The following is a 288358-nucleotide window of genomic DNA, read 5'->3' as shown; positions in this document are numbered from 1 at the left end:
CAGGGGTATTTTTGTACACACTGGGGGAATTCCATAAGTTGAGTTAATTGTGCTTGATGCATTTTTCAAAAGCTAATGAGAAAGATTCAAGGAAGGTAGAATTAAATCCTCTTTCAAGATAACACCTGGCTTGTGAGGTTATATTCTTGCCAAATAATTCTATTTTATATGTTAAAGGAGGAATATTAACTTGTTCTTTCTTTTTGCATTCCTTCTGCTATAAATAATGATCTTCCCCCAGGATGAGGGATGCCTCAATTCAGCTAGAATAAAGGTTAAGAAAGGAAGGAAGTAAAATAGAAAAGTACATTAAGTTTTCAAAACACTACCTCCATTAAGCCATTTCAATTAGCGATAATTATAATTATCCTTTTCTTTCTTCCTCTAATTTGGCTTAGAGCTTCTCAACTCTATTATTATACATAAGAATTAGAGTGACTGTGTGGGCCTTGTTGGAATTCTGATTTAAACAAACCCACTGGAGAAAGATACTTTTTAGAAAATAAAGGAAACCTGTTTTTAGATGATATCAATAAATTATTATTAGTTTTGTTGGGAGTGATAATGGCATTACGGTTAGGTTAGAAAAAACTTCACTTTTTTAATGTAGACAAATTTCTAGGGCATAATGACATGGCATCTATGATTTGCTTTAAAATATTGTAGCAAAATAAAAGGTGGGGAGGCTCGTTGATAGGTGAACCAACTATGGCAAGACAATGATAGTTATTGAAGCTGAGTGATAGCTACTGAGAGATTTTCCCGTATATAATTTGTTTCTGTGAGTGATAGACATTTTCAAAACAAAAAAAATTTTTATCAATTAGTATGGGGAATTATAAAACACAAATCACATGTGCTATACAAAAGGTCAGTTCAAGGAGGATGTGGATTACATGCAATTTTCACCTTACAGAATCAAGGGTAACTCCCATGGCAATGTCCATCTCACCATCCCATTGTCAGTACTGAGTTTTATCTGTTTCCCAACATCGACTAATTTCAAAAAATACAGTTGAGTTGTTTTAATTCACATTTGGGAGGTTTTAATGAGGATAAATTCTTTTCATATATTTCTTACCCAGCACATTTTTAGAAGGTCTTTCAAAATGGCTAATCTTTGTTCTCCAGGAGTAGATTTTATTTTTAGAAATCATCAAAGCCCTTCATAACTACCTGGCTGATTTAACAGGAATAAGAGTCAGACCTCCTTTTGAATCCCCAAATCTTTAAAAGAATTGGCTCTGATTCTCTCCTAGGACTTCCAAACAAATGTGAGGGCTCTGCTCAACCAGAAGATGCAAATATCTGCCTCTGACAATGTCAACTCTTTAAAATACACGAAAAACCTCTCTAATGTGACAGACATAACACTCCTTCGGATGATACTAACAATATTGATGATGACAATTACAGAGGGTGCCAAAAAAATGTATACACATTTTAAGAAAGGAAAACTGTATTAAAATTGTAATACTCAACATATACAAAATAATAAAAGATGAATACAAGTGACGTTTGACTTCTGCCATTACAAGAGGTGCTCAAAGTGGTTACCATCAGCGTCCAGACACTTCTGATTATGGTAAACTACTGCTTGAGCAACATTGACCAAAGTGTCCACGTGTATACATTTTTTGGCACCCCCTGTATAATGTATTTTATACCAACTATGTGCCAGGCACTGTAGACACATGGTGCCTCTCAAATTTTTCTTGAAAAGTGTCCCTGATATACAGAATGAACATGAGAACCCAGCCAGATCTGAAAATATAGCCCAAAGACAAATGCAGCAAGTTTGAAAACTTGTTGAAGTCTCCTGTTTTATTTTTTAAATGAATGTGATATTTACCTTTTGTTCCACATAATAGTACTTACTAACATTTACTGAGTACATAAAAGAGATGCTGTTTTAAGCTTTTTACATGTATTAATTCTTCAATGTTTATGGTGTTCCTATGAAGCTGGTGCCGTTATTACCTCCATTCTGCAAGTAAGAAAACTGAGATCTAAAGAGATTAAGTAAGTTACCTGAGTTTGCACAGCCAGCAAGTGTTGGAGCCAGAATTTTGACCCAGATAGTCTGGCTCCGGAGATCGTGTCCTTAACCACTATGAAACATTTCCTCCCTAGTGTGTTCATGCTCTCTGTAAATTAAAAAATCAATTCTATCTTCCAATTAACTGTGCATCCACAGTGTAGAACATAATATCCATCCTGTGCCTTCTTGAGACCCTGACAGGTATGACTATGTAATCAGAGTTATGACTACCTAGCTAGAGAAGCACAAACATGTACTATTATCTTGTCTTCACAATGACAGAGCAAAAAGAACATTATTGTCCTGTGTAGAGCTTTACCAAATTCAGGAATGAGTCCTTTGTCTGGGACAGGCCTTTGATTCATTATAAAAATGAATGAAAATAAAGGAGTGAGAGATCAGGCAAAGGTTTATGCCGCTATCCCCTTTGGTCATTACCAAGGGCAAACCTACAATGTTGCTGCTTCTCAGGTCTCTCGGATTCCAATGTCTCGCACGTGCACACGGGCACACACACACACATGTGCACACATACTCTAAGCTTAGGTCAGTTGGACCTAAGAGCAAGCCCCAGCCATGTTCCATGGGAACCAGCACAACTTCTGCAGATGACCATTAATAAATGGACACTGGACCCATGAATGAGCCCTGAGCCCCAATGAGTCAACTCTGCCCCAGATTTTCTCTTGAGTTTCTAATTATAGTTTTAAGCATCAAGAGCCCATTTTGGACCTTCTGAAGTCAAATTAGGACATTCACAGAAAGCATCTTCCCAATAAGCATTATAGAGGCGGCATGAGGTAGTGGGAAGTCTGCCCCCTCGAAGTCAGTCAGACATGATTTGACGCCCAGCTCCTCTTGTCTTCAGTTCTTTGCCTGTGGGTAATGGTGTAGCTTCCCTCCCCAAGCCTCCTTTCCCTCATCTGAATAACAATCAAAGTGACAGACAACCAACAGACACCACACAAGGTTGCTACAGGACTAAATGAGAAAACGCATGTGACCATACTAGCATTTGACTGTGCTGGTAAATCATAAGAACTCAGTAAACAATAGCTAAATAAAATGAATTTGAGGTGCATAATAGCATGAATATTGTACACATACCACACAAACACACACACACACACACACACACACACACACACTTGTGTATATAAAGACTATTTTAGGAAACTATCCTCCTAAAGAGAAGGTTCTGGAGTCAGATGAAAATCGGATTTTCACACTATACCTTTTATACTGTTTAAATCCTGGGGGTGCCAAAAAAGTGTATACAAGTGGACACTTTGGTCACTTTGCTCAAGCAGGAGTTCGCCATAAACAGAAGTGTCTGGACGCTGATGGATAACCACTTTGAGCACCTCTTGTAATTGCAGAAGTCACACGTGACTTGTATTCATCTTTTGTTAACGGTATATATTATTACAATTTTAATACAGTTTTCCTTTCTTAAAATGTGTATACTTTTTTTGGCACCCTCTGTATTTAGAACAATATCATATATTCCTCTCTCAGAAATATTTTTAATGTTTATTGTTGTTATTTGTTTATTAGGGAGCTTTTGAAAGACCAGATTTTGTTCTCTGTAGCCTGTTTCTTGATCCTCTTACCTCCATCTTCTCACTAGCAGATCCCCTGAAGGCCCAATTGTAGGATTAGACTATATCCACCTTGAATGTATAACCATTGATTGGCACATACGGTAACAGACGTGTAATGAAAGCTGATACTTATGTTCTAAGTGCCCAGCCAGGCTAAGCAATTTGCCTAGGGTTATAGAGTTGGGAAGTGGTAGAGTTGAGATTTCAACCCTGGTAGTCTGACTCCAGTTCCTGCCCCTACCCACCAGGCCACACTGCTGTCTCACCAAATAACAGTCACTGCTCCACGGTCTGACATGTCCCCATAGCCCTGCCTTGTCCTTTAGACGAACACGTTCCCTGATTCTGAGCCCATCAGCCCGAGCCCAGGGCTCTAGCTCACCCTCCCAGGGGCCTGGAGGTAGTTTTCATGGCCCTGCTCCCTCCTTCTCGCACCCCAGCCTGGCCTGCTGCAGAGTCCAGTCAGAGCTCCTCCTGGCAGCTCAGCCCAGTGCCAGCTGCTGGTTACCCCAAGCCCACTCCCCCACCCAACAAGTTCTGGAATCAAGACTGATCCTATTACATCCTTGCGGAACCTCAGCCGGCTGTCAGAACAAAGGAGGTGACATTAACAATTCAGATGTTACTGGCTCAGAGCCCTCACCTGCTGATGGCGCTCAGTCTTCCTCAAAGTTTGCCCCTGGGATTTGCTGAGACATCTCACAAACTCTGGGCTTTGGGCTCCCCTCCATGGTACTGCGGCTTGCAAGCTGCTCGCAGAGGGGTCCTCCCTGCTACCATTCTCACCTTCAGTCCCTTCTGCAGCCCTGAGTGGTTCCACATTCTATGCATCACTGGCGAAGGGGCCTTCTCCCCCAAACCTGAGTCTCACTTTGCTAGCTGGGCTCCAAAGCAGCCCTTCTTGGAACCCAAACCTCACAAAGCGCTTTGTAAAAATCGTATCTTTAGCCTCTGCCTTAGACCCCTCTATTCAGAAGACTAGGGTACCTACACCTTGGACTTGGACTAGGAAATAGAAACAGCAGTGTGGTTTCATCAACTTCTCCTCACACTCTTTCGCCCGCCCCTCATCTCTGACTCCAGAGATGTGTGAACAAAACCTCCCCCTCAGCAGCTCCCGCTCTCTGGGCAGCAGTGGCTGCTGGCTCAGCTGGCTTGGATGTTCTAGGCTCCACTGGGCTGTACTAGATCCGTTATGACAATAGGTGTTAATAACAGAAGTCATTACTGAGGGCCAGACACTGGGCTGGATAATTTACAGAAAACTGTCATTTAACCCCTTTCTGCAAATTAGGTAACAGTATCCCCAATTACACACAAAGAAACAGGCACAGAGAGATTTGGTGATGACTCCAGGGCCAGGAGGTCAGAAAGTGAACTTGAGATTCAAGCCCAGTTGCTGCCCTCCCCCCATCCAAACCCAGGCTCTTCCCGGCTTCCCTCTCCTATCCATTCTGCGGTCTCTACCTGAGAGTGTCTCCTCAGCCCCCATTCTATGCCTGGAACCAGGACGGGGATGGGGGCAGGCGTGGTGGGGGGAGGCCAGTCTGAGAGCATGGGTTTCTAGCTAGCTGATGTTTCAGTCCCTATGTTATCATAGGGACTTTTCCTTAGGCTGCGGGAAGTGTGAGGGGGAGGGGGCATAATTCTGAATTGAATCTTAAGAAATTCAAAATAGCCCCTCTCCCTAGGGACCAAGAAAGCATTTGGATTTCAAGGGATCCCAGAGGAGGCATTTGTCCGTTTATGAGATGCCGAGTGAGTTTTGATGTGTGAGGTTTATTTTAGTCAAAGAGAAGAAAAGGAAGAGGCAAGTGTGAGAGGGTCATGGGGAACCTAATGGGGGGGAGAACATTTTGGACTCTTGCCACCCCCTACAGTACCAGGCAGGCACTCCCCAAAACAGCTTTTCCAAGTATCAGGACGTGATAGCAGAAATCACTGCTCTCCAACCTAGGATTACAGGTTAGAGGGCGGCACCCAGGATGTCAGTAGGGTCAGGCTCTCAGGAAGGCTCGGTTTGAAATCATCTACTCATTAAACATTGATCAACATGTGCGGGGCACTTTAATAATACAGTTGAGTCCTCGCTTAATGTCATCAATGGGTTCTGTGACTTTGAGTGAAATTATATATAATGAAACAAATTTTACTATAGCCTACTTGATATAAACAAGACTGAAGGTTCTACAGCATCTCATCAGTGATGTAACAAAACAATTGCAAATGAAACGACATTACTCAAGGACCTTTTGTATCATGAACCATATGACCACGATCATATAATCATACAGGGCATGGTTATCCCTATTTTAAAAATGAGAAAACTGAGCTTTAGAAAAATGAAGTGCCAAGGTCACATAACTAGGAAATGTCAACATTGTAGTTCAGCCAGTTTTCTGTGGCTCCATATTTAATGTCTCCCAACACCTAGGGCCCTTCCCTCAGGGAGATCACATTCTAGTGAGGACACTGATATCATGGACAAGTATCATACCACGTGATAAGGGGGCCAGGGAAGCAGAGAAGTTTAGACAACAGACTTTGAACTTGGACAAGTTACCCCCAGTTCTGTGGCCTACTAGCTGTGTACATTTTTCTCACCTGTAACATGGAGATATCAAGTTCCAGTTAATAGGGTTGGTGAGGGTTAAACAAAATATGAAAATCACTTTGCCCAATACTTGGCATCTAGTAGTAGTTCAGGAAGTGGGAGCTGCTATATCACCATGAAATGGGGCATGTGCAGCAGGAGCATGTGAGACACACATGTTGGACCCAAAGCCAGATCCCGCCGTAGTTATTCCTGTGCATTTGAAGTCCCAGTGGGATGGGGCCCCTAGTCTAGGGGTTGACAGGAATGTACAAACACCTGAGAAAAGAGGTAGCTATTTCTCTTTCTAGCTCCCACCTTCTGCTTGGAAGAGGGGACTCCAGGAACCTAAGCCTGAGCAGGACCTGGAGCCGGGCAGTGGGAAGGATGGAGCAGGTATCCCATCAAGGAGGCCCTTTCAATGTACTCACACCCAGGCACATCAGAGTTGTGTCCCCCTTCACTCCATTCCTAGCTATGTGGCCTTGAGAAGGCTCTTAGACCCTCTGAGCCTCCATTTCCTCCTCTGTAAATTGTGAAGAATAAGGCCTATCTCACTATTAAAACAAAAAAATGCATACAAACCACCCAGTGCAGTGGCTGGCACGCAGACGTGCTGGAGAGACAGCAGTATATTAGCTGCCCGCTTCATGCTCTCTTGGCAAGCTCTGACCTCCCCACACCAAAGCATTCCCAGCCCCAGGTGACAGACGATGTCCTTCAGAAGCCTCCACACCTCTGTGCACACGCACCCACATACACACATGCAGAAGAAAAGATTCAGTCTGAAACAATCTCAGCAGATTTCTAAGGTCTGTAAGGTCATAGGAAAATTATGCCTCAAAAAACAATGTACGCTTAAGACCAGACCAGCTCTACCTTCTGTCTCACAGCCAGTGCTGTGAGAAGTGTTGCTACACAGAATCTTCACATTGTCCCCTCTTCCTCCATTCAATCCCTACCCCAGCCCCCCACAAAAAAAAATAAAAACCTCTTCCTGATGGCCCTGGACACTGTCCAGTTTGGATAGTCCTGAGAAATGTTTTCACTTTGGCCAGTTAAAGCACTTCCTATACAAGGTTCCTTTCTAATCTGTGGGAGAAGCTGGTTCCACTGCAGTTGTGCGGTTACGAGGGTCTGAGTTGGGAAAGGGATCAGGAAGAGGGTTCAAGGTGTCAGATAAAAGGGGGCGACAGGAGGCCGCTTACTCAGGAGCCTGAGTAAAACCTTCCCATGCTCACCTAACATCAGCAGTTCGAGTGAATTCCTTTCCCTTCCTTGTGGTTATAGGATAACTGAGAGTGGGCTTTTCAGGTTCCCATCTCTTTTCTTGCCTTTGAGCCAGGCATTGTGTTCCCTGTCTTATAGATGGAGGCACTAAGTTCAGAGAAGGGAAATCACTTGCCCCTGCCCACATAAATAGTGAGAAACACAGTCATAGACCCAAATCTCCTGATTCCTATTCCAGGGCTCTCATACCAGGAGGTTTCCCCTTATGACGCTACAACAAAATAATAATGATAATAACAGCAACAACAATATCACAGAACTAGCATAAATTAAGAACATAAAACTTAGCTAATGGTTGTTAACTATCGTACTTTCTCCTACATCAGCCGAGGGAGGAAAGTATTATTATCTCCATTTGTGGATGAGGAAACTGAGACTCAAACAGTCAGGGTCAGCAAACTGACCCACAGCCTATTTTTATAAATAAAGTTTTATTGGAACACAGCCATTCTAACTCGTCTGTAGTCTGTCTGTGGCTGTTTTTGCACTACAACAGAGAAGTAAGTGGTTGCAACAAAGAATGTATGACACAAAATACCTCAAATATTTACTACCTGGCTCCTTAAAGAAAAGAAAAAATCTGCCAACCGCCGGGAAATTTGGACATGAACACATACAGAGAGACCATGTGAAGACACAAGAAGGCAGCCATCTACAAGCCAAGGAGAGAGGGCTCAGAAGAAACCAACCCTGCCAACATCTTGATCTTGAACTTCTGGCCTCCAGAACTGTGAGAAAATAAATGTCTGTTGTGTAAGCTACCCCAGTTAGGCACTTGGTGACAGCAGCCCTACCAAAGTCACACCGTTACCCACTCAATGCCAGACACTGTTCTGGATGTGAGGGAAAGATAAAAGGGCCTGGCACATTGTACTCAATAAACACCAGTTATTTGTATCATTATCTAAACACTTGCTTATTTTGAGACATTTAATCCTCACAGAATGCCTGGTGGCTGAGTACTCTTTTATCCCCATTTTACAGATGAGGCATTTGAAGCCCAGAGAGGTTATATACTCACCCAAAATCACACAGCTAAGAGGAAAAGAATAAGACACAGCCTATCTTCCAGTAGGATTGGTATACTGGGCAGTAAATAAATGTCCAGCAGGGAAATTTTAGAAGCCATTAGTGATGGCCACTGCCCCCTTGACTGGTTCAATGAAGCCCCTCCGTGCAGCAGGCCAACCAGAGGATGGAACCCATGAGATGTACCCTGTGCTTCAGCCCCCACCATCAATACCCTACACTGTTCTAGTGACATGAGGCCTACTGGAATTTAAATTACTAGCTGGGCTCTGGATGCCTCTAAGTATCATTATCACCCGCATTCCCTATTCATGACACTACCCCCTGGCTTCTAAAATAATTAAATTAGAAATTAAATTTAAAAACCAGTTTCCTGACTCTGTCTCCTTCTGCAGATCAACCAGGCACTCAGGCTGCTAGAAGATCCACTGAGGTCACCTGCAACAATCTCCCCATTTAGTGCCTGGCACAGAGGGGACTCTGAATGGAACCACTTCCTACTCCCTTGTTCCTCGCTTCCCAAAGTGCTCAGATGCACTGAAAGGACAGGAGTCGGTGGCATGTAGCATTTAGTCTTCCAACAACTATTTACCGAGGACCTTCTCAGCTGGAGATAGAGCAATCAACAAGATGGAATAGGCCCCTGCCCTCATGGGGCTTACAATCTAATGCATGAGAGAAAGAGATTTAAAAACAGATGTGATGAGTGTTACCAAACAGGAAGCTTGAAGAGCAAGAGAGTTTAAAACAGGCTTTACCCTAGTGTGTATGAGTGTGTGGGGGGGGCGGATCACTGAGGAAAGACTCCTCTACGGACATGTCATTTAAATGGGAAGGAGGGGACGGAATCAGCTACAAAAGGGGAGGAAAATCTGAAACGTGGACTGTGCTCCTGCTCTACCAACAAAGAGTAGTGTGACCTCAGACACTTGTTTCCCCTCTCTGGACCACCACTTTCCCACTCATACAATATAGGGGTAGCTTGGGTCCTACTAAGAGCTTCCTTCAAGTTCTAAAAGCCTTTGACATCAAATTCAGGCAAGAGAATAAAACGGTTCCCATCTCGCTTTCATACCCTAGAAAAGTACACATTACATTATCCAAAATAAAATTGGTGTATCTCTGTCCTTAGCAAGATTCTGAGCTCCCTAAGGTCAGCGTGGGGACAAAGCCCCAGAAAGCAGTTTCCAGGCTCTCGGCCTCACGTGGAAAGGTGCTGGCTCAGGCAGTAAATGGCCATCAACTATGCTTGGATGGCCATCAGCTGTGGCTAGTTGGCAGTCAGCTGTAACCAGTGAGCCATTGGCCACGAATATAACTGCTGTGGCTACACTAGCAGAAAATGGGGGTTGGCAAGAAGATGGTGGCTGAGCTAGCAAGCGCGAATTGCAGTTAGCAGGGCAGATTGCAGCTAGCGAGGGGAGTCAGTCAGTTGGTAGAAAAGCAGACAGCAGGTAGCACGTCATGTAAAGCCAGCCTCCAGTGAGACTATAGTGGTGTGACTCCCCTATCTATGGCTCCGTGGATGTTCCTTTTTGGCCTCACCATATCCTGCGTTCTTATGTGGGGAGCGGGAGCAGAGACCCCGCAGGCTGCCCCGCATGACAAATAGCGCAGCGAGCAGGGTACGGTGCTGGCCAAAGCTCCCCAAAAGGCGGTGAAGCAGTTTGTGGGTGTGAACACTCAGTCTCAGGAAGACCAGGAGGAGCAGCTGCTGGAGAGCTGGACCCCCATGGAGGAGTGGGAAAACGTGGATGGTTCCTCAACCAGCATAGGCCGGAGAAAGCAAAGGTCATTGCGGCCCTGTGGGCTGGGAAGTGCTTGCTGAGGCAGCCTGGATGCAGGACTTGTCCCAGGAGGAAAGGCTTGCTGAGTCCTCCTCGGAAGATGAGGGTGAGGTCAAGGTCGTCCCTCACCCCAGGACAGCCCTGGCGAATGACTATGGTCTATGGGGAATTGCCTTCCATCCCTAATTTAATGGACCACTTGACTGGGAACATACCACCATGTAGTGGAACTGGAGGATGTTTGCTTTTGTGTCTTGACCGGCCGCCATCGAGAATATGTAAGCACCTTGACTGTGAGCTGCTATCCTGAGAGGCCCAGAGAGAGTGGCAGTGCCCTGAGAGCCCTGGCTGAGTCCAGAAAGTCTGGCTGTGCCCAGAGAGAGTGGCAGTGCCCTGAGAGCCCTGGCTGTGTCCAGGAAGTCGGACTGTGCCCAGAAGCACTGGTCGTGCCCTGAGAAACCCTGGTTGTGTCCGGGAAGACTGGTAGTACCCTAAGAAGCCCAGGAAGTCTGGCTGTGCCCAGAAGAACTGGTGGTGCCCTGAGAAACCCTGGCTATGCCCAGAGAGCCTGGCTTTGTCCAGGATATTGCATTCACCTCCGGGCTCCTCGCACAGGGCCCCTCGCGGAAGACGCTTGTCGCGTAGATTGTGAGGTGAGAGCCTGTAGGAGTGGAGTGAGGGGACAGAGCCCCAGAAAGCAGTTCCCAGGCTCTCGGCCTCACGTGGAAAGGTGCTGGCTCAGGTAGTAAATGGCCATCAACTGTGCTTGGATGGCCATCAGCTGTGGCTAGTTGGGCGTCAGCTGTAACCAGTGAGTCATTGGCCACTAATATAACTGCTGTGGCTACGCTGGCAGGAAATGGGGGTTGGCAAGAAGATGGTGGCTGAGCTAGCAAGCGCGAATTGCAGTTAGCAGGGCGGATTGCAGCTAGCGAGGGGAGTCAGTCAGTTGGTAGAAAAGCGGACAGCAGGTAGCACGTCATGTGAATCCAGCCTCCAGTGAGACTATAGTGGTGTGACTCCCCTATCTATGGCTCCGTGGATGTTCCTTTTTGGCCTCACCATATCCTGGGTTCTTATGTGGGGAGCGGGACCAGAGACCCCGCAGGCCGCCCTGCATGACAGTCAGGGATGGAGTCTATCCGACATGTGTGCCTTCCATGCCCAGGACAGAGCATAGCACACAGTGGGGACTCAAAGCCCCTTTGATCTATGTCTTTTAGAGACTTCAAGGTCACCTTGTAAAGTCAGAGGCATTAAAAGGGACCATATGGGAATCCTAAGGAAATTAAATGATTATTAAGATCCCTGCCCCATTTCCATGTTAGCACATGTACTTATGAGCACAGCCCTATGGGGACGTGGATTATCACCCCCACCTTCCCCGTTAAAGAAGAGGATTTAACATTTATAGAGCAACAGTTATGTACTTGCTGCTATGCTAAATCATTATTTCATTTTATCTTTACTCTTCACCCCAAAATGCCAAGTAGAGACTATTAACCCCATGTTAGAGATAAAGAAACTGAGGCTTGAAGCAGGAAGATGACTTGCTCATGGTCCTGAGTAATAACTACTCCTCCTTAATCCCAAAGCTGGTGTTAATTCCAAGGCCCATGCCCTCCACTCATTCATGTAAAACACAGTGCCTGGCACTCAATAGGTGCTGCATCCCACCTCATGGCATTCTAACCCTGAAAGATCCAGAAGCAGAAAAGTACGGAGTAAAGGAGGGGTAAAAAGGCAGATGCATCCCTTCCCCACTCCAGGTCCCTTCAGGCCAAAGCCTGGCAAGAACCAGGGAGCAAATAAATTCTATGCTGGAAATGAGATTGAAGTTTGAATGGATTAACTAGCTGAAAAATGCTCAGAGCTGAGGATAAAGAGACATTCCATCAAACACATCTGAAGACAATGATGAGAGGGAAAATAACATTACTCCCTGCTGGTGTTTCACCCAGATCTACTGTTCAGTGTACTAATTATAAAAGCATGGGGCCCATTGTGACAGGAGAAGCACAGGGTTCGAGAGAGAAACAGAGCAGAGGATCAAAGCCCAGCCATCTGGGGTCAGACACCTCCTTGAGGAGACTCACAGGATGAAAAGTCAGGAAAGCCTTCTGGGCAGAGACCTGGTATAAAAACAGAGAGACATCCAATACGAGTCTGTGACAAAAGTGGGTATAAAAGGCTGGAGAAGTGGGGGTGGAAGGAACCAGAACAAAAAGGCCCTCATAGGTCAAGGTGAGGAATCTGGACTTTAGTCTAAGGACAAAAGAGAGCCTTTACTGGGTTTGACGCAGGGGAATAACAATCTGATCTGCATTTATAAAACATAGTCTAGTTGTAGTATGGAGTAGAGATTGGGAAAGTGAAGATGCCAAATCCAGAAGCTTATGAAGAAAGCTAAGAGGTCACAGTGGCTTAGACCAAGGACAATGGACCTGGGACAGGAGAGGTGTGGAAAGGATTTCAAGGAGCTCAGCAGTCATCTATAGCAAAAGTTTCATCATTTATAATTTCTCTAGAGGAAATTCAGACATCAGGATAAATCTGTGTCACATTTGATTCAAAGACAGTTGACTGAGGGGACCCTGGGCAAGCAGCCAGACTTTGCCCCTGACCAGGGACACTGGAAGCTTTAGAACACGGAGCTGGGAGGGAAAAGAAGTATCCCAATGACTGGAGAAAGGGTGGTATCTGGCACAGGCAAGATCAAGTAATAGATGTATAAAAATGTGAAAATGTAAAGCTCCCTCATTTTATAGCTGAGGATATTAAGACTGATGTGTACTGGCTAAAGCATAGTCTCCAATATCCAACCGATCTGAGTTTCATCCTGACTTTACCACTGGTGAGCTGGAGAAGCCACCTGACGTCTGTGAGCCTAGATTTTTCCAGTGGATACAGTAACACCTCTCTCATACAAGTCTTGCTGAGGCCTTGCAAAGTTTGTATAAATTACTGGTAACTCACAAGTCCTGTCCATTTCCTTAGGCATTGGAGATGAGAGAGGTGGACAGACCTGGAAGATACTCAGAAGTTAGGAAGAAGGGAAATTGGTGATTGTTCAGAATATGGGGGGCAAGAGAAAGGGCAGAGGCCAAGACGATACTCAGATGTAGGGTGCAGGATCCCTCCCGCAGTTACCCCAGCCCGCTGGCCCCATGTGCAGGAAGCCGAGCAATATACTCCACTCCTCCCTCCCTCATCACCAGAAATTCCCTAGAAGGCTGGGCTCCCATAAAAATGAAAATACGTAAAACAAACATTCATCAAGCATTTGCTATATGCCCGCTGAGGACTTTACATGCATGTATGTCATTGAAGCCTCACAACCACCTGTGAGGAGGCAAGCAGTATTATCCCATTTTATAAGTGAAGAAACTGAGTCTCCGACAGGGAACGCAGCTCGCCCCAGCCCTCCTGGGGAAGAAGTACTAGCAGATCCCTGTTTCAAAGCCAGCCCTGACTCCAGCCCACCTGAGCAGCTAAGGTTGCAGACGCCCTTGCTGTGGGCACCCGGCCCTGCTGCTCCACACCTACACCGGGAGGTCTAGCCAGTTCTGTCAGGTGACTGATTTAGTGGGGAGGCTCGTCAGGAACAGCTGGGCGCCTGGGTGAATGTGTGACCCCACAACCAGGTGTTCCTGCTGCCTGTTGACAGCACCTGGATTACGTGTGGCAGGAAGAGGAACAGACCCCCAGGCTTTCGACACGGAATCATGGCACCAACCTGCTTCAGCTCTCAGGGATCACCTGCTCTCAAAAGTTTGTGGTCCCCAACAGCCTTGCCCCATAAAGGCGGGCCATAGACCGACAGCCTTGGCTCATTAGAAATGCAGAACCTCGGGCTCCATTGGACCTTCTGAATCAGAATCTGCATTTGAACAAGATCTATAGGTGACTAGTATACGGGTCGACACAGCAGAAGGAGCACTGGCCCACAAGTGCGGAGTCCTGACCAGACCCTGGGAGGCTCTGCGACCTTGGTCAAGTCCCTTCTACTCTCTGGGCCTCAGTTTCTTCATCTGAAGGTGCTTAGATGAGATACTTTCTGAGAAGATGTAAGCCATTGGAGGGCACAGAGGCCTGGGAAGTCACATTCAAGCTCCATAAACATTTGAACTAAGTAATTAACATCACAGATTTGTACTGAGCACTTACTATGTGCCAGGCATTCTAAGCCCTGTTGATAACAAGTCTCTACTCTGATGAAGCTTATATTAATTGATTCTCTAGTTAATGACTTGGGGATAAAACACCACCTCTACTCCCTGAAGTTATATGACTTTAGTAACACGAGTTAACTCACCAATATCTACCTTTCTCACCTGTGAAATAATAAGAGCAGACAACATTTATTGAGCATTTATTATTTAATGTCAGGTGCTATTCTAAACACGGATTACAAGGATTCCCTGGGAGGCAATAGAGCATGAATTCTAATCCCCTTTAAAACTGTGTGACTTTGGGGCAGCTACTTGACCTCTCTGGCCTGGGTTCCTGTGGTGGATGCTGTGATGTACCTCCAGGTGCCCTTCAAGGAACGAAGAACTTAGTGCCCCCAGTAGCTGGGAGTGCTCCCCGAGACAGCCCACAACTGTCAACCCTCTTTTGGAATCGTCTTAACTGAAGAAAACTGCCTCTCCCAAGTTCGTGCTCACATCCAAGGTCCAATCAACACACAGTTACAAAGCTCAGTACCCTCAACCCAACTTGGACCAACTAAAAGACTATCCACATTCCAAAATGACAAATGGGGGAAGCTGAGGTCACAGCTCAAATTCACCCCCAGACCCTCCTGCCTCCTCCCCTTCCACAGGTGCTGGTCACAAAAATGCTCCCTGCATGCCCATCGCCATCTCAGAGTTGGCTTCCTGAGCTGACTGGGTTGCTTCCTGAGCAACCCAGCCTGCTATTTTCCCACCCATCCATCACCTGTCTAGTAGGACTTATGTGCTCCCATCCAGCTCATTCATTCAAGAAAGAGCCACTCCACCAGAATATCCATCCTATGTCCAAAATAAATGTTTGTGTAGCAAAGAAAGGCAATAAGATTGGCCTGGAATGATGTTTAGAACAGGTATGCATGGAGGTGGAAAAAAGAGAAAATTTGAAGTCTTTTTTCTTTGGGCCTGGTTCAGTAATTAAGATTCAAGTGGGCTAACTTTCAGAATGCTACAAATGTATGTATCCTATGTCCCAGCAATTGCACTCCTAAAAATTTTTCCTACAGTTAAACCAGACTTATCATGAGGTTATTCATTACAATAATGTTTGTAATAATAAAATATTAGAAACAATCCAAAGGACAATCAATGAGGAACTGAGTAAAAAATTGATACACCTCTATAATGAAATATTGTAAAAGAAAAAGAATAATTAATTTTATTATGTGCTTTTATGGAAAAATCTCAGGAGATCCAAGATGGCATAGTAGAAAAATGCTGTGCTTGCCTCATCCCATGAACACATCAAAATTACAACTAAATTATTTTAAAAAGCAACCTAGAGAACCATTTGAACTCTAGCTCAACAGAAGTTTTATAACCAAGGATATAAAAATTAATATAAGACCCAGTCTTATTTTCGGGGAAACATGGTAGTTACCTACAAGGGAGTTCCCATAAGACTGTCTGCTGATTTTTCAACAGAAACTTTGCAGGCCAAAAGGATTGGCACAAAATATTCAAAGTTATAAAAAAAAAAACAAGGACCTACAATCAAGGGTCTCCATGACAAGGCTATCATTTAAAATCAAAGGACAGATGAAGAGCTTCCAAAACAAGAAAAGACTAAAGGAGTCCATCACCAACAAACCAGTACTGCAAAGAATATTACAGGGACTTCTTTAAGATGGGGAAGAAAAAATGAGATAAAAAACACAAATAATAAAATGGCAATAACTACATATCTATCAACAATTGCTTTCAATGTAAGTGGATTAAATGCTCCAATCAAAAAATAGGGTGGCTGAATGGATAAAAAAAACAAAGCCCTTACATATGCTGCCTACAGGAGACTCACTTCAGATTGAAAGACACTCACAGACAGAAAGTAAAGTGATGGAAAAGATTATTTCATGAAAATGGAAATGAAAACAAAAATAAAAGCTGGGGTAGCAATATTTATACCAGACAAAACAGACTTTAAAACAAAGGCTATACCAAGAGACAAAGAAGGACCCAGTAATACCACTTCCTAGTATTTATCCAAAGAAACCCAAAATGCTACTTCAAGGGTACATGTACCTCCATATGTTCATTGCAACATTGTTTACAATGGCCAAGATATAGAGGCAGCCTGGTTGTTCATCAACAGAAGAATGGTTAAAGAGAAGAAATATTGCTCGGCCATGGAAGGGAATGGGTTCTTGCCATCTGCAGAGGCATGGATGGGCCTAAAGGGTATTTTGCTGAGTGAAGTATGTCAGACAGAGAAAGACAGATGCAATGTGATTTCACTTATATGTAGAATCTAAAGAACAAAATAAACAAAACAGAAACAGACTCACAGATACATAAAACATTTTGATGGTTGCCAGATGGGAGGGGGCTGGGGGTGTGCATTTAAAAGGGGAAGGGATAAAGAAGTACAAATTGGTTGTTATACAGTAGTCATGGGGATATAGGGTATAGCATAGGGATTATAGTCAATAATATTATAATATCTATATTAGTGTCAGATGGGTACTAGATTTATCAGGGTTATAGTTGGGAGGGGGCTGGGGGGACAGGGTGAAAAAGGTGAAGGGATTAAGAAGTACAAATTGGTAGTCACAAAATAGTCATGAGGATACAAAGTAAAGCATGGGGACTATAATCAATAATATGGTCATAACTATGCATAGTGCCAGGTGGGTACTGGACTAGTCAGGGGGATCACTTCTTAAATTATATAAATGTCTAACCATATGCTGTACACCTGAAATTAATATAAAATAATATTGAATGTCAACTGTAACTAAACAATTTCGAAGGGGGGCAAAAGTAAAGGGGAATAAGAGGTCCAAATTTCCAGGTATAAAATAAGTCATGGGGATGTAATGTACAGCATGGGGAATATAATCAATAATATTGTGATAGCGTGTCTCGGTAGCGTGTCTCGGTGTCAGATGGTTGCTGGACTTATCATGGTGCTCACTTCTTCAGGTATATAAATGTTGAATAACTATTGTGTACACCTGAAACTAATATAATATTGTATGCAAACTATATTTTAACAAAAATCTTTTTAAAAAAAGAAAAATCTCAAGATATACTGCCAAGTGAAAAATAACTAAAATGCAGAACAATGGCGAACTGGGCTCTTTAACTAAAAAAATGGGGGGAGGGGAGACTAATACTCTGTGTTTGTGTCCTCCATGCTTATATGTACATAAAACATCTCTGGGGGGAAACTAGAAACAAGCAGCAGTGGTTGCTTGTTGGGAGTGCTGAGGAGCAGCATGAATTAGCAGATGAGAGGAGGAGGTGGATAGGAAATTTTTACCTTCTGTCATTCTATAGTTTTTTTTTTCATTCCTTTAAAAGCCCACTTCTGGTGAATAAAAAATAATGTATGTGACCAGATCAATTGAGGAAAGACATTATGACACGAGGCAGAGTGTACCACTCCTGTTTGTTTGCAGCTTGGTAAGAAAGCAGCTTCTCCCCAGGTGAGTGAAACCGAGCCTCCTGCCTCACGGAACCCTCATTCTATACTTTCTGATATTTAAATCTACAGAGCAGAAGTCTGGGAGCAAGGGGACATTCTATTGGTTAATTTGGTTCAGGGGCGGGAAGATGCCATCAAGATTCAGGTACCTGCCATCCTCAGCACATTGCAATTTCTCCTGTCGTCACCAAATGGCTGCAGCAGGGGTCGCTTAGAGACACATCATCCAAAAAAGAGGGCTTTTTTAATCCTGTGACTCTTTTCTATAACAATGAAATCCTTTCCCAGAAGCCCCAAATCAGGTTTCCTCTCAGGTCCTATTGATCATATGTTTGGTTGTGTATATGTCGATACCCAAACTAATCTCTGATAAAGAGTTTGAAACCTCCATGGATGGCTTAAGCCAATCATGATTCATCCTCCCGGGCCTGAGGGTAGAGCCATCTCCCCTAAGCACATGATACCCCCAAACTGGAGTGTCCTTAGCAAGGGGGGACTAAGGAATAACTGTTACGTGAGTATATGCACTCAACAATGTCTGTCCAGGTAGCAAATGATGTTATCTCAAAACAAAGTTGGACATAACCTGATTAAGATCATTAACAAAACTCGTTACTCGGTAAACCACTGCTGAGTGCCTACTGCGTACAGGTGATATACATACAAGGTAGCAGGGGTTCTGAAATAAAAGGTGCGATCCATTAAGGCCCTTCCCACTGTAACGAGGAAAACAAGTAAAGAAACGAGTCCAACCCAGCCTGAATGGAACCGTGAGGAAAGGAGGCTCAGGGAACTGGGGGAAAGGGAAGAGGCAACTGGCCAATCCAAAAGCTTAAGGGCAGAATTTCAAGAGAAGGGACCCGTGACCTGTGAACTAAAGGAGCTAAAGTTACAAAGTACCAGTCAGGGAAGGTAGTCCTGGCAGACTGAACAGGCCTGTGCAAAATACTGGAGATGGAAAAGAGCTGATTATATCTGGGAAACTCTGTGGGTGGGCCCGGGTGGAGAAGAAAGTGCTCCTGTGGACGGGGTTGGGAAGAGGGCAATAAGCAAGCGGCCCTGATGAGCCTTATACATTAAACCTTTATCCAAAAAGGTGAGGAATTCAGATAATCTCTAGTAGTGGACTGATGTCATCAGGTTTACATTTTTAAAAGAAAATGGACAAGAAAGAGGAAGAAGAGAAGAAGCAATGAATGGAGAAAGATTGATTAATTCCAAAAGTAACAGGGCCAGACTCTGTTGTAGGCACAGAGGGTCCAGCATGAATTGGGCAGAAACAGCCCTGCCCTCACAGTCCCATCAGGAAAACAGATGTTGACAACATGCTCAAAACCTGTAAACACTGATAACCACGGTGTCAGGGGAAGCTCTAAGGAGGAAATAAGCTTTAGGCTGAGATCCAAAAGGTGAGTAGGACTTACCTAATAAGAAAAAGGATGGAGAGGTATTCCAAGCAGGGGAACAGCACGTGCCAAGTCCCTGATGTGTGAAAAACTGGGCATGATCAAGGAACGGAGGCCCCCAGAGTAACTGGAGCTCAGAAAGCAAGGACTGCACGGGCAATGACAGCTCCCAATGACCTGGGAGACAGTTCGAAGCCAGCACCCGTGGTTGTACTAAGGGGCTTACATTTTATTGAGAGAAAGGAATAGAAGAAACAAAAAGAGGAAGCAGGAAAAGAGAATTGGAAGGCAAATTTCCTGAGTTGGTCATTTGAGATCATATTGGTAGTTGAAAACCCCAAAATGGGATTTCAGAGCATTAAATGACCTTGGGCCATCCTAGCCAGCCAAGGATGCTGTAACAGCCTCCTAAAGGCAGGCATCAGGCCTTCAGAGGTGAGAGATTTGCCCTGAGGACCAGCAGCAAAGGGCATGCCCCTTCCCTTGGCAGCTTCCAGGAGATCCACTGCAGGTGGAGGTCATCAGAAAGATATTACCACAAGACCCTGAGACACCTGCAGGAGAGGAGCCTTACAGGTCTCCTAACTGGGAACTCCTCCAGCGGACGCTAAGGGAAGTAACCTGAGCTTTCTTTGGCTGGAGCCAGAGGCTCTGGAAACACATTTCCCTTTTGGGGGGTCTTTGCAAAATCTGTGATGGACTTGGGAGTTGCAGAATTTAAAATTTTCTAGCCAAAATATGTCTTCGGAAGTTTTGGATCCAACCCTTTAATTTTAGAAAAGATACCAGTAAACTAAAGCCAAGGAGGGAGAGTGAATTGCCCAAGGTCACAAAGCAAATCCCGGCAGAGCAAGTACTGGTATATGTTTGAAGATTCTGTTCAGTGTGCTTGCCATTTATATTAACAATAATAGCAGTATGATTAAATATCGAGCACTTACTATGTACTAGATTCTCAGTGTTTTGAATGTTTTAACTCATTTAATCTGTGCCACTCTCCCATCAGACTGGTAATAGTATGATTTCCATTTTACAGATGAAGAAACAGACGAAGAAGGTTTAAGTATCATTCCCAAGCTAGTGCAGCTGGTAGAGTTAGAAATGGAACTCAAGCAGCCTGTATTTTTAAAGACCACTAAGAACTGCAGATAGATGCCCAACCCATGAATTCCAATCCCACCTCCTCCAAAAGCCAGAATCTATTCACTGATGGGGACCCCACTTTTTTTTTAATTTGGTTTGTTTTGAACCTGAGTGGGTTCACCTCTCTTCTCCCGCTCAGAGCCCTCCCTCAGTTTGGAACAGCAAGTGGTCTGCACTGACAATATACCAAGGCAGCATACTAGCATTTTTTTCTCTATGCTAAATTAGCTCCCATCTCCAATAACAACAAGGTCACATGCCAATATGTCCGCTGAGCCCCTTCCACCACTCACCACCTCCCTGCATTTGGCTCGCTCTCTATCCCTACTGGTTAACTTGGATGGGCTGCATCACAGGGCATGCTTGCCTTCTGGCCACTGGAAACAATGGGAAATATGATCAGGAGATTAGAAAAAGAGAAAAGAGAGATTGGGGTATTCCCCCAGTTTCCTCCCTTTCTGGTCACCCCAGGCTGGCTGTATCCCTCACCTGCAGGTCTAGCTGTTGTAGGGGTGCCCTTCCATACAGCCCTCTCTTCTAGGCTCCAGGAACCACTCCCTCCCCACACCGCTGCCGGCCTAGGAATGATAAGAAAGCCCCTCTATTTATTTACTCCAGGGTTCTACAACATCCCTGGTGATTTCCCTACACCCTGCCTTAGCGCCATGAGTGGTTCCTCTAACTTCTTGATGTACCCTCATTTGACAGCGTTGTTCATTTTCTGTCTGATGCATAGACGAGTCCCTGAACTTTTGGATTGTCCACTCTGCCATAACCCAGGTGAGCTGGGATGGACACAGGGCAGCTGGTCACTCACTGGCGACACGCCTCCTAAAAAGCTAACCATGATCACCATGTGAACCAGCTAACTTCAGGATCATCATTCGGGATGATTCGAAAGTCCAAAGTCTAGTCTCCAGAGCCATTAGCCTTGGTTACTGATAGTTTCCACAAAAATGGCCTGACTTCTCAGGCACCGAAACTGGTTGGAGTACACGTTCTCTAATCCTCACAGCCACCGTGAAAAGTTTGTGATATTACCCCCATTTTATGGACAAGAAACTGGGGCCCAAACAGACGGAGGTCAGAACTATAGTGGATGAGGCTCTTTTCTGTCCTACCTGCTCCTTTCTAGCACACCTGCACTAGGTCGGTAGGCTGCAGCAGGATGATCTGAGTGGCAAAACTCAAAGTCTGGAGAGACCAGCTTGAATGGGGGCATTCTGCAAATACGGTAAACTGCCCCTGCCAGTATGGAGCAATATGACATACAGTTCTTAGGCAGAAGGGGCTGGCAAGGGTTATACAGGGTTTTAGGGCCCAGGCATTGGAGTAGTGACCCAGAGCAGGTACTGGAAACACTTGGCAGTTTCACCTGCCTGGCATCCATTTCTCCTCCTGTCCTTACAGCATCCTTATTTCCCTTTGAGGAACCTTGACCTCTAACCACTTCCAGTCCAAGTGGTTCAAATAGGACTCCACCCTGACTCGGGGACTCTGCCATTGGAATCCTTAGGAGGGAATGGTCCTTTCCTGGTGATGGGTTCAGGACATGACTGGAGTTAGTACAAACAGAAACAGCATGAGGGCTTCTCTTCAAGCGAGGGCAGGAAGCTCCAGCTGGCAGAACATGAGCCAGGACCTGCTGGAGGCCATCTTGCCCTCGCTGGGGAAGCACCTGACTGAGAATGCAGTGAATACAAAGGAGCATGGAAGTTGAAAGAGAGGAAAAAGGGAAATTCTGACTCGAGCACCTAGTTTCAGTCCTGTTTTAATTCAGCACAAACCCTGGACTTTTCAGTGAAGGAGGCCGATCCAGTTCCTTTTGTGCTTAAACCAATTTGAGTTTCTGACACATGCAGTTAAGAGTCCTCACTAACGTAGAAGGTCTTAAACTCCATCAAAGATTTGAGGTACAGATCAGGGAAACTGAGGCAAAAGCCTAGGTGTGTAGGACAACTGAAAGAGGGCTGAAATTTTCAGCACACCTAAAAGTTAAATACATGGTCTCTGAAATCATGCTGTCTGACTTTGAACCCTGGCTAGGCTATTTCTTGGCTATGGGAGGCACCTTCTCTGCCTCAGTTTCCTCACCTGTATGACACAGGTATTCAAAACAGTACCTTCCTACTACAGATGTTGAGAGGATTCAATAGATTATCCCATGTGAAACACTTACAACAATGCCTGGTAGACTGTAAACTCTCAGTAAACATAGGTTTTGCCATCACCCTAAAGCAGACGGACAGCCCCAGGCTCATTCCGGGGAGCAAGACTCCTTCCACACCCACAGAGGTGAGATAACAGCAAAGACCCAGGAGCTGGACATGCACCGCAGTCAGAATGCCTCAGGGACTCTGGGACGGAGCCTGTAGGAGACGCCTCAACACTGACCAGTTCCTCTGGGATTAGGGCAATGGGGGCCCCAGGCTGGCAATCTCATGAGGTCCCTGGACTGTCCAGTGCACACCTCAGATCTGGCTGCTACCGTTGCAGAGCCTGCTGGGAGACCACTCCCCTCCCCCTCCATGATGACTGCAATTGTTGTGATGATACTTTCATACTCACTAGCAGCCCCAGTAAGGCAGGCAACAGGCCAGGGCCTAGCCCATATCCCCGCCTGGGAGAGAACATTGCCAGGTTGCCAATCAGTTTGTAGTTGTGGTGTTATGCCCAAAGATAGAACAGGATGTCTTTGGTTAGAAAGGAAATTGGGGGTTTTGTTTGATTAAATTAAGAGTGCCCCTGACCAAGAAAAAGAACAAATGTGTAGTGAGAAAAATGCCTGGAGCAGATGTCCGGAGGCCCAGGCTCCAGTCCCGGTCTGTCACTGGCTCACTGTGGGACCTTGGCTGGTCCCTTCTCCTCTCTGGACCCCAGTTCCCTCAACTGTACACCCCTGGATGGGAATCAGCTGGAGGGGAGAGAGAAAAGGCAATTCAGTTAAACGGTCTTAGTGGCCTCCTTTCCATCCCACGGTTAAGAAATTCCCTTTTGTCACAGAGGCGAGTAACCGCAGTTTGAGAAAATGAACCTCCTTGGATCCTGGCACGGGTTTACCCTGCCCTGTGCTTTCTCACCATTTCCTTTCACCTCCCTGTGAGTCTCTCATGAACCCACCGTGATGCCCATTCCTCCTTTCCTTTTGTGTCCTTTGAGATCTCATTGATAATTTTAATAAAGGACCAACATTTGCATTAGCCCTTTGCTATATAAAGCTAACTTCACATCGATTGCTTTGTTTATCCTGAGATGAATGGATGCCTATCGTGGTGCCGTTCTAGCCTAAGACTTACCCTTCTCTATTGTAATTGCTTGTTTCATTGTTTTCCTTGTGAAGTAGACTCCCCAGGAGTATGGGGACTGCTTCTACCTGGCTCACCACTGTACCCCCCAATGTTAAAACATGGCAGGCTCTCAATAAATATGTGTTGAACAAATCAGCCAGGCCTGTAGCTGGTTGAATATGGAGCTTAAGAAAGAAAGAGGAGTCCAGGATGGCTGCAGAATCCCTCTCCTAGTGAATGGCACCACTGACCCCCAGCCCTTCAGGAACAGCAGATTTAGAGAGAGGCAGGGAATCACAGTGGCTAAAGGACCCCATCAGGGATCATTGTGGCTTCTCCAAACTGATGACACGAAGATCAATGCCCAAGTAATGCTTTTGTGAGAAGTCCTGGGGGTGACTTTTATTGAACGTGATCATTCTGCAGCCTGTAACACCAAATCAGACAGGCCTACAGTACTTTGTTGCCAAAAAATCATCTGTGACAACAAAGGCAAGTCAGGGGAATATTTGGGTTCAGAACAATCTGAAAAAAAAAATTTTTTTTCATATAAGTTTCAAGGAGAAAAAAAAAAAAGAGCCCCATTGAAGCAAAGGTTTCTGACCCAGGTCAGACTCTTAAAGAAAACCACATGACTGTTCAGACATGTTGGTCAATTAGCTTAAAGGAACATTTGCCACACCTTCCAAATGCTTTCTCCTTTTGAGAGGACTTTAATTAAAAGGCCAGAGGAGATCTGGCATAGAGAATGACAAATAGGAAGGGATCACCTTAGAGAAGCCACTGGCACAGAAACAGAAAAATTGAGCTGGCTGGGATGTTCAGCATTTATTAAAATTCCCAAAGTGTGAACTCACGCCTGAGTCAGACTGTCAGTGGGCTGGCTGGGGAGGAGAGTGGGGCCCATAATAAATTCTGCAGCCAGAGGCTTTGCCACAACTCCAATTCCAAGAACAGGGCAATATCAGGGAAGGCAGGAAACCAAAGCTTGCATAGAGAGCCTTAGGACAGCAGAATCCTAATACAGAACAGGACTTGCCTTGGTGGGTCATGCTAGCTTGGGTGGGCTCAGAAATGGGGCATATTTGGGCCTCGGCCGATAGCTAACCTAAGGAGAAATAGAGGCTGAAGAAACCATCCAGGTGTTGCATGGTTGAGTCCTAAGCGGAAGGAAGGCTTGTTATTGGGAGCCAGGGGACACGTAAAGGACCTTCATATGCTCTCCTTTGTCCATCCCATAAATGTTGGTGCTCTCCAGCATCAGTCTTGGCCTGCTTCTTCCCTCGGTTACTCCTCTCCAACCTCGCTCATGAGACCCAGACTCATATTTCCATCTGCCTGCTAGACTTTCCTTCCTGGGTATTTCAGAGGCCTTGCATACTCAAGATTCCCCAAACCGGACTCATCTTCCTACTTACTAAGCACTGCTCATCCCCAGAGTAGTGAGTGAATGGCAATACCATCTACTCAAACACCTGAGCCAAAAGCTGAGTATTGGCCTCAGCTCCTCTCCTCCCACTAGTCACCAAATCTAGTTCTGCCTCGTAAATGGGTCTCAAACCCATCACCCCTCACCACTCCTACCTAGAATGCCTCAGTGCATATAGGTATTTCCATGCACATCCTGTGGTAGGTCCAGCCCACTGACAATAACTCAAAGACTGTGGATGGTTCTGTTTGCTTCACCTCTTGTTGAATTACAAATGCCCTTCTCGAGCCTTGAATCTTAAATCCAACCCAATCCAGTCAGCTCTTATAGGACTCAAGATCTTAACTCTTTGCCCTAAGAATCCTTGCTTCTCCTTCAGATGGGACTCCTGACTTGGCCTTGGCCGGGATCCCCAATCCATCCCACTTTGCCCCAGATCCTCAGGCACGAGCTCGCCTCTTACCCTGGTCCTCAGCCTCCCCCTCCCCCACCTGACACTCTGAGCTGCTCTGCAGAGCCTCTCCTCAATGAGCCTCCAAGCCTGGGCTAGGAGGCTTCTCCATGTCCTCATGGCCATCTGCACGTCCCTATCACCACATTCATCTCACTGTATGAAAGTTTCCTTGTCACTTGTATAATTGGCTCCTTGGGAAGGGCCACTTAAAATGAGGTCAGTTTCTATTACATCTAGAGATGGAGGCAGTAAATCACTTTAGAGAAAATCACTTGAGTGCCTAAATTAGAGTTAACACTTTTAATGTGTTAAATTTCTCCTTAATGCCATAGCCCAGTGCAGGTTTTTTGGGGGGCGGGGGGTGCTCTATGTGTTATTCAGGAATCCAGACACCTTCCATGTAGGTCTTTGGAGTCCTTTCCATATAGCAAGTGGGTGAAAAAAAAGAGTAAGGATCACCCATGGGCCAGTTCCAGAGGTGATGCAATCACTTCCACTCACGTTCCCCTGGCTAGAGTCATTCCCAGTCACATAACCACACCTAGCTTCAAGGAAATCTGGAAATGGAGTTGAACTCCCTGCCCGGGAAGAAGAAAACAACATGAATATTGGTGAGTGCTAGGATTTTCTGCCATGCTTGGCAATGTTTATCAAACAAAATTTTGTCCATTTGACTTGTCACCAAGTTTAACCTTGGGACAGAGACTTAGCCACCCTTGAAGAAAGCTGGTCAGTAGCAGCAAGAAAAATAAAAAGAAAGGCCCCTTTGGAGTCCCTTCACCGCAAGCTGTTACACCAGCTCCGCTCTCCAAGCACTTGGCAGCCATCAGACCACGTCAAAGCAAGCCACCTCCTATGGAAGGTGGGCACTTCCTGCCTTAGAGAACAGGGTTTGAAGCCTGGTTTCTTGTGATGACCTAGGAGACAGCAGAACCAGACCTCCCCATATACACAGTAGTGGGTATCCAGGAGTCTAATGGGGTTACTGGAGGAGAAGGAATGGGTTTCTTTTAATAAGGGCAAGAGGAAGCAGCCAGATAACTCAGTTGGTTAGAGTACGAGCTCTGAACAACAGGGTCATCGCTTCGATTCCCACATGGGCCAGTGAGCTGTGCCCTCCACAACTAGATTGAAGACAATGAGCTGCAGCTGAGATTCCAGAGGGGCAGCCGGATGGCTCAGTTGGTTAGAGCGCAAGCTCTCAACAACAAGGTTGCCGGTTCAGTTTCCACATGGGATGGTGGGCTTGCAGCTGATGGGCCCTGGAGAATCACACTGTTCCCCAATATTCCCCAATAAAATGTATTTTTAAAAGAATAAATGAAAGCAAGAGGGAGTTAGAGAGAAAGAAGCTTGTACTCTGAGACACCCCGGGGAAGAGAGGGTACATATCTACAGCCCAAACTGTAAAGTCAATCCCTTCCATTATATTAGTTGGTCTTTTCCGCTAAACTCTTACCTATTCAGAGGCAGAATCTCTATGTTTTTGTCATGTAGCCACAGGACCTGGGCAGAATCTGGCATAGGGTGGCTGTGAATCCAGCTCCTTCCTGAACCACATCACACCAGAATCTGCTCTGGGAAAGCCAGCTCTGGTGGTCTATACCAAGCAGGCCTCAAGGACAGGCCAGCAGAATACTCATTCAGTACCTGGCTCCATTTCCTAGATAAGGCACAACCCTCGAGGTGTCTCTATATTCAGTCCTTTTGATGATTGCCTGCTAAAGGTGGGTAGAAACCAGTCACTGGCCAAACTACAACTTGGGACATGATTACATATTCCTGGATGAAGGGGAAAGATATCTCGTAAGCCCTGGACTGGGTATATTTCATTCATTAAGTCATTTAATCTCATAAGGACTGTATAAAGTAGATATTTGGTTGCCCAAATATTTTGCAAGTAAATAATTTGCAAGTAAGAAAACAGAAACTCAGCAAGCGTTTAAGTAAATTTTGCAGGTCACCCAGCCAGTGAACGGTTGCACCAAGAGCGGAACTCAGATCCTGCTTCTTAAAACCTGCTGTCTTAGCACTCACTGTGATGCTGGCTTCCTCCCACCAACAGAAGCAGCTAAGAGTGAACCCCAGCTGAGTGGTCAGCACTACTGAGAAAAGCAAGGGGGTGCGAGCATTGCTTAAAGGAAAACCAATCTGCAAGGATGGCAGGAGGGGAAGGCAAAAGGAAAGAGCATTTGTCAAGGGCCAGCAGTGTGCCAGGCACTGGCTTAACACTCCCCCTACGTATCCTCTCATCTAATCCTCACAACAGCCTCCAAAAGAAGGACACTTATCTCCATTTTGCAGAGGAGGAAACTGCGCACAGAAAAGTTAAGTAACTTAGTCAAAGTTGCAAACTTAACAGAGCTGAGATTGAAACGTTATCTACCTAATTCAAAATGCACTGAAGATTCCATTGTCTGGGCCCACATCTGCTGCTGCTCTCAGCCAACTGTATAAAATCCAAGACACTGGCTGCTGACCCAGAAGGATCTATGAAGGCAAAATTCAGAGTGTGTCTGGCTAGAGCCCAGCCCTCCTCAGCAGCTCTGGACTCCAAGATGGTGTGTCCCTGTTAACACTCAGAACAATGGTATTGGGAGCTAGAAGCTTTGGGGAAAAGGCAGGACAGATCCAGGCCCCTCTCCTGGTCCCAGGCCCAGCCCCTGGGGAAGCCATATGGAAGCACTTGAACTGTCCCAGCGCCAATCCACGGGTGTGTTGTACTTTAAGAGGAAAACGCTTCAAAGACAAACAAGGAATAAAATTCAACAACACATAATACTCCAAGTGACAAGAATTGCTGTCATTAAGAATACTGCCTGTCATCTAGGATGCTGACTGGCTAAAATCTTTCTTCTCTTGCTAGTTGTGGTTCAAATGCCACCTCCTTTTGAAAACAGCTCCCTGGAAGGAATCCGTCTCTCCCTTGCCTGCACTCTGTTGTATGATTAGTTTAGAAATTATCATATTCATCCCCAAAACACATTATAGTTCTTAAACTAAATTGTAATCATATTGAAAGCAAGGACCCTGCTTTCTTTGCAGTAATAAAAATAAAGTAAAAGACACCATTTGTTGGGTGCTCACTACACCCCATATGTTTTACAATCATTATCTCCAATAATTCTCATGATACTCTATATTTGTTTCACCAGTTTGGAAGCTCATGTTCAGAAAGGTTACCCACAGGGTCAGGATCCAAACCCAGATCCAAGGCAGGACTCTTTCCCATATATGACAATGCACAAAGTACTTATTGAAAAAAAAATTGTTCAATATTTGTGAATTCATGGGTTTCAACCCTGTCACTTGGTGTGTCAACTAAAACTGAAATGATAGTACATCAGTTTTCTATTGCTGCATAACAAACAAAACACCCCAATTCTTAGTGACATAAAACAACAGTCACTTCTGTTCTTTGATTCTGAGGCTCTGGAATTTGGGCAGTGCTCAGTGGGGACCACTCCTCTCTGCTTTACGTAGTGTCTGTTTCCTCCTCGTGGCCTCTCTCTCCATATGGATTCTCTGGGCTTCTTTATATGGCAAATATGTTTCCCTCTGAGTGAAAGCAAAAGGTTTCTTAAAAGGCTTCTTAAATCTCGGGATGTCAATTCTGCCGCTATCTACAGGCCAAAGCAAATCACAGGTACAACGTAGGTTTCAGAGGGTTGAGCAATGGACCCACCCCTTGTTGGGAGGAGTAGGTGAGGTCCCATTGCAAAGAACCATAGACCTAAGAGGAAAAATCCACTGGAGGGCCTTCTTTAACCACCTGCCAGATACAAATGATAGATTCTGATCAGAGCATAGAGCTGTGGGGTTAACTGTCCGTCCCTTAAAGAAATGGAGATAATTTCAGTTCTGATCTGGAAACCCAAGCAGCGCTGCATCAGACGAAGAACTTTCCATGGATTTGTATCGTTTCTCTATTTTGTCCAGGGTTTGCTATGATAGCCACCACAACCACTTTACAAAGGTATCCACAAGCATTATCACTTATACAGAATTGAACAGGCTCTATGTTAGATCCTCTCGCCAACCAGGGTCTTTGTTGTAGCAGGAACAATCTGAGGAGGGCATAGCTGCTACCACTTCTGGACCCTGAAAACCATCACCGGCACCGCAATAGCCCTCACTAGACACAAGGCACAAAGCAGGCACCTCTTGTCACCAGAATAACTTGCCCCTGAGTCACTCTCTCCAGATTCAGAGCATTTAAAGTGGATGTTTCATTATCTGGAAACTTACCTGTGTGGAAAATGCCTGACTGGGCAGGAACTGGAGGAGAAAGAGGCTAATAGGGAGAGTATTCAGATCCTCCAATGAGTGCTAGGAGAGAAAGAGCCTGTTCTTACCCAATCCACAGATCAATAGCAGACATTTGCATTTAATGCCCTTTTTAATGCATGTGACAAACAACCTCATCAAGGTAGTTTACTACCTGTCTAGTGAGCTGCATGAGTTCTCGGCAGATGCAGGCAGTACAAGAAATCTGTAATGGGGGTAGGGAATGAATAAAGATGGGAGCAGAAATTAAGAAAACCAACAAGGGATAGTACAGTGCCCTGGAGTTAGCAACATTTGGGCTGCCTAGAACTTAGCCAACCCTTGTCCTCCTGGCTGGCAGAGTACCCTGCGATATTCCCACCCTAATCTCCTGTCGATGCCAACCATGGACTGAACCCAACCAGAAGCCAGAGGACAATGGCACCCATAGGAGCAGTCTGTCAGCGTCAGCTTCTGAGGGCACTGAGCGAGGTGGAGAAGAGAATGGAGGTGGAAAGACAAAGGACAGATAACCAGCGTACAGCCCCTCTGCTAAGCAGCTCACCATGGGGTGTTCCTAAAGATTGTTCCCCCTCACTCCTGACTTGGTAATCTTTGAAATCCAGTTTCACCAGATTATACATTTGTAGGGGAAAGAAGGAGGACAGTACACTGAGATTTGTCCAAGACGCATCCTCTAAGGCTCAGTGCTTGCCTTGTAAATTTCAGATAATAACTTTTAGTTTTTGAGGTTGCTGTGTGAGAATTCAAAGAGCTCATGTATGCATACGTTCCTTATAAAGTATAAAAAATATACAGACATGATCTGCTATATCTTATGGGGGGTTAGAAGGGCCACAGATATAAAGCCACGCCTACACAGTGAAGGACACATCCGGGCACATCTTCAACCAGGCCAATCCAGTACCATCACAGCACATCAATATCACATCACTCCTCCACGGAAGGGCCAGGCCAGCTCCCAGATTCCCTCACAGCTGACGTACTAAGCCAGCGAGGCGTCCAGGCCAGGCCGCTGTAGCATCAGAGATGACGGCCTATATGGGCAGTCAGGGAGTCAGTCCCTCGTCAGCAGGACTGATGAGTTGGAGATGCATGAACGTCATCTGAGTTTTGGTGTCAGGAATACTCTTCCCTCCAGAGATGCCTCCTGGGAGCATTTAAATCCACAAGGTTTATTTAGGGGCATATGAAGTACGTTGGGGATGCCAAAGAGTGCATTCCCCAGGGAACAGCCTTACAGAGGCCGCTGGCCAGAGAGATGCAAGAGTTGGCTGGGCCCAAGGCTGTCCCGCTGCATCCTCACAGGACCTCGCCAAACTCTCAGCAAGAATGGCTCCAGAATTTATGAGGCCAAAAGAGGCTCTTAAATGATTTTTATTTTATTTTTAAAAGAAATTGGAAGTGTGTAGTGGGAACGATGATACCCTTTTCAGAGGGGGTGAAACAGCATGAGAGTCAAGGAAGTGGCACCAAAGCAATTACCATGTGTGTGCCCACTTGACTAACCAGTAAAATTTCCATTTTACTCAGGAAGGAGGGCAGACTTCCGCTCTGCTTTCCCATCTAGTGGCTCCCCGCTGCCCACAAGACAATGCCCAGAGCTCCTTACTCTGGCGTCTCAGAGCCTCCCCATCGGGCTCCAGCCTACTTTTACAAGTTTATTTCCCAATACTGTACCTCATGGACTCACAATTCTGGTGTCCTGGGGTGGTCAGATGCATGGGCTTCAGAGCTGACGCACCAGACTTCTGTTCCGGACTCTGTGCTTCCTAAATGGTGTGACTTTGGGCAAGATGTCCAGCCTTCCTGACTCAGGTTTCACATCCTAAAAATAATAGTGTTTGGTACAAATTAAAAGAGGTCATGCACATAAAGCCTTAACACACTGTCCAAAACCCAAGTAAAAACGGGATCAGTAGCAGCGGATACCAGACCAATCTCCTGGTTCTGCTATGTCCTTCACCCCTAGAATCTGGCCTGCCCAGCTCCCCACCAACACAAGCCCACCCGAGTTCAACATCTCTGGCTGCTCCAACCACATGTGTCTCTGCCCCCCGACCTTGACCTTCACTCCTCCCTTAGGACCCCAGGGAACCACATTCACCTGCAAAGGCCCCTGCCACAAAATGGAAATATTGCTGGGTTCAGTGCCCAAAGACCCCAATTCAAGCCCCAGACGCTCCAATGACCTTCCACCAGTCACTGGGTCTCTCTAGATTTCTGTTTCCTCTTCTCTAAATTAGAGAGAACAACCCCATCCACTTGTTGTAGAAAGTCAACAGGATGATATATGTGAAAGGACTTTGTAAACCCTGAAATGCCATGGAGTGTTCAAAAAAAAAAAAAAAAACCTATTAACCTTCAGGGCAATAGTAATACTAAACCATAAAAACTTACTTTTTTATGATCTGGTTCTACATTTATGGTCTATTACGTTTCCATTAGAAAACCTAGTATACTGATTCAATTATCCAGGCCACTCCAGTTCACTGTCACTGATAAGCAAAATTTGCACGGACTCCCTATACTTCCCCCAGGCCCCTCTCTAAAAAGGCCAGTCACATTTGTTGTTGTTCAGATAATGGGAGTTCTAGTTCTCATTTGCAAGGTAATTTACAGTTTACAAACTGTTCATCTATCCCGGGGCCTAAGAACACTGCAGTTGACCTGAAGAGCCAGGCAGATTTCTTGCATCAGCCTGGGTCACTGTTCTACTTCTACAGCTGAGAACTTAATGATTACTTGAAAACCTGAGAGCAACCCAGCCTCAGCCATAAAGGGCCAAATGCCTGTGGGAAATGGGATTCTTTCAAATGCCCGGTCACATGTAAAAAACCAAGCTAAAGTTCTCTGACCTGACAGGTAAAAGCGTTGTGTCTTTTGTTTTATTTCTTGCAAAGTGTAAATCTAGCCATTCTTCGTTCCTCTCCAGTTTACAGTCTTGAAACACACTCAGAGCCCAACTTGCCAACTCAAGCTACCTGCCATGCTCTCTGCATATTCTAGGCAACAGTGTTTCTTTCATTTTAAACTTCTTGGTCAGCATTTCTTAGGCAACATCTAGTTCATAATGCTTGCACTTTCCATTTTCTTTGAGATAAGGAGAAATATATAGGGGAAGCAGATTAATCTGTAAGCACAAAAAGATTAGCCAACTTTAATGCTACCTAATGGAACCTATGGTCTTTAAAGTTCTAGGCTGCCTCAATGATTTCCATTTAAACAATGGAAATCCTGCCTAGATAAGAAAAAGGACATTTAAATAGTTAAGTCTGATTGGTGGTCTAGGGAGTTGGACTATAAGTGAGAAAAATCATTAGTCCCAGTTTTGCCCCTAGTTTATTGTGCATTTCTTTGCTGGTTAAATGACAGAGTTGGATTAAATGAGGGTAGAGCAAGTGCATGCCACACATACTCACCCACCCAAAGCCCATGCAGACGTTACTAATCAATGACAGCATCCTTCCCCGGTAAGCAGGATACAACACAGTACTTCAGGCAATGGCTGTAGGCCAGGGCTGGCACGTGAAGTAAATAAAACCTATTTGCCATCTCTAAGCTAGAAGATTTCTAAGGATTTTTTTACCAATTTTGACATTGTGTGATCTCTGATGGGAAAAAGAAAAAAGCAACAAAGCAGAAATTGGGAAACCTGGGGCCTAGTACTTACCCTGCCATGGGCTTTTAATGCCACTGAGAAAGTAACACAAAATCTTGATCTCTGTTTTCTCATCTATATATGTAGAGTAACAATTTTATTCTTATTATTTTCAGGATCTCTGTGAATGTAAAGGTTAAAATCAAAAACATGTGAAAGAGCTTTCCAAACTGAAAGTCTGCTAATAACTGTATTACACTAACAACTTATGAAGTGCCATGCTAGGTACCTTCAGTTTATTTCTTGTCTCATTTAATTCTCACAGCACCACTGCAAAGTTGGGTTTCTGGCCCTCGCAATGAAAGAAGCTCTTATTAATACATGGTGAACTCCTCCAGAACATGACAGCTTCTTTCATATCTTCCTCCCAATGCTCAGCCTGGAGCCTTCAATAAATATATATTGATTTTATATGTTTCCCTGGAAGAAATTGTGTGGCATCTGAAGGAATAATGAGGGACATATTTTGGAAGATGACGCATGACAATTAGGATGCACAGATCTGACCTAACAGTGGTTTCAAATCCTATTTGAGGGTGTGATGTATCGACGTTCACCTCATGATCCCAAAATGACTGCTGCAGCCCTGAGCATCACATTCTCACAGTGGTTTCCAAAGAAAGAAATCAAGGAGCTGGACGAGGCAGTGAGCGATAGCTCTCAATGAATACTTACCTTCTTTTATCAGGGAGAGAGACTCTTTCCCCAACTGACTTCTCCTCATGACTCACTGGGTCATATGGTCATTCTTGAGTACAAAGGAGGCTGGGAACATAAGCACCTGGGAAGAAGGCAAGCGAGGAAGGGTTAGGAATGGCTATTAAGTAGCCTAGCAGTAATGTCTGCCATAGGGAGTATCTCAGGTATTCTTCATGTATTAATTTCATATTGCTGCTGTAACAAATTAGCACAGACTTAGTGGTTAAAACAACCCACTTTATGATCTTACAGATCTGGAGGTCAGAAGTCCAAAATGAGCAGAATCAAGGTGTCAGCAGGGCTGTGTTTCTTTTGGAAGCTCTAGGGGAAAACACACTTCCAGCTCCTGCAAGCTGCCTTCATCCTGTGACTTGTGGCCCCTTCCTTCCTCTTTAAAGCCAGCAGCGTAGCATCTTCAAATCTCTCTCTGACTCTGGCTCCTGCTTCCATCCTTACATCTTCTTCTCTGATTTGATGTTCTGCTCTCTCTTGCAGTGTTTAAGGACCCTTGTGATTGCATTGGGTCCACAAAGACAATCCAGGCTAATCTTCCTATTTAATCGTATCTACAAAGTCCCATTTACCATGTAAGGTAGCATAGTCACAGGTTCTGGGGCTCAGGACGTGGATCCCACATAAGTCCTTGCAAGCCTCTTCTTCCTGAACACATACTAGTGGCTCCTGCAACAAGGCTGAAAACAAAGTGAAACTGCAACCTCACCAGACACTTTATACATCTGCCTACTTAAATGTCAATAGTTACCATTCAAAAGAGCACAGAAAGGGTAGTTCAGACCATTGTCCATCTTCTCAAGTTCTCCAAGTCCTTGAGAGGCGATACACAAAACCAATCTGAAAACCAAAAGAAACGTCAGTCCTGGGTGGAGGAAAATACTACTTTTTAGACTATCCAACAGCACCCCCTAGTGCCAAGAAACAGAAAGAGGAAACAAGGTGCTAGAAGTTTGCCAAAGAAGAATATTTAGTCCAATGGGTTCCGCTTGGCTGTGCCTCAGAATTACAAAGCACAAATGCCCACACCCCATCCTCAGAGATTCAGAAGCAAATGATCTAAGGCTGGGTCCAGGCATTAGAAGCTTAACACCCTAAGTGATTGTATGTTCAGCTAGAACCCCTGAGTTCAGCATAGCAATAAATATGGCCTGAAAGCCTACTAGGCCCTGGGTTTTCAAAAATAAATATGATAAAGCTCCTCCTCTCAAATAGCTTCTAGTCTTGATAGACTATGAGAGCTGGAAGAGACATTGGCCACGACTGGGTGATGTAAGGCAAATTACTTAACTTCCCTGCCAGAGTCCTCATCTGTAAAATGAAGGTAATAAGAGTCTCTGCCTTATAGAGTTGTTGAGAGTTAAATGATATAATATGGTGTCTGGTACAACATAATCACACAAGTGTTAGGAACTCCTAGCAAGTGCCAGGGATAGAAAATATGAGGCCCACATGCTGCCACTCCCCTGACACTCAGAGCAGACACCCCTGATTGATCTGAACACTCATTCCTAGAGAATCTGGACAAAGCTTTTGAATTCTTCTCAATCTAGTTCTTCACTGGAGGTGGGGAGGAGGGGTGATCCAATTTGCTAAGCAAACTCCCTCTTTATTTTTCATTTAAGAAAACTGAGACTCAGGAAGGCCAAGCTCATTGGATGAGCCTATGCAGAGCTCTGAGGAGGGTCCAAATTTTCTGGGCCAGGTCCTCTGCACACGTGGCTTTTCAGCACTCGCGAGCTTGCTGGGCGCTGCCTAAGCCGCAGCATGAGATGCTCACAGGTTCATTCTGGTCAGGCCTCCTGGCTGTCTCTGTCCTCTCCACCTGCTGCCTCCCAGGTGTTCTGCCATCATAGCATGACTTCAGAGTCCCTTTGTGGGCCAGACACCCAGTTTGATATTGTAAGAGGACACCTGCCTTTGCTGACTGCTTGATTATATCTGATGTTTCTCAGGTAACTTCATGTCAATCCTGCCAGTCCGGTATTTTTTAATCCCCATTGTATAGATAAGGAAACTAAGGCTTAAAGAAGTTTACTGTCTAGCCCAAGGTTATTAAGAAGCAAACAGGGATTCTAAACCAGGGCTGATAGCAAAGAGCTGAACCATTGCAGCATACGTGTTAACTTTACATACCAATAATTTCATGAAGCAGACCCATTAAACTTTGTCGTGCTCCTAAAGTTCCAAGGCTTCCCCCTCCATCGTAACATTTACCACATGACATTGAACCTGTCCCGTCCACGTAAGGGTCTCTCCCATAAGACTGAGGTCCTTTAGTCACTGACCCCTGGCACACACATACACATAGCATACACGCCTTCTCTACCTGTTATCGTACTCATCCTTCAGTTTTATGCTTATAAGTCACTCCTCCTCCAAGAAGCCTGCCTAGACTGTCAGGTGTCCCTGCCATGTGCACCAGTATCAAGCTGTATTTCCTTTGTCTCAATAATTGTCAAACTATATGGAATATGTTCTCTGATTGCAGTGCAATTAACTATAGTTATTATAGTAAGTCCTCCTAATATGTGAAAATTAAGAAACTAACAAATACTGCATGCCCTCACTTATATGTAGTCAAACTCATAGTAACAGAGAGTAGGTTGTTGGTCACCAGGGGCTAGGTGGTAGGGGAAATAGGGAAATGCTGGTCAAAGGGTACAAGCTTTCAGTTAAAAGATGAATACATTCTGGAGAGCTAATGCCCAGAATGCTGCCTAAGTTAATAATACTGTACTGAACATTTTAAATTTGCTAAGAAAGTAACTCTAAAGTGTCTTCACCACACACGTGAGCACGTGTGCTCATCAGCTTCATTGTAGGAATCATTTCACAATGTGTATTTATATCAAAATGTGTGCTTATATCTTGTACACCTTAAATATATGTAATTTGTATTTGTCAGTGATACCTCAATAAGTGATACCTCAGGAGAGAAACACTAAATCATGTTTAGTAAAAACAGCTACCATTTATTGAGCTTTGTGTCAGGGCCTCACTATACTAAACATTATATATGTAGACACACATACCACATACCATGTTTCCCCGAAAATAAGATCTAGCCGGACCATCAGCTCTAATGCATCTTTTGGAGCAAAAATTAATATAAAACCCAGTATTATATTATATTATATTATATTATATTATATTATATTATATTATATTATATTATATTATATTATATTATTTTATGTAAGACCCAGTCTTATATTATAGTAAAACAAGACTGGGTCTTACATTAACTTTTGCTCCAAAAGACTCATTAGAGCTGATGGTCTGGCTAGGTCTTATTTTCGGGGAAACACGGTACATTATATATAACCTCATTTAATGATTACTCCAAGCCTCTTAAGTGATTCATATCCCCTCATTCTATGGGAGGTAGGGGTGGGAGCTGGCAGAGAATGAGCCTCAGAGAGGCTAAGTGACCTGCCCAAAGCCGTGCAGATATATATATATATATATATATATATATATATATATATATATATATATACCTTTGTGGCAAAACCAGAATTTGGACCCAGGTCTGGAGTCTGAAGAGTCTGAGCTGTGGACCCCCAGGCTATACTGCCTCGATGCTGCATGACTTACGCTCGCACCTTTGTTCAAGAGCCAGCAGACCTCTGAGAACTCGTATAAGCCTGGAAAGTCGCCTCCTTTCCTCCTCTTCTTACCATGACTTCAACGACTAGAAAAGCTACCGGCTTGTGGACGGTTAACTGAACTCAGTCATTAGAATTTGCTGATAAATAGCAAAGTATTCCCAAAAATTAATCTGAAAGAGATCCTATGTTGGAGATGGTGAAAGAAAAGGAGCTGAGGGCTTGTTCCCAGTTCCAAAATTCGAGGAGTTATTGAAGCAAGTAAAGTAAGATCCAACCCATTAGACTATATCTATAACTATACTATACATTCACCTCCCATCAGAATCTGGGCTTGATAAGAAACAAGACAGTTTTGTTCCTTGCTGATTCCCCAGAACTTGGAACAAAATAGGTACTCAAGAAAAACCACTATTCTAACCACTATGCCGTACACCTGAGATTAATATAAAATAACATTGAATGTCAAAATAAATAAAGTGTCAAAAAAAAGAAAGAAAAGAAAAACCACTATTGAATAAGTGAGTGAACTCATATTAACCCAGATGATGGCAGCACAGGAATGGTGGTAGAGATCATGGGTGACCCAAAATTACTGTTAAAAGTTGTCAGATGGGCACTTGTCTTATTAGGGAGATCATTTCATGGACGGTGTAGATGTCTGACTACTGCAGTGTACACCTGAGGCTTAAGCTGAATAATACTGAATGTCAACTATAATTTAATATATATATATATATATATAGTCACAGGATGTGGAGTACAGCATAGGGAATAGAGTCAATGGAATTATAATAGCTATATACGATGTCAGTGGGGTAGTAGATTGAGGGGTTATCACTTTGTGAGGGGTGTAAATGTCAAACTATTACATTGTTTTGTACACCTGAAAATAAATTTAAAACAAAAAACAAACAAAAAAAAAAACAGTTGTCCAAATATAGCACAAAAAGTTTTTTCGTGTAAATTTAAATGGTCAAAATTATGTCCACTCTTTAGGAACAACTTTATCCTTTTTTCTTATATCTCCCCTAACAGAAATGATAAAAATTGTTTAATATAAAAATATACTGATAATGCACAATATCTTCCTCTTCTATTATCCCTAACAATAATAATATGGTATAAAATATACATATAATACACAATATATCACATACATTGTTTGGTGAAAATCAGCAAACAGATTGCTACCATCTTTTTTATGAAAGGGCAAGTGAAAGTCTGCTGAACGAAAGCAGACAAAGGAGCAGGTGTGGTAGGAAACAGGCCAGGAGGGCGCTCAGAGGAAGGAACTGAGAGAAGGCTCAGAGATGGGGGCAAGAGGAGGCTGAAGCCAGAGGAGGGAATTTCCAGCAGGTGGCAAGTTAGAAGAAATTTAGAAGGGGTGTCTATGGGGAGGGCAGGGGGGACGTTCTCAGCAGCTCAGCTGGATGCAGAAACTTTGCTCCCTTGTTCCCAGGACCTGGCCACTCTGCTCTTCTGGCTCTGCCTCCTAGGGACTAATTTGTGGCCTCTTAATTGTTTCCTAAATGCTCTGCCTCATTTTTAATCATGGTTATTCTGCAAAGCAATTAATCTACCCCTCTCCCCTCATCATGGAGAGCTAATTCTAAACAAATTAATGAACTCAAAATAAGAATGCACAGGAGCTAGGAGGAGGTCTTCACTGAGGGCTGTTAGGGGAAAGGAGATGGCCATCTTCTGAGAATGGAAAAGTGCAGCTTTTCCTACGCTTGATTAAACCGCCTCTCAAAGCTTCATTCAATCCCTGCAGTAGGTGACAGGGAAGAAAAACTACAGAGACCAGGAAGTGACATTTCAGCCACGGTCAAAGCTGTGCTCATGTCCACAAGAGGGCAGTGGTGCATACAGCCAAAACCAAAGACCTCAGGCTGAAAGTCAGTATTAGGAATAGCAGTAGAAGATTCAGTCAGAGAGCCAGAGAACACACACACACACACGTATACATACACGTATAAACACACACATATGCATGCACAGGTCCTCAGTATACACATGCACACATACATGTGTGTACATATACATATACATGCATGAACGCATACACACATACATGCACATACACACACAAGCAAGTTACAGATGGGGCACTGAGCCCAGGGACAGGACTCACCCACAGTCTCACAGAAACTAGTTGCAGAGCCAGACTTCCTGCTTCAGTGGTTTCCGGGTGGAATTCCTGCTAATGCAATGCTGGGTCCCACCCAGACCCAGTAGATTCTCCAAGTGGGGCTCAGACATCAGGGATTTGCAAAGCACCCTAGGGTGAAGAAGTTTTACTCATTGCTGCCTCTCGACACAGGGATGCAAAAGAAAGAAAAATGTGAGTCTTCTATACTTCAACAGGTGTCACCACACTAAATGGAAAAAAAAGGCAAGAACATATGTGATATTATGAGAAAATGTATATGAAACAGCACATAAGTGAAGGTGCCAGAAGAAAACAGATGTCTCATTCAAAATGGGTAACTTGGGGAGAGCTAATACAGGAATTACAAAAGTATAATCAGGCGGTGGAGAAACCACCAGGAACGGTGAGGGTCAGTACCTACAGGGACATTTACGCCAGGCCAAAGCTAAAGAATGGAGTGGTTCTCAGAACCTAGAGACAAAGCAGGCCAGAGGGAAGAGCTACATGACTGGAGCTGTGGCTCTCAGAGGGAGGCAGCCAAGGGAATAAGCACCCAAACCCACTCCCCTCCATCCTCTGAGCTCCTGCTAGTGCTTCTCATTGGGCTAAACTCAACCAGAAACCCAAAGGCAAGGAAGCCATCGAGAGAGTCCTAGAAGCCAGCTTCCAGGATGTAGAGTGGGTCTGTGAGTCCAACCAATCACACACTATTCAAGCATTTGTCTGTTCAACGGAAGCTGAATGAGCAGTGCTATATACAGACACCGTTGGATGTCAAACATCATGACTTTAAAACTCTACGGATGAGGAATAGATATTCTTTGCTGGTTTGAGTGCAATCTAGGCCATGGCATTCCTAGGAAAACAATAATTATATTTTAGTTGGGCATAAAGGAGGAATTCCTAAACAGTCTTACTTCTCTCTTTATTTTTTTATATGGCAATCAGCAACTTTTCTTGGAATTGGACAACAGGAAAAGGTTTTCATTAAATTACAATAAATGGGTTTGGTAACTTCCCGGCTGGAATGATAGGCTCTCCTTTCTGAAGCTTAGAAAAAAAAAGAAAGAAATTCCTTGTATTTATTACACAATATCTGCCTTTCCAAAGAAGTGTCATGTATTAAGTCATTTCTAAAGTAGTATCCTTATTTACCATCTTGCAGATGAGAAAGCTCAAATACAGAGAAGTCAAACCATTCTCAAAAGGCCAGCCGTGAACCAGGGGGAAAGAGACAAGGCCAGACCCTTTGATGTCACACCCCAGGCCCCATAGGCCCCCTGTACTGGGGTGTTTACCTGACCTGGGAGGTGGGGTCAGCGGGTTACAGTTCAGAACGCAGCAAAACTGAGTTCCAGCTCAAACATGACCTCACTGGGTAACTTTGAGTCAGTAATTTCCCTTCTTTGGGCCTCAGTTTCCCTGATCATAAAATGAGAGAGTTGGATTAGACTTGTAGTTTTTCAAACATTTTTAGCAGGAAAGTTTTTTCGAAGGAAATCTTACATGGCAACTAACAATATAATAGATTTAGTAGCTCTATTCTTTTTAAAGCAGACCCCCCCCTTACCCTGTCACTGAAACCCCTGAGGAAATTCTAGAGGACTTTTCTAAGTCCTTCCGGGTCTGTGTTCTGTGAAATATTAGTTCCATGAGATAATAGTATAAGCATTTGGGGGAACCCCTTTTCTCCAAACCTAAGGTCGCCACTTAATCAGAAAGTTCAACAGATTTCTTTACTGCAGGAATTTTCAGGGCCTTCAATATGATAACATTTTGTCACTCTCCAAGCTGGAGATTTAATATATAGTTGGGGAAACAGTAATCTGGACAAGTGTTTCTTAATCTTTTTTACTACAATCCACAGTCAGAAATACAATTTATACCATGAACACGCACACACACACAAACACACAGAAACAAAAGTTGTACAAAACAATATTTATCTACTGCACTCTGATACTGTCTAGTCTATTTTATTTCCTTCTACAAATGTTCAAATTATGTATAAAAGCGTACATGAATGTGTCTGTGTGTGTCACCGGGTCATGATGCAAAATTTATTTCTCACTATAGACTGTAGTCAAAATGTTTGAAAACTGCTATCTTGGCAACTCTCAGCTCCACAACTCCAGCCGTGCAGGCTGCAGGCTGTTTGTAGGTCTTCCAGACACAAATTAACTGATTCTTTTTAGGGCTTAAAACATGGGAGCCTCTGTGCCTCTCCTCACAGCTGAGTTGGGCTAGAGGCTGTGGATGGGGTGGAGTGAAAAAAGCTGGCACTGCTCCTGTCTGGGAGGTACAGCTTGGGGACAAAGAGGGAGTTTGTCTTAAGGGCTGCCAATCCCGCCTCATTCACAGGCACTAAATTCATCCAGCCTCCGCTGGCCTGCAGGCATCCCCTCTCACCCTGTGGGCCTGCCAGCCACTTCTACAAGGGGTTAGTGTCAGGTCTGGGCAGCTCTCCCTGCCTGATGTGATGGGCATTCAGATCGCCTGTGAGAATCGGAAACGAACTCACTAGGGTCAGTTGAAAAAAAAAAAATCCCTCCCCCAAAACCCCATGCGCGCCCATCCTCACCCTGAAGGGAGCCTAGAAACAAACATATCTTGGGATGTACATCAGTCATGGGAAAGGGCTCTGGCTGCTGTGTGCAGGTCACCAAGGGCCATCAGTCTCCACTCTCTTTCCCTTACCCTATCTCCTTACTTCTTACTCGGAAAGGGCCACCTTTCCTATTGTTCACTCTAAGCAACAAGATTGGGAGAGGAAGGAGGAAAGGGAAGAAAGCCTACCTGTGCCAGGAAGTGCCCTGGGTACCTTCCATTATAATCTTAAGATATTCCCCCTTTTTATACAGATGAGGAAAATGAGGCTTCAAGAGGTTGTCACTCAAGTCTGTCTGGTTTCTAGGTTTAAGACCTACTAAGCCACGGGGAAGAGAGAGGTACCAGGGACAGCAGATCAAACCTGAGTGAGTCCAGGGTGCCTCAGACACAGGCACAATGGCCAGCTGCTCCCAGAATGAGGCCCCGAGGAGTCTACATGTGGGCAGCTGACACAGACACAATGTGAGCCATGAGCTGAACTCTAGTGATGGCAACAATGGAGTCAGAGCACTCATTTTGCAACCACACAGATTCAGGTTGGTTTGTTGTTGTTGTTGTTGTGTTTTTTAATTAATAGACAATATTCTAGAGAAGTTTAAGGTTCACAGCAAAATTGAGCAGAAAGTACAGAGTTCCCATATATCCCAGCCCTCCCCCCACACCCAGCCTACCCCACCCCCCTTACCAACATCCCCACCAGAGTGATCCATGTTATAGTTGATGAACCTACACGAACCCATCATTATCACCCAGAGTCCATATTTTCATTAGGATTCACTTCTAGTGTTGTACATTCTGTGGGTTTTGACAAACGTATAATAACATGTATCCACCATTATTGTGTCAGATACAATAGTTCTACTGCCCTAAAATCCCGCTGTCATCTCTCCCTTCCTCCCCCTGAAACTCTGACAACCAACCAATCTTTACACTGTCTCCATAATTTTGTCTATTAATGACATTAAATTCATTTATACTCTCCAAAAGCAAATATCCAGGCCCAGATGTTTTCACTGAACAATTCTACCGAATGTTTAAAAAAGATTTAACACTAGTTCTACACAATCTCTTCTGGAAAAATGGAAGAGAAGGGAACACCTCTCAGTTCATTTTATGAAGCTAATGTTACTCTATTACCAAAACAAGACAAAAACAAAAAAACCACAGAAAACCACCGACCAATATTCCTCATGAATATAGATGCAAAAATCTATATTTTTATACTCAGTAACATATAAAAAAGAATTATGTGCCATGACCAAGTAAGATTTATTCCAGGGATGCAAGGCTGGTTCAATATTCAAAACTCTACCATAATCACAGGCTAAAGAAGAAAACTCACATGATCATATCGATTGATGAAAAAAACTTTTGACAAAATTCAACACTCATTCATGATTTAAAAAAAAAAAACTCCAAAAACTAGGAATAGAGGAAAACTTTTCAAAAAGAGCAACTATTAAAAACCTACAGCTAACATTACACTTAATGGTGAAAGTTTGAATGCTTTCTCCCAAAGATCAAAATCAGGGCAAGGATGTGCATTCTTACCACTCTTATTCAACACCATCCTGGAAGTTTTAGCCAGTACAATACGGCAAAAAGAAAAAAAAGAAAAGAAAAGACATATAGATAAAAAAGGAAGAAGTAAAACTGTCCCTAATGACCGATGACATAATTGTCTATGTAGAAAATCCCAAGGAGTCTACTAAAATAAAATTTTTTTAACTCCTAGAACTAAAAAGTAAGTTCAGAAAGATCATAAAATATAAGATAAACATACAAAAAATTGATTATATTTGTATTAACTAATAAATTTAAAATAAAATTCCATTTATAATCACTCAAAAAATTAAATATTTAGGTGTAAATCTAATAAAACAAGTATAAGACTTATGTACTGAAAGAAATCAAAGAAGACAAATGTGAGATATACAGTGTTCATGGATTGAAAGACTCATAGTAAATAAAGATATCAGTTCTTCATAAATTGATCTATAGATTTAATGTGATTCTTATCTAAGACTTTTTGTAAACATAGAGAAGCTTGTTCTAAAATTTATCTGGAAAGGCGAAGGAACTAGAAAAACTAAGACATTTTGAAAAAGAATAATATGGGAGGAATCAGACTGCTTTTGAGACTTACAGCTGCAGCAATCAAGACTGTGTGGTATATATAGGCTGAGGGATAGACACATAGATCAAGGGAACAGAATACAGAACCCAGAAACTGACCCACATAAATATACCCAAATGCAAAAGTAATCCAATGGAGGAAAAATAGTGTTTTCAACAAATGGTGCTGGAGTAATTGAATGTCCAAAGGAGAGGAAAAAATAAACCTCGACCCAAGTCTCACATCGTATACAAAAATTAATTTAAAATGGATTGCACACTTCAATGTAAAATGTTAAGCTATAAAACTTTGAGGAAAAACATCGGAGAAAAACTTCAAGATCCATAAAAGGGAAAATGTGTTAAAATGTGTTTTACCAATATTAACAGCCATTGCTCTGTGAATGACCCTGTGAAGAAAATGAAAAGACAAACTACAGACGGGGAGGAAATGTTTGCAAACCACACATCTGAAAAAGGGCTAGAATATGTAAATATCACTCAAAATTCAACAGTTAAAATAAAAAACAAACAATTCAATTAGAAAGTGGTTAAAGGATATGTAGAGACTTTTAACTGAAAAGAATATACAGACGGTAAATAAGCCTATGAAAAGATGCTTAAATTGTAAGGCAGTAGAGAGATGCAAGAGCACAGTGTGCTATCACTACACATCTATTCGAATGGCTGAAATTAAAAAAAAATGTGACAACACCAAATGCTGGTGAGGACATGGAGAAACTGAATCCCTCACACATTGTCGGTCAGACTGTAAAATAGTACACCCACTCTAGAAAATATTTTGGCAATTTCTTTTAAATTTAAACATGAAATTACCATACAAACCAGCAATAGTATTCCTGGGCGTTTATTCCAGAAAAATGAACACTTATGTTCATGTAAAAACATAAGTACAAAATTGTCTTTCAGCGGTGTAATCGTAGTAATAAAAAACTAGAAACAACCCAGAGGTCATTCTAAATGTTTTACAAATGCTAACAATGCCACTGTAATGACCATTCTTGTGACATGTCTCCCTGCACGCACATGAGAGCTTGGCAGACACTGCTGGATGCCTTTCCATAATCCATCCTCACCTTCTAAGGTTATTTTAATGAATGAAACAGACATGATCCCTGCTAGTATAGGGCTCACAGTTTGGGGGAGAGAGAGAGAGAGACAAGTAAACAAGTATTTACAATTGATTGCTTCCGTACCAGGTTGTTGTTACAAACCCATCAGTTCACTGCTACCCCCACCCAAAAATGTGCCAAACTCGGTAGCTGACTTCACCATTTTGCACAGGGCAGCCTAGGAGCGTGTTATATTTTTATGTAAAACTCATCACAAAACTTTCCAAAGGATTAGGTGGTTGCCCCAGGAACCCTAATTAAATTTATCTGACTTAATTAGAAATCCAAATGCTGCTAAAGTTCTCTGATCAACGGAGCAAGGAAAAGTTTGCCCAATTTAATTATTTTGTAAAAAGGCTACTTTTCACCCTCTTCTTGGATCCATGTTTCAGTGAGCCCATAGAATAAATAAAATTATTAAGGGTCCCCACACTAGAGCCAGATAATGCCAGTTTCCCCACATAAGTGCCTTAAGCCTCAGTTTCTTCTCTTGTAAAAAGAGACTTCATGAACGTACCGGTCTCATAAGGCAATTGTATACATTAAATTAAATAACACGTTAATGTACTTAGTACAAAGCACATAGCAATTTCTCTGTGCTTTATATGATAATAGTGAATCATTTGGGTTATTTCCTTAGCATAATTCTTAGGAGTAGAAGTACAAACCAAAGACTGCAAATATTTTTAAATCTCCCTAAACATACTATAAATCATTTTCTAAGAATAGCTAGGCTAATCTACAGTCCCACCACCAGGGTAGATAGCACCCATCTCTCCTTATCCTTGCCAGCTTTGTGTGCTCTTATTTTAAAGCCTTTGTCACTTGCTAGATGAAAATGTGTATATTCCTTTCCTTTGTGTTTCTTTGATTATCAGCAAGGTTGAATGATTTTTTTTTAATGTCTGTCAGCTATTGCTATTTCCTTCTGAGTGGATTGTTGGTTAATATCCTCTATCTATTAACTATCAGGGTCTAGTTTTTATTGATTTGCAGCAGTTCTTTGAATATAAAGGATGTTAATTCTGTGTTGGCAGTGTGAAATTTAATAAATATGTTTGGAAGGGGTGAGAGCAGTTCTACAGCTATGTCACTAGAATATTGAGTCACGTTTATGAGTTCATGTATGTGATCTTAATGTCTTTTAATTCTTTATGGATGATAAGGCTACTTTTTTTTTTTAAACTACCTATACATCATTTTCCATCCTTCATAGACCCGAATATACAATTTCTGTTAATTTTCTCTAGGCAGCCATAGTGGATCCTGTCTGTGCCCCTTTTCCTACCCAGTAAACGTGAGTATTGCTGACAAAATTCTCCTGCCCTCTTCTAGACAGAATCACCCTGGACCAAACAAGACCACCCTCACCAGACAGGTTACATCACTCCCTTCTCCACCTCACCTGTTCACAGGCCTCAGCCAATAACTGATTGGCATTTGGGTACAAAGGCCCACTCTCTTTCTCTGACATGAGAGTAACCCTGTGACACACTTTGCACTCAGAGCTTCCTCCTAGGAGCAGACCAAAGCCCACTCTCTAGCTCCGTTTTTTCTCCCCTGCCCTAGACCACTTCCCTCTCTCTCCTTCTCCTGAGAGCATTCTCTCAGGAAATCTCTTGAACAAGAATCCCTTTCTCAAGTTCCGCTTCCAGAGAAACCAACCTAAGTCATCGACTTTTCCAGGACTAAATATTTCTGTTTGTACCTTTGTTCCCCCAACCATTCTGAGTCACGCTGCTTCGTGGGTCACTCTGAATATGTAACTACTTGCTTTTCCTTGATGGTGGAGTAAACCAAGTGGTGAATAGTTTCAGTAGCTTGTCTAAGGTCATCCAGTATGGTGGTTGATATTTACTGAGACCCCTGAGGCAAAGTAAACCCGAATGTGAACTTTTGGCCCATGGCAGCAGGGACCTATTGCCCCTGGTCCTGATGCTCTGAAATCTCACATCTCATTCCCAACCCCAGGGTTAGTTCCTTTTAAGCAGAAAATGATTCACACCAGCTGAGCTGTTCCAATACAGAAGTACAGAAATTGCTTCACCCAGAGGCCGAAGTCTGGGACGTACTGGTCGGCGTAATCATACATAGGTAGAGCTGAAAAACCCCATAGTCATTAGGTAACCTGACAGATGGGGAAACTGAGGCCCAGAAAGGTAAAATTACTTATTCAAGGCCAAGCAACATGGTAGTACTGCCACTGGAGGCCATTCCAGCACAGGGGATAAATATGGGTGTCACTGTAATTTCTTTGCCTTTGATTCCCCCATGATCTCCTAACCTAGCAGCCCCATTTTTATTCCTTCCTTGTTATCCAAGCTCAGCCCATGGTTGGTTGTCCTGAAAGAGACTGCTCCACTTCCTCATCAACCTTGCACTCCTGCCTCACCTACCTCACCTGCCTCATGTTCTTCTTGGTTCCTGCACCCAGCTCCCCAAGCGCTATTGGAGAAATGGCACTGGCAGACTGGTACCAGGCCTCCCCCTCAACTGACCCGGGGTTTGACAGCCTTTTGATAATTTGTAGTTGGCTCTCCCTGTCATTACCATCATTGCCCAATCCCTAATACACATGCTCTGAAGAACTTCTTTGAGAAAACAGAAGAGGCAACGTATGCACCCCTGAGCTTTCTCTCCTGCTGCAAAAGAATTCTCATCTGCACCAAGACATGTCATCTTTCGTCACCCCTTTTCCTTGTTACCCTGTCAACTCCTGCTCCCGAGAGACCTAAACCCTTGGAGTATACTGTCTTCTCTCCAGTATTCAACCTTGCTTTCTCACCTGTACCTTAAAGAAGCCTATACGCTTGCTCAAGAGCCTCCCATCCTAAAAACAAACCAACCAACAAATGCACGCTTGCTGAAAAACCCCTCACTCGAGTCAGTGGCCCAGAGGCCTGATCAGGTCCGAGTGGTTCTGACCAGTCCCTGTCTCTTCCCCGGCCCCATTAGCTCCCACTTCCCACTTCAGGCTTGCTCTTCTGGTCCCACTGACTTACTTGTAGTTCCCCATGCACACTACGCTATTTCTTGCCTTACAGTCTTTGCCTATACAGGTGCCTTTTTCTGGAACATTTTCCCCTTCCTGCCTTCTCTCTTGGTTCAGCTGCTTTTTCCTCCAGGAAGCCTTGTTTGACAGCCTAAGTCCCTCCATTTCCAAGCAAAGTGGAGTTCCTCCCTGCCAGCGTGTCCTGCTGTGTAGACCATCACTTACTGCATTCTAGCAGAACTGTTTATTTCTGTGTCTGTTTCACTAAGTGAGAAGCTCCAGGCGGGCCAGGGCTGTGATTTCTCCCTGTTTGAATAAGGTTCCAGCACATTGCACATGGTCAGTTCTTAGTACTTGGTTATTCTCCTTGCCCTCCCTGTGCAGGTGGTTTCTAGGACACCCCTGCCTTGCTTCTATCACCCCCTGACTGTGACAATGCTGTGGCAATACAAGTGAAATCATGACCCCAACCCTGCTACAAAGTGCTGCCACTGTCACTGACACTGAGCTCAGCCACCAGAAAGTGATTTCTAAAGAACTCAAGCCTTTTGTATTCTCTGACACCATGAAGGGGATTCTTAGAGTAAGAATGTCTTAAAATAATTTCCCTTCTTCTGCCTTCCATTTCCCTGATACGTCACAGTTGCTTCCATACCAGCGTCTTCAACACTCCTCCTTCATCTTTACTCTCACTTCCTTGTCGTTTTGACTTCACAGTGGCCTAAAAGCACAAGACTGGCAAAGCCAGAACCTCTGCATGGGGAAGAGAAAGAGAGGAAGGTGGCATTCTTTTTCTGGGGCTGGGGGCAGGAAACAAATTGAGGGCACTCATTTAGTTTTGTAAGTGTGTCTTAACTTACCTACCTATTTGCCTCCTACTTTGGGTGTTCTGATGTTTTGCTACTATTAAATCTGTTTCAAAGAACATCTTGAAATAGAGATGTTTGCCCCAGCACCTCCACTAACTAGCTTTTTGATCTGGAACAAGTTCCTTATCCTCTCTGTGCCTCATTTTCCTCAACTGTAAAATGGGAATAATAATTCCCACCTCATAGGATTGTGTGAGGATCAAATGAAAAGTACTTAGAATGGTTTTTTGTGAGGTGGTGGTTGTGATTGTTCTTTTGTTGTTACCAAGCCTTTCTCTGCTGCCTTGACATTTTATCTGACTAGCAGGCTGTTATCGTGACTGGACTATCCCACGGGCATCTCAAATACATGATATTCAAGATTCTGTGATCACCAAGCACCAGCTCCCTTTCCACTTAATCACCCATTAGCCACCTCCTTCTGTGTCTTTCCTCTCAGTGACTGCCAGGGCCAAGCCCCTCCTCTCCCAAGTAAGAAGCCCAGGAGATGTCCAACCACCCCCAAGTTCTGTGGTACAGAAGAGCTTCTCAGAATATAGGACCTTCAGTTTTAAAACCAGTCAAGTTCCAGGCAAACCAGACCAAGCTGGTCACCCTAATTCTTGACCTTCTCCCCCAGTTCGCATATCCACTGGCCACTAACTTCTGTAAGCTCAGCCTCCTGAATCCATACCCCCATTCCTCTGCCACTGACAATGCCTTCTGCTAGAATTTCCTGTCTCTTGCCTCTGGTTTTCTTGCATTCACTTTTGCCTCCCTCCTGTCACTTCCCCTACGGCTACTAGAGTGACCTTCTTAAAAGACATAAGTCTAATGGCATAAATCTCCTACTAAGATTCTTCAATGGCTCCCCCATCGTCTTACTATTGGTCTCAACTCTTTGCCACCACTGCGGTTCTAATTTGTCAAAACTCTACAGATAGACCACTACTTATAAGCATTCTTATATGTTTTATAATTACATAGTTCTATAAGCACTCCTTTTGTATAAAATGATATTCACAAATGTTGTCCTGTCCTAGTATTCATAACTGTAATGTGAATGAGAAAACATTTTCAGAATTCCTCTTAAGATGGGTAAACGATCTTCGCTGGAAAAATACAGTATGCACTTGGGTTGGGGTTGGCTTGTCTCCCTCATGTGAGACAGGGGAGGAATGTATATGTGGGTCAGAGGGAACGGGGGGGGGGGGGGGGGAGAAATGGAGGAAATAGAATGAGAGGAGGCAGGATGTGACCCTGACCTGCGATATCTGCCGCTGCCCATCTTCAGTAGCATTGCTAAGTTTATGAAAGAATCAGTGTGTGTGGATTGTTTGTGAAACTTGGTGGAAGGGCTGGGCTTTGTCTCTGCATTGGCTTGGGCCAGCACAAAGCAGGAAGTGGAGGAAGAGGTCAGAGCTATAGAGAAACCATGTGGAAGCCTTGTGATGTCATGGGCCGTGGAATTTGGGTTCAGGTCAAGGTTACCCAAACTTCCCAGGGATGGAGAGCCCCAGCTGCATCCAGGTTGCACAACCCCCTTCTGAAACACATTTTCACCTCTGCACGTCTTGGTTCAAATGGCGCAATCCACAATCCAACCACAGCACAAAGAGCAGAGGACAACGACCTACAAAAGGTCAGGCCTCAACAAAACTTGACCCTCTCTCTTTGATTCGGGTGAGAGCCTATGGTGTGTGCAGCTTTCACCTCTGTGCTCTGCTCAGGCCTTCCATTTCCCTCGCTCTTGTCAAAACTTATCTATCTTGTGTATTCATCCTCAGATTTCATCACCAAGGATCCCTGTCACTTCTGCTCCCCTCTCTCTCGCCTCTCACCCATATTTTAAAAGATTTTATTGACCAAAATGAATTTACTCACAGTTTATCTCTTTTCACATATTTTGGCAATCAGAAGTTTGTACAATTGTCAATCAAGACTTCAGATTTGCTTGAGATAACAAAGTTAGTGTTGAACCGATACAACCTCATATCAAAGCAAAGAAGCTTCATAGTTTAATAATAGCTCACGTTTACAGAAATATTACCATGTTCCTGGCAGTGACCCATTGAAGTTGGTGATATTATTAACCCTTCTTACACACAAGGAAACAAGAGATTAGCCTGTCCACCGTCACTTAGCAAGTAGGTCACAAAGCTGGGATTCAAACTCAGGAGATCTGATAACAGAGCCAAGGCTATTACATCCTTAACTATTACCAAAATAATTAACGTGCAGTTAAAATATACAATTTCCACCATGTTTTGTGAATTACAGCACAGATTTGGAGCCCCTCTATCACTATTCCTAAGAATCCTCAAATTCGAGGTGAGAAAACCCTGTAATAAATAAATCTTCCTTGAGATAGTAATCACTTTTTGTTTCAGTGTTTTCCAGAAGCTAGTATTACCAATTAGTGGACATTTGGTCCTGTCCAAAACATCTTGGACAGAACCTTTTGGCATGGACCAAATGTCTCCATGGATGTTTTGGACAGGACTAACTGTCCTACAAAGGTTTTACCACTTAAATCTAGATCGTTTAAAAAGAAATCTATGTCCTTTTTAAAAAAATAAACAACAACAACTCAGTTCGATATTCTTTCTTCCTTTCTTTCTTTCTTTCTTTCTTTCTTTCTTTCTTTCTTTCTTTTTAATTGAACAGAATATTTAAACCATTTCTGCACAAAAGTACAACAAAGAAGCTTCATACACTAAACATTTGCATAACTATTTCTGAGGCTTAATGGTGACAGATACCAATTTCCTCTAACTTTGAGAAGTGCGTATATACACTTTGTGGTACTATTTTGCATCCCATGCTTTTTGCTAAATATAATTTCAGATGGTCTCTATGGACATGATTCAGGAATTTGTCTTTTGAAGTCTGCTCCATTGTGTTAATGTGTGGCAGCTTGGCTCTCCACCTTCCAATGTGGGGTCCTATGGCTATGTGATGAATATAAGCTATAGATTTTCTTTAACAATTGACCTTCTTTTCTTTCTTTACTTAGGATCTTTTCCCAAAAGTGGAACTGCCAGATCCAAGAATAGAAAGACCTAATGGGGAAAGTATGGCTATTGGAGTTAGGCTGTACTTGAGTCCTTTCCCCCACCACTGACTCTCAGGTGGCCTCAGACATGTTGCTTAATCTCTTCCTAAACCTCATCAATCAAGTGATAATAATACCATCTCCACAGGGTAGTCACCAGGATTAACAATAAAAGACATCAAATGCATAATAGACCCTAACTAACTGGAGGCAGCTGTTGTTAATGTTACTAATGTAAGGCTTTTTTTTTTTTTTTTTTTTGCAAGTTACCACCTTACTTTCCAGCCTGCACAATAAATAGCTTAATTATTAATTAAGGCTTAATAATTTAGATTGATCATGTTTAATGTGTTTTCTCTTTAAGGTATTTTCTTTTTAATTGGGCCTCCCAGAGATAGCACACCTTAGCTCAAATGTTAACAGTGGAATTTATGAGCTAATAATAAAATACTGAAGAGAGACTAATAGTAATATTTGGGACTTCCCTTCACATCAATGCCTAGTAATAGCTACCATTTATTTGTCACTATAGACATGCCAGGCACAGAAGCTTTTGTATGTTTTCTGACTTAATCTTCACAGCTCTATGAGTTATGAGCCACAACCACCATTTCAGGGATGAGAAAACTGAGTCACAATGAGGTTATATAAACTGCACTGGGTCGTACAGATAGAAGAAGCTGAGTTCAGTTTCAAACTCAGGTCTAAGTTCATGTTCCCTCTTTTACCCCAGGCTGCATTCCAGTGAACTGGAATAAACATCTAAAAAGTCATCATTGACATGTGGACACTTGGGGACTATCCTGGGCCATGCTTGGATCTCTCTAGAATCTGCTATTTTGATTATTACTCTTTACTGGTCCTCTGCACTGGAAACCATAGTGTAATTTGATATTCTCATCCCCAAGACAAAAATTTCAGCATGGGCTCTCCTATCCTCAGCGATAAGCCCATCTCTGCTATTTATTGACCTTGGGCAAATTTCTTAACCTCCTCGAGCCTCAACTTTCTAATCTATAAAGTGGGGATAATAAAAAATCTAACTCAGAGGGCTATAATTAAGAAAATTAAATGAGCTAATATAGGCACAAATTCCTAGTACAATACCGAGGACCTAAAAAATGTTAAGTAAATGTTATCTAGTTTTATAAAAATAACATATTATTATTAAATGAAGAACTAACTTATTCCCACCTAGATGTCCTTGCCCTGATCTCTTCCCTCCCCTGCATGGTTTCCCCATCCTATCCTGCACGGCACAAAAGCTGTTTGGAGACTATTTCTGCCCGAGGATAGGAATTTGGGAAGAAAACATAATTAAACTAATCAGGCTACAAAAATTCCTCTTTGCCAAGATGGCTTTGAGCCAAGCCTGCTGGCAGTCAGAATGTATGAACCAAGGGGAAATGAAGGGTACAATTCCCTTCAGGAAATGCCCCTGCCAGGATCAATCTCTGGCATGGAGTCAGAGCGTGCCTCTTCTGTGACAGGCGAGCTGGACTGGACAAGTGGCTTTTATTGCCGCAGCGGCCCCTGCAGAGGTCAGGCCCAGATCCCCAAGTGTCAACCAGCCTGGTTTTCCCATCAAGAGAGTGAGGGCACAGCCAGGGCCACCAGGTGGATCACCTATCACAGGGCTGGGCAGGCCTGGCAGCATGTAATACATCCATTCCCAAGCAGGTCAAAGGGGTGCTTCCCCCACGTACCCAGAGGCCATGTAACAAGGGTAGGTCATCAGAATAGTCATGACCAGAGCCAAGGTCAAGGTGGGGAAAAAGAACCCAGCCTTCCAGGCAGAGGGAAAGCAGGGAAAAGTCCTGAGGGAGTCAGGTGGGTAGAAGAGTGGACAGAAATCCTCTATGAGCTGGACAGCAGGGAGCTCAGGGGAGAGCGGTAGCAGGTGAGGCTAATGGGGTGGGGGGCTCAGCCCGTGCGACCTATGGACTGTGTTGAGGATTTTAGTTTCTATCCTCCAGTAAATGGAACGTTTTAAGCAGAGGAGAGTCATGATCAGATTTGCATTTTTAAATAATTCACTCGACAAATATTCTTGAGCACCTACAAAAATTACTCAGGATACTGAGAAGATTACTGTGAAAAAAATGACACTTACTAAGCACTCAGTTTAGCAAGGCAGTAAGACTACTAACCACCTGAATATACTATCACGTGGAAAGACAACGTGTCTTTAGAGAAGCTTTGTAAATGGAGTATATGGGATTCAAAGGCAGAAGAGGGTATTTCTAAGTGAGGGATCTGGAAAGCTTCATGAAGAAGGTGGAAGAAGCACTTATACATGTAGGTATAACATAGCTGAATGTTGTCGTGTAGGCACTGCAGAGTGTAGACACTGGTGTCTAATGGCCTGAGCCCAAAGCCTGGCTCTACCGCTTACGTAAGAGTTGTGAGGCCTTGAGCAAATTGCTTAACCTCTTTGTTCACTAGTTTCAGTTTCAGTTTTATTTGAGGCAGACCTTAAAAGAAATAGGATTTGGATATGCTGAGATGGGGGGGGGAGTGGGAGCAAAGATGGAGGGCACGAGGGAGAAGAACATCAGTAAAGAAGCAGAGGGCTTGAAAGTGGAAGCAAAGCAGCTTCATTTGGCTGAGACACTGTACATTCAAGAATTGTGGAGTAGAGAAGGGTATTAACACCTTTTAAACTTTACCAGGTGCCAGAACTCTACACACATTAATACATTTAATCTTCACAACAACCCCACAAGGAAGGTGGGATTTCCTTCATTTTACACACAAAAAGTCTGTTGCTCTGAGATGTTGAGACGCTTGACCTAGCTTGTGACTGTGAGAGAGAGGATCTAAACCCAAATTGCCTTGCTCCAAAGCTCACACCCGCTCACTCGAATGACACTTTGGCCTCCCCACCCCCACCTCCAGAGTGGGACAGCGTCTTCTCCTGAGCTAACACCCCACACTCCCCAAGCACATAGCGCTGCTCTCACTGGGGACATTTGAGAGCCTGATCCACACCTGGGAAAGTAGGTCTGAAAAACATATTCCAAAAAATGCTTTGAACAAAAAGATACTGTCAGGCCAAACACAGTGCCTTCCAAAGAGGAGCTCCGCGTTCATTTGGAAGTGTAAGATCTCTAACGGTTTTTAAAGCATCAGTCACATTACTTTATATTCACACCTCTATGTGACCTTGGGGTAGTAACACATTAAGCCGGAATCAGCTATTCACACTGAATGATTTTATAAAGCTGGCTTTGTTCCCACAGCTTGGCTACTTTAAATGCAAGCTACTTGCCTAAGGAAGCTGATATGGTTGAAACTGCATTAAAAGAAGGTGCACAAATCACTCCAAGATCCTGAATCGTTTACTTCCAGAATTCTTTTCTGACCAATTCTCCTAGCTCTCAGTCAACTAAAAAGAAGCAAGTATGGGCAAGAAAATGAATGTTACTTCTGTCTGAAAAGACCCATTAATAACTGAAGTGTGCCTTTTACATTGCAGAGTGAATTCTGCCAGGAAAAACAAAACAAACACACCAGCATGTCTTTGAGAACGGAATTGGGCAGTTGAGAGAGAATTGACATTTGGCAAGTTTAAAAATAGATATTCCAATAGAAAGAGCATCTGCCCGCTAAAAATATGAATCAACACAGGGGCCTGCTGCTCTCTGAGGGCTCTGACCAGGTTATTAGACTATTCAATAATGCCCTATTTTTAGAGCTGTGAAGCCAAGAAAAATAGTCTGGTTTCAGTGGCTCAAATAAACTTGTAACGTGAGGAGGACATGTAAGGCGGAGTACGTCTCCAGAGTACCTAGAAAGAAGGACTTGTAACACAGAACGGAGTTTCTGTGGCAAAGCGACGATGTGGTAGCTTTTGTAAGTTGCTGTGGTTCATAAAAAGGGGGTTGAGTTGATGACGGTACCCACTATCGTTTTGCTGGTGGACACATGGATTGTCAGCATTGGAGGGACCTTACAGACTGCCTAGGGCTGGACATTTGATGTTGATCGGCTTCCCAGGATGTGAACCCTCTGATTCCTACAATGGGGAACACTCCATTTTAAGAGGGCTGATGGTCAACAGAAGCTGCCTCCCTCTCTAGGAAGCTCTTTTTTCCCAGTCTTCCCCAGCAGCTTGGGCTCTCACATATGACTGAGCTCGGCGTGTCAGATGCATCTGCTCAGGTTTTTGAGTCAGAAGTAAGGAGAAGGGAGAATTCTTTCTGAGGGTAGCAGCAAAGGCAGCAACATCCAGTTCCCAAGGACAGCACGGCCAGTGGTGCCAACAGGGGTGTCCAGTGCCCACTCCCGGCAGGGGAGCGAGCTGTGATGCTCCCCGTTCAATGGCACAGTGGCTGCAGTGGCCTCAGGGGAGTCTAGCCCCACAATGAGATTCTGGCCTGGGTTTTGCCTGTGCCACCCTCCTCGTTCTTGCCCGTTCTCTACGTCTGGTTCTTCTGGCTTCCTGGTACTCCTGTGAGCCAGCCAGTACCCTTTTAATCAGTTCATTTTCTGTCTGTTTAAATTACCCTGAGGCGATGTTTGTTCTTTGCAGCTAAGAATCCTGACTGCGGTAACAATCCAACACTGTTATTTTACAGATGAAATTAAGAATGAAAGGGGAAAACTCACAGCTAATTAGCATCAAATCTAGGCCTTGAAAGCAGTGCACTGACATAGTTTAGTGCACTTTCCCTCACATGGCACCACCTTACAGAAGCATAGAGGGTGTCTATGAACTTACCCTCTGTCCATGACATGTCCTTTCCATTCTCTCCTGCCCAGAGGTCACCACTGTCGTGGCTCACCCACCAAATCGTCTCCATCTTTCCCAAGTCATTTCAAATAACCTACCTACACTCAGTCATGTTTTCTCTGGGCCCTTTCAGGTTACAAAGTCTCTTTTTATACATATATATATACATTCATTGAGAGCCTACTGTGTGCCTGACACTACACCAAGCACAAGGGATCCTATAGTGAGGAAAACAGAAATGGACTCATACATCATGAATATTACAGCATAGAATGAAAGACAGATATGAATCAAATAATCACACAAGCATATAATTACAAATTGACAACAGCTAAGAAAGAAAAGTATAGCCTGTTATGACAGCGTGTAACCGAGGGCCTTATCTAGCCTAGAGTTTAAGAAAGACTCCCTAAGGAAGTAACATTTGAGCTGAGATCTGAAAGTCCATGAAGCTAATTTGGTGAAAAGAGGGGAGGGAGATTTCTAGATCTTGAAGCAGAAGCACAAAAGTAGGAACAACTGAAAGAAACCCAGTGTGTCTGAGCAAGAGGAAGACTGGAAAGAGTTGGGCTGAAATGTGGGCAGGCAAAGCTAGGTCATTGAGGGCCCATCAGCCTTGTTAAAGATTTTGCTCATAGCAACAGGCAACTACTAAATGACTTCAAGCACTAGAGTGACAAAATCATGCTGTATTTTGAAAAGATGGCTGTGCCTGCCCTATGGAGAATGAATTGAAGAAGAGGCAAGAGTGGACATATGCAAATAAATCAGCAAGCCACTGACATAGTTCAAGGGAGAAGTGATGGCAACGTAGGAGTTAGGAGACTGCAATGGAGAAGGAGAGATTGATCAGACTGGAGAGATACTCCAATAAATTCAACAGGACTTAGTGTTTGGGAGACTGGAGATAAATTGTTAAGAATGATGCTACATTTCTGGATGTATAGTAGCATTACTGACAGAATAGACCTTGTAGAAAGGCCAGATCTGAAACGGGACACCATGAGTTTGGTTTTAAATACACTGAGTTGGAGATGCCTTTTAGACATTTCAATGGAAATGTCAAGATATATGGACCTGAGTCTCAGGAGAGGATTGAACTAAAGATGTATATTTGAGTGTTATTATCGCATAGGTGATCACTGAAGCCATGAGTTCAGATGAATTCACTTAGGGAGAAAGTACAGAGGGACAAGAGAAAGAGGCTTAGGAAAAAGCCTTTAGGAATTACATTTAAAGATCATATCGGGGATGGAAATCCAGCAAACAGTACTAAGAAGGAGTAACCAAATGACGAGGAGGAAAACCAGGAGAAAGTTTCACGAATGCCAAATTAGGAGGGGAGCTAGTGTCCATCGCATCAAACGTTACTGAGGGGTCGCGTGAGCTGAGGATTGACAGGATGCCAATTGGCTCAGACAACATGGAGGCCATCGCTAAACAGTGTGGATCATTCTGATTGCGCAACGAGAGTGGGAGTCAGGAAGTGAGCTGGGAAATGGGAAATGACTGGGAGGTGAGAAAATGATGATGGTGAAGAAAACGACAATTCTTTTGAGAAGTTTTACAAGGAAAGGGGAAACACAGAGTGGTAGAGGAAAGTGGGCTTTGGGGAGAATTCTTTCGGATGTATGGGCTTGAGCACCCTAAAATGCTGAAGAGAAGCATACATAGGAAGAAAGAAGTTGACCATTTTCTGAAAATTGATCTGGAAATTGTGAATGGGTAAAATTAACATCACCCACTTCCCCCAAAATATTGTTCTTATATAGGTGTTTGATGACTTAATCCAAGTAATAGATGACATGGGATTTGCTAGAGTCATTACACTGCCCCCAGCAAAGTTAACTGCTCTATCCTCTATACTAATACTTGATTTGTGCCTGCTACAATACTCCCAATGTGGCAGTGTGATTTATTGCCTGTCTCTCCCACTCATTGTATATTTCTAATTTTGTATGTTGTGCATTGTATGTTCTGTATTTTGCTCAGCTTTATACCCCTGGGCCAAGAATAGAGGTTAACAGGGCTATGGCATTGCACACGTCAGGGTGTGATATGGTGGCCCTGCCTGACCCGTTGAATTCAATAAATATTTATTGAAAAAATGAATGGATAAATAACAACAAAAACAAGATAGAAATGGGTCTCTGAATGACAACACTGCCGTTCAGAAGGTAGCTTTCACCTTCCATGAAATCTCACCCACCTATACCAACTCTAACTGCATCCACACAGCTAGCCCTAATGGCAAGATAATTCCTAAGCAGTATAACATCTGATCAGCACACAGAGACAATGTCTGCCCATCAGACTTTGTCAGGAGCAAACCAGGAGGAGGACGCCACAAGGCTTGTCCTCGGGGATGGATGACCTAGTCAGCTAAGTCAGCTCTTCTTTGGCCAGGACAATATCTCAGAGAACCCAGGGCTCTTAAATCAAATCTTGCCTGAATTCCTTGCAGAACGGAGCAATATTTTGGCAGGAACAAGCCAGAAATTATCCCAAATCTGGTCCAATTTCTTTAAATCTGGACTGCCTGCTGCCTCCGGAGACCAGTCTACAGTGTGTCATCTTCTCTTCCTTTTTCATTCCTCACATAGCCCAGATCTGGACAATTTCATTGCTCTTTATGAAAAAGAAAAAAAAAATTTTCTCATCCATTTTTTGAAGAGTACAAATATTTACAATAATTACTAAAAATTATTAGTTATTTGCCTTTGTGGATATAAAGTGAGCAGTATTTTATCAAAACATGAGATTATGAAAATACTGGGAGTATCAGTCTGAAATTTAAAAGATTACACTTTCTAATCTAAACTCTGGCAATTTTCACTTTAAACAGGAAATTGTTATAGAACTTCTTGTGAAATATCACTTGATTTTCAATAAAAATTATTTCACACAATACAGAAAATGCAACATAGCATCCTGTAACAATATTTTTGCATATTAAATTCTCATCTAAAATGTGTTTGAACAAAAAAAATACTTTTAATAAATTCCAAACTCTTATTTAAAAAACAAAAACAGAACTCTCTTGAATAGTCCTATCCAGAGGGAATCTGCTAAGTCAAACTTTTCTTTCACCTGGAATACCAAGCACACTGATATTATTTGGCAAGCTTCACTTACTTTGCCACCCCACTCCCACACCAAGTACACTCATGACCCTCCTGGGTGCTCTGTGCCCCAAGGAGCTAGCTACTACATATGGGCCTTATGCCTAGGGCTCCCTTGCCCTCTGGGTTCCACTTGGGTTTGGCTAATAGGAGGCACTGGGGGGAGATTGAAAGCTAGAGAAATGTGAGGTCAACATATTTTCCCTCGTCCCTCCATATTCCACACATGGTTCTAGTAATGGTTGTGTCCTTCCACAACCTCAGCCCTCCTTGGGAGCCCTCCTTCCCAACTCCAGTTCCCATGAGGCCTAAGGAGTGGCAGAGACTTCTGACTGTGGCTAAACCTGGGAGGCCTCACCAGCCCTTGTGCCTCCCTTAACCTGCCCTTACCTCTCTAAATCATCCCTTTGTACAATTCTCTTTCCAGTTCCATCTGAGTGTGCTTCTGCTTCCTGCCAGGACCCTGACAGACATTGTTCCCCTAATAAAAAGGGGTAAAGGGGCTAAACAGTTGAAAGTTAAATGGCAATATGAGTCCAACAATAAAAAATACATGAGAAAATATTAAACACCTGTCAACCAGGTGTTCCTTCATCCTAACTTATGGAAGTGGATTCCCAAAATCTGTCTCAAAAATATTTTCTTGTGTGTTATAGGGGGTCATGCATGTTTTTCACCAATGTGGGTAAATTTCTGACTAAAAGCCATTTTCAAATGTCAGTTGATTTAGATTTTTTTTTTCCTGCAACACTAAGCAACATTGATTAACACAGAGCGCTCTGTGAATTTTTAATGAATTGGTTTCTATAAATAGGCATTAAGTAAAATTCTCAAGTAAGTAAAAATCTGTGTTTGCCTTCCCTCCCCTCCTTTCATTCTACTCTGGGTCTCTGGAGCTCTTCTTCCACAGGAAAGCAAGGAGAAAAACTAACGCAGCAAGCTGTTAGTGACTCGTGACAGCTCTTCAGAATCCCAAAAGGATGCCAAACAGTGCCTCTGGTTTTTTCATATAGCAACCTCTCAGTCCTCTATTCTCCCAATCAGTCTCTCTCTCTCTCTCTCTCTCTCTCTCTCTCTCTCTCTCTCTCTCTCTCTCTCTCTCTCTGACACACACAGACACACACAGGTTAGCTTAACCTTGCCCAGCAGGCACAAACCAAACCAGAGAGACAAGAAAAATACATATATACATATATTTTTTATACCTTAGTAACAGTGTTTTCAAGTTTCAAAGTGTTTGGTTGGGTGTGAGCTACGGTTGAGAGAAGGTGTATTTTAAAGTGTGCTGCAAATCATCCTCCCCCATGACAACACTCTGTGTCACACATTGCCCCTGGTAACAGCAATTTCTGTCAAATAAAAACATTACGATGTGTCCTCATCCACCTTATTCACCGGATCTGGCACTGTGCAACTCCTGGCTCTTCCCTAAAATCAAAATGACTATGAAAGGTAAACATTTTGAATCAATTCGGAACATCGAGGCAGCCATGACAGTGCACCTAAAGACACTCACGAAAGAGGACTTCCAGAACTGCTTCAGAAAGTGGCAAGAATGATGGGATAAGTGTGTTCAAAGTGAGGGGGAGTATTTCAAGGAGGATTAATGGCAATGTATCTTTTACGTAATATTTTTTTAATGTAAACATTCACCATAATTTTTGATCACACCACAGAGAGAATACGAGAGAGAGAAGGAAATAATGGGGAAAGCATCAAGAGAAAGCTGGATGTATCTGTTCAGCAATATTTGGTCAATGTGATAATTTGGTTATTGAGGTTCAGAAAAGAGACATGGTTTCAACTTAAAGGTTTTCTTTTTCAAGGCTGCAGGAGTTAGGGGTACTGTTTATCCCTCATACTTTTGTATAATCATATTCCATCTAACCCATATTCCTTTCCTCTGATTCTGCTGACAATTACCTTTTTGTGTCTTTTATTCATAGCTGTAGCTAGACTGCTCCAGGCAATATATCTATTTGGCTCCCCAAAACTCTCATTTTCCATTAAAGAAAATGCTGTGGTGGTGCTTTGAAACTCATGGGTTATCTTTTTCTTTTTCCAATTCCACTTTTGATTAATATGGCACCTTACAGTAGGCATGTTAGGTGTGCTTTTATTATTTTTGAAACAAGAGAGTTGTGGTAAAGACATAAACTCTATTAAGGCTGATGGATTGCTTAATACTGTAACTGTGTTGAGTACCAAGGTGAGTTTAGTCATAGAAAAAGCAATCATTCATACCTCTCCCAAATAATGAAAATAGCACCTAGGGAAATGAGCAGATGAAGGTAGATTTAAAAAGGTGTTCAACTGCCCCCAACTTCACCTTGAACAGTTTCCCAATGCCTTGGCCTGGCATTTGAGATTTTCTATACACTGCCTCCTCCCTGCGTCTCTAACTTTACGACATTCTCCATCTGAGCCCTATACCCTTAGATCAGCAGGCCTACCTCTCTGTGCCTTCTTCCCAAATCCAATATGAAGAGGACTCACGAATTCATCACAGCCTTTATTTCTTCCCTCTTTAGTTCACAAAATATTTAGCATGCACATATGTTCCAGACATTGGAGAAGGAGGGGCTAATCCAGTCCAGAGCTGACTGGGACCCAATGGGTAAGGCTGCCTAATTCCATACCCGGTTAGTATTGCCTAAGCTCCACTTCCAAATCAGTCCCTATTGGAAATAGAGGTAGTATTTTCACTTCTGTCTTTGCCCTTTTATTTTATTTCTTGAAATTATTCAGGATCTAACAGGGGAAGAGAGCTGCTAGTTATTGTGAGTGTGGAGAGGGGAGATTTCCCTTGGAGCCCAGCACCAAGCACTGTCTAAATTACTAGAGAGAATGCTATGAATAAGACAGCACGGCCCTAGTGCTAAGAGTTTACATTGTAATAGAGGAAGACAGTTGATGAACACAGATAAAAGGTAAATTCAGATAGTGGCTGGTGGTAGGAAGAAAGTGAACTATTTGATGGCGAGTAACAGAACAGGGGGTAAAGGGAAGCTACTCTGAGGAGGTGACATTGAGGTGAGGCTGAACAACAAGACGTGCAGATGAGATACATGAGGAGCTTTTCAGAAAGGAAATAGCAAGTGACACATCTCAGAGGTGAGAGAGCACGAAGAGCGCAGCATGTACAAGAGAACATTGGTGTGGCTTCAGCTTAATAAGATGAAGAATGAGATGAGGTCGGTGAAAAAGAGGCAGGGAGCAGAAGACATAAGGTAAGGAACTTGGATTTTCTTCTAATTGCGACGGGAAGTCTTCCAATGACTTTAAGTAAGGATCCGAGATATGCATTTAAAAATTTTTTTTCATTTTGAAGTAATTACAGATTCACAGGAAGTTGCACAAAAATATACAAACAGGACAGGTCTCATGAACCTTTCACCCCTCCTCACTCAATGTTAGCCTCTTATGTGACTATAGTGCTGTACCAACACCATGACCTTGACACTGTCACAATCCCCGAAGCTTATCCAGAGTTCACCAGTTATGCATATTCTCACTTGTGTGTGTCTACAGTTCTAGGCAACTTTATAACACGTGTGGCTTTGCATAACCACCACCACAATGATGATACATAACTATTCCACCATGTTACCTCTTTGCAACACTCCTTCCTCCCGCCAACCCCTAGCCCCTGGCAACCACTATTCTGTTTCCATCTCTACAATTATAACACTTCAAGAATATTAAATGGAATCATACAGTATGTAACCATTTGAAATTGGTGTTTTTCACTCAGTATAATTCCCTTGAGATCCATCCAAGTTGTTGCTGTGTCAATAGTTCATTCCTTTTTATTGTGGAGCAGTATTCCATAGCAGTAAGGATATATCAGTTTGTTTATCACCTACTGACCAATATCTGGGCTGTCTCCAGTTTTTTTGGGTATTATGAATAATACAAACATTAGTGTGCAGGTTTTTACATGAACGTAAATTTTCATTTCTCTGGAATAAATGCCCAGGAGTACAATGGCTGCATTGTATGGTAAGTGCTTTTTCAGTTTGAAAAGAAGCTGCGGTTTTCTAGAATGGTTATTTTACATTCACACCAGCAATGTGTTAGTAGTAAGCCATACCTTATTTATGCCCTTCCCTTTCTTCAAGATTCCACTCAAGTCCTAGCCCCTCCTTAAAGTTTTTCCAACCATTCCAGTCATTGATAAGTGTTCCCTCCTCTCACCTCATACAGCTGTTATTGTCCATGTTACTGTTTCACTTCATTGATTCATTTATGCATTTAACAAATATTAGTTGAATGCCTACTATCTTCCAGGCACTGTGTAGATATGGGGACACAGCTGTGAACAAAAGAAATACAGTTGCCTTCCCCAATGGAACTTACAGCCTAGTGGAGGACACAGCATTAAACAAAGGTTTACACAAGAATATATATTTGTGCATGTGTAGTATATGTGTGTATATATATATGTATATATACACACATATTACTTATATACACAATATGTCATATATATACATATATATTTATATATATATATACAGAGAGAGAGAGAGAGAGAGAGAGAGAGAGAGAGAGAGAGAGAGAGAGAGAAGTCAGGATAACTGCTGTGAACAGAAAGTATAGAGCATTCAGAATAGACTGCTCTCTCATTTTAATATTTGTGTGGATATTCCTGTTTAATCATAAGCTCCTTAAGAATAGAGACCATAGTTGATGTTACTTGGTGAAACACAGAATTTAACCCATAGTAGGTATACAATGGGTGTTTATTAATGATGTTAGTGCCAATAAAAGAGAATCAGTATTGTTTGAGGAGACTCTTAAGTACCAGATGCTGAGGAAATTACACTTCTCTTTGCATCCCTGCAAAATAAAACCAACCTACAGAATGCATTTTTTATTATGTTGGTTTAAAACACAGGAAACCATCTCTTAATGTGTTCTATCTCTGAAAAGGCTCTGAAAATTGTTTTGAAATGCCTATCTACTTGACTCAACTATACACGGCATTTCCATCCTCTCTCCAAATTATTGTTTTCTAGGACTATGCATAGTGGTGTGGTGGTAAATATTTCACAACTAACTCACTCTCAAAAAAAAACTTGTAGCATTTGCCAATGCTCCCACCATGGCCAATTTAAAGCTATCAACATGCTGTCACAAAACACAGAGATGGAAAGAAATGCACAGTAGCACATTTTTTAAATACCACACAGATACAGTAGTCTTAAATAAACTCAAGAGCACAGTTAGTAATAAAATGAAATAAAATATTAAGAAGTGTGGGGAAAGAGCCAGGAGTGCAGTTTCCAGGCTCTCACCCTCACGTGGAAAGGTGCTCACTTGGGTAGTAAATGGCCATCAACTGTGATTGGATGGCCATCAGCTGTGGCTAGTTGGGCGTCAGCTATAACCAGTGAGCCATTAGCCACTGATGTAACTGCCGTGGCTACGCTAGTGGCAAATGGGGGCTAGAAAGGGCGGATTGTGGATTGCGGATTGCAGAGAGGCAGATGCCGCCAGCGAGAATATAGTGGTATGACTCCCCTATCTATGGCTCCATGGTGTTCCTTTTTGGCCTCACCATATCCTGTGTTCTTATGTGGGGAGCGGGAGCTGAGACCCTGCATGACACCATGCGTGACAGGAAGTAATGAGTTTTAAGTATTTATTACCTTTTTTGATGTAATTTTCTGAAATATAATTTTACATAATTCAATTTTTAGTGATGGCTGTATTTATAAACTGGTTCACAACATTCTTAAAATTTTAACAATTGGCTCTCATGAGATGGTAGAAGCCAACTCTAGCACACCATTGACTGTGCAGCTTTACAGACCCATATATGTTCCAGTTGGGATCTAGCTATCTTAAATTGGGCCTTTACTTAGACAACAGGGAGAAAGCAAAGTTGGATCTGGTTAACTGACCTCTAACTCCTTCCCCCAGCTCTGCAGAATAGCTGAAAGCCTCAGTGTGGCAATACTTCAAGCTAGCTGACCAAAGACCCATTCCTGACCACCTCATATGACAAGGGTTTCTTCCTCTACTGCAAAGGCTGGAAAAGTTAAACACTCATGTTCTCAATTTCCCGTGAGGGTGAGTAGCCAATAAGACATGAGAACCGCAGAGGGTAGATAGTTGTCTGGAAAAGCTTTCTGCTTTCCCGATAAAAGAATTAGATGGGTCTCTTACCCTTCCTTCCTGTCTTAGATCTGCATATGACATTTAGAGCTAAAGCAGCCATGTTGGAGGCAATATGCGTAAGGAAAAGGCCAAGAGAATTGAAAGCTATTAGCTGTGGGTTTAACGAGCTCCCAAACTAAAACCAAACCAGCAGATTCCATTAGACTTAATGTTATGTGAGGAAAAAGGCTCTTATTTCCTTAAGCTCTTATGTTTAATTCTCTGTTATTTACAGCCAAAACCATTCCTAGCCCATACACATAGGAATTTCATCTGTTCTGGCTTCCATTACCCTAAGAGCTGGAAAGGGAGTAAGAGAAAAGGCAACTGGTGCGCCAAGCATGGTGCTGGGTGGTTTCCACACATTCTCTTTAAGTTTCATAACAACACTATGAGAGATGACATTTATAAAAATTTAACATCGCTAAACACACTTTATGTTTTAAAGGAAGATCTGACAGAGCTGCAGTTATGTGGACTTTGAAAAATTAATTTCAGTGTAAATTTACAAAGGTTTAAACACTTATCCTTCTTCAGTAAATTAAAAGTACATCACATAGACATTTCCTTTGGATAAATTAGACACAAAGTGCCTACTAACTATACTTACTAGCTATAGCATGGCATCCATACCTACCTCCTGCCAAGGGAATAAGGACATTTGGTTTGATTAACAAACTTCAAGGAACACTCCCTTTTATCAAAGTTGGCCTAGCTTTCAAAGAGATTAAGAAAAGGTGTATCTCCCTTGGGACTGGGTGGTGACATTCACCAAGGATGGGGAGAAGTGGTGCTTTCTGTGGTATGGGCTGCTCCACTGTTAGGCAGGCCAGAGGCTTAAGTTTCCCAGGGATGTAGAACTCTCCCCATGAGTCCAGAGGGAAATGGAGGAAAGAACTGTACTTCCAGGGCTCAATTAGCCAGTCAACTGGGAGTTAGAAGTCCCTGGGCCTTCGTTACATATGGAAGCTGGAGACTTCCCTGGTATGAGTCAGGATGTCTGATGAGCTGCAGAAAGTGCCAAAGGAGAAAAAGGAAAAAAACAGAGTGTCAGAAGCCACATTAGAAATTATGTAAACAGCAAAGGGTATATCCTATCTCGAGTAGTAGAATTCCTGCTGTTCAGTTATTCTTCAGTCATTCAGAGGAGGGAGGTGTTATTGAGCATCTACAATGAGCTAGTTCTTGGGAATGTACCAGTGAATTATTAAGCAGTTAGTGAATTATTAAGCAGACATAGGTCCTGATCTCATGGAGTTTATAGTCTGGTTCAGAAAACAGACAGTTAAAACAAGTTATAATAAAGAGAAATGAGTTTTACAATGCATGAATGTTATCATTTATATTCATCCTCTTCCCTGTTTATGGTGTTACTATGTGATGACATGTAATGAAGAAAGAGCCCTGGACAAGACCATCCAGTGAGTCCTGGTTAGGGCACTTAACAGATATTCTTCAGTTATATGTCCTCAGGTAAATCTCTTCTTCCACGTTTCTTTTTACCTTGTCAAACTAGATGGTTATGATTCTATTATTTATACTAAAAATAGTAGAGATAACTTCTAAGAATAGCTCCTATCCTGTTCGTCAATGCCTTATTTTAACAAGTACCATTTATTTGTTTATTAGTGTGTCCCAAAGTTTGTTCCAAGGTCACACTATTTCCTGAGCCTTTTCTCTCTCCACGTGGCTCTGACTTGGGCTTCCTTGCCAAAACTGAAAGATCCACATCTGAGATTGATCAGTTTCTTGCTGGCAATACCAACATTCCACAGCAAAGCTAGATCTTTTGAACTGGTTCTTCTAGAGAAGTACCTTTTTGAAGCAGAATTCTTAATTCAAATTCTTAAGTAACTTGGAGAAACATGAACATCTTTAAAAGGCAAGCAAAAAAAAAAAAAAAAAAGCATGCAAAATTTAGTGTGTGTGTATGTGTATGTGTATATTTGGGAGATAAAGAGTTCACAGGGTTCATCAGATCTTCATAGGTGCTGATAACCCAAAAGAATTAGGAGCCTGGCTCTCAAGATTATGGTAAAGTCACGATATGATCTCTCTGTCCTCTGAATGCCACGGCACTTGTACCTTTTACCACCTACTACAGGGTTGTGCATCTTTTCTACCAGACTATTCTTCCCTTAAGAGTGGAGATTGTATCTTATTAAAACAGCAAACTATAGAGGAAGAAATATATATATACTTCGGGGTCAGACAAACCCGGGTTCAAACCCCTATCCTGCCATTTTTCTGGCTATGTGGCCTGACACAGGTTATTTAACTTTCAGATTGACTTGTTTTATCTTAGCCTCTTTCTGCTCTTCTTCTGAGAACATATCATCTTTGTCCATAGGAGAGGGCATGAGACTCAGTCTGAACCAATCACAGTGCCCGATTTCCTTCCCATAGAGATGAGCAGCAGCAGGGCACATGACCTCTGCTGACCAGTGGACTCCCTCTCCAGTATCTTGCTATGTAGTGTTGGAAGAAAGGAAAAATCCTTTCCTTGCTGGCTGCAGAGTGGTTGGGACATGAACCTAAGCTGTGCGCAGCCACGTCTCCATTCTTGTGAGGACATCTGTCGTTGAAGGGAATGACTAGACTTGGCAAGCAGAGGAAACCAGAGGTAGGAGAAAGAGAGACTTGCAGGTTTCAATGTTCCAAGCTTCTCAGTTACATGAACTGATAAACACCCCGTTTCACTCAAGCAAGTGTGAATTCAATCTGTCACATGCAACCAGTCTTGAGCTCATCTGTAAGTAAGGATAGTAATACCTACAGCTAAGGTTTTGTGAAGATAAAGTAATATGTGGTGAAGAACCTAGCAGTAAGCCTTCTCCCTGCTGTGACTGCCCCACTTCAACAGGTACCTTTTAATAGTATTTGCTCTTCAGCGTGTTCCAAGGAACACTAATGACACAGGCTGTTTCTGAATTTTGTTCAAGTTGAAAAAATGATGAAATAATTTGAGAAATGCTTGGTTAAACAAAATTCGTTCCCAAGGCACTTTCCAGCCTCCAGTCTTCTACTTTGCCTCATGAATTCCCCACTGGGCGAAGTAATATGACCACAGAAGCCTATGACAAGGAGAATATCTGGGCACATTTTGGGAACTGCGCTGTCTGTGGCTACTTCAGTAATCGTACTGTGGCAAACACTGCTCAGTGAGAGTTTGGCTGTCATCATCTGGTTCCTTTTCTTCCTGAGCAAAAGTCCAGCAGCACCCCCGTTCTGACAATTACTATCTGTAGGACTTGGAAAAGTGACTTTAATCCCAAGTCTCGGCTTCTTCATCTTCAATTGACAATATTGGACTCCATGACCTTTCAGAGCCTTCCAACTGTACAATTCTGTGCTTGCGGGATTATAAAAGGCTTTGGGAAGATTCCATGTAGAAGGGCCTATAAAATACAGAAAAGTACCAGGTTGTTGAGTGGGGAAAAGTGAGGGGACATGATGTACTGCAAGGAAGGTTCACAGCAGTCACCAGCACTACCTCCACATTTGGGAGATTTTATTCCAACATTTTAGTATAAGCAATCTTTGTATTATCTCAACTTCTTAAATGAGGTTTCTAATGCCACTAGATTCTATGAGTTCATACATTTTAGGTTTAGGTGGAACAAATCTAAAGCCTCATAAAACAAAAGGAGTCTTGCAACAGAATGTCTATCCCATGGAACCTCAAATGCCGAGAAAACCTAACAGAAAAAGATGGAGAGCAAAGATGGTACAATTCAAACTCTGACTCCTGAACAACTTCGGGTGTTTTATTTTCTTATTCAGTGCAAATGTAACCAAGACTGCTGGGAATGAAACCTCCTTCTCTTCTGCTATCCTCAACTAACCAACAGGAATCCTTCTTAGGGAAGCTTAGGAAGTGTAAATAAAATGACAGCGGAGAAGATCCTTTGAAAACTGCAAAGTACTCTGCAAATATGATATTTTTATTATTATTCATTACATTTTAAAGTGTAATTTTGGCTTTACCACAGACATGACTTCAGGCAAGTAATTCATCATCTCCTGCCTTCATATAAAACAAATGCAGTAGTGGATGGGAAAGATTAACTAGAAAATGATGGTTGGACACCTTTAAAAATTGAGGGTCACAGCAGTTCTTACTAATTAATAGTCACCGTACAATTGTGAAGCTATAAATAGCTCTGCATCGGAGCAGAATCCAGAGTTTTCTGCTCCTTTTTCACTTGTTGCCATTTTGATTGAGTCTACTAGCTCCACTAGCCTATAATTAGCACAACACCCTGGAAAATTAATGCAGCCTGGTGAGTCAACATCGGGGAAATTAAACAGACTTCTAAATAATGTTGAAGTTAAGCTGCAGCCTGAGAGCTACGTCCTCCTGCTTTCAGAAGTAACTAAAAGCCTCAAATCCTGCATTTGCAGCTAAAAATAGGGGAGTCTATATTTCTCTTTTCAACAGCTGAGTTTCAACACTAATATCAAGATAAACAGAGTCCTCATCAGAATTTTCGATCAATCGGAGCATTGCAACCTGTTACATTATGATTTATAAAATGTGGCCTTGGAGAAACTAAGCCTGCTAATATAATTAAGACAAATTGCCCAGATCTCTAGTATCTCCTGACAGAGATACCAGAGTCAGCCTGAGCAGGAGGGTTCTGAGGGACTGAGCTGTCAGAGGAAGCCTTTTATAAGATAACGCGAGATTGCTGAAATTTTCAAGACCATGGGAAAAGGTATCCAACATGCAGGAAGGGGAATCACATGTTACAGGCAAGAGGCCACAAGCAGATTAAAAGCAGTATGGAAAGCTCGAGTATGGAACCAGCTACCCAGGAGCAGGGAGATGAAAATGAGGAACAGTGGGGTTAAAATGGGAATATGTGCTTAGGGGCACGTCTCCCAGAAAGAGATGCTTTGCTTTTTTCAACTGGAATGTCGTGTCATGCGTAGGTGAGTATCCTGAGTTAAAGACCAGTTAAAGGCCAGGTCATCAGAGAAATAAACGAGTCCTTTCATCTATTTCTTTTTGTAAAATCTTTTCACTTTCCAAATTAAATAGCCCCAGTGTGTCCTTTCCTTGTAAATGCTTATCAGCTTTAACTGTTTTATTTCCAATTGTATTTATGTGATATAATTAGGTTAGTCTGCAGACAAACTCTCCTAGTTAAATGTCAACTCACCTAAAGCCAAAGTCATCATTTTCCCTTCCTGTCATACATTGACTTCAGATCATCCAGCATTAAAGAAAAGGAGTCTTCTCTTTTCCTTGATCATCAAATCCAATATCTTCAATCATGCCATTCCCTGACTCAAAACATTTAATGGCTGCCCACTGCCTAACAAATTAAGGAAAACTCCTCAGTTTGGCAGTCAAAACCTTGGCCTCCCCTCCCATGTCTCCTGTCCACTTGACAATCTAATAGCATGTGTTTTCTTTATGCTCGGGCCTGATGGAGTCATAGCTCATGTACTACAAGTGGAGCTCATGTACTACAAGCCTTCCAAAGTGGAGGCAGTGGAACAAATTTGCATGCCCAAGGGATAGCTTTACGCGTTAGTCATGGGGGCTCAGGAAAACCCATTGCTGCTGCTGGAAAAATACCCAAAAGCTAATAATGTCATCAGTTCAGTTGCATCATCTTCTTAAGAGAAGAATGATACCACATTAACTTTTAAATGACACCCTATTTGGCAATATACTGTCTTTATTAAGGGAGGGAGGAACCTTGGACTTAAAAATTATCATTTCCTCTTCCTTCTTCTAGCTTTCTCCATTTTTTCATACTGATTTTTTTGCAGTAAATAATCAGAATCTAGATTCTTCTAAAAGTAATTGCTTTCCTTCTCCAATATTATCACTGTTATTTTAAACAATACTAAGAAACTGACTCCAGTAACATATATAAAGTATTATATACCATGACCAAATGGGATTTATTTCAGAATGCTAGTTGGTTTAACATCTGAAAATCAATTGAAGCCATACACCATATCAATGGAATAAAAACCAAAAACCACATAATCATTTCAATATACAAAGAAAAAGCATTTGACACACTTTCATGAAAAACCACTCAACAACCTAGGAATAGAAAAAAACTATCTCAACATAATAAAAGCCATATATGAAAAACCCACAGTAAGCATCATGCTTAATGTTGAAAGACTGGATGCTTTCCTCATAAGCTCAAGAACAAGACAAAGATGGCTGATATTGCCATCAACACTGATGGCTGATATTGATATCAACACTGTACTGGAGGGTCTAACCAGGGCAATTAGGCAAGGAGAATAAACAAAAGAGATCAGACTGGGGTGGGGGGGTGGAGTAAAACTATTTCTATTCACAGATAGCATGACCTCACACACAGAAAATCCTAAGAAATCCACTAAAACAACTATTAGATTTAATAATCAAGTTCAGCAAGGTTGTAGACCACAAAATCAATATATAAATTTAAATACTATTGAAATAAAATTCATTTGCAAGCAAACAATCCAAATATGAAATTAAGAAAACAACTCCATTTCCAGTAGCATCAAAAAGAGTAAAATATTTATGAATACATTTAGCAAAATAAATATAAGACTTGTACTCTGAAAAGTACAAAACACTGCTGAAAGAAATTAAAGAAGATCTAAATAAATGAAAAGAGGAGAAGAACCAAGATGGCAGAGTAGATAAACACTGTGTTTGCCTCATCCTATGAACACATTAAAATTACAACTGAATTATAGAACAATCAGCATGGAGAACCATCTGAAGTCTAGCTGAACAGAAGTTTTATAACCAGGGATGTAAGGAAGAAGGTACATCAAGACTGGCAAGAGGGGAGGAGTTGCTAAAATGGGCTGGGTGCACACCTACGTGTGGTGGTTGAAAATCAGGAGCAATATCTCAGCCACATAGGTTCCCCACGAAGGAGTGAGGGACCTCAGCTCCCACACCAGGCTCCCCAACCTGGAGTACTGGTGTGGGGAAGAGGAGAACCCACACTTCTGGCTGTGAAAAACGGGGGATTCCAACCATCCATGTGGTACAGAGGCTTCAAAATACCCAAACATCCTATTAAAGGGCCCGTGTAGGCACTCACCCTGGGGTCTGGCGGAGGGACAGTGACTTTGGGGACATCGGAGACAAATGGGGAGAGACTTAGTTGTGCAACTTCAGAGCAAGGACTGAAGGGACAGTCCCCATTTTCCCTGTGTAGGGCCATCTTCTCGTGCAGCCAGCAGGCAGGCACCATCTTTCCTGTGTTGAGCCTACCCCCACAGGCCAAATCTGAATTTGATTGGCCTAGTGAGCTCCACTGCTCACCCTGCTGACTCACTGGGACCCTGCCTCACCCAACTTGCTTACCGCAGGAGGCTTTATCAGTAGCTGAACCATACGGAAGCCAGCAGGTGGCAGCAGGCCTCAGAGTGTCCTGGCTTTTTACAGAGCTACCTCAGACCCAGTACTGGTGGCAGCTGTCCCTGATTCACAGCATGTCCTCTCCCACATGCCTCCAAGTACAGCACAGGTAGCAACTAACCATGGATAGCTTTGTAGCTCCTATCAGGTACTCCCCAGCCAGTCACAGGCAGTGACTGACCTGGGCCTGCACCAGAACCCCTCCCAAGAGGCCCCAGAACCAACATACTTGGAGGTTGGCTTCAGAGCACCACCCAATTAGCCCCACAAGCGGCACACCCAAAGGGCAATCTCAACAGGCACCAGAGCCCACTGGGGGAAATCCTGCTCCCTGCACAGCAGCCCATAAGCTGTGGATGTGGCAAAACCCCACAGCCAGTCAGCCTGATGGTCAATACCACCAACTGACATGCTAACAGCAGTCAAGGCTCAACTATAATAGGAGGGCACACACAACCCACACAAGGGACACTCTTGGAGCACCCGGCTCTGGTGATCAGGGCCCCACAGGACTTCTACTACATAAGGCCATCAGGCAAGACTGGGAGACAGAGCAGCCCTACCTAATACATAGAAACAAACAAAGAGAGGCAGCAACAATGAGGAAACAAATATGCTCCAAATGAAAGAACAGGAGAAAATTCCAGAAAAAGAACTAAGCAAAATGAAGGCAAGCAACCTACCAGAGACAGAGTTCAAAACAGTGGTTACACAAATGCTCAAGGAACTTAGTGAGAACTTCAACAAAGAGATAGCAAGCATAAAAAAGGACATAGAAACACATAAGAAAGAACCAGTCAGAAGTGAAGAATACAATAACTGAAATGAAGAATGCACTAAATGAATCACCAGCAGATTAGATGAAGCAGAGAATCGCATCAGCCATTTGGGAGACAAGGTAGCAGAACACACCCAATCAGAACAGCAGAAATAAAAAAGAATCCAAAAAAATTAGGAGAGTTTAAGAGACCTCTGGGACAACATCAAGCATAACAACATTTGTGTCATATGGGGTACCAGAATGAGAAGAGAGAAACCAAGGTGATTGAGAACCTATTTGATGAAATAATGACTGAGAAGTTTCCTAACCTGGTGAAGGAAATAAACATACAAACCCAGAAATTTCAGGGAGTTCCAAACAAGATGAACCCAAACAGGCCCACACCAAGACACATTATAATTAAAATGGCAAAGATTAAAGACAAAGAGAGAATCCTAAAAGCAGCAAGAGAAAAGTAGTTAGTTACCTACAAGGGAGTTCCCATAAGACTGTCAGCTGATTTCTCAATAGAAACTCTGAAGGCCATTGGCAGAAGGGATTGGCACAAAATATTTAAAGCTATGAAAAATAAGGACCTACAACCAAGAGTCCTCTACCCAGCAAGGGTATCATTTAAAATCAAAGGACAGATAAAGAGCTTTCCAGACAAGAAAAAACTAAGGGAGTTCATCACCACCAAACCAGTAATACAAGGAATGTTAGAGGGACTTCTTTAAGATGGGGAAAAAACATAAAAAAATGAATAATAAAATGGCAATAACAACATATCTATCAACAATTGCTTTCAATGTAAGTGGATTAAATGCTCCAATCAAAAACATAGGGTTGCTAAATGGATAAAAACAAAGCCCTTACATATGCTGCCAACAAGAGACTCACTTCAGATTGAAAGATACACACAGACTGAAAATAAAGGGATGGAAAAGCTTATTTCATGAAAATGGGAGGAAAAAAAGCTGGGGTAGCAATACTTACAGACAAAACAGACTTTAAAACAAAGGCTATAACAAGAGACAAAGAAGGACCCAGTAATCCCACTTCCTGGTATTTATCCGAAGAAATCCAAAACGCTATTTCTAGGGGACGTGTGCATCCATACGTTCACTGCAGCATTGTTTACAGTGGCCAAGATGTGGAGGCAGCCTGGGTGTTCATCAATAGAAGAATGGATAAAGAGGAGGTGGTACATATATACAGTGGTGATCACTTCTTTAGGTATATAAATGTTGAATGACTATTGTGTATACCTGAAACTAATATAATATTGTATGCTTACTATATTTTTATAAAAATCTTAAAAATAAATAAATGGAAAGAGATCTCATGTTTATGGATCAAAAGATATTTCATGTTTATGGATCAAAATATTAAGATACTGTTAAGATGGTAATACTCCCCAAACTTGTCTCCAGATTCAATGCAATCTCTATGATGTCCTCGTATAAACTGACAAGGTGATTCTGAAATTCAAATATAATTACAAGGGACCCGAAATGGCCAAAACAATCTTGAAAAAAGGGACAAAGTTGGAGGATTCACACTTTTACAACTTATTACAAAAGAACAGCAATCAAGACAGTGTGGTATAGGCATAAAGATAGACATATAGGTCATTGGAATAGAATTGAATCTCTAAAAGTAAACCCATGTTTCTATGTTTAATTGATGTTTGACAACAGTGCAAGGCCATACAATGGGGCAAAGAATACTCTTTTCAAAAATACTATTGGGACAACTAGATAGCCAAATGCAAAAGAATAAAATTGGACCTTTACCTCACTCCACATACAAGAATTAACTCAAAATGGATCAAAGACCTAAACGTAAGAACTAGACCTATAAAACTGTTAGAAGAAAACATAGGTTAAAAAACTCCATGATATTGGATTTGGCAATGATTTCTTCAATATGACACCAAGAGCACAAGCAACAAAAGAAAGAAAAAGATTGGATTTCATCAAAACTAAAAACTTTTGTGTTTCAAAGGACACTACCGAAAAATGAAAATACCACCCACAGAATGGGAGAAAATGTTTGCAAATCATACATCTGTAAAGGAATTGGACCTAGATTATAAAAACACTCACACAACTTAATAAAAAGACACACAATCCAATTGAAAAAGCAGCAAAGGACTTGCATAGACATTTTTCCAAAGAAGATAAACAAATGACTAATAAGCACATGAATTGATGCTCACCATCATTGGCAGGGAAATGCAAATCAAAAACCATGAGAAACCACTTCACACCCATTAGGATGGCTATAATCAAAACATCAGCTTATAATAAGTATTAGAGAACATGTGGTGAAATCAGAATCCTCATACACTGCTGGTGGGAATGTAAAATGGTTAGGCCACTTCGGAAACATTTGGCATTTCCTCAAAAGGTTAAACATAGAGTTGACATTTTACCCAGTAATTCCACTCTTAGGTATATACCCAAGAGAAATTAAAACATATGTCCACACAAAAACATTTTCATTTGTGGTTATAGTAGCATTCTTCACAATACCCAAATGGTAGAAACAACTCAACTGTCTATCATTAATGGATAAACAAAAGTGGTATATCCACATAATGAAATGTTATTCAGCCATAAATTGAAATAAAGTACTGATCCATGCTACACAACATGTATGAAGCTTGAAAACAGTATATTAAGTAAAAGAAGCCAGACAAAAAAGATCACATATTATAAAATTCCACTTACATGAAATTTGTAGAATCGGCAAATCTACAGAGACAGAAAGTGGATTAGTGGTAGCACTGGAGGTAATGAAGAGAAAGAAGAGGGATAGCTCAAAGTTAAGGGCATTCTTTTTTTTTTATTATTGTGACAGCTCATTTATTAATTTTTAATTACTTCATCATCAGTATTATAATAGGAATAATAAAGGAATAATGAATTGGATTAGGCAATATATATTTCAGTTGAATAAGCAAAACAGAGTGCAAATTTATGTGAAGTATATACATTTCCCTCTGGGGCTAGACAGGGTGTTCCTGTTTTTTTTTTCTGCTTTTTTTTTTTTATTAGTTTCAGGTGCACAAGACAAAGCAAAACTTAGACGTTTATCATTTATATCCCTCACACTGTGTGAACTCCCCTCCCCCCATCCATTATCCCTCTGTACATTCAAGGGCATTCTTTCTCAAGTGATAAAAATGTTCTAAAATTGTAATAATTGCACGTATCTATGAATATACTAAAAAAAAATCACTGTACACTTTAAATGAGTGGACTGTACTCATATATATAGTATATGAATTACAGCTCAATAAACCTGTACCAAAAAAAAGAAATCAATGCCCAAGTAGAGTATTTAAAGTATGGCCATTGATGTCAATTTTCTGGTGGCTATTTTTGTTTTAACATATATGGGTATGAATTTGCATCTATCAAAATTTGGTACATTAAATATCATTTTACTTAACTTTTTGAAACAAATTAAAGCTCACCTCACCGCCCCCCCCCATTTGCCAAAGTATTGTGATATTAAATTACAGTCATAATTAGGGCTCCATCCCCTGCAGTTGGGGGTGGGGGATTTATACAAGCTGCAGGGGTGTTCTGCAGTCTAAAGCATCAGGAAGGACTTCTAGTCCTTGGTCTATACTTTTTTTTTTATTGGGGAATATTGGGGGACAGTGTTTCTCCAGGGCCATCAGCTCCAAGTCATTGTCCTTCAATCTAGTTGTGGAGGGCACAGCTCAGCTCCAAGTCCAGTTGCCATTTTCAATCTTTAGTTGCAGGGGGCACAGCCCACCATCCCATGTGAGAATTGAACTGGCAACCTTGTTGTTGAGAGCTTGTGCTCTAACCAACTGAGCCATCCAGCTGCCCCCTGGTCTATACTATTTAACACTGAAAAGATCACAGTCTAATCCTGCATAGGCTAAGGTCCTTTGAGTGAAATTGGTTCTGCTGCTTCCCTGTCCTGCTAGATAGGGGAGTTTTGTGGAAGCTGGAAATCCTGGGGCTCAGACAGTCATTTCTTTTTAAGCTCTTTCTACTTCCTGAGGCACTGTGAAGCAGCAGGGCAAGGCTCTTCCTCCTCATGGTATCTCCAAAATATGAACCTCTTTCTAGTCTTACAAAATCTCCTTCTCTGTCAGGGCCTGCTACTTTTACCCCCTACCTTGAAGTGCTTTTCTCCATCTTCTTCCCTTCTGTGGGATGTCTGCTTCCAGCAATGACAGGTCTGCTTGTTTAAGACCATCCCTCTTACTGAGAACAATCAGACAAGCTGGGCAGAAATGAAGAAATATCTGTTTGAAGGCACTGGAAATTTTTAAGTGAGAACTTGAAAGTTTCAATTTCTCTTCAGGTAAGAAATCGAAGGGCCAAATTCTAAAGAGAATGTTAAGTACAGAGAGATGAGCCCATCATTCATCATTGCTTTTCCCTTTGATATATTTGCTAATTCTTAATCAGCAACCAAGAGGGCAAGAAGCTGAGGAGAGCTTTGGACAGTCTAATGGGGCTGAGGTAACAAAAACTGGTGATCAAGGGTCACTAAAGAGTAGGTGCCCAAGCTTTCATTTGGCATGGTGATCTGTTGCATAGGTGGCTCCCCAATGAACCGTACCTTACAATATTTATGCCTTTTGGTGGTCCTCTTCACATTGGTTTTGGACTTGGCCATGTAATTTGTTTTCATCAATAGTACATCAATAAAAATGACACAAAGAGAGATTTGATAAGCATGTGCTCACTGGGGTTTGTACTTTTGGAATTCTCCCTCTTAGAACCCAACCTCCATGCTTAAGGAAGTCCAGGTTATCGCAGTGGAGATCATATGCAGAAGCCCTGGAGGATGGGATGTTATGTGGAGAGAGAGGCCATGTGGAAGACCACCAAAATGCCGCCAGCCAAGATCTCAGGTGAATGCACCTTTATGAGTGATCCCAGCCAACACCAAATGGAGCAGAACTGTCTAGTCAACCTAGAGCACCATGAGTAATAGTACATCACTGTTGTTTTAAGCCACAAGTACTGGGTTGGTTTGAAATACAGCAAAAACAAACAAACAAACAAACTTGGAACCCTAAAGAATGCTCGGATTAAGGGTGAACCAAAAATAGGCTAACTCTCACAAAGACTGAGGGCTGGCTTCAAAAGAAATTTAAGAACTCAACAGGTAGACTTAACAGCAGATGAAATGTAGCTGAAGAGAAAATTTGTGAACTAGAAGAGAGGACAGAAAAAAATCCAAACTGAAGCACAGAGACAAAAGAATAAGAAATACAGAAACAAGCATAGGAGTCAGATGTGACTCAGTGAAAAGAACCTCACATTCATGTAACTGAAGTCCCCAAAAGAGAGGGGAGAATGAAATAGAACTAATATACATAGAAATAATGGCTAAGAATTTTCCAAGCTAATGAAAGATTTCAAGCCACATATTTAAGAATCTCTACAAATTCCACTGAAGGTAAATACAAAGAAAACCATCCCTGGACACATAATAGTAAAACGGCCAGAAAGCAAGAAAAAAAGACAAAGATTATAGATTGGATAAGAAAACAAAACACAGGTGTGTGTTTTTTTTTGGGGGGGAGACATATTATTAATATTTTTCTATTTATCTGATTCACTTCAAAATAATACTTTTAACAAAGCTTTTTTTCCCCCCGCCCCTCCAACCTACCTCCCCTTTGGCAACCATCAGCTTGTTCTCTGTATCTATGGGTCTGTCATGCAGGGACTCTGGTCCCCCTCCCCGCACATGGACTCAGGATATGGTGAGGCCACAAAGGAACACCCACGGAGCCATCGATGGGGGGTTCATACCACTATAGTCTCGCTGGCGGCTGGGTTGGTGACACAGGAAGCAGGGGCCACACGATGCACAATCCGCAGTCTGCTTCTCTGCCAACCAACCAAGCAACCTGCCGTTATAGCCACAGCAGTTACATTAGTGGCTAATGGCTCACTGGTTACAGTGGATGGCCATCTGACCACAGCTGATGGCCATCTACTACCCGAGCCAGCCCCTTTCCACGTGAGGTCAAGAGCCTGGAAACTGCTCTCTGGGACTCTGTCCCCACAGGGTCTGTTTTTCTTTTGTTTGTTTATTCATTAGTGTTTTAGATTCCACATATGAGACATAGTATATGTCTTTCTCTGACTTATTTTACTTAGAAAATACTCAAGTCTTCATTTTAAAGTGGTTATGTCGGTAAGCTGATTCGTCTTATTTCCTAACTGGATTCTCCACCTTTACTTTTCCTCCCTTCTAGATCATTCTCCACACTGCAGTTAGGTTGATCTAAAATTTAAATAACACCACCTCGCTCCTCTATATAAATGTTTCAGGGGCCTCACACTCACTCAGAATAAAGTTCAAACTGCTTATCACAATGTAAGTGGTCCTCTGAGATCTGGTGTCTACCTTTCTAGACTCGTTTCTCTCTACTACCTCTCTAGAACTCTACACTCCCGACATACTACACTGGCTTTTAATTTCTCTAAATTACTTTCCGCATGCTGGTCCTATTCTTTGGAACTCTCTCCCCTCATTTCATATTCCTTTTCCCTGGCTTTCCTACTTTCTGTAAGATTATAGTTTAAATATCATTTACTCTTGGAAACTTCCAAAATTCCTAGACGGGGTAATTTACTCCACAGAGGGCAAAAAAATTGCCTCTTACATCCTGAAACTTCCCTGTCAAAGGACCTATTACACTTTATGATCACTGCTTATTCGTCTATCTCCCTGTAGAGATGGTCAGTAGAAACCATGCATGCTTTGTTCACAGTTCTCTCCCTATTCCTCAGCTTGACTCAAAATACACATTTAGTAAATATTTTTAAATTACTTATTAGTATTAGAAAACCCTCATATCTTATCAAGACAGTCCATCACATCTCTCTTCTAAACCTAACTTTTTCTTCTAGAAGATTCTAGAGGATAAATGTGAATTGAATGTTAATTTTTTTGTCCTTTTAACATTTTCAAGATTTTACTGCAATAAAAATGCAAAGCAAAAAATACAAATGTTAAGTGAAAGTATGAATATTCATACCATAGGCTCCTCCCCTGCTATCCCAATTCAACAGTTCATAGCGCTCACTTGCTTTCTTACATGCAAAAAAGTGTGATTATACTATTTGCATCCTTAAATGACACTCTGGCTTTTTAGTCACTCCAAGATCCGGTTCATAAATGGCCTTCCTTGTTTTGTGTTGCCTTGGTGGCTCCTTTCCAGTTTTATCACAGAGTTTGTTTTTCTCTGCTTCCTCTTCTCAGCTCAGTACAGCTTCCTCTGTCATGTTCTATAAACCTACCACTGTTGATGAAGTCTTTTTATGTGCCATCTGAATTGGTCAGCTTTGTCTCATTACCTCGAGTTTTATTTCGAATTTTAGTGGCAAACAATTTTTTCACCTGTTACTTCCTCACCTCTTGTAATTCATTTATTAATTTGGTCACTGACTTAACTCTTGAAACACTGGACAAAATTGAATACCATCACTTTGCCATAATCAAATTTTGTCTGCTTTGTTGCATCACCAGTGCCAAAAACAGTACCTGACACCCAATCAATACTCGGTACATATTTTGTGGAATAAATTAAATACCTTGGCATGTACTCGACAGGCTGCTTGAGATGATTTACTTTTGTTCTTTATATACCACAGTAACTATTAAAAACGTCATTTGGTACCTAAAAGTTGATAATACTTAGTAAAATTTTATTTCAGTATATACATTGTGACCAAATCTAATTACGGGTATTCTTCCTTAGTAGGTTCATTCTTTTGTTGTTGTATAAGAAGGATGTTTTTATTCACAAACTAAAGAGACTTTACTTCCTTTGGATATTTAGACCTAGTCTCTTGTTTATAATCTACCCTTTAATTAGCACAACAAATACAGCTAAGTCATTTAAATGTAAGCAACAGTGATAAATTCATCCTGTAAATCGAATTGCTGGTGCTTATAAATATAGGTAGCAAGTACCAAGCAAGAAGGGCTTACGGTCCAGGAAAAAAAAGCTGCTTTAACAGATAGAGTGCCAAGAAAATTTCTCAGTACTGCCAATAATTTAAGATTTGGGATAATGGAAATTTTAGTGACTGCTGGTTGGCAACACGCGGGGTTTCATGGAATAAGAAAGGTTAGTTGGTGGACTTCAGGGTTCTGGAAGAAACAGGGTGAGGGCATTCAGAGACGACCTAAGTTAGCAGGTGCGCAGTGAGATAGGAAAAGGCATCAGGACCTTGGAAGAAGGTGGGGAAAGAACCTAGAATAAGCAATGAATTAAAGAAAATTGAAGGGGGGGGGGGTTAATAGCAAGCGCCAAGGCTAAGATGGTGGATTGAGGACTCTAACGCTAAAGGTGTCGACAGAAAGCAAATAAAGCAGGCCTTTGAGGGGAAGAGGCATTCTCACAGATAGAAACGAAAAGGGATGGAGTCCCCTCCCGCAAAGGGCAGAAACAAAGAGGGCATCCTGAGCCCAGGAGAAGGCCGGCAGTAGAGTGTGGTGGGTGGGTCAGCAGCAGGTGGGCAGCAGAGCCCAAGGTGTTCCAATGAGGCTGTGGCTGTGGAAGGAAGGAGTTGCAGTCTGGGTTTTTTTTGGTGGAGGTTTTCATTAAAGATCACTGGAATTTAGAGTTCATGTTGTAAAAATGGATTTCAGATTTTTAGGGTATTTTCAGCCTGAGAGTTTGGTACAGTTCAGTCAGGTTTTGTTGAGGCAGGTGATCAGTCGGTGTTGGATGCAAAATTCAGTTAAGGGTTGGGAATTTCAACCGGTTTAGGGTGATTTCAGTGAGAGATGAAGGGACTTTGGTCAAGTGCATGGAGGGAAATTTCAGCTCGGGTGGGTCGAGATGCCTGGTTTGAGCATAAATTTATGTGGCCGCTGGGGTGTATTTCAGGCAGCGTGGCGGGTGAATTTCCGTGGGAATTGAGTGACTTTCCTTCAGTACCGCATTTCAGACGGGGTTGGAGGTGGGTTACAGTCGCGACCAGTGAATTCCATTCTGGGCGGCGTGCGTTTCGTACGGTTCTGGGGCGAGCGAGTCCGGGACGGGGTGTCCAACGGGGGCTCCGAGGAGGCTCCGGGTTCGAGGCGGAAGGAACTGCCATCAGTGCTGCGCAGGATCCACGGCGAAGGGACTTCGGGGACGTTCCGCGTTGCGAGCTACACTTCACTCCCGCCCCTCCCGCTCCCGGGGGAACCTGTTGCTGGAGAAATGGGCGGGCGGCGGCGACGACGACGGAGGACCCTCCCTCGCCTCCGCCGGGGCCTCACGGCGGCCCTTTCACCCTAGAGACGTCCTTCGGCACAGCCCCCTTCCTTCGCTCCTTTGATTAAAAAAAAGGGGGAAAAAATCACCCCCACCCCACGCCGGTGAAAGGCGAGCTTGGTGGCGGCTCGTGCCGCTTCCGGGAGCGGAGGCGCGGCTCCGCGGGCAGGAGGCGGAGGAGGAGGCGGAGGCGGCGGCGGCGGAGGAGGCCAACATGGCGGCGCGCAGGGCTGGGCCGGGCCACCGCCGCGCCTAAACGCCGTACCACCCTTGCTCGGCCCGCGGCGCCCACGCCTGCACCCAACCTGGCCGGGCGGCTGCGGGGGGCGCAGGCCAGGAGCGCAGGGGCCCGTCGGAGCGCGGGACAGCGCGGAGGCAGCGCCGCGCCACCCGCCAGGCCCGGGACCCGCAGCTTCGCCGCCCGCCGGCCGGCGCAACCCGAAGGCCGGAGCCATGGAATCGGAGGAGGAGCAGCACATGACCACGCTGCTATGCATGGGCTTCTCGGACCCTGCCACTATCCGCAAGGCCCTGCGCCTGGCCAAGAACGACATCAACGAGGCTGTGGCGCTGCTCACCAACGAGCGGCCGGGCCTAGACTACGGCGGCTACGAGCCCATGGACAGCGGCAGCGGCGGCCCCAGCCCCGGGCCTAGCGGGGGCCCGCGGGGTGACGGCGGGGGCGACGGCGGCAGCGGCCCCTCCCGCGGCGGGAGCACCGGAGGTGGGGGCGGTTTCGACCCCCCGCCCGCCTACCACGAGGTGGTGGACGCCGAGGTGAGGAGGGGCAACCTGACCTCCGCGGGAGAGGCCACTAGGCTGGAGGGGACACACCCCATTGGGCTTGGAGTGCAGAGGGACTGTGGGGCAAGGGGGTGGCACGGAAAGAGAATGGAGCACCGGGCACGTTAGGGACGGAGGTCACTGCACTGGAGTCAAGTGGGAAGAGGAACCCATAGGGGACGGTCTGGATAGGAATTAGGGGTGCAGGGCAGGGGTGCGCGGCAGGGTGGAGAGGGGTCTCTTAGGCTTCGGGCTGAGCATGCCCGGGTCGGGGATGGGCACAAGGGTCCAAAGCCAACATCGCAGTGTGGGAAGACAAACGTTAGCTTGAAGAGTGTGATGGGGAGGAAGCGTGTAGTGGGTTTCAGAAATGGGGTACTAGTAGACTAGGCCGAGATTTCGTGGCACCGGTTTCCGTGAATGAGTAGGGGAAGCACCAGGTTCAGAGTCAGAGAAAAAGTGGGCTGGACCAGTCAGAATAGTGGCTTTTGCTAGGGTCAGAAGAGGACTCCTGAGGTTAGGAATGGAGTTTGGGTTTTAGCCAAGGACCAGAAAGAGAGGAGATTGGGCAGGATCTAAAATGAAGAGGGACTGGGCAGAGGCCAGAAATGCCAGGAATTGATAAAAGGTGGGAGAGGGGGCTCAGCAGCAGTAAGTTTGGGTTGGGGGAATAGGTCAGGTATTATTAAAGCCATGGGGATAGGACTGAGAGAGGTTAGAGGTAAGAGGCCAGGGCAGGAATTGGAGCTGAAGAGGGACTAGGCAGTGATGGGGACTGGAATGGGAGGGTGAAGCTGGGACCAAGTCTGGATAAGGGGAGCATTGATAATAAAGTTAAAGATGAGGGGAAACTATCCCTGGAAGTAATTGTATGCCGAGGGATAGGGTGGGAGATAAATGGGTGTGAAGGAGCTCTGTTAAGGAGAAAGGGCCATCTAGCGGAATGGCTTTGATGACAGATCTCAAGTCTGGGTGGAGAAAATTAGGACTGTTTAGTTTGGTGTGTGAGCAAAGAACGGGGGGAAAAAATAGACTTTAACTGCAATTTAACAAATGATGAACCAAAAGCAACATGGCAGCTCACAGCAGGAATTTTGGTCAGATTCACTGGATCATGTATTTCAAAGAGTCCAGTAGAACAGGTTGGCCTGATTACAAAACAACACAGATCTTCGATTAGTGGTATGTTCTTAAATAGAGATAGGAATTTGGGCAATTCTTAATCAAGCTAAGCCTTCTGAAACGATCGTTCCTAAATAATGTTATATTCTTTTAATTATATGCTTTTGCAGCAGTTGCTTGGACTGAAGTAGCTTGGGAAAGAAGGTGGCATTTCACAAAACCAGGTTTCTTCACAAGATTTCTTGGTTTTCCAGACTTATATACACTTGATTGATTGCCCTCTCTGTTACCCAGTAACTCAGCTGAATCATTGACTAATGTATGGAAGTAAAGATTGTTATTTCTAGTTTGGGAATTTTTAAAAATTCCATATAATTAAATAACTGTATTTAACTCTAAGAAATCAGCTTCTTTTTGCAAGCCCCCATCAGTCCTTTCCTTGTTCCTTCCAGTTTTGACCCAGTTTTGAAATCAAGAAGAAAGGCATTGCATTTTCTGAAGGCATTTGTATAACTCTGCAAAGCTCAGTGTATCCTCATTTTGTGAGAAATTTTCTTTTTTTTGTCACACCTTTTAATTTCTTTAGATTGAAAAATCAAATTATATTGCTTAGTGATACTTTACCATAAACTGTACTGCTTGTACATTTAAGTACAAGGAGGTAGGACTGGCTTCTTTTCACATGATGACAGGCTGAGGAGTTTGCTTTCAGGTAAAATCTATATCTTTTTGAGGAGTTGTGTCAAATTTTCATTTTCTCTTGACCTGTCAATTTGGCCTGGGGAGGCTGCACCATTTAATTTTGAGAGTTCACAAGGGGCTGGTGACTGACATTGCTTTACCCAGAAACATATTCGCAGGAATACAGGCAGTCACTTCCTGGTACACAAGAACCTGGTGAGATGTTTAACCCAATTTTTGCCTCTCTAGTTTTATAAATCTTCCATGCCACCTGTGCAGCTTGTTGGTCATCCTTGCTGTGGACAGTAGGAAACAGGGTTTTGATCTTGGGGAATAGGGAAAGATGCTAATTGTTGCTGAGCTCCTCCTACAGCATGTCAGGCACTGTGTTAGGTACTTTATACAGTTTATTTAGTCCTCAGTGAAATAGTTACCGTGTTTCCCCAAAAATAAGACCTGGCCGGACAATCAGTTCTAATGCGTCGTTTGAAGCAAAAATTAATATAAGACCCTGTTTTATTTTACTATAAGACCCTGTCTTATTTTGCTATAAGACTGGGTCTAATATATAATATAATTAATATAAATAATATATAATGCCGGGTCTTACATTGATTTTTGCTCCAAAAAAAGCGTTAGAGCTGATTGTCTGGCTAGTCTTATTTTAGGGGAAACACGGTAATAACATCACCCTTTTAGATATACAATTAATTAGTGGCAGAGTCTGAATTTAAACCCAAGCCTCTCGGACAGTGTGTTTTTCACTCTGCTCAGCTAATGGTTTTAGTATTACATTCATTTAGGATAAGAAGGAAAGAGACAAATTCTGAGGCTACTGTACAAGTCTAGGAATGATGTAGCAAGCGCTGAATCAAGGCATTAGGAATAGAATAATGGGTAGAATGAAAGGAGAATCATAGGTTTTTAAGGCAGAAGACTTCAGAAATTAGTAATTAGTGCAGCTATCTTGTTTTACAAATGCAGAATTGCAGGCCTCAAAGGGGAAGTGGTTTATCCCCACAGAGCCAGTTAATGGAAGACATCACACTAGAATTCAGGCCTTCTCACTGCAAGTCCAGTGCACTTTCTCCCTATCAGCTGTTTTCCTTTCAAAGGAAAAAGGGACAGGACTCAGTAATGAGCTAAAGGGGATAAAGAAAAGGGAAATGTAACAAACTGGGTGAAGTTTGTCAGGTCTTGTGTGACTTACCCCTTTTATTTCTAAAAAATATGAGTACCTTATTTTAAATTATGTAAAGCTTTATGTGATGCATAGACAATTTCAGTTTCAGTGTCCTTTTAAAAATGGGAATATACAAATTAAAATCTAATTGTTAAAAAAGAAAAAAATGATTATATGTATTTTATATGTGTAGTTTGGGGACAGGAATGATCCTCCCATTCAGTAAACATTTAATGCCTTCCATATACTGGTACTGGAGTTAGAGTGGTGAACAGAACATGGAGGTTACATTCTAGTGGATCTTAGTACAAGGCCTCTCATTTTACAAGAAGTGATTTCCCAAGGTCATGTAACTAGTTAGATAAATCAGTTTAGTAATTTGGGCCCATGCTATAATTAGGATTTGGTTTAAAAATTAAAATTTGGAAAATAAAAGCAGTTAACTTCTGTTTCAACAGAAGAAAAGAGGATGCAGATTAAAAAGACCAGATATCTAGCAGAACACACAAAACTGCACAGAAAGTCACCTTTTTAATATCCTCCAATAAAGTAAAGATATTGCTTTGCAGAAAGTTGTGTTCGGTTGTTACTAGTATTGTTGGGTGTAGATATATAATTCTTAGTCCCTGGGTCTGGAAGGAACTTTGAGAAGCTATTCAGTTTTGATTTTGAATAGCATTTCTTCAGAACCTTTCCACGGCAGATAAGAGTCTATTCTAATATTAAAGAGAGTGAGATCTCACAGCTGCTCTAAATAACTTATCCAGATGTTTAACACTCCCACCATCAGAATTCTTTACTCTTTCTTATATGGCTTATGTAAACCCCTCTGGCTAAGGGCATGCCCAATGATTCTGCCCTCCACAGGTAAGGAGAGTTGATCTTTAAGAATTGTGATCCTGTCCATGGGTGCAGTAGAAATTAGAACCAGGTACTGTTAGGGCAGCTTATAAAATTTAACAATCGTGAAATGTTTACCTTTTTTATGATTACGTCTCCTTGTTTGTCTTTAAAATATACAAAAATGGATTTTTTCTTTTTCTTTTTTTGTTTGCAAGGAGATTTCAGTTCACAGCTAGAAATAACTTTCTGTGATAATTAATGTTCTTAGAAGTGACATTGGATACTGTGATCTAACAAGTATTGCCAGCTCCTTGTTTTGTTCCTGTTTTAATGTGGACATTCCTTCTTGAGTTATTTTGTCAGAAGTATTTTGCAAGATTTCATCTTTTTTTGTTTTTTAAAGAGCCCCAAAGTTAGTCCTGCTATAATAGATCTAAATCACATAAAAATAAAAATCACATTAATTTGTAGTTCCTTAACTCATTTCTGTTTCTTTTTTTTTCCCCTTTGGTAATAAGTGGTAGTTATAAATGAATTAAAATTATAATACTATCAATATTTATAGTAAGTTTTATAATAAAATTCATCTTTTTCTCCCTAAAACACACAATCCTAGTACATTTGTGGAATAAATATCAAGTAAATTTTAGTTAATTATTAGTGACTTGAATATATGACCCATAGTTTGTGATTTACTATGATTTTGTAAATTTTTTTAAAAAGTCCGTTTAAAGGTTTTACAGTAAAAAATAAGATAATGCCAAAAGTCGGTTGAAAGTAGATGAAATAAAAAAAAGGAGTGTGAAAGATTAATTAGTATAGCCTAATTTTTTAAAGGAAATTTTCTTTATAATTCAGTATATATGTGTCTCCTTTGGGAATTAGGTCTATGAGCTCATCTAACAGTTAGATTCTTACCTTGTAATTACCTGGCCTATGTTACTAGAATGAATGTAATTTGGCATGATGGAATACCTTTCGTGTGTCAGTGAGTGTGTAGTTCTAGTGAAATCATAGTAGGTAGTGACAACTTTATACAGCATAATAATGCTATTAGCTTAGATTTTGAAAGCAATTACAGTATTAGAAAAGTAAATGTTGTAATGTTTTAACAATTTGAGGAAAGGGTTTCAACTTTAATAACAACTTAAATAGCAGACATTAGGGTACTACATATTTTTGTGCTTACTGCTTAAATATCATGTAACATTTTACTTGAATCTGAGTGTGAAGATGAAAAAAATTCACTTTTAGTAAAAACTATTATATTTAGAAAAAGTTACTTAAATAATACTTTTTATATCTGGAACTCATTTTTCCGGGATATTTTTTATTGGAACACCAGAGAGAAATAGGAGGTAAAATATAGAAGATTAAACCATTTCAAAACACCCCCATGTATTTAATGTACTAAAGTTGGTTACTTTTCACTCATTTGTTTAACTTGTTTTTTAAAAAAAACATAGTTAAAATAAGTTAATATTAGGTTTCCTTTCAAATTAGAAGTAGCAAATTAGAAGAGTCTTGTAGTGGTTCAAACATGAGGTTAGAGTCTGTTAGAGGCCAGCACATTTGACAGTAGTGAGAAGTGACAGGAAGAGCTCAATGCAGTGGTAGAGGAGGGGACAGGAACCTTTAAAAGCAGATTCAACCAAAGCAGCCTAGCCAATTAGTATAGGGTGACATGAAACAGTTTTCTGTGCTTCACGACCCTGAGAGGATAACTATTTTTAATGATGCCACACTCAAGAAAAAGTTCCAGTATGCTGTTTAAGAAAGTTCAGGAATGTGTGACACATTTTAGCAAGGTTTTAATTTTAAAAATAGAAGAAGGAAGTTGGGCATATAAAAAAGTAAGCTTCAGGTTTGGAAAATTCATGTATGAGGGACATTTCATTCTGGGGTTACTAGAATGCAGAGGCACTGCGAAGAAAGTTGTACTTCATTTTCAAAAGTGTACATTTCTTTTTTCACATTCTTGTAGGGAGTTTTAGTTTCTTTTTTAGGTTTGTATTTCTCATTATCATGGGAATTTTTATTCAGTATTGAAACATTTTTCAATCACAATTGATTTATAAAATTTTCTTATTAAGCTCATATCAGTAGTAGGTGACATTATTGTTTATTGTTGATAATCTCTGTGGTAAATTTTTGGATAGGATTTTATAACCATTTTGTTTTTTATTGTATATTTGAGTTCACTTCTCTATCTAACAGTGAGAAACCTGGGTTTCACCATTGGTGGCTTACATTTCTCTCCCCGACCGCGTGTGTGTGTGTGTGTGTGTGTGTGTGTGTGGTTTGAGGTGTGAGGGAAGTGGAATCTACTTGTTCTAAAGATTAATCTTAAATTAGTTAATGGAATGAGTAACTGTAGATTTGGTTTATTTTTATATGTTCTGAAGAAAAGAGCTAACACAGTTGAGTCAAAATTTTATTCTGATAATCTTTCCTGATTGAAATTGCAAAGGTCTGTGGAATTTTTTCCTAGGGCTGACTTGAAGATTTGGTTTTTTTTCTTAGAGATAAAGAACATTTCAGGTGCCCACCAAAGTCTTCTCCCTTCTAAAGATAATCTTCACTGTTCCGGCACACAGGTTGCTTTCCTATAGAACTTAGCTATTTGTATTGTGAAATTTGATTGACACTATTTGATATTGCTTTTACTTAAGTTTAAGGTGTTGAAGTTACAAATATTTTATTTAGAGTAGTTAGATACCGTATTTCCCCGAAAGTAAGACCTAACTGGAAAATAAACCCTAGCATGATTTTTCAGGATGCTCATACCGTGTTTCCCTGAAAATAAAACCGAGCTGGACAATCAGCTCTAATGCGTCTTTTGGAGCGAAAATTAATATAAGACCCGGTCTTATATTACATTATACTATATTATATTACATTATATTATATTATACCCGGTCTTATAGTAAAATAAGACCGGGTCTTATATTAATTTTTGCTCCAAAAGACGCATTAGAGCTGATTGTCCGTCTAGGTCTTATTTTCGGGGAAACGTGGTAATATAATCCCTACCCCAAAAATAAGCCCCAGTAAAGATCATCAGCCAGATGGATGCATTTAGTACATCCGTTACAACACACAACAGACGTATTGAATTATAAAATAATATTAATATATAATTAAATATAAATAAATAATATTATTGACATTAATACTTAAATGATAATATAAATTAAGTATTTGTAAATACCCAAGCGGGTGCCTTTGGACGAGAAGTAAACACCTTTGTAAACAGATGAACTCGAGACTTATTGCCGAATGATCAATCAGAGTATAGACACAACGCACGAATAACATGCGCACTTGATAATGAATGGACGTGGTTGTGTCTAATATGAATCTTCATAATTCAATACGTCGTGTGTTGTAACGGACGTACTTAATTCATTCGTGTGAAATAAATGTTTTCTGAATTTTAGTGCTTGCAATTTTTCGTTGCTTTTGTGTGGACCATCATTATTCTTAACTGTCATCATTTTTGTTGCCACTCCTGTCTCGTAAGTCTTCAGTTAACACTTGATTTAATGGTAGATTTAAAGGGAATAATATTTTGACCCCCAGACAAGATGAGTGCAAAAAGAAAGAGCTATTCCATCGAATACAAGAAAGGAATTGTAGAGGACTCCCGGCGCAAGAATCTTACAGCTTTCTGCAAAGAGAAGTTGGATCCCTCAATGGTCCAAAAATGGCAAGCAGAGTATGATAACCTCAGTCAACACGTGGACGAGGGAAATGCTAAGAAGCACAAGTGCCAGTCAAGTCGGCAACCATTATTTCCTGAGCTGGAAGACATCATCTGTGAATGGATTGCTGACAGGAGAGCAAAGGCTTTGGCTGCGCAGGGCTGATATTCAAGCATTTGCCCTTGCAATGGCACCACAGTTAGAAATAGCCCCAGAAGAATTCAACGCATCACAACACTGGCTGGAAGGCTTCCTTCAGCGATATGAATTGTCTCTAAGATCAACAACACTGTTCAAGCTGGAAGATACTGAAGTTATTAAACATGCACTTGCTTTCGAGTCCTTTGTCGATGGCATCGACTTTTCTAAATACCAACTCTCCAACATGACTGCTATGGATGAAACTGTGGTGTTTATGGGCCAAGGATCTCAAACGACAGTTGATCAGAGGGGTGCCTTGTCAAGCTAGAGTCCCTCCACTGGTTACGAAACTGCACGTGTTACCTGTATTTTGGCAATTCGTCTGGGTGGAAAGAAAGCCCCACCTCTAATCACTAAGGGCAAGAAAGATAAGGTTGAACGTGTTTCAGGCATTTATGTTCTTGAAACCGAAAAAGCCTAGTGCACACAAGCAGTTATAAGGAAGTGGGTCAATTTAATAATGCTGCCACTTGTTTTGCGAGGTGGCCAAAGAGTTCTGCTAGTCTGGGATTCAGCCAGCACCATGCTAAAGATGTGAAGAACTTCCTTGCAGAGAGAAGAATAGATCAAATAATGATTCCCACAGGAATGACTGATTATCTCCAGACTCTTGATAGTGCAGTAAACAAGCCATTCAAGGACCATTTTCACATGGAAATCAATGACTACATTGAAAACAGAATGGAGAGAAATCGTGGAAACTTTGTGAAGCCTAGCCTGCAAGAGGTCGTGACTTGGGTGAAGAATTCATGAGATAAAATCACTGACAGCTGTGTTGCCAATGCACTGCGAGCAGGCTACATGGGCAAGAAGTGCTCATTTAAGGAGAGCTCCATTGCTGGACATGAGAGATTGGGGCCAATGGTTCTACAGGAAATGGAGTCGCAAGAAATTCAAGCCGGTGATCGCTGCACTGTACAGCTGAAGCTGAACAATAATGAATGTCAACTACAATTTTATATATATATATATATATATATATATATATATATATATATATGGTTACAAGAAGCAGAGTACAGCATTAGGAATAGAGACTGGAAATTTAATGGCTGGGTGCGATGTCAGAGGGATAGTGGATGGGGGGAGGGGGGTTGTCACTGTGTGAGGGATATAAATGATAAATGTCTAACTATTACATTGTTTTGTGCACTTGAAACTAATTTTAAAACATGTTATAAAAAAAAAATTCAAGCCGGAATTCGGGGTTTGGAGAGTTATAATGATGTTCCAGTAGATGAAATGACTGTATTTGAATAAATGTAGATTTTTGTATATGAATAAATGTAGATTGTTGTATATGAGAAAATAAGACATCCCCTGAAAATAAGCCCTAATGCATCTTTTGGAGCAAAAATTAGTATAAGACCTGGTCTTATATTCGAGGAAATATGGTAGCTTATTATTTCTAGTTGTAAGAAAATTGCTAGAAATATGTGATTCAGTAGGACTTTTCAAATCTGTATCACAGTTTAAGCTTTAATGGAAGTTCTATTTAGTTATTTTTCCTGCCCTTCTCTTCTGCATGCTCCCCTCTGCCCTCACCTAATATCTCATAGCATTTTGTGTTAATTGTTTTTAGGATAATGTTTTATATGACTTCAGTGTGTTTTTTATTGGTCTTTAGATTACCTGCCAACTTTTCAATACTCAAAAGATCTGTGACTCTTTTTTAAAAACAGCCGTCTTTAGAGCATAGTTTTGTTTTGCTTTGCTAAAGGGATAGTATAGAAATGCACACCTGGCCAATGCAGCCTTCCCTTGTCACCTGTTTTCTGTGACCTGTAGTAGTGTCATGATGATTGGGCTGTTGCTAGGCTCCAGATCCAAATCTCATCTCTTGTTTTCAAGAAACAGTCCACTCACCTGACTCTGTCTTTTTTCATATACTTTTTTGTACCCTCTCATATCTATTTGCTCATTTTCAAGAGGGCAGAACAGCTATTTCTGGTATTTTTATTATATGGAAAATAATTTTTAAAACTCTAGATTTACATTAAAAATTTAAAAATCAAATTCCAATGATAAAAATAGACATTAAACTAAAAATGTCAGAGCAACAAAACAGTTAATAGCCCATTTAACAAAATAGCCATTCATTCATTAGGTTGGTGCAAAAGTAATTGCAGTTTTTGCGATTTTTAATCTTAAACCGCAATTACTTTTGCACCAATCTAGTAACAAGTTTTTATTGAACACTTATTGTGTGCTAGGCACTGAGCTAGGTGTTGGGAATACAGTGGTGAAGCAATCACACATAGTCCTTTCTCTATTACAGTTTCAAGGCTGGTGGATTTCATGTGCTCTAAGTTTAATAAATTATAATGATCTAAAAATCAGAAACTAGAGACCTTGAAGAGTTGTGGGTTAAATATGAAAGCGGTTAGATCTGTCTATCAAAAGCATTTGAATAGTGCCTTAAGAATTTTTTGTGATGTAATTTGATCTATAGTGGTATCCATTGCCAGGAAACCAAGTGATTTGTTTTTTCAAGATATATTTCTTTAATGCTATGGAATGTACAGAATTTGTATTTACTTACTGGTTGGATGTTTAATATTAGTACTTTGATGATTCTCTTAACTAGTATCTCTTTTAAGAATGGTGCTAATTATTTCAATTAAATCTCATTGCTTTTTACTCTAAAATCATGAGTGTTTTCATTTTTCCTAGAAAAGAGAAATTTCTCTAGGAATTTTAGACTAAAAATCTCTAATGATTGTTGATACAAAAAAGCTATTTTAAAGCTAGAGGAATGTTGTTGATTTTGGAAAGACTTATAATGGTGAAATTAGTAGTGACTCTGAATGAAAACCTGTCTAGGATTAGTAATATTAGGAATTCTTAGTTTATTATTTTGTCTTTTGTGGTCAGGATTATGTTAGAGTGGACTGTCTTTGCTAAAGTAATATTTTTAAAATGTTAGTAATTTTCATTTTGTAAGATATACTTCATGTGATATCTGCTTCATTTCAAATGTTTTGGTGAGTTATAGTAGAAACAGATCATCCTGTATTTCACTAGTTTATATGTCACATTTGTTTTTGAGAAAACATCAAGTATCTATTGAGCAATCAGTACTCTCAGTGTTGAAATTATGCCAGGCAAAGATCTCTCTCTCCCCTTCCCTCCCTCCCTCCCTCCCTCCTTCCCTCCCTCCTTCCCTCCCTCCTCTCCCTCTCCCTCTCTCTTTCTCCGTGTCTCTTTCTCTCTCTCTCTCTCTCTCTCTCCCCCCCCGCATGTGTGTATGTGTGTATATATACACACACGTATATATGTATGTAATCTATATATGTATATATATCTATATCTGTATATATTGTAATCTATAGATATAGATTATATATAATGACAATTGGTTTATGATATATATACAGATATACTGATATCTGTAGACAATAACAAGGAAATCCCGTTTGCTTTTCATTACTCTGAGGGTGTTATGGTTGGAGTATAAAACTTATCTGTGTTAAAGGAATTCCAAGCATTTTTAAAGGGAGATTGAAGATCAGAATCAATGCTGAGTTGCCTTGGATTCACCTAGTTCGTAGTGATTATAATATGGGAGAGAAATATCAAGAATACTTAGCAAGATACACTCTATAAAACAAATATCTGTAGAACTGAGTATTTCCTGCCTTCCCCTCTCCCTATTCCAAAAAACAAAACTAAAAGTTTCAAATTTAAGGATTAAAATTGAAGATTTATTTCAGAGGTGGAGGGGGACCATGGGGATCTTATGCTATTAAGTCTTGTCAATTTAGGGATGAGGACCTTGACTCTTGGTGGATCATTAGCAAAGTCAGGAAGAGAACCCAGCCTTCTGCCTCACAAGGTATAATTTGTATACTTTGCTGCACTATTTTTCTGACATAAGGAAGTCTTTCTCTGTAGGTCATCTTTAATACATCCTCCCTCATAAAGTCGCTTCATTTTATAATCACCACCATTTCCTTTGTTATATATTAGTTTGGGTTAGGGGGACAAAGTTGACATTTGATCCATTTTTCCCCTCTTCAAAGGTATTTATCTTGTTTATCTTTCCCAATCAGCATTTTTTAATGTCAACAGTTATTAATAAGTTTATAAAAGGTAGAATTAAGGAGGGGAAGGTTGAACAAGCGCTATTACTGGTGAAGGTGCTATCTGTCTACTTAGCATCCTTGTAAACCTGATACGGTTTTAGTGAACTATCCACAGTTGCACATGGGGATTGTGTACTTAAAAATAAGCTTAACAGTCAGCATACTAATCTCTTGAAACAGTATACCACCTAATTTGTCTTTTTCAGATGTGTATCTCTTGCTTTCTTAAAACTGCCTTTTTGTTCCCTATCAAACACAGTGATTATCATAAATATTAACCGGGATGTACTATATACTTGTAGCTTTGAAATTAAACATTTTGAATGATACCCTGAAAAGGTGTCAGTATGCTAAAAGCATAACACTTGTCTTAGATTATATATTTTAATGAATACAGAAATAAAACTGTATTCTGATTAACTCTTAGAGGATACCTGAAAAAAAAATTAGCCTTAAAATATGCCAGGTCCTTTCATGACCCCTTGGCTCTGTACATGTTTTTTCTCCTACCTGGTACATCCTCCTTATCCCTCTCTCCCCTTCTCTTGCCATATTGGATCATGAGAGTTGGTCCACAGCGCTCTCTGTGACATCAACTCGATCCTTCCTTACACTTGATCCTTTCTCCACAAAGCAGATTTATTTAGCACAGGCTTGCGGTTGGCAGATGTAGGTAATGAACATCCTCCTTATTTCAGTACCAACATACCACATGTAGTATTAATCAGGTTTGCCAATGGCTTTCTATTAGAGTTTGATACCTTCCGTTGAAATTCTTGCATTCATTCTTCCACTCCTCCTAATCAAAAGTCCCTTCTTGAGTTTGAATAGAAACCCTTATATACCTAGCATTTATCCCATTTTACTGGAATTACTCATTTGTCACCCAGACTGAATTTTAAGTCTTTTCAGGACATTGTCTGCTCTTCTATATTTCCCATAAAGTCCACGATAGCATTTGACATAGGACATGCTAAATGATAGACTCTTATTTGGAAAATACTTAGTTTGCATTACCATTTTGGAACACATTTACCCCCATTCACATGTACCAAGTAGTCTCTTAATGTTAATTTTGCCTAAAATAACCTATACCATAGCTTGAAGGTGACAGATACTTTGGTAGTCTGACAGCAGATTTCTGTTGTCTTTACCTTGTTTTACAGTTCTTGGGAAGCAACTCTTTTTAAACTGTTGCCAATGTCTTTAGAATGGGTACCATTTTGGACATAGCACTTTAAGTCTGAACTTTGGCATTCAGTAACACTCCCTTTGCTTTATAAGTTTTGTTTTCCCTGTAGCTCACACAGAAAAATAGTGTACACAGGAAAGAACATAATAGATAGGACTGTTTGCCAGTCTATTTTTAATATACCGTGTTTCCCTGAAAATAAGACCTAACTGGAAAATAAGCCCTAGCGTGTTTTTTCAAGGTGACATCCCCTGAACATAAGCCCTAATGCATCTTTTGGAGCACAACTTAATGTAAGACCTGGTCTTTTTTTCAGTGAAACACGGTAGCTTTGTTACATGGCATAGTTGAGCTGTACTTCAGTAAGGAGATTATTTTCAGAGATTGTCATTCCTGGAGAAGAAGAAGAAAACATGCTACAGAATAATTAAAACATGAAACTGATTTTTGGTGTTATGTTGTGTTTTGGATTGTCCAATTCGCTTCATTTATCATTATAATAATGATTAATGATGTTACTGTTAATCCAAGTGAGTTTATTTTGAAGTAAAGCTATTGAGACACTTCATTTTTTTACCCCTCCTTTCTCACCCCAGTGTTTTAAAAAAAAAGTGTAGAGGGGAAGTAGGCGGAGAAAAGAAACAGTAGTATGAGAACCATTTGTTTAACACTGAACAAATATTTATTGAATGCCTTTGACTCTGGGCTGGTCTCTGACTGCTAAGACACAGTCCCTGCATTTAAGGAGTTCCTAGCCTATTGCGGTGGCTCTGAAGAGTGAGTAGGGCTGGCCAGCACCAGGCCAGAAGCACTGGGGTTGCTTTTTCAGAACAGGTTGGCCCCCACAGGACCTCCCGCTATCCCAGGAGATTCTGACAGAGTGGGGAGTATTGAGTAAAAGTACTTACTAAAGTACTAAAAAGGTATGTGTGTGTGCTATGGTCAACTGCAAATCCAATGTGTGGATGTAATTTGATTTGTATACTAGATACATTTTTCCCTAGTTTTTATCTTGAACAATTACCAACCTATGGGAAAGTTAAAAGAATAGCACAAAGAACACTTGCATACCCTTCACCTTGATTCAACCCTTGGAAATATTTTGTCATGTTTTTATGTCTCCTCTGTCTCTAAAGACACACACACACACACACACACACACACACACACACACTTGTTTTTAACCTTTTGAAAATAAGTTGGAAACATCATGGCACTTGACGCCTAAATACTTCAATGTGAATCTTATAAAAACAAAGATATTTTCCTACAGAACCACAATGCTATTCTCTCACCAAAGGATACATTAATATTCTGTGTTATTTAGTCCATATTCAGAGTTTCCCATGTCTATATCTTTAATAGACATTTAAAAAATAATCCAACATTGAATCAAAGATTATGTACTGCGTTTGATTATCATGCCCCTTTAATGTAGAGTCTAAAATAGTCTTTACATCTTTTTAATCTTTTGATACATTTTTTAAAACAACCCAATTTTCTTGTTTTTCTAAAAGAATATATAAATTTTTATTTTATTTTATTTTAGTTTACTGGGGAATGTTGGGGAACAGTGTGTTTTTCCAGGGCTCATCAGCTCCAAGTCGTCCTTCAATCTAGCTGTGGAGGGTGCAGCTCAGCTCCCAGTCGCGGTTAGTTGTGGGGGGGGTGGAGGCATAGCCCACCATCCCATGTGGGTTGAACCGGCAACCTTGCTATTAAGAGCTCGCGCTCTAACCAACTGAGCCATCTGGCTGCCCCTCCAAAAGCTCAGCTGCTCCTTGTCTTCAGTCTAGTTGTGGAGGGCGCAGCTCACTGGCCCATGTGGGAATCGAACCGGCAACCCTGTTGTTCAGCGCTCGTGCTCTAACCATCCCGGCCAGCCCTAAAAGGTTATATAATTGAATCATTTAAATTATACAAAGAAGTTTATCATCTGTTAAAGTAATAAGGAAAAGTGAACAAAAATACTAACTTCTTTCATGACATAATTTGTTCCCCCTTAATAAGACTGCACTTTCAGGTATCTTTAATCTGATAATCTTTCATTTATAGATGAAATCTTTCATTTATAGATGGAGATAACAAGTCTTATCTAATCTAAGACAGTGGTTCTCAACTAGGGGTGATTTTGCCCAAGAGACATTTGGCAACATCTGGAGACCTTTTTGGTTGTCACTGCTGGAGGGGTCCTGCTGGCACCTAATGAGTAGAGGCTAGGAATGCTGCTAAACATCCTACAATGCCCAGAAAAGCCCCCCTCAACAAAGGGTTATCCAGCCTAACATGTCAGTAATGTCCAGATTAAGATATGTTGGTCTAAAATCATACAACTGATGAAGAGAGATTTCAGTTGAATTTTTATCTGCAAAAAAGGAGCAGTCTCGAAATGTAATAAGCTCTTGATCACTAGACATGTTTAGGCAGAGGTTCTGGAATATTTCTGGGGATATTAGAAAGGATTTAGGTGTCAGATAAAAGTTTAGGCATTGGAAGTAGAATAGAAAATTAGACACAGCTCCTCATTGAATAACAATCTAATTGGGGCACGAAACCTGTAAAAAGATAAAGTTTAATACTACTTAGTATTTGATGTTATGGAGACAGAAGAAAGTGCTTTAAATACGGGTATGTCACACCCTCTCTTTGGGGCAGACCCTCACACGTGCAATTCTCTGTGCCTAGACTCCCTCCCCGCTCTCTTTTCACAAGTATTTATTAGGTGCATAACATTCATTCAGTCATCAAATATTTTCTGAGCACCTACTCTGTATCAGGGACTATTGGAGATAATGCAATAAACAAAACAAAAATTCTAACCTGGTTGAGCTTATATTCTAAGTTAGGGGAGACAGACAACAAACAAGATAAATAAGTAGGATGTATTATAGAATGTCAGATGATAATTGCTATAGAAGAAAATAAATCAGGAAAAGAGGGAAGAGCATACTGCACTAGGGGCTGTGACAGGGTTGTCTTCAAAGGCTTCACTGAGAAGGTCATATTTGAGCAAAACCCTGAAGGAAGTGCAGGAGCAAAGTGCATGGTTATCTGAGGGGAAAGCGCTCTAAGTCAGGGGTCGGCAAACTTTTTGTAAAGGACCACATAGAAAATGCAGGGGGTGCCAAAAAGAAATATGTACGCATGACTTGTATTCATCTTTTGTTATCCTCGTATATTGACTATTACAATTTTAACACAGTATTTTCGCTTCTTAAAATGTGTATACATTTTTTTGGCACCCTCTGTATGTTAGGCTTTTCAGGCCATATAGTTTGTGTTGCAGCTCCTTAGCTCAGCTGTGGTAGTGCAAGAGCAGCCTTAGACCGATCCAGGAAACCTGCATTTACAAAAAGAAGCCATGGGCTGTCCTTGGCTGACTCCTGCGTGAGTGGAAGGAACACCTAATGCAAAGGCCCTGGGCAGGAGTGTCGGTGGCAGTTTTGAGGGGCTCCAGGAAGGCCAGTATGGCTGGGACTTAGTGAAGGAAGGGAAAGTGGGAGATGAGGTCAGAGGTGAAGGTGAGGGTAGCTCCTCACTAGGGCCTTGTAGGCACCTGTCATGCCTTTTTGTGAAAGTGAGGAAGGCAAACATTGAGGGTGCTGAACAGAGGTAACATGACCTGGTTGGAAAGTCTAGAGTTTGTTTTTGGACGTGTTAATTTAAAGTGCCTATTAAATATCCTAGTGGAGATGTCAAAGAGGGACTTGGATAGATGTATGGAGTCTAGGGAAGAGGGAAGAGCTAAAATGTGAGGGCCTTCAGCTTAGAGATGGCATTTAAACCAGTAGACTATGCATTCTCAACAGGACCAGGAGTACTCCAAAGGGGGCAAACATTGGTTCTTGGGGGGGGGGGGGTGAAAAAATATTTTAGATATTGTAGTGGTTTGCTCCAAAACTCAACTCTACCCAACACAATCTTATTCTTTAGTGTTTAATGGAGATAGAATGATTGAGGGGAGAAAAGAAAAAGTTGAAAAGCCTCCTTCAAGGAGTAATAACGAAAACAAAGTTGAGAAATACTGCATTAAATTTTACTCAATGAGACCACAAGAGAGTGCGTATATATAAAGAGTTCTGAGAACTGGGCTCCAAGGTGTTTAGAGACGGGGTGATAGGGAGGAACCAGCAAAGGAGATTGAGGAGTGTCTAGTGAAGGTGAGAGGGCTAGGCTAGGGGTCTGTCTGGAAGCCAAGTGAAGGAGGTGTTTCGAGCAGGAGGGCGTGGTCAGCTGTGTTAGAAGTCGCTGATGCGCTAGGTAAGATGAGGACTGAGAATTAACCATGTGTTTGAAGTTACGGTGAAGAAGTTAGACGCTTACTTAGGTCTAAGCTTAAATGTCATTTCATTTATAGGCTACCTTTGACCATGATCAGGCTGGGTCCCCTTCTTATTTTTTTAAAATTGTGTTAAAAAACACATAACTTAAAATTTACTGCCATAACCACTTTTGAGTGTACCGTTCAGCATTGTTGTGAAATAGATCTATCTCCAGAACTTTTTCGTCTTGCAAAACTAAAAGTCTGTACCCATTAAACAACTCCCCTTTTTCCCTTTTCCCCACCCCTGCTAACCACCATCCTACTTTGTTTCTGTGAATTTGATTACTTTAGATACCTTGTATATGTGGAATCATCACAGTATTTGTCATTTTGTGACTGGCTTATTTCACTTAGCATAATGTCCTCAAGGTTCATCCATGTTGTAGCAGGTGACAAGATTTCCTTCCTTTTTAAGGTTGAATAATGTTCCATGGGTTCCCCTTCTTATATCTTTCATAACACTGTTATAACATGCTCCTTACAAGAAATTGTAATCGGTTATTTGTCTTCTGTGATAGGTATTGTATCTCCAAGCTTCAGTGGCAGAATGTGTTTGCTTTATTCATTAACGTATTCACAGCCTCTGGAAAATACTGAATGAGAATTCTGTATAAAAATAGAGGACAAAATACCTTTGTAAAGCGGAATCTTGAAAATTTTGTTGAGGAGATAAAATTTGAACTGGTTTCGAGTATGTTTGGTGTACTATATAACAAAATACTGCAAATTTATTTCTGACAGTTCTGGAGGCCAGGAAATGCAAGGTCAAAGCCCTGGCAGATTCAGCCTTGGCTTTGAGGACTCACTTCCTGGTTCATAGACGGTGGTCTTCTCACATGGTAGGAGGGGCAAGGGAGCTCTCTGTGATCTCTATTACAAGAGCAGAATTCTTATGACATAATCACTCCCCAAAGGCCCAATCTCCAAATACTATCACATTGGGGATTAGGTTTCAACATAAGAACTTTGGGGGGACGCAAACATTCAGTCTGTAGCAAAGAACAAGCAGTAATTTATTAGGTTGAGTAAGGGCATTCTAAGCATTCTAGGCAGAGGAAACAGCGTAGAGCTATGCAAGGTTTCATGACAAGGCCCTCTGCACTCAGGGGCCTGAGCAGTTCAGTGAGTTGTTCGTAGGTTCTGGTCAGATGGTGAAGAGCCATGCATGCCTGTGCAGAAAACTTTTCTTTTCTGGCACCTTTAGGCAGCGCGGAGCTAATGAGGGTTTCTGAGCCAGTGAGTGATGGAATCATATTCCTGTTTTTAGTTTTTGTTTTTTAAAGGACGATTACTCTGGTGGCATTTTGGAAGGGGCACAGGAGTGGGGATAGAAAGATGGCAGGGACAGCAGTATATGACTGTAGCATTTGTCTAAGCAACGCACAGCTAGGACCTCACCTAAGGCAGCGGTTGGCTAGAAGAGACTTTTCAGGAAAAATTTTTGAGGTAGAATCATTGTGGTATGCTGACCAACTGGTTGGGAAGATGACTCAGAAAGTCTCAGAGATTAGGAATGTTAGAGAAGAAACAAATTTGAAGCAGAACAACACTGAGTGCTTTGTGGATGGGATAAATTTGAGGTGACTTTAGGGCACTGAGGTTGAAGAGTCTGGCAGGGAGATAGAAACACTCATCTGAAGCTTGAAGAGAGGTCTGGGCTGCTATTTATGATATGCCTGTTTGCTGTAGTTGGCTCCCAACGTGGATTATCTCTCATCTGCATATTAATCCTGCAAACTGAACACTATTCTCTATTTTTTGTTATGAAAATGAAGGCAGAAGCTTATTCAAGGTCACAGCTAGCAAGTGGTGGTGACAGTCAACATTTAGATCTGTCATGTAGGAATTAAGGTAAAGGAAATTTCAACAGAATTTAAGAATAAAAGGTAATTGCTTATGCTAGATAACTCTTTATCTAGAATTTTAGGAGTATCAGTGGATTAAGAAATATTAGTGCTTTGCAAGAAAAAGAAGTTTTAATTGGTAATCAGTCCTTTCTTACCTTCCCAAATCTTGGTTTAGGGTACGTTAGTTAAGTTTTTTTTGTTTGATTGGTTTTTTATAAAAACATTTTACCTCCATTCTGGAGTCTTTCCTTTCGGGACTGTGCCATTCTACCAATTTTAGGAGGAATTGGAATGCCTTCAGGTATTAATCTAGAACCTAAGATTTGGCAAAACCGTGACTTGAATTCTCATCCCATCCTGAACACGTGAGTGTCTGTTAGTGTTACGCAAGAGACCATGAGAAATATGACTTTGAGTGAGTAACTTGTCTTGTTTGAGCCTCCTTTGCCCATCTGAAAAATGATGATATTTCTTGCCTCATGGAGTTTGGCACAGTTCCTGATACATAGTAGCTAAGTACTCAGTATATTAGTTCTCTTGCCACTCACTCATTTTTCTCTCCTCGGAATGTATCTAAATTCCTTTTACCATCTGTCCTTCCTGCTGTTGAAACTGAAGGTCCAACTTCAGCTACCTACCTTTTGTTCCTGGCATTAATGACCTGTAAGTCCCAAATCGTAAATCTAAATGAAAGGATAAATTCTACATATAAGATATCACCTTTGAATTATAAGACAACTTCTCACGAAAACCTTGATTCTGTATATTTTAAATACATGAATAACCACCAAGAATTATGAAAGAAAGGGACCAGAACGAATACCAGCTTTCGTAGAAAAGTTATGAATTCCAAGAAAACAATTTGCAAACAGACTTGAGACGCAGTGTGTATCAGTAACGTGGGTCTGCCTGCACTTGTCCATCGTGTCTTCTTTTTCCAGGAAGCAGTACTTGAGGAATCATTTTCTCTAGCCTGAAATAACAGAAGGAATATCAATCAGATCTGCATATAACTGTCTCTGAATTGCTTTGAAAAATGTTTCATAAATAAGACAATTTCAAGATTTAATGAAAAATATTATAAATGAATGACTTGGAATTAAATGTTCATGTTTTTCCTTAAGCACATGACATACATGGTACTAATTATTTTAGATAATAGACAAATCCATTTAAAATCATGGAGAAATCAATTTGGCATCTTCATTTTTCTATACATTAATCAGAAATTTAGAAGCTCTTTTGAGTACATTGTTAGCTAATAAAAAAGTTCAATAATTGAATTTAGATTAAAATAAACTTTAAGGAACATTGGCAGTCTCATCTATTAAGCTGAATAACTTTCTTTATCTGTATTTGTTGAGTCAGTGGGCAGACTGCAGCTTATCTAAACTAACAGGCGGTACCCATTCGAGTAGGTTTTGCTTCTTTAAACAAAGAAGGCTTACATTTTAATAATATTTTTTGTTGAGTTCAAGAGCAAAAGGTTTGTTTTCTTTTTGAAAACTCAGTTAAGATAATTTTCTAAATAAATATTAAACTTTATTACTAACTTAAAAGCTTATGCGATGATATTTTAAAGCTCATTTGCAAGGATTAATTAAGTAAATTGTTTTGTGTATTCAGCTTACAATTAAGATATTGCCTGTATTTACATTGGCTTATTTGCATTTTTCCCACAGGCAAGTTTCGGATATGGGTAGTGACACATATGAACATGCCTAATTGTAAATACAAAACATACCATGCAGAAAAACATTTTTGCCAAAATAATCTACATGTTAAATCTAAAGATCTGTGCTAAACTCTGTGGGGGTAGATTCACACTTTACAGTGACAGCATTTATCAATTCCATGAAAAGCTTCATTTCCAACAATTAATAGTACTAAGTTAACCTTTTGAGTAAGTAAATAGTAAGCCTTATTCTGAATAGTTTGCCAGTAAGTGAAGTTATAATCACAACTAGATGATTTCCTAGCATGTTTATGACACTATCAAGTATTGTGGGAGTTACAGAGGTCTTGTTTATATTTTCTTTTTTATCTATGGCCATATTTAAAAAATATTAATAGCCTGAATTATGTATCCAACAATGTTGTTTTGATTTGAATCCTAAACTGACTAATTGAGAAATCATAATTTAACACATTAGTTTATCATTTTCCTTGAATGACCAAATATACAGGATTCAGCATCATTAGAAATTTTTCTGGTTAAAAGTCCCATTCCAGAGTTGTTTGTGAGATCATTTCTCTTCTGCCTTAGTGATAGTATTGTGCACCTCTAACCAATACTGAATTTATATTAACATTGTAAAACATTTTTTTCATTATTTAAAAATTTTACATTAAATTGACAGAATATCATAATAAAAAGTAAAGATACTGCCTCAAGTAGTACAAAAAAAGCTGACAACGTTGAGGTTTTATTACCTATCGCGTTTCCCCGAAAATAAGACCTAGCCGGACAATCAACTCTAATGCGTCTTTTGGAGCAAAAATTAATATAAGACCCAGTCTTATTTTACTATAATATAAGACCGGGTATAATATAATATGATATAATATAATAAAATATAATGTAATACATATAAACCAGGTCTTATATTAATTTTTGCTCCAAAGGGCGCGTTAGAGCTGATTGTCCAGCTAGGTCTTATTTTCAGGGAAACAGGGTAGTACACTTGAATAATAAAGTAATACTGGTTTTGAAACACTACGCTCTATAACCCTCTGCCTTGAATATTGTTTCCCTGAAATGTCTTCACTTATGCACGCGCTCATTCCCCACTGCGCATGCTTACACAACAGCCGCGGGCTGGCTTTGTGTGTTCACATTGTCCTGCTCTTTGAAGACAAGAATTGTGTCCCCAAGGCTAGGCACCTTGTCTGGAACATACTGAGGTTTTGATAAATGTATTTCTAATCAATTTAGAATCAGAGATCATTAACAGTTATTTGGGTGTCATTTGGATTTGGCATCTAATTAGAAAATACTACATTCCAGAGTTCATATTAAAAGCTCAATACCTTAGGCTTTTGAGAGCTATTTTGCAATAGAACAATTCTGAACTGCTTTGCGTGTATTCTCTTGCTCAACATGTAGTTTTTGCCAAGGACAGGCTCTACTCAAAGTGATGACTCAGAATATTAATCCAACCTAAATATGGGTTCATGTCACTATTTTCTCCTCTGTGATTCCCTATCTCTTTTATTGGCAGCACACTCCTCAAAATGTATTGCTGCTCTGTATCATTCATTAACCCTGGTGTACACCATGTCCATTCCCTCCTTTTCCAAGACCAAGAGTGAGATTTTTCACCTTTTTAAGGAGGCAGCATGAGAGTTTTCACCATAGGTCTTAAACATACTGCTTTTTAAATTGATGCTTTAAAACTGTCTAATGGGCATGTGTATCATTTTTATTATACGTAATTACGTACAACTCTGTTTTAAAATTCTTAGATATGATGTGTATATACTCAGTTATGTTTAGTGACTATAATCATTGAACTCATTTTTGTTCATCGACTTTTTAAAAGAACAGTTTTATGGAGCTGTAAGTCACAGAACAGAGTTCACCCTTTTAAAGAGCGCATTCACAGAGTTGTGCAACCATCACCACTCTTTAATTTTAGAATATTTTTATCACCCCAAAAGAAACCTTGCATTCATTAACAGTCACTCTCCTTTTCTCCCTCTTCCCATCCTCTAGCAACCACTAATCTACTTTCTACTATGCGGGTGGATTTCACCTATTCGAGCCATTTCATAAATGGAATCGTGATCTGTGGCCTTTTGTTTGGCTTCTTTTACTTAGCATAATGTTTTTGAAGTTCATTCATGTTATAGCATGTCAGTACTTTGTTCATTTTGGGGGTTGAAAAACATTCCATTGTAAGGATATATACCACATTTTATTCATTCATTAGCTTTGATGGACATTAGGGCTTTTACAACTTTTTGACTTATTATCAACAATGCTGCTGTGAACACTCATGTACAAGTTTTTGTGTGGACATATGTTTTATTTCTCTTGGGTGTATCTCGTAGTAGGTATATGTACGAATAGAATTGCTATGTCCCGTTGGTAACTGATTAACTTTTGAGGAACTGCCAAACTGTCTTGCAAAGAGGTTGTACCATTTTATAATGCAGTCAGCAATGTATAAAGGCGCTAATTTCTCAATATTCTCACCAGTATTTGTTACTGACTTTTATTTTAGCCATTCGTGTGTGTGTGTGTGAGAAGTGGTTTTCATTTGCATTTCCCTGATGACCAGTGATGCTGAGAACCTTCATGTGCTAGTTGTTGGCCACTTCTATATCTTTTTTGGAGAAATGTCCATTCAAATCCTTTGCCCATTTTTATTGCCTTTTTGTTGTTGAGTTGTAAGAGTTTGTTTATATTCTGGATAAAAGTCCATTATCAGATATAAAATTTCCAAATATTTTCTCCCATTCTCTGATTGTCTTTTTACTTTCTTAATGATGTTCTTTGATGCACACAAGTTTCTCATTTTGATGAAGTTCAAAATTTCTTTTTTTATTGTTGTGTTTTTGGTATTCTAAGAAATAATTATCTGTTCCAAGGTCATGTAGATTTACTCCTGTGTTAAATTTTGAGTTAATTTTTGTACATGGTATGAGGTACAGGTCCAGTTTCATTCTTTTACTTGTGTGTATTCAGTTGTCTCAGCATCATTTGTTGAAAAGGCTAACCTTCCTCCATTGAATTGCTTTTATGCCTTTGTCAAAGATTAACTAAATTGTTTTGTTACCCTTATTTAAAAATCACAAATGTAAGGTTTTATTTATGAAATCTCAGTTCAGTTCCATTGTTCTGTATGTTTATCTTTATGCCATTGTCTTAATTACTATAGCTTTTTAGTAAGTTTTGAAAGTGGGAAGTGTGAATCCTCAAGCTTTGTTCTTCTTTTTCAAGATTATTTTGACTACTCAGGATTCCTTGCATTTCTGTGTAAGTTTTTTAGAGTCAGCTTGTCATTTTTTGCAAAGAAGCCAGGAGGAATTTTGACACTGATTGCATTAAATTTATAGACGATTTTGTGGAGTATTGCCATCGTAGCAATATTAAATTCCATTCCATGAACATGAGCTCTTTCCATTTATTTAGGTCTTTTTAAATTTCTTTCCATAATGTTTTGTAGTTTTTAATGTACAAGTTTTACACTTCTTAAGGGTTTTTTTTTTATGTTATTATAAATAGAATTTTCTTGATTTTATTTTAGGATTGTTTTTGTTAATGTATAGAAATACAATTGAATTTTACATATTGTTGTATTCTGCAACCTTGCTGAACTCATTTATTATAGTAGGGTTTGTTTTCTTCCTTTTCCTGGATTCCTTAGGTTTTTCTGTATACAAGATCATGTCATCGGTGAATAGAAAGATTTGTTTCTATTTATTTCATCCTTTTTGATCTGAATGAATACTTTTTATTTCTTATTTTGCCTAATTGCCCTGGCTAGTCACTCCAATACAATGTTGAATGGAAGCTATGAGAACAGATATCCATGACTTGTTCCTGATTTTAGAGGAAAGCATTCAGTCTTTTACAGTTAAGTATGATGTTAATTGTAGGTCTTTTGTAGATGCCTTTCATTCGGTTGAGAAAATTCCCTTTTATTTCTTTATTGAGGTATTTTTTATTTTATTTTATTTCTTTGTAATCATGAAAAGGTGTTGGATTTTGTGAATTTTTCCCTACATCTATTGAGATGATTGTAGTATATTATATTTATTGATTTTTGCATGGTAAACCAACCTTGCATGCCTGGTATAAATTACACTTGTTCATGGTGTATAATCCTTTTTATATATGTGCTGCTTAATGACGGAAATACCTTCTGAGAAATGTTATTGGCAATTTCATCATTTTTGTGCAAACATCATAGAGTATACTTACACAAGCCTAAAAGGGATCACCTACTACACCTCTAGCCTGTATGGTATGCTACTATGATAAATACAGTCTGTCATTGACTGAAATGTCATTTTGTAGCACGTGACTTTTTTGTTGGATTCGGTTTGCTAGTTTATTGTTAAAGATTTTTGTGTGTATATTCATAGGGATACTGATCTGTAGCTGTTGTTTTTTTCTTGTGATATCTTTGTCCATTTTTTTTAAGTTGTGACAAAATATACTTAACATAAAATTTACCATTTTAACCATTTTTAAGTATACAATTCTGTGCCATTAAGTACATTCATATTGTTCTACATCCATTACCACCATCCATTCCAGAACTTTTTCATCTTCCCAAAATGAAACTATGCACTCATTAAAAAAATAACTCCTCATCCTCCCTTGCTCCTACCCCTTGGCAACCACAATTCTACTTTTTATCTCTGTGAATGCTATAAGTATCTCATATAAGTGGAGTCATACAATATTTGTCCTTTTGTGATGGCTTATTTCACTTAGCATAACTCAAGGTTCCTGCATGTTATAGCATGTATCAGAATTTCCTTTTAAAGGCTGAATAATATTCTTTTGTACATCACATTTTATTCATTCATTCATTCATTGATGGACACATACTTGAGTTACTTCCACCTTTTGGCTATTATGAATAATGCTACTGTAACCACGGGTGTTTGTATATCTGTTCAAATCCCTGCATTCAGTTCTTTTGGCTATATATCCACAAGTAGAACTGCTGGATCATGTGGTAATTCTGTATTTAATTTTTAAGAACTGCTATACCGTTTTTCCCTATGGCTGCATCATTTTACATTCCCACCAGCAAAATTTCCAATTTCCAACAAAGCTCCAATTTCCCTACACTCTTATGAACACTTATTTTCTGTGTTTTTGATAGTAGCCATCCTAATGTATGTGAAGTGTCTTTGGTTGTAATACGAGGGGAATACTGACATTGTAAAATAAGTTAATAAGTGGTCCCTTCTTTTCTTTTGTTTGTTTTGTTTTGTTTTGTTTGTTTTTTTGTTTGTTTTTTGTTTTTTGGAAAGTGTGAGGGATTGAGATCTTTTTAATTCTTCTTTAAATGTTTGGTAGAATTCACCAGTAATGGCATCAATATACGGGCTTTTCTTTGTGGGAAGTTTTTACAAAGCATTCTGTTTACTTGGTGTAGGTCTGTACAGATTGTCTGTTTCTTCTTGAGTCAGTTTTTGTGTTTTATATCTTTCTAGAAATTTGTACACTTCATTTAGATTCCCTAATTTGTTAGCGTACAACCGTCAGTAGTATTCCGTATAATCATCTTTATTTCTGTAAAGTCTGTACTGATAGCCCCTCTTTCATTCCTAATTTAGGTAATTTGAGTCTTCTCTCTTTTTTCCTTGGTCAGTCTTGCTAAAGATTTGTCCATTTTGTTGATTTGTTCAAAGAACCAACCATTGGTTTTGTTTATTGTCGATTGTTTTTCTGTTTTCTCTTCCATTTATTTCCTCTCTAATCTTTATTTCCTTTCTTCTCCTTGCTTAGGATTTAGTTTGATCTTCTTTTCCTAGTATTCTAAGGTGCATGGTTTGATTATTGGTTTGACATCTTCTTTTTTAAAAAATTTCCCTCTAATTACTACAGCTCATAAGTTATGTTGTATTTTATTTTTATATGCGTTAATTCTATTTTGATCCTGGGTTAGTAAATCAAAGCATTTAACAAGTGTACAATTTTGAGACTATCGTAAATGTTTACTCTTTGGATCTCCTCAGTTCCTTTAAGTAAAATTGATTTATTTACAGAACTTATTAATTAAATGTATTTCTGAAAAGTGTTGTACTTTAAAAAGTGAATTTTCCCAATACATTAGTCTAAATCTACTTAATCCACCTCCCCCCAATTTACATTGTTTTCTATTCCCTTTTTAGTTTTTCACCTTCCTGTTTTTTCTTATTTTCATCCCAGTTTAGACATGAACCTCAAAAAAGTAACATGTTGCATTCCTATAGGTATCATTCACATGGGACTGAGAACAGTCTTCTGTGTGCTTTTATCATCTCTGCTTTTTATTTATGGTCTTTTCCTTCATTGAGGCTAAAAGTGACTTTTTTTTAAATGGAGTGATTTTATTTTGTAATGATTATAGAGTGAATTGTGGAAATATTTAGGTTTCTAAAGAAACTAGAGTAGGTATTAGATACTTTGAGAGGAGGGGTTCAGTTTGCTTCATTACAAATTAGCATAGTGAGACCTGATGGAAACTCTCGCAGTTACCCCATTAATTGAAACTTTGTTTACATGAGTTATTTTTCCATTTAACAATGTGTATTAAATACCTGCTCTTTTTTAGGCACTAGGTTCTAGAGATACAGAAGTAGTCAAAAGCAGACGGGGTCCTTGTCCTCATGGAGCTTGGTCTAGTGGAGACAAACATAAACTAAATCACAGTTAAATGTGAAATTGTATCTGTAGTGCTATGAAAGAGAAGTTTAGGATGGTAAGAGTATAAAACAAAGGAATTTTATGTAGTTTAGAAGTTCTGAAAAGGCTTCTCTGAAAGAGTTATAGATATATAGGAGTTAAGTAGATTAAAAGGGGGGGGGAAAGTGAGTTCAGGAATAGTGGCATCTCTGTGGACATGGAAAGAAAATGATGGAGCTGAGAGAAATTTAGGAGGTTTAGTCACCTGGTCTTAGGGGTGGAGATGTGAGAACAGGGTTCTAAGAATGAGTCCCTGATTTCTGGCTGTGCTGTTAAGTGAATGTGGTGCTATTGACTCGGTGGAGAACAGTCAAGAATAGAGACAGTAGCACTGAGGTTTGAGAAACTCCAATAATTTGATGGCTAGGAAGAGGAGGATGTACTAGTACCAGACGGGGTGAGAGAATAGAGCCAGCCAGATCCACAAAAGGAGAACAGGGAAGTGTCCTGTCCTGGGATGCAAGGGAAGCAAATCTAACATATCAAGATGAGGGAGTGTGCAGAAGACCAAATATTCCTGAAAAGTAAGATAAGGACTGAAACATGTTCATTGAATTTAATGATACGGTATTTGATGGTGACCTTAACAATAGCCACTGTGAGAGAGCAGGAACTCCGGAACCTGTGTTGGTTGGTTTAGTGTCAGGAGTGAGTTAGTGGTGAGGAGATGGAGACAACAAATACAGATAACTCTTTGGAGAAATTTATCTCCTCAGTGAAAATAGGGGAGAGGATAGGATGGCTGTAGGTGAAGGTAGGTTTGATATTGAGAGGAGGAATGAGAGGAGCTCAACTTCTGAGGGAGTGAGGATGCCACAATGGGAAAAGTTGAGAATACTTGAGATAGTCTTGGTGAAAGATGTGATTATGAGAAAGAAATGTGGAAGCCATATTATTGGTACTAATAGCTACCATCAATTAAGCATCTGCCCTGTGTTGAATTTAAATTTTTTAAAGTAGTCACTAATTGTTTTGTTTCGTTTTTTTTTTTTAACCATAATCCCCTTTTGTCAGAAGAATGATGAAAATGGAAACTGCTCAGGGGAAGGAATTGAATTCCCTACAACAAACTTATATGAACTGGAAAGCCGTGTTTTGACTGATCATTGGTCCATCCCTTACAAGCGAGAAGAATCACTAGGCAAATGCCTGTTGGCATCTACCTACCTAGCAAGACTTGGTAAGTTCTCAGACTTCAGGACATCTGAGATTTTTTTTTTTTTTTAATACAAGGCCTGGCTTTAATCTTAGCTCTTGTCGTTGCCTATCTGTATAATCTTAGATCATTTACTCTCTCTTACGTAGTCTTTGCTTATCCCGTGTGGAATAAAAGCTTTGAATTAAATCACCTGTTTTCCTCTACCTCCGATAGAGTGTAAGATTCTTTAAAATACAATTGAAAAGCTTTATAGAAATTGAAATTAACTTTTTCCACAGAAGCTTGGAGCATTTAAAATTAAGCCTTAATTCAGTGACTTCTTTTTTAAAGAGAATAAGGTAATATTTATTTAAGAAACAGTCTGTACTTATTATGTGCTTAGCACTGTCTTAAGTGCTATACAAATATTAAACTAAGAGAGGAATAAAATACCAGTAGTTTGTAAGAATAGGTGTCAATATAAGGAAGCTTCTATACTGTATATTAAAGAGAAAATATTTTTCACATTGTTCAATTTTAAGAATTCGGCCACTGTTTTGTGATTTTTTTTTTTTTTCCTTTAAAAGTGTTCATAGTTTACCACCTTGATTCAGTATGAGGCACATCAGTAGAAAGTGTTTTGACTAGGATTAGATTTCATCCTAATAGGCAATTTTATGGTACGTTTATTACTGGCTTCTCAGCAACAGCATTTATTGAGTGCCTATTAGGTAGGGTATAGGTACTGTGCTAGGCAGAGGGTCCAAAAAAAAGAGAAGGTATTCAGCAGTGTTCCAGTGATAAGCAAAACTCTGTTATTGAATTGTTGTTTCTTAAAATATATTCCAAAGGATAATTTTATGGTGGATTCATTTGTTCACTTAGCAAGTTTTTATCATTTTCTGTGTGCCAGGCACAGTTCTGTGCATTTTATTATACAGAGTTCATCAGTTTATTTTAGGGAAGAACAGTGATTTGGGCATTACTAAGAATATTTCTGTTTTTATAGAGCTGTGTAGGAAAATAATGGTGAGTAAGTAGTTGCTATTGGTGTTTTAGTAGCTATTTAATCAGATCATTTGAAGTTGCTCTGACATGGAAACATAAGTTCAACCATTTTAGTTCTAGTTAGTGTTTATTATACTATTAAATGTATATTAATGATTAATAAATATTAATAAATTGTGCTATTAATAAGTAAATTAATACTGTGATTGTTTCTCAACCAATTCCTTCATCAGAATGAATATCCCTTAAGAATCAAAGTTTCTATAATAAAAAGTTCCAGATGTATGAATTTGGAATGCTACATATGGTCTATACATACTACCTAAAATCTAAATACGGCATATCCTTTCATTTATTTTACTAAGGTCTTTCCGAGTCTGATGAGAATTGTAAGAGATTTATGGATAGGTGTATGCCTGAAGCATTTAAAAAGGTAAGAAAAATGTGCTCATCTTACTTTTTTTTTTTTTGATGGGGGTGAAGGTGAACAGGTTTTTTGTTTTATAGTTTATGTGTGAGACCAGTTTATGAATCTTGTTCAACTGAGGAATCATCTAATATGGAAAAAATAGCTCTAAATTTGGGGCTTATAAATGATTTACTTCTTTTGTATTTAATTTGAAAATGTCTTTGGTTGACTATCACTTTGACTTCCTTCTATTTAATTATTACTATTAAGACTTTATACGGGGAAATTATACATCTTATTGAACTAAGGACTGTGGCATTTACATAGATAATATTTACTTATCAAAATATAAGCCATCTTATACTTGTTATTGTACCAAGATAGAAGCAGACATTTTAAACTACAGAAAGTTTGACTTGATTGAGTATTCCTGTTGGCAAATTGGCATGTGGATGGCAGCATCTCTGTCAGAGCTAGATTGATACACTTGCTCCCATTCTGGTCACATCTCTCGTAAATCAATTTTTCTTAACAGTGAGAATAGGAGATCACAGGACTTGTGTTTCTAACTCAAGCAAGATTCGCTTTTCAGGACATGAGTCCTGAATTTCCCAAGAGCAGGGACAATGTCTTAGACACTGTTGTTTCCCCAGCGTGTAGCCAGCGAGCCTAGCTCAGAGGAAGAGCTCAGTAAATCTTTGTTGAATGAATAAATGAGTCTCCTGCTGTTTGTACTTCTGAGTCCTGACTTCCGTTTTTGTCTCACGTTCAAGAAAGTCACTAGAACTACAGATGGGTTAAGTTTGTCTTTATCTTAAAATCCAGTAAAATAAACTGTTTATTTGCAAACTGTCATTCCACCTTAATAGACAGAATCGCCTCTGAGTCAAGGTTTAAAAAAATAACAAAATTAATCATAGGAACAAAAGTAGCTTCACCTTGAAAAAAAGGAGACAATTTTTAAATTGCCATTTGGGCAGGGATCGTTTGGAATTGAGATTTATCTTCATTTGGATGAATTCATTGACCAATTTGTAGTTTAAAAATATTTTAAACTTTTAAGAATTCCGTTAAGAATTAACAGTACCATTGTAAATAGAGTCTTTATAATTTTACAGTAGCATTTTAAATAGCAGAGTTCTTATAATTTAACATGCGTGCATACATGTACAGAGAAAGAAAATACATGAATGTAATTTTCATGGCATGGAAACGGATGTGTTAGAGTAAGGAAAGGAACTTTAGGTTGATGATCTCCAGATCCAGAGAGCCCTGTGTCCAGTCAGGTTGCATATTGGGAATATAATACTCTATACAGAGATGCTTCAGAGAATTGTTTTATATTATGCCCTCAGCTGTTGGTAATAGTGAAATAAGTGGTCCAGGGGTTGTTTGGGTTTTTTCTGTAAAACTGCAAACACAAAGTTACACTGCATTATGTTGTTCAGTGTTGTGTATGTAAAAACATCCATGTTAAATTTCCTTAGCGTTTAGAGCTATTAAAGAAGTTCTCCTCCCCATCAGTAAGGCCTACTTTCTTTTATTAAATCAGAAGAGCAACAGAATTCTCTGTGCCTTTAGACTTGGCTGCCAGAAAACTCAGTAGTTCTTTATATTAATATAATTGGCCTTGATATCTTTAGCTGTGTTTTCTGATATGATGACTTTCCTTCCGCCCCCTTCAATAGGCTTTTCTTACCAGCTGCCTCAAATTTTTCTATAACGGTATAAATAATAAGCACTTGTATGAATAAGGTGCACCAAAGGAGCTTTGTCGTCATTTCTACTTTCTTCACCTCTCACTTTCAGGCCAGCCTGGATTCTTTACTAGCATGTTTAGGCAGGGGAAAAAAACTAGGTCTGGCCATAATGCGTGCAGAGTTACGGTTATACCGTGTGTGCATCTTCCCCACCAGGTACTACCCGTCCTTCTCCACCTTTTCTGGAAGGAAGACAGAACTCCATTTTCAAAGTAAAAACTGAACAGATGAGTTGGCAACAGAGGGAGTGGTGTTTAATCCACCTACATTTTTTTTTGTGTAGTCACCGTGAAGCTTTTTAAATGTTAATCTCTGCTTCATTTTGCTTTAACTTAATTTTTAAGTATAGAAAGCCTAAAAAAACTCTTCCAAAAAATAGTTAGCTCATTGGTTTATATAAAATCAGCCTTATGATTATTGCTCATTTGAGCAAATAGTGCAGCTAATTGGTATTTTTAAAATCTGAAACTGAGGTTTTCCTCTGCAGCTAAAGAAGTCTGAGCTCTTTCAGGCTGCTCTTGTTAAGCGCTTCTTAATGTGACCAAGATGAAATTTTTATCGCACAGTATTTTCCCTCTGAAGGGAAGGCTTACAAAAACCTGAAACCATCGTATCAATTTGCCATTATTTTATTAAGTGAAATCCTTTGGTTTTTCATTCCCTGTTCTGGCAGTTGTTCCTGAATTAGACTTTCCCCAAAGACTGAAAGACTGAGGGTTGGAAAAATCCAATGATGATGATTTTAGATTCATCTATGTGCCTTTTCCCTCCTGTTTAATGAACCTAATGTGCTATCTGAGTATAAGATGCACCATTGTTTTATATTTTATGCTTATATTTAAGAAAAATAACTGCTAAGTAAGCAGTGTTACAGTGCTTAGAACTATTCTAAAATAGTACTTAAACGTTTTTAAAAATTGAGTATTACTTTTATACCTACAAAAAAGGCAAATATAAGCAAAATAGATTAAGATATGTTTTCAGATTCCGAGTCCTGTCATCTGGTCAACAGGTGGGAAGATGCAGTCTTATTTCTGAGATACAAAAAACATGAGAAGAATGTGTATGTTAGAATCCATGAAATACAGTATTTGTTTATTAGATTCCAGGAATATTGGTTAATGGTGACAGCCAAGATATATTAAAAATAATACCCTACTAATTATAAAATACTTCCATATTTGGTATATCTTTTAATACTTGTAACATCTGTGAAGTTGGTAGAAATTTTGCCTCTGTAGAGGTGGGGGAACTGAGCCTCTGAGAACTCAGGTAAAATTTTCCAAGGCCACACAGCTAGAAAACAGTAGTAATACCAGGAGTTGATCTCAGGTTCTTACTTGCTTTACACCACTTAATCTTTCCTAGTAATAATGAAAAGCAGAGGGGCAAATTAAAATTTTCTTTCAAACCAACTGTAAGTAAGGGAATTAAAGTTCAGAAACAAAACTCAGTGTTGACTGTGAAACACATGAACAAAAGCTATGGGTCTTTTAAAGCAAGTCATCTGCATAAAAATAAGTATTATGGTAATAATCTCTTGATTATTTGAGATTGAACTGACAAACTATAGACGTTTTTCCTTTTTAAATTGGACTCTAAACTGCCCGTTATGTTTTTGTAGCTCCTGACATCAAGTGCTGTTCACAAGTGGGGTACTGAAATTCATGAAGGAATCTACAATATGTTGATGCTGTTAATAGAACTGGTTGCAGAGAGAATAAAACAAGATCCAATTCCCATTGGTCTCCTGGGTGTGCTTACAATGGTATAGTAGCTCTGAAATATGAAGTACTTTGTGTTTGGTTTTGTTTAAAATACCTACTGTCCTCTGACTTGTACTTAATAGTGAGTGATGATGATATTATCATTGAACATATTAACTTAGTTGTTAGGATCCTTGCTTTTCCTTTTAAAAGCGGAGCAGCCCTTCTGTGTTTTCAGTTTTAATTTTAATAGCTTTTCTAATTTTAATAGCTTTTTCAGCTCCTTAGACTGATTGAATAGCTTTCCCTTAAAGTCTCTCTGATCATTTACGTGATAAATACTTTCACGTAGGGTGTTCATGCAGTTTGCTTTGTGGCCTTTTCCCCTGACTAGAAACGGTAGCAAATGAAGAAGGCACACTCATGTTTTCCCTCCTGATGTCTGTCTTCCCTGCCTTGCTGCCCAGCCCTACCTGTGGCAGCTCTAGGATGTCTGAACATTGGCATCCTATGTTCCCTCACAGCAGATGTTGAACAGAACAGAAGAGCACCACTTGAGTCATTTGCTCTGCACCAGCTAAAGAATATGCTTTGTTGGGATACTTGAAAGATTCCATTAATGAAGAAGCCCGAGGCTGTATTTTTATCCTCTTTTCTAATGCTAATATGTGTTGTTATAAGTAGTAAATAGGTAATAAAAATGTTTCTCTGTTCTCTTTGAATCTAGGCTTTCAATCCTGATAATGAATACCATTTTAAAAACAGAATGAAAGTGTCTCAAAGGAATTGGGCAGAAGTGTTTGGAGAGGGAAATATGTTTGCTATTTCACCTGTATCTAGTTTCCAAAAGGTAAACATAGTTTTATTTCATCTTTTTATAGAGAAATTTTCTGTGCTATAAAAATGACAATTTACATGGAAGGATTAAAACAGTCTGTGAAAAATGACAAATATTCCATATGACTCATAAAATTGCTTAACTTTTTTTAGATATTGCAGATTTTCCTATAGCTGTGACCTAACGTCATGAAGAATTTTATAGATTTGAAATGTTTAGTGAAATGGAAAATGACTGCATGACATCGTTGCCCTGTTTATTGAAATATCAGAACTCCAGTTTAATGGGTGTCCCAGGTTCTTAGAGATGTTTGAGAGACTAAAGCATTTGAAATCATTTGAAATAACTAATTATACACAGAAGAAATAATCTAGTAGTTATTCTCATGTGTAATTTTCTTTTAAACTCCATAAGCATAAACAATTTAGTTTTTTCAAGCATAGAACCGGTATCTTTTTATTTTTTTTTTTAATTTAAAGTCCTACAATGTGCCAATAAGCAGTATACCCACAAGGAGTACAAATTTTAAATAATCCTTGATCAGATTGTTTGGTTTTTGAGCAAGAGTTGAAAGAAGTCAATTTAAGTAGGTAGAAAACTTGACTATTGCTTTAGCAAAGGCAGAGGTTTAGTTCAGCAATCATTTATTGAACGTTTACTATGTATCTGCCATTATTCTAGGTTTTGGAGATATAAATTAAATTAAAAAGTCTTTGTTCTTAATATAAAGAGTAATAATACCTGGTTCCTAACATGATTCCTACAGAATGGAGGAAATATGAAAACAAAAAAAATTACAGTGTAATAAATAATAGGTGCAGTTACAATGATACAGACTTAGAGACTCCTAAAATTGCATCTAGTTATGTCAAGGATTCACATTAAGAAACATTTGGGGGAAAACCTTTTGAAATATTTTTCAAATTTTAATCCTTTTTTCTCCAACGTTTTATTTAAAATAAAAGAAATATAAGGGTTAATGGGGAAATTTTTATATTGCCATCTCAATTTCTATTTTCTTTTCTCATAGGAACCTCATGGATGGGTTGTGGATTTGGTAAATAAGGTATACAGTTTTTTTTAATATGGTCATGTTTTTCACTTTCTAATGAGATTTCCTAGAGTTTGGTATTTTAAGTAAATGATAACTACAGAGAATAATCAGAATTTTTTCTTAAGGAGGTGGGTTTTATAGTTCCTTCCTCTTTCTTATACATGCTGTTTATACCCATGAACATTAATCTTAGGACTTAGCACATCTCCTGCACTATATCACAGTCGCATTAAAATTATCTTTGTTATGACTCTCAAAATCAGTATTATAGAGCACATTGATAGGGTAGAATGTTAGCCTTAGTCCCTTACTAAAATTATTAATGTATAACATTTTGAAATGAATTTGTATCTTTTTTCTTTTCAGTTTGGAGAATTAGGTGGATTTGCAGCAATCCAAGCAAAGCTCCATTCAGAAGATATAGAACTTGGGGTAAGATAAACCATTCTATGTGCCTGATATAGGAGTTCACTTTTTGGGGGGTTGGTATGTAACCCAAGGGACGTGATCTGGACACATTAAATTAAATGTTAAAGTGTAAGTTAATCTTTACAGAAGCAGCTCCATGGTTCTGATAACCACAGAAATGTTTATTACTGTTAGTCATAATAACCAAATTTCAGTACAGGGCATTTGGGTTGTTTTTTCCCCCCTCACTAATTTCCCCTTGCATGTGGTATTTTTCTCTTAATTTGTGGTGGTTACATGAAATTGTCTTGCTATTTAAGGGCAGTTGCTAAATGTGGCAAGTATTTGTGTACATAACAATTTTATGCCTCATTAAAATCAGAATGTATTTCATAGTACCAGGCACAAATAAAAGAGTTGAAGGTGGTTTAGTAAGCTTTCTGGTGTCACAGAGATTCACAGGTAACAGAGGGTTAGAACAGGAGCTGAGAATCATCCCTCAGGTGCAATACCATTATCTTTTCATGTCAACTTCATCTTCTCAAAAACATTTAACCTATGGTTCGGGGAATAACTTCATCTTTAATTTTTCCCAGATTGCTGACCTGTTTATAACTGAGAGCACTTTATTCTGTTCTCTAGTTAATTATTCAGTTAAAAATTGCTTACTATGTACTTGCCATATGTAAGACACTGTGCTAGAGCAGAAAATGATGTGGTAAATAATATACCTAAGTGACACAATTATGCTTAGAGTAGCAGTTATTTCTGTGGGACCATGACTAATCAAGTAACTGCCTTGGTCCTTCTTTGCATGAGGGAAATAACAGTCAAAGAGAGAGACTGATGGTATGGTTGGTAATAGACTGACCCTTTCTTGCCACCCACTGTTTATCATTAAAGATCAGATGTCTGCGAGATCATAAATACTTATACTGACACTGATTAGGGAGCCCCTTACACCTTCCCTGAACGTTAAGTAGATTGTTAGGCTGTCATTTTGATCCCCATTGAATGGATCAAGTATGTTAGAAATGACCTTATTGACCTGGAATATATTAAGTAGTGATTCAAAAAGCAAAACAAAACAAAAACCTATTCAGATACAGGATTTTATACACCTTACTTGTTTCTCAAGAACTAGCTGTATAGGTCATTGGGTAATATCAGAAATTCATTTTTTTAAAAGGTTAGAATATTCACTAATGTCTTGCAGAGTTAATTTTTAAAATACTGAGTAGCCCAAAGTTTCTACTCCACTTGGATGAAAATTGTCTAAGGATAGATACGTAGGAATCTGGGCTTATTCTCATTATCACATGTCTTGAGGTTAAACATTCCTCCACGATTTTTTCCTTAGGTCAGACCAGTTTTTCAGAACAACAGTGTTGTTTGTTGTAGTTGTTGTAGAATTATATTGCTCAGGCTGTATTGAGGAGATGACAAAATTCAGGCATAGGAGACAGATATTCCAAAATTGAGACTCTAATTTTAGCAAGCAAGTATGATAAAAATTTCACAATAAATACCTGATTTCTGACCACTTAAGAAGATGACTACGTCCCAGAATAAATTTAGGCCATATTATAAGACTGAGTACAAGTAAATGTATTCATTTTACATTAACATTTACATTCACATTAAATAATTTTGTATTTGAAAAATACTGGGCAAAGAAACATAATTCACAATCTATCAGTTAGAAGTACCTTTACAGGAGTGGCCAGTTGGCTCTGTTGGTTAGAGCGTGGTGCTTGTAACACCAAGGTTGCCGGTTTGATCCTTGCATTGACCACTGAGATGCGCCCTCCTTAAAAAAAAATAAAAATAAAAAAAATGAAGACATATCTATGCAGACTAAGAAATGAAAGTTGCCTTTCTTCCACCTTACCCCCACCCCACAAGTATACCTACCTCCTAGGAAATGGTTACCTACTTAATGCATAGCACCTATTTAATGCATAGCCTTTCTGTCTTTTTCCTAAATTTATATAAAATATATCTGTGTGTATTTTTTCTCTCTTTAAGACAAAATTGTAATCAAGCTATACCTAGGAGCATATTTTCATTTAACATTATATCATAGACATCTTTCAGGTTAGTACTATCAGGGCTTTTAATGGCTCCAATGTGTTCCTGCAAATGTTGTACCATGATGCAGTCATTTATTAATGAGCATTCAGTTATTTCTAAGTTTTTGCTATTGCAGAGAGTGTTCCATATAAATTTGTCTTTGTATATGCAGCCATTTCTGAAGGATAGATTCCTGGAACACAGGATTTCTGGGTTAAAGATTATATAAATTTTTAAATTATATTTGATAGTGCTAAATCTCTTTCCAAAAAGCCATGACCAATCTATACCCCCACACAGTCATTTCCTAATACTCCCATTAGTGCTGAATATTTTCAATCTTGAATTTTCCAATATAATGGACAAAAAAAAGTTTTATTATTTAATTTGCAATACTACTCTGATTTCCTGTGAATTTTAGTATTTCATCATATGATTATTGGCTACTTACTTTTCTTCTGTAAATTGACCTAGCTATTTAGGTCTCTTTTGGGTTGTTTGTCTTGGTAATTTTTTAGGAATTTTTTTTATAAGTATATCAAAGCCATGCCTATTTTATGTGTTTGTAAATTTTTTTCTCCCAGCCTTTTGCTTCTCTTTTCATTTTTATTGATGATGTCTTTTGCTACACAGACGCTTCAAAATTTTATGTAGTCATTATTTTCCTTAATAGCTTAAAAGATTCCTAACTTGCTTGGGGAATGTGCCCCCATCTCAAGGTTATTAAAGCACTCATTTTATATTTTATAGTTTTTTAAACTTAGGTCTTGAATTTATTTAAATTTGTTTATATATTGTGTAAGATAGAGATCCAATTCTATTGTTGTTTTTTTCCCAAATGGGTAACTAACTGTTATTAGATCCTCTAATGAATAATCCTTTTTTTTTTACTGTTTTGATTTGTTGTCTTTATCATATGTCAATGTCCCAGGTATACAAGGATTTGTTCCTGGACTTCAGTTCTAGTCATTCATTCGTTTTAATTATTGGTAGTCTGGTCAGCATCATTCTTTTCTCAAATTTTCTTTATCATTCTCATGTTTTTACTCTTCTGAATGTAATCAACATGTCAGGTTCTCCTGCAGAAAATCCCACTGAGATCATGTTTGGAATTGTGTTAAATTTATAGGTCAATGTGTAGAGAATTGACATTTTTACAGTACTGTTTCTTTTCATTAAAGAACATGGCATTTTCTCATTTATTTGGGCCTTCTTTATGTATTTTTATAATTTTATGTATTTTTATAATGTTCTTCATGGAAGTCCTGAATGTTTTCATCGTTGTTGTTAAAGGCACATTTCACTCTTTCCCCAACTGTTCTCTCCTTTTTCAAATTAAAATTTTTAGTATTCTATACTATGAACTTTAGAATCATTTCATCCAGTCCTCCAAAGAATTTTTATTGGCATATTGTGTTAAATTACATTAAATTTTTATAATAATTTTAAAGCATTGGCATCTTTATATAGTTCTTTTTATCCAAGAGTATAGTTTGTCCAGTTATTCTTTTGTGACTTGATCAAACTACTATTTAAAATTTTCTCTGACATTTTAAAAGGGATTTGTGTAATGTTGAAAGAAGAAACTCGGCTCACGTTTATTTCTAACCTTCATTGTCTTTTTCCAGGCAGTCTCTGCATTGGTGCAACCCTTAGGGGTGTGTGCAGAATACCTCAATTCCTCAGTGGTACAGGTAAGATTAGGCCATTTTACATTTACTTTAGAAGGGGATCTAAGACATACAAACAGTATTATCTTTTTATCAGGTTGTTCAGAATTATGTCTAATCCAGAGTAACTTCTAGTGAAAATATTACCAGAAGAAAAATAAAAAATGATTAATAATTTAAGGCATAGGAGATCGCTGTCGTTTAAGGTTGTTTGCCTTTGCAATTTATCATTTTTATCAAATATAATTTATATAGAATAGCATGTATTTTTCTTAATTTCTTTATAAAATAGGCTGCATATATCCCACCCCCCTTCACAGGATTATTTAAGGATTCAGGGCCATTATGTATTAAATTAGATCAATGTTGAGCAATCCACTAGGGTCGCTTACTAGCTAAGTCTCTCACTACTGAATAACAGCTTAACAGCATATCTTGTCTGATTTCCTGTGTCTGCATGTTTTAAGTCAACAGGTTATAGAATACTCAAAGCTGTGAGTGCTCAGTTTTGTAATGCTTAAGGCTTGTTATATTCTCTTGCTTCCTTTCCATTTCAATTAGTTTTACTAACTAAAACATCATATTGAAATATCTCCCATTTATTATTTTATTTATAAATAAGAGTGTGAAACTGATAGCTTTCAGAGATTTTTTTAAATCACTATAAATTGTTTTTTAAAGCATAGTGTGCTTGGGGGCAATGTTTTCTATGCACTGTATGCCTTCTTTCTAATACTGGATTTGTTTACTTACGGCAATTTTAACAAGGGAGACACGATTTTTTTTAGTAGGTTCTGAAAAGTTCTGCTATTTCTAATGTTAAATGCTTTCGTTACATGTCAGAGTAGTACTGCAAGATTTTCAAATGAAATAGAATGACTATTTCTTAATTCAGCATATTAAACTCTTTAGAAACATCTAGTGTTCTTTTAACTCGTTAAGCATTAAATATAATCATTAGTTGTGTAGCTGAAACACTTAGACACAAAGAGGCAAAATTATTTGACTTTTTAATAATTTAATAATAAATAGTTAATTTGATAATTGGCTTTTTAATAACAGGGCCAGGATTGGATTTTTGAACACATGCTCTCTACCCATGCATTGCTCCATGGAAAGAGATTTAGTGTAAATATTACAACTGCTAATTAATATTAAATTCTTTAGAAAGTCCAGGTTTTACATATTAGCACAATGTGCTTTTAAAAAGTATGTGAATTTCCAACTAAAGTATATTTAACTTCTTCTTTAACTATATCAAACTGTCCAGTCTTAAATTTAGCAATAAATTCGTACTATGAATTTATTCATACCATTTTCACATCATGTTACTTGCCATAAACTAACAATTGTCTCTGCCACTTGCTACTGTGTGAAGACTTATATCAATTCTGTGCTTTGGCTTCCCTAAAATGGTGATGATAATCATGCCTATCGCACAGAGTTGCAGTGAGAATTAAGCAGGGCTGACAAGAACAGTGTGACTTACCTCTTACCCTAACAGCTCTCAGTCCTCATTGTACAATTGGCATAAGTGTAAATGAAGAAATACTATTTGGTTCATTGCCTGATGTCATTTTAATTCTTTGCTAATGTCTTCTTGGCTTTGAAAGCCAAATATTGTTAATCTTTTCTCATCACCAGATAAGTTTTAAAAATTATCTTACTTGTATGGAAGTGATCATGTAGATCTAGCTAATATTTGGCTACTTCTCGTATACTATTTAGAGTTGGTTATCTGATTATGCTACCATCCCAGAGCAATGTGTAGTATGAGTCTTGTCTGTAGGCCTCATTTATGCCAGCGAGCAAAATTAGTGCATATAATGGTTTTATTAGTGCATATAGTGGTTTTTGTGGTCTGCTTATATTCAGTCTTTTAAAATCATATGTAAAATATTTACTTTATTATAAAAATAATAGATACTCATGCTAATGTTTAAAAGTTAGTCCATGTGTCTTTGGTTGCTCTTTAAAATGACCCCTAGGAGATAGTAATGATAAGTATTGCACCCGTCTGTTATTAAAGAAGCTGAGGCACAGAATCAGTTAAGGGTTGACTTGAGATGGTGTTGGCTAGTTAGTGCTGATTCTGATACTAGAATTCAGATCTTAATATTGCACTCTCTTCTTTGTGAAATGTGAATGAAGAAGTATCTCCTCTCTAGTTTTGGGACAGATTCAGGAGTTTTTATTAACTGTAGCGCTTTTTTTCTGCAGCCCATGCTAGACCCGGTCATCCTTACTACAATTCAGGATGTGCGGAGCGTGGAAGAAAAGGACCTTAAGGACAAGGTAAATGCTGTCTCCAGCCAGGTAGGCCCCAGTACCTGTTGGTCCATGGAAGCAGAGCCAGGACTTGGGACTAGGTTCACACCCTATTGCTCTTTGGATTCTGGTCACATACAACCCACATCAAATTAATTTTACATTTTCTAACTGAAAATTGGCTTCTTCTGAAGCACCAGAGGTTGGTGTTACTCAGTCAATAGAATGAATATAGGGCTGTCAGTGATATCATTCAGAATTTTACTAACATGTTGGTTTTCATAGTATTATAATTTGTATAACATTGAAAAAGCTTCAAAATAATTCAAAACTAAAAGTTTATCCAAAGTTTAGGGAAATTTTAACATTTAAATTTAACATGATTTATTTTGTCTACCTTGAATTTCTCATAGGACCCTTCTGTTTCCTTTGCTCACCTATGTGCTAACTTATTTAGAAGCAAAATTTAGTTAATTGACCATGTGAAGTATCAGATACCACCAGACCATTGTTATTGAAAATGTCCTATGTTTCCTGTGTATAAGAATTGAGATCAGAATGTTTTCATGGTTCCTTTTTTGTTTGTTTGTGTGTGTGTGTTTAATAAAAGAGATTGGTTAGCATCCCCGAGCTCTTGTCTGCCATTAAGTTACTTTGCATGCGCTTCCAACCGGATCTGGTGACAGTCGTGGACGACCTTCGACTCGACATCCTACTACGCATGCTGAAATCACCACATTTTAGCGCTAAAATGAATTCCCTCAAAGAAGTAAGTTTTGCATTTATTTCTAGAAGACTTAAAGCACACATCCTTTAAGTTATACCAAAACTTGTGGTTATTAATATAAAAATGTTGGGAAATAAAGAGTAATTTCTTGTAATCATATGGAAAAGAGATACCAATGGTTATATATGTAATGGTATATATGTTTACAATTGTCTGTTAATCGAGTGATTTTTTTTTATATGTATTACATCAAAATTCATTCTCTGAAATATTTAGTTCTTTTGTGAAATTTCCTAGAACATAATTTCTTGGCATATACAGTTTGAGATTTATTTTTTACCCTGCGGGTACAATTCCTTTATTGTATTTCAGATATGTGTTTACTTAGACCCAATCTTCTAACGGGTTGGAACAAAACCAAAATGACTGCAACTGTGTTGATCTAAGCACAATTATGGAAATAATTTTCTATAGCTTCCTAAACTTTATATGAGCATAGTTGGTTTTGGTGAATGACAGGTGGAACCAATACAGTTCAGTCATAATTCCAATTATTTTTCCTTCAGTTTTGTATTAATTAGGCTTTTGGGCTATAAGTAAAATGAAGCTCATCTTAAGCCATCTTAGGCCAAGAGAGGAATTTAATGGAAGAAGTCTGGGCTATTTCACATGAATGAAGGGTTGACTAGCCAAACCATGTCAGCAGGGACACATATGGACAACAGGAACAATTAGAATTCGAGACCTGACCACTGCCAGGACTCCTTTAAGTTTTATCTCTGCTTTTCTGAGCATGTTGGCTTTGTTCGCCCTCTACTGGCAGAGTGACATCTTTCATATGGTAAACATTATGGCCATGGATAGTTCCCATCCCCAGGGAGGGACTAACACTTTCTCCCTGGTCTCAAGTATAGAATTTGGAGGTCATGCCTTGATTGAAGTTTGGGTCAGATGCTCATCCCTGAGCCAGTCAACAGTGGCCCAGCGAATGTGAGCTGTAAAAATGGCTTCATATTTTTTTAAGAAGAGACATCATAAATAAGTAGTCTATTGACTTCTAATAACTGGCCTTTGATACATTTTTGGCTAATTATCAGACCATATTGTAACACTACAAAAGTCACTGAATATATATATGTATATATATATATATATATATATATATATATATATATACACACAGAGAGAGAGAGAGAGAGAGAGAGAGAGAGAGAGAGATTTTGATTATCCGTATTTACATTAGATTCAGTCACAAACTAATCCTGTCTTTTTAGGTAACCAAACTAATAGAAGACAGCACTTTATCCAAATCTGTGAAGAATGCTATAGATACAGACAGATTGTTAGATTGGCTAGTTGAAAATTCAGTTCTGTCGATCGCACTAGAAGGTAAGCTGCTTTAAAAAATATATTACCTAACATAAATAATATACTTTCTATAAAAAAAAGTATAAAATTGTTGCTTTGCCTGCATTAGCCTTTAAATAATTGTATAGAATGTTAATATTGCTTTGAATTACTAGAATCGTATTTAGAAAGTCAGTGTTCACTGTATCTCCCTGTCCCTCTGGTGTTTCTTCTCTTAGGCAACATAGACCAAGCACAATACTGTGATCGTATAAAGGGAATTATTGAACTCTTGGGCAGTAAATTGTCTTTAGATGAGCTCACTAAAATTTGGAAGATACAGGTAAGTTGATTAGAATTATTTTTGCCTTTTTCTGATATTTTTGTCATAAGGAGAGGAAGGAGGGTGGTGAATGAGCAGGGAAATGGAACGTCTGTCTTCTTTTAACCAGGCAGTTTTACTCAAATCTGTTTTACAGTTTAGAGTTTCTCTTAAGATTGTGTGAAACAGTATAAAACAACTAATCTAGTCTAGTCTTCTCATTTTTCAGGTTTAAAAATGAAAAGCCTTACTGTGGGCTATATAAGCCGTTAGTGGCAGAGCTAGAAACAGTTATGTCTTTTGTTTATCAGTCCAGTGTTCTTGCCAGTACATTGTTTTTCAATTTTTATTAATATGTTTTCCCCATTTTATTCTATTAAATGAGGATGATAGTAATACTTAACTGAGTTTACAGATCTCATCTTACCAGGGCTCTCAGCAGCTATGACAGAATAGATTGTACCTTTAATTTTTCTTTTTCCTTCACTTTGTTAGTAGTCCATTCTACTAGATTTCCTCCTACCTCTCTGGCATTTCTTCTTAAGTCTACTTTACTAGCTTACTCTCTCCTACCTTGTAAGTATGAGTTTTTTTCCAAGCCGTAGTCTTTAGCTCCTTTTCACTAGATAATCTTTCATTAGTCAGTTTCATCCACTCCTGTGTCTTTGACTACATTTGGATGCTGCTTACTCTCAGAATTGTATCTCTAATTCAGGCCTTTTCTTGGAGTTCCAGTGCAGTATGTCTAAATGCATAACTATTACACTTATCTCATACACATCTCCAATTCTGCATGGCCAAACCTAGTCATTTTCCAGACTATTTCAGTAATGGTATTATCCTTCATTTAGTTGCTAAGCCAGAAAGCAGCCTGGAGCTCACCTTGACTAGATCCACTTAATGACTGTATCAGTCAGAAGTCAGTCAGGAAACAGAAACTATGTTAAGTATTTCATAGGGAATGGAATACAGGATATTGTTTACAAAGGTGTTGCTAGGGTGGAAGAGCAAAAAAGACAAGTATGAATGCTAGAGGAGCAAAATGGAAAATGGATACTAAGTCTAAGGAAAGGAAGCTACTTTTTTATTTTAATTTTTATTAGGGAATATTAGAGAACAGTGTGTTTCTCCATCAGCTCCAAGTCGTTGTCCTTCAATCTAGTTGTGGGCGGCACAGCTCAGCTCCAAGTCCAGTCGCCATTTTCAATCTTTAGTTGCAGGGGGTGCAGCCCACCATCCCATACGAGAATTGAACCAGCAACCTTGTTGTTGGGAGCTCACGCTCTAACCAGCCATCCAGCCGCCCCTCCATAAGCTCAGCAGCAGCTTGTTGTGTTGAATCTAGTTGTGGAGGGCGCAGCTCACTGGCCCATGTGGGACTCGAACCAGCAACCCTGTTGTTCAGAGCTTACACTCTAACCAACTGAGCCATCCAGCCACCCGAGGAGCTACTTTTTGGAGGTTCTTTCACTGCAAGCGCTGCAGCTGTCGAAGAGGTGACACTGCCACCAGGGTTTCTGGAATTCCTTGCTGCCACAAATGCCAGCACCTGCATCCAATTTCCTGGTATAAACCAGAAACACTTCTTTCTTCCTCCTGCCTCCTCATCTCCCAGCAATGCCTCTCACTGGTAGAACATAATGGGAGCACAGCTGGCAGAGGAAATGTAATTTGCAGGCTCCCAGCCTGGCATTACAGAGCAGACTACAGAAAGTTAGGTGCAAGACTGAAAGAAAAGTCCTGGGTCCTATGAATTTTACTTCCCATGTCTTGACTTTAGTTGAATGTTCCCATATAATTTTGTTTTGTGAGTATATGAGGTGCAATCAAACAATACGGTGAATATTTAAATAAAAAAAATTTATTACAGTAACAGACACATTGCCATTAATCCCTCTCAAAATACTCTCCCTCACTTCAAACACACTTATCCCATCGTTCTTGCCACTTTCTGAAGCAGTTCTGGAAGTCCTCTTTTGTAAGTATCTTTAATTTCGCTGTCACAGCTGCATTGATGTCCTGAATTGATCCAAAACGTGTTCCTTTCATGGTCATTATGATTTTGGAGAAGAGCCAGAAGTCTCACGGTGCCAGATCCGGTGAAGAAGGTGGATGAGGACACACTGTAATGTTTTTATTTGACAGAAGTTGCCATATACCAGAAGCGATGTGTGACATGGAGCGTTGTCGTGATGGAGAATGATTTACGGCACACTTGAAAACACACCTTCTCTCAACTGTAGCTCACACATGACTGCACCAAACAAGTTGAAACTTGTCACACAGTGTTACTAAGGTTCAACGCGTTGCTTTCTGTATTAAAGATCCCTGCCTTTCTGTTGGATGGCACTCAATAGCAGCATTCACTGTATGTTTTGATCGCAACGGAAAGGCTCCGTGTCACAGCTTTTGGTACGGCAGTTTCTGTCAAATAAAAACATTACAGTGTGGCCTCATCCACCTTATTCACTGGATCTGGGACCATGTGACTTCTGGCTCTTGCACAAAGTCAAAATGACCATGAAAGGAAAAGGTTTAGAATCAATTCAGGACACCGAGGCAGCCACGACGGCACACTGAAGACACTCACAAAAGAGGACTTCCAGAACTGCTTCAGAAAATGTCAAGAACGATGGGATACGTGTGTTTGAAGCAAGGGGGAGTATTTTGAGGGGGATTAATGGCAATGTATCTTCTATAATTTTTTTTATTTAAATACTGTATTTTTTATCACACCTCGTAAGCTTTGAATTCACATAGGTTGAAGATTAGAAACCATGATGTATATGTTAAATATCCCTACTACATTCAGTGAATGTATGTCAATAGAAAATACAGAGCAAATTCTTGTAGCATTAAATCTTTAAAATTCCCCCACCTTTCAAGTCTCTCACATTGTGACCAGTGAGGTATGATGGAGCTGTGATTTAAGTTATAAAGTGAATTTCAACCATAAGGTTGACCATGGGGTCTGTATCTATGAAGCAGAGACTTACTTCCCACGGGATAAATAAATATTAATTGAAGTCATAAAATATCTATAAGCAAAATAAAAAATGAATCAGATAATACTCTCAACTGAGGTTATGATCATTTATAAAATGCCAAAAGTGAGTATGTTTGTCTTGTAATCAGTTTGATTTTTTTAGCCAGTTGAAAACATTTTGTTCTCTTGAAATGAATATGTCAGATTGAGAATTTGAGTTTCATCTTTTTTTACATTGTATTTTTAAAGATTTAATGCTTCTAGGATTTTAAACAAGGCCAACTGATAACCATTAATGGTTGCTTCATGTAGTCTTGCCAGTATTGTCATGGAAGTGAATGCTGATTAGACTAGAATCAGTTTATCTTTGTTTTGCTTCTGTGTATTGTCAAGGAGAAGACTTAGATTTTTCCAAGTTCTAAGACTTAACTTTTACCTACTGTCTCCTTTTTTAGTCCGGACAATCATCTACCGTGATCGAGAACATCCATACCATTATTGCTGCAGCAGCTGTCAAATTTAATTCAGATCAGCTTAATCATTTGTTTGTTCTCATTCAGAAGGTACGTGTTCAGTCAAACATGCTTACTCTTTAAGTTTTTCTAAAATAAGTTTATTTTGAGATCTCCCCCTCTCTAAATTAGTAGTATTTAAGTGTACTCTTCTTACTGTGTTAAACGTTTTTCGCTCAAGTTTAAAGCTTTTGCATATTTTTCCAGTTTCATAAAAATTGGATAGTACAGCTACTCTTGTGTCTTGTCTTTTCTGTTCTACAGAGCTGGGAGACTGAGAGTGATAGAGTAAGACAGAAGCTATTGAGCCTGATTGGACGAATAGGCCGGGAAGCTCGCTTTGAGACCACCTCTGGAAAGGCAGGAGAATCAAAAAATGAATTTTTCTAGCTGCAAATACTTAAAGCAGTTTTGCTTGCGTATTGGCTGGCTCATCATAAGTGGTATTATTGTAGGTGTTAGATGTACTCTGGGAACTGGCTCATCTTCCAACGCTGCCCAGTAGCCTTATTCAGCAAGCCTTGGATGAACACCTGACAATCCTTAGTGACGCGTTTGCAGTGAAAGAAGCAATCAAGAGGAGCTACATCATCAAATGCATAGAAGATATTAAAAGGGTTGGTTTTATCTTTTGTCTGATTTTGTTGTCAGAGCAATAGTACTGAGAAATTAGAGCCAAATAATTTTCCTCCCCTATTAATGTAATTTAAACTAATTGTCCTGTCTGGAAGCTCTTACCTTAGAGTCCAAGATTGGGAAATTTTAAGTACTGCTTTTACCGAGTCACTTACATTTTTCTTAAAATTAATTTTCAGCCTGGAGAATGGTCAGGGTTGGAAAAAAACAAGAAGGATGGATTCAAGGTAAGAATTTGCAGATGGAACCAACTAAAAGGTATACTAACTTAGTAATTCCTTTTAATAAGTTGCATCATAATTTTAAGATGACACGTTTTAGTGCTTCTTAGAGTAATGTGCAGATACAAACTGCTGTTTAAACATTTATGACGTATGCTGTATTATTTAAAGCTTGGGGAGTTATTAACTCTGAAAGGGGGGAAAAATCCAGAGTCACATTCAAAGAGTAGTTTTACTATATTATTTTCATAAAATTATAAGACCTTCAACTTAGTCTTTCTCTTTGAAATTAATTCCAAAACACACATAACTTTAGTAAGTTACAATGGATTCTAAATAATAATATCATGCCCATTTTTCTCCTGTAAGGGAGAAATGGAGGAACATTCATAGAGTAAAAAGAGAAAGAGAGAGAAAAATGAAGAAGGAGGTTCATTCAGTGCTGGCCATAGTGGTTTCTCAGGTGCTTGACTCAGATGTGGTCCTAACGTAATTCCTTAGACAGCTGGTAAGTGAGTGCCCGCTGCTGGGGCTCAGTTTTAGAAGGTAGGCTTGGATAGTGACTGTCAGAGGCACTGGCTCTGTGCAAGCCCTACCCTTCAGGGCTCTGGCCTCCAGGTAGCGGTGGACTTCTGGGCTGTCTTTTGAAAGGGCGGTTAGCCAAGTAAGCAGTGATGATTACTGCTATCCTGTGTCTACAGTCCTTAAAGGTCAGGTCTCTCTCCTCTAAGACGGCCAGTCAAATGGCTGCTGTCTGGAATGCGAGCCCATCATGGCAGCAGCCCTCACCAGAGCAGCGGTGTCCTCCTACATAGGCCCTCGGGTTGCTCAGACCAAACATAAAGCCTAGCAGGCAGGGGGATTTCGTATTACTATTAACATTAAAGGTTTTGGTAAATAGCCTAGTGGCTTCGTGCTTTCATTGGTAAATCCTTTTTCTTGGCTTTCACTAAGAAGTATTTCTTTAAAGATCTTGACTACTACTGATTGTGGTTGGTATAGTCAGACCGGCAGCTCTTGTTAGGAGGCTTTGGTGATTCAGTGGGCTTTCATTTCTTATGCTATATTTGGCTGTAAAGTTTAGTTGGGAGCATTTAAGAACTCAGTGTTTTATATTTGTGACATTGAAATTTGATCGAGTGAATTTTCTGTATGTTATCTAGCTTTAGAGATTTTAAAAGTCGTTTATGAACTGAAGCTGGTTGTGCTCAGGTTATGAAGAATTAGAATTACTCCTTTAAATCAACAACATTACTCTCTTTCTACTCAGATACAAATTGAATTTTTCCAGTTTTTTCAGCTCAGCAATTCAGATAATTTAACAGCCTCTGTTTTTATGATTGAAACTCATCCCAAGTTATTTAAGACGTTTAGATCTTTCAATAGTAATAGTAAGAGGAAGGTGGTATCTATAGAAAAATGGTCTTTTCTTCTTAGTAACAGATACATTTCTTTATAGACAAGAAAATCAAAGCTGAAGAGACTTTTTCCTCCCTCTGAGGAAATGGCTTTTGAAACCAGAAAATCCTTCCCGACCTCTGTTCCTTCCTTGTTACAGCTAAGCATTACTTAGCTCTTCTAGCCAATAGCATCACTACATCTTTATTGCTTCTCTTTGCAGTCACTTCATTCATGTCTGTTGTTTTATAACAAGACTCAAAAAGTAACAGGGAGAATTTTGGAGTCATTTTGTGAGTCTTGAAGGAATATTCTTCCTTTTTTATTTCCCACTGCTCCCAGTAAAGAAATTCCAATGTATCATTATTTCATCCCAAATAATAATGTCTTGCATTTATATAGCACTTTTCAGCTGACTGAGTGCTTTCACAGATACTCTTTTAAAGTACACATGAGTGAAGGGGGGCCGTGGGAAGATCGAAGCCCCCTGGACATGACTCCAGGCAGGGAGGTGAATTATATACTGCCACTAAAGGTGTTTTTCTGTGCTATGCCCTTTCCTGCCAGGCAGCAAGGTGGGCTGACTGGGGATTATGTCTCCCTGCCAGGCTACACAGAAACTAAGCAAAGGGTAAGACAAGATCACCCACCTCTGACTCCCCTCCCACCCTCAGCTGCCTTTCTTCCCCCAACTGATTCCCTTTCCCTCTGCTTTGGACACTCTTACAATTCCCAAGTTCCACTGTTGTGTTCCAAAATTCTGACCTTTATTTCTTACCTTTATTACTGTAGATTCCACCAGGATACCCTTGGCTTCCTCGATCCTCTTTCCTTTGCTTCCTTTATACCTTCCACTGTCTATCCCAACCCTCTCCATCTTATTTCACTTTTTTCCTTCAATTAAAAAGTTTAAATGTACTCATCAAAAAAAAAGAAAATTACTAAACCCAAAACAATGATTTTTACTCCATTTAGTGGTGTTTGCATATTCCTTAAGTCATTATCTTAAGGCCTCCTAGCTCAGTGCCTGGCAGCCTTTCAGTAAATGTTGTTCCCTTCCTGTTACTTCTTCCCCTTCACTCTACGAGGATACTAAAATCGTGACTTAACCATAGTTGAGTGACCTCTATTTGCCAAAACACGTAACTGAAAGTAAAAGTAGCAGGATGTCCTCAGTACAGTCTCACAGTGATATGGTTAGCACAGGAAGAAATACTTTTTTAAAAATGTTCTCCCGTATAAAAATGTTTACTTTGATTCTAGATAAATGGTTAGGTATAGAAAAACAAGACAGATGAGCAAGGGGGGATGTTCAGCTTTGAGAAGAGAGAACTCAAGCAAGAATTTGAAAGCTTTCTTCAGATACTGAGAGGATTGTTATAGAGAAGGTTTATTCAGCTTACTTTTTATGTCTCCTAAGAAGTTATGGGAAGGCAAGTTTCAGTATGATAAATCAAATGAACTTCAGTGAGAACAGCCTGAACTAGAATGCACTGCCTCCTGAGTTCCGCATCGCTGGAAATACTAGGATACTAACTAGTCATTTAACAAAAATGAGTAAGAGGAATTTAGGCATAGATTTGCAGGCCAAACAAGTTGACCTCTAAGGCTTCATCTAATGTTAAAAGGCTAGTTTGGGCATAACATTTAACTCCTATTTATGAAATGGGCTCCATTATTAGACATTATCAGATATGTTCATTTCAGTTGTTCACCATCATCTTTTGCCCCTTTTGTGAGTGGAGAAGAGTAATTGAAATTTTTCTTGTAACTTAGCAACATAATGTCATAGATAATGATGGAATCAGTGATATCTGTCCTGTTTCCTAAACTTTAGAAAGGCCATATCAGAAGTACTTTTTAAATTCCAATTTGTTTTTTCTTTGAATTTTATTTGATAGTGAGCTACCTTCAAAGTATAACTTTGAGTGTTAAATAAAAATATTCTAACTATAATTGACTTAATTGGTCATAATTATACTTTTTGGTATACCTAATTATTTGCTAAAGGGCTTATATTTATATCCTAAGGTTTGTAATCCTTTTGGAAGGTATCAGTTTTAGACTTAAGCCTTTGCGTTTTAATCCCCATCATTTTGTAACTTAATATTTTAGCGGAAATATTCTAGCTGGTCTCGCAAATAGTTGGCCTTTAATACATACCTTATTTCTCTGATTCTAAGATGCTAGTGATTGCGACGTGCATCACAAATTTAATAAGTTTATAAAGAAGTGAAAAATAAACTACGTTTTACTTTTATCATTCGTTTAGATTCACATTTAGAGTTTCAGTCTCAGTTTCCTTTTGACCAGTATGTACAGCTTCACTGCGGCACACTGCTTTTCATTATCGATAATAGTGTTTTTGACCTCTTTGAAATCTTTTAAGATTGTATAATTTTGAGGCATATTGAAGAATACGGAGGTTTGTGTCCTTGTTCTTTCTCGTAAAACTCAGGCTACTTTAAATTACTTCTCTGGAATTAGGTATAACTTTGGACAGAGGCATTCAGTGCTGAGTGATACAGCCCTTCACAGGGTATGAGTCTGTCAAACCAAATTCCCCTGGCTGAAAAATGCTGTAGTTTGTGACCACTGTCAGTTTTCTTTGCTTTTAATTGAATTGGCGGATATGACAGCCTAGTCACTTTTACCTGATAGCATAATCTTTTTGGTAGCATTTAAGTAACAAATCAGTGATCTAAATTTTAAGTTGAAAAGCCTTCCTTGTTTGGTGTTACCTATACCAAGTAATAAATAAAATGGCAGGTAGATTTGTATATACTCAGGTAAGGATAGCTATAACAAAACTCCTATGCCTAGTGGCTAGTAAGTTTCTTTTGACATAATTGTAAGAAATGTCAGTTTCAAAACTGTTGAAATTTATAAAACCTGTATCTTAGAATCCAGGAAATAATGGTATTTGCTGATTGGCTAATCCCTAGGAAAGCCAGTATGGTTTTGGCAATAACTTTCACATTTACATATTCAGTAGTAGATGGTGTTTTTCTACAAAAGACATAAAAAGTGTTTTTCCGCCCCATAAGGGTCTTCATTTTACAGAAGGATTTGAAGAAGCTGGAAGGCTTTAAAAAAAAAAAAAAGAAACACGACAAAATGTAGCCTTTAAAATAAATGCTGTGTTTAAATAAAATTTGATATTCTTACAAATTTTATGAAATCTCATAGTTCGAACATGCTATTTGTTAAAAAGCAATTCTTACAAAGATGAACATCAGACTTTTCACATAGGTACTATGAAAATCTGGATTGTCCTGTACCAGTTTCAGAAATAATACATTTGAAAGTGTTTTGAAAAACATAAAGCATAAGTGTAAAGTGGCTGTAATACGTAATTACTAAAAATAGAATTATCTTACAAAACTTTTAACTAGGAAATACAAGCAGATCATGAATATTTTCTTTAATATTTAGACCACTATCAGTATCTTGATCATATCATTGGTGTCTTAATCACCTAATTAAAGACAACTATATTTTTATACCATTTTACTTCTTAGCCAGTTCAGTCTTATTCAAGTTAAACTTTTGCCATCAGTTTATTTTATTATGTCAACATGCCTAGCAGCCTGTGCTACTTAATCTATCCTCTGAAGTTGCTAATTCCTTGTTGTCTGTTTTTTGCTGATGTACCCCTGTACATTTGCTGTCACTTCACATCCGCTCCTGTTTGCAGTTCTTGACCTTAGGAATAATTGCATGCAGAATAAGAAGTGGAAGACTGAATTACAAATGCATGGAGATGAACTCTAAATGAGCAGTGTGAGGAGAAAAAGAATAGAATGTATAACAATGAAGCCTAATTGACTTGGAAATTTTTTATAGCTAATAATTTTGTCTGCCATTTATTTCTAAATTTAATTAATGTAACTTCTTTTTAACTCTAGTCATCTCAACTTAATAATCCCCAATTTGTATGGGTGGTACCAGCTTTGCGTCAGCTCCATGAAATCACCCGCTCATTCATAAAACAAACCTATCAAAAGCAAGACAAGGTAAGAATATAGCTATATTTGATTATTCTACAATTACTTCTAAAACCTTTTATAAAAACAAAACATGAATAAAATTGCTGAGTCTTGTAGTCAGTCTGTTACATTTTTATAGTTATTAATGTAATTCATTTGTGTTATATAATCTTGAGTTTAAAAATCCTTTTGCTTTCATTTCTCTGGAGCTTTTCTTTTGATATAGCTAGCTTATTTCTTTTTTGTTTCCTTAATTTATTGAAATAAGTAAACCAATTTTAAAAGTTAGAATGGTATTTTAGAAATTTGTTTGAAAAGATTTGAAAGAGTTCTTTTTTAAAACATATCCCTTTTAGAAGCAAAATTTAGCAGAGGTTAATTCCCTTGTAAAAGTACATAACCAGATTGATTTTATTTAATTCTATGTAGAAAATATGAATGAAGAAACCGTTATGTTTACGATCACTCACCTAGGACTGCATGTTAACATAGAAGTATTAAACTGACAAAAAAAAAGTGTAAATTCTCATACCATTTTTCTTTTTGTTGTTTTTACCAAGAGCATTATTCAAGACTTGAAGAAAAATTTTGAAATAGTAAAATTGGTAACGGGAAGTTTGATAGCTTGTCATCGACTTGCAGCAGCTATGGCGGGACCTGGAGGCTTAACTGGTTCAACACTGGTGGATGGTCGATACACTTACCGGGAGGTATGGGCACTATGCTTTTGTTTCATGATTTACAACATGCATTGGGACTTCCTGCACTTGAACTCTAAAAATAATATTTGTTGGATGTAACTCGAAAGAGGTAGCATGACTTATGTTTGGGGAGATGGAACAATTTTATGTCTTGATTATAATTATTTCAAAACAAAAGTTTAGAAAGTTGGTATTTGTGGGTAAATCAGTAAACCACCTAAGAACTGCATATGATGAAGTAATAAAAAATAAACATCTTTTTTTTATCTTTGATATGAAATACTAATTGTCAATTCTGTGGATAATGGCTTTTGTTTTCAATCGATTAGTACTATTATTTTTTTAAAATAGGAAGTAACCTTAATTCACTAGTTGTGAGTTTTTGGTGTTTTACTTTGAAATTGCTGAAATTATACTTTATTGGCATCTAAAGTCAACTGAATTTGTAAGAGGCTTGAAGTAACTTCTACTACGTTGTACTGTCAACTTATGAACAGATTTTTCACATTTACTTTACCCTAAATTCTCTGAAAAAGCATTAGATAAAACTTTTTTATTTTAAAGTACTTTCTAATTTTTCTTTTAGGTAGAAATGTGCGGAGTTAAATAATTGTCATTTCTTTTTGCAGTATTTAGAGGCCCATCTAAAATTTCTGGCATTTTTCTTGCAAGAAGCTACTCTGTATCTGGGTTGGAATCGTGCCAAAGAAATCTGGGAATGTCTTGTGACCGGCCAGGATGTTTGTGAATTAGATAGAGAGGTAAGAAGTTGGTATAGTGGATAAAGTAAGGCAGAAGTGGGACTTAATATTTCACTTTTTGTGTGTGTCCCACATCTTTAGTTCTAAGCACTTTTCAATTTACTAAGCATAGGTTTGTACTAGAAGGCCAGGAACTATAAGTGGTGGGCAAATATTTTATATAATGTGATATAAATAAATGTGTGAGTACTTTTGATACCATTGTATATAAAACCAAATTAAACTATGTAAGTACAGCTAAGGAATTCTCAATATATCTTTTAGTTCTCTTTGCCAGCACGTGAAACTAGTTTTAAGTTACCAAGAGAAAACTGAGTTCCTGCAATGATGTTGTACCCCAGAAACACCAAAGAGGAATGAATGCCTAAACAGATTTTTAGAACTATAATTAAACAGCTGAAAATAGATTAAACCAATAGCACAACACCTGTTTTGATGTTTTCTAACAGTAAATTGCTGTTTCCTCCTCTCATTTTACAGAATAATATTAACTACTTCATAGGTTTGTTGAAAGGACTAAATATGTAACAGTACCTGGCACACAGTAAGGCTTATTAATAAATGTTTGTGGAAAAACCCAAGTATAAAATTCAAAGCAAAGTATGAGTATATATTTTCATTATCAGTGGGAAAGATTGCTAGTAACTTACTGCTTTATTTAGTTCAGAGTTCTAACAATTTCAGTTTTGAGTGGTATTTTGGCAATATATAATAAATTTTTGGAGAATTAAAAATAATTTAACTGTCCCAATTCGGAATATATAAATACATATATTTATTCATATATATATATATATATATATATATATATATATATTTATATATTTATTTATTCATATATATATATATATATATATGAAATGGATTTTAGTTATAGAGTAATAATTGGTCTTGATCCACAGATGTGTTTTGAATGGTTTACAAAAGGGCAACATGATCTCGAGAGTGATGTGCAGCAGCAGCTCTTCAAGGAGAAAATTCTAAAGTTGGAGTCATATGAAATCACTATGAATGGTAGGAAAGAAATATAAAATCTTTTTTTTTTAGTCTTTGAAACATTTTATTCTTTCCTTTTCTTCTAAGCCAGAGTTGTCCAAACATTTTTCAACGTTTTTTACCAAGGGCCATATGTGGTAAAATACACAAACAGCCAGGCCACTCACTCGAGGTGAAGTACGTATTGCCTCACCTGGTTTATTTAAATAAACTAAATATATTTTTGGAATTTGCTGCGGGCCAATTAAAAATGGACTGTGGGCCGCAGTTTGGACACCCCTGTTCTAAGCCAACTTCTCAGAAGCAACCAGTTGGGAATATCTTTCAGGTCTTTTCCTTATGCATATAAAGATGTTTATATATACGGATAAATTCCTTTCTATATAAATGGTATCTTATAATTAACTTTTATGCCTGATAACTCAAGTTGCCAAACTGTCTTTTCATGAAGTTACTTAGTACAAAAAGGATTCATTTTAAGATAAATATGTGTTAAAGTATAGAAATCTCCCTTTTAGGTATTTCTTTTCATTGAAATATTTTTTTCTTGAGCTATGATTCACAAACCATTAAATTAACTTTTTAAAAGTATATAATTTAGGATATTCACAAAGTTGTGCAACTTTCACCCAGAACATTTCATCATCCCAAAAAGAAATCCTGTACGTATTAGCAGTCACTCCCTATTCTCCCTACCTTCAGTCTCTAATCTATTTTTTGTCTTTATGGATTACCCTAATCCAGGCATTTCATATAAATGCAATTATACAATATGTTGCCTTTTGTATCTGGCTTTTTTCATTATGCTAAGGAATGATGTTTTCAGGGTTCTCTCAGGTTGTAGTATGTATCAGTACTTCATTTCATTTAGGCCGAATAATATTCCATTGTAAAGATAGTTTATCCATTCATCAGTTGATGAACATTTGGGTTGTTACCACTTTTGGGCTATTATTAATCATGGTGCTATAAACATTCTTGTACAAGTTTTTGTGTGGACATAGGTTTTCATTTCTCTTGGGCATATACCTAGGAGTAGAATTGCTGTATTATATAATTAACATTTGAGAAACTGCCAAATAGTGCAGTATAGCTGCACTATTTTATAATCCCACCAGCAGTATGAGGGTTCCAGTTTCTCCACATCCTCACTAGTACTTTTTATTGTCTGTCTTTTTTATTTTAGCCATCCTAGTAGGTGTGAAGTAGTATCATGTGGTATTGATTTGCATTTCCCTGAAGACTAATGATACTGAGGGTCTTTTCATGTGCTTATCGGCCATTTGTATATATTCTTTAGGGAAATACCTGTTCAAATCTTTTGCCCATTTTTAGCTAGGTTTTATGTCTTTTTACTGTTGAGTTTTGAGAGTGTTTTTGTGTATTTTGCATACAAGCTCTTTATCTGATACATACATGATTTGCAAATATTTTGTCTCATTCTGTGGGTTGTCTTCTCACTTGCGTGATAGTCCCTTGAAGCACAAAAGTTTTTAATTTTGATGAAGTCCAATTTATTTTTTTCTTTTGCTGCTCGTGCTTTTGGCACCATATCTAAGACACCATTACCTAATCCAAGTTCTTAAAGATTTACACCCATGTTTTATACTAACCATTTTATAGTTTTAGCTCTTGATATGCTTTGAGTCTTTTCATTGATTATCTTTGTTACTTAGAGTATATGAATTTATCTGACATTCTGTAATTTCAGGTTTTAACTTATTTAAGACTTTTTTTGAAAATGTGAATCTCTGTGATCATCGATTGAAAAGACAAGGAGCTCAGTTGGTAAGTACATTATTCTCAAATCTAGATAATTTGGATAACCTAGTAAAACTTGATATACAGCAAAAAACGTGTTATAATTGAGATAAAACGAATTTTATTTATTTTTTTTGAATGGATATCCCCTTGCCTGCTGTTTTCTGCATTGATTACAGCTTCTCTTACAGTGTACTAGAGGCCCCCTTTCCAGCAAAACTGACTTCTCAAATCCCTCTGTGCTTCTTGCTGATCTGGGGCAGCCAGTGGCCTCCTGTGCCTAAGTGAATGCAGACTAAGATAGTTTCATCTAAGCTACCAACTCCTTAGATCCATCAATCCACACGTTCCTATAAAAACGAAAATCTTCAATTCTGGGATTTCAGTGGTAGGGATTTGGGTAGAAAAATTTAGGAGCAGACAATGATGCATGAAAATAAGGATCTATAGAAGGTATACAGATGATGTTTATATTTACATGTACACCTTAAAAAAGAAAGGCAAAACACAGCTCTTTTTTCTAAGACTGTTCCATTCATGACCTAGCTTCCTGGGTGGTAAGAATTTTTACAAGATTTTTTAAGCCCTTGGTAAGACTGAATTGAGCCCCAAGGATTAGTAACTACCTCTAGCTTGACTCCATCTCCTTTTGAAGAAAGCTCCTGAAGATGGTAGCCATCTCACTCCTGTGCTATTTCTGCATCAATAGCTCATCTGGGTAGACGTCTAGTTTAGATATAAGGGTATCTAGAGAAAAATTTCCATATCTATGCAAATTCCCTTGAACGTTGCCCAGTGTTTCTGTGGTTGGTTGTTTTTTGTTTTAAAGTTCCATATTGGTTCAGTAGTGTTCTCATATAGCTTGGTTTTTGTAGCCTTAATTCATATTGAACTGAAGAGGTATAGACTTACAGTGTAATGGAAAATAATTGCAATTTTGTGACCTTGGTGTGCTATACAATTTTTTTTTTTCTTTTGAACAGTACGTAGAAAAGCTGGAATTGATAGGAATGGATTTCATTTGGAAAATAGCCATGGAATCACCTGATGAAGAAATTGCAAATGAAGCTATTCAGTTAATCATAAACTATAGTTACATTAATCTAAATCCTAGGTTAAAAAAGGTGGGTATCCAAGGGAAGAAGACACTCATATACACAAAATGGCAGAAAATTATATATTTTTTATTTGTAAGTTGGCATTCCTGAAGATAGGCTTCTTTATTTTGACATTTTGTCCTTAATGATTACAGCTAAATGCCAGACTAATTTTACTTCCCATATACCTCTTATTTTTAGGATTCTGTATCATTACATAAGAAATTCATTGCTGATTGCTACACAAGATTAGAAGTGAGTAGCAGATTTTATTTAACCTGTTTTTGAAATAAATGCTTTGGTTTTTTCCTTTTATAATTTTATATTTTGAGATCATGTGTAATGTTGATATTTGTAGCTGGATCCTAGTGAAGAATTTGTGAAGCGTATCATATTGTACCAATTTATGAACAGACATTTGCCTTGATTCCCCCAATAAAGAAGTACACTTCGTAGGAAATTGTTCCTTCTCCTCCACCACAGCTCTTGCCTGTTTTACCTATCCCCCCTTGGAGGGTATGGAAACTATCTTCAGAAAACAGGTCTACTTTACATTCCATATTTCCAGTAAATTCTTTTTCTCCTTTTTATATATTGGTCCAGGAATTTTATACAGGCACTTGCTTCTTTTCCCATCCTTCCCCGTGTTTCCATACAGTTTATATTATAAATGCTATTAAAGGCCACAGCAGGACACTCAGTAGTAAGTGGTGTTGCTTTTCTTTGTCCGTTAGACGCCTACTGTGTAATACTATCTCACATATATTTCCAATGCCTTATTTCCAGCCTAATGTTTAAAGTATTAAGCATTCACTTACTTTCTTAATGTGTGCTTACTTGTTTTACATCTAACAAAAATTATTCCAAAAACATAAAATGCTACTGCCCCCAAATGTCAGTATAGTAAACATTTTGGTGATGAATATGTGCTAGAATCCGTACAGGGTTTCCTAAGTCATGACTTCCATCCAAATCAGTCATCATAAAAACATTTAAAGTATGTAAGTGCCCCGAAATCAAGTACCATGGAAGTATGAACATATGTAGAACAGTAGTTCTCAACTGGAACTGATTTCTCCTCCCACGATTATTTGGCAGTGTCTTGGAGACCTTTTAGGTTGTCACAAGTAGAGGGGTCCTACTATGGGCAGGTTGTAAGTAGAGGGTAGGTTGTGAGTAGAGGTCACATGCTGTTAAACATCCTACAATGCCTAGAACACTCCTCCACAACAAAAAAGTTTCCAGCCCCAAATGTCAGTAGAGCTGAGGTTAAGAAGCCCTGATTTAGAATGATTATTTCTTATTTTTATAGGCAGCCAGTTCAGCACTTGGTGGCCCCACCCTAACGCATGCAGTGACCAGAGCAACAAAAATGCTTACAGCCACTGCCATGCCAACTGTAGCAACATCAGTTCAGTCTCCATATAGGTAAGTGATTACAGAAGTTACAACACATCCACAATGCATGAATATGTATCAGTTTAAACAAATAATAGGCACCCTTTTCCCTATGGAGATCTCTCACTTGTTTATTTCCTCATTTTATTTCACAACTTTTGCAAACAGTCATATCCTGGGAAGTTACATGTTCCCTATTATATGTCCCTAAATTTGCATCTCTTAAGGATTTGTAGGTCATCTTCATAACCACCCAAGTATTGCTCTGCTCGGACCCCTCTATCTAATAGACAAGTTTTGTTGTTTTTTTAATTCATTTTATTTTTAATCTGTTTAATGAGTAACCTTTTCTATTATGATGGGATAAAGATATATTCGTTGTATAAAGAGTAATTTTTTTTCTTTCAAGTTTGAAATATTTACTTAGACGACTTATAGCTTTTCTCCTTGAATAGTCAAATCCACGGCATTAACAGCATAAGCAAAATAAAGGGAAAGATGATAAGTAATTATAATATAATAGTCAGTTAAAATATTATTTACTTAAAATTATTTTTCAAAATAATTTTTAATGAGAACTTTATCCCCAAATATTTGTGATAAATCTTTGAACTGATATTCTCTTAATTAACATTGCTGTGTTTAGTGTTTTTGAATATTTCCAGTGAAATCTGAGTTCAGTACTTGATATAGTTCTTTGATATAGTAAAGAGAATAGGTCATTAGTGAGAAACTTCAGATTGAAATAACTAAAACACTTTTGTGAGGTTTTATGTACCTTTCATTACTGGTAAGCAGCCCCAAATCACAGGTACACAAGAGAAGGGCTCACTGTCTGCTCGTCACTCTGCTGCCCTCTAGTGATGGGCACTCATATAGTCTTTTTCAACAGAAATAACTAGGTGTATATGTATTTTTTATTCACAGTTGGAGATATTCCTTTTCTTTTTAAAGCCTCCCTGTAGAAAAAGGAATCAATATCCTCGCGTGCATTGTCCTTTTCTTTCTTCATTTTTTTTTATTTTTTTTTTTCCATTAGAGTTGACATTCAATATTCTGTCTCAGGTGTGCAACATAGTGCTTAGACACTTACATATTTATCTTCTTTTTTAAAAATGAGTTCAGTACTGTGTAGTGATAACTTTATTAACGTGAAAGAAGCCAATAAAACTCTACCCTCTAGACTTCTTTTTAAAATGGAAGAAAGTGATTATAGATTGAACTAATGGTAAGAACACTAACATGACTTTTACATTCCCACATTCTCAGAAGTATATCTCAGATAGACTTTCATGAAGAATGTGTATTAAGAATTCCGTATTACATGTTTATAAGATGTAGCCCATCTCTATAACCTAGGTCCTTAATGATTCATTTGTCTGACAAACCAGAATAGAAATGTATTTGTGAACTATTGAATTGGGATTTCCAAACTACTATGTCTTTAAATAAGTGTGCTTTTTGTGTTTTTTTTTTACTAAGTGCTTTTTATGTGAATCATTTCCTATTTGACTACAGAGCAAAACCACAATATAGTTTTTAAATATTCTCAGTATAAACTCTAAACAGAGTTAATGAGGATGTATAATGTCAAAGTTGCATTTGAACCAGGACATTGTTTTTATCTTATTTTACTAGTTTTGAAAGAACTTTTCAGTGACCATAATTGTTCCAACATATGAGGGAGGAGTTATTCTCTCATCTGTACAGTGTTTTGCAATACTGTCTGGGGTTTAATTTATTTTTGAGGTGTAATTAAAACAGTGCACTCAACAAATCACTTATTATAGCGCTTAGATATTTTCTAAAGATTTTCCATCTGAATATCAAATTCGGACTCCTGCTTATAGACTGAAAAAATTTAGAACTCTGTTAAATGTATTTAACAAAACTGTTAAAATGTGTTTAACCAACTCTTTTTTAAGTACTGCTAATGCTAATCAGCTTACCAGACCAATGGTTAGAAATTGGTAGTACCTTTTTCAGTTTTAGAAATACACTTATTTGAAATACCTAGACTTTTTGGAATACCAAATGTTTAAAGGCATTTGGATTTTCATCTCCCATGTTAACCCATGCAGCGTTCTCTTTAATAAAGCATAGAGCTGTGACTACGTGCTGCGAACGTTGGAGTCCTATTACAGTCCTCCCTTTGTGTTCGAGGGGGTTGGTTCCAGGACACACGCACACACACACAGTCTACCCCTCTCCACCCCACTCTACCCCGCTGTGGATACCAAAATCCAGGGATGCTTAAGTCCCTTATATAGAATGGCATAGTATTTGCATATAGGCTATAGCAGGGTATGCCTACCCACCACTTCATTCGTGTGGATTCAGTATAGTACTTGGCGCATGGCAAATTCAAATTTTGCTTTTTGGATATTCCTGGGTTTTTGGTTTTTTGTGGTTTTTTTCCGAATATTTTTGATCCACAGTTGGTTGAATCCGTGCATGCGAAACCCACAGATGTAGAGGGCTGACTATATTTCAAATGATAAGTAAGATTTTATAAGACTAACCAAAAGAGACCTCAGGTCTCGTTTTTAGTCTATCAGAGCTCCACACTCCCTTGCTGTGTGTTTCCTGCCCCAGAGATGTTTGTCTCCTAATGTGTGTTGAGTTTTTAAGTGCTTTGAAAACCCTTAGCGTAACAAATTCTTGTATTTTAAGTTTAACTAGGCAGAATGTTCACTTAAACCAGATCAACAATTGTTTGTCTTTCCCTTTGTCCTCATTCTTAACCTAATTGAAACAAATAGCAACTCTTATTTGTGGAATATTTCCTGGCTTGCATTTGTCTTCTAATTTTCAGGCGATTTAGAACTTTGTCAGAGTCCATGTGTTTACAGAATTATGTGGCATATTTTAGTTGTAAGATTATGAAAATCAAGCACACTTGATGGATTAATGGACAAATGGGCCTGGAGACCCCGGTCCTCCATTTATGGAACAAGTGTTTTAAAAAGAAAAAGAAAAAAGAACAGCAAAGGCAATGTGGGGAAGGGCAGGCTTCTCCTCCCTATTCCATCTATGTGCTACAGCTGATGAAAGGGAAGGGTAGTCTTTGTCCTTGACCAGTGAGTGCTAACTGTGTGGTTTGGTGAAACAGACTAGAACTGAGCTCAAGTCAGCATTCATTTCAAATATGTTTAAAAAAAATTTTTTTAACCCATAGATCGACTAAACTTGTAATAATTGAGAGATTGCTACTTCTGGCAGAACGCTATGTGATCACTATAGAGGTAAGCCTCTCTTCTTTTTAAAGCAACTGAATCTTCCTGTTACTAGACTTAATGTGTTCAGTATGTATTTTTGAGACGTTTAACAGTGGCTCTCTGTATCTGACCTGTTTGACTTAATGTCTTTTTCAAGGATTTTTATTCTGTTCCGCGAACTATTCTACCTCATGGTGCCTCATTTCATGGACATCTTTTAACTCTTAATATTACTTATGAGTCTACCAAAGATACCTTTACTGTAGAGGTAGGTTCACATTAAGCTCTACAGCCATTTCATAAGAACATGTTGATTAAGATATCTGCATGAGGGACTTATTCTAAAAGCTGTTTGGTAAACAAATACAGAATAGAGACCCGAAATGAAAGGAAATGATGGGGTATTATAAAGCAGACATGTAAGTAAATACATGATATACTATCAGGTGGTGGTGAATGTTATAAAGAGTAAATAAAATACAGCAGGATAAGTTGGTAGAGAGTGATAGGTATACATGAAATACCATTTTAGATAAAGATGGACAGGGAAGATCTCTCTGAAGTAGTGGTGTTTGAACAAAGACTTGAATGAAGTGACAAAGTAAGCCATTTCTGGGAAAGGACATTCTGAGCAAAGGGAGCAGAAAGGCAAAGGCCCTGAGGTAGGAGTTCGCTTGGCTTGCTCGTGACAAGCAAGGTGGCTGATGTGACAGTGAGGAAGGCAAAGAATGGAAGACCTGCAGTGGGCGAAGGACTTGCGATTTTATTCCATGCATGAGTAGGGGGAATTGGAGTAGGAAATAGAATGTTTACTTACAGCAGAAGGGAAGCCTCGCAAGGGCAGGGATTCTTGTCTTTGTGTTTTGCTGTGTTCTCAGCTTCTAGAACAGTGCCTGATAACACAATACATGCTCCCTAACAGTTGTTTAAGTGAATGAATAAACGAATTACTCACAACAATGTCTAATTTTATGTTACAGGCTCACAGTAATGAAACCATAGGGAGTGTCCGGTGGAAGATAGCCAAGCAGTTGTGCTGTCCTGTGGATAATATACAGATATTTACAAATGATAGCCTGGTGGGTTTAAATAAAAATTCGTGGCACATTAGCCTGATAGGAATACTTTCCTCTTCCTTTCCCTCTTATTAATTAAGAAACCACTTTTTGCAGCTGACAGTGAATAAAGATCAAAAGCTACTGCACCAGCTGGGCTTTTCTGATGAACAAATCCTTACAGTGAAGACTTCTGGCAGTGGGACCCCCTCTGGGAGCTCAGCAGATTCCTCTACCAGCTCAAGCAGCAGCAGCAGTGGGGTTTTTAGTTCATCATATGCCATGGAGCAGGTATTGAATGCTGAATTTCAGTTTTAAAACAAAAATTTAATATCTTTTTGCCTTCAGCTCATAGAGATTTGGATGATTTTGTCCTTTTCTCTCAGGCAAATCCTTCAGACTGTATCACTGAAAAATGCTGAGCTTCTATGGGTAAAAAGATGTAGAATTTATCAATCTTCTGACCCATAGAATCTTGAGTCCCTGAATCATTCTGCCTGGCCACTGCTTGCTACTCCTCTTATACATCTCTCTTCATTGATTCATCATTTTTCCCTTTAGTGGGTCATTCTCATTAGCATTCACACGTGCTGTGTTATTTCTTCCATCTTTTAAAAAGCCTTCTCTCTTCACCCCAATTCCACCTTCAGTTCTTGTCCCCTTCTTTCCATCCGAGATCAGCAAAACTCCTTGAAAGAGTTGTCGAAACTCTATTGCAATTATCTTTTCAGGCTCTTTTCAAGGTTATCTGTGTCACTTCCACCTCTCAATCCTCATGTTCTGGATATTTCAGCAAAGTCGATACATGTGATCACTTCCCCTTGAAATACTTTCATCACTTGGCTTTCAGATCTTTGCGTGACTGTGTTTTTTTATCTTAGAACAACCTTGCTATGGATATCAAAGAACTCTTTAGGGTTAGTATTAGTATTGTGGGTTTTTTTAAAATAACTATACAGTACTTAAATATAGCAAGAATTTAGGAAAGAAATCCCATTCAGAGTGGTATTATAACAGTTAATTAGCAACAGAAACAGTATACAGAGGGTGCCAAAAAAATGTATACACATTTTAAGAAAGGAAAAAACTGTATTAAAATTGTAATACAATGAATGATGCTGCATTCATTTGATTAACGCCATCTTTTGAATGAACGTCATACTACACATTGCTACCATAATTCAATTCAACTTTGAAAACTAATACATAGATAGCATCTCTTAAAATGTATACATTTTTTTGGCACCCCCAGTATATAGTATCTTCAAGTTTAACATTTTTACATTTTCATACTTACTTTTCATATATATTCATTAAAAATTTTCCCCTATATAATAATTCTATAGTAATGTCTAGTTTCTTTTTCCTCATAACCAGAAAATGTACTTTAATCATATCAGAATCTCTTTTCTCACCTTTGAAAAAACAAGGTGAGAACTTTGTTTTTCTCGACTTCAATTACATATATACGTATGTATTGTGCATAAGTGTATGTACATATATATACCGTGTTTCCCCAAAAATAAGACCTAGCCAGACAATCAGCTCTAATGCGTCTTTTGGAGCAAAAATTAATATAAGACCCGGTCTTATATTATATTGCATTATATTAAATTATATATTATATTGGACCTGGTATTGTATTGTATTGTATTATATCATATCGTATATATTATATAAGACCTCATCTTATAATAAAATAAGAGCAGGTCTTATATTAATTTTTGCTCCAGAAGACGCGTTAGAGCTGATTGTCCAGCTAGGTCTTATTTTCAGGAAAACACGATACTACTATAATTTTGCTTTTATGTTACTCATTGCCTTGTTTGCTCCTCACGAGCTCTGGTCAGCTTTCAGTGGTGCCCACACTCCATGTTAGTAATTACACCTGCCCTTTGTTTTACCTCTCTTCTTCTGCCTGTCTTTTGGCGCCTTTAGCCTCCTCACCAGCAGATGGGTAGGAGAAGAGAGCCCAGGTAATAAGCACACTAGAAGGTGTGAGATCCCTGACTCTGTGTTCCCATGTGTTCTTTAATGCAGGTGAGCACTATGCTCCCCTCGAGTTTTACAGTGATCAGTCTTCCAGAACTAACACTTTTAGTGTTGGTATGTTTGATTAAAAAGGGGGGAAATTCTTTTGTAAATTTGTGTTTATTTTGTGTGTTTTTTCCCTCAGGAGAAATCCCTTCCTGGTGTCGTGATGGCACTTGTATGTAATGTATTTGACATGCTGTACCAGCTTGCCAATCTAGAGGAGCCAAGGTAAATATAAATATTTACAAAGCTTGGAAGAAGTTACTAAGGGAACCAAGTAACTTCTCATTTGAATGTATTTTACTTTACATCTCACAGTAAATGACTGTTACTGAAACTGGCTTGTGTGAAAAAAAAATTTAATTTGAAAAATTTCAGGATAACTCTACGAGTTCGAAAGCTTCTGCTCTTGATACCCACTGATCCAGCCATTCAGGAAGCCCTTGATCAACTTGATTCTTTAGGAAGAAAGGTATGTGTGTCTTGGATAGTTATTTAACTGGGATGGAATTTTGTATTATGATTCAGTGAAAATACAACTCAAAATCACATTAAGGTTATTTGATATCAACTTTCCCATAATAATTTTTCTTCTTTTGAAAAGTGCCGTCTCTATAAATGGAAATCAGAACTTCATATTGGCTTTTAAAGTATCTAGATAGATTTAAAAACTATGTCAAATTTTAAAACTAGAAGAGCCTTTAATATCAATCTACTTCTACCTCCTTCATGTTATATATTGGGAAACCAAAACCCAGAGAGGTGAAGTGTCTGTATCTTGTCCAGGATCAGACTGTAGCTCTGATACTTCTATTATGGTGCCTCTCTGATTGTGATTATTGCATATGTTTGAGTTGCTTACATAAATGAATTTATCTTTTGATTTTTTTTTCACTGTTAATACATAAAATTCATTTTATTTAATTTTTCATATATTGTTCCTTTATGTATATATTGAAATAGAGTGTTTTATCTATAATGTTTATGTTTTCAGAATAAATTAATTTAGAAAAAAGTTGTTAGAATTAAGTTAATGAATTTTATATTTCAGTGGTTGAAGTCTAGATCAGCTCAGTCTTGTGGTATACGGCTTATATATTAATTTGAGAGAGAAGAGAACTAATGTAGTTATAAAATATACCATTAGCATTAGTTCAAAAATTCTTAAAACTACCACTTTCGCAATCTTATAATTTCATTATCAGTACTTAGAAGTACAGATTTTGAAAATACAGAAACAAATTAAGATGACCGTGCTAGTGTTGCTTAGAACACATTCTCAGTGGCATTCATGTAGGATTGTAATACTGTTGAGCATTTACAGTTTGTGTGATGGAGTTTGATGTCTTGTTAATAATTACAGAGTGATGTATTTTTCATTTTTTTTAAACTTAGAAAACATTGCTGTCTGAAACAAGTTCTCAGTCTTCAAAATCTCCATCCCTTTCTTCAAAGCAACAGCATCAGCCAAGCGCCAGTTCAATTTTAGAAAGTCTGTTTCGATCTTTTGCTCCAGGAATGTCTACCTTCAGAGTGCTCTACAACTTAGAAGTAAGAAACCTAATTTATTTTTGTTTCGGTTTGCAGAATCATGCTTTCAGATGACAGAAATAAATGGACTTGATCTGTTAAAAATTAGTTTTTAAAAAAAGTATAAAATAAAATATAAACTGAGACATTTGTTTTTTGCCTTTGTGAACGCTCAATTTTTTTCAATTTATACCTATGTACATTGTTATACTTGCAAAATAGCATCTAAATAATTAATTAGGAAGCCTTGTCTATTAAAATGTGTCGTTACCTTCTTCTAGAAATTTTGCAGATATGTATTATCAATGACTAATCCCAAGCCTTCTTGTTATTAAAGGCATCTTAATTTTTTCAAAGCTATTGTAACTTGTTGACATTAATAAAGCTTTATGAGGAATTTATCAGAAGACAGGTTAACATTATTTCAAGATTTAAAAAAAAAAACACTGGAAGAATTTGAGCAAAAGAATATTTTTATTACCTTCCTCTCCCAAAGTAGCTTTAAACTAGTAGATTTAGTTCAGTAAACATTTACTAATTGTTTAGCATCTATAAGTCATTGTGGTAGTTAAAGGATCAAAGATGAAAAGACAAGACCTGTGCTTCAAGATCTTACGAGTAAGACATAGGAGAGGCTGGATATACTGAGTCTTGAAAGCAAAGCAATATGGGAGAGTGACCAGGTAGAAACAGTCCTGCTCTTGGAGGGTCAGGGGTCAGACTTTTGTGCCACATTAGGTCTGGAGAAAATAAAGCCCTGGATGATTTTGCTTTGACCTAGGAAGTTATATCCTGTAAGTTATTTATTAAAGAATCAAGATCAATGCGTAAGCAGCCTTAATTACCAAATTGTCATTTATCTCGACTATACTTTGATTCATAATTAAGATTATAATTGCTAAAGGGTGCCTGCTTGGGCATTTTTTTCTAAATTTTATTTCATCTGACTATAATTTGGAGTATGTAATTATATTCATTCATTTTTATGCTCTACTTGTTGCTTATATGTTCTAACTGTGATAACATTTCATATTTGCCTTAAAATAATTATTCTTGTCAAAAAATATGTTGGATTCAAAGGTAGAAAATATTTAGCATAATTTTTAGAGTAAAGTATGTCCTTATCTAATGTGGACATTTAAAATGCATGCTATCCCAAAACAGAATATTGCCTAGAAAGTTTTGGCCAGTTTAAGCTTATAAATTTTGAACCTTCCATTGCTGTCAGACTTGTCATTTTCTTTTGAATGATTGTCTCAAAAAAAGTTACAGTATAAATCTTAACACCCACATTTGAGAGCACCTAGAAAAACAGAATGGTCCAACAATGGCTCTAGCATTAGGACTTCTGTTCACTGGGAATTCCTTTGGTAGGTTGTCTTTTGCTTTAGACAACACAAACATTTGGAAACCCTAACACTCCCAGAAGCACTTGTTTTTACTGTTACCTGAAAGCTTAAATTCCTTAACATTTTGATCTTTGACTTATGTTTGCCTGCTAGGAACTTCAAAGTGGATATTCCAAATACCGATTCCTTTGAAGAAACATTCCATCTTAACTAAACTGTTGTCCATTAAGCGGGGGGAGTATGTGCATATGGCTGTCGACGCTCAAGAAGGATTAGAATTACTGAGGATTCCCATTTTCCTGTGTAATGCTCACAATCCGGGGCTAACAGACCTGTTACCCAGAAAACAATTTAGGAAAAAAGCATCTTTAAAAAAAAATCCTACACTAAAATTCTAAAATAAGCTCATAAAACCTCCATAGGTTCATAGAAGCAGATCTTTTAAAATCAAAACAACTAAATAAGCAATTGTTTACTCGGTACTTATTTTATGCCCGTGCTATACTGAGCACCTTAAGCTTGTGTTAATCTCATTTAATCCAAACAATCCTCTGGTAAAGATAATTTATCCTCAGCTAGCTGATGAGAAAACTGAGGCAAAAGGGAAACCTACGTGCCCGAGATCTGTCAGAGATCATAGAAGGTAAAAAAACCGGGCGTCCGCATGGCTCAGTTGGTTAGAGCTCGAGCTCTGAATAACAGGGTTGCCAGATTGATTCCCACATAGGCCAGTGAGCTGTACCCTCCACAACTAGACTCAAGACAATGAGCTGCCGCTGAGCTTCCAGAGGGGCGGCCAGAAGGCTCAGTTGGGTAGAGCACGAGCTCTAAACAACAAGGTTGCTGGTTCAATTCCCTCCATGGGATGGTGGGCTGTGCCCCCTGCAAGTAAAGATTGAAAACGGCAACTGGACGTGGAGCTGAGCTGCACCCTCCACAACTAGATTGAAGGACAACTACTTGGAGCTGATGTGCACTGGAGAAACACACTGTACCCCAGTGTTCCCCAATAAAAATTTTTTAAAAAGGCAAAAAACTAAAACATGAACTAGACTTTTGTAGTTTCAAATATATAGTTTAATCATTTATGTGAAATAATTCTCTGCCATACCAAAATATTCAGTTAAGCTTTCCTTAGGTAGGTATTGCAGTGTTATAAAAGGGCATGAATATTAAGAGTGAGACACATCTGGATTTGGATTCTAACCATGTGACCTTGAATGGAAGGTTATTAAACTCCTGGGGTCACAGTCTTTACCTGTAAAGTACAATACAGATGCCATGCATAGTGAGATGAAGAGATAATGTATGTTAAGCACCTCATCTTATGCCTAGTGCATCATTACATGCTCAATGAATAGAAGTTAGAATCATTACTAGGGAGCTTATCTAGCATTTTTAGTAAATGGGCTGTTTTATAAAACTCAGTGTATATACTTTTTCAAGAAAATAGCTAGCATATCACGTAGAATATCTGCTCTTATCTAAGCCTGAGAGCCTTTGACATTCACGTTTGCTGGTTTCATGAAAAGAATTCATTAGCTTTCTTCAAAACAAAGGTTTTTCTTGCTAAGTAACTAGAACTTGGAAAATGTGATTATTTTAATTGTGAAACATCAGCCTCTGTATAATTTTTGGGGAAAACAGCATGCAGCATTTAAAGAGATTCTGACTTGAGTCGTCTGATTGTTTTACTAAGTAAAGGAGTAATTTCTGCTGGAAGTGTTGGGATGATTAATTGTGCTTATGTATTTCCAAGGTTCTAAGCTCCAAACTCATGCCAACTGCTGATGATGACATGGCAAGAAACTGTGCGAAATCCTTCTGTGAGAACTTCCTCAAAGCAGGAGGTTTGAGGTTAGAGTTTCAGTATGTTACATGAATTGCAGAAAATGAATATATTTTAATTAATTTCTCTTGCCAAGCCTTGCTTATTCTACAAGGTATTATGTGAAGCATTGTGAGAGTTTTAATGAGAAGGAATGATGTTTCAGTCTTTGGAATATTTTAATTCATTTTTTGACTTTTCATTATTTGGAAAACTTGGAGAAGCAAGTAGTGGGAGAAGTTCTCGGGAAGAGTAGAGAGGAGGCTGTATCTGTTTCTGCTGATCCCCACATCAGCTTGTGATAAGGTGAATTTGCTTCCCAGCAGTCCATGTTGTGCAAAGCGTTAGTTCTGTGGCTGCAAAGATCAATTGGGTATTACCCCTGCCCTTGAGAGGCTCACGGTTTAACACAGAATGACAAACAGTTATTACAGGTATCAAAACAGAGGCTTATAAAAAGTGCTTTGGGGCAATAGAGGTTAAGGAAGAAAGTGGTTAAATTAGTTCAGTTTGGTTGGGGTCAAAGATTAGAAAATGCTTCACAGAAAATGACATTTGAGCTGTGAAATGAATAGTCATTCCCTAGGTAAATGAGGAGGGACAGGGGACTCTCAGCCAGAGGTGCGGCGAGGGATGAGTAAAGCATGAAGGTGCATGGCCTCTCTTGGGAACGACAGTTGCCTGGTAAGGCTAGAGCAAAGGATAAAGGGAACAAGTATGTAAATAAGGGTCACGGTGAGGATTTTCAACATTATCTTATAGAACATGGGAAAACAGGAGGTTTGTAAGCCAGGAATTACCTAGAACAATTAACTCTGGCTGCAGTGGAGAAGAATAGAAGTGGGAGAGACCGGAGGCAGGGAGAACTATTAAGAGCTGACAGTTATCCAAAGAAGAGATAACCAGCTCTAAATTTAGGGCAGTGGTAGAATGACACTTATGAGGTAAAATAGGCAAGTCTTTATGACTAGATAAAGGGTAGGAACGTTTATAAAATGGCCTGATGATTTCTACCTTGGAAGAGTGGGGAGATGATGAATCTTAGTCCTTACGAGGAATAAACATGGAGAGAGATGGAGGACAGAGAGGAAGTCAAGAGAAATGAATCTGATTGTATAAGAGGTTCCTGTGAGTCACATGAAGTGGATGGTTTGGATATGATGCTCTCCAGAGGAGTGGAGAATGGTGTTAGAGATTTGGGAAGGCATCAGAGTATAAGTACAGCCGTTAGGGCATAAGCAGCTGGCAGAACTGAGCGGCAAGTGTAAGAATGGGAAGTAGAATCAGTAAGCAGAAGTCTGCTTTCCAATGAGTGAAAAAAGGGGGGTGACAGTACTTTGATGGGAAGACTAACTGAGGGAAAAGTTTGCTTTTCTATTTGATTTTAACTTGTAGAGGTTTGATTCTCTAGGCTGACTGAAAGGGGCCGATGAAAAAGGAAAGTAGTAAAGAGCAAAGAAAGAGGGATGATCGATCAGTGGGGCTGAGTTCTACCGCAGTGTAAAGGAGATTTACTCTAGGCAGAAGTACACATGCCATTTCCTCTAGGAGTGAAAACCAGCTTCAAGTTTGCGCAGAGGGTAGTTGCAGGAATTCCTATTTGGAGGCCTGAGGGGAAGAGAAGTTGAGTGGGACCGTGAAGGGATAAAGAGGATGAGAAACACAGAGATGGAGCTAACAGAATTCCCAACCACGTGGAAGGAAAGCCTAGTGCACATATAGTTTCATTCTTTGTTCAACATTGTGGGGATGTGCCTTTGTCACAACTCACTTCAGTTGACTCAGGCAATTACAGAGCTGTGGTAATAAAGGCATTTTACTTCTGGCTTCTTTTTGTATGTCAGTTAATTTGCATGCCAGGCATTGTTCTAAGCACTGGGAACAGAGCAGTGAATAGATTATTCAAAAACCTGTCTTTGTGAAGGTCACAGTCCTGTGGGGGAGACAAATAAAAAAGGAAGAAGTAAAGGTAAGAGTGTTTGTCAGGTGATTGATAAGAGCTGTAGAGAAAAATAAGACGAGGAGGGGATGGAAAGGGTTGCAATTTTCAGTAGAATGGTCAGGGAAAGCGTCACTGATGGGGTGACATTTACAGAGAGCTGAAGGTGTGGGAGTGAGACCTTGAGATTCTTGCAGAAAGCTGTCCACAGGAGGCCAGTGTAGTTGGGACAGAGTGAGGAAGGTAGGGGAGGGGACATGAGGTTACAGGCATACCAGAGTTCGGGTTCTGTAGGATCTTACAGGCTACTGTGAAGACTGCCTTTTTTCTCTGTAGGAAATAGGAAGCCATTAGAGAAGTTTGTGTAGAGATGGAGTGCCATGATCTGACTTACATTTTTAAAGGATCGCTCTGGTTGATTGATTGAGACTCGATTTTGGAGGTGGAGCATCAAGAGTGAAAGCAGGAAGAACAGTTGAGAAGCTTTTGCAGTAATAGAGGTTATAGTGGCTGTGAAAAACAAGCTTTATTGAATACATCAGTTGTGGTTATATTTTTGAGTCGATCATTGTACTAGTACCAAGATCACTGAACTCAAACCAGTTAGAAGGAGAACTAGCCAAACACTGTACTGGGTATCTTTTTTTGGCTAAGCAAGGAGTCTAATTCTGAGTGAACCAGGAGGGTTGTAGGTATCATAAGAAATCATTGCGATAGAAATATGTATGGTCCCTTTATAAGTATGTAAGAATCTTATAGAAATTTTAAGTTATTGATAACATTTATTACTAATTAAATTACTTACAGAAAATTTCCTGTGAAAGATATAGAAGTCTTTAATATCCTGCCTTTTTTTCTTTTCTCTTTTTTGAAGTTTGGTTGTAAATGTCATGCAGAGGGACTCCATCCCATCAGAAGTCGACTATGAAACAAGGCAGGGAGTTTATTCGATCTGTCTACAACTCGCAAGGTATGTTAATATATTGCATTAGTCTCACAAGGCAATGCTGACTTTACTATTCTCACCAATCCCATCATTTTAAATAGTATCAAATGAGCTTGAATAAGTCTACCTTTATCTTTTTAAGATTTTTACTTGTCGGACAAACAATGCCCACATTATTAGATGAAGACCTCACCAAGGATGGCATAGAAGCACTTTCTTCTCGCCCATTCCGAAATGTCAGCCGGCAGACCAGCAGGCAGATGTCCTTATGTGGTACCCCAGAAAAGTCATCCTACCGACAGTTATCAGTGTCTGATAGGTCTTCTATTAGGGTTGAGGAAATCATCCCTGCTGCACGAGTTGCAATACAAGTAAGTGGTTTGTGTATTCAAGAATTACTAAGTACCTCCCATTTAGAAGGCACTGGTTGCAGGAAGGGGCCGTGAGGATATAAAAATGATTCACATGAATATTGCCTTCAAGGAACTTAGGTGAGTCAGAATGAGACCACTAGTGCAGACAAAAAAACTATAATTCAATGTGGAAAATATCAAGTGTTATAAGAGAACTACAAAAGGCAAACATTCTACGGGCCTTCAGAGGAAGTGGAATAATTACCTTCACTTGTGACTATCATGGATGGTTTCATGCAGGAGGTGGCATTTGAGGTCGCCCTTGAAGAACAACAGATAGGGATTAGATATACAGAGATAAGTATGGAGAGTTGGAGAGAGGAGAGTTGTTCAAGAAAAAGGGAGGGCGTGAGCAATTAGAGAAAACCAAAGCCTATGGAGGTCACATGGTAATTCGTCCAGGCCAAAATACAATGTGGGGCAGACGGGAAACAGTAGAAACCAAATTGGTGGCAGATAACTTAAAGCCAGAGCATGGAGATCAGAGTCTTTGTTTTACAAGTAGCAAAGAGCTATTGAGAGTCTTGGAATAATAGTACAGAAGCATATAAAAAGCCATCCTTCTGGATGACCTTGGAGAAAAGAGTCTCACAAAACTGAGACCAGTAGGAAAGTTATAGAAGTCAATGAGATGTGTTCCAATACTAGGGGTACGTTTTCTCATAACACTCTTTCCATACTTCTGTAGACAATGGAAGTAAATGACTTCACTTCTACTGTGGCTTGTTTCATGAGACTGTCATGGGCTGCAGCTGCAGGACGACTTGACCTCGTTGGGAGTAGCCAGCCAATTAAAGAAAGTAATTCTCTCTTTCCTGCTGGAATTCGAAACAGACTCAGCAGTTCAGGTACTGATTAGAATGCCTAAGGTAATTAGAGCATTGGGCAAGAAATATTATAGCTGTAAGAATTGTCTGTGTATACGTTGCTCAGAGTCACAAAAGGAAGAAGCCTTTTCTCTTGCTTTTGAGCATGAATTCATCATGCTATACACTTAAGATCTGTGCACATTACTGTATGTATGTCATGCTTCAGAAATAAAAAGCTTTTATAAACACATAGTGAGAAAATCAAATCAGAATTTTTAGCTTGCTGAGTGTAAACTGTTATGAGACCAATAACTGTGGCTATAATTAAAATTCATCTAGAATTCCTACTTGGAAAAGTCATTTTCTTGGTTTGGCCATGTATTTTCTATTAGGCCTTTACAAGTAGCTTTACTTTTCAGCTTCATTTGCTTTCCCTGCTCAATCTATGTGTATGTATATACCTCAATAATAAAGAAGTTATCCAAATATATGACATGCATAAAGCACAGACATGTTAAATGTACAGAATTGTTACATATGTGTAACCACATCTAGATCAAGATAAGGAACATTTCTAATAGCCTAAGAAGACTATCATATGCCTCCAAAATTTCACTGTTCTTCTGTCACGCGAAATTAGTTTGCCTCATGAACCTTTTGAGTGCCTCCAAGTATATTTTAAGTACAAAGCAGTCGAGGTCAAATAAAGTGATTGTCCCTTGTTCCTTCCTAAAGTGTCTTGAACTATTTAATTTCACTTGAGATGCTAGAATGCATTACAAGGGTGTTAGAATATCTTGCTGGTCCTGTGGGGTCTGCAGTAACCTTCTTCTTGCCTGTTTCCAGGAAGCAATTGCAGCTCTGGAAGTGAAGGAGACCCGGTCGCCCTGCATGCTGGCATCTGTGTGCGGCAGCAGTCTGTGTCCACCAAAGACTCACTTATTGCAGGGGAGGCTTTGTCTCTTCTCGTTACCTGCCTGCAGCTCCGGAGCCAGCAACTGGGTATGCAGCAGGCTTGCTTGTGATCCATCTCTGTTAGGGAAAGGCCAGGTTTCTGTTGGGACATATTTACATTCCTTCATCGATAAGGTCATATTAATAGAAATGAAAAAAAGGGAAAAGTTGCCATGTGGAGTAGGTAAGAACAGTGCTACAATAATTAAATTCTGAATGAATATACTCGTATATTGAGCACCTTCTGTATACAAGGGTTCACAGTAGGTATTATAAAGGCAGTATGTCTGCCCTCTAGAAGTTTACTATCTAGTTGAGGAATTACAATAACTCAAATTTATAGTTCCTAAAGTATTGAATTAGAATTCTATATCAATTGCTAAACTGATGATGACTCCACTGTTAAAATTATGAAGCTTAAGATTTACCCTTTTATCTTTATTGTTGGCTTCAGCAAACGGGGGCTATTATTAATCATGCTTTTAATATTAGGACACCCCAGGGCTCCGTCCCTCGTCACTGTTTTGTCTCTGTCTACACTCATTGGTCTCAGCGATCTCATCTGCTCTCACAGCCTTAAATTCCCTCTATGTGCTACTGGTAACACCTAAATTTGGATCTACAGCCTGGACTACTCCCCTGACATCTCCACTTGGATGTCAATCAAATAGACTTCTCAAACTTCATGTGCCTAGAACTGAACTACAGATCTGACCCATGTCACCCGAGAGTTTTCCCAACTTAATTATTAGAAGTTTTGCTCCGGCGGAAAACCTCGGAGTCATCCTCGATTTCCTTTTTTTATACCCCACTTCTAATCTGTCAGCACATCCTCCTTCAAACCATATCTAGGTTCTACCCCTTCACTGTTATTACCCTCTGATCTGCCATCATCTCTTACTTGGATTATAGCAAGTGCCCTAACTAATCTCCCTGTTTCTACCCTTGTAGTTTATTCTCCACACAGTAACCAGAGTGCACCTTCTTAAATGTAAGTCAGATCCTATCACTCCCCTGTTTAAAACCTTGCAGTGGCTTCTCAGTTCACGCTGAGTAAAAGTCAAATCTCTGCTGAGGCCTTCAAGGCCCGACACAATCTACCCCCTTGATATGAGTACCTCTGTGCCTTCACCTTCTCCTCCTCTCCCGCTCAGTCACTGTGCTTCAGCCACCCTGGTCTCCTTGCTATTCCCCGATATGCCAGGCACATTCCTGCCCCAGGGCCCTTGCACTGGCTGCTCCCTTTTCCTGGTATGTCCTGCCCCCATCTATCTACATGGCTCTCTTGTCCTCATTTCCTACAAGTCTTTCTTAATGTCACCTTCTGAGTGAGACATTCTCTGACCACCTTTTTAAAGAAAACAACACTTCCCCACCCCGGCACTACCTAAACCCCTCACCTTATTTTTTGCTATATCAGTTATCACTTAATAGCATAAAATGTAATTTGTTTACTGTCATGTTTATTGTCATCATCCCCTCTGCAATTAGACAGTAAGCGCCATAAGACAGACACTTTTGTGCATTCTGTTCCTTTCTAAATCTCCAGCACCCAAACACTGCCCACTGCATAGTAAGTCCTCAGTAAATTTTTATTCGGTAATGAAGTCTTAACAGCTTCACTTTCAAAATTGTACCAACACATAGGAGTTCTATTCTTCATTGTTGTGTTACCAGTTCAGGCTGCCTGTTATGTAGAGTCAGTGATCATTGCGTGTTTAGTGTAACTTCTAAATTCACTATATAAGATAAATCAAGATAAACATATAGAAAAAGTTAGACAATTATGGCACATCAAAATAGTATTCAGAATTATTTACTTGGAGCAAGAGTGCCTTTGAAAGTTTATATGTGAGAAGTGTAAGTCATGAAATGCTTTTGGACATATGCCATACTCTTAGTTCAATTTTCCTACAATTGTTTAATTTTAGAGATATTTTGAAATAAAGATGGAAAAAATCATAACTTCCCTTTTCAAGCTTTTTTATCATTTGTAAGCTTGTGGTAGGGTCTATTTTATAGTTCACAAGTATTGATAGTTTATCACGGCAGGACATAATTTATTCTGTAACTGGTATGTGCGAGGCATTGTGCCAAAATGTGGAGGTACAAAGATGACCAGACATGGTCCTACTCTTGAGCACCTTAGAAACTCCCAGACGTGGAGTCAGTTGTCGAAGGTCCTGAATTCAATTCCATGTAAAAGAAGAGGTGAATTCCTGCTATCGTTAAGCTTAAGAAATTACTGAAAATTTTTGAAATTTTAAAAATGCATTTTCTAACTTAATTCCTCCCCATACACCCCCAATTCTCTTTATTCTTATCATTAGCATCTTTCTATAACTTGCCCTGTGTTGCTGATTTTATCATTGATATTCTGCTTGGATCACCAAGTTCTGAGGTAAGGATTGTTTACATTACTTTATGAAAAACCCCTTTGGTCCTATTCTGTCGTGGGCTCTCTGGATACCTGTGACGTTGTGGGGAGTACAGAAGGAATGACATTCAGTCCTCTCGGAGCCATAACACAGGGGCTGCCAACCACTCTGAATCAAAGTGACCATTTGGACTCTGCCCTGCTTTCTATTCCATATTCCACCAGAAGTTAAGAGACGAGCGCTACGATTAATTTGTGTTTATAACCAATAAAATGTTAGAGCCAGTGTTCAACATCCATAGCTGGCAAAGGGCAGCTGGCATTAGCGTCAGCATGTTGGTCAAAATCATGAAAGACCAACTTCAAGCCATGAACTTTCATTAGATTTTATCACTCTGATTTTCTTACATGAACTTGAAAATAACTTTGAAACACTCAAAGATTTTTCTTATTTTCATTTATATTAAATGATTTGATTAGATTTAGGAAATCTACAGACCACACTTGTTTTTAATTAGCCCTAATTTATTCAGTGTAACTACCATTAATGACTGAAACACTCACCCTTATAATATCCTTCAAAGTATAGACTTCAAAGGAAAATCAATTTTGAAGAAATCTCTAAGTGTTGGTTGATGTTCATTTTTTGCCACTAATGATGTAATTTCAGATTCGCCGTGTTGCCTGTGATCAACTGTATACTCTTAGTCAGACAGATACTTCAGCTTATCCAGATGTACAGAAGCCGAATCAATTTCTCCTAGGTGTGATTCTCACAGCTCAGCTGCCTCTCTGGTCCCCAACTAGTATTATGAGAGGAGTCAATCAGAGGTACGTAATAAAGATGGAAAAGCTCACGTGGTACAGAAAGAGAATAATGATTTGTATACTGTTCCCTAAAGTCCTCTGTGCATTATCAAGTTGACAGAAGAATTTCACCTCTCCTCTTCCAACATTTGTGTCCTGAAAGAGGTCATTTCGTGTTTCACCCCTTTCAGGACAGGAAAGTTAGAACAATACCAGGCTTTCTTCCCTTCAGTCACCCCCAACTCCCACCACCACCCCACCTGGTCTGCCTACCCAAAAGAGAAAGAGGAGCTCACCTGGTTGGTGAGAGCCTGACATTATTCCAGATCACTGTGTAGAGGTCACCTGCTCATGTCCTCTTGTTCTTGTACGTCACTTCCTCACCTCAGCATACTTCATAACTCCACATCTGGATGTCGCTGTGGTATCCATCTAGCATTCTTTCTTGGTTTTATACATGCCTCGGCATGTAAGAAGGCTTGTGATCCAGGCTCAGAGAATGACTTAAGTAAATCCATTCTGCCTCCCCATCTCATCTTTGTGTGCTAGCCTTCTTGCATGGGTGCCCCAGGCCAGACTGAGATTGGGAGATCACACCCCGACCTCAAGTGTAAGCCACTTTCTCCAACTTACTGCTCTCAGGGAGCTCCTGCTGTAGGGTTTATAAGGTACCACAGAAATCTGTGAAATTTATATCCACTTTGCTTATTTATATACTTTATAAATTAGAGCCCTTGAAGGGAAGAAATGTTAAAGCTAGTCCAAACCCCTAACATATAAGCATCCAAATTTGGTTGTTTTGTTTTAATGTGGTGAAATACGCGTAACAAAATTTAACATTTTAACCGTTGTTAAGTGTATAGTCAGTAGTATTAAGTATATTCACATTGTCGTGCAACCGTCTTCACCATCCATCTTTAGAATTTTTTCATCATCTTAAACTGAAACTCTATACCCATTAAGAAGTCATTAAATAAAAAAACATAAAATTCAACCCCATAAAAATTAAAATTTTCTATGTGGAAAAAAATAATATAAAATCAGTTAACACACTGTCTAAATAGATTTGTAACATGTGACAGCAAGCTAATTTTGTTTATATATATATATATATATAGAGAGAGAGAGAGAGAGAGAGAGAGAGAGAGAGAGCGATATATAGATATATATACACACACACACATCTAAAACTCATAAATCATTAAACAATGGAGTTTTTTTAGATTTGTTAGACTTTTTTTTTTACTGTGGCAAAATATACATAACATAAACTTTACCATTTTAACCATTTTAGGTATATAATTCATTAAGTACATACACATTATTGTGCCGCCATCACCACTGTCCATTTCCAGAACTTTTTCATCATCCCAAACTGAGACCGTGCCCACTAAACAATAACTCCATTCTCCCCGCCTCTCAACCCCTGGCAACCACCATTCTACTTTCTCTATGAATTTGATTATTCTAGGTACTCCATATAAGTGGAATCATACAATATGTGTCCTTTTGTGTCTAGCTTATTTCACTTAGCATATGTTTTCAAGATTCATCCATGATGTAACATGTGTCAGGGTTTCATTTCTGTTTGAAACTGAATAATATTTTCTTGTATATGTCGTATTTTGTTTATCCATTTATCTGTAGATGGACATTTGGCTTGTTTCCACCTTTTGGCTATTATGAATAATGCTGCTATGAACATAGGTATACAAATATCAATTTTAGTTCCTGCTTTCAGTTCTTTGGGGTATGTGCTCAGAAGTGGAAATACTAGATCATGTGGTAATTCTCTATTTGATTTCTTGAAACCATATTTGTTTTCCACAATGGCTGTACCATTTTACTTTCCCACCAGCATTGCATAAGGGTTTCATATTCTCCACATCCTTGCTAACATTTGTTGGTTTCTGTTTGTTTTTTGTATTTGTATGTTTTTGATAGTAACCAGCCTAATGGGTGTGAAGTGGCATCTTGTGGTTTTATTTGCGTTTCCCTAATGATTAATAATGTTGAGTATCTCATTATGTGCTTATTGGCCATTTGTATATCTTCTTTGGAGAAATGTCTATTCAAGTCCTTTTCCCATTTTTATATTAAGTTGTCTGGGGGTTTTTTTGTTGTTGTTGGGTTATAGGAGTTCTTTATTCTAAATATTAATCCTTTATTGGATACGTGATTTGCAAAATTTTCTCCCATTCTGTGGGGTTTCTTTCACTTTCTTGATAGTGTCCTGTGATACACAAAAGTTTTTAATTTTAATGAAGTCCAGTTTATGTTTTTTTCTTTTGTTGCCTGTGCTTTTGGTGTTATATCCAAAAAATCATTCCCAAATCCAATGTCATGAAGTTTTTACCCTGTGTTTTCTTCTAAGGTTTTTACATTTTAGCTCTTAAATTTAGGTCTTTGGTCCATTTAAAGTTTTGTATATGATGTAAAGTAAGGGTTTAACGTCATTCTTTTTTGTGTAAATATCCAATTGTCCCAGTATTATTTAAAAAAACAAAGAAAAAGACTGTTCTTCCCCGATTGAATGACTTTGACACCCCTATTGAAAATAATTTTTTAAATATTTATATATTCATTTATTTGCTCTTTTTTTCTGCCCCGTTGACTTGTATGGCTGTCTTTATCCCAGTACCACACTGTTTTGATTACTGTAGCATTTTAGTAAGTTTGAAATCAGGAAGTATGAGTCCTCCAGCTTTGTTGTTTCTCACGATTGTTTAGGCTGCTTGGGGATCCCGTTGAGTATCCATATGAATTTCAGGATGGGTTTTTCTATTTTTGCAAAAAAATTGGGATTTTAAGGGGGATTACATTGACTCTGTAGATCACTTGTGTATTATCAGTGTCTTACCAAGATTTAGTCTTCCAGTACATGAACATGAGATAGCTTTCCATGTATTTATGTCTTTTTAAATTTCTTTCAGCATTGTTTATAGTTATCACTGGACAAGGCTTTTGCTTCCTTGGTTAAGTTAGTTCCTAAGTTCCTATTTTATTCTTTTTGATGCTATTGTAAATGGAATTGTTTTCTTACTTTCTCAAACTGTAGTGTATAGAAACGAACTTGTATTTTGTGTATTGGTTTTGTATCCTGCAATCTTGCTGAATTTACTTAGTAGTTCTAACAGGTTTTGTGTGTATGTATGTGTATGTGTGGATTCTTCAGCGTTTTCCACATGTAAGATCATGTCATCTGCCAGCAGAGATAATTTTACTCCATCGTTTCCAATGTGGATGTCTTTCATTTGTTTTTCTTGACTAATTACTCTGTCTAGAACTTCCAATACTGTGTAAAATAGAAGTAGTAAAAGCAATGCATCCTTGTTCCTCATTTTAGGGGGAAACTTTTCAGTCTTTCACCATTGAGTATGATGTTAGCTGTAGGTTTTTTCTAGATGGCCTTCATTATGCTAAGATAGTTTTCTTATGTTCCTGGTTTGTTCAGTGTGTTTTTCATTAAAGCGCATTAAATTTTGTCATTTTTTTTCTGTATCAATGAGGTGATCATTGGGGTTTTTTTTCCTTCATTTGGTTAATGTAGTATATCATATAGATTGATTTTTTTCATATTTTGAACCATCCTTGAATTACAGGTATCAGTCCCATTCATTCATGATATACAGTCCTTTAAATATACTGCTAAATTAGGTTTGCTAGTACTTTGTTGAGGATTTTTACATCAGTATTTATGAGGTATATTGGTCTGTAGTTTCCTTGTAGTTCTTTGTTGGGCTTTGGTATCAGTTAATGCTGGCCTCATAGAATGAGTGTTAACCTTCTCATCATTTTTTTAGAAAGAGTTTGAGAAGGGTTGGTATTGATTTAAATGTTTGGCACATTTCACAAATGAGGCCATCCAGTCCAGAGCTTTTCTTTGTTGGGAGGTTTTTGATTACTGATTTAATTTCCTTACTAGTGATAGATCTATTCAGATTTTCTGTTTTTTTCTGATTCAGTCTTGGTAAATGTTACATTTCTAGGACTTTTTCTATTTCATCTAGGTTATCAGATGTATAATTGCTCACAGTACTGTCTTTATAATCCGTTCTACAAAATTGGTAGTAATGTCCTCATTTTCTTTTCTAATTTTAATAATTTGAGTCTTCTTTTTTTCTTAGTCATATAATTGTTCATTTCAAAGACTTAACTTGTGGTTTTGTTGATTTTGTGACTGTTTTTCTATTGTGTATTTGTGTAATCTTTATTATTTCTTCACTTTTACTAGCTTTGGATTTAGTTTGTTCTTTTTCTAGTTCTTTAAAGTACAGAGTTAGGTTGTTGATTTGAGATTGTTCTTTTCAATGAAAGCATTTACAGGTCTAAATTTTCCTCTTAACACTGTTTTCGAAAGCTGTATTCCGTAACTTTTGGTATGTTTTTGTTTTCATTTGTCACAAGATTTTCTAATTTCCCTTGTGATTTCTTCTCACATCCATCTCTGAGTTTTTTTAATATATATTTTTTCTAGTTATAAGATATATAATCATCAGAATGTCCTTGAGTTGAGTTATATTTTTATAGATTTCCAAGTCTTCATGACAGGATTAAGTGTGTGTATCAACCTTTGTTATGTTCTCATGCACTCTCTCACATATGGAGATTCCTGGCCCACATATCTAAGTCTCAACTTAAATATTATTTTGAAGCATTTAACGTTCTATTTTAACAATCTAAATTTATAAATAAGGGAGAAGTCAGGATTTTGGTTTCTGAGATAAGATCACTGTGATTTTTAAAAGTTAAAAATTTAGCCAAAACTTACAATTATGTTACAGTTGACCATCAAGATTTAACCTGAATTAGATGTTAACTGTGTATTACTGGTAATGAAAAGTAATATTTTAGTGGTGTAAAACCAAATTTCAGAAAATGATTTTTTTCCTGGTAAAGACATCTGGATTAAAAGCTACAGAAATTTTTTTGCCCTTGTACATTTTTACTTTAGAATCCCAACTTTTCCTAGTTAAAATTTTCCTAAAATCAGATGATCCTTTTATTGTCTTGTAAAATCAGTGACTCTAGTTGTAATATACCGTGTTTCCCCGAAAATAAGACCTAGCCAGACAATCAGCTCCAATGCGTCTTTTGAAGCAAAAATTAATATAAGACCCGGTATTATATTATATTATATTATATTATATTATATTATATTATATTATATATTACATTATATTATACTGTGTTATATTATATTATATTCCCAGTCTTATAGTAAAATAAGACTGGGTCTTATATTAATTTTTGCTCCAAAAGACACACTAGAACTGATTGTCCACTTAGGTATTATTTTCGGGGAAACAGGGTATAAGCCATTTTTTAAAACATAAGTTATTGTGCTTAAACTTTGTATGTTTTTATAATTTGGAAAATTGTGTTTCACAACTTTTTTGATGCCCAAGTTTAGCATGTACTAAACTTTTTCCCTAATAGTAATAGTAGTGATGATAATAGCAGTTACCATGGACTGACTGTGTGCCATACAGCGTGTTAAATTCTTTGCATAGATTTATCATTTAAGTCTCACAATGGCCAAATGTGTTTGGCAGTTTTATTATCCCTACTTTTTTCAATAATCATAAATCTTGGTTTAGTACCTATTCTCATCATCAGTGCATCCTTGAGCCTTTTATGTATGTTTCTGTGTATATGTGCATTTTTATTTTTAATACCCTAATAAGCATCTTCGAAATTAGAAAACCGAAGGAACTGAAATCGTCCCTGAACATCCAGCTATAAGTAGTAGAGCTAGGATTAAAACCAAGGTCCACCTGACATTAAAACCTGTGCTCTTCACTACTATAATTACAGAAAAAACTTCACTGATCATCTTAAATAAAAGAATGGACTTTTTCTTTACTTACTCTGCTTTATTTTTCTTCTTAGCGCTTATCACCAGTTGACATATGTGTGTATTGTTTTATTTGTTGTCTGTCCCCTTTGTTCACTGTTCCTCTAAAATATGTACAAGCATAGTCCTCAGTAAGTATTGGTTGATTTTTGAATGAATGAATGTAATTGGTGCATTATATATGCAATCAGTATGTATGTCATTACAAACTGTAATAGATTTAGTAAGTTTCCTCTATTTACACTATTATTCCTATACTTTATCAGTACTAATAAAATCATTAGTATGCCTCTTGCTAAAATATTGAACTCATATTAATGTAAAAGCAGTTATTTTATGCTTAGGAAAATGCTCTTATTCAGTTGTTTTGTGAACTTCTTAATATAAGGAAAATGCTTTTTATTTTCACATCAGCCTCTCTTTTAATAACTGAAATCTATCCTTTTTTAGACTATTATCTCAATGTATGGAGTATTTTGATCTGAGGTGCCAATTATTAGATGATCTGACAAGTAAGTAAATGTCTAACTTTGATTTGTGTAGGGGGAAGGGGTGAGAAGGAGTAGAAAAGAAAGCCAAATGGACATTTCTAAGTCTGACTTAATGTATCTCAGCTATAAGTGAGATTATAATGATTATTTGAAGTTGAATTTTATTTTCCTGAAAATAGCATGTAAACCCATGTGCCAGTTATCTGTTCTCCTGTTATATACCCAACTATTAATGTGTAGAGATTTATTGATTTTAGAAGTTGTCAAAGGCTCATGTATCGTTACACTGATACCAAACTATCAGGAAGAGTCTTTCTCTCTAGTATAGTCAATTCTGACAATTTTAAAGGTTGCTCATTAAAGGAAAGAGGGAATTTCTATTGAGGTGTTTTGATAGTAGTACAAGTGAGTGATAGAAGTCAGTTAGTTAGTGTTAGATGATTGAAATATTGTTAGAAATTCTGTTGTTAAAGTGTTTAGATTTTAATCATCTGTACTTTCTCTTATATAATGCAAATGTATGTTGTAGTGCTCTGTGTAAATTTTAGTTGTTCAAGAGTTTGTTAGTTTATTTCCCACCCTTTATCCAAAAGATTTGCTTTCGCTTACGAGGAAATAAATAAAATAAAAATGAGAATCAACAAAAATATTAATTGGAAAAGAACGTGAAGGCCAGAAGGGGGAAAAAATGCCTTGCATATATGTGGGCTATAAAGCTGCCCACAGTCAGAATTTGGATGTGAGATTTTTGGAGGACAGACATATAAAGGAAACAGTGTATGGTTGGTTGTTCTCAGTACCCTAGAAGAAGAAACAGAATGGTTTCTCAAAAGAAGCAAATATTTTTGCCAGCACTTAGACCTAAAAGAAACTTCATCCAAAGGTCCAGATATAATGGACACATGAAGACACAGTGACGAGTAAGCCTCAGCAGCATCTCCAAGGCAAATGCCTGTATCGGTTTCCTAAGTGTCTCCTGAAGGCTGAGGACACAATGCTCTGAGCAGCGCAGTGACATTGGTTTTGCTGGAGCCTAAGATAGCGTAGTCTGAGTGTATGTCCTGACACAAGGATAAGACCTGTTGTGTCTAGAGAAGTGGATGGACTACATGTCCGTCTAACAGTCTAGCCTAATACTGCATTTTCCAACCAGGCTTCCAGGGAAAATTGGGCAGCAGCCAGCAAGGTTTTGCTCTCTGGCTTGGACTTGGAGAGGGTATTCTGCTTTGCTTCTTGAGGACTAGACTTGAGTTGGTATACACATACTTCAGAATGCGTGAACAAGTTATTAATGTAGAGCTTCCCTGTGTCATTGAGTATCAAATGAGGGACCCAGGATCCCTTATTGGGATGTTGAAAACAGGGTGGGAATATGTCTTGAAACAAGCAGTATTTGCCATTTTGGAGTATTTTCTATGTCCCAGTGCCTATGCTAAGTACTTTACACATAGCAACCGACAGTGCAGATGTTAGCTTTGTTTACAAATAAGGAGACAAGGACACACAGTGAGTAAGTGATAGAGACAGGATTCATATCCGGTGCCAGTCCAGCTCTGGCTGACCCTGAAGTATCCCCTTTGTACCTAACCATCCGGGACCCCGCTTACTCGTGGCTGTAGTGCAGTGGCAGTAGTGCACAATCCTCCTCCTCTCCTCCCCAATTCCAATTCCCAATATGAAATCTTGTTTTAATCTTTGTTTGGAGGGAAGTGAAATACTTCTTACAAAAGGTCAGACTAATTCCCAGAGTTTAGCTCATTGTTTGGAAACCTGCTGCTCTGCTGTTGACCTCTCTCCTTTGCAGAAGTCCACCTCTCTGGGCTTGGGTTACACTGCGGGAGCGCTGGCTCGCCTCACCCCTCCATTCCTTCCTTCTCTAGAAGGGTTTGTTCCTGGGACATCTGCTAACACCCACCAAACCAGGAGCTTCTCTGGAACAAGGATTGTCTCCCTTACCTTTTATCCCCAGCATATTGCACAGTGACCCGCACAGAGGAGGCACTCAACATATGTGTGGTTTATGACCGAGAGTGGGTGAGGGAAGGAATAAATATGCATGAGCTTCACAGTCCTGTGGGCAGCAGCCACAGCCTGCTATTTATTGATGAGGGTATTTTTGAGATTTGTGAAGTGAAAGATTGGGACTTGACTGCTTACCTTACTCTGACTCTTATGAAGGGAAATCATTCTTTCTTAGAAATGGATTTTTTTCCTTCTTAGCTTCAGAAATGGATCAGTTAAGAATCAGCCCAGCTACCATGCTCGAGGACGAGATCACTTGGCTGGAGAACTTTGAACCTAATCGCACAGCTGAATGTGAGACCAGTGAAGCAGACAACATCTTATTGGCAGGGCACTTACGGCTCATAAAGACCCTTCTTTCACTCTGCGGGACAGAAAAGGAAATGCTTGGTAATTATTGCTTTATTTTACCATGTGACAGAATACCTCATTCTCAGCTATTGCCATAGTATTGTGTGTAATTGGGAAAATGGGATAGGTGCTCAGTGTTCCATAGAAAATTGACAATAGAAAGTTGTCTGAAATGTTAGTGGCTCACACATTTAAGGTGTATTTTACCTATGTCATTAAACTGCATAGAGAATTTTATAGTGTTCAAAACAGTTGAATCACAGAACTTCTTAATACCAAGTAAAAATTATAATTCAAAGTAGGTTTTTCTCTTTCTGCCATTATATACTTTATAAAATACAATCTGTTGTATATCTTACTTCTTTTAAGGGTAATTTTTATCTGGGGAGGTAGCCCCCAATCACCACCCCTGGATGATGTACATATGAGTCTCCTGGGGTACACATGTAATTTGTAAAAGCATATTCAGTATTATAAGGATAGTCAGAAAACAAATCAAAACATTAATTATCACTTTTATCACACAAACTAAGCTCTATAAAAATTTATTTCTATAAAAATGTTCCTGGAGATACATAGAAAAGAGTGATTCTAAACCAGGGTGAGAAGGGCAAATCATTTTTACTTAAAGAAGGCAAGATTTTAAAATTTTCAAAACCCTTACATGGACTCCCCCATGCCCAAATTAAGAATTAGTTATCCACTGAAACCATTCTGCCTTGTGGTATTCTTGGCATTTGTGTTTCTAAAGTGAAACTTGGACTCCTTTTACTCTTGTAAACTCATACAGGATGGTACCCTCACTTGTCGATCTTTGTATCCTGTCCCCTGACTCTGCCACCCATCCCCACACTTCTGCTCCAAGTGCTTAAAAATGTAGCATCAAATTAAATGGAATGCCCTGCCATTGGGTGGCCTTGGGTGCCTTTGCTGCTCTGGTACGAAAGTGCAAGACAGGGTCTTTGAATTAAAATATGTGTTCATCCTCAACATGAATATTATGCTCTATTCCAGGTTCATCACTCATTAAACCATTGTTAGATGACTTCCTTTTCCGAGCTTCTAGAATTATTTTAAATAGTCATTCTCCAGCTGGCAGTGCCGCCATCAGTCAACAGGACTTTCATCCAAAGTATGGAAAATGCACGTTGTGTTCAGTTTTGGTAAAAATTCTAATTCGAAACTTTAGTCCCAAAAGATTTTCTTAACTTGGAGTTTGTCTTCCATCTTGTGAGTGTGCATAGCTTATAAGATATTATCCACTATATAAAGAAATGCATGTAAAGAGTCCTAGGATAAAGTCTGCCTGGCACATAGTAAGTGCTGAGCAAGTATGCTGGAACCATTCTTATCATCAGAATAGAAGAGTAAGTAATAACATGGTTAACTTGGTCAGTAACAAATTCCAGGATAAACTGAGCTTGTAAAAATTATGTCCAAAGTGAAAGTAAATAGACTCGGAGTCTTGGAGGTTCCTTCTAAGAGAAAAGCGTACATGCTTTAGTGCATGAATCTTGTGATTTGCTGAGTATTGACTGTGTCATTGTTAGTGATTGATTACGGTGGTAATTTTAGAATCGAATTTTGTATCAGTTTCTGTAGGTGGAATTTTGGAAGATCCTTTTGTAATGCTGACCCCACTTGGGTGATGTTTATACTCTTGGAAATAGAAGGAAGCAGCTACCAGCTGCCATTGTATTTGCTCTGAATCTAACTTACTTTGTTCTTTTCTCATGAAAACTAAAGTTAATTGAGTAATCCTGAAGAAACTGAGGATTTCATATTTAACCAGTGAAAAAAATGTCCCCCTACTTTCAGTGGTTAATGAAATATAATAAGCAATATTTTATGAAATCTTAAGAGGTGTCTTATGTATGACTATAGCTCTATTTAGAGAATTCTTATTAGCAAAATCTGTTTTAGGTAATAAACCTTCATTAATCCTCTTAGGGTGTACCTCAGGCTTCCATCCTCACCCCTGCCCCAGTATTGTTCTGGAAGCTTTGGTGCTAGCTCCGTGGGAGTCTTTTATTATTAAAGCAGTAGAAATACATGAGTATTTCAATTTTCAGTGAACAGAAAAAATAAATCTTCAGTTCTACTGAAATTTTTATTGATGAATCCTTCCTTTATATTTATTAAAAGTAATACTTCCATCCACAAGAAGTTGTTTTTTAATCATGTACAATGCCTTGGATGGAAAAAGAAACATTTTGTTTCTTCTATCCCCAGTAGACTGAATGGTGTCCATTTAGCTCAGTGACTCCCAGCCTTTTCCCACCTAAACTAAACCCTAAAGCCAGAAAGAGATTTAAACTACACAGAAGCTCTTTGTACAAGAAATATATTCTTCTATCACACTAACAAGAGAACATGTTAATGTTTAGCCTGTGTGTATGGTACCTCCTGTTCTTTACCTATCCTTTGCAACCCAGAAGTCCCGATAAGAAGCAAAGGACAGTGCACACTCTATGGCCATTGTCCTCTGCCTCACACAGTGCTGACGTAGGAGCTCCACAGCCCCCTCTTGAACACAGCTCCAGCGCTCCATACGTGTCTCTCTCAGAGGTTGGATGTCCTCTTTTCTGTGTATCCTTCCTAACCTGTGATCTCAGTATTGCAAGGTTGGCATAGGTGACAGTGAGAAATTACTGTTTATCCCCAAAATGATTTCTGTTAAAGGTGAGCAGTGTAAGAAACCTCTAAGTTTCCTGCAGAATGCTTGCTAGTTATTGTTTGTCGTCATTTCAAACAAATTGGGCAAACTGTGTATTTATCTCCATCTTATCAGCAAAATGGAAAGTTAATTAGTCCTTGAAGAATTTTTTTATCCACAGGCACGTATAAGATGTTTACAGGCATCTATCCTTATTTGTATCGCTTTCTTTTTCTGCCATTTAGATATTTGAATTTCAGGGTGATATCTACAAAACCCATTATTGCTACCAACTTTAATTGAAAGACAGTTATTCCCATGTTGTGGTTTTGGTAAAATTTTCAGACTCTATTTTTCTATCCTCCATTTTTGCTGATCCATCCCTTAGATAAGGAAACTCCAGAATCATATGTGAAATATTTTGCTACCATGAGGCCAGGAAGATAGCTAGCTCCAAACCATGTTAATCTCCACTATTCATGGCCTCTTCCTGTGTTAAGTAAGCACTGCCCACTAGATGTACTAGAGCTCTGCCTTCAGACCTGACTTAACTTTGTTTGAGGAATTGCAGCTCTGATACTTTCATTTCAAATGTTGGTTTAGATTAATGATCAATTTAAGTAGATTATTCACTGTTGAATTGACTTACGGTTTTTGTTTTTAGGTGTAGTACAGTGAATAGCCGATTGGCAGCCTATGAAGTCCTTGTAATGTTGGCTGATAGCTCACCTTCAAATCTCCAAATTATTACAAAAGAACTACTTTCTATGCATCATCAACCTGACCCTGCTCTTACCAAGGAGTTTGATGTAAGTTTCTAGACCCTGCTGCGCTTAATTTTTTCAGAATGATCTCTTAAACATACAGTTTTAAAACTATGTTTGCATTATCCTAATCACAGATAAAGTCTATATTACTCTTTTGCTTATTGTGTTGACATACTCAAATCAACTATAATCTACAGTGTATTATACTAGTACACTGTAGTATCTTACTAAATGGTATCCTTTTAATTAATTAAAGGGGAGACCTTTTCAAGTTGGTTGGTAATTACTGTCAATGAAAAGTAGCATTTTAACCATTTTTTTGTTTTGTTTTGTTTTTACTAAGTTTATACTTGCCACAGTGCAAACTCAAACATTGGCTCTGTCACAGTCAGGGGTCCAGGCGGGAATTCCCGCCTGTTCTCAGGAATTTTTTTCGCTTTCCCATTACTGAATCCCAAGAAAAGCTGGTAAAGAAATCGGGAAAATCGGCTCCTTGAACCCACGTGTTTGGTAGTATTGGCCTCGGCTGTCCAGCTGGTTAGGATTCTTCATAGTAAACACTTCATATAACCCTGTTGTTTTTTATTTTTTCAGACTTCCACCTCAATTTGTAAATATATTAGTATATTTACTTAATAAATGCCTGTCTACCTTACCAGATTGTAAGCTCCTTGTGATCAGGGACCAAGTACATTTCTGTTCTCTCGTGTATCTCTGGCACAGTTTTTGGCACATATAGGCTCTTATTAAATATTTATTGAGTGATAATCAAGTGACTGAATGCATGAGTACATAATGAATAAACAAATACCTACTATATGTTGAGTACTTCATGAATTAAAAAGAAGCATTGAGACAATAGTCATTTATAATTGTATGAGCATCTGAAGAGGTAATTCATGAACGTAGGTTTTGCTACAATGACTCATAAAACACTGGATGGGTAAATGTGTGAGTATATCCTTTCCGTCTCAGACGTCTCATATAGCTCTGAGGAGGTGTGTTGGTGGCAGAGATACTAATTCTCTCTTTCCTGTTTCTCCCCCTCTCCTTCCTAGTACCTTCCCCCAGTGGACAGCAGGTCCAGTGCAGGGTTTGTGGGGCTGAGGAATGGTGGCGCTACTTGCTACATGAACGCAGTCTTCCAGCAGCTGTATATGCAGCCTGGTCTCCCTGAGGTGATTCCCTTTCTCTTTCCTGTTTCGTGTGATAAATAATGTGTACATTGCCTGAAAATTGTTCCACATTCATGTAGTGCATTTGGGGGTTTACTAAAACTAGACATACTTAGGGATACTTTAGTGGCTTCTGAAATATGTATAGACAATATTTGTTTATAGTCACACATTTTTATAAATCTACTGAGGTAATAGGCTGCCTGTTTGACAAATGGATTTGACCTAATGTGATTTTTGAACTCCTAAGTTATTCTCAAATTCTATTTCATAAAATTACTAATATTTTTAGTATGTTAGAAATATTTAGGCTCTATCATCAGCACTTTATAATAATATAGTAGTAGCTTGTGATCAAGCAGTAAATAGTTTTGAGAGTATTCTATGTGTTATTATGTCACACTTACCTCTTATAGAGATCCTAGTATTACTAGTTCCAGGTTTTCATAATCCAGCAGAGGCTCAAAGATAATTTGCTCATGATTACACCAGCTGAAAAATACTGACACTAAATAGACGCAGTTACAGTTGCATTTAAACATACATAGCATTCTAAAAGAACAATATGTATACTCAGTGCATGTACATCAAAGTGTGCTGTAAAGCAGGTACATATTTCTAACTTAATACTTTTTGTTTCTTTTTAGGCATTACTTTCAGTGGATGATGATATGGACAATCCGGATGACAGTGTATTCTATCAAGTGCAGTCTCTCTTTGGGCATTTGATGGAGAGCAAGCTGCAGTATTACGTACCTGAGAACTTCTGGAAGGTATTTTATTCAGTAACTCTGCAGGTTTAAAGATGTTAGATATTTGGAGTTTGGCTACATTCTTTCTCTAGTGATAATTGTCTCTTGTCTTTAATTCTACACTAATCCCATTGCCAAGAACCTATAAAAAAATTGTTTATACCATTCTTATTGAAATTGTTCCTTGATTTCAAATTATTACAATGTTGAAAATAGTCATTTATAATTTCTAGGGAATTGCTAATCTTAATTATTTTGAATATTTTTCATGATTATTACTTTTGCTATTTGAAATATTTGTTCAGATCATTCCTCTGTACCTATGCCAGTTTCATGAATGCCTCTAAATAAAGAACATTCTTTTTTAACATTGCTTTACTATGTTTCACAGGAGGAGTAGTACCTTGTGTTTTCCCCTTCATGGCCTTAGGTCTCACCCCGTATGGTTTCAGACTTGTGATTACAAAGGGACCATGGAAAAGCATAGATGGCAGAACATAACGCTCATCTTACTTCAGTAAAAACTTCTACATCCTAATAGCAGACTTGGTTTTTAGAAAGATTAAGTGCTCCTTCACATTCTTTTTCTACTATATTCAGAAATTGCTACTTTTCCTTTACCAACATATTTAATTCTTGTTACATAGATTTTCAAGATGTGGAACAAAGAACTTTATGTGAGAGAACAACAGGACGCGTATGAGTTCTTCACTAGTCTCATTGATCAGATGGATGAATATCTTAAGGTAGAAAAAGTTTCATTTTCACTCTAACCCAAACCCATCAGACTCTGTAGTATGAGAACAGTGGTTTCGCATTTGGGATCACTGTAAAACTGACTAGTCAGAAATTGATCATCTTCAATACCATAACTATATATCATTTCTTCTGGGTTTGAACATCAAAATAAATGCAGATCTCTAAAATTAAAGATTTCTTAATTCATCTAATCCTTGATAAAGTATGTAATTATTAGTCTGTACTCCATAATAACAACCATTTGTATCTACATACTCTCACTTATATGCGTTGAAGTAACCTGGCCTGTAATCACTGATAAGTAAGGGCTGTAATCACTGATAAACTGACGGCCCCGTGCAGAGCAGTCTTGCTTTGTCAAAGAGGACAAAAGGAACAGATTAAAAAGATGTAATGTTTAAATCCAAAGCTTTCTACCTCTACACAGTAAAACATGTGACAAACTACCTAAATGGTATTGCCTTCTAAGTTACAGACAGCCTCCCATCACAGACAACATGTGCCTCTCCTCTCATCAGTAGGTACAATGTATCCACTTCTTTTTTAAAATAACTTATATAATATCATTTCTACAAGAAAAAAGAGAAAAGATTATGGAGAGTCGCTACTAACTTGGTAATTGTAGCATGAGGAGAGGGATTCAGAATTATCACAGAGAAGGCTGTCATTGTGATCAGCTGTGACTGACGCTTTCTCCTCTTCTGGTTATTTGCATTACTCTGACAGTGAGTCTAAGGGGTTATCATCCTTCCATTATTTCCCAGGTTAAACTACCAAAATGACTCATTTTATTTTGGTGGTGAAATTGACATCTGTGCTTTAGCATGGGTCTAAATAAAACTCTGTATTAAACAACCTATAAATTCTAGGGAGATCAACTAAAATTTAAACTTTTTATTCCAACAGAAATTGGGGAGAGACCAAATTTTTAAGAATACTTTTCAGGGCATCTATTCTGATCAGAAGATCTGTAAAGACTGTCCTCACAGGTTAGTGAAGATACCAGTGATATAAACAAACAATTATCATTATTGTTAAATGATTCTTCTAGTCAGCTGTGAATTTTGTGTTTGTTGAGAGACTTACACCTACAGATATATCAGTGGATCTATAAATGTTTATTGAAATACATTTTTTTGCTTTCAATTTCTAAAATTTGTTGAAATTCATCATTTTAAGCAACTCTGAATTGTCAAAAGTTGGTATTTTTATTTGGTTGTGTACTTTTTAAAAGATGAAGAAAGGTATTGTTAATTTCACTGGTTGTGAATATTGTTCTCTGTTAATCTTGGGTATTGTGATAATTTCAAAGTTTTTAAATTTCATTGTTGATCATTGTTTTTTCATTATTTCCTAATCAGATATGAACGAGAGGAAGCTTTCATGGCTCTCAATCTAGGAGTTACTTCTTGTCAGAGTTTGGAAATTTCTTTGGACCAGTTTGTTAGAGGAGAAGTTCTAGAGGGAAGTAATGCATATTACTGTGAAAAGTGCAAAGAAAAGGTATTACATTTGCCCTTGTTAAAAAACAAAATTAATTTGTCATTCATAGCCTTTGTCTTTAGATTTAATGTAAGATCAACACTAAGCTCCTGTTGTTACTTCTGTTAGACTATGTCATTACTTATATTCTCGTGGATGGGAAGGCCTCTAGAAATCTATGACCTTTGTATTAATTACATGACTGCTTTATTTTTTCCAAGGAGATAATTTGGTTTTGCTTTTCTTTAGAGAATAACAGTGAAAAGGACATGTATTAAGTCTTTGCCTAGTGTCTTGGTCATTCACCTAATGAGATTTGGATTTGACTGGGAGAGTGGACGCTCCATTAAATACGATGAACAGATAAGGGTAATTTCTTTTTCCTAAAAGTTCTATAATTATTACTACCTTAGTCCCTTCTCACTGTTTCCTTTTCATATTTTCCGATTTCATTTAAACTATGAAAGGCTATGATGTCAGCATTCTGAGGAGTTCGCAGCCCGTTGTCTTAAGCAGCTATTACTTGTGGAACTATATAGTGTTACCAGTAAACAATAACCCTCCTTTCTAGAAGGCATGCTAATGTTAGCTGTGACATAAAATGCTTTCCTTAATGTTCAAACAAGAGGTTTCTTATACTTTCCCAGACTTGTGAGCCACCCTGAGATTTTGTATTTAAGTTGGAGAGGTGACAGTCCCCGCTTAAATTAATTGGGTGTGGCAGTAAGTGTTACTGATTCACATCAATGTGTTCTTTTTGCTTTCAAATAGTTTCCCTGGATGTTGAACATGGAGCCTTACACAGTTTCAGGAATGGCTCGCCAAGATTCGTCTGCTGAAGTTGGTGAAAATGGGCGAAGTATGGATCAGGGAGGTGGAGGATCCCCACGAAAAAAAGTTGCCCTCACAGAAAACTATGAACTTGTCGGCGTCATTGTACACAGTGGGCAGGCACACGCGGGCCACTACTATTCCTTTATCAAGGATAGGCGGTAAGGGCTTCTCTCCCCAGACCCTCACTCTGCCCCCCCCCCCAGTAGTCTCTCCTCTGCTCCCCCTGCCCCACCTTATCACCCACACTTATTATGGTGTAAAGAAGCTTTTGCATTGCTCTCTGATCTTATTTCATATTGGATTTTTAAAACTTATTGTAACTGTTTTTACCCCTTCAATTTGAAAAGTTGTTTTAGAAATTAAAATAACTGTTACTAAATTTTTCCTAGGTGTTCTCAAATGTAATCACCTGCTGTATTTGTAGACAATACAAAGAGAGAAATGCTGGGGATGGGGATGTTTGTTTTTTAACCTTAAAATTGTTGTTTCATCTCTGGGCTCTAGGGGATGTGGAAAAGGAAAGTGGTATAAATTTAATGACACAGTTATAGAAGAATTTGACCTAAATGATGAGACCCTGGAGTATGAATGCTTTGGAGGAGAATATAGACCAAAAGTTTATGATCAAAGTAAGTATTTACAAATGGCTATTTTCCATGATTTTCTTTTTTTTTAATTTATAATTTTCTATCAAATTGGAAGCAGTATTCTTTGCATAAAAATAGAATGAATTTTATTCTTTTTACATACTGCTGCTCTAGCTATGTATAGACCCATGAACTCTGATAGCCAGAGTGAAAATGTGCAAGCTGATTACACAAATTTTTTTAAATAATTCCTTACAACAGCCTAGGGTAAGGGAACAGGGTTGGGAGTAAGTTAAGTGGAAGAAATGAAAATCAAAGAGAAACTAATGAAAGCAAAATTTCAACCTTAAAAAAAGTTCAAAAGAGGTAGTTGGCCACTAAAATTTTCAAATTTCCTTTTCACTTATATAGAGGTTGATTAATTAGAGAAGACATTTCTAGCACCTGTGTTTTTAAAACCATATTTATTACTCAGTGTGGCAAACGAAGGAATTTTTCCAAAACCCCCACCCCCAAGAGACAAAAATATGAGAAAAAATACATCACAAAACCCATCCAGAATTTGCTATTTGAAGAACAAACATTTCACAGAGACCTTAGCATTTCTGAAACCTGATTTTGAAATATTCTGGGGGCATTTTAAAATTTCTCGCTATATTAGATTCACTGTATTTTGATACCATATCATGGTAGTCATGCATCTAATGGTAGTAACCTTTAATGGTTGAATATAGTATCATTGCCAAAATTGACCTAGATTTGGCTGTTCTATCCAGAAATGGGTAAGTGAGGCCAAGTAGAATCACATCCTGTGCCACAGAGATTATTTTGAAACGCTACTTGCCTTTTGATTATATTTAGACTTGCCTAGGAATATTTACCTTCTTGCCTTTACCCTGTTACTGGCAAACTCCCTTACTCCCTGCCCATCTATATCACCTTATGAGTACTTCTGTGCAGTGCTTTAAAAAGACACACAGTTTACTTACATCCTGCATTTAACAAATTTAATAAGTAGTTACTTGCTGAATTTATGGGTCCTTTGTTTTAGATTGTCAAGACAAGAAAACTTTTTGTTTACAAAGACTTCTTTCTTAATGTCTTGTTATAAAGCAAACCCATATACTGATGTTCGCCGAAGATACTGGAATGCCTATATGCTCTTCTACCAAAGAGTATCTGATCAGAACTCCCCAGTGTTACCAAAGAAAAGTCGAGTCAGCGTTGTTCGGCAGGAAGCTGAGGATCTCTCTCTGTGAGTTTCTTTTCTGTGTAATTTGCTGTGCGATTTCAGTAGGTGATATTGTAATCTATACTCTTTGGGATTTAAAGGTAATTCGCTAAGATAAAGAGAGTCTAAAAAGAAAATAAGTCAATCACTCTATCCTTTTCCTTTTATTACTACTTGGTCATTATTTCTTGGCAAGAAGTTATTTTGTATTTAGAAAAAGCCATATAAGTTATTTCATTCTAGAACTGAATTTTTTTTAATCTGAGCATTTATTGAATATACCTTATGTTCAAAGTACAGTGAGTACTATGCCAGCACTGTCAGAAAGTGTTTTTTAATCCTATTCTCTGTGAATTTGCATTTAATATATTGAATCAGGAAAGTATGCAATCTATTTTTAAGTCTAGTACCCTGTTTATGTAGGTATGTAAGGTTATAGCAACAACTGAAACAGCAGCCACTTTATACGAGACAGATAGTTTTCTGATTCTGTCTCTTAGGTCAGCACCATCTTCACCAGAAATTTCACCTCAGTCATCACCTCGGCCCCATAGACCTAACAATGACCGGCTCTCTATTCTAACCAAGCTGGTTAAAAAAGGCGAGAAGAAAGGACTGTTTGTGGAAAAAATGCCTGTTCGAATATACCAGGTAAGAAATGTATAAAAAATTCTAAGGAAGAAATCCATATAAGTGTCAGACTCTATCTTGCACATCCAGAAGTACTGCCGCCAGCCTTCCTGTGGACTTAGCCATACCTCTAGTGCCACATCGTCTTACCCGCCTTGTGGCATGAATCTTTCACGTACCGCGTCACAGATATGGCTGCAGACTCAAGATTGAGCAGCACCGTCACTGACCTGCTGTGTGACTGTGACAGCTGCAGAGAAACAGGGAAGGGAGTGGGCAGGAAAGGAGCACACTGCTGAAATTAACTTACTGTACTTGGAGAGAAAAATAAGTTAAGGTTCATAACCTGGGGCTAAACTAATATGGTAATGATGACCATTCATTATTGAACACCTATTTTGTGCTGCATGCTTTACACAAATCTCTAATTCTTAAAACACTCATGTGAAGTAGCAGGTTTTATTTCCATTTTCAGATGGAAAAAAAATGAGACTCAGAGAAGCAGAAATGACCTGCCTATGTCACAGAGCCAGGATTTAAATTCAAACTGTCTGACTACCCAGTCCAGACTTTATACATTAATCAAAAGCTGAATAACCAGAACCAGAGAATTTAAGAAAAATGTGGAACCTTTCATTAAGAGAAAGAAAATGAAGCCATCTGGTACAAGGAAAGCGTGGAGTTAGTTGTACTTAGAAAGGTCTGTCTGTCCCTTCCTAGCCAAAATAATAGGTTAAAATTCAGTTGTCCTTCACATGGTAGTTTTCCTAAATTTCCCAAAAGTGTTTGCTTTAATGAATAATAATTCACCTTTTTACAGCGTCTTATATTTGAAAGGAAGATTTTCTTCTCTCCTTTTTAAAAATTCAAAGTTTGAGAGCGGGTTTCTATAAACCCTTTTTACCTAAGGTGTCACTAAAATGTCTTCCACATGTTAAATGTTTTACCCCTTTTTAAAAAATAATTATTAATTTTCTCTTGTAGATGGTGAGAGATGAAAACCTCAAGTTTATGAAGAATAGAGATGTGTACAGTAGTGATTATTTCAGTTTTGTTTTATCTCTAGCTTCATTGAATGCTGTAAGTGCTAACTGAATTATTACTAAAGAAATAAGAAAGAATTATAGTTAAATATCACTCAGCTAAACATTCAGTGACTCATGCTCACTCTCAATTAACATTTAGATTAGATGGAAAAAGAAAATTTCCACAAATGTGTCACTTATTGGCTGATAATAAAATTCAGGCAGTGTTCAGAATGTATGATGCAGATTGTGAATGGGTGTGGGTTTCCACGTACTGGCTTTTTTAAGTGCTCTTGTTTAAATTTGGTAACAAATCTACGAGTAGCCATGAAGTGATGTCAGTGCATATTGGGCTTTGTGGAGATTAATTTTTTCCTAATTTGTAATCAGACATTACCAGACTCAAGATTAACTTCCAAGTATTTCTCTTTCTTGTCTACCATGATTATAATCTGCTAAGGGGAAAATTTTCTTAATCTATTAATAGATTACTTAACATCCTGTGGTTTAAAGACTCAACTTTGAGAGGGCTTCATAAAAGAAATGAAGAATATGGCTTTATTAACCTTTTCTAAAGTTTAACTAGAACATTTTCTATAATGAACTGGCTGGACTTTTCTTATTAGTATTTTGTCATAACAATGTGTAATAATCAATAAAACTTCTATGAAAAATATCCTCTCTTTTTTTTTCCTCTCTCTCAGACTAAATTAAAGCATCCATACTATCCTTGCATGGCAAAAGTGAGCTTACAACTTGCCATTCAATTCCTTTTTCAAACTTATCTGCGGACAAAGAAAAAACTCAGGTAAGAAGTGATATGTTTTGATTGTTGTGGCAAAAAGCACTGATTAATTCAGTTAAAGTTGGATTTATAAATTTAGCTTTTCAAGACATTTTTTTAGGTAGTTGATGACAACTACCTAATATTTTCAGATGATTAAGACATGGCTCCTATCTTTAAGGAATTTCTAATCCAGTAGGAGAGAGAGATTAAACAAAGCAGTAATGGGATGCAAGGCATAAATGCTGTACATCTTTGGAAAATCGTATCCAGATATGGGGATTGAGTAGGCATTAAAGACATCCATATTCTCAGAGGACTTGGAAAGGCAAAAGTAGAGAAACAGGTATTCTGTGTGGAAGGGAAAAGCTTGAGTAATGGGCAAGGCTTGCCTAAGGAACCGTAAAGGACTACTGTTTTATTTGTACATTTAAGGAACTCACTTGAGCTGAGACTGAATGTTGGGTTTGGATGAGATCACTGAGTGCCGTGAGTGCCAGGGAAGGGAGTTTGGGCTTTGTTCAGTGGGAGATCATGGAGGGTTTTTGAACAGGGGGGCTGTATGTTCAGAGTGATGCCATAGAAACTCTCCACTTTGATTGCATATTATTCATCATTGGTTTTTACCTGGAAAGGTGCTTGACACATTTATAGGCTCTGGGTAAATAGCTGTTCTATGATGAATAAGTGAGTGAAGAGTGAAGATGGTTGTGCGTGGGTTTGTAGGATATACCTGAAGCAAGGGAGACTCAGGGTAAGGAGACCAGTTACAGTTAGAAGCCCAGGAAATTCTCAGTCTTTTCTCTCTCACTAGCAGTGAGCTTCTCCAAGTATGGAGAGGTTTTTGGAAAGATTTTGCAATGAAGAAACCTGAGATGAAAACAAATATAATGTCATTTCATTTTTATATGTAATAATCAAAGATATATTAAGTGATATCAGTCTTTATTAATTGATTGAAAAAGAAGAAATAATGTGTTTCTTGTAATGTCTAGCATAGGATTGACTAAGGAAATTTATTTGGTTATTTTTTAATTGTGAAATTTGCTCAAGCTGTCCACACACTGCACACACTATTTCAATTTTGTTTATATTTACTGTTTTGGGGAGAGAGGGACTAGAAGGGGTGGTATAAAGGCATGGATAGTATAGTCATTGAACCTTTTTTCTGTCCAAATATTTTTATTCCATAAAACAGCATATTAATAATTGTAACAATAAAGTATGGAAGTATTGAAAGTAGGCATTTTGTGAATGAAAATTAAGCAAAACAAAATGTTCAGGCGTTTTTTGCAATTGAAGTTTTTTGAAGAAGCTATAGAAGATAGAAGTTCAAGTCTAAGACTTAAGTTTGTTTACAGGGGGACGGGAGGATGAGTCACACCACACGGACGGGCGAATGCAAAGCCCTGGCTTCTGGGTGTGTGGAGCCATGGGCGTCAGCAGCACTGAACACTTAACTTACCTTCCACACACCCCCAAATGAAAATTTCTTAACTGGATCGATGCTCCATGGGGTTAATTGCTGGGGTCCTACTCCTAACATCATTTTCTTTGCTGTTTTTAAAGGGTTGACACTGAAGAATGGATTGCCACTATTGAAGCATTACTTTCAAAAAGTTTTGATGCTTGTCAGTGGCTAGTTGAATATTTTATTAGTTCTGAAGGACGAGAATTGATAAAGTAAGTGTCAAGATCTTTTAATTAAAAGAAATTTGTGTCTCTTCTAGTGATTTGGAACTCAAGTTTCTTGTAGCTCTTCTTATTTCAGCTTGAAATTATTTTTCTGATTGGAATCAATTTTAAACTGTCTTCACTAAGGAAGCAGTAACGAAATTATTCAGGTCACATCAAAATCATTTCCAAAACCATGTCTGTTGGATTAGATTCAGACAGGGTGTTCATTGAATGTAAGGAGAGCATGTGTGCAGATAACCAAGTGGTCACAGGCAAGCATGTCCTGAAACCCTGCTGTGACTCAGGAGATTCCAAACAGAAGTCTCTTCCCTCAGGGACTCACAGTCTGGTGGCAAGGTCAAGAGGTCAATAATCCTAGGTTACTACACAGTAATACCACCATATTGTCCAACTGTGTTTGGATTCTGGCTAAAGTATTTTCAAAAAGATGATAGTATAATATCTACAAGAGTATGTTTCCTATGTACCTATAATTTTTTAAAAATTTTGCTTTTTAGATTTGAGATGCTCCAATCACTGTGAATGTTTTTACATCTTACTCCCAGTCATTCTCTATCCTCAGGGAGTTCAGCGTTCATATGGAGGCCCCGACAAGCGCCTCGATCTCTCTGGCCAGTCTCCTTTATCCACAGTGGGCTCTTCCTTCTCCCTGCCTCAGCTGTACCTTCTCACTCTTCAGACATGCCAGGCCCGCTTACCCCACTTCTAGCTAATGACCTTGCCTCAGACTTCGCTGAGAAAGTAAGATTAACAGATGAGCAGACCCCATCCCCCATCACAAATTGCACACCTACCAGACGCTGTTTCGTCTTCTCCATTCCTTCCTTATCATGGAGGAACTGTCTTCTCTCAAAATGAATCTTTCTACATGAGCAAACCTTCTCAAGGAAGTTGGCCCTTTAATTATCAACTCTCATTCCTGCATCATTACTTTCCAGAATTTTCTACTGGGTCCCTTCTGTGAGCGTACAGATATACTTTGGTATCTGTCACCTTAAAACAGACAATAATAGGGAATTCAGAAATGCAAGTTCCTTCCCATGGGGAGATCCAGAGTCTTGTGGCAACTTAGAAATGTCACTGAAGCTCTTGATCCAATATCCCCTTCACCTCTAGGTCCAAGCTTCAGACATTTGTTTATTTGCCTGCGTGGTATCTCTACCTCTCCTTCCTCTACTTCATACAGCAACAAAAGTGTTCTTTTTAAAACAAATCAGATCATGTTACTTCTCTGCTTTAAAATTCTTCAGTGGATTCCCATCGCATTCATCATAAAATCCAAAATCCTCACCATAACCCACAAGGCCTTGCTTGAATATGATCTTTGTCTGTCCTTCCAGATTTCCCTTGTTTCGCTTTCCTGCATGCTTATCATTCACTGGCTTGTTGATTCCTTCAACACACTAAGCTTTTTTCCTGCCTAAAACCCTTGAGCCTGATATTCCCTCTAGCTGGAACATTCTCCCTTCCACTCTTTGCGTAGCCTTCTCATCCTTCAGCTGTCAGAGAGGCTGTTCACTCCTAATCACCCAGGCTGCCCTGTTCATCTGCTCTGTTGTTTTACCCATCTCCCTCACTAAATTTCAGCTTCTTGAAGGCAGAAGCTATGTCAGTTTTGTTCCCTACTGTGCACGGAGATCCTGGCAAACAGTAAGACTCCAGTGTTTGTGCATACATGCAGGTAGTTCAGAAAGAGAGAACATAAACATTGCCTGTCCCTGCAGAGTTTGCATTAAAGATAACCTTTTACCCATTTTTCCAGCTGAATTCCAAAATATCTTCCCATTGGAAGGACTCCTGAGTATTGTGTTAGGCAGTAGAATGTCATAGAATCATCCAATTTGGAGGAACATGGCAAATATTTAGTTCATTCCGTTACATCCAAATGGGCTTGCTTTTAAATATCCTCAGAGAAGCTCAGTAACTTCTTTGGTATTAGCAATAGTATTTTTGATTTCTTAGAATTCCTGATGGTAAGGAATCCCAATGAATCACCTAATCTAAATTTTTCCTGGTAGAGTTCATTATATTCAGTCTTTATAAAGCTCAATCACTCATCAGTATCAAGTCCTACGATTTCGTATTCTTCAGGAATTAATATTCTTTGTCTTATTACTTCTTTAGGACTTTTAAGATAGATTATCATTGTTACAGCTAAACAATAAACATATACTGTACTAATATTTTAGTAGCTGTAAATGTGAAGAGCGTGTTGCCTCTCAGGCCAGCCCCTCAGTGTCATCCTTTTTTTAGGCAATTTTTAAAGGTAATTATAATAGTAAAAAATTAAATTAGTAAATATTGCTTGCAAGTTGATCTAAAGGAATTAAAATTACTAACATAAAGGGTACTTTTAAAAATCTTTCTTTGTGGAAATTTTTAAACATACACCAAAGTAGACAGAATAATGAACCACTGTACCAATTCTCCAGCTCAGGTTGTCCACACATGGCCAATCTTGTGTGTCTGTCCCAACTCCCACACACATAATCACATGCGTGCTTTGTTTTACTCTGAAGTATCTACTCTGAAAGAGTAGATTTCAGACATCATATAATTTCACTACAAAATTTTCAGCATGTGTCTCTAACAGGTAAAGTTTTTTTAAAAAATAACTTAAGCACCATTGTCACACTAAACAAAAATAATAATTCCTTCATACCATCCTATACCCAGTTTATATTCATTTTCCTCAAAAATGTTACTTTATGTGTTTGCATAAAAAATGTTTGTACAAATCAGGATCCAAACAAGCTCCACATATAGCATTCTATAATCCTTCCTTTTCCCCACCACCTCCTTTTTTGGAATCTTGGTAGATTTTGAACACAGTCTTATCTGTCTGGTTCAGATTAGGTAGTTAAAACATAGCATTCACACTGACATGGAGTGAGCAGGAATGAAGCGACCTCAGAAAGCTCCACTTTCTTCTTTCTACACTTGATCTTAGCCAAAAGACCGAGAAGCGATCCACTTTATTCTTTCTATTGAGAGAAAGAGGACAGTTACCGGCATACTCTTGGGAGCAGAGGAAGGAAATGCAAATACTGCACTCAGAGACCAGAGCCACTTTCACTGCTGTCATCTAAAGGAAGACTTGGGTCCTCAAAATTATGTTGTATTTATATCCTCATGGAATAATAAGAATGTCCTATAAAGAAATAGATACCTCAACTTACATTAGGGTTATGTCACAACAGCCCCAGAGAGCAGATATTTCTGCCTGACCATGCCCTCCCCCACATCTGAGGCTGCCTGTTCTACCCACTGGTTGTGTAAAGGATTGATTTACATGATGCATTTGTAGTACATAGTGTAGTATCTGACTGTAACATTAGAAATGCCAGATATAATGGAAGTGCCTGATAAACCTTAACTGCTGTAACCATCGTCATCATAGAAAGGAAGGAAGCAAGACCTTTTCAGCCTCCAAAGCTTCTATGAGGACTAAGTAATAAGGGTTGAGGAAAGGAAAGTAAAAAGATAGAAATATAGATGCACAGGGCAATTAGGAGGTGCTATCTTGACTCAGAACTTTAATTAATACCTTATTCTGAGAAATTGAAGGGGTGCTAGGGAGAGCTGCTCCTGAGTGAACAGAATTTATAAAATTCTAGGTTCTTTGCTTTCATGTCTCTTTAAGTCCAAATTTATACAGATACTCATTTTAGAGAAAGAAGAAGGAAAAAAACTCCATTTTTCAGTGTTTAGGGGTCTTGTTTTCCTGTTTGGCCTTCCTTCTTCATGGTGGCCTGTGAGGTGGCTATGCTCTCAGTAAACTTAAACTAAACATCTGGAGTCATCTTGTTTCTTGCATAGCAGGTGGGACCCATGTTGGGAAGGTTGACTTATAGAAATCTGTCCTGCTTTTTTACACCACACTTTTCTATTTTAGGATATTCTTGTTGGAGTGCAATGTGAGAGAAGTACGAATTGCTGTGGCCACCATTCTGGAGAAAACCCTAGACAGTGCCTTGTTTTATCAGGATAAGGTCAGTCTCATTTTTAAATTTTTATTTATACATTCTGTTTTTACTAACTGTTTTAAATTGCACATAATAAGAAAGAGAGCCTATGGTTGGAATCTGGTAATTTTGCCACATAAAATGCACTTTCTGTGAACCAGCTTTCTGATAAATGCCCGGGTAGAAGGCATTCTGACTTTTCTTCCTCATATCCCAGAAACCACCAAGGTAGGCCAGGAATTCAGGTCTGCTTTGGTCTGCTTCAGAATTTCCTCTCTAAAACCATCCCTTTTCAAAGTCTTCTCTCAAGAATTTGTATTAGCTCTCCCTGAACTGAGACTAACCTGGGCCTAGAGACTCTAAATCTAGATCCACAGACATTTTGAGCCACCCCTGGCTTTGTCTCTTTCCTCATGAGTTATTTTTATGACATAAACCTTCAGTTGTCAACCAGACCAAAGAATGTCAGTCACCCAAGGGCGTTGCCCAAAACAGTTCCTTCATTGGTCTCCATTATTCACTAACCTGTTCCTGCTCCTCTGAATTTCTTTTTCTCCTAATCTTATTTTCTATAACATATTTTCTGGTTCACAATTTCACATACACCAAAACAAATCATGGTATTTATTACCATCCTCAATCCCCAAAGATTTTAAGACTCAGGGAAATAATTGACATATATTGTAAGTCTGATTATTCAATGTGTTTTTAAGTGCTAGAAAATATAGCAGTTATTTCCCACCTTTGCTGTTTTAAACAGCTGACACTACATGGAAAACTTTGAAAAATGTTATTTATTTTCAGAACTAATTGGCTCCTTATAAACATTGGCTGGAGGCATTGCGTCTCAATAAACTAAATGCAAATTCTAGGAATTGCTGCTTCAAATTCAGTTGTTGACTTTGGAATGCAACCTTGAGCAAGTCCTTTAAAGGAGATGTTTAATCCGGATATAGCATTTGCACCCGAGCATTTTGTTCCTTCCACATGGCCTGAGTCAGGTGCATCGCTAGACCAGAAAGCCTCAGGAGCTCTGCTCAGGCCAGAAGGAACAGGAGGTAGCCTGTGACCCATAGGAAGGACCTAGAAGAAAACTGCCTTGTCAATTTCAGGAATCATAAAGAAGCTGAGGTTTACTCTATGGCCATGGTTTTTAATCAGCTTAAACTGCAGAACCATTTTCCAAACGAAACCTTATCTGGATGCAGAAGAAGATATAAAATAGGTCATTGGGAGCTGCTTAGGACAGTTTGGATACCGTTGCTCTGAAATACCCCTGTGGAAGTTTCCTGAGATATTTAACTTGAGGACCTTCTTCTTCTCCTCCTTCCTCCCATGTACCAACCCAGACAAAAAAAGGCTGAATGAGTGCAGTCTCCCTACTCCCGAGGCAGCATACAGGTGATGGAAAGGGAAGATGTGGAGGACGCAATTTGCCTCAGTAAATTCTACTTTCTTGTCAGTTTTGCCCCCATAATGGAAATGGTGCCTCTTGTCACCCACTTTGTATTGTAAAGTACTTTGAAAATGAAGTGCTGTATAAATGTTAGATTTTACTGTATTTATAATGGGTGTGACAGGCTGAATGGGAGTATTTTAAAAGCCTATAAACACCATCTCTGGAAGAAATAAACTAACAAGAGTAGTAAGCCTGCTCTTAATTTTCAGATCATCACAGGTGAATTTCTAGGGACTTGTCCAAAAACAGTTGGGGTGGGAGGGAAAGAAGAAGCAATGTGATAACCAAAATGGTTTCTAAACAAATAAAATGTTTTTCAAAGCTTTCCATGAGGCGTCAGCGGGCTTTCAAGTAAGTTCACAGTTGAGTCGATATTGCCGTTGTCATTCTGTCAGGCTGTTGCTCTCCATTTGCTCCATTGGCTTGATTTCTAGCCCCTATGCCTGTGTCTGTGTTTTTTATTCTTTGCATCTGTGACTATGTGAAGAAGTAGCATAGTGGAGGGAGGGGTTCAGAAATATGTTCCCTCTAACCCCCCGCCCCCGCTTTTTTTTTTAAGAGACAGAGAAATTGGCTCTGCAGAAAATGTGCTCAGTAGGCAGTAGACTCATGCCCTTGACTCTGAAATCTAGGAAACAAAACCAGGCTTTCCTTTTAATTATTTCTATAGTACCAGTCTTCCCTCGAAGGTAAAATTGATCATTGTTTTTGCTCTCCAAAGCATAAATCCATCTGAATCTAAGACTGGATTGTGTGTGAACCAGACTTTCTTTTTGTTCTTATGGTGACATACTTCAAATTAATCCTGTTACAAATGTCTGTCTTACATTTTTCTTTATGTAATTTCATTTTTCCTCTAACCAGTTAAAAAGCCTTCACCAGTTACTGGAGGTACTACTTGTTCTGTTGGATAAAGATGTCCCAGAAAATTGTAAAAACTGTGCTCAGTACTTTTTCCTGTTCAACACTTTTGTACAAAAGGTAAATGATTTTTTTAAAATATCTTTTCCTAATACAGCAGATTGATAGTCTAAAGGAATTTTGTACATGGAAAGAATATAGACTGGTCAATATAGGATCTATAGGATATGGTTTTATGACTGTTTCTTCTTAAAAACCTTGATTTATGGATCATATTACTTACAAGAATTCGGATACAGGTCATTGTACTTACTTATTGACAGCAGAAGTCTGCATTAAAACTAGTGTGTAATTCCATGTTTTGTAGCCATTATGAAGCAGTGGGAGGCTGTTGGAACTCAAGAGTTTTTTTAATTTGATTTTTAACAGATACTTTCTATATGTAAATTATAGCATTTAAAAACTTACTGACTCCTTAAAACTTCTCATGTAACTGTGTTTTTAAAACTAATTTTTGTCTGGATAGGAATATAATTTGTCATTCTCAATATCTTGTGACAGCAAGGTCTTAGGGCGGGAGACCTTCTTCTGAGGCATTCAGCTCTGCGACACATGATCAGCTTTCTGCTGGGGGCCAATCGGCAGAACAATCAGGTAATGCCTACTCTGGCAGCCAGTGAATGGCCATGGTTTTCATAGCCACTTTGTTTCTCTGTGGGTGAGACGTATTTTTCATTTCATTGTAGTCCAGGTACTGGTACTATGTAGACTTTAAAATTCTTTATAGTTCAATTATTTTTACAGCTTTCTTGTAGTATTTCCTAGTAATAACCCATGGAAATAACTTACTGGAGTATCAGTCAAAATGTGAAGTGTCATAGGAAAGATGGGCTCTGACAGGGCAGATTCGAACACCTGCAAGGAATGGTGGCATTGAGTCTTCCACTTGCTCTCTGGGACTGTGAGCAAAGCTGTTTGGGTGATGGTTACTTCTGGGGTGCTGATAACAAGCCCAGATTCAACTGGGCAATTGTACTGTTACACACTGAAGGATGTTGCTGCAGATACACTACTATTCATATTCAGAAAATGAAAGGGAAGTTGTTTTGTAATAATAGTATGGTTAGATATATGAAAATGACTCTCCTGTTTCAAGTGTCTATGTTGGTGTGTTTCTCCCATCCATTACACGTACATTTCTTTTGTTTGATAGATTTAAAATACACAAAAGGTGAATATGCAATAATCATAAATACTATTTATGGAGTGGAGTGCCTGTTGTGTGCCAGACACAACTGGTCACTGTATGCTATACCTCTGATACTCACAATTCAGTAAAATAGGCAGTTTCATCCCCATTCTGAGTTACAGCACAGAGAAGTTAAGTGACTTACTTGTTCAAGGTCACAAGCTGAAGCATGGAACCAGGATTCAGAACCAGCTCTGGTTTCCCTTGTATGTGATGCATCACACAGGAAAATTTTTCCTTTGTTAGGGGAAACAGACTTGCTGCTCAGGCCTCCTCTCAGCTTCCTGCCGACCACCATGCTGCGAGGACTTTTCAGAGTTAAAAAGCAAGGACTGACACCGTGGCCTGCTCTGTGTAGGGATATTATGTGGAGATTTACAATATCCATTGTTCACTTCAAGCTCTTCCACCTCAGGGACTCCATTGACAATGACGATTGATTTAAATTCACTAATTCAGCTTCACACATAATCAGTATTGTTTTGCATTTATGGAGCATATAGCATTGCGAACATTTTCACTTGTAAGTTGGCATTTGGTCCTCACAACCTCACAGCGGGCAGCACAGGTAGGTTGTGGCTGCCGTTATGCAAGGCGGTCCGGCAGTGTTACAGGAAAGAACTCGCCCACATCCACACAGCACAGTGAGCGGCAGGGCAGGGCCAGGCCCCCACTTCTCCGGCCGCATGGGTTTTCCCCATTACACTGACGTACAGGGAGATTACCTGACACGTGCTAAGAACTCACTACCTGAACTCAATACATGAATGGATTTGTTTTAGAATCGGAGTTAATAGTCTAAGGGGAAAAACTCTCTTAAGGTAGCTTAAAACCTGTGGCTTTTTATACTTTGACCTCTTTTACTGTCAAACATTGAGAAGTAATTGTGGCCCAAAATATCATGAATCAGCACATCCTTTCACTTCGTCTTGATGTTATTTCTAAGTAAAACACAAACGTCCACTTTATGTTCTTTGACAACAGATACGTCGATGGAGTTCGGCACAAGCACGAGAATTTGGGAATCTTCATAATACAGTGGCTTTACTTGTTTTGCATTCAGATGTCTCTTCCCAAAGGAATGTTGGTAAGCTTTAGCATACCATTAATACAGAAAAATGAAGAGATACCGAACTTGTCAATAATGCACGAGAGTAATGTTAGCAATTTTAAGGATATTACTTATTTCTCATTTGGCTGTTTGATATTTGAGGAGCACTTAACATTTTTGTTTTAATTCATGTGAAATTTCACCTTATTTTACTAGCTTATCTCAAAAGAAAGGCATTTACTTGAAGGAGGGGTAGTAAGTGTTTGGAAAAAAAAACACTCTATAATTAAGGCTAATTTGGGCTTCATTCATTACCATAATTGACACAACTGATCTAATGGTAAAATACCCAAGGGGTGGGAGTCTCCTAGCTGTGAACTTGACCAAGCGACCTGACCTTTCTGATCCTCAATACAAAATGGGAGTTTTAAAAACATAACCCCCCAGGTACACTGAAGATTAAGGTTAAAGTACTTTGTAAAAACAGAGGGGATTCAGATGTAAATTAAGACATTGAAATGTATTTGAATATTAGATGTAGTTGGTAGCATTTCCTACTTTGTCACCTAGAACCAATAGTTCGGTCCTCATTTAATATAACAAAAACACAAACTGTCCTTTATTGTTATTCACTGTTCTAACCTGTGTGTGTGCTGTGTTTTTGGGTGTTTGTTTTTGTGTATGTTATGTTTTTATACTGTTTCTAGGCCTGGTCATGACGTCACCAACAATTGCAATAATAATACAACAAAGCAACTGAAAAGTATTGAGTGTTTTCTGTGTTCTGTGCCTTTCCGTGGTGCTTTAAGTTTATTCATTGTGTTTATAATCCCCTCAACAAACCTAAGAGGGGGATATTAGACCCTTCTATAAAAGAGGAAACTAAGAGAGAGGTTTAATAACTTCCACAAGCCTCACAGCTAGTAAGTGGCATAGCAACCAGTATGTGAAGGCAAGCCTCTGACCCCAGAGGCTGTAGTAGGTTTTAGTGTCCTCTGACCAGTGAGATCTGAATACAGGAAACTACATAAAAATCACTGCGCATCACTCTGATCTTGAAATGCTTATTGACTCTCTAAAGGGACATTGGGGGAGCACTTGGATGGTTGTGAGGTAGAGTTTGCTTCTAAATCTGAGTTCATTCATCTAAAAAGACAAAGCTACCTATTTCGTTTGTTCAGATACGTTCGTAAAAGAAAATTACAGGGGGCGGCTGGTTAGCTACATTTGTTAGAGCACCGTGCTCTTAACAAGGTTGCCGATTCGATCCCCACATGGGCCACTGTGATCTGTGCCCTCCACAACTAGATTGAAACAACTACTTGACTTAAAGCTGATGGGTCCTGGAAAATCACACTTAAAAAAAAAAAGAAGAAAGAAAATTACAGTATGAGTCTTCATTTTCCTAGCAAATGAGGTAACCCCTTCCATGTGGTTGATTCTGCTTAGCACATGTGGTGTTGGCCATTATTTGAGGACAGTTGTTTGAGGAACAAAAGTATCATGTTCAGTGTCTCTTCAGAGCCATAATGGACATTTTTCTTCACATATAATTTATATTTTTGCATTTTTGAAAGATTGTCTTGGGTGGGGATCACTAGGAATCTAGAGATCTTAATAGTCAAACCTACAGCTTATGCAGACATTGAAAGAAATAGGTAAACAGTTTCTCCTTTCTACATGTCTGGCTTCCTCACTGGACTGTGAAGGAACAGGTTGTAATACTCAGCAGTTGTGTGTGTGAATCTTGAGAGAATCGCTTTAGCTTGTAGATGGCTATTTCATGAAATAACGTCAAGTGAGACAGGTTTCGTTTCTTTGGTCTCCTAAAGCTCCTGGTATATTTAAACAACGGCCACCTATTAGCATTGCTCCCTCAAGCCCTCTGCTGCCCCTCCATGAGGAAGTAGAAGCCTTGCTGTTCTTGTCTGAAGGGAAACCTTACCTGTTAGAGGTATGTATTTGTTCTTCTAAAACCATTTTATTTTTATTTCTCCTACTTGAGGAAAAACACCTTTTGTTATTAGTTACATTTTCTGATGAAGAAGAGTATTTTGAAGAGAAGAAATGATTCTTTCAAGTTAATTTTTCTTCCTATGTATGTGTCAGAAGGAATCAGTTGAAGAGAATCTTAGTCTTCTCTGCACCAAGAATTGGACCTCCATGTACAGCCCAGCTCATTGCCCCCTAGGTCCCAGGAAATAAATTGCACCTCACCAGTCACAGTTATTATCAGAGGGTTTTGCTCCCAATCTCTCTTGTGTGTCCCTGGTCCTGCAATACTACAGCTCTGAAGCACACGTGTTTTAAACTTCGGGAGTATGGGAGCCCTCACTGTGACACACGCTATGTGGCCTGTCTGCAATCCCGTTGCTTCCCATCTATCTAGAGCCACCCCTTCTTGAGAATTTAATCTTGCAATCCTATATGAGCAGTGTATCATACTGGTTTTTTAACAACATCAACAGTGCTATGCTGTATATCTCCTTTTTTTATGCTTAACATTATGTATTTTTTGGATCTATCAGTAATTATTTTAATTGGGGGGACATTTACCTTTGAAAATCTGATGAAAGTGACTCCCAAGAAAAATGCACATTTGCACAAAATTGTGTTAAATTTCAGACAGACCTAGACACCCTGAAATCTCTCCATAGGCCTTTAGCAGTTAAAAACCCCTATTTTGAGGCAATGTTGATGACAGTAAATCTGAGTAGATTTCAGTTAAAGCCAGAAACAACCTATCAACAACTGACAGGAGAAAAGCTTACTCCTTTTATACCCTCCCGCTAGGTAATGTTTGCTTTACGAGAGCTGACGGGCTCGCTCTTAGCACTCATTGAGATGGTGGTGTACTGCTGCTTCTGTAATGAACATTTTTCCTTCACTATGTTGCACTTCATTAAGGTAAGACCTCCCTTAAACCTAGTGATAGCCTGACAGCTGGCGCTTGAGACTCGGAAAGCAATCCTTTGCTCACAATTAATATGCTTCTTTTAATAACCTTAATTGTTTTTGCTAATCATAAAAATAATACAGCCTCCTTAAAAAAATGAAGACTAAAGAACTCAGAATCCCATCATTCATTGATAATCACCATGAACATTACGTTTCCCTTTTATTTTCTATGCATGTTATTTTAACATAATTGGGAATTTATTGTCTTTATGATTTGGTCTTTTTTCACTTGACATTATAAGTATTTCCCATATCATTAAAAGTTATCTGCAAGTATAATATTTCATCCTCTCGTGTACCATGATTTACCTAGCCACTCCCTTCCTAATGATACATGTTTGCATTTGGTTCAGTTTTTGACTGTTAAGAATACTTGGTAGTTCAAAATACTGTAGTCACCATTGTTGTGTAAAATGTTTTCCAATTAGAGATTATCACCCCCTGCAACATTTTAAAAATCAAAAGTAGGTTTTTATTACCTTCTGGAATAGTAATATAGTTCATTATGAAACTCTGATCAATATAGTAATTGCCACTACTTATGCTGTACTTACTGGATATCACACACTGTTCCAAGTATACTATGTATTTAACTCAATACTCAAGAAGTAGTCCTATGAGATAGATACCGTGTTTCGCTGAAAATAAGACCTCGCTGGACCATCAGCTCTAATGTGTCTTTTGGAGCAAAAATTAATACAAGACCCGGTAATATTATATTGTATTATGTTATATTATATATATTATATTATGTTATATATATTATACTATACCCAGTCTGATATTACATTAAAATAAGACGAGGTCTTACATTAATTTTTGCTCCAAAAGACGCATTAGAGCTGATGGTCCAGCTAGGTCTTATTTTCAGGGAAACACGGTACTATTATTATCACCATTTTACAGTTGAACACATTGAGGCCGAGACTAAATAACTTGCCCAGGGTCTTACTACACAACTTGTAACCAGCAGAGTGGGGATTTGAATGTGGGCCGTCTGACTACAGGGCTGTGCTCTTAACCATATTGTTTACTGCCTTTCCAGGGATTACTAGAAAATCCTATAAACCTACGCATACTATTTTTATTAGTTTTTAATCTTTAATTTTTAATGACTGCATTCTTTTTGTGACAAATTAAAACATACAAGTAAGGACAAAGTCCACTTTGACCATCACCAGCCACTCTTTGTCCCCTCTCCACCTTACCCTAGGGACCAATACTGTCACATTGGTATGTGTCCTTCCAGGCCTCTTTCTGTAAATACACCATATGTGTAGTTTCTACCCACAGAATTTCTGCCACACCCTCTTAGGTGCACCACAATTTATAACAGTGATACATGTAGTGCTAACAAGTAGCGGGTGATTGATGGATTGTCTCCCAGCTCTTATTAAAATGTGTTTTGCCCTCAGCCTTTTCGATACAGACCCGTATCAGAGGTGACTGAGTTCCTCTCTTTACTGTTTACTAATGATATGACCTCGGACAATTTCCTCCTCTGCAAAATGAGAGGAGGTATGACTTGACTTCACAGATTGTGAAGATTCAGTAAGGTGTGGTGTGTGAAGTGCTTACCTACTACCAGACCTGACACCTGGGAAGTGTGGTCTTGTAATGCAGTGTCCTTCTTAGTTCCCTACCCATCTATTCATAAGGTTGTTACCAAGCACAGAGCAGTGTGAGTTTTCAGAACCTTGCTTTCTTCACTTAGTGTATCTTGGCAGATTTTTCAATTCATAAGCTGACTTTTCTTATATATTATATTTCACTCATAGCATATTTATCTCAGGGTATTCTCATTTGCATTCTCATAGCTATACCAGCATATTCTGGAAAACAAAATAGGATGTACATAAATGAAATAGAAATATAAATCTGGGCCCATTTAGTGACTTAAAATTCTCTCCTTTTCTTTCTGCCCTTCCCCTTCTCTTCTTCCTAATTCCATAATAAAGCATCACAGAGTGTTGCAGCTGGGAGGACCACAGAGGTTGTTTGTTTCAGTTCCTAGATTTAGCATTTGGGGAAACTAAGGCCCAAAGAGAGGAATTGACCTCCCCAAGCTCAGCCAGATAGTGGTGGAACTAGGGCTTGAGTCCAGTATTGTTGACTGACGCTCCAAATGTGGTTTCCACTGAAGACTTAACTGGAATTGTTATGCTTTTTAAAAATATTTCAGAACCAACTAGAAACAGCTCCAGCCCATGAGTTAAAAAATACGTTCCATCTACTTCATGAGATATTGGTAAGTCATAAATATTCTGATTCATTTGTATTAGGTATGTATTAGTCAGCATTGTTTATAAATAAAAAGTTGTGTGTCCTTGTATTGTTTTTCTATTCATTTGATCTTTGCTTACTGAGTCCTCTTCATAGCAGTCATTTTTTGTGCACAACTGATTTAGAGGTGAGCAAGAATAAAACGCCACCTCATAGGGGCTCACAGTTTAGTGACGGAGCTAGACAGTGCACAAGCAATTGTGGTGCAGAGAGCAAGGGAGTAATGGATGGCCCTGCTATGGATAGGAAACTGCTAAGCACAAATATATCTTGTTTAAACCTCACAGTAACCATCAAAGGTAAATTGCTGGCTCTACAGATCATTGAAATCCTAAGGCACCATTGATTGGTTGATTGTCACCGTACTACTAAAAGGATTTTTTATGAGCCATGAAACTGAAATGTAACTGATGGTAGGATACGTCCCAGTTTTGGAAATACAAAGTGCAGGGCAGAGGGGAACTTCAGTTATAATCAGTGAAATACAGTATTACATTAGACACTGGAACTTAGAGAGGTGGAGTGATTTGCCCAAGGCCACTCTTCAATAAGTTACAAACGAGCACCTGAGCCAAGCAACTAGCCCCCTAGCCCATGCTCTCCACCTGGTTTGCTCAGTGAACTGTAAGTGCTATGAGTAGAAGGAGTAGGAACTGAATTAGGTTTGAGGACAGAAGTGCAGACCAGATCCGGAAGGGCTTCGGGTACCAATGCACGTGGACTTTTTCCTGTAGGCCAGAGGTTGCACACTGGTGCCTGGAAGCTAAGTTGTCTATATGCCTGTTTTATTTGGCCCAAACTGTTTTGTAACCTCTGCTTGTCAGTCAGTGCTGGGGAGCCATGGAAGGGTTTTAAGCAGGAGAGTTATGTGACCTCATTTATGTCTTAGAGAGATTGCCTGGCAATGATTTTGAAAGATGGACTAAAAGAAACAAGGTTGGAATTGGACGACCATGTAGAAGTCTGTGGCAGTAGTCTGAGTGCGAGAGCAACAAGGCCTGTACTGAGAAGAGACATAGCAGCAGGGGGCAAGGCACAGATCAAGAGGTGTTTGGGAAAGAGAATCAATAGAATTTGGTGACTGTTTGTGAGCTGATGAGAGACACTCGCATTAGATCCCTTTAATACACGCCTAGGCAAAGGGTAGACGTTTAATAAATACTTTTGAATAAGGGACTACATCATGGAAACCGTTTATAAAAAGCCTGTCTTTCTGATCCTTTACCTCCTTTTGGTCCTAGTGCTTTTACAAACTTTGGAAGGTTGTCGCTGCACAGCAGTAGGGCTGTGTGTTGTTCTGCTCGACAACAAAGCCGTTTAGTTTCCTGCTCAGTGCACAGTGGCTGATGGGCACTAGGAATACGGCGAGAGAACAACGTAGATCCCGCACTGCGTTAGGGAACAAGCCTCCACATCAGCCTGCAGAGCATGCATTGTAGCAAACCTTGGACGTTTCTGCTAAATAAGTGAGACCTCTAATCCTTGGGGCCATGAAATACGTGTTCTTATAACCCAGAGAACTGTAGGTGTTGTTGGTAAGAACACATCGCTGGGAAATAAATGGATCTTCAGACATTATTTAATAGTTTTTCATTGTAAGTTTAAAATTTAAGATATTGTTGAGATATATGGCAATGGCATTATATTTGTTTGTATTAGGTTTTGTTAAGTGAGAAACAAAATTAATCTCTTGAATTTTTTTTTTAAAGGTACCAGTGGCTATAACACAAGTTCCTTCTTTTATTGACCAGTCTTTGTTTCCTTCCTCTCAAAGGTCATTGAAGATCCCATACAAGTAGAGAGAGTCAAATTTGTGTTTGAGACAGAAAATGGATTACTAGGCAAGTACGCTCGGCCTTAGCAGTAAACGTTGCAGCTATAGCCTGTTGTCCTGTTGTCCGGTCTCCTCCCTGACAGGTCTGCCCCCTCCCTGGCGCACGGCAGTGCGCAGTCCCGCAGAAGTAGTGCCATTGGGCTCCCTCATCTCGTCGTAAGGATTAAAACCAGAGGACCTATTCGCCCTGGACACTCCTACTTTTAGTCAGTAAAGTGCAGCTTGAGGTCCTTTTACTGGATCAGATCAGATTCAGGGGTGCTGTGACTGTTTTCAACAAGCTAAAGGCTACTTTCTGATGCAGGAAGTCTCATTCCGTTCTGTAGCCCCTGGGAAGGAAGAAACTAAAACCTCAGACTCAGGATATTGTCAAGTTCATGAGATGTGATTTTTTTTTTTCCTGTGCTATAAATGCACCCAAATTTCTATTGTCTACTTGTAAAAGATTTTGAGCAGAATTTTGTTTTTCAGAAGGTTAAAGTGGCTTTAGTGAGCTATTTCTTAGAAAAAGTTTGGTTAGAAATAGTCTTATTTGGCTCCCACCATCCACATGTATTTCCACTTTATCTGAGCCATTTTAGATTAACCTACGTATCAAGAAAAGATTTAGGACCTCCTTTTATCGAAGAAAAGAAACAAGCTAAAAAGTTCTGTAGCTACCACATTCTAGGCCACCCCTTTGGAAACATGTGCTCTCCTCAGAGCAGCCCCAGGCTCTCTGGTGCTTACAGACCATACACTCCTGAAGAGCAGGGACCAAGTATTGTTTACCTTTAAATCCCCAAAGCCCAGAACAGGACGTATTTGTTGAACTGAACTAATAGCATAAATTTCCATTTATTGTACTAAAAGGGTTGTGACTACTCTTCTGTCAGCATGGTGGATGGAAAAGTTGGGAGGTCTCTAGGTGAATAATCAGCTAGTATAAATCTTAGTTCTCCTCAGTTCTCCTAAAAGTCAGACTTTCACCATCACATATGTTTCTTGAATACTGTTTAGTGTTTCTACCCATTAGAATTTGGGGGGGTCCTACCGTGTTTCCCTGAAAATAAGACCTAGCCGGACCATCAGCTCTAACGCGTCTTATTCTCGGGGAAACACGGTATTGATCAGCACACCATGCGTTTAATGAAGTTCCTCATCTGCTTGTCAAAGTAGCTTGTTGTAAGTTTTCAGGACAAGAGAGCTGATACTGCTTGGACCCACTCTCAGTGTCGTGCTTTATTGTTGACATTTCCTCTTCTCTTCCTTCAGCTCTGATGCACCACAGTAACCACGTGGACAGCAGTCGCTGCTACCAGTGTGTCAAATTTCTTGTAACTCTTGCTCAAAAGTAAGTACTGACTCAAAATGCAGGGAGGAAATGCAGGTGTTTTTAGTTACAAGTCAAATATGACCAGGAAAAAAAAAATCTGCCTTGTTTTAGTACCTAGAGAGTCTGACTCGGGGTATGCTTACTTGGCTGGTACAGAAAGTTACTGAAATGATCTCAAAGAGATGTGAAGGGGAAGTATTAAGAGTAACAGATCCTACGGAATCCAAGGAAAAGGCTAACCCACCAGGCTTTGTGCAGGAAGGGCAGGAACCAAGGCATACTTGGGAACCTTCACAGCGACAGCCCATGAACCTGCACTCGTGCTATCTTTCATTAATGTAAGTTAACTACCAACTCTTTCAGGTTCTGGGTCCCCACTTCCAAAACAGTCTCTCAAGAGACAAAATCATGTTACAGCTACTTACATTTATGAACCCAGGCACTGTGCTAAATATTTGCCTGTATTCTCATTTAATCTTTGCAACAACTGTGAGGTTAGGTACTACGATTAGTCCCACATCACAGGTAGCCGGAGTGACATGCCTGCGGTCAGAGCTAGGATGTGAGCACAGGCTGATTGATGGCAAGCAAAGGTTACTTTTTCTTTTTTATTTAATTATGGTAAAATATACATAACATAAAATTTACCATTTTAACCTGTTTTAGGTGTATCATTGTGCCATTAAGCACGTTCACATTGTTGTGCAGCCATCACCACCATTCTTCTCCAGAATTTTTTTCATCTTCCTCCCTGACAATCTGTACCCATTAAGCAATAACTCCCCATTCTTCCTCCCACCAGCCCCTGGCAGCCATCATTCTATTTCCTGTCTCTGAATTCGACTACTGGGTACCTCAAATGAGTGGACTCATACAGTATTTGTCCTTTTCTGACTGGTTTATTTCACTTAACCTGATGTCTTCAAGGTTTATCCGTGTTGTATCACATGTCAAAATTTCCTTCCTTGTTTAAGGCTGAATAATACTTCATTATATGGATAAACCATATTTTGCTTATCCATTCATCTGTTGATAGACACTTGGAAAGCAAAGGTTCTCAGTGTTAGAAGGAACCTCAGTGGTTTGCTGCTTTAGTGCCCCTATTTGCTACATGGGCAAACGAGACCAGAGTGACTGCATGATAACCCAGGGTTACTGAGCAGACTACACTGTCATCTCTGAGTCTTACACGGAGCCTTCTTTATAGCTTACTTTATTTTGTTCCAGATATTTGCTGAGTCTTAGGCATGGGTATTGCCATCCTTGGACTTGTATCAAAATAAGAATGAGAAATCAGTTGGGCTTAATCTGTTGCATTTGAGCATCTTAAACAGATATAAATGAGAGCCCCACTGAAATAATGCATGAACATGCGTTTTCCAGATGATACAACATTAGCATTGTGGACACCGATGGAGATCCTCCTGCCACAACTGTGGGTTCATTAATTAGGCTTGATATTGGCAGCGCATTAGCATAAGTACTTGCCTAAGAGTGGCATTTCCAAGTAGTGTTGGGGCCACAAAGTATGTCTGATGGCAGCAGACACGCAGTCCAGATAGCAGTGTCATTATATTAATATGTATTTCCATGTCCTTCACACGTACATGTTATACACACACGTGGTAATAGCACCATCAGTACTGTCTTCACATATGAAGGACAGCTTACTGGGTAGGCAAATAAAAATGGAAAGAGAAAGAGGGGCTCTGAGACCATGTTTACAAATAACACCGTTCTTATTCAAATCACAAAAATTAAAGACTAATTTGATTCTATCAAGAGATCATTTATTAAATGTACAATTGGTTGTGGGGGTTTTTGTTCTTTGTTTTTTGTTTCATTTTTCAACTTTGAATTTTAAATAGAATTGAACAGATGAATTAGAGATAGAAAAGAAACTTTGCACTTCATATTTACCTTTTACTGCCTTTTGAAGTTTAAACATGTGAACATACCCAAACAAAAAAAAATAATAATAATATAAACATAACTGAACTTTAATGAAAGGAGCATTTGTGTTTCAAAATAAAAAGGTGCTATCGGGGCAGCCAGGCAGCTCAGTTGGTTAGAGAGCGGTGCTCTTAACAACAAGGTTGCCACTTATAGCCCCACATGGGCCACTGAGCTGCACCCTCCACAACTAGATTGAACCAACTACTTGACTTGGAGTGATGTGTCCTGGAAAGACACACTTAAAATAAAAGTTTTTAAAAAAAAAGTGTTATCGATTAAACAAGTATATTTGCAAAGAAAGCATTTGGCCAATAAAAATCTCTTCGAATTGCCAGGTGTCCTGCTGCTAAAGAATATTTCAAGGAGAATTCCCACCACTGGAGTTGGGCTGTACAGTGGCTTCAGAAGAAGGTAATTGCATTTTGAACTTTTCTGGCTATAACAGGAATCAATAGCTGGATGTCTTATCAGGAAAGTTCTCAAACTTAATCTGAGACTGGCCTCAAAATATTTTCAGACTTCAGACTTTTTTGGTACAGTTGATACCTATTTTTATGCATTAAATTTGTGCCTTAACACATGTATCTTAACTTTATAGGTGAAAAAGTAGGGATGATTATATAAGAAGTAGCATTTTACTGAGCTTTTGAGAGTAGAAGTGAAACCTTCCTGGAAAGAATCTCCTGATGCGCTAGAAGGTCTGGGTAGATTTATCTGCTGCTTTAGATGCTTTTATACTCTACTACGTAATAGTAGAAGTTGTAGACTCCTGTGGGCTCATTTGTCATCCCTGATGGCCTTTTTGACCTTCCGTCTCAGATGTCGGAACATTATTGGACACCGCAGAGTAATGTCTCTAATGAAACATCAACAGGAAAAACCTTTCAGCGAACGATTTCAGCTCAGGTGAGACTTGTCTTTTTTGGTTTTGTGTGCTTTGAAATCCGTCAGGTAGGATTAGTGTTGCTCAGAAGCTGCAGCCTCAGAAAAGAGAGGTACAGGTTGAAAATGAGAAAGAGCAGAAGACATGATTGAATTTCTGTGGCAAAACACCAAGTTGGTGTACAGTTTGCAAATCACTTGCCTAGAAGAAAAGCGGTCAGTCAGGCCCCTGCGTGCCACCGAGGTTGAGGGGTGCTCTGGGCACTGCCCTGAGGGCACCACCCTCGAGGCTCCCTGCCCCTCCCAAGGTCAAGTAAAGAAAAGGTAGTCTTGTTGGAGCTGCTGCCACTGCGCACCACCTAACCTTCTCTTCTCATGTTTCCATCTCCCGCAGGACACATTAGCATATGCCACAGCTTTGCTGAATGAAAAAGAGCAATCAGGAAGCAGTAATGGGTCGGAGAGCAGTCCCGCAAACGAGAACGGAGAGAGGCACCTACAACAGGTATAAACTGTAGGGCATGGCCCTGTGTGAAAGGGCAGCACCTGCCCTGAACTTTTCCAAAAAGAATGTTCATAATCAAGAACCAAAGGAGACACCAGCTCCGCCCTCCAGTGATCTCTGCTCAGGACTCACTAACAGTTTGCTTACACAGTGGAACAGTGCTGCATGTAAAATTCATACAAGGCTTTGACCTCTGTGGCTGGCTATTCTAATCCACTTGGAATAGTCCTGATAAAGCCAGGCCACAGCTGTATTCGTTCCAGCTTGTTCACTTCATTCTGCCAGGCTATGAACAATCACCCCCTCCAGGTTTTGCTTTCACCAGCCTTCCTGAAAACATGGACCCTTGGAAAGAAGGGCTTCATGCCATGGAAATGTACCTACTTGTCAGGGGAGTCAAAGAATAATTTTAAGCTTACTTTAAAAAAAAAAAAAAAAAAACATTTTCAATACTAACCACTTTAGTAGAAAAAGGAGTGAAATATTTATTGAACACCTACTATGTGCAAAAAAAAAATGAAGCGATGTAAATGTAATAGCGTGTATGTGTCTTTCCTGTAGTCTGTAACATTCCGTAAGGGCAGTTTCCTCTGCAGCTCCATCACAGTGCTTGCCAGGGGCCTCATTAAATGAATCTTATTGATGTTGTGTGTGCCTTTTTTTCTAATCTTTTGGACCATGATAACTTCGTGAGAGCCCTGATTTTATAGGAGGGAAACTGAGGCTCACCTACTTTATTTGCAGAGAAAATAAAAGTTATCGAATGAGCGTTCCTTCAGCTACTGGCTCCTAGACTTATAGCCCCCAGCAAGCCCCCTGTCCTCATCTCGGCTAACACGGGGGGGGGGGGGGGGGGCGGGCTCACCCTTCCACTACCATCCTGTCACAAACCTTGTATTCGTTCTCTCTCTCTCTCTCTCTCTGGCTGTCTTTGGTATCTTGTACCTCTCCCTCCTACAGTGTTTCGATGTACTCAGTTCTCTTCCATCTTTTAATAAAAACTCTTCTTCCCTCTTATCTCTGCCGTTTCCTCTTCTTCACAGCCTAATGCCTCCAAAGAATTATCAAAACTTAACTATTTTCATTTTCTTCTCTCTCACTCATTCTTCAGTCTCTTCCAGGCTGGCTCCTTCCCTCCCTCCTCTCCAACTCAGCATCTGGGTGACAAGTAGCCTCATCTGAGGTGACCATTCAGCAGCATCTGACTACCCGCCACGACTTCCTTTTTGAAACGCTCTCCCCAGGGCTTCCCTGACGCCTTGCTCTTACAGCTTTCCCACCCCTCTGGTTGTCCTTCTCAGTCTCCTCTCCAGCTCTGCCCCTTTGAGGCCACGAGTAGATGTTCCTCCGTCTCTGTCCTGTGTCCTCTCTCCCCTTTCCCACAGCCCCAGCTTCCTCTGAGTGCCACACATGATCATCCAGCTCTCTTCCTGAAGTCTGCACTTGATGTGTCCCAAATGCACCTCACCAGCATGGCCAGCCCCGCCCCACACCAAGGCTGGTCGTCCCTCAGTGTTCCCGACCTCACAGAGAGCACGCTGCTGCTGCTGCTGCTGCACATGGGGTGTCACCCTGGACAGCTCCCTCACACCCTGCAGTCAATTTCATCCGTCCTGTCACATTGATCTTTTAAACATCTCCCAGCTATCTGTTCCATCGTCACAAGCACCTTAATCTCCTGAATGTCTGTAAGAATCTCCCTGCCTCTACTCTTGTTTCTGTCTAGTTCATCTGTTTAAAACTTTCAACAGCTTTTCATTGCTATTAGGATAAAGGCCAGAATCCTCAACGCAATCCTGCTTGATTGTGCCGCAGCCTACATTTTCCCTCTCCGTTTCTGATGCTAGGTACTGCAGCCTTTAAATTTATCACATATACTTCGTTTCTTCCACCTCAGGCCCCTCCCACTCACTTTGCAGAGAGACTTTCCCTGCCCCTCTCCACCCCCGTCCCCAGCTAGATCAGTCCCAAGACACATGGTAGGCCTTCAAAACTATCAGTGCATAAAGCAAAGGCCACACAGTTGGTGACAGGCAGAATTCAGACCCAGGAATGACCCAGAGCCGCCTTCGGTGGTGTGGCACAGTTTCTGGCACAAAGCAGATGTTGAGACGTCCAGTGCCTCCCTCTGCTTTATCATGTTGCCCCAGAGTTCTCATGAGAGCCACCTGCGTGGTTGCATGGTAGCATTGTGACTTAATGAGAACAGAGAAAGGAAAGTTTTGCGTAATCAGGAATTGCCAAATACAAGGTGTTATATTTTATTACCCTTTGGTAAACATTAACTTGTTAAATGAGGACATGTTTAAACTATAGAACATGAGTAAGTCAATTGGCATAGAGAAACCTTGGTCTCTAACTTGACTATGTGTGAATTTAACTTCCTCTTCTTTTCTCAAAGGGTTCAGAATCACCCATGATGATTGGCGAGTTAAGGAGTGACCTTGATGACGTCGATCCCTAGAGGAACATGTCCAGCAAAGGATGAGGAGTCAATTCACAGTTATTGGATGCTCAGCACCTTTTTGAAATCAGAATCTTGTCCTTGAACCCGTTAGAAGAGCCTGGAGATTGGACCGGGAGAGCCTGCCATGGCTCTGGAGGTGTGCGCGTTTGAAGAAAGCACTCTTTGGCCAGAGGTTTGGGAGCTATTTGGCAGTGGGAGAACTCCAGCCTGTGGGTCAGCTGTCCCAGGGCACAATCCATGTGTGGATTGACATTTCTGTGGCGAGTCCATGAAATCCAGCCAATGGCAGACTTTTTTGTTACATGAACATACAGGAGTGAGTGAGGGTAAAGCTGTTGCTTTCTCTATGATGCTACAGAAATAATTCCTTTGGTTTTTATATTTTAAAAAAAGCAAGCTGCCTTTAGATATGTGGGGACAAATTTTTAATCTTGAAGTAACATTGATTAGGGATATCCAATTTAAAATGCTGTAAAGATATGTGATAAAATTCCTTTTCGTTGTAAAATAGTAAAGAATTCAGTTTACACAGACCTTTGTATTTAATATGTCTCCCTATTTGTACAGAATTTTGGATGGGTCTGGATGAGAAGCCCTAGGCATAAACTTGGATCTTGATGAAATGTTACTAGGATCAAAAATTGGAAAATTATTAAGCTCTTTAAGGTATTTTTTCTGATATAATTGAGATTGAAAAGAGCAATAAAAATTTAAAAAAAATGCTGTGTTCTCCAGAAGTACAGGGTGCATTCTTTAACATCAGTCACTAAAGAAGTTATGAGTTTTTCCCAAAACAAATTTTAAAAACAGCAAAATAAAAAGCACTTTAAGGTATTTTATTGAGTTTGACTTCATAAAATTGTCTTTTTAATGCTTGGAGACATATTGAATAAACTGTAGTCTTAAATCATGTGATCTGCAATCGTTTGCTTTTGCTTAAACATAATTTCTGAAACCCTTGGTACTGGTTGTATATGAAGTTAAATATTTGAGTTGGGAGACACTGCTTTGTGAGTTTCTAGTGATTTTAATGCAGACAAGGAATTTGAGACTTTGTTTCTACTCAACATGAGTAAGTAATACTGAAAAGATAGGGACAGGGTTTATTTTCCCAGAAATAACTAGAAAGCAATTGAACAACCATCTATTTAGTTGTAATTCCCAAGTATAACACCACTCACTCATTCAGGTCAGATACCAGCTCCCCTTTTGTCAAGTGGAGATGGGGATATGCCAACGTATTTCATGTATTTTGTATTTTGCGTTGCTACACTCATTTTCAGTCCTGTTTTGTCTTTGTTTTGTGTTCTACCTTGTTTTCACTCACCATGCACAGAACTAGGGGAACCTTAGGAAGTGCCAGGTTGCCACTGTCAGATTTGCCAAGTCAAAGAGGTGCAGCCAGCCCCAAGTGCCTTTTTGGTGGCTTCTGCATTGTGTGGACATGTGACAGGTGACAGGACAGTCACGTCTTCGTGGTTGTGCACTGTCAATAACCCAGTCATTTCACTACTGAAGGTTGAAGTTACTGTGCAGCCAGTCTGCAGTGTATAATCGTGTTGACTTCCTACAGGCTAGTGATGGCTTTTGTCAAAGGCACTGAGTAGATGGAGGGACCCACAGGTACAAGCAGACCTGTGCCCTCAGAGAAATGGTCGGAGGCAGTTGGCAAATTTTTTATGGTTCTGATGTTCTTGCAATCTTGAATGTGGTGTTTTAAAATTGATTTTGAGTACGTAAATACTCCACGTCCTACTTTTTTCCTCTACCCCGCCCTCACCCTTCTCTCCATCACCATCCTCACCAAAAGATTGTGTGGGACATGACGTTGAAATGCCGGTGATGAGATATGTTGGGATATCATCGCTGGCAGCTGCACTCAGGAGCCCAAATTCAGGAGTGAAATTGCCACTTCTAGTCCCTTATTTCCTATGGAAACAACGCCTTCCACACCCCAGCACCTGCTGTCCTCCCTGGAAAGCTCCATCAGGACCGCCGTCACTATTATGTTCCTTTTGCTTACGTTGTTGCTACAGTGACCGTCCCCCTCACTTTGCCAGTAACCACTCGATTTCCAACGGCTGCAGTCGACCACCCTGCTGATGACTTTTTTTTAATGTAGTACAACAAAGTGACAATTGTGACAGGCTTACTCACCTGGGAAGAGTTGTCATTTTTACTGCCAATTTTTTGGATGAAGATTTTTTTATAAGTCTTTCAAAATGGTCTACACATCGAGTAGGAATTGCACAACTAACTCAATGCTGTGTGTTCTCAAGAAGCTCCCTTCGTGAGGCCCACCTCAGATGGCCGAGTCCGCGCGTTAGAGGCGTTCCGGGAAAGAAAGCAGTGAGCGTCCCAGCAGGCCTCACGCCCAAGACTTCCCCTGGAGTGCTCACACGGTCACTGACACTTAGGACGAATCGTAGGACCTAGAGCACCGCGTCGTCAGACTTACCCGTCTCGCCCACCCTCCCTGCTAACATTGACGTGTGTGCAGTTACCTTCTGAGCTTGGAACAAGCAGGCTGGAATTTTCCTCTGCTACCTCTTGTGTACAAAATCTTGTTTATAAAATTTCAAAAGGAAGTAGATAAACTAGGGAAGAATCTTAATTCTAAATTTGGTTCATGAGTGGCAGCATTCTTGGCTTCTAAGGGTATAAAATAAATTTTTCAAAAATGGAGAGTTGGAGTCTCACCAACACTTTTCTGCATGTATCAGAAAAAAGGCAGGGCGGGGGTGCCAAGGGCCTGTGGCCTGGTGTGAACCGGCGCTGTGACTCTTTTTGTGCTTTATACTGGGGTGTGAATAAGGTCCACTCTTTAGTCATGAGGAGGCGATGGGTCTTGGTCTTCTAAGCCTTTTGCTGTTCTTCCCCCTGGGTAGCATGACCGTTTGGGGATCCATTGGCAAAGCTTGTTGAAGGATGCCAAACGCAAGCTGACTGCCAGCTGGCTTCTCCCTCATAGCTTTCACATCTGCCAGGGGGTCCTGAGCAGAAATCACATCCCTGGTCAAGCTGGGTTTCTTGCTAGACCCCACGCGTCTCAGCCTCACTCCTCATGTCCCGCATTTGCACACATGGTTCCCCTTCCCTGGGATGTTTGCTGCCCCAGTCCTCCCAGTCCTCCCCCACTCCCAGGGACCAACTGCCAACATCTGCAAGAACTAAGCTGTTCTCTCGAGTCATGGGCTGCCGGGTGTGGCTATCCAACGAACTGACACTTGATTCTGGGCCATCTTGGGAGGGGAGGGGTTCTCGCATGGCACAGCAGGCAGAGGTGCCATAGATACTTCATTGTTTCTGGCATTCAGGCCATTTCCATCTGGCAGCTCTTGAACGTTTTCCATGACACTAAATTGTCAGAAAATAGAGTTTGGGAGGATTTTTGCTTTTGCAGGCAGATTCTCTTATTTATGATATGGGCTGTTCAGAGACAGGCTTTGCTGAAGACAGCTACTCACCAACCTCTCCGTGGGGGGCTGGGAGGTCCCACGTTGAATGGGATAATTATACTTTGCAAACTGGAAATTCTGAGACTGTTCTTAATTTCAAATCATGCAAAGTGATCATGAACGTAGTATGACTTGTTACAGGAGCATTGGACACTCACACAACTAACTTAGTCCATGAACACTTAGTGCATGAATCCGCCAGGCCCTGTGCCAGGTACTGGGGAGACGAGAATTAAAAGAACACAGCGATCCCAGGGCTTGGTGGTGGACACAGACAACAGAGCGTCTAGAACGCTGTTGGGCACGTTCCCAAGGAGAGGGAACCCGACTACCTGGGGCGGCCTCAGGCCTGTGTCACCTCTCTCCTCTCTCCCTCCAATCTCCAAATTCCTCATCTGTTATTCTTTCCCTTCACCCCATAAGCTTTCTCAAGTCTTCCCCACTCTAAAAGTGTTCTTCAAAAAATTAAAAATAGAATCAAATTCCACTTGTGGGTATTTATCTGAAGGAAATGAAAACACTAGGTCAAAGAGATAGCTATGCCTCTGTGTTCATAGCAGCGGTACTTACAATGGCCAAGACATGAAAACAAGCTAAGTGTTCGTTGATGGATGAATGGATGAAGAAGATGTGAGATAATATACATATATATAATTCAGCCACAGAAAAGAAGAAATCCTGCCATTTGTGACAAATGGATGAACCTAGAGGGTATTATGCTAAACGAAATAAGTCAGACAGAGAAAGACAAATACACCGTGTGATCTCACTTATATGTGGAATAAAACAAAAAGGAAGTTGAGGGTATGAGCAAGGACAAGCCCCATCAGGAAGTCTCAGCTGAGTAGAGGTGGGACATGTGAGGCGGTGAGAACCAGAGGTGCAAAGTCTGCAGCATCCGTGAACAGTAGGTGTGGTAGGTGTTGACGAAGGATGAGGGAGTTGGGAGGGGGCTGGAAAAAGGGAAAGTAGTGATCAGAAAGTGGGTGTTTGAAATGGAGGTTCTAGAGGAGACAGAACTACAGGTGGCAACAAGGTCAAGAGTATAATGGTGGGAGTGGGGGGCTGACAGAAAGTGGAGGTGAGGTCTTTGGAGGTGGAGGAACTGAGAGTCCAGAGCGTGTTGGACTCACCCCAACAGGAGAAACTGACCGTGAGCTAAGCCTCCAATACATCAGGGGTATAATCTGATGACAGGAGCTTCAACGTTGAGCATTTAGGAAGGACAGTGATCTGGAAGAGGCAGTGAGGAGCAAGGAGGACCCTGCCACACCTCAGGCCCCAGGTACTGGCTGTGGGAGAGGAAGGTGAGGAAGCAGTGTGCTTTGCGGACAGGGGGCCTTTAGGCGGAGCAAGAAGGGGAAAGAATGTTCTGAGAGGTATTTGAGGACAAGGGGGTTGCTAGTGATGGACCAGGATTTTTTTTTTCTTTTTTTAAGATTTTACTGGGGAAGGGGAACAGGACTTTATTGGAGAACAGTGTATACTTCCGGGACTTTTTTCCAAGTCATGTTGTCCTTTCAATCTTAGTTGTGGAGGGTGCTGTTCAGATTCAAGTTGTTGTCCTTTCAGTCTTAGTTGTGGAGGGCGCAGCTCAGTTCCAGGTCAGGTTGCTGTTTCTAGTTGCAGGGGGCGCAGCCCACCATCCCTTGCGGGAGTCGAACTGGCAACCTTGTGGTTGAAAGGACGCGCTCCAACCAACTGAGCCATCCGGGAGCTCTGTGGCAGCTCAGCTCAAGGTGCCATGTTCAATTTTAGTTGCAGGGGGCGCTGCCCACCATCCCTTGTGGGACTCAGGAATCGAGCTGGCAACCTTGTGGTTGAGAGCCCACTGGCCCATGTGGGAATCAAACCGGCAGCCTTCGGAGTTAGGAGCATGGAGCTCTAACCACCTGAGCCACCAGGCCAGCCCTGGACCAGGATTTTGAGGGAACAGTGAAGGGTTTCAGGAAGGGAGGAGATGGGCCCAGGGGAACATGGCCTCTCCCAGAAGTTTGCAGCCCCTGGGGAACAGTGGCCATGCCCAGCTGGGCCAGCAGAGGGCGATCAATGCACGGTGTGAGGACCCAGGGCCTAATCAGCAGGGCCTGGTGCTCTGCTGTAGCCCCTGGGATAAATCAGACCCTGACCTGCCCTTGCAGAGCAGACACGGAGACAGGTAAGAGCACAAGCCTCTTAAATGAGAAGAGGAGACAGTCACACAAGGAAGGGACAGGGCTGGGTGGTATATGGAAGCCCAGTTGCTGGGCACTGCATCCAGGCAGGCTTCTGAGAGGAGACAATTTAGGATTTATGGTCTCCCCTCTAATGAGGGGACACGGCCAGGGAGCAGTGCATGGCTTAGCTGGGGATAGTAGCACAGGAAGCTGGTTTCGTTTTATTTTCATTTTGTTTTGTTTTAATATTGTTCATATATAGCTGCGGGGTGTTTTTAATATTAATTGCATAAATTCTTTTTTCTTTTAATTGGGGAATATTGGGGAACTGTGTTTTTCCAGGACCCATCAGCTCCATGACAAGTCGTTTTTCAACCCATTTGTGGGGGGGGCGCAGCTCACTGGCCCATGTGGGAATCGAACTGGCGACCTTGGTGTTACGAGCACCGCGCTCTAACCACTGAGCAAACCGACCGTCCACTGGCGGCTCAGCTCCAAGCTCAAGCCATTGTTTCTCACTGGCCCATGTGGCAATCAAACTGGTGACCCTGGTGCTATGAGCACTGCGCTCCAACCACTGAGCCAACCGGCTGGCCAGGAAGCTGGTTTTTACTGTCTCTTGAGGCTCCTTCCTGTGAGCGGCGGGGTTGGAAGGTGAGGTTCTGCACAAAAGGTGACATCCAGAGTGTCAGCCTCAGTAATGCTTTCACCAGCTCCCAAAAGGCCCACTTAGGAACTACACCAGTCCCACCACTCCCCACAAGCCTCCACCCCTCCCCTCTCTTCCCAGGGGGACCCTTGCCTGCCACTTCATGGAGAAAATGGAGTCCAGCGGCACCCACATCATGCACTGCCTCTCCACCATACACTGACTCTCTCATGCAGGCTTGGAAGGAGGAGATGTCCACAGGCCAAGGGGCCCCAGCCCTTCCCCCAGCCTTTCCCCCTGAGTTTCCAGGACTAATTCTCTGACATCCTGTCTCCATCTTGTACACACTAAAGCTTGCTGTCCCCTTTTTCTGCCAGCCTTTGAGCACACTCAGATGCCTTCTACCTGAAAATATAAATAAAAATAAAACAACAAAAGCCCCCCGATCACCTTCCACGTGCCAGGTACTCTTCTAGACACTGGGTTGCATCAGTGGGTTACATCAAGATAGACAAACTCCTGCCCTCATGTAGCCCTCACACTTGTGGTCCAGATAGCCCAATTCCACTCTGCATTCATCAGGCGTGTCCAAGCCTCCTCACATGCTATTTGCTTCTAGAGTGTCCTTCCCATCATTCTTCACCTGATGACTCCTACATATCCTTCAAGACCTCCCTCAGAGTCACCTCCTCCAGGCAGTACTCCCAGAATAGACAGGCCTGGGCAGCAGATGGAACGGGACCCAGGGATGGGATCCAGAACACAGTTCTAATTCCAGCTCTTCCACTAAACCCCTGCTGTGACCCTGGGCAAGTCACTGCCCTTCTCGAAGCCTCAGTTTACTCATCAGTGAAACAGTGACTCTAATTCTGACTTTTCCAAGGAGATATGAGGCCAAATGAGATGACAGTTCTGAAAATGCTTTATGTTCTCATAGCACAAGCAAAGGGGAGGGGACTCATCACATTAGACACACATGGAGGGAGAGGAAGGACAGTAAAGGGTCAGATGGCAGCCCCACTCCTCCACACAAACACCCAACTGTATCACCAGACTGGAAATTTGGTTCCAAAGACCCCAAGGGCATGCATCCAATTTGTGTCAAGTGCCCTGAGGTCTAGGGTACAAGGAAAGAAACTGCAACGGCCCCAAGCCCCAGGGCAAGTGGGGGTGGGGACCAGGAGGAACGTGCCTTTGGCAGCTTCTGGGGCCACCAGCCCTCACCCCCAGCCAGAATGTTTCCATCACCTCCTGGTCAGGGCGTTAATGGTGCAGGGAAAGCAACCATCTGAGCGTGGAAGAAGGGCCAGAAGCTCTGAAACCCAACGCAGCCAAAAGCACCTTAACCCCGCGCCCAGGACTCACAGCAGCCCTGTGAGGCAGGTAGGCAGGGCGGGGATCCCATTACAGGGGTGAGGAAACTGAGGCCAGGGAAGATCCCACAGGGATAAAGGAGTGGGGTCTGGACCCCCCCACACCCCACCCAGCAGAGAAGATCAAAGGTGCTCCTTGGGAAGAGGTGGCACCCTGTTAATTAGATCGGAAAACCGAGCTCAGGCAGAGAGCTCCAACATCATAATCCAGAGGGGAAGGAGGCAGAAGGGCGGAGGAGGCAGGAAAGGAAGAGAGACAAAACTGGAGTCCCTGGAGATAGCAGGCTGGGGATACCCCATTCTAAAGGAACATGAAGGGGGTGACGTACTGTGTTTCCCCGAAAATAAAACCAGGTCTTATATTAATTTTTGCTCCAAAAGACGCATTAGGGCTTATGTTCAGGGGACATCATCATGCTAGGGCTTCTTTTCTGGGAAACACGGTAGCTAATACCCAGCTTCCTCACAGGAGTGAGCTCTGATGCCCAGTCTCCCTACCCGTTAAGTGACCCTTGTCCTGGGTGCTTGTCTCTGCCCCTGCTCCTCCTCCAGGGCACTTGTCTCTGGTCCACCTCTGATGGCACTACCTCCCAGTGAAGATCAAACTAGCTAACACAGGGACATGGTTAAGAAGGGCACGCTGGCCACACAGAAGAATACCGGCGGTTGTTAGGAAAGCCTGTGTCCCCACACAGTGCAGTGGCCTCCCAGACGTTTGCCGCCCAGAGACACCGTTCCCTTAATGTATTTTCCCTTTCGTTTTCTGCTGGCATTTTTTCCTTCTTTCTCCCACTTCCCCCCAGGGTCACTTTCACAGAGATAATCCCAGGTTTGTTGTGAGAAGAGATGGCAACCATTGCTTGTTGTAAACTTGTTTTCAGCCAATACAGGTGCTGCCCAACCATCTGCTCCCCTGCAGACTCCACAGCTGCCCCATCTTCCTGGGCCCTCGGACCCAGACCCCAGCACTGCCTTTCTTCCTAGTTATCCAGTCACTCACGCTGGGGCTGACTGAGAACCCGCTGGGCAGGGCGGCCAGCCGGAGGAGGCCCGCGGGCCTATTCTCAGGGTGAGGGCTGACATGTCCTGTGGAAGCTGAGGGACGTGCCTAGGTCAGGAACAAGGGGTGTGACCTCAAAACCCAGAGGGAGTGGTGGGCCCTTCAGGGCTGCAGGAGGGCGTGGGAGTAAGAGGACACGAGGGTCACTGAGGGTGAGTCCTGGCCCCTCACAGCGCACTGGGGACCTTGCTGGGTTCACCTCTCCTCACAGAGCCTCAAGTTTTCCTGTTTCCCTGGATGTCCACCCACCTCCTTCATAAGGTTGGAATCACACATTGTTTTGGGTGGATCCTTTATAGGTCAAGTCCAACCTCACCACTTGAGTCTGTTCTCTAGCCCACAGGCAGTCAACGAGCTTTCCTCAGATTCCCTGATCCGATGGGAGTGAGCTACTTCCTGGGGGCCCAATATTTTGTGGTGGTTGTTTTCAAGTAGAACCAGCATCATTGTTTATTTTTGAATGCAAAAACGTTATTTCCTGATCATTTACATGCTCATTACAAAAATTGCATAAAGAAGAATCTCATCACCCAGAGAGATCTCTTTAATTTTTTTCTATTTATATTTGTGCATAGATATACATGTATAGGAGATCATATTCTATGTCTGTTGGGCATGAGTTCAGCAGCAAGCAGAGTAGCTTAATCAAATAGGGGCTAAATTTTCCTCTCATGGCTACAAGACCAGTGGTTGCTGGCTTTGGTTCACCATTTAATAGGTCCAAAATCTCTGATTTTCTTGGCATTTCCCCCATGGTTGCAAGACAACTGCAGCCCCAGCCACTGAATGTGAATTCAAGGCCAGCAAACCTAATCACATTTACCTTTTTATCAGGAGACTTTTTCAGTAGTGACCCCAACAAATTTCTTTTCGGGTCTGACTGGCCAGACTGGCAGTGGGAAACAGGCTTGTCATGACTGACTTTGGATCAATCAGAATTTATCATCTGGGAGTAGGTATATCATCCCTCCAAACAAAATCAAGGGCATTCTGCTTTCTAATCTCTCTTTTTATTAATCATGTATCGTGAGCATCTTTCCACATCAAGAAATACAGACTCAAAGGCATGGGGAGAAAAGGGGAAAAACAGAAAATGTAGAATGGTTGTTGCCACCCAGTTGGGGGAGGGTGACAGGGAGTTAGAGTTTATTAGGCACCGAGTTGCAGTTTGGGAAGGTGAAAAAGGGGTGGATAGTGATGATGGTTGAACAACAATGTAAATGGACTTAATATCCTTGAGCTGTACACTTACAAATGGTTAATGTAGCAAGTTTTATGTTATGTATGTTTTACAACAATTTAAAAAAAAAACAACTATGGACTCGGTCATTTATTCAACAACCATTTATTGAGGGCCTACTATGTTTCAGGATCTTCTCTAAGCACCGAGGACACAATAATAAACATAACAGACAGAGAGTCCTTACCTTCCTGGGGCTTAGAGTCATGAAGAAAGTTATCAGAGAAATTCACAAGTCATGTGAAATTACAGCCAAGATATGTGCCACCAAGGAGAGGTGCATGGCTCTGTGGGAGCAGGTGAAAGGGGATTTGATTCAATCAGGAGAATCACCATTTTAATGGCCATATACCATTCCCTGGCATAGCTACAACATTATTCAGCCAACTTCCTATTGCTGGATGTTTAGATTCTTCCCACATTTGAACTATCTTCAGCACCATAATAAACAGCACCATAATAAACACCCTTCTATAAATGTATCTTGGCATACCTGTCTGATTTATTTCCTTAGGATAAGTTCCTACATGTGGGATTGTGGAATTCAGGGGTACTCCACATGCTGAGGCACTAACCACACACTGCTATATTGCTCCCCGCCAAAAAATCTCGTATCATTTCTATTCCCACCAGCAACGTAAAACAGAACCCTGTTCCTCCACATTCTGCCAACACCACCTGTTGTTATCATCTTTACAAAACGTGTCCAGTGTTATGAGGTGAAACATGGTTTCTTGTTGTTTTAATTGGCTTTCCTTTGATTATCCCTGAGGTTGACCATTGTTCTCGTTTGCCGCAGATCTTTCCTGTGGCTAAAATCCTTTTCTTGTCCTGTCTGATCTCTCTCTCTCTCTCTCTCTCTCTCTCTCTCTCTCTCTCTCTTTCTCTCTCTCTTTCTCTCTCTCTTTCTCTCTCTCTCTCTCTCTCTCTCTCTCTCTCTCTCTCTCTCTCTCTCTCTCTCTCTCTTTCTCACTGTTAAGTTCTTTCGCTGTTAAGAACTGTGACCTCTGTCTGTCAGTGATTCTTTGCGCAGCTCTGAGGATTACAAAATCCTCCTTTCATGGAATCCTCGAGTTCTGTCCTTATCAATCCAACTGCCTGAGGCTTTCCCACATTTTCCAGGGCAGCGGCCACAGCCCATCCTAATCAGGTCCCCGCTCCCCACCCATGTCCTCTCCAGCCACCCTCCACACTTGCAACCCTCAAACATGGTGGGTGACTTGGGGCTCCCAGCCTTTGTCCAAGCAGTTCTCCCTCCCCTTTCTTCCCTAGTGAAGCCATCAGGACATAGCTCAGTGCAGCCACCTCTCTGAGAAGCTCTTGCTGACTCCCCAGGTGGGGTCAGACCCCCATGTGCTTCCCTCTGCTCAGCACTGACCACACTGACCTGTCACTGTTCACTTTGCAGCTATCCCATGAGTGCCCCCGCCCCGCCCCGCCCCGACAGGCATCAGACATCTCTCCCTGTCCCCAGTGACTGGCATGGGATGAGGGAGCTTAGACAGATTGTAGCCAAAAGGAAGGAAAGAAGGAAAGAAAGAAGGAAGGGAGGAAGGAAGGGAGGGGGGAAGGAAGGAAGGAAGAGAGGAAGGAAGGGAGGGAGGAAGGGAGGAAGGGAGGGAGGGAGGGAGGAAACCCTACCCCTCTCCACCCCCAGGCGAGCTGATCAGGGGTCCAAAACCTGCTGTTGCCCGTCTCCCACCACCCTAGGTCCGTTCTTGTCTGGGTTCAACACGGAAGGTGTGCGGGTGGCTTGGGCATTCTCATCATCTGAAGAATCACTGGGGGGCCTATTATCTGACCTGAGCACTTCCTGGCCACTGAGGCCCTCACTTGTGCGCCCGCTGGGCTGTCTTTGAACTAGGCACTGCCTTAGCCGTGGCTCTGGTGTCCTGGACAGAATCCATGGGGTTCCCCCGCTCCGTTCTTCAGGGCTTGTGGTCAGCAACGACTCTGGGACGCTGGCTGGCTCCACTAAGCTTCAGTCCTGAGCTGGCATCTATCCAGCGCCACTCTCACAGGTGGAAAAAACCTTTCACAGGCCGGGTTGGGAATTGAATTCCTGCCACAGGCCATGAACCAGCCTTCTCGCCCCCCTGTATCCCTTCCATTCCCTTTTGCACTTATTAACCAGAATATGCCCTAAAGATTCCTTTCTTCATGTCACTCCTCTGCTCAAGAACCATCAATGGATCCTACTTGCCCATCAGATCAAATCTGAGCCATACAGCAGGAATTCCAGGAGCCTCATGACTCAGCTCTAGCCTCCCTATCTGACCTTGCCCACCATCACTCCAGCCATGCTAGTCTCCTCCAGGTTCTCAGGACCGTCTCCTCTTCTATGGGGCTTTGCCTATACCATAACCTCTGCCTGAGACACCCTCGTTCCTTCATTACCTGTTTAGATCCCGGCTGGCAAGCCCCCTGGACCCCTCTGGGGACAGAGCCAGGAGAGCAGTTTCCAGGCTCTCAACCTCACGTGGAAAGGTGCTGGCTCGGGTAGTAGATGGCCATCAGCTGTGACTAGTTGGCCATCAGCTGTAACCAGTTAGCCATTGGCCACTGATATAACTGCCGTGGCTGAGCTAGCAAGCACGGATTGCAGTTAGCAAGTGGGGTTGGTTGGCAGAGAAGCGGACGGAGGGTTGCGGATAGTGTGGCTCCTGCTTCCTGTGTCTCCAACCCAGCCGCCAGCAAGAATATAGTGGTGTGACTCTGCAATCTATGGCTCCGTGGGTGTTCCTTTTTGGCCTCACTGAATCCTGCGTTCTCATGTGGGGAGCGGGAGCTGAGACCCTACATGACAACCCCCTTCCAACTATCCCAGTCCTTGCAACCAATTTAAAAACAAAAGACTAAGCCCTTGTGTGCTTTAGAATCACCTGGCTTGCTTATTCAAAAGTCAGACCACCCCAGACCTCTCTAGGGTGTTTTCTAAGATACTGGACTTTTAAAACTCCACAGGAGAGTCTGATGCTACCAGCCCAGCCATGTCCATTGGCCTGCATTTGAGAAGTGCTGACGAGACAGTGCTGGATGCCAACCCCAAGCCTCCACTGGCTCCTGATGTCTGCACATTGTACACATCCCCCTCATGCCTACAAATGATAACTGCATTTACTGAGGGCTCCCCAGGCACCAAGCACACACTGAGCACTCGCTGTGCATGATCTCAGCTAATTTTCACAATATGCTGTTACGTAGATATTATTTTATTGATAAGGAAACTGAGAACCAGAAGGATGAGTCTCTTGGCCAAAGTTACAGAGCTTGGGGGGCGGGGGAAACGGGTCTCAAGCTCAGGCTGATTGTGCCAAAGCCAGTGTGCCTCATGCCTGCTATGTAGTCTGTGTGCGTGGGCCCACGAGCTTTCCCAGTGGGCACCTGGTTTAGTTCATTTCGGGTCAATTCCATCCTGTCCACCAGCAGTACTGCCGCTTGTTTTTGCCTAGTCCTGGGCATAGAAATATGGGTAGGGGTAGGAAGAGGCCCGTGCCCTGGAAGGACCCCCCATCCAGGCGGGGAGATTGGCACATGCATAGCCAGTCACATGGGAAGCGCTGGGACCAGAGTGATGCACACCATTTGGGAAGGACAGGGAGGAGAATGTGGGTGCAGATGGGTTCAGCCCTGGGAGGGGCAAGCAAGGCCAATTCAGGCTCCAGGGAACGGGTAGAATTTGAGCCAAGCCCGGAGGGATGATAGAGAAGGGGAAGAAAGGCATCAGGCAGAGGAAACAAGCAGGACAGTGTGAAGGGTCAGGTTTACAGTGGCTGCTGCATGGGAGGAAGTGGTAGACACATTGGCTGGAAAGGGCAGTTGGGGACAGACCGTGTGGCCTCAGACGCCAGGCTCAGAAATGTGGCCTTATCCCGTGTGCAACAGGGAGTCATGGAAGTTGTGGGAGCAGGGGTGTGTCTGCCCTCAGCACTAGATCAGGAAAAGGCACAGGTAGGTGCTCGATGGAACCTTGCTGTCTGCTTGGTTGATATGTGTCTTTCTATCCTTATGAGGGTCAGAATCACCGGGGACTACTGGCTGGTTCCAGGCATGAATGGAAGGCCCAGTAGCTATACCTCTCCTCCTCCATTTAGCCCTTCTCTGGGAGGATGGGCAGATTATTCAACCTCTGTGAGCCTCAGTTTCTTCATCTATAAAATGGGCAACACCCCAGCCTTGCAGGTCTTGAGGATGAAATGCAATCAGGTGAACATAGTAGAGCTGGTGCATCACTGAGTCTTGTTACATGTGTGGACCAGGTGGCAGAGTGAAAAGAGCAAGGCTCAGAGGACCTACATCTGAATCCCAGCTCTGCCCCTGGAATAGCCCTCTCAGGGCTGGTGGGAGGATTAAACTCAGCAATCGAACACACATGGAGCACCCGTTACCCAGCAGGTGATGAATAACGTTGGTTGCTGCCTGCCTGACCTGCTCCTCCTCCTTGCTCCCAGGATGCTGTCACTCTCACTCAGCACTCTGCTCCCTCCTCCCCATCCCCAGAAAGGTACTTTATTTGTGCCTTAGCTCGCTGTCACCTGACCTGCCCCTTGACACCTGGCACACTGTTGATTTTCTGTACCATTTGCAGAGTTTTTCGCCTTCATCTTTTTCCTGGTTAATCCACTAACTCACTATCGATTCATAAGCAGGACAGAGTTGATCCCCACTGAGCAGATAAAGAAACCAAGACCTGAAGAGGGGAATGAGACTAACATTGTTTGCGCACCTATGATGTGCAAGAGGCATTATACCCATTAGTTCTCCCTCACGACAGCCTGAGATTTAGGTATGATCCTCCCCACTGCATAAATGTGAATGTGGAGGCTCAGAGAGGGGCAGTGACATGTCCAAGGTCACACAGCAAGGACCTGGCACAGGCTGAATGCACACCCAGGTCTTTCCGACTCCGGCATCTGGGATTCACAACAAACATTTGAAATGTGGGGCTGATAGATCCGTCCCCAGGGCTGTTGCAAAGACCAGATAGGGTAACAGGCATGAGGGGCACAGTGCTTATGGAGTAGGAGTAGAAGTGCAATCTTGTCCACCTCCACCTAATTGGATAGACAACAGAGACAGAGTCCGGGAGAGCTGCAACATGCCCAAGAGCACAGCAAGCAGCCAGCAGAGCCCGAACTCCCTCCCCTAGGGCATCTCTCTTTCCCAGTTAAGGGCAGAGGCCATCACTCCATCCCTCCATCCCTCCATCCCTCCAGGGCCTTTTCCTCCCAGGCAGTGGAAACTTCCAAAGTTTCTCTGACCTGACAGGAGGGTGAAAAGAGCAGGAATTTCTGCCATGGTACACAACCCCGGAGCCTGGGGCTGAAAGCTGGAATTCCAGAGTTTGCAAAAGCTGTTCCTCCAGGCCCTTCAGCACCCCACCCACCCTGGGGACCTGCAAGAAGACTTCTCACCCTCCCAGTGAATCGGCCAACTAGAGGAGCCACCCCCAAGGCCTGTGTCCTTAGAGGACACTGAAAGGTGGCAATGCCGAGGGAACGGGCATGACAGGGGGATTGCATGTGTAATAAGCTCTTGAGGCATCACAGAATTCAGGATAAGATGCACGGAATAAGAGCCTGCTGGCCCCGGCTCTTCAAACTTTTAAAAAGCTACAGCCCCTTCTTTTCAAGTGAAATCCACAGCATTCTATTCCCCTTCTATTCCACAGTCACTAGCAGGCCCCCGAGGAGGACCCACGGAGCAGTGAGACCTGAAGGAGAGCAGCAGCCTGACCGCCAGGAGCTCAGGGCCCTCACCACTCGGCCTTGGTGTCCTGTTGAACGGGACCAAGTTCACAGAGCATCAGCATCAGACAAAGCCACTCTGTGACTGTGATGTCAGAATCACTTGGCAGCCATGGCCACTGTCCCAGCCACAACAGTGACCAAACATCACCCTCTCCTGTTGGAGGATGACTGCAGCTTCTCTGCCAGTTACCCCTGCAGCTTGGGTCTAGTCTTCCCTTCTTCCAGATCAGACTGATTAAGCTGCGCCATTACAGAATTAGCCCTGCTTCCTGACAGTATTCACCCCAGAGCAGAGCCCCGCTTCCTTAGGCCCGCCCCCAAACCACCTCACACAAGCCCAAATCCCATAATAGGTCCCTTCTCACACTCTCCTACAGAGACACCTCATGGTCTCCATGGGTTCTGTTCCCCTCACTGCAATGAGTAATAAACCCAACTATTAGCTACACGGGAGCTCCTGGTGGTCTCCTGCAGGCATTGGCAGTGGATCCGTCGGATACCCCCACCACCTAACCCCTGCAAAGGTCAAAGACCAGCACCCATCTTCTCCGTTTGCAAGTCCACAAAGGCAGCCGGACTTGCCCAAGGTCACAGAGTAGGGTGAATATATAATTCATCATTCAAGTTGGATGCCTTTGAGACTGAAAGGGAGCACGACTAATAACTAAGCAAGGACACTGGGTATAAACCAGGACTGTCCTGAGCAGACCCGGTGTGTGGTCTCCCCATCACGCAGCAAGATGGTGGGGAGCCAGAACTGCAGCCAAAGCCTGAATCCACCCATCTCTCTCTGCGGCCCCAAGCCCTCGGCGCAACTTCCTGGGACAAGTTTGGCATCTCTCTGCAGGCGGACCTGGCAGCCAGAGGGTCTTGGTTCTCTGCTAAGGTCTGGGGAATGCCCACCTGTTGTGATTCAGGGACACTGGGGCCACTTCTGAGATTCCACACCACACAGCTGTCCCACGTGGTCACGCCGCTGTGTTTGGTGTTCACTTTCCAGAGGGTTCCCATGATGGCTCATGTATCCTGTCTAGAGCGGGGCCAGGTGGTTTTACATAAAAGAATTTGCAGGCGAATAAAGGTGGCCCCTTTGAACATCGAAAACGTTTTTATTTCAGCCATTCATGCTCGTGCTGTTTGTGATGCAGGCCCCCCTCTCTCCTGCCTTTGTAAACAGAGCGCAGGAACAGGCTACACCTCGCCCCAGTCTAATGAGTGGGAACATGCTACGGCACAAGAGATGAGCCCACGCTGCCTTTCACTACCAAGGCTTTCACACTGGACATAGAATGACCCAGAAAGAAGAGGGAGTGGGTTCCAGGGGTGTGCCCTTCTGATGCAGCACACAGGAGATGCCTTTCCCACTGCTGGGTCCCCCAGCCCTGATCGAGAGGCCCAGCCCAGGTGAAGGTCTCCCCCTCCCAGGTGGCCCAGAGTGCAACCTCTGAGTGTGTGGGCCTGGTTTGAGGTAGTGCCACTGTCCCTTCCTCTGAAGCTGCCATAGTCTCTGTGCTGAGACACGAAGGGGCTTGGCAGAGGTCAGCATACTAAAAGCATTACTCTGTGATGCTCCAATACAGTAGTTGTCTTCAGGGGCTGCTGCAGCAGGCTGGGCTATTTGTCCCTGCCTTCGCTGGCCCCAGAGATGATTGTGTGTCACGCTGCTGCCTCTGGTGTGCCAATTTTTTACTTCTCTGCTCCCACTTCGGCTCTGGATCTGCACTCTGTCCCTGACTTACAAGAAACCAAGCTCACTAGATTGTGAGCCTTTGGAGGGCAAGAACTGTTAGTTCACGTGTCTTTCCCCCGAAGGTCCTGGCTTAGTGTCTGGCACATAGTAGATGCTCACCACCTTAGATGCCACCTTAGTCAAACTGAGTTAAGCCAGGCAGGTTCATTTCACCCACAATCCTAACCCAATGCAGATGTATTCTGCGGGGAGGGAGGATACTCTGCGGGCTCTTTGCCTGGCTTTGTGACTCCTATGCAGGCTATTTGGAGGTTTGAATGTCAGAGAGTAAAGAGGCTGAGTCAAAGCGTTAGGGAAGTGGGAGAGGAGAACATTATCTGCAAAAGTTTCCTGGGTTCTGGTCAGTTCCTTACACCCTCAATGACTGCTGACTCTGGGCACAGGCGATATCAAGGTGAGTAAAGCAAGGATGCTAGCCTTGAGCACAGTCATGCTCCAGTGATAAGTATAAAAAGGCCCAAAGGTGGCACCAAGGAGCCGGATCTAACTTGTTCTAGGAGGCGGTGACATCAAGCAAGGCTTTCAGAGGAGGGACATCTATGCCAAAGGGCTTCCTGGAAGAGGGGACCGACAGTGTGGGAAGGGTGTGGGACAGCAGGGTGAGCAGGTGGAGGAGAGGGGACATGGCCTTGGGATTGAGGAGCAGAGGGTGTGGTGTGGGGCGGACCAGGTTGGAAGTTGGGAGGTCAGCAGAGGTCAGTCATGGAAGGTTTTGGATCCTGGAGCAATGGGAGCCATAGGAGGGATGTGGGTGGTGGCGATGTGGTCAGCTCTGGATGAAGACAGCTCACGCCAGCTACCAGGTGGACTACAAGACTCAACAGGAACACAGAGTCCTTCCCAGAGCGTCGTGGGCCCAGGCACAGCACTAAGGAGGGCTCCTGTTCAGAGGCCAGCTTTGGGGGAAGGCAAAAAGAATCTTGAGGACCCCAGCTGTCACAAGTCTTCACAACAAATCACATTTCACCTTTACCCCCATCCCCAAAATAACAGCTGGATGGGCGATGGTCCATTGAAAGTAATCACCTCCTCCCCGTGTGTTTTTTTACAGTTCTCCAAGTGCTCTAGAATCCACCATCTCATTTGAACCTCCATACAATCCCATTTCATAGATAGGGAAATTAAGGCCCTGTGAGGAGTTCACACAGGGCTAGCGGCCCTGCAGGCTAGCACCCAGGGACAGTCCCATCTCAGCCCTGGGCATCGGGCTCAAAGCCCAGTTCTTTGTCTGGGAGGGGGTCCCCCGGGCTGTCCGGCAGTCCATAGTACAAGTCTTCCTCCTCCTGCTCTGGCTCTTCCACGCCTGCATCCGAAGCCGCCTCCTCCTCCTTTGTCCTCGGGGAATGCTGCCAGTAGCTGGGCAGGGCTGTGTCCTGCCACTGGCCCTCTGGAGGAGCATCCTCCGACGTGGGGGCGTCGATCAGAGCAAAGTCATGGAAGCGGTCCAGCCTGTACCTGCAGGCCCAGGGCTCCCGTGGCTGGGGGCCAGGCTCCTCCCCCTCAGGTGGAGATGGGTTGGGGCTGCCACTCTCACTGGAACCCAAGTCCAGGTCATCTTGGAAGGAAGCCAAAGGTGCAGGGGCCTGAGGACAGGCTGGGGGGCTGTAGGGACAAAGCCAGAGAGGGCGAGGATACCTCTGAGTCAGACTGCCTGGGTCCAAACGTCAGCAACTAGCTGCAAGGCCATGGGAGGTGAGCCCACCTGCCTGGGCCTCACTTTCCTCCCCTGTAAGGTGGGGGAAATAAGAGTATTCACTCCTCTGGTGTCTCTGAGCTTTACAGCAGATCACGTGTGCAAAGCGCTTTTCACAATACCGGGCACATAGTAAGTGCCCAAAAAATGGGCTATTATGTTATTATCCAAACCACGTCACTCCTCCACTTCTCCAATCACTCAGGGGTCTCCTCTGGGCCCTCAGGCCCCATCACACTAGGTACCACCGTCTGTTCCCTCATCTGCCTCTGCCATTGGACTGGGAGCTCCTGTAGTGTGGGGTCCTCAAGGCTTGGCAGGGAGTCGGTGCCCAGTAACGGTGGTCGGATGAGTGAATCAATAGATGAACGAGGAACCCACATCATGAACAGTCAAGCATGGAGTGGGCTGGGGAGTGACCGCTCGAGGCCATCGAGCACATCAGGAGCAGTGTGGATTTGAACACAGGTCCTCTGGCTCACTGCCCCGCTACCCATGACAGGCGCTCAAAGAGCACAGAGGCCTATGGTGTGCCCAACACTTAAATGCACTGTCCCAACCTTCACAACAACCCTCTGAGGTAGGAGTGATTATTCCCATGTGGGGAAACTGAGGCTCAGGAGGATAAGAAACTTGCCAAGGTTATACAGCAGAGCTGCTAGGATTTGAACCCAGGCGCGTCTGACTAGAGCCCAGACTCATGCGTCTGCTACACCTGCTGCCTCTCAGAGTGTCCCCACCCCCACTGCCCTCTCTACTCCCAAATGAACCCAACCACCCCTCAGTGGCCCACATCCCTCCTCCTCCACCCAGAAGTGGGCGCATCCCCCATCCTGCGCTCTACACACTCACCCAGGCCTGCTCTGAGTTGGATTTCTTTCTCCCTCATCCTCCTCTGAGCCCCTGTGGACGACCACGGCAGCCTCCATCCAGGCCTGAGCATCAGGAAGGCCCCCTGCTCCTCTCTCACTGGCTTCCAGCTGCTGCTGTGCCCGCTCAGGGACTAGCAGGGGGCGGGGGTCCTCACTGTAGCCCAGGACCTTCATCCGGATGTGGCTGAAGTCGGGCAGGCTCTGGTCATAGGCGGCTTCCTCCCACAGCCTGATGTAGGGAGGCTGGAGGCTAGAAGGGTGAATGGCAGACAGCGGGAGAGAGAACGGGTGGGGGGGGTGGGGGGTGGGGGGGGGTGCAAAGATTCGTCCAACAGAACAGACATCAGTGCTGTCCCCTGGCCCGCCCGCTCTGTTCACCTGGTCTCCCTGATCTCAAACAAGCCTTCGGGTTATCGTTACTGGACCTAGTTCATGGATGAGGAGGCTGAGGCCCAGCAAGCGAAGGGAAGTGGCCAAGCTCAGGCTCTCAGCCCAGTTTCCTTTCACTCCATGTCCCCAAAGTTAACCCCAAAAGTGCAACTGCAAAATGAAGACCAGAAGACTGAGAGTTTGCTGGGTTCCAGCTGGTGGGCTAATGGCTTTATGTGTATCGTCCCTTTTATTCTGAACAAGCAGAATGATTGTTCCTGCTTTTCAGATGAGGACTCTAGTAATTGTGCGTCTATTGCGGGCTCCTTGCCTGCCGGGCTCTGTCAGGCACCCTGCCTGTAACTCTGGGAGATACTGGAGGAAACTGAGGCACAGAGACTAGCTGACTTGCCCAAGTGACTGAGACACTGAGCATTGTGAGTGGGGCCCCAGGCGCCATGTTTTCTACTGCCGTCTACAGACCCTTTGGAAAGTGAGGTTCCCTTGCTTAGGACTGGGGACTAACCAGAAGGAGCCCAGACTCGGGGTGACCTGAGCCTCAGCTCTGTCACAGCAGCTCTCCCTGAGGCTGGCCCCCATGCCCACCCAGGTTCTATCGTCTCTTTCCCCTGAGACATTTGGTCACTCTCTGTGCCAGCAACAGAAAATACCATCACTGCCTCCTTCCCCAAGCAAAGTAGAGAGAGTTCCAGGGCCCCAGCCACACACCCTGGACCTGCAGCCTGCCTTTCTGAGCATGAAGTCACAGCATCCAGGGACAGGGAGGGGGAATGTTGGCGTGCTCTCTGCCATGGCTTGTGAGCCAGGGCGTAGCACCTCCAGGGACGAAGGCAGGTCTGATCTGGTCTGTCACTGACTCCCCTTGAGGTTTGGGGGCTTGTGGTTATACTTCTTAAGCCTCAGTTTCCACATCCATATAAAGGGTTGGACACACCCTTTCACAGGGTTTCTATGAGTACTGAAGGAGGTCATGGATACAAAATGCCTGATTTGGTCTCTGATACATAGGAAATGCTTCTTACTAATGATGACAAACACTTACAGAGGGCCTACTGTGTGCCAGGTTCTGGTCTTAGCACTTGACCTATATTAGCTCACTGAACCCTCCCTGAAACCCCAGGAGGAAGGTACCATTAGTATCCCCATTTTATAAAGGGGACAAAGAGAGGTGTGTCGTTTTCCCAAAGTCACACAGCCAGTAAGGGGCAGAGCCCAGGGCTCTATTGTCTGCTATAGTAGTAGCAGTCACAGCTTTTGGGGATTTAGGGTCAAACCTGATTTTCATGTTTGGTCTGCCACTAGTGAACTAGTCCCCAAGCCTCAGTTTCCTCATCTATAAAATGGGGATAATAATGGCTGCCTCATGGAATTCAGAGTTCAAAACAATCCATGATTTCTAATAGTATATGCTCAGTAAGTAGGAAGGCCAAGCCGGAGCCTGGAGCAAGGGAAGGAGACACCATCCACCCCTCCCACCCCACTCCCGCACTCTCCCCTCCGTAAGGGGAGACTGGCTCACTGCCCTCCCCTCTACCCACTCCCAGCCTCGGAGGGCGCGGCACCTACCTCTTCATCTCAGCCGTGAGCCCGTTCTCCAGCAAGCCCAGTGGCTTCGAGGACAGGATGCCCTGGAAGTCTGAGTCAGCAGGTACAAAGGCAATCTGCAGGGCAAAGGGGAGCCGGCTTTGCTGTGGCTGCTCACACAGGCCCTTCACACTGCTCCCCTCAGACCATGGGCCTAAACTCTCCACATGCCCTGGGAGAGGCCCACCTAAGCAGGGCCTCACATTTTGACAGGAGCGGATCCTGCTCAGGGCCCAGCACCAGTAAGTGGATGGATCCCTGGGCTCCTGCTCCCACTTGGCTCTATATTCTAATAATAACATTTATTGAGCACCTGCTGTGTGCCAAGCATGCTAGGGGGCAGCAGGCAGTGAGACAGACATCCCTGCCCTGAAGGAGATCACATCTTGTCATTTCTCAGGGTCCTCATCCAGTGTCCAGAATGTGCCTGGCACAGAGGAGGCACTTCATTCATACGGTGAATGAGTGGAAAGCAGGTCATTACCATGTGTTTCTTGGCACAGAGGCTATGGTGGGGGATGGAGAAGTGTATGGCTGGGGTTGCACCCACCAGTACTTGTACCTGAACTTTCAGGGATCAAGAGGTCTCTGCAAGTACAGCCCCACGGGGAGGGCACAGGGTTGCAGAGAGGCGGTGGGTCATAAGGAGGCAGTGGGATGAGGCAGTAGGAGCCCTGCCTTTGGGGTCTGGTCATCTCCCCTCACAGGGCCTCTCTGTGCTCCTCTATAAAATGGGGTTAGCCTCAAAGAGATATTTGCAACATTGTTCACAGTAGACAAGAGGTGGAAGCAACCCGACTGTCCACACACAGATGAATGAATAAACAAAATGTGGTATATACATGCAATGGAATGTTATCCCGACTTAAAACGGAGTGAGGGGCAGTGGATGGCTCAGTTGGTTAGAGCATGAGCTCTGAACCACAGGGTTGCCGGTTCGATTCCCACATGGGCCAGTGAGCTGCACCCTCCACAATTAGATCGAAGGTAACAAGCTGACACTGAGCTGCCGGAGGGGAGGCTGGATGGCTCAGTTGGTTAGTGAGAGCTCTTAAAACTAAGGCTGCCGGTTCATTTCCCACATGGGATGGTGGGCTGCGCCCCCTGCAACTAAGATTGAAAACGGCGACTGGACTTGGAGCTGAGCTGCGCCCTTCACAGCTAGATTGAAGGACAACAACTTGGAGCTGATGGGCCCTGGAAAAACAAAGTGTTCCCCAATATTCCCCAATTAAAAAAAAAAAAAAAAAAAAAAAAAGCCGAACGAAGTTCCGACATATGCTAGAACATGGATAAAAGTTGAAGAAATAAGCCAGTTACAAAAAGACAAATTCTGGGGCCGACCCGGTGGCTCAGGCAGTGGGAGCTCCGTGCTCCTAATGCTAAAGGCTGCCAGTTCGATTCCCACATGGGCCAGTGCCAGATGGCTCAGTTGGCTGGAGCGTGGGTTCTCAACCACAAGGTTGCCGGTTCGACTCATAGACTCCCACAAGGGATTTTGGGCAGCGCCCCCTGCAACTAACAACAGCAACTGGACCTGGAGCTGAGCTGCGCCCTCCACAACTAAGATTGGAAGGACAACAACTTGACTTGGTAAAGTCCTGGAAGTACACACTGTTGCCCAATAAAGTTCTGTTCCCCTTCCCCAATAAAAAAATCTTTAAAAAAAAAAAAAAAAAAGCAGTTTTGAAAAAAAGACAAATTCTGTGTGATTCCACTTATATGAAGTATCTAGAATAGTCAAATTCATCCAGAAAGAAAGTAGAATGGTGGTTACTACTGACAGGAAGGAGGGGGATTGAGGACTTATTGTTCAATTGGCGAAGAGTTTCAGTTTTGCAAGATGGAAAAGAGTTCTGGAGGTCTGTTGCACAACAATGTGAATAAAATTAACATTACTGAACTGTACATTTAAAAATGGTTAAGATGATAAATTTTGTGTTATGTGTATTTTACCACACGTTGAAAAACAAAAATCGGATGAGTGATGCCTGTCTCCCGGGGTTGCTGTGAGGATTCCATGAGATAATATATAACAAATCCTCCAGCACGGTCCTGGCACATAGTAGCTGCTCAGTAAATCATAGTTTGATGTGACTGAAGATGAAGCTGCCTTCTCTGAGTCTTGGTCTCCTCAACTGAAATCTGTTTAACAAATATTTGATGAGACCCTACTGCATCATAGGTTCAGCCCCCTTTTCCCTTCCCGTAGAGTAAAAGACACTTGTCTGCACTGTAAAAACGTCATCCTGCTGGGGAGAAGGGAATGGTGGATGCAGGAGTTCTCAGAACTCCTGGGAGAGGAGCTTCCCAAATGTCTGGACATAATGCAGGCACCTGGGTATCTTCCACACCCACTAAGGACGCCCTGCACTTGCCAGCTGGCTCTGTACTTCCTAGAATCTGCCCCTTCCTCTGCTTTATTATCTCATGGACAAGTAATCATCCTCGTCTGTCTTCTCATCACCATCATCACTATCACCACCGTCATCATCACCTCCATCAACATCATCTCCATCATCATCACCTCTATCACCATCATCACCACCATCGTGGTCGTCACTGTGAAAAGCCTAGAGGAGAAGGAAAGGCAGAAGTACCTCAGAACACAAGTCCTTTTAAGAGAGGGGGACAGGCAGAGTTGAAGCTGGAAAGGGGCGATCAGACCATGAAGATCCCAGAATATCAGACTAAGGAGTTCAGCTTTTATCCAGAAACAGTGAGAGCCCTGGAGGAGTTCTCAGCAGGAGAGTGCACAGGCCTATTTGTGTTTAGACAAATCCCTCCAGAGGGGGGAGGGAGTGAGGAAGGCCTCTGGAGAGGACGGATCAGTCACCACCAATCAGGGGCCTGATCCTGGACTCCAGCTGAGTAGGCAGGAGTAGGAAATGGGGGGCCTATGGGCAGAGGCAGAAGCCAGACAGGAAGAGACCTTGCTTTCCCTGCCAATCCTTCCCTTTCTCCCAGCTCCCCTGCCCCGCCTCAGCTAAGGGGCAGCGTCTCTACTGCCCCACTTACTAGACTTACCACAATTCCTCCTCCTCTCTCAAGCCTAAGACCCAGCTGACCACCAAATTTGACCAACTCTACTTGAGAAAGTCAGTGGGATAAGCTAAATGGTAGTGCCGGTGCCATGTCCAGCCACAGCAGGTACTGTACATTTGATGAGCTGGAAATGTCTTCCCAGTTCCTACAGTCTTGGGTTCAAATTCTGCCTTAACCTGGAAGACCATCATCTCTCACCTGGACCGGAGAAGGAGCCTCCCCTACTGGTCTGCTTGCCCCTGGACCTTCCTCCTTCCGATGTCAGCCTGATAACTTTCTTGAACTGCAAAGCTGATCATTTCCTTCTCTTGTCCCATCAACTAAAGGGTAAGGTCCAAACTCCTTAGCATGGCATCTGAGGCCCGGAGGAGTTGAGCCCTACCCCCTTTCCATCTTACCGTGCTCTCCCACCACCCCAGCAGCCATACTGACCCACCTGCCTTGCTCTTTCACCTCGTGTCTCTGATCATGCTGTTCTTGGAATGTCTTTCCCATCTTCTCTGCCCAGTGAACTTGTATTTGGCCCACAAAGCCCAGCCCATCTTCTCTGTGACACTTACTCCCTCCCCATCAGGCAGAAAATTGTCTTCCCTGCAAGACTCCCAGCCCCTCAAAGACAGGGGCAGTTTAATTCATGTTGGTGTCAGACTACCCCTTACCCCCATATCTTAATTGGTTGACTCCAGTCCCTTATGTTTATGTTTCTTTCAATCCAGGAAATTCCCATTTGTCAGGCACTGAGCAGCAGGGGAGGGTGCTGAGAAGGGGGATGGGCACCAGCAGTTGCTGAGGGCTGATGGATGGCCCAGGCACCGAGGAAACAATGTGGGAGACAGGCCCTGCCCCTAAGCCCGCCTCCCTGGTTTACAGCACACCTCCCTCCCTTCCCTTAGTGTGCTGGCTCTAACACCCACACAGACCCACACCTGCACATACACACAGAGACCACCCATGCCACAAACACCAATCCTGGGAATAATGCCTTCAAACGAGCTCTGTGCCAGGTGTGATGCTGGCTCCCCCACATACAAGACCCCACTGGTTCCTCCCACTCAGCAAGCCTGGAGAGGCAGGGGACTCCCTCTGCCAAGGTCACAGAAGTGGGGCAGGAGGGAGGAGGGATTTGAATCTGGGCTTGTTATAAACCAAAACGTATTTCCACCCCACCATACTGCCTCCACACACAGGAACACATGAATCTATCAACAGTTACTCATTAATACACAGTAATATTCCCTCTCCCTCCCCCCTCTCTCTCTCCCTCATCCCCCACTGCCACCCAGTCACTCTGCCCACCACCCCAGAGCCACCTCTGGTAAAGGGGCACAAGGTAGTGCCCCGCAATGCCCCCTTGCTGTCCCCCAGGGCCCAGCCTTGTCACTGGAAGGAGAATGACAATGGAGGTGGTGACGTGGGTAGCTTGGGCCCCAAGGACCTCTTCTCCCCGTGACCTCTGCTCAGGGCATTTCACAGACAGAGGCAAGTTGACTGTAAACTGCTGGGTAAATGACTACAAACCAGCCAGGACCGCCCCAGCTCCAAATATTCTGACAGCCTGGGGCTGACCCATGGAGGGGGCAGGGCTGGGGAGAGCCAGGTGCAGGTCCCCAGGGAGCCTCCTGCCTCCTACCCCAGCCCCTTCCCCCAGCACAGTCATCCAGACGGAGGGGAGGTGGGGAGGGGGCTGCCAGTGGTGGGGGCTGCCTGGGGACTAGAGCCCTAGATATCAGGACCAGCAAGGCCCTTAGATGCAACCCCTTTCCCATCCCCTTTTCCTGACTCACACATTGACTCACAAGTGAGGAAACTGAGGCTCAGAGAGAGAAAAGACTTGACCAAAGTCTCCCAAGCAGTTAGACACAGAGCCCAAGTTCGAATCCATGCTTCTATTTTTGTTTCCCTGAGTGTGACCAGCTGTGTGACCTTAGAAAAGCCACACAACCTTTCTGGGCACTAAAAACTTCCAACTCCTGACATGCCTATTCCACAGGGCTGTTGGGAGGATCAATAACAGTAATGGTGACAGCCCTTCACCTAAACACAATACTCTACAGTTTATAAAACATTCCTACCTCCCTTCTTTTCTCTGTTCATAATAACTGTGAGCTGGGAGAAATAGGGGATTGGGGTCCCATTTTGCAGATGTAAGAAACTGAGGCTCAGAAAGATAAACATCATACAGAGAGTTTGGACAGAGCTGCAACTAGAACTCAGGACTCCCAAATCAGTGCTCTTCCTGTCACTAAGTTACATGCAAGGCTAGGAGTATACTGAAACTCCAAAGGATAGAGTACTGACCAACTCATGCCATCAAGGTTACACCTGACCCCCTCAGAACTCTCAGTAACTCTGAGGCACAGGGTTGCCCTCCGAGGTGGAGGCTGTGCCTTAAGTCACACATATCTGAGCTCCAATCCCAACTCTGACACTTAAGAGCCATGAGATCTCACCTTTCCGAGCCTCGGGCTTCTCCACTGTAAAATGGAACTACAGAGGTACCAGAAGCTCCAGATGAGGACTGAACTTCACCATGAACGCAGGAGTGCCTGACAGGGGGCAAGCACTTACTACCGTAACTTTGGCTTCAAGCACATGGATAATGTGTGTTGGGTTTTACTGTCTCCCCTGTGGTGCCTCGTTCAGGGCTCCAGATGCAGGGGGCTTCTGGTCAATCCTTATGATAAGGGAGGGAGTAAAGGTGGGATGGATGGATGATCAGGAATGTGAAGAGAAGAAAAGAGAGGTGAAAGGGGGAAAGAGGAAAAGATAATTGAAGGATGGGGCACAGCATATGCCTGGAATAGAGGCACAGCCTAACCTTCCTGGCCCCTGGCCCCTGACCCCCAGCCGACCTGCCCCTCCATCCCACCGCCTACCTTGGGGTAGCACTGGCACATGCTCCAGATGACGCCCCCAATCACCATGACGCTGCCCATGGCATAGAAGGTGCCATAGACCTGGGGCCGGTCATGGCTCATGAGGAACGTACCGAGGGCAAGCAGGAAGAGCCCCAACACAATGAAACCGATGCGGAAGGTCTTCTCGTCTGTCATGGCTGCCCCGCCAGGCCGCTGTCAGATCCGTGCACCGCCGTGGAGGGGCGCCGGTGAACCAGTGTGGCCAGCCACACACCACACACTGGGAGGGATGACACTCCAGAATCACTGCAAATTGGGACTTAAAGTTAAAGGGAGGGTAGGCTCCCTCAAGTCCAGCCACAATTGCAGGGCACACAGGTTCACCAGGCTGCGGGAGCTACGCTTGGATGGCCCCTGCCCCCACCATCCACCGTCATTCCCTCTCACCTTCCCTCTGGGCCCAGCCGGAGTGTGTGTGTGACTCTGAGTGAGGGACAAGCAAGGAGAGAGAGGGGGAGGTTACAGGGGCTGGGCCCCAGCCAAGCTTTGACATCACCTCATTTGCCTGTGTGGGGCTGAGCTAGATGGACAGGCAGACCCACACCACCCAGCCATGGGAAACCAGGTACAATGCCACAGCCAAAACACATCAGAATGCCACTGGAAGATGCCAGGCTCCCTCAGGCTGACATTTTAGAATCCCGAAGCATTCTAGTCTCTTCAAGGTCATGTGTCCATCCAAGGTTCAGGAATAATAACCCATATTTACCGGACAGTGTCTGCATGCATGGTGCTGTTTTAAAGATGCTACAGGTATTTCTCATTTAAGGGGAACCCCATGAGGCAGGCACTACTATCCCATTTTACAAATGAGCACACGGAGGCACAGACAAATAAGTCATTTTCCCAAGGTCACAAAGCTAGAAATGGCACAGCAGCTGGGATTTGAACCCAGAGGCCATGCCCCTAGCCACCATGTGATACTCCCTAGCTATAGCAGGGTGGTTGAAAGTGTGGGCTCTGGGGCCCAGGCAGACTGCCTGGGATTGAGTTTTGGCTCCTCTACCATGGGCAATGTGGCCTTCATCAAGTTACCTCCCTGTGCCTCAGTTTTCCTCCTCTGTAAAATGGGCATAATAATAGCACCTCCCAGGTTGGAGATGTCTGCAGATCTGACCTCCTTGGCTTCCTCTCTCTCCTTCTCTAATACTCTGTGAGCTGGCCCCTGGAAAGGCTCTGGTGTCTTAATGCCCCTGTAAGTTGTGGATAACTGACAGCAATTTCTATGCCTCTTACTCTAGGAAGATATCTTAATCCTAAGAATGACATTGTAATGGTGGAATTCCAGTTCTGGGGATAGGCTGATGGGAAAAAAATCAGGTTCCTTTACAGGATTATAGGAAAATGAGGACCATCAGTGTCTAAAAGAAAACATTAACTTGTCGTTTGTACAGAGTTAGGTTGCTGATGTGGAGTAATGGCTTCCATTTGGCATCCTGACTTAGGTCGGGGATTTTCCTGTTTGTCGTCTTCACCATCTTCCTCCTCTCCAGCAAGAGCTGTGCTTCCTGGGCATCATACCTCTATTCACACCATACCGTCTACCTGCTGCTCCTGCGCACACACACTTTTCCCAGCAGCAGTTTCTCCTTCACCAACCCTCAGAGCCAGCTGGGCTACATACACCCTACAGTTGGCAGAGAAGGTCCCCTATCACAGAGCTCAGGAGAGGCTCCCAGTGAGAGGTTGCTGAGGAGTCCGAGAAGGGCTGAGAGTCACTGACTCATGTCCAGGTCTGATTCCCCAGGTAAACTTGGGCGGGTGGCTCCGTTCTGGGCTTGAATTTTGTCACCTTTGGATTGAGGGTGAAATCAGGGCCACCTCTCAGGTAATTGTGCATATAAGTGACCTGCTGGTGGAGAAAATGCTTTGTAATCTGTGCTCATCAATAGGCCGAGACCCACCACCCGGGAAATACTATTATTATCTTATGGAGGCTCAGAGAAGGGAACTAATGAGTGCCCCTCCAAGAAAAGGAAACGGAGGCCCAGGGGGCCCTTAGCCAGCTCTCTCGGGTCCTGGCGTTCTGGTGGGCGATGGGAATGGATGTCCATGGTCGCTGTCCAGCAGGAGCCTCTCGCGCCCTCTTGTGGCGGTCGCCGCATGCTCTCGACAAGGCGCTTCCACACCCTCTCGGTCAGCCACGAGAGGTGCATAGGGGAGGGGTTAGCATGCCCATTTCACACGCGAGGAAACTGAGCCCAGGGAGTGGAAGGGACTGGCCAAGATTTCCCCAAACTGTGTTGGCGGCTGAGCGACGACCCGGACCTACACAGCCACAGCCCCAGTGTAGATGGATCTATCTGATCCTTCACCCTTCCAGAGAGGCCTCCCGGTCACCCAATCACTCTCCTCCTCTCCCCACCTTTTCTTCCCTCTCTATTACCCATCCTCCTTTCTCCCTTTTTTGTCCTCTTAAAATTTTGTTTTAAATGTGAGTGATGAGTAAGAAGCTCTGGGACAAGTAGATGCTCAGTAAAATGGGTCTAATCTAACCTCTTCCACTATGAGCTATGGTGAGAGGATGCAGACAAGGAATAGGTGTGTCCGGTGTATTGGAAGTGTTGGGTTATCCGTGGTTCCCGCTCGCCTCCCATGCGTCTTTGACTTTTACCTACTGCTTCCTTGCAAAGTGTGAGCAAGTTGGAAGAGTGGTTAAGGTGTCTGACGTCTTCCAGCAGAGGGCGTGCTAACCACTGTTTTCCTCCTGTCCATGGAACTTAGGATCCTCCCAAGATGCTCAGAGGCAGGGAGGGGAAAGATCAAACCCATTTTACAGATTAGTTGCTGGGGTGGAGATGGAGAGTGGCATGGGAATTTCCAGTTGGGAAATTTCCAACTGATTTGAGGTAGAGAGCTGCAGGAAGCTGGATCACCAGGCAATCCAGAAGGTAACAGAAGCTTGGGAGGGCACAGGGAAAATGTGGGAGAGGCCTGAGCTCCAAGAGTCCCCGACGTCCCAGGCCTGGTGGCAGGTCCCAGATGTAGGCTCTGAGTGGTGAGTGAAGGGCAACTGAGCCCAGGAGGAAAGAGATAAGGAAGCAAACCGTTGCCTACTGGGGGCTACGGAGTGGCAGACCCAGCCTCATGTGGCTCCTCCACCCTGCGTCCTGTCCTGCTAGTGGCCACAAGAGTCCCCAGTTAACAGCGAGGCCATTGCAGCTCAGAAGGGTTAGGTTAGGAAACTGGCCCTGGCTTAGTTTCCAAGGCGCTGGTGACCTTGAGCAAGTCCCTCCCCCTCCTTGGGCTTTCACAGATGAGCTGATAGAGAAAGAAGAAAAGGGTTTTTTTGTCTTCCAGCCCTCCCCACCCTCTATACCTTCCAGCTCCAGCCAGGCAAAGGTGGTGTCTGCAAGTCACACCTGCAACTCATTAACTCACCTGCCTGGGGGAGATACCTCACTTTGGGGAGGCAGGCTGGCTCTGCTTTCCAGCCTGGAACCCATTAACCCTTTAGGAATTGCAGAGAGCCTGATAAAGCCCCTCGGGATACATACAGGAAACTGGTGTTTGTGTGTGTTTGTGTGTGTGTGTGTCCAGCTCAACGTCACACAGCAAGGTCAGGAACAAGGCAGAATTCAAACCTACATCTTCATCATACCTGGGAAGGGCAAGGCACAGACAGAAGAAGAGAGGAAAGGAAGGAGGCACAGATGGGGATCCAGGATTTGGTGATGAGGGAGGGAAAGGATTACAGAAGATCCCCGAGATCTGGCTTCGGTGACTGAGAGAGGGTCCAATGATGAGAATAAGAGCTGACATTTATTGATTCATTTGTTCGGTCAACAAATATCTACTGAGCATTTTCCTCATGCCAGGCACCATGTCTAAGCTTTAGGGATACAAATGTAAAGGAAAGAAACAAAATATTCTTGCTCTCAGAGAGCTTATATTCTGGTGGGGAGAAATACACAACAACTGTGGGGACAGAGCCAGGAGAGCAGTTTCCAGGCTCTGGGCCTCACATGGTAAGGTGCTGCTGGCTCTGGTAGTAGATGGCCATCAGCTGTAACCAGTTAGCCATTGGCCACTGATATAACTGCCGGGGCTGAGCTAGCAAGCACAGACTGCAGTTAGCAAGTGTGGATGGCGGATTGCGGATCGTGTGGATCCTACTTCCTGCATCTCGCCCGGCTGCCAGCGAGACTGGGGTGCAGGGAGACCCCCCTGTTGGGGTACTGGCAAATTATTGCGTTTGTGTCTTGACCAGCCGCCAGCGAGAATATAGTGGCGTGACTCCCCTATCTACGGCTCCGTTTTTCTTTCTTGGCCTCACCATATCCTGCGTCCTTGTGCAGGGAGTGGGAGCTGAATCTCTGCATGACAACAACCACACAAAAAACATTTAAAAAGATAAAACATTAAATGATGACAGGAGTTATAAACAAATGAGGCAGGAAGAAGGCTGGAAGTGCAGGGGGCTGGTTGGGACTCGGTTTTAAACAGAGTGGTCAAGGACTGCCTCAGGAAGAGAGGGACAGAACAAAGGTGCAGGGAGGTGAGGAGTGAGCCCTAGGGAGGAGCTTCTGGCTGGAGAGAGGGAAAGTGCAAAAGCCCAGAGCAGGACTGACTGCAGCTGAGAGCAAGAGGGAGGAGTGGCAGTAGGGAGGTCAGACCCAAACACCTTGGCCCCCACTCACACCAGTGTAAGGGCTTTCATTATGCAAAGTGAGCTGGAACCACTAGGGGTCCTCAACCCAGGAGGGATGTCATCTACCTGCGTATGATCAGGCCGGTCTGAGCTGAGAAGAGACTGCAGGGGACGCTGGTAGAAAAGTGGAGACCTGAAACAGTCCAGGCCTAAGTGGGAGGCTTCCAGCAGGGAGCCCCCCAGGCCTGAATGAAAACACTGGCTCTGCCTTTATGCCTGTGGTTTTACCTTTCTGAGGCTCAGTTTCCACGCCTGTTAAATGGAAACAACACCTGCAGCAGAGCAGCCTTGAGAATGTGAAACAATGGCAGAGGGCCTGGCCCAGTATACAGTGGGCCCTTGGGAAATGCCACCCTTATCCAGATGACTGAGCCCCAGGACTTTGCCCTCCTGCTTGCTATGTGACTCTGAGGTCACTTCATCTCTCTGAGCTGGTTTTATCATCTGTGAATGGGATAGTGTGGAGATGTAGGGATGCAGAATATAGCTGGACAGAAAGCAGACATTTCTGCCATATCTGGAAAGTAAGGAAAGGTTGCGAGCTCCCTATCATAGGAAATATGGAAGCAGTAACCAAACTTGCACTTGGTAGAGGGGGGTTACCTTTATTCACAAAATCTGACAATCACTGCATACTAACTAAATACCTGCCACTGGGCTGAGAAATCTGCGTTTGTTATTTGATGCATTAGCACTGAGCCTGCCTGGTCAATATGCGCTTACAATGTCAGCTGCTATCACCTCATTAATCTTCACAGCTCAGTTCTCTGAGGTGGGAGGTGGTGCCACTGTAATTCCCAATTCCCATTTTACAGAAGAGGAAACTGTGGCACAGAAAGGTAGTCACTTGTCCAAGATCACTCAGCTGGAACCCAGGCACAGGTAGTCTGAATTGAGAGTCCATGTTCTTTTGGTTATAAACTGTTATGTGACCTTCGCCAGTCCTGGCTCTGCCTCTGGGCCCCAATTTTCCCATCTGCACTATAAAATCTCCCAGCTGACAGCCAGCACTAACTTCCAGCCATATGAGTGCCTTATCTTGGCCGAGCTGGGCCCACTAACATCATGTGGGGCAGAAGGACCACCCAGCTGGGCCCAGGCAACCCATAGAATCATGAGAGATAATAAAATGGATTTATTTTAAGCCACTTGTTACACAGTAATAGATAAATAAAATAGCATTCAGCAACAAACATTGGTTGAGCACCTACTGTGTTCCAGGCACTGTATTAGACACTAGGAAGAAACTCATGACTTGTCTCTGGCTTCAGGGCCTGCTAGGAGCCTTTAACTTCCTCTCGTTGTGGTCTGAGCAGACCATGCAGGAGCTGGCAGTGCCAGGTGTTGTCTCTCCAGGGATGGCATCAGCAGCAAGGATGATGCTCTCGTAGCTGGGTGGAGGCAGGGTGGGCTGGGTCCCAAGTAGGGCATCCTTGGAGGCACTGCATGTCAGGCCTTCCTCCAAGGGGTATGCAGATGGTGCCAGGAGGCCCTCAACCAATGGGCAGTGCACAGCCTCCTCATAAGTGGGGATGTCAACCAGCTTTGGGGTCCTACAGAGACAGAAGAAGAGGCTGTTAGCAGGGGCAAAGGCACTCTTTGCAGGCTCTCCAGGACCCCATATACATTCTTGGAGCTTGGCATGAGAGGCCCCTGCCAACCTCAGCTCTCCCACTCCACCCTCCCTGCCCCCTGCCTGCATGGGCTCACAATGCCTCCTGTTTTCTTGGCAGGGAAAGTCCTTCCCACCTCCCTCACGCCTTCCGTGTTGGTCAGTCCCCACTTATCCTTTGAGAGTCCTCTCAGAAACCTTCTCAACTGGTCCCTCCCCCAGCAAAGCTCCCATCCCCTGCTCTGGGCTCCCACATTGTTCTCCTCTGTCACCACATGAACCCCACCTGGTTGTCCTCTAGGGCAGGGACTGACTTTGAGTGTCCAGGGGACAGGTGCTTGGGGGTGTTTGTTGAAAGACTGAGTGATGGTCCATGGGCAGAAAGACTCCCAGCTGACTGTAACATCCCTTACAAGAGCCGGAGTTGTGGACGCCCAGAGCAGGATGGGAGACCTCAGTTCTCCTGCCCATCTGAATGCTTGAGGTCCTACTATGGTAAGTCCACCAAGAGAGCACCTCTCCTTGTATACCTCCAGAGATAGAGTCAACAACATCTGTCTCAAAATAGCTTGGCTTTCCTGTGACTCAATCCCACTTCCCTTAAATGAACCACCCTGTAAGGACTTGAGGCAGAGACCACGTCCTCTGAGGCCCCTCTGACCAGGCTCTGCAGCTAGATTCCAAGAACAGAATCCCACCCACACCAGTGCTGACGGTGTAGGGAAGATGTTGAAGAAAATTTGTCTTCATTGGTTGATGTGAGCTTTTCTCTATTAGCTTTTATCTGTTCCTGTATGTGAGGTAATTTCTGTGCTGTGATCAGAGCAGGGGAGACATGAGATGAGGTTTTCTGTTTGGTCTCATCCTCCTGATCAGGGGAGATATGAGATGATGTTTGTTCTGTCCGTGTTGTGAGGTGATGGTTAGCTTAGGGTTAAAGAAATTCTTGATCAGGGGTTGAGAGAATTCCCTCATTGTTCTGTCTGTTTCGCCCACATCAGCAGATGAAGTGAAGAAGTAGCTAAGTTATCAGGACGACGTGACAGGCAGGTTGCCAGGCTTTGGAAGACCTTGGGCTGATGGTCCCAAGCAAGAACAGTAGATATTGCTTATCCGGATGAATTGGCCCTTTGGCTGGATGGGCAACATTCATATCAGTAACTGCCGTACCCTCCCAGAACTGGCCATTCCCGGAGGGGGAGGCAGGAACAAGAAACTTGGCTCTAAGGTACATCTGAGAAAATATATAAGACAGACCTCAGTTGGCAGTATTAATTATTATTATTTCATCATGTGGTCATTTGTCACTGGTAATTTCTCATCATTCTAACATTTTGAAGACTTCCAGAAACATGCAGCTTACAACACCAGGGGACGTCCTGACTTCCAGCCGCAAGCCTGGTGAGGGCTGGCTGGTTCCCGGCCTCTCCAGTGTTGTCCCCCACGGTTAGCCTTCTTGAGAACTTGTCAGCATCTAGAAAACTTGTATGCAGCTTGCAGCTTACAGCATCAGAAGACGTCCTAACTTCTACCAACAACAACAATAGCAGCAACAGTCTTCAGATTGTTAACACCTTGAAACCTTAAATGCAGCTTGCAGCTTACAGCATCAGAAGACGCCTTGACTTCTAACAACAACAAAGACAACAGCAGCAACATTCTTGGGCACTTGTAAGCAGCGGTGTGGGAGACGCCTGAGCTTCTCTCAGCTACAGACCTGGCAAGGTTTTGATTTATGACGTTTCCAGTGTTGTTCTCCCCCAGTTTGGTGAGCTTTTGACATCTACTGTAATAGTCACTATCCTATAGAGCTTATTACTGCTTTTGGATGCTCCTTACTGATGTTATTTATGTATTTAGCCAAGTGAGTTTTGATCAATAATAAACATATGTTGGGATCTCTTAAATTTATAAGTATGTGTACTCCTTTGACGTGACATTGGTATCGATGTATATAGTTTAGTCTTAACCACCTTTACTTTCTGTCATTAGCACATTCTATTAATTGCCTTTGTCTTTTGCTATTGTATATTGCTAAATAAATTGATTAGATATTGATAAATAAATTCATTAGCCCCACTCTAGCCTGTGTCCCTCCTCCTTCCTTTCCCCCGCTCATCATTACAGATGGGAATGATACCGGCTCTCAGTCTTCTCAGGGCCCCAGTGGGTCACTTAGGGAATCCCTTTCCCTTCCCCTCTTAGGATCCTGTGGAGTGAGAGTGTCACTGATCTGAGGCCCGGGCTGCTTGTTTTGGGGGTGATTCTGTCAGACACAGGGGCTGACTAGGTGACCTTGAAGGTCCCCTTCCACCCTGAGTCGCTTGGGGGCTGGTTATGAGTCTCATCACTGGCTGGTTCAACTCCCTCCTCTGCCGCATTTCTGGTGAGAGATCAGGGTCAGTAACTCCACTAATCTGGGCCTCAGTTCCTCCTGTAAGTGAGGATAATAATGGCCCCCACCTCACAGGACTGTGTGCAGATGAAATGCAGGGGGGTACTTAGCACATGCTCCATAAATGGGAGCCAGTCATAAAGTTTCAAAGGTCTCCGTGAGGAAGGGGTGTGGGAGCAAAACTCCTCACAGATCTCCCACATGGCAAGCCACCTGAAGGCTCAGGGAGGCTGTCACTCACTTAGGGTCACCAGTTTGGAAGAAGTTCAGTCATTAATAGTGGGCCTGCCTATCTAGAGAGGGGAGTGGCTGATAGCAGAGGCTGGCCTAGGGGTAAGAAGAAGTATAGGGAACTTTAATCCAGGGTCTGGTGAGGTGGGAGGAGGTGAGTCTGGGAACCAGCTGATATGCCTCATGTGAGCACCCATCACCTGCTGGGCACATGGCCTGTCTCTAGGCAACATGTCTTCTCAGCCCAAGCCCACCACAGCCCTCAAAGTGGCCCGCTGGTGGGTAGGCTCACTGCTGCAGTTACAGACAGAGTCATGGAGCAGGCTGGGGAGGGCACCTGGGGTTAACCTCAGCATGTGTGCCAGTCTGGTAGAGGGCACCAGCTATGAACCAAATCTGGGGCGCCCCATCCAGTGCTCTTGCAAACTTCTCTCACAGACCCTCCTCCTCTGGCAGCCAGCCCAGGAGCCTCAAAGCTGAGGAAGCTGATGAGGGCCCTCATCCTTCTCTGCACTCCCAGCATCCTTTGCAGGTGAGTGCAGGCAAAGATTATTGTTCCTGGAGGCAAGCAAGCCAGGTTCTATTGCTGTGTGACATAGGCTGTGTTCACACCCTCTCTGAGTCTTTCTCTTTGTTTGTAAAATGGGGGTAATAATTCCCGTTTTATAGATTCAGGACAGGGAAAAATGGAAAAAACTTTAACAACACTCAGAAAAATGTGGGTAATAAGGCTTCCAGAGCCCCACATCTCCTGTCTTGTTTACCTCTCAGTCACACCCCTGCCACAGCCACTTCTCCAAGCCCTTCAGATATGACACAGGCATTGGGTATGCTTAGGGTCACCCCAGCAGGCGACAGCTGGCAGGGCAGGGCACAGGTGAGCTGACTGCAGCAGGAAGTTTGCTTAGAGGGCAGATGTGGCGTGGCCCTCATACCACCTGCTGTCACCTTAGCAGCCAGCTGGGCCCACCCAGCCCCAAGTCTCCACGGTCATGGAGATTCTTGGAACTTGGGAACTATGTAGGGTGGCCATATCACACACTTCAGGGGGAGGGTCTGTTCATGGTGTGTTCTGGAAGTGACACCCTGCATTTGTGTGGGGCCAGCTGCCACTGTGGTCCCCATGCACAGGAAGCTCTACTGAGGTTGGGGCTCACCCACTCTCTGGAGCCTGGTTGGGGCAGGAGACCTGGCCTGGTACCAGCTCCTCTGCCCTCAGCCGAGTCAGGCAAACATGGTAGGAAAAGGGGGAGGAACAAAGATGAAATACTATTTGCCTAACACTTAAGCCTTCTAATCTATTTCACATTTGTGACAACCCTGGGGGATAGCATCTCTCAGCCACTGGACAGATGAGCGAAAGTCACCCATAAACTAAGCAGCAAAACCCCCGCTCTATCCAATCGCAAAGCTCAAGCCAACTCCACCTAGCACACCTCTCCCCACGCAGCCCCTAATCTTTCCACACCTCAGTTTTCTCATCTGTAAAACTGGCCTAATCCTTACACTTACCTCATAAACTGCTCCACTCACGAGCAGTTGAGGCTCAAATCACTTAGTGGACATAACAGTACTATAAACTATAAAGCACAGTAATAGCAGCGAAAGCTAATGTGTGCATGAACTTTCCAGTGTATTACCTTCCCCACCTATCATCTCATCTGAGCCTAACAGCAATCCTAGGGAACAGGTCTGTTGCCCTCAGTTGACAGATGAGGAATTAGACCTGGCTCAGAGAGTCCAACTAACATGCTCAACGACACACAGCGTATAAAAGAAAGAGCAGAGACTGAAACCCTCGTGTCTGATTAGGCTCATGCTTTTTCTGCTACTTACTGAGGATGGGGACGCCCCCTGGGAGGCTTCCTGTCCAGCCACCTCATTTAGGGGATAACACATAAGATGGGAGCCCCAGAGGGCAGGGGTTTTGTCTGTTCTGTCTGGTATTGCATTGTCAGTGTCCTGCATAGGATCTAGCACATAGTAAATACTCAGTAAATACGGTTACATGTGTGAAAGAATAAGTAGATGAATGTAATAGATGGAGAAAGTGAGGCCCAAGAGGGGAAGAAACCTGACCAAGCCATGAGCATAGGAGGCCTTTGTCTCTGACCTGCATTTACCCACAGCCAGGTACTCTCAGAGTGAGGTGCCTGGGACAGGAACAGTAGAGTGGCCTCCCCCTGAGGGCCAGATGCTGGGTTAATAGGCGGCAGGGCGGGGCTGTCAGCCCCAGAGAGGGAAGAGCCATTAGCAGAAGCAGCCTCCCTGACACCCAGCCACCCAGTTCTAAAACTAAGACTTGGGTCTCGAAACCTGATGGGCCAGAAACACCCTGCAGCCTCCTGGGTGGGCTTCCTCCCTGGCCTGGATGGAAATGAAGATCATGTTCTCCCACTTGACAGACACAGCTGTGGCCCAGACCCTGTTGGGTCAACATGGCTGTGTGTACAGACAACACCCACCCCTCCACTCAGGCCACACTGGGTGGGGAGGGTCAGGCTCCCCGCCAGAGTACTCTGAGGCCTGGCCTTGTTCCAACCGATCACTGACTCAGTATGTGACCAGGTAGGTCCCTGGTCTCTCTGAGACCCAGCCTTCTCATCTGAGAAGTAAAGTGTTTGGCTGGAGAGTCCCCAAGGCCCTGCCCTTCCTGCTAATAGTCGGGTCAAAGCAAGGCCTGACCACTGAACTAAGTGGCGTCTGTTGAATATGCTATTGTCTCTGATCGCAAGGATTCACAGGCCAGTAGTGGGAATAATCTGTTACATTCCTTAACTCGTAATGCATTTTCCCCTTTAACTAAGGGAAGAAGGGTGTCCAGGTCCCAGGCCAGCTCACAGATACCTGGTTTAGCCCCTAATACATCCAAATCTGGTGCTTCCAGAGTGGTATGGGAGAATAAGAGCTTTGTAGCCAGCAGGCTCTGCCACTTTCTAGCTATATAACCTTTACCTTCTTCTTCTGTAAATGGCAACAGTTCTTACCTTGCAGGGGACAGGACTGGAAAAGATGTATGCAGGCCCCTGATATGTAGGTACACCCAATACTTGGTTGAATGAATAAGTACATATTATAATAAGTGCATACATAATTCACTTTCTCAACAGGGCAAAAATTGGATCTTGGTATCTTGGTGATACTCTGTTTATATATTAATATAAAGCACAGATATACATACAGAACATAAACAAATATATAGTATATCTGTGATATTTAAATTTCATGGGGGAGGATTCAGAAAAAATGGCTAAAAAGCCTCACAGAGGGAATGAAAATGAAAAATATGGTTGAGACTTATTGTCGCAATGCAAGATTTTGTCTCCACACCCCATCCTTTTGTATATGCTTTTCTGCCTGCCTAAATGCTTCTCACTACCTTAGCCACTTGAAGAAAAGTTAACATTTACTGTGTACCTACTATGTGCCAGGCATGGAGCTAAGTTCTACATACACAGCATCTCACTCAATTCTCCCTGTGTCCCCTGAACTAGGGAGTGGATGAGAGCATAGACTCTGGGTCCAAGACCTGGCCTTGACACATACTAGGGAGATGTCCTGGGTCAAGTTACTTAATATCTTGGTTCCTCAGTTTTCTCATCTTTTATAAATGCAGTTAATAATAGCACCTACTTCAGTGGCCTTTTGTAAGGATTAAATGAGTAAATATATGAAAAGCACTTAGAACAAGCCTGGCCCATGTTAAGTTCTGTACAGGTACCATTATTGCTGTTCTTATTATTATTCCTGTTTTATTTCAGATAAGCAAGCTGAGGCTGGCTCAGTGGGTTTGCACTATCTATTTGAAGTCCTACCACTAATTAGTGATACAACCAAGAGAGGATCCCAGTCGATCTGATTCCTGTGCCTGGGCTCTTAACCCCTATGCTACTCTACCCTGTATCATGCTGAGGCCAGCTGCCACCTCCTCCAGGAAGCCTTCTGAGATTCCATGTCGCCAAATGACAATGTCTGCGCCTCTCTCACAGCTCTAACTACACTGGTTTGTCAATATCTACCTTTGTCATGGGGCTTTAAACTCCTCCAGGACTGTGCTGATCAGCCTTCAAGTCCCCAGGGCATAGACAAAGCCTGGTCCACAGAAGGAACCCGGTGCGAGCTTACTATGCAAATGTTGATAGAATGGTGCCCAACCTGTGGCCCCCACCTGCTTCCCTCACCCTGCCCCACTGACCTGCAGCTCTCCTTCTCCAAAGGCTCCACAGTGAGGTAGTACAGGTCTCTGGAGAGGTGATATGGGTCCCACTGGGGTGGCCCCCAGGCGCTGGCCTTGATGGACCACAGCAGGCCGAGGAGCAGCAGCAGGCCGCCTGTACCACAGCAGAAGAAGCTGACAGACCTGAGCAGGAGCCTGGGAGCGGCAGGCACTGGGTGCCCAGCAGGTGGGGCCGGCTGGCCAGGCTGGGCACCTGCATCCCCTTCACTCCACCAAGCGAAGCAGAGTATCCCAGCCACCAGAACCACCATGCCACTAACCATCATGCAGTAGCGGAGGGTGACGGCCACACGGCCCCTGTCACAGGTCTGGACATGAAAAGGAGAGAGGAGAGTAAATGGGTATGTGAGAGACCTGCCGAGTACTGGAGACCCAGCTTTCAGTCCTCCTCTGCCTGAGCTCCCTGTGTAACCCTGGAGAGGTCATTTGAGTCCTCTGTGCCTCAGTGTCCTCATCTGTAAAATGGAGCTCATGCTCTCAACTTTGTAGGGCTGCTTTGAAGGTCACAGATAACGTGTCCAAAGTTCCTAGCACCATGCCTGGGACCCAGTAGGAGCTCAGTGAGTGTGGCTATGTTCACCCCGAGCCCTTCTCCAAGCCTCAGAGGCCTCATCTGCCTGGTGGGTATAAGACTCCCCACTGTGTCTACCACAGGCTGGGAGGGAGGAGAATGAACACTAATTGGGTCCACAAGGCCTACCAGCATTGGGGCTTGCTGGTTACACATTGCCTCACTTCACCCCGGTCACATTCTCAAGAAATCGACACTGTCATTTCCATTTGACAGGGAAAGACACCGAAACCCAGGGCGAGTAAAGGAATATGTGACAGAGGTCACTGAGAAGTCTGAAGTTGAAACTCATGAAATGAAACAAAATTGTGCAAAAAGTTGTTCACCGTGGCCTTATTTATAATGATCCTAATTTGGAAAAAGCCTATATGTCCAACTCTAGGGAAATGGTGAGTAAACCATGCCATAACCTCTAGATGGAATATTAATAACATTTTAAAAAATCAAATTAAGCACAAAAGTTTAACTGGGGAAACGCTATGTCTTACTTTTTTCAACTTAGTATACCTAATTATACATACAGTGTTATCTCAATTAAGTAAAGAAAATATACACAGGAAAAACAACACTGTGAGGAAACCTGGTCCCAAATCCCACAGACAGGAAGGGACTAAAATCCACGTCTGTGTTTTCTCCAAAGCCAACGTCTAGGCCATCGTCCATGCTGTTCCCTCTACCTGATAACTTGCTTTATCTCCCCTCAAGGCTCAGCTTGACCCCCACCCAAAAAGCCTTCACTGGTAACACTTTAGACACCAAAGTCCCCTGGGCCTTCTTGAACCACAGCACTTACCTGTATTTAACTTTTCCTTTGCTGTCCCTATTGGCCCTCTTCACTGCTATATCCCCCAGTCCCTGGCACATAGTAGCCACTCGATAAATAACTGTTAAAGAAATTCTCTTAAATGAAAGAAAGTGTTGCTGGGCAAATGTTTATTGTGTGAAAAACCTGCCTCACAGCTGGGAGGAGCTGGGCAAGGGGAAGGAACACAGGATTCCAGCTGCTCCAGTCCCATCCGTGGAGCAAAGGCCTATCTATGGTCCCAACTCTGCAGCTCACCATCTGTGTCCTGGGGTAAGCCTCTGGTCCTGTTGCCTCACCTGTATTAAGGGCAGGCTCTCCAGCAGGCTGCTGGGAAAACTTAGGGCAACTCTGGCTCCTCTTCCAAAAGCTGAGCCAGTGAAAAATAAGGGGCTGGGGAACTCACAGACCTGAGAGCGACCTCAATGACCAAACATGGTACATCTGAACAACGCCCTGCTTTGCAGCCATTCAAAGGCATGCTCCCAGGGGAGCGGTGGGGCATGGCATACGCAATGCTCAAGAGATAGTGGGTGAAGCTTTCAAAAGGGCATGTTCCCACCGGAGCAGTGGGGAAGGGGCAGAAAACAGGAAGGGGATTAAGAAGTACAAACTTCCACTTATAAAATAGGTTATGAGAATGTAAGGTACAGCATAGGGAATAGAGCCAATAACACCACAATAATTATGTATTGTGACAGATGGTTACTAGACTTATGGTGGTGATCACTTTGTAAGGTGCATAAAAGTTGAATCATTGTGTTGTACATCTGAAACTAATATAATACTGTATGTCAATTATAATTTTAAATAATTTTTTAAAGGGACATATTCCCAAATGTGTTTTAAAATGTGTGTGTATGTGTGCATGTGCATGTGTGAGAGAATGTATACAACTAACGAGGTGCTCTAGGAGTGGACCCCAATCTTTCTGAGCCCCCAGACCACCAAAAGCAAATAGGAAACCACCAGTTGTAAATTACCTACGGTTCTCTGTCTGTGAATCTGTCTTTGAGGCAAGTACTTCCATTCTCCAGCTCAAGGCATTTTCATAGGGGGAGAAAAAGAACCTGACTACCCCCTCCCCAAAGTCAGACAGCGAGGAGAGGCTCTCAAGAAGAGGCTTTCAAGAGAAAAAGCTGGAGGGGGTGGGCGGTTAGCTCAGTTGGTTAGAGTGTGGTGCTGGTAGCACCAAGGTTACCAGTTTGATCCCCACATGGGCCACCGTGAGCTGCGCCCTCCTTAAATAAATAAATAAATAAATAAATAAATAAATAAATAAATAAATAATAAAAGGGGGGGAGGGAAAGCTGGAGAAACCAACTTTAAAAATAAAACAAAAAAAATAAAAACAGCAAATCAATAATAGTAAGCTCTGGCCTGTATATTATGGCACTTGATGGTTGCCCTTCACACCCAGTATCTCATCTGACTCCCCACAACAGGGCAAGGAAAGAAATTCCTGTTTTGCAAATGAGGAGACGAAGTCCAGAAAGGTGAGGGACTTTGCCCAAAGCCAGCTACGGCTGGGTTTCTCAACACATGAAGAACTCATTCTTACATGAGGTAAGTTATGATGCTTTTTACTTTCTATAAAATTAATAGTTGCTCATTGTAGGAAAAGGAGAAAACAACAGAGGGGAATAAGAACGCAAAAATACAAATCATCATTCAGCCTGCGTCTCAGGGATAAGCATGATCACCAAGGATGTTTCCCTTCCGTTTCTCCCTTGGCTTACATCCGTGATGATGGGGGCAGCAGGTGTGTGCTGGGCATTTACACGGGCTGGGCACCACACCAAGCACTTTCCAGAGGTCCTGTCACTCATTCCTCACAGCAGCATTATGTCCTGAGGACACTAGGGCTCTGAAAGTGACAGTCTGTCTGAGGTCAGTGTGAATTTGAACTCAGGTCTAGTCTGACTCAAATCCCTGTGTGTGTGCACAGCTAGATCTAGTTATATGTTGTATAAAGTTGAGACCTTACTGTGAAGAGATGTTATCTGTAAGTCTTTGGTACAGTTCTCACTTTCTAGAATGCACTGCTCTCCTCGGACAAGGCCCTGGAATTTTCTCTAGCATGGTCATCTCCCTCTGTTTGGATCTCCCTCCTTCCATATGGATTCCTGCCCCCCACCCCCACCATGGGCAGGCAGGGCACATGTTAACCTGTCATCCCCAGGGGGTGGAGGGTGTCTACATCCACTGGATAAAGAACAACCTGTTCTGTTGCTGTGCGGTGGTTTTCATTATTATTACCGGTCAGGGCTCTGACTACCAGCAGGGTGTCCTGGCCCAAGATTCCCCCTGGCCTGTTTCAGAGAGTGGCCTTCAGGCAGCTTACTCACCTCTCCCACTCATGTATCCAAAACCCTGATGGAGGAGGAAGAAAGGGCTCCCTGCCCTGGAGAGCATAACCCCAAACCCAGAGAAGTCCCACTCCTGATCCTGGCACTCAGTCAGGGCCTGCCAGGCTGGCAGCCTTCCTCAGTTCCCTCATACCCAACCCCCACACCCAAACTCCTGTCATCTGGGGACCTCTACACTTGTTCCCTCAGCGTGGGGAGCCCGCTGTCCCCATTGGGGCCCTCATTGCACAGCCCCACCCCTTCAAGACCTCACCCTTTCCACACCATCTCCCAGAAGCCCTTCTGCTGCTGCCACCCCCACCTCCCACCAGCTAAAAGAGGCCTTTGCCTGCATCAGATTTATTGCTCCCTCTAATTAACTCTGTGAAGACTGCTCAACATCTTTGGGCTCAAGTTTCTGCCTCCCAGGGAGGAGCAAATTGTGAAGATGAGATGGCAAAGATGGCAGGCTGTAAGTGAAGCATGGTGACACAGAGCTGGACAGAGGACGGACCCCGGCTCTGACATTGGGCAAGTTACCTGGCTTCTCCATGCCTCCCTTCCCACAGTATTGTCGGGCTACTAACAAGGGAACTTTAGGTGCCAGTGTTCTGTAAAGAACTAAACCATCTGAACAAGTGGCCCAAACCAGCTCCATATAACCGCTGGGTAAACTGAGGCCGTGAAAGCCAGGGCCCCAGGCCCTCCAGCGAGTTAGAACACAGGAGACCTGGCTGTCTAGACTCTGCCCACCAAGCCACCCTGGTCAAGGTGAAGGGAAGGGGTCTAGGCGGGGTCGGCGTTACGCGGAGGTGAGATGCTCCTGAAGGAGGGAGACAAGGAAGCGTGTACCCACCGCTGGCGCAGCCATCACGAGGCAGGAGGTCAGGCGCGGTCCAGGCATGGGGAGCCAGGAGACGGTAAAGGCATAGTGGCCAACGGACTGGAGAGCGGGTGCGAACTTGGGAACAGCGCGTCCCTCGGGTCTGCAGGAGGTGCCGGCCGTTCCGGGGCGGCGGTCCCGTACACCCGCTCTCTGCGCCCTGCAAAAGTGCTAAGGTCGGGCTCCGGGCTCCTCGCGGTGTCTGTCCTGTCCCTGACCCGCCGCCCCAGTCTGTCCCGTCGCTCCGCCGCCTCGCACCGGGAGCGGAGGTGCGGAACCCGGCTCCACCCGGCAGGCGCCGGTTCCCCCGCTGAGCGCTTCCGCAGCGGCTTTGCAACCCGGCGGGGGCGCCGAGCTTCGCGCAGAGCCCCAGCTTAGCCCTGGACTCCGATAGTGACCGCCCTCCGGCCCCGGCTTGTTCGACTGCGTCCGGGCGCCCTGGGCTCGGGCACCGGGCGCTGCCTGCCCCACCTCTCCTGGGATCCGCGTCCTGCGATCCGCAGGGTCCTGCGGAGACTCGAGGGCACCCGGGTCGGGAGGCTCCAGGGCGGTTCCAGGTGCTGCGCCGCCGCCCAGCCCGCCCCGCCCGACCTTAAAGCCACAGCGCGAGCAGGACTGGCAGGGGTTAGGGTTTCCCAGCGCCAGGGGAGCGGCGGACCGCTGTTACCCGGAACCGTCTGTCCTTGGGGCCACCCCGCCCCCACTATCCCACTGGGGCGGGCCTGGAAACAACTTCCGATAGCCATCAATAATCAGTCAGAGAGGGCTCTAGGATCCTGGAGCCCACGCCGCCTCACTCCCATTTTATAGCAAGAGAAACTGAGGTCCAAAGAGGGAAAGTCACTGTCTAAGCGGTTTTACTGCGTACTCGGTTGACAACTGGCTTTTTCTTCCCACAGCGGTCAATTTGAGAGCAAGCCCTCCAGGACCTCACGTCCAGAGGTGGAACGCATTACAGAAATAGTGGTCCACCGTTTAAGTGCTTCCCACAGCCCCAGTTGGAGGTTACCCCCCCAGGCAGTGAGAGGCCAGGGAGAGTGAGGCTGGAGGGCAGGGCCTCCCACCTATTGTGTGACCTAATTTCTCTGAACCTTCTTCCTCCTGTGTCAAAGGAGTATAAGGATCCTAACTCACAGGTCTGTGAGGACTGAATGATTTAAGCAGCGAAGGTCAAGCCCTGGACCATTTAACCAGTGCAGGCTAAAAGCAGTTTTTGTGGACAAGTGATTTGAGCACCTGGAGCAAGGGTCAGGTGTGTGTGTGTGTGTGTGTGTGTGTGTGTGTGTGTGTGTGTGTGTGTGACTTCCTCTATGGGAGGACACCTTCTATGGGACAAGGGGGCATAACATCCAGGCTGAAGGAAGAGCATGTGCAAAGCCTGGACAAAGTCACAAGCTGGTTAAACCTTGACAAGTTCATGTGGGTCAAAGCAAGTCAGGTCCCAGACCAGCCCAGGTCTGTTTTTGTCCTTTCCTGCTGCTCCAACAAGGTAGGGGACAGGTTCTAAGTCCCCTCAGCCATGCCAAGGAGTCCCCACAGACCTGGTGGGGTGCACTCTCTCATTACAATGGTTTTATTTGAGAATCTCCTTAGTCAGTGGTGACCTCCCTGAGGGCAGGAACTAGTTGTGACTTGGCTCAGGACTCAGCCAGACCCAGCAGGGCCAGGACCATTAGGACTGGGTCATCATTGGTACCCAGGGATCTGGCCCAGTTATTCTCGCTCTGTCTTCCTCTTCCCCACCTTTTGGGAGGCCTGGGACCGCACAACTTTGGGCGTACTTGCAGGCCTTTTCTGAGCAAGCAGCCTTGGATGTTTGCTGGCACCAGGTGGCAGACTCAGAGGAGAAAATTGATCACCAACTTCTGCTTCAAGGAGCTAGGGAAGGGGGCTACCACTTGCACCTACTTATTACATGTCACCAGCCAGATGCTTTTCTTGTTTTTGTTTTATTTTTCAATTACAGTTGACATACAATATTATATTCATTTTTCTTCTTTAATTTTCAACTCAGCAAAATCATTGAGGCCGAGAGACAGACAAATGCCTTGCCCAGAGTCGCACAGCTAATGAGTGAGGGGTAGAAAGTGGGGTTGGGAAGAGGAGGTGCTAAAATCCACATCGGTCTGAATCTTACAGACCCATATGCAGAATCTTCCCCTCCACAGATAAAGAACATTTGCCAGCCCTGTAAAGAAGAAAAATATTTCCATAAACGCAGCCTCATCTGCACAGACTCTGCCCACCCTCCCACCCACCATCTTGGGCAGGTGACTCTGGGGCCCATGGCTTCATTTGGCAAAATGGTGAGAAATAAGCACTGGAATCAGGACTCTTAGGGTTGTTATGAGGATAAAATGAGTTCTTATGTAATGTACTTAGCAACAGTTCTTGGCTTATAGTAACTACTTAGTAACAGTGGCTATTATGATTATTATTTTATCTGTAAGTAGAAGAGAAGCAATGAGAATCCATGGTCTTCTTGACAAAGCGCCCTCCCTTCCCTTACCACCTCCTGCCTCCAGGACAGGGGCTGTGTCCTTTCCCAGGACCACTACCTAGAGACAACCAACCACTGTAACATTTGGATGTAACTCTTTCCAAATGTGTACATTTTACTGGACATACATTGCTACCATTCTAATAGCTTTTATTTTCATGTCACACAATTCCTCATGAATATCTTCCCATATCTCACTGCATTTTAATTCTTTGCTTCCATATCTTGCTCTCTATGGACAGCATCTTGAGGGCAAGTATGCACATTTTGTGTCCTGTCCCCACCCCACCCCTCTCGTGGCATCTCAGCTGGCACACATTGGCCCACCATGAATATATGTTGGGAACAGCATGAGATGTGCAGTGGTGGTGGGTTGTTCTGTCCCCTGCCTAGAAGGGAAGAAGGCTCGTGGGAGGGCAGCAGGCATTTCAAGTTCTGCCAGCAACGCAGCCAAGGCCGATCAAGGTCTGGGGGTAGGATATCTTTAAAGAAAGATCTCTGAGCACATTCCTTAACGACAAATAGCAACAGAATTCTGAAGATTTAGCTTCATGAAAGAGGGAGTTTAGGCCAATGTTCTCAACCCAGGGTGATTTTGCCACCCCCAACCCCAGAGGACATTTGACAATGTGTGGACATTTTTGGCTGTCACACTGTGATAACTGCAGTAGGGGGCTACTACTGGCATCTAGTGTGTAAAGGCCAGAGATGCTGCTAAACATCCTACAGTGCACAGGACAGCCCCCTTAAAATTTATCCCATCCCAGGTGTCAAGTGCCAAGGTTGAGAAGCTCTGATTTGGATAGCTAGACTTTGGAGACAGCTGGACCGTGTTCTGCAGAGAGAAGGGAAAATAAATAAATATATGATATAAAGAAATATAAGAGAAAATAAACCTGAGAGTCTATAAATTCAGCCCTGTTTTCCCATAGGCCATAGGAAAGCCTCAGAAACTCCAACATACAACTTCTAAACCATACCTACCATTGTGTCTCTTGTATATAAGGAGCAGAAAGGGTGGAGTGGGCAGGAGTAGGCAGGGACCCTGGCACCCCTCTCAGCCAGTCAGAGTATGTGCCTTTTTTGTCAATTTTTGATGCTAGAGCTCTGTGTTAGTTTTTTCTCTGGAGAAAAAAAAATCGTAGGACTGGGAGATGAGGGGAGAAAAGGTTTGAAAAACACTGACCTGCTTGGATCTGTTTTTATAGGGCTCAGGAAAGGAAAATGAGTTGCTTGAAGTGACACAGCAAATCTGAAGTATAACAAGGACCAGACACAGATTCCAGAGCCCTTCTTTTTTTGTGTGTTTTTTTTTTTACCAGCCTCTTAGCTACTAGTATATAGAATCACTGATGTCTGTGTTAGGAGTTGGGCACCTGGGGTTCAAGGGTTGGCGAACTGTGTCCTGCAGACCAAACCTGGCTCACTGCTTGTCTTTGTATGGCCTACTCACCAAGAATAGTTTTTTACATTTTTGTTAACGGTTGAAGAACATCAAAAGAAGAAGAACATTTCATGATCCATGAAAATTTTGCAAAATTCAAATTTTAGTGTCCATAAATAAAGTTTTATTGGAACACAGCCAAGCTCATTCTTTCCATACTCCTTTTCGCTCTAATGTTAGAATTCAGGAGAAACCATGTAGCCCATAAAGCCTAAAAAATTTACTATCTGAACCTTTACAGAAAATGTTTACTGCTCCCTGCCCTAGCCTCTGGCTCAGCCCTGCCACTAACGTGCTGTGCAATCCTGGGTAAGGGACTTGCTCTTACCCTGTAGCCAACCCACAAAGGCCTGCAGCCCTCGTATCTAGTTGCTCTGTGGGTTCCTAGAATTCTGTGCTTAGGAGACAGTCCATTCATGGAGAAGCAAGGAGCTGCTGTGTCCTCTGAGATCATGTTCTGAATGAGGAAACTGCTGTCTGTGGGTAAGAAAAGGACTAGAACCTCAAGGCCTCAGCTTTCTTGGAAGACATTTTCTACCCAAATGAGATGGCCCCATGCTCTGGGAGGGCCCTTGGCTGATACTGGACCAGCAGCTCTGGAGCGGGAGAGATGCAGGCCAGTCGGAGGAGGAACGCTTGTCTGCCAGCCAAGACAAAGGGCTGAGAGCCTGGAGAGTGGGTGGATGGGGGGCTGGTAACAGCCTTGACTCCAGGGGTGACCTCTGGGAGCTCAGGCAGACACATGAAAGGGCTCAGATTCTGGGAAAGAGCCAGCTGCTACCTCTGTTTCCAGAGATCCTGAGAAAGATACAGCAACCCAGCTTTCAGTGTGGGGAGCTAGTCTCCATATGTGAAGTAGGGCGGGAGGGAGGGAGCTGGCCAGGCAGACAGGAGGCCTGGTTTGGGTCTGACTCGTGGCCTTGGCCAAGTCATTGTCCCCTCTCAGCCTCAGTTTCCCTATCTCTAAAAAGGTTGGGTCCTTTCAAGCTCTGGGACTCTATTCTGGGGCTTAATTTTTTTCTTCCTCTCCTTCCACTTCTCCTGAATTGGACACAGTAATCAGCAAGTCTAATAAAAATCCTGGACTCTGATTGTTTAGAGTCAGCGCTTTCTTTACAGGTAGATAGACTGTTCTGGATTCATCTACTGCTAACCCAAGATTTTTGAAGAGCCCTGTTTCCTGCCTCAACTCCTGCCTCCTCTACCAATCCATTCCCAGTCCCAGCCTCCACTCACCAAATGGCTGATGTCCCCTAAAAACGTCCCACTGAGCCCATTCAAACCAAATCATCATGTCCACCCCGGGCTGCCCTGTCTCCTGTGGTCAATGCTCACTAAATGGCACTTCCACCCACCCAAGTGAAGACACTAGTGGAAGCAAAGCCAGACTCTGGGAGAAATGCAATCACCCACTATCCTTTCTGGGCCTGGTTCCTCAGCAGTGAAATAAAGGGTTGCACATGACAGTATCTGCATTTACTGACATGCCTGAATGCTCTGCTTTTACTCCCAAATCTGCCATTTGCCTGCAGAGTGACCCTGGCCAAGGCATTCCTCTCCGGGGCCTCAGTTTCTCATTAGTAATTGAGATGGTTGGACTAGATGGGTTTTGGACTAGGGGAATTGGGAAAAGCACTGACATTGGAGGCAGGAGACTTTGCTTCACTTAATCATCAGTTCATCTTGTCGCCCTGGGCCAGTCCCTTCCCAGGTTGGGTCACTGGGCCTCCATTTTCCACATGTCAGATGGAGAGGGTGGGCCTACCTTCTCTTCCAGGGCCTGACATTCTGGGACTGCAGAACTAGGTCCCTCAGGTCATTTAGTTAACAACTCCAGGATAGGTTTGTTTTTGCTCATCACTCTGGAAGCTTCCAGATTGTTCTTTGGAATAATTGAAGGTCCCTTAATTACTGTGGGTCCCCAGGCAGCTGGAGAAAACTTGGCCCGCAAGAGCTTATAGTCCAGTATTTTAAACGGAAAATTTTATATTGTGTTCACAGCCCACCTAAAAAGTCCAATCAATTTTCTAAATATCACTACAACACTCTTAAATACGTATTTAATAAATCACTAAGGATTTCCACATAATACGAAATATATAACCTCTGCCTAATATGTATCATTGACCTCAATGGATGTTATTGACACGCAATGACACTGTACAGTATTGAACACATTTTATACAGTATGGAATACACATTTTAGTTTCTTTCGGTGAACATGTACTATAATGTAAATTACAATGAAATGACATATCAAATGTGTATTGAATACAAGAACCACCTAGCATAATAAAATAAATAAGTCAGCCCATCTGAATAATTCACACTAATCAATAGGAGAGTTGCCTGAGTGCGATGTGGGGCAAGAGGAGGAGATGGTAGCTATAAGGCATACGTAAGGTTGCCACATTGAACCGTTACCTTTCCTATGCATGTAACTTTGCACATGCTGTTTCATCCTACCCAGAAAGCCCTTCCCCTACACCTTATCCAGGCAGCTCCTGTTCATCCTTCAATACACAACTCAATGTGCCTTTTTTGGTGAACACTTCCCCACCTTTCTTAGGCAAAGTTAGGTATCCCCCACGATGAGCCCCTCAGTTCAGCAAACATGTATTTCATGTGTCTTGAGCAGTGTGAGGTTCAGATGAAGCAGACACAGTCTCTACCTCTAAAGCCCCTTTTCTCAGTCCTCATGTTCTCACTCTTCCTTTGTTGACTGGCTAAATGCAGAGGATCTGGACAAAGGTGGCAAGGTCATTAGATGAAAGGACCCTGGGGCCTCAAGTGATTGTTTGGAGTAACCCCCTCACCATACTTGACCTGCATTAAACTGTGACAGGAGTGAGAAATCTCCAGTGTGGTCAGTGTTGACATTTGAGGGTTATTTGTTAGTGCAATTTACTCTAACACGCCCGTGTCTGTGCTGAGTCCCAGGTCAGACAGATTAGAATGAGGGAGGTACTGAGAAGCAGCTGAGGGCCTAGGGAGCTGGAGCCAAAACACAGGGAGGACAGCCTGGGGGCTGAGTACTTGGTTGCTCCTCTGCAGCAGAGGTGACCTGGCACCAGCACTTCCTCATAATGAGCCTGTTTCCTCATCGGCCAAATAAGGATGAGAGTTCCTATCTTATATGGCTATGAAGAGTGTCACAAATTACATACATAAAGTGCTTCAGCTATAATGCTGCTTTATAAATGTTTCCATCCCGTGCTCTATTGCATCCCCATCAACAGGGGGCAAATCAAGGCAGGTGGAAGATCACAGACTAGCTCACACTTACAAAGCATTTATTATATAGCAGCACTGTTCTCAGCACTTTACAAAATGAACTAATTTAAATTCTCGCAGCAGCCCATTTCGCAGATGGGGAAACTGAGCTAAATAAAGTTATGTCACCTACCCAAGCTAATAAACACTAGAGCTAGGATTTGAACTTACATAGTCTGGTTAACCACAGTGCTGCACTTCTAAGCTCTGGCCTGTTGAAAAGGGACAGGAAGAGCCACTGATACCAGGCACCTGCAAAGAGCTGGTTACAGTCAAATCTGACTAGTAGTCATTCCCTAGCAGAACAGACATCAAAGTAAAGCCAGGCTCACTTGGTGTCTCTTTCCTAAGAGGAGAAAGCAGACCAAACGTCTGCACAGAGGGGAACCCTTCCTGGGAACTTTATTCAAGGAGAAACACATCACATGGTTCACCATCCAGAAGGCCCTGAGTCACCAAGTGGACAATGGTTCCTATTATAGTTTTGCAAAGGCCCAGACCTGCAGGAAACCATGTCATTTCTGGAAGTAATCTGACTCTCCTTCCTTGTAAATCCCTATGTTGCAATGCAAACTGGAGCCTCACTCACCAGGACCAGCCACCCAAATGCCAATGTGTTAGCAGGCACTGGGCAAGTAGGTATCAAAGCGAATCTTGCTCTACCTGGGAGAGCTGAAGTCACTGTTCTGAATTCCTGTCTCCTTGGACTGGCAGTTAGGACCTTAGGGTCCAGCCCCAGATGGGCCACATGCTGGATGTGTGATCTCAGGGGCATCACTCACAATCCTGGGCCCAGGGAGGAGCAGTCTTCATGGACCATTCCCCCAGGTTGTGGACACCAAACTGCCTCACATTCATCTTTGTCCCCTCGGCAGCCAGCACAGGAACAGGTACAGAGTGGGGACTCTGTAAGTGCTGGTTGGAAGGTAGAGGTGGTTGTGTAGAGCTGGATTTGAGGGACCCTGATAAAAAGAATATACAGTACTGCTTCCATTTGTTTTTACTTTCCCCGACAACTGTATGAGAGAGGAATCATTATTATCCCCATTTTCCTTTTTAGGAAAGCTGAGGTCCCAAGAAGTAAATGACTTGCCTGAGGTCATACAGCCCACCAGAGTGTTGCATTATTGTGCCACTGGGGACTGCCATCCAAACTGAGTTGTTGAATGAGGGCCTTGATTTTGGTCTAGGAAAGCTAGCCTGTATTTCCCAGGCTGGGGGTAGTTGAAAAAACCACAGCACTTGGAGTCAGCCTCCTAACTTGTGAAGACTAGGTCAGGGTGCAGTTCTTTCAGCAAGGAAACAAGAATCCCAAATTTGTCCCGGGGGATGGAAATTAAAAACAAAGAAAAACCTATGAGCGCCACCTTGTGGTAAGCTCCGCTATCATCATACGTCTAATCGCGGTGCTTGGACATTTGAGGACACAATGCAGTGTGGTTCCCAGGCCACAAGGGCCTCAGGAAAAGTAAGGACTCCAGTGACCTCCCCACGGCCATGTCCCCAGGGCCAGGAGCCCAGTCTTCCAGGCACAGAACGTTCACAAATGGCTTTTAATGACCCAGGGCCGAGGCCCCAATCACAGCCCAAGGTCTCTCAGACACAGTGGAGTCAATTGCCCACCTGGTGGTCCCTGCTATGCCGTCTCTCAGGGCCCAGAACTTTAGCTTTTACTCATTCCACATGCATTTACTGAGGTGCTATGCCAGGCTCTGTGCCAGACACTGGCTGCCTGGTGGACCCCAAAGCCTGATCCCTAAGGGTGCCATGTCCTGCCAGAGCCACTTCTCTCTCTGCCCCAATCCTCATCCTCCCAGTCTCACATGCCAATTGATGGCACCCACTTCCATCTTGTGAATCCTCCCGGAGCCTCCCCTCCTTCCTAGTCCTCTCCCCAATTCCCACACCTAAGTATTGTGGGCACCCCTCCATGACTCTCCCTTCCCATCACTGCCCTAGTCCAAGACACCAACAGCTCTGTCCAGGACAACTTTCAAGGCCCACTCACTCTGGCCTCCCCACCTCCAGTCTTGACCCCTGAACTTGCTGTCTCTACGATGACCAGAGTCGACCTTCTGGAAGGGAAATCTGAGCAATGAAAATTTCTCTGTAGAAACCTTCCAGGGCAAATTCTCAGCTCTAAAATGACGAAAGCATGGTGGGGAGAGACAAAGTAGGAAAAGTGAATGAAATGGATATACAAAGGAGGTATAAAAATTAATATATAAAAAGTTTTGTTTTTTTTAAGTGCCCAGTGTTTGGCACCTAGAAGATCTTCAATACACACCCACTAAATCCTTGCTCCTTAAAGTATGTCCAGGACCAGCAGTATCATATCCCAGCGAGCTTGTCAGAAACGCAGAATCTCAGCCCCACCAAGACACGTGAGCCAGGATCTGCATTTTAACCCACTCCCCAGGCTTCGTGTGCGGTGGGCATTCAAGACCCCTACACAGAGGATGAGCTCCTTGGGTGCAGGCCCTGCCTTAGTCACCTGTGTGTCCCTTACTGCCAGCACTTGACCACGTGGCAGGCGCCTGCCCCAGGAATGCCACCTGGCTGGTCCTTACCACTCTCAGACGTGGACAGACCCTGTCTGGTGATGCCACCAGGCTCAGAGGGTCTGTTTTACAGGCTTACTCATCTTGACAGCCATCCTGTGCAGGGCTGAAGGGTGGGCAGTGGCAGCTGCAGACACACTGAGAAGCCACCAGTCTGTCTTGAAAGATTTCTCCTTAAGAAAACAAGAATAAAAAGCACCATCATTTTTCCCTTCCAGAAACCAGAGAAATGGTCAAACCCCTCTCTCCATTGCTGCTTACCAAGCCCCTCTCTTCATCCTCCAGGGTCCTTTCTGTGCTTTACTGTGGCTGGTACTGGGGGGAGGGCTCTCACAGTTAAATACACACAAAGTTCTTGATGACAATTGTCTTTAAAATCAGGAGATTGTGGCAATTGAATGGGGCATGTTGAGTGGAGATACGGGGGAGTAGCGCTTGGCTTGCTGTGTGAACCACAGGCCACTGGCCCTCCCTGGGCCTTGGTTAACCATACAGTAAAACGAGGGCAGGCAGCAAAGGTGGGTGGGCTCCTTTTCCTTTCTTAGGTCCCATCCTCTGCCACACCCAGGTACCCCTGTCCTACATATGAACAATCAGAGCACTTCTCACACTGTGTGGAGAGGCCAGGCTGGTCTTATTCACTTGGGACCCAGCCAGGCCTGGGAGTCACTGGATGTTGGTTCAAAGATGAACTAATGTATGAGTGATGAGGTAAGTTGGGGTAAATACCATTATTCCAGTTTTAGGGGTGAATAAATGGGGGCAGGGGGCAGCTACATGTCTGTCTGCTTGGCATCCTAAGGCAGGCGGTGGCAGAGCCCATACTTTCTGGTTTAAGGCCTTCTGTTGAAGCCAACCAGTGCCCTCACTGCTCCCCTCCAGGGAGAAAGAAAGGAAACCTTGGGTCTCGCTTTGATGTCCTGCTTTGTGCTGCACCTTATGTCCTCACAGGAGGAGCTTTTATTATTTTTCACCCCAAGAGTCCACTGTCTTCAAAGATTTGGCGTAAAACTAGCCTGAGTTGATTTAATTATAGTAAATATATCTTTCGATTCCACTAATAAAAGATACATTCAAGTGCTAACCAGCAAGAGAACACCAGTATGCCCACACTGAGGTGTAATTCCAACCAAAGACACAATATATGGTGCTTTCAATAGCTTACGACTCCCATCCGTGGGTAAATGTATGATTTATATCATATCTTATGCAATTTTGAGAATTACCCATTACAGATGCAGGGGAAGTGTGTGTGATAGTGTAGGTTAAATAGCCCAGGCAATCCAGGCTGTGCTCTTTTTGTTCCAGACACTGTCCTCGGGCAGGGGATCCATAGAGGATAAAACAGAGCTGGTCCTCATCTTCCTGGAGCTTAGCGTTTAGAGGCAGAGACCAGTCTTAACCAAATAATCATATAAAAAATATCATCTCAAACTGAGATAAATGCACTGAAGAAAACATACATGGGGCCAAAAAAGCAAATAACTGGGGGATCATTTCTGGTTTGGGGGAATCCCTGGGGAAGTAAGTTTTGAGCTGAGATCTGAAGAATGAGTGAGAATCAAGGGAATAGCACTGCTATGGACTGAATTGTGTCCCTTTCCCCCAAATTCATATGTTGAAGTTCAATCTGTATTTGGAAATGTGGCCTTTAAGGAGGTGATGAAGGTTAAACAAGGTCATAAGGGTGGGGCACTAATCCGATAGGACTGCTATCATTATAAGAGGAAGAGGTATCAAAGATCGCTTTCCCCATGGGAGGACCAAGGAAAGGCCATGCGAGGAAACAGTGAGAAGAAACCAGTCGTCTGCAAGCTGAGGAGAGTGTTCTCACCAGAAACCAATCCTGCTGACACTTTGATCTTGGACTTCTAGCCTCCAGAACTGTGAGAAAATAAATTTCTGTTGTGAAGCCACCTACTCTGTGGTGTGTTGGTATGATAGCCCAAGAAGACTAATACAAGCTTGTACAAAGTTCCTGAGGTGGGCAGGAGCCTGATCCATTAGAGACTTTGAAAGGTCACTGTGACTGTAGCGTGGAGGGAAAGGGGAAGGAGGTACAAGTTGAGTCTGGTGAGGTTGGGGGTTACCATAGCGGGGCTGGTAGGCTAGATCTGTCTAGGAGCAATGGGAGACCAACGAAGAGTTTTTGGCAGAGGGCTGACATCTGATACTTCATTTAAAGAAAAAAAAAAGAAAAAGAAATCTTGGTGCCATCTGGAAAATGAATTGGAGTGCGCACGAATGGTTTCAGGAAGACCTTTGAGGAGGTTATGGAAGGGCCACTGACAGGTGGTGGCAGTTTGTGCTGGGGAGATGACAGAGAAAAGTCAGCCAACTCCAGATATACTTAGGAGGCAAAAATCAGCAGTGCTTGGTGACAGAGATGGGGAAGAGGACAAGAGGGGGTAACAATGATTAACTCCTAGATTTTGGGCTTATTCACCCCCACAGACAATGGTGCTCGAGATGGGGCTCACTATAGAAGGATCGGGTCTGAGATGGGGAGCATATGTTTGGTTTTAGGCAGGTTGCATTGGAAGGGCCCGAGGGACATCCACTTTAAGATGAGGGGATTAGGGACCGGCCAATAGGGCTGCTTCCTAGCTATGTGACTGGTTCAATTATGGAACCCTTCTGATTCTCCATTTTCTATGTCCAACAGGGATAAGAAAAAGTATCACATTGAGTAATTGCAAGGATGAAATTTGGCGAGAAGATTAAATGAGCATATCATAATATTAAAATGGAAATTTTTAATAAGATACCAAGATACAATCAATATCAAATACTAGGGGCTGAGGTAACTGCAAGGGAAGGCATTTTAGGAAAGCAGCTTTTTACCACTTGGCCCAAAAATGTTTCAATATTTTAACATCCAGCACAGCCACCAGTGAAACATCAGTACTTCTTAAAAGGTATGAATTCTAAAAATGTACCCATATCTTAATCCCTGGACCCAATGAGTATGAGGAGGCATCATTCGCCTGATTATGTTATATGGCAACCTTAAGAATGGGTGGACCTAATGTAATCACTCAGTTTTCTCTAGCTGGTAACAGAAAAGAGAGGCAAAGAGTTTCACAGCATAAGGGGGATTTGATATGTCATTGCTGAAGATAGGGGCCAGGCAGGTGAGAAGGAATGTGGGTGCCTTAAGGAGTTGAGAGAGAGGCCAACAGTCAATCCTGCAACCTTAAGGAACTGAATTCTGCTAAAGACAGCTTGGATGTGCTTCTTCACCCTGAGGCTTCAGACAAGAGCCCACCCACTGACACCTTGACTCTGGCACCCACTTGAGCCATTGTTTTGTTAAAAGGCCCTGTACATGCAAAATGAAGGAGAGACCAAAGAATGAGGTGGACAAGTCCGGCTTGTCAGTTAATGAGTGTAATGGGAGCTTACATACAGAAACACAGTCTTGGGCAGCAGCAAGACAATCAGCTCTCTGCACCTTTTACCTTCCAGACCATCTGCTTATATCCCCACAGCAAATGAGTCTATATGCTAAGGAAAGAAATGCATGGTGATCAAAGGGAACAAAGGGACCAGAAGGGGGGCATGGGGGTGGGGCACTCTGGCATCAGAGTGAGTTCAGACAAAAATAACATTAAGGGCATCTCATCCCCAGTGGAAGGGTTAATAAGGAATTCTGGGATTAGCCCCGAGCCTCTGTACACATTCCAGAGTCTACTCAGGGGCAAGGGAAGAGGGTCAAGTGTCTGGGTTGACTCTACAGGTAAAATGACGGATTAGCTCTACGATGGAGTCAGCTCTGTCTGCACAGCTATGTTAGACGTCTGCCCTGCAGAACAGTGAGACAATACATTTGTCTGGCTTTAAGCTTTACATTGGTGGCAATTTGTTACGCAGCCATGGAAAGCTAATACAGTAATACAGAGGGTCTGAAAGTGTGGGTGCCGAAGGAGTGCTCATGAAGAGCTTTCTTTGGAGATGGTGGCTGATGTGCTGTGCTACTTGCTACCCTTGCCTCAGTTCCAAAGAGGAGGACTGCTGGGGTCCTCTCAGCCCCCTAGATTTCGTTCCTGAAGCACAGCAGCCTGGGGCCTGACTCCCAAATGAAGAGCTGAGGAGGCTGCAGCAGGGGCTGGAGAGCAGGGCAGTTCTGAGATCTCCAGGTGGTCCCCAGCACCCACTGGGCCACAGACGAAGCCTGCTGGAGCCCTGGTGACTCCTACAAGCAGGCCATCCAGAGGTGATAGGCTCTAGCTGGGAGTCTACGGCTCTGACATGTGGGAAGACTAGAGGCTGTAAAACAGGAGCATCAGCCAGACAAACAGAATACAGCAGAGCACCCCATCCCTGCCAGACGTGCCTGCAGGTAAGAGTCTGCTTTATGCCCCAGAAAAGGCAAAGCCAGCCTCAACTGTGGCAGTCAGATAAAATATTTCCTACACTCACTCCCTTTTCCTCTCCTTCCCCAGCTCCAGCAGAGGGGCCTGAAGCAGTTAGCAACCTTCATCATTTATTGAGCACATCCTCTCACCAAATCGCACAACTCTCCCAGGCAGGTATCTTTAACCCCCATTTACAGATGAGGAAACTGAGGCACAGTGCAGTGAAGGGACTTGCCCAAGATCACAGTCAGTAAGAGCAGCCCTGAGATTCAAACCTACCTCTGTCTAAAACCAAAACCCCTATTTTTACTGTGCCGTAAACCCTCAGGGAGACAAGAGTGTGGTGTAGACACTAAATGTACAAAAGTACAGTGTTTAGCTCCTTGCTTATACTATCCAGTTAAGTGTTTAAAGGTTTGACTATTACTTTCATTCAACTTGCGTCTTTTTTCTTTTTTAATTTTATCGGGGAACATTGGAGAACAGTGTGTTTCTCCAGGGCCCATCAGCTCCAAGTCGTTGTCCTTCAATCTAGTTGTGGAGGGCGCGGCTCACTGGCCCATGTGGGAATCGAACTGGCAACACCGTTGTTCAGAGCTTGCGCTGTAACCCACTGAGCCATCGGGCCGCCCCACATTTGACATGTATCTTAATTGGCTACTCAGCTCTCTCCAGGCCATTGACAGTTATCAGTAATAATATCCTCGGCCTCCATCTACCCTCCGCTCAGGCACCAACATGAAATCCTTAAAACCCAAGGCCTATCCTATCACTCTGGAGCTTAATGCCTTCTCGCAGCTGTTTCCAATGGCAGAGTGTTCAGATTTCCTACTCTGGGCAATGGCCCAGACCCTGCCACCCCTGCCTCACCTCTGCACCTCCAGGTTTCCCCCCAGGCACCCTCCCTGTGGCCTGCACCCAGCTCCTGCTTCCTGCCTCCACACAGGAGGGCTCTCTGCCTCGCTGCTTTGTCTAACTCCCACTGGTCTTTCAGAACAATAGGGCTGTAATAAAAGGTAATAATAATAACTATGCATAATAATAACTATGCGTAATAATAACATATTAAATGCACATGTTGAGCATTTACTACGTGCTAGGCATTGTGCTGGGCATTTTCCACACATTATCTTCTTTAACTGTTACCACATCCCTGTGAGGTTATATATTAACCCATTTTACAGATGAAATCCACCTTAGACTTGCTCAAGGCCACACAGCGAACAAGAGGAGGAATTAGAATTCCAACGCAGACATGTCTGTCTACTGAGCCAGAGTTCTCAGCCGCTAAGCTCCTTTTCAGGGCAGAGTGGAGCCTTAGGGATATGACTGCAGTGGCAGTGAGTTAGCAGGCTAGGTTGCAGAGGGAGAGATGGGGCCATTTAAATAGCAGGGTGTCCTCCAAGCCTTATTTATTTATTTATTTATTTATTTTTAAGGAGGGTGCAGCTCACAATGGCCCTTGAGGGGATCAAACTGGCAACCTTGGTGTTATCAGCACCACGCTCTAACCAACTGAGCCAACCGGCCACCCCATCCTCCAAGCTTTACATGTCTGGTATTCTTTTGGTCTCACTTGGCCCTGATTAAATTTTGAATTCCTGAGGTCGGAGCTGACTTTAATTCACTTTGTAGCCCAGCCTGTGGCCCAGAGCCTGGCACCCAGCAGTCCCTCAGTAATGCGAGTTGAATGAATTAATCGAATGTCCTGTGCGCTTCCAAGACAACAACCCTGTACCACTCATCTCTCAGCCCTAGTGCCCAGCCCTGGGTCTGGCACATAAAGGTCCTCATGTCTGTGAGCTGATGGCCTCTCCCTCATCACCAGGGTCCTTACAAACGCAAAACCTTCTCCGAGACGTCTTTAGGCCTCGACTCCCTCCCTATCTTTACTTCATCAGAAAATTACCCCCCATTTATCTCATCTTCATGGACAATTTAACCTTCCCAGTCCACCACGTGCTTCTTGTTCTTCTCGGCTGGAACCTGATTAGAACAGCGTCTTAATCCTCTTTGAACATTGTGCCCTGGCAGCTCCAAGTGTGCTCCAACCTAGTGCCAGGCCTGACTTACATGACTTCTAGTTCTAACAACAGTCCAAAGATACGTATCATTATCTCCACCTTCCAGAGGAGGAGATGGACAGGAAGTGGAAGCAATTTGCCTAATGAGTGGAAGGACTAAGATTAGAAGCCCAGATCCTGTTGATTCTAAAACCTGGACTGTTTTGCATTGCTTGCCACCTCTAGGAAGCCTAAAATTTATTTTCAGTTCAACCAGCATATATTTTATAATAAGGCCGTTCTGTGGGTCTAGCATGAAGAGGAAAGTATGTAACAGCCTCATCCATTCCTGTGTGTGTGCATGTGTGTGCGTGTGTGTGTGTGTGTGTGTGTGTGTGTGTGTGTGTGTGTATTTGCTGCTGTGCACCTGGCACTCACTCCGATAGACACGCTGGACTCATCACAATGATCTAGTGGCTGCCCTCCAGGAATTCAGAGTCTAGTGGGATGTTCTGCTGATTTTTAAATTAACATGTCATAGAGTATATTAGTCAAGGTCCAGTTATTTTCACAGAGAGAATTTAGTATACAGAAATGCAAGCTGGCTTAAAGTCGCTGACTCAGTAACTGAAAAGTCAAGAAGAAATCAGATATCATGGAGGGAGCACCTGCAGGAAGCTGCCCCACTCCTAGGGTGGGCAGGGGTGGGGGTGCAAAAGGAAGAAGATGGAATCATTAAAAGTAAACACTTGGAGGAGGGCTCCGTGGTCCTGAGGCCCAGCTCCTGAGGAAGGGGTGCTGGTGCCTGTGAGGCTGAGGCACGACGAAGAGGTTCTGCAAATCCTGGGAAAACCGCAAACTGGCTCCAGTGCTGCCACAGGAAGAAAATGCTACTGAGGGTGGTAGAGGAGGGTAAACGGGATCAAATATATGGTGATGGAAGGAGAACTGACTCTGGGTGGTGAACACATAATGTGATATATAAATGATGAAATACAGAATTGTATACCTGAAACCTATGTACCTTTACTAACAATTATTACCCCAATAAACTTTAATAAAATAAAAAAAGAAAATGCTACTGAAACAGGAGTATAGTCAGGTCAGATGCTCTCAGAAAAAGGAAAGCAAATACATGTCCTCATGAAGCAAACAGGAAGTAGCAAGTCCCACCCCCGCACCCTCCCACCCACCCCCACAGCACCCCACCAGCTGATTCTCTCTCTCTCTCTCTCTCTCTCTCTCTCTCTCTCTCTCTCTCTCCCCTCCCCCCACCTCCCCTCTTGAGCTCATGCATAGATCCTAACATGAGGCGAGTGGGCAAAGCAAAAAAATGTGGTTTGCAGAATTCCAGCTCCAGCATCCAAAACAAGTGTAGAAAGGTAGGGCTGCGGCTGAGTGCAGTAGCGTAACGACTGGCACACAATGTAGGGAAGACTCTGGACTGGAAATCAGGGTTCCTGAATCCTTATCCTGCCTCTTCCACTAACTTGCTATATGGCTTGAAGTAAGTCTCTGTACCCCTCTAAGACTCAGTTCCTTCTGCTACAGAATGCGAGGGGTGCTCTAAACTCCTGCTTCTCAAACTGTGGTGCTCAGACCAGAAGCACTGGGAGGGATCATTTGGGAGCTTGTTAGGAATGCAGACGCTCAGTCTCCACTGCAACGTCCTGAATCCAAATCTTACCAAGTTCTCAGCACACAGTTGCACTTAAGCGTTGCTCAAGTCCCCCTCTAGCGAGGCCCATAGGAGGTAAGCATAACAATGTACTGGAAAGGCACCTGGTTTATAGTCAGGTCAAATTTGAATCCTCGTTCTGCCATGGGAGCCCAGGCAAGTTGTTCATCTTCTCTCAACTTCACTTTCCTTATCTGAAAAAAAGGGGGGGGGGGTTCCAGGAAATGCACAGACCATGGTAAGGATGAACCGAGGTGAAGTATGCAAATGCTCCCAGCACCAGTGGGGTCGCAAGGTTATTTTGTACAATCTGTTACAGTGTGGGTGAGGACATCAGGGAGCAACACTGAAACTGGGCCTCAATGAATTCACAGGATAAACAGTCAAAGAACACTTCAAAGAAAATGGAATCTGGAGGGACTTATTAAAAATGTGGGAAATGTCAAACATTCTCTCTCTAGAACAAATGGTGCCATAGGAAAAGCAGGAACCTTGAATTGTGTTGTATTGGTTGTGTGACCTTGAAATCATGATGAGTCTTCTGACCTCAGTTCCCACATCTGTAAAATGGGATCATTTCATAATTTTCCCATGGTGATTAGTACTTATATAATGAAAAGATATTTGTGTAGTGGTTTATTTTTGAAAGGATAAATCTAATGCTTCCAGCCTAGGGGACTGTACTGATTGTGCCACAATCCAGGATATGCTGATTTAGAGGTTGCTATAGGACTCCAAGTGGAACTGCCCTTTAGCATTGCCTACATAGGACAAGAAATGGAGGACATTTGTATATGTGTCCCACTTCATCTAATCAGTGTACAGATATGGTCACATTTGTTTTTCAAATAAACTGCTCAAGCCCCCACCTGCCCTTCTAAACAGAAAGTCCAACATCTCTCTTTCAAGAGACCTTCCTCCTTCCCAGCTAGCCAAGGACTCCCAAAGCTGAGGATGGAAGTCTTGCACTAACTCACCACTGTCAGAAAGTGTCACTGTTCAACACCACTCCGTTGCAGCCCATTAAAGCCAACCCTCCCTTTCTTCTCCCAAAACAGAACAGCACAGCTAAGCACCACCCAGGAACCAGCTGTCATCTTCATTGTGGGAGGGGTGCTCACCTACCAGATGCCCTGTGGTATGTTGTCTTTTGAGGCTTCTGATGTCCTCTCCACCAGCTCCAGGACCAAGGACAAGAGCATGGGGGTCTACCTGCTGGGTGTCCCTACCTTCAGATCTCAGGGACTAGGGTTGGGGACAGTTGGTATCTCAGGCCCTCCTCTCCACAGGGCTGCTGGATTTCTATGTCACTTGGCCCATGCTCCCCTCAGATCCTCTACTTATCAAGTGGAGAGGCAGATTTGTCTAAGACCCTCTTCTCCCAGAACAGTGTGGCCAAGTGCAGACACTCTGCACAGAACCAAAAAGCTCAGCACCAAGGTATTTTGCTTGAAACCTGCATTTCTGCCTTACCAAACCTCGGCCACCTGGGAAGGTGTGGGAGGGAGCCTCCCCATGTGGGTGATGAGTGAGATCACACTGGTAGGGGGAGGAGGGGTCAAATATTAAGAAAGCAGTGGGGCAAGAAGGGCTGAGGAGTCAAACTGGTTGAAGGAGGGTGCTGGGTTATAGGCCAGGGAGGACAGGGCTTCAAGGAGAAGGGAGGGAGAGGACCAAGAGGGCAGGAAGGAAGACTGAAAGGGGCCTCCGGATCTGACAATTCTAAAGTCACCAGTGGTCTGGATGCAAAGGGTTAAGGGAGGGCCATGGGAGCCCGTGGGAACAGAGTGAGGAAATGGGGACAGAAGTATGTCTATAAAGAGAGGCAAGAATTGGGGTGGAGAGGGAAGCAGAATCAAGAGAAGGCTTTGTTGTTAAAGGAGCACCTTTGAAAACAGGACAGAGAAGGGTAATTGTCTGAATGAGGGAGGAGAGAGGGGGACTGAGGACAAAGGTGGGGGAATAATAAGAGGAGAGGGAGATAAACAGGAAGGATGACAAGTCCCCTTCTTAGGTCATCTTTTGACAGCCAGCTTAAGGAACCTGCGTTTGTGCAGACAGCAAGGAGCCCTGGAGCTGGTTGAGCAAGAGCTGATAGGATTGAGCTGTGTTTACAGAAGATTCATTTAGCTGGGGCGTGAGTAAGCACTGGAGATCGCTGGAGTTGATAATGTGCTTTAAGCCAATTTATCAAGTGATTATCAATGATCTAATTAATATATATTTCCACACTCTGATTTCTCACCCCTACAATTTCCACCATGCTGGTGAAGAAAGAGGGGACTTGACTTGGGTTAAGCCTGTTTTGGAAAGATAAACAGGCCAGTTTCTGTGGGGGATAAAAATGTGCTACAACTAGATAGGGTTATGGTTGCACAATTCCGTAAATATATTTTAAAAATCCATTGAATTGTATACTTTAAACAGACGAATGTTATGATATGTGAGTTCTATGTCAATAAAGCTATTATAAAAACTTCATACTCAACTAATATGCAGCCTCCTACGAAGCAGCAAGCCAAGGGAAACGATTGGTTCTCCCACCTGTGATGAGAAAATACCTTATGGCTGGGAGCTCCAGCATTCCCAAGCTGCCTGCACACTTCCCCTCCAACGTCAGCATCTGCAGCACAGCACTGCTCCGGGGCCAGCGCTGGCTGAGTTTTTGTTTCTATGGGTTTTGTTTCTATGAGTTTTGTTTCTATGTAATTAGAACAGAGTTCTAATTACAGAACATCTGATTTATTCACTGTGGCATCTGCACCATCTAGCCGACCGCCTAACACATGGTAGATGCTCAACAGATATTTGTTGAATAAATAAAGGAATGACTTAGCTGGAACGAACATTCAGATTAATTTATACTATCACTAACTTAAGGACAAGATGCGCAGAGAGGTTAAGGAACTGAGACCACTTAGCTAGTAAGAAGCAGAAAAGTTCATTTCAACATGTATGTATTGAGCATCTGTACATGAAAAATTATTCTAAGCGCTCTGAATGGTACCCACACAATGAAAACGAACTCCTTGCTCTCAACAAATAGGGGATATAAATCATGTTACAGATGCAGGGGAGAAGGGATTGGATGCTGGAATCAGGCCCTGAACAGGGGCCTTCCATCTCCCAGTCTCCGTTAGTAATTACAGACACCATATGAGGGGGTAAATTAGGTCATCCCCAATTTACAAATAAGGAAATTTAATCTCAGGAACATGATACATTAGTTAGAGGAAGACTCAGAATTTGAATCCAGGTCTACCTGGTGGCAAAATAAAATTATTTGCGTAACACTATTATAATTCAAGAAATAAAGGCCAAATGAATTAAAAAATAATAATTTTCAGGGTAAAAGCCCAAATGAGTTCAAAGGAAGAAGTTGCCCACATCTGTTTGGGAGTTGTCGGAAATGTTTCATGAGAGAAGTAGCGCTAGGTTATTGAAAAAATTTTTGACAGAGTTATGGGGCACGCAGAGGCTTAGATGGAGACGGGTGGCCATTTTGGACAGAGAAAATGCAGGAGGAACTTCATGTATAAAGGAAAGCCCATAACTCGGTTCAGCTGAAACCAGAATCCCTGTAGGACAGAATCCAAGAATGGGATATGGGGGTTGGGGGAATTTAAGGACATAGCATATACAGACCCTTGGAAGCCTGGAAGAGAAACTTGGACTTAATTTGAGGGTGATGTTTCAGCAGGGAGATGACATCATAATCAGAGCTGGGCTTTAGGAAGATTTACTTTTCAGCATATGTAGGCTGGCTTGCAAAAGTCAGAAACTAGAGACAGGGAATCAGTTAGGAGGTCGTTGGAATAATCCAGGGCCAGAAATAGGCAGGTTTTCACTGGAGCTGGAAAGGAGACAATGATTTACGTTGCCAGAATGCACATGTGTCTGGATACAACCCATCTCTATTGTAATTATGTAATTGCTGAGTACACCTACTCAGTAATAACAGATATTTACTGTACTCACTCTGTACCAAGCACTTTGCTAAGTGCTTTATCAGCACTATTTCATTACTACTCATAGAGCCTTATGAGGTGGATGCTATTATTATCCCTATTGTACAGATGAGTAAATTGAGGTTTAGAGAGAATAGGAAATATACCCACGGTCGTATAATTAGTAATTGCAGAAAACGGAACTCAACCTAGATTTGTTTGACTCCAGAGTCCACACTCTTATCCCTATGCTACATCTCATCCCTCGTGGCCATCTCTTCCTGGCTCAGCCTCTCCTAAATTAACAACATTTTGATGGAAATTTAAGGGAAGTCTGATGTAGTGGAAATAACATGAGACCTGGAGTGCCACAGACCTGAGCGTGGAATCCTGGTTCAGCTACTTACAAACTGAGTGATACTGAGCGTGTTACTTGACCTCCCTGAACTTATTTTCTTTCTAGAAAATGGAGATAGCAGACCAACTTCCCAGGGTTGTTGAGAAGATTAAAAGTGGGGAAAATGGAATTTCCCTAGACAGAGCATGGCACATAGTAGCAAGTGTTCAATAAATTGCCGTCGTTAATAATCATAATAAAAGGGCATCCAGATGAGGGTGATCAGGCTAAGAGTAGAGATCAAGCCCCAAGAGGGCCCGTGAAAGCAGTGGCTGTGCTTACCTGATAAGGGAGCTACAAAACTCACCTTCAAATGTACAGTGTTGTCAAGTGGGGGTTACACAGACAGGATTCCTTCTATGTGTCTCGAGAGGGCGGAACTGAGACCAAGGAGGCTATTCTAGGAGTTTCTAACCACCTGAGGTGACTCACATGGGAACAGACTTCTTTGCGAGTTGGGGGGCAGGGGGGTCCTCTCACTGGAGGTTTTCCAGAGAAGGTGGGTGCAATCCATCTAGAATGGATGCTGTACAACAGTGGCTCTCAGACTTGAGTGTGTCAAAAATCACATGAGGGCTTGTTAAAACACACATTGCTGGGCCCACTTCCAGCAGTTTTGCTTCCTTAGGCCCAGGGGTGGAGCCTGAGAATTTGCATCTCTAACCAGTTCCCAGGTGATGGTGATGCTGCTGGCCTGGGTCCAACACTTTGAGAACCAATGCTTTAAAGAGCAGTACTTTCTAAATTCCAAGCCTATTTGGTTGGTCCAAATCAATGCTTCCAGAAATTACAAGAAAGTCAGAAAAGCTATGAAATGCATCAACTGTTTCACAATGCTAAATGTGTTCATTTCAAAAGACTGTCCTTTATTCGGAGGCTGTGATCTTCTGACTTTTTCTGACATTCAAATTTCCTTTCTTTTGAGGAAAGATAATGACAATAGATGGTAGTTCTTTTGTTAGTTTGTTTCTTGGTTTCTTTATATGGCAAATAATAAGCCTGGAATAGTCCTCAACTAAAAAAAAAAAATCTTTTTGGTCTGTGTACCTCTTAAATCCAGAACACGCTGCTCCTGGGCGTGTAAGTGTTGAGACCAAGTGGTTTCTTGTGGGGACAGAGCCAGGAGTGCAGTTTCCAGGCTCTCGGCCTCACGTGAAAAGGTGCTCACTTGGGTAGTAAATAGCCATCAATTGTGATTGGATGGCCATCAGCTGTGGCTAGTTGGCCATCAGCTGTAACCAGTGAGCCATTGGCTACTAATATAACTGCTGTGGCTACACTAGCAGAAAATGGGGGCTAGCAAGAAGATGGTGGCTGGCAATTGCAGACTGCAGAGAGGCGGATTGCAGCTAGCAAGTGAGATTGGTTGGCAGAGAGAAGTGGACGGCAGGTTGCGGAGTGTGGCGGATTATGGATTGCGGATTCTGTGGCTCCTGCTTTCTGTGTCTCCAACCCAGCCGCCAGCGAGAGTATAGTGGTATGACTCCCCTATCTATGGCTCCGTGGGTGTTCCTTTTTGGCCTCACCATGTCCTGCGTTCTTATGTGGGGAGCGGGACCAGAGACCCCACGTGACACCCTGCACGACATTTCTCTAAGAGATCCCATCAAAAGTTAAGCTCAGGTGTCTTTTAAAAAGGTGTTACACACCCCTTTGCCTGAATGAACAGCTTACTCAGAACATATGTGACCTTTTATTGATGCTTCAAGTGATCATTATGCACATCTATTACTATAAAAGCTGTCAAACCCACAACTATGCCCTCTGGGAGGCTATTTATATAGGACACTTTGTCCCTCATTAAACAACCCAAGCTGCTTTTCTGTCTATGCGTAGCAATCCTGCTGCCTCTGCAATTCACTCTCACCCCATCAGCTGTCCCTTCTCCGTGTGTCAACTTATTCTTCCACCCATCACTCCCCAGAATGTCAAGCCACCAAGCTTATTAAATCTGGTTTCATTTTACACCTCAATTTAAGTAACAGTCTGTGACTTGGGGTCCGTTTATCACTGCCCAAGAATAAGGGCATAGGCTCAGTAAATGATCACGGAGATTTGTCCCTTTCTGTTGGGAAATGATAATGCCAGATGATATTCACTGAGAACTTTCCGAGGGCCAGAATTTATTTAGAGCAGTTAAGTAACTTGCCCAAGGTTAACATATGGAAGAGCCAGGTTTCAAACCAGAACTGTCAGAATGAAATTGGTACTGCTAACCTCTACTCTCCCTGGCTTTACTGGTGTTTCTAATAGTGAACTGCCAGATGTCTGACCACTAAACAAATTGTTTGTATGTAATGCTTATTTGCTAATAGTTTTGTTTTTAAGGGATGTTCTGACTTTGTTAGAAGAAACTGAAATTATTCTGATTCAAGAATCAAGCTAGGGACCAGTTGACTTTGGGACACTGGCCACGTGCTGGGCACTTGGCACATGGAGATTAAAAATATTAAAACAAATAAATAAGAGGGGGCGCAAGCTAATGCATGGCAGCTTTATGACCACTCTCTTCGATAGATACTCAATGCTTTATTAATTGGTTTTTAAATGAATGAGTGTTGCAATCCAGAACTTTAGTCAAAACGTTTGTGGCTGACCTGAGCATAAAGAAGGCCATGGCCACAAAGGAGCTACAAGAACTGTCCTTGGGAATGACATATTAGGTTGGTGCAGAAGGAATTGCAGTTTTTGCAATTATTTTTAACCTTTTTGACCGCGATTCCTTTTGCACCAACCTAACAGTAAAGTGTGAAAACACTCTGGGCTGCCACAAGACCAAGCATAGAAATGGCAATACCCCTGATTTCTGTGGACTGCCCACCTCTTAATAGCCAACACTGGTCAGCCTGAGACATTTGCTTCAATGTTTCCTATCTAGAAAGCACTGAGAACTGGACATCATGGCAGGCTGGAAAAGGAAAGTGGTGGCTGAATTTCCTTTGTGGTCGGCTGGTTTTTGGCAAACTTCTTCCCTGTGTGCTAGAAGAGAGACTACAGGCCTGATGGTGCAGCCATTTACAGCGTCTGAAATGCCTACCATCTGAACAACCATGAGATATCATAATGTCAGTAAGGGCATGGGGAAATTCTTACATCCTGTGCGTAATGTTCCTGGAGAGAAATTTAGCAATAGGTTGTAAAATATAAAAGGAAATTTAAGAAAATTTTAGAAGTTCAAAACATATATGATAACGAAAATTCACTGGAACTTTGCTCATCAAAATAAAACCTTGGAAACAACTTAAATGTCTTTCAATAGATGACTGATTGAATAAATTAAGCTACACACATGCACGCACGCGCGCACACACACACACAGTTATATACATACAGACAAACATACATATTGGGACACAAAGAAACTATTAAAATGTCATAGTATATGGTAAAGTTTTTAAAAAGCAAATTGTCAAGCTCATGTTGATTTGATCTTGTTTTGTAAAATTATATATGTGGGCCTAGAGATATATCTAGAAGGTCGGTCACGAATATGTGAACTTTAGTTATCTCTGGATGATGAGATTTGAGTTGATTTTTTTACTTCTCTGCTTTCCTACATAGTTGGAATTGTTTAGAAGAATATAGCCCACATTGACAAAAGCAATAAAGCTATTTTTACATAAAATATAACTTACAGCTGTTATTAATCTCTTTTTAAAAAACATTGCTCCTTCTATAACAGCCATGCTTTAGTAAGGGCTAATGTGTCAGATTGATTCATTAGCATCTTGGAAAGAAGACAACAGTACCCCCAAGGGAAAGGATACAGGAAATGGACTCTCATGGCTTGTCTGCTGCTCACCCCTGATGATGTCCCATTATCATTTCTTTGCACCAGACCCAATGACCTCTGACACACGTCTCAGTCAGTTCAGGCTGCCATGACGGAATATCATAGACTGGGCGGCTTAAACAACATATTTATTTCTCGCAGTTCAGGAGGCTGGAAGTCTAAGATCGGGGTGCCAAAATGGTTGGGTTCTTGGTGAGGGCCCTCCTCTTGGTTCACAGGTGGCTACCTTCTCACTGTATCCTCACATGGCAGAAAGGACCTCACATGGTCCCTTTATCTTCTTATAAGGGCACTAATCCCACCATGGGGACTCTACCTTCACGACCTCATCTAATCCCAATTACCTCCCCAAGGCCTAATACCATCACATTGGGGAGTAGAGTATCAAAAATAATAATAAATGGAGCCACTTCAAAATGGAGCTGAAGCTGCCATGCCAGAGGAACTGCCTTGCACGTCTTATGCCTCAAACCTTTGGAATGTTGAAACAGGGTAAAATAACCTTCGGACTGGGCCTAAGCAACCTTGTGCCTTGCAAAAGAACAGTTTGCAAAGATAACGAGCAGTTATTATGACTACTGGACTGATGCACTGGACTGAAAATTAAAAACATTGTTTAGAATTAATATCACTATGTTATGTTATCTGTACCAATAGAAATGCCTTCCTTCTAGTGATGTAACTATTCCCCTTTCCCTTCTCATAAATACCCCTCGCCTTTGTCCACTAACTGGAACACTATTTGGGCTTCTGCCTGAATCCATGCATCCTAAATAGCTATTCTTACTGACCTCAAATAAACATTTGTTGCCTCTCACTTTGGAAGGCCTTTTGATTTTTAAGTTAACATGGGTTTCAATATATGAATTTGGGGGGATACAAGCATTCAGTCATCTTTTCTCCTACTTTTCTCATCTTTTCTCCTACTCTACCCAACCTATATTCTCCACCTTGTTGGTAAACATCCCCATCTGCTTTGTCATCCGAGCAAAATACCCAGAAACCATCCCAGACTCCTCTTCTGCTTTTCCCTACCTTCTCCAATATCTCTCAAACTTTTCACTTATTTTCCACTTCTCCTAGTACTACCTTAGTTTTGTAATTTCATCACTTCTCAGCTGCATTCTTATTACGTCCTCCTACCTGGCCTCAGTTCTGCTCACTGATTCTTTTTCCTTTCTGCAACCAGAGCCATTGTTAAAAGGTGGGGGTGAACAAGGCACTTTCTCTTCTAAAATGTGCTAGTTGTTCCCCATTGTCTACACTGTACAGGATAAGTTCCTTTCAGTTGCCCAGATACCACGTCCTTCTGCGCTTTTGCACATGGCATTCCTCTGCTGGAATGTTCTTCCTTTAAACTCAAATGCTTTACCTGGCTAACTCCTATTCATCCCGGGACCATCACATAGTCATCAATGTGTCTCTGTTTAGTTATCAATTCTTCTCAGAAGCCTTCCTGGACTCTGTGTGTGTGTGTGTGTGTGTGTGTGTGTGTGTGTGTGTGCGCGTGCGCACCTCATGTGCTTCCGTAGTACCCTCTAATTCCTTATCAGAGTACTTAACACATTGATTTATCATTACTTATTGATTTGTCTAGATCTCCACGATGATCTGTCAGGGTCTGGCCTGTGCCTAGTTCATTACTGTAACCCCAGTACTTTGCACAATTCCTGCATATTAATAATCACTGAATGAATCTGCTGCAAATACAGGTAATTTCCATCTAAAATTTATTCCCTTTCTTTTGCTGTACGTTGCTGCACCTGATAGAGCACCAGAACCATGGCCATTCCAGCTATCCTCAGGAAAGCTGACCTAGGAAACACAGAGTAGGCAGAAGAGAGGAAGCACTGTGTCTGTCAAGATGTCATTGAGCCAATGAATTAACCAACTCTGGGTCAACCTACATTCAGACTACTTTCTATATGAGAAACTAATCACCCTTGTTGTTGCAGCTCTTTCACTTACATGCAGCCAAATCATCACAAGTTAGACTGTGTGAATGAATGAATGAATGAATGAATGACTCCATCCAATTGCATAAGAAAGCCAACTCCCCTAGAATCGAGTTCAAGTCTTGTCTTGGAGACTTCAAAAACTGTTTAACGTTCTTTAAAAATTCGAAGTAATAAGGTAATAAAATCTTGATTATCTGGAAGTTAGCATATTATAGTTTTCTAGTTTTTTAGGTGAAAGCTACCCTTTGCAAGGGAAAAGAACCTCTTATTAGGGCTTTTATTAAACAAACAAACAACAACAACAAAACAAAGAAAATGTTCTTAGAGAAGTTTCAGAGTCAATATGCATTCAATTCAATCTCCTCAGTGTTAATGTGCATGAGCATAGCTTGGAGACTTTTTAAAAAGCCCATTCCTGGGCTTCACCTCTGGAGACTTAGATGCAATGGGATGTGGTGGAGTCCAGGATTCCACATTTCAGCCAGCATTCTGATGTGGCTGGTCTGCAGACCATACACACTTCAACAAGCCCTATTCTAAAACTTCCACTCTATATCTATGGGACTGAACCCTTAGAAATAGTGTTTCACCCAAAAATCAGGGAGCAGATTCAACTGATGGAAAGACCCAAAGGACAGGAGCCCTATCTTGACTTGTCTATTTACCAGAATAAGACACTGATCAGGCAAGTCACTTAATCTGTCTGTGTCTCAATGTCCCCATTTATTAAAAACAACATGGATTAATATTTCTCTGCACTGCCATCCCTCAGAATAGTTGTAAAGACCAAGGATCTCAGTAGATGTACTGTACAAATCTGAGAAAATGCTCTTTGTTAGAACTCTGGTGTTTATTTAGCTCCTTAATAAAAAAAAATTGTGTTCATTAGGCTTTAGTCATTAGGAAAGAAATGGGGACTCACATGTTAAAAAAAATTGCTACATTTTGCTTAATTTCCAGTTAACCTGAGAACTTGTTAACCAGAACATCCTATTTCTAAGCATTCTAACTGACTGAGTTTTCATGCAAATAATGTACTAACAGTGGGTATTTATTAGCATTCATAGGTAGACTCCCTGTCAAAGGGAGCTGCCTTGACTTGGGCAACAATTAATGGGCACAACAACCCACAGAATGGGAAAAAATATTTGCAAACCATATATCTGATATGGGATTAATACCCACAATATAAAGAGAACTCCTAAAACTCAACGACAACAACAAAAAAACAACAACAAACAACCTGGTTCAAAAATGGGTAAAGGATTTCAATAGACATTTCTCCAAAGAAGATATATGCAGGCCAAAAATCACATGAAAATATGCTCAGCATCACTAATTAGGAAAAAGTAAATCAAAACTACAGTGAGATACCACATCACACCCATTAGGATGGCTACTATAAAAAAACAAAAAACAAAAACAAACAAACAAAAAAACCAGAAAGCCACAAGTGTTGGCAAAGATGTGGAGAAATAGGAATCTTTGTGTGCACTGTTGGTGGGAATGTAAAATGACAGCCTCTGTGGAAAACAGTATGGTAGTTTCTCAGAAAAGTTAAACATAGAATTATCACAAAACCCAGCAATTCCACTTCTGGGTAAATACCCAAAAGAATTGAAAACAGGATCTTGAAAAGATATTTGTACACCCATGTTCATAACTGCATTATTCATAGTCGCTAAAAAATGGAAGCAACTCAAGTGTTCATTGATAGATGAATGGATAAGTAAAATGTGGTACATACAATGGGATATTATTCGGCCTTAAAAAGGAAGGAAATTCTGCAATATACTATAACATGGATGAACCTTGAGGACATTATACTAAGTGAAATAAGCCAGTCACAAAAAGACAAATACTGTATGATTCCACTTATATGAGATACTTAGAGTGGTCAAAATCATAGTCAGAAAGTAGAATGGTGGTTGCCAGGGCCTAGAGGGAGGGGGGATGGGGAGCTATTGTTTAAAAGTATAGTTTCAGTTTTGCAAGATGAAAAGAAGGTGATGGCTACACAACAATGTGAATTATTTAATACCATTGAACTGCACACTTAAAAATAATTAAGATGGTAATTGTTATGTTATGTGTATTTCACCACAATAAAAAAAAACTACTTAAAAAAACATTGATGGGGCCAAGATTACATACTGCCTGATCTCACTCATGTGACCTTCTGGAAAAAACAAAAGATAGTACAGAGAACAGAGCAGTGGGTGCCGGGGGGTAGGGGAGGGGAAAGGACTGGACTACAAAGGAGTCCTGGAGGAAGTTATTTGAGGAGTTGGAACTATTCTGTATCCTCATTTTGTTGGTTAGAAGAACCCTCACACGTGCTAACATTCATAATCTGTACATTAGATAAGCACTTCAACTATACGTTAACTTAAAAAAATAAAATTAATTGACCCAACTCACAGTAACTGTTTTCCTTGCCCAGATAATAGCAATCCAAAGGGTTGGAGTTCATGGAGAGAGAAAAGAAGAATCAGAGCTACAGTAGAGTGGGCAGGAAGGGAGAATGAGAATATGCATGCTGGGTAAACAATTGTCCTGAGTATTTTTTCACTTTTATTCTTGGAGAGTTGTCCCCTAAAGATCAGTCTTATTTATTTCTTGGGGCTTCCTCCTCCTCTTCCCAACTGTAAAACTATTCTGATTATCAGTAATTTCTGTTGTTTGTCCTACAAGGCACTCAACACTTTGGTGCAATGTTAATTTTTAGGTTGAATTTTACTTTCCAGATTACCTCATTCCCCAACAATGCTGATGATGGTTAAGCTTTCAAAGCAAAGCCCTCTCTACCAGTTCCAACGTTGTAATTCAGACAGAACCAGGGAAAAGGCATTTTTCAGTGTCTCTCCTCTTTACACTTCAAATGCCCCTCTTAATCAAAGCTGCTAGAAATATGGGAGACAAATCTGTAATTTTTCATTTTTTAGTAGCCACCTTAAAAACATGAAGCAAGAGAAATCAATTTTAATACTGTTTTATTTAACCCAATATATCAAAATGTTATCATTTCAACATGTCATCCATATAAAAATTATTAGATATTTTGCATTCTTTTTTGCACTCCGGCTTTGAGATCCAATGTGTATTTTGCCCTTAAAGTCGCAATTTGGACTAGCCACATACCAAGCCCAACAGTTAAACAGCCTCTCATTATTTGGACTTTAATCATTATTGAATGTTTGAGCCTCTGCCTCCATTCTTCATTCACTGATTGGTCAGCAAACACTGGAGGGTCTACTATGCACCAAGCATTATGCTGGAAACTGGAAATAAAAAACCAAAGGAGACATTGATTGGCCTAAAGCTCAGTCTGTGAGGGTGGGAGACACAAAGGGGCGATTATAAAATAATGCGAAGGAATTATGACATATATGCACTCTATCTTATGAGCACCTGAAAGGGTAAGGAAGTGCCGTAAATGTTATTTTAGAAGTGGTCCTGGGCTGGCTTCAAGGATGTGTAATGTTAGCTCTATGAAGGGGTATGGGAAAGGGCATTCCAGAGGTGCCAGCTTGAGCAAAGGCACTCAAACAAGGGAGCATGGGTCCCAGGGAACATCCTAAGAGTACATATTGGAGCAAAAATGAAACAGGAAAGTGAATACGTAAGCAACCCCAGTAACGGGGTTTGGTAGGTTGTTTGGCTTGTAAAATAAAAATCTCCTACATGTCCTAAAATTTCAAAAG

General features: G+C 41.7%; 3 protein-coding genes across 5 annotated transcripts; 1 reads left to right on the top strand and 2 right to left on the bottom strand.

The window, feature by feature from the left end:
• The first annotated feature begins 84493 nt into the window (after positions 1–84493).
• USP24 (ubiquitin specific peptidase 24) lies at positions 84494–213759 on the top strand. Of its 2 annotated transcripts, none has more exons than XM_019742818.3 (68): positions 84494–85144; positions 113760–113925; positions 115257–115324; positions 118685–118828; positions 119494–119616; positions 120635–120670; positions 121025–121090; positions 124768–124833; positions 127030–127104; positions 127688–127846; positions 129079–129193; positions 129391–129494; positions 132915–133022; positions 133236–133331; positions 133427–133588; positions 133787–133834; positions 139135–139242; positions 139776–139925; positions 140546–140677; positions 141580–141691; positions 143385–143461; positions 144418–144558; positions 144733–144786; positions 145844–145959; positions 149108–149174; positions 149305–149415; positions 150128–150226; positions 150320–150493; positions 152379–152464; positions 152615–152708; positions 153632–153787; positions 156875–156972; positions 159757–159852; positions 159971–160199; positions 160930–161089; positions 161897–162052; positions 164335–164405; positions 165052–165212; positions 171496–171557; positions 173757–173948; positions 174924–175041; positions 177230–177374; positions 178391–178510; positions 179155–179280; positions 179907–180005; positions 180925–181007; positions 181380–181521; positions 181750–181869; positions 182272–182492; positions 182839–182963; positions 184035–184176; positions 184653–184803; positions 185767–185862; positions 186512–186615; positions 188161–188274; positions 192185–192281; positions 194578–194694; positions 195136–195228; positions 196808–196910; positions 198707–198828; positions 199668–199781; positions 202015–202080; positions 203890–203956; positions 205204–205282; positions 207556–207631; positions 208040–208126; positions 208497–208607; positions 211009–213759. In XM_019742818.3, the coding sequence occupies exons 1-68, from the start codon at positions 84821–84823 to the stop codon at positions 211069–211071; spliced, it is 7863 nt and encodes a 2620-aa protein (XP_019598377.2). In that variant the 5' UTR covers positions 84494–84820; the 3' UTR covers positions 211072–213759. The 2 variants fall into 2 exon arrangements, with proteins under 2 accessions (XP_019598377.2, XP_019598375.2); XM_019742816.3 differs by having other exon boundaries at positions 84679–85144; positions 113763–113925.
• Positions 213760–227845: 14086 nt separating this feature from the next.
• Positions 227846–239393, bottom strand: BSND (barttin CLCNK type accessory subunit beta). The gene is made up of 4 exons (XM_019742772.3): positions 238971–239393; positions 233032–233126; positions 231056–231325; positions 227846–230112 (listed from the first exon to the last, which is right to left on the bottom strand). Exons 1-4 carry the CDS (start codon positions 239145–239147, stop codon positions 229701–229703), a joined length of 954 nt encoding a protein of 317 aa, XP_019598331.2. The 5' UTR covers positions 239148–239393; the 3' UTR covers positions 227846–229700.
• A 5385-nt stretch (positions 239394–244778) lies between these two features.
• Positions 244779–257402, bottom strand: TMEM61 (transmembrane protein 61). 2 transcript variants are annotated; one of them, XM_019742900.3, is made up of 4 exons: positions 257214–257402; positions 256716–256902; positions 252097–252446; positions 244779–245216 (listed from the first exon to the last, which is right to left on the bottom strand). In XM_019742900.3, exons 2-4 carry the CDS (start codon positions 256761–256763, stop codon positions 244931–244933), a joined length of 684 nt encoding a protein of 227 aa, XP_019598459.3. In that variant the 5' UTR covers positions 256764–256902; positions 257214–257402; the 3' UTR covers positions 244779–244930. The 2 variants fall into 2 exon arrangements, with proteins under 2 accessions (XP_019598459.3, XP_074190866.2); XM_074334765.2 differs by lacking the exons at positions 256716–256902; positions 257214–257402 and adding an exon at positions 254495–254729.
• Positions 257403–288358: the final 30956 nt, after the last annotated feature.

The sequence above is a fragment of the Rhinolophus sinicus genome, chromosome 14, assembly GCF_057876585.1.
Source record: "Rhinolophus sinicus isolate RSI-liver-muscle chromosome 14, RSI-T2T, whole genome shotgun sequence".
In the NCBI taxonomy this organism is placed as follows: Eukaryota; Metazoa; Chordata; class Mammalia; order Chiroptera; family Rhinolophidae; genus Rhinolophus; species Rhinolophus sinicus.
Note: the sequence above shows the minus strand (reverse complement) of the source record. Positions and strands in the feature narration are given on the sequence as shown.

What these genes read in the sequence shown, in the direction of transcription:
- USP24 (XM_019742818.3), top strand. Translation starts at nt 84,821, where the DNA reads ATGGAATCGGAGGAGGAGCAGCACATGACCACGCTGCTATGCATGGGC. An exon ending in AGATGGATGAATATCTTAAG is followed by an intron (nt 180,006 to 180,924) that starts GTAGAAAAAGTT and finishes TTATTCCAACAG; the next exon opens with AAATTGGGGAGAGACCAAAT. An exon ending in TACAGTGGCTTCAGAAGAAG is followed by an intron (nt 207,632 to 208,039) that starts GTAATTGCATTT and finishes CTTCCGTCTCAG; the next exon opens with ATGTCGGAACATTATTGGAC.
- BSND (XM_019742772.3), bottom strand. Translation starts at nt 239,147, where the DNA reads ATGACAGACGAGAAGACCTTCCGCATCGGTTTCATTGTGTTGGGGCTC. An exon ending in TGTGCCAGTGCTACCCCAAG is followed by an intron (nt 233,127 to 238,970) that starts GTAGGCGGTGGG and finishes TTTGCCCTGCAG; the next exon opens with ATTGCCTTTGTACCTGCTGA. An exon ending in CCAACTCAGAGCAGGCCTGG is followed by an intron (nt 230,113 to 231,055) that starts GTGAGTGTGTAG and finishes TTGTCCCTACAG; the next exon opens with CCCCCCAGCCTGTCCTCAGG.
- TMEM61 (XM_019742900.3), bottom strand. Translation starts at nt 256,763, where the DNA reads ATGCCTGGACCGCGCCTGACCTCCTGCCTCGTGATGGCTGCGCCAGCG. An exon ending in TCGTGATGGCTGCGCCAGCG is followed by an intron (nt 252,447 to 256,715) that starts GTGGGTACACGC and finishes TTTCATGTCCAG; the next exon opens with ACCTGTGACAGGGGCCGTGT. An exon ending in TTGGAGAAGGAGAGCTGCAG is followed by an intron (nt 245,217 to 252,096) that starts GTCAGTGGGGCA and finishes CTGTCTCTGTAG; the next exon opens with GACCCCAAAGCTGGTTGACA.